The sequence below is a fragment of the Erythranthe guttata genome, chromosome 13 (genome assembly GCF_056151865.1).
Source record: "Erythranthe guttata isolate IM_541 chromosome 13, IM_541, whole genome shotgun sequence".
Classification (NCBI taxonomy): domain Eukaryota; kingdom Viridiplantae; phylum Streptophyta; class Magnoliopsida; order Lamiales; family Phrymaceae; genus Erythranthe; species Erythranthe guttata.
Window position 1 is genome coordinate 19,465,829 of NC_142545.1, and position 242,983 is coordinate 19,708,811.

Sequence of the window (242,983 nt, forward strand, 5' to 3'; positions counted from 1 at the left end):
ATTAACCCTCTGCACACTCCTATAAAAATGGCGCTTATTTCATCATCATCAAAAACACTTATTTCTTTACCAAAAAAGAGAAAGAAAAAAAAATAATTATTTCTTTCATAATTAAGATCTAAATATCCATAGAATCAACATGGGATCTGCTGCAGAAAAAATAGGTTTTGTAAAATTTAATTCCTCATATGCCCCCTCCAATTCAGCCAATCAAAAGCCCCAATCCGACGCCGTGTTAGCCCATCTACTTGAACAAAACCATACTGCTGCCTCGGCCACTTCCAACAATCGCGCCGCTGCTGAATATGTCTTTGCCGCCGCCGGAAACGGAGCATCGAGCACAGCCGCACTCTACTCCACTAATCCCGTCGGTGGCGGCGGAGCTCGCCTTTGGGGAGACAGCTAGCTAGGAATATATATAATATAATATATGGTTGTGTGTGCATCGGTATGTATGTGTACGCACCACCTTTCTTTGTTTAATTTTATATTGTTCTTGCTATCAATTTCTATAGATGGATCTTAATCGGGTCGGACGCCGGTGAACGATGAGACCGTCAAAATTAATTAATTAATTTATTAAAAAGGTACTCTGTCGTTTTGCATATCCGTTTGTCATCGTCATCATATTGATGTGATTGACTTTGACTTTATTTTATATTTTTTTATTCGAACTTTAGTTGAATAGTATAATATAATATAATATAATATTTGCATGGCTATCAAGTCAAAAAACAATCAAAATCGAGGGAACATTGTCGTACCACTACGAAAGCGGCAAAAATTACTATTATTAATTAGATCCTGTGGGGCCCATCTTACATTTATAGTCGGAAGAATTGATTGGACTGCATTTGCTGATGTTGGTAGAAAAGTTAGTGGGCCAATCAAATTATCCCAAAATCACCATCATAAAATAACATGGAAAATTCTTTTAATTTTTTAAATTCATGACTAGGTTTTAGTATTTGATTATTGATTTATTTCAACTCAATAAAATACCGTGGATTGATTTTAGTATTAAATTTAAGATAGTTATTAATTAGTAATTACTAACCAATCATAGTCTAATTAATTAGGCCTCTATTATCCCCTAATATTTTGCACCGACATGAATTAATTATCACGGCCTACCTACTTTATACACTTTTATTCAGATATATTTGTCTAGATTTCGTTTTGAAAAATGTTACGCTACAAAGACCATAAGATTTGGTCAGTATAGAAATTTAGATAATTTATGTTATTTAACGATAATCACCAACTCAATTTGATTTGGTTAGATAGGATCATAAATAGCGAAAATCTAATATTTAATTTGTATTAGATATTTAATTATTCCATATAGGTTCGACATCCAACTCTTAGGAATCAACTTTACTAATTGTTACATTACGTACACATGCCTGAGGGTTTTCGACCTACGAGACACATATCAGAAAATAGGTGGGGCCTGTTCGTGAATTAATTTCTATTTACTCGAGGTATATGAGGATTAATAATCTACTTTGATATATTGGGTTACGGCCCAACTTAATAAGAACGAGGATTGTTCGTGTTCATATTTTTTCTTTTACATGTCGTTGTTGAGACCAAAGAAGAAAAAAAAAAGTTCTATTAATTGTACAAATGTTTTAGTTGCATTTATATTGGAAAATGTTTTGATTTGTTAATGTATAAACTATAAAGCACAGGCCCAATTAAAAATGTTATTTTATCTACTAACAAATTTGGGCCAACTATAATAATAATCCCACTTAATTTCTGGAGTGGTCTCTAATGCAGCCCAAATATTAGGACGAGAGTTATTTTGCAGCCTAAATATGGGTAAATTACTGTTGGGAGGTGATATTCGCGGTAGCAAAATTACGAATGTCGTTTTAAAAAATCCACTCTCTATCTTTCTTTCTCTCTCTACAATTTTAGCTTTTATATTAGAAATCATTCCAAAACTCATGTTATTGTAGCCATTTGCAAAAAAAAATGAGTGCATCGAATGAGGATCGAGATACGGAATCCAATGAGGTAAAATTTGTTCGTTTTTGTTCTTTAAATCGCGAAAACGAGACTCACGACCAATTTGGACGCCGAAAAATACGTTTCACGCCCAAACTGGGCGCAAAAAATCTCGATTCACGCCCGGTTTGGGCGCGGAAAAGTACTTCCCGCGCCCGGTTTGGGCGCGCGACACAGCTTTCCGCGCCCGGTTTGGGTGCGAGTGCTGACTGTGTTTTAATTTAAAAAAAAAAAAATTTGTGCTGCAACAAGGAATCGAACCCGGGTTGTTGCAATGTAAACGCCTGCTTGCGTAACCAAGTAGGCTACTGCCGTTTTGATTACAAATTCTTATTTATTTCATTATACTGGCAAAAAATTAATAAATACGCGTTGCATCAAGGACTCGAACACGGGCCTATTGTTTGTTAGACAAAAGGCCTAACCAACTAAACTACAGCATGTTTATAAATTTATACTTATTTAAATATAATTATTCACTTCAATTATACTGGGCAAAAAAAAAAAATTGAACCGGACGACCGGTCCAGAACCAACGTCTAGACCGGACGCCCGAATTAATTTTCCACGCCCAAAATGGGCGTGAGAAAGCTGTTTCCACGCCTAAATCAGGCGTGGAAACTGCTTTCCCACACCCATTTTGGGCGTGGAAAATTCGAAAATCCAACACTAAAAATAGCCATAAATCGCGATTTTCAGGGGATTTTCACATGATTAACCACAAATTCAATATATATAACTATTTTAGATGATTAATTACCTTTCAAATTGAAGAAATTTTCTGATTTTGGAGGATTTGTGAGAGAGGTTGAGGGTTTTTGTGAATTTTGGGGCTTTTGGGGATTTTGGGGTTTGGGTGGAATTGAGGATTTTTAGAGAGAGAAAGAAAAGACTATTGTGAACGACATTCGTAATTTTGCTGCCGCGTAAATCATTTCAGATTACTGTTACCTCCTGAGGTTGGTCAAATTATGAAAAAACTTCTAATGTTTGAGTAATCACAATCAGCTCTCAACTATGAATCTTCTTGCATGATATTAAATTCAACAAAATTTTCTAAATTCCATGGAATGTTTCCTAGTTTATACCCGTTTTGAGCAAAAATGCAGTTTCTAATGCACCACAATTTGATAATTACAAACCAAAAGACACATCTTATGATCATCTTGTTTCAAAATGTGAAGTTCGGATGAGGTAAAACGAGTACAAACTGGAGAATATTTCACATAATCCAAAAGATTTCACTAAATTTGATACCACAAATATGGACGTGTAAGAAGATTCATAGTTGACGGGTGGTTATAATTACCCAAACATAAAGTGTTTTTTCGTAATTTAACCTTACCTTAGGGGCTTGACCCCTTAGGGGCTGGACGTAATTTATCCCAATAGTATTAACAAACGTAGGAATGGAATGAACGAAAGAAAAAAAAAAAACAGAAAAAAGAAATAATCTAATACACAATGAAACATTAATCAGATATTGAACTTCAAGTATATGCATATTATACATATTGAAATAAAAGGTTTGATGCAAAATTAAAAAAAAAAAAAAAAAAAAAAGCTAGGACAACAAACGATTGTTGGAGCGGAAGAGGCCCTTACAACCATAGGTGCAGCGGAGTATAGTAACCAAGAGAGGATATTTGAGGACAATGAATATTATGGGCACACTTGCAAACGTAATCAGAAGCACAGTCACTGCCCCGAACCCGTGTTGATAGAACAAAAGACACGTGCAGAACGCCACCATCATCGCCACAATCGACACGAACAACGCCGCCACTCCCACCACCATCCAGAACGGCAGCGTTTTCAGAAAATCATTCCCCGAGTAACGCGACGTCAGTATCGACAAGAACATCAGCATCGATGTCAGAGACGACAGAGTCGCCACCGCTTCCGATATCGGAAAAACCACAAACAACCTGTGGTTCTTCAGAATCGGTGTCCCGTTCTCGTTGTCGTACCCTCCCGGAACAGTGAATGCGGCTGTGAATACCACCGTGGCTATCAGGATGGTCACCAGCATGCACGATTTCGCCGTTTGCTTCATCATTTTTTCTCCTTGTTTCATCAGGTCTTCGTGCTCCGACACGAATAATTCCCACGGTGTTTTTCCCGACGAGTTCTTCTTGTTTCTGTACGACGGCTGCACAATCTTTTCTACTTCCTGATATTATAAATTACCACATTCTTCTATCAAAAAGTTCTATCAAAATTTTAATTAAGCAAATATATATACAGTTAAACGACCTTTATTAAACTAGCCAAATTTATCGAGGTTCTGCTGTATAAGTGTTTCTTGCAATCTCAAACCCCTGTTTTTTTTTTCTCTTCTAATTTAAAAAAAGAAAACTCCCCATACAAAGAAAATTGAATGTAATGAGTAGTAGCATAGTAGTTACCTTGTACCATACTACTTCACGTTGCATCTGAAGAGCAGCACCTGGAATAAGATTAAGCTGGTTTTGAGGTGCTAATCTAGCGGCTAAGTGCAACATATTATTACCATCTTTATCCACATAAGTTGCCATTAGATCCTTGGCACCACGTAGCTCGTACAACAAGTTGAAGACTTGCACGTATCGATGCAAAACCGCGATATGGAATATGCTGTGTTTCGATTCGTTCACTTTGTAGAGAAAGTCAGGATATCGACGAATCAGTTCCACCAGGAATTCTTCATTCCCTGATTCCGCGGCTATGAAAAATAATTTTGTCGTGTTTTTGGTAACTACTGTTGCGGTTTCGACATCCTCTTCTTGGCATATCACGATGTTCCAAAGGCAATCGAGCAATGTATATGCATCACATGGTGCGCGTATATCATGCGTCCTCACCTTCTTGTAACGTAAAAGTACTGGCATACGTGTACAACATAAATTATTCAAAAAATATATATATACACGCGCTCACGTACAAAATCAAATAGTATAGAGTAATAAAATTATTACTTGCGCTGGCGATTCTACCGCAAAGTCCTTGTGATGTATTACTGCTGCGACAAAATACTAATGGCTTCCGCGCAAGCACTTGTAACGCAGTCTCGCCGTTACTATCTTCAACTACAGCCAACGATTTCCATTGGTCCACAATGGTCATAGCTAGGCCTATATTAATTAATTAATTAATTAATCGATCGGGAGAATAAATTAAACGGATATAGAAATATAACTGAATTAACTACCGTAGAGTTGTGAGTCGATGGTTGTGGTTAGAAGGGTAATTTGATCTTGTACGGTCCAAGATTGGAAATCCGATAAAGGAAAAAGATAGTCTGCGACATGCGTGTGTCCGAGAAAGGCAGCCATATAGAGCGGGGTAACACCATCGGGACCACGGATTGTTGGCAAATTAGGGTTTCTATGTACCATGAGCTTGACGATATTAAGGTTTCCAGCAGCAGCAGCAAAACAAAGGGCGGTGGTTCCTTTTTTGTTGAGAATTTCGATGTCGGAATCTTCCATCAGTTTAAGTAAATTATGAACAAAAAAGGAATGGCCTTCGACAGCAGATATGTGTAGAGCAGTTTCACCTCCTTCAGTTAAGGAATCTTTAACTAATGAAGGATCTTTTATCAGCAATTCTTTAGCTGCGTCCCAATCCCCTTTTAGTGCAGCTTTATGTAGGGGCACAAACTGAGTGAAATATCTTTCTCCTATATTATTATTATTATTAATATTATCGATCTTATTAGGAGTAATATATATTAAGAGTAGTTAATATTGATATACATTTGTAACCATATATATATATATATATATATATATATATATATATATATGAAAAAAAAAGAGTTTGTTAAATTATTTGGACCTAGCTAATTAATAATATACGTTGAATTGAAACAATTAGTAATGTTTTAAACTAACCTAATCTTATAAGGACGTACTTGATGTATAGAATTTGCTTAATTAATTCATGACCAGTTGGAAAAGAAGATTATAATATTTAATGTTTTTTTAATTGATATTGACCGACTTGAAGTCTACTAATATATATATTATATATTTCATGAGAAAATTATTAGTGGTCCATATATATGAGAGAAAGCCAAACGTGTGTGCATTGACAAATCTGGTGGTAATTTTATCAAATGTTTTTCATTATTAGGGAGAATTAATCCTGATACCATTAATATGTATGATAGCACACACATCAGATAAAATATAATGGTGGGAAATTCTTGTAATATTAATAATTCGATCGCGCGATATATTGTTCCAATATATATACGTATAAGCTCTGTGTTATATTATATATGAGATGATAATATTTTTGGATCAGAAATTAAAGAAGTGTATATGTGCGTGACTGTGTGTAGACTTACGAGCAGGTGAAATAAATACATATGATCCTGCAGATGCGCTTCCGTTGGGATTCATATAATTCCCTTAGCTTATTTCCAATAAATATTTGGAATCAACTATTTTTTAATATTGCTCAATGATCTCCAATTAAATATGCAAGCTGTTCTTCGCACTTCTACAAAACAAGAAGATATTATATATGATCATACATCAATCTTGGAATATATAATCATCATATATATATCCGTACGTATCTCTAATTTATAATTACTACTCTTGGACTGAAAAATTACAGATATTTATTGAATGCATATGTACATATATCGAGATAATTAATGATTACCTTGAGAAAGAACTCTGGTCCCAGTGCGCTTCTTTCGGAGCAAGAAGAAGATGATTTCCAGCAGTAAGTACTGGACCCTGTATATATATATATATATATATATATATATATATATATATGATCGAATAGTGGTGGAATTACTTTTTTGAATTTTCTCTTTGTTCTAGCCATATATGGTCAATGCCGAAATCTCTATGTAAATTCGTTTGTCACTCTCTCTCTCTCTCTCTCTCTCTCTCTCTCTCTCTCTCTCTCTCTCTCTCTCTCTCTCTCTCTCTCTCTCTCTCTCTCTCTCTCTCTCTCTCTCTCTCTCTGTGTACATGTATATATATGTATACGTACAGTATATATACTGTATACATATATAATATATATATAATAACGAATTCCCTCATCATATCAAAAAAAAATTCCCCCATCATATGTGTAGCCACAGGACCATATATGTATATATATACGAAGGTATATTCAAACTGACGATATGAAAACAAGACGGGAACATATATGTATATATATATATATATATATATATATATATATATATATAAAAAGATAACATTGGTTAGCATAGTGACCTGTTCTACCACATTTTCTGCAAATAATTTTGCTAAGAAAATTACTATCCTTTTTGTAGGACCTCTTTTTATGATAACGATTTCTTCCCTTGTCGTTATCTTGCTTATTTCTAGAATGGTTAATCTGTTTATTATCATCATAATGTCTTCTTCTTTTCCTGTAATTAGGTTTATGATTAAATTCTCTTTTATTCTTATGAAAATCTTTTTTGCCAGGATTGTCAAGGCCAAACTGGTCACAAAAATGACCAAGCTGTTTTCTTTCTAACAGATTATCCTTACGGATCTGATTTCTTAGCTTGATTTCATTACGAATTATTAATAAGGAGAGAAATCCTAGTATACCATTTTTGAGAAATAATGATATTAATGGTAGATAAATGATTTTTATTTAAATTGTCAAACTCATCGGAGTCAATAAACTGAGGCTGAGCAGTAAAAGTTTCTTTTTCTTTGCCTTTTTCAATAATAGAAAGCCGTGACGAAAATTCAGAATTATTCTTTTGAAGAATCTTAATATCATTTTTAAGATTATAAATCTCTTGACTTAAATCGTTGATAGTAATAGGGCAATTCTTGATACTCCTAAGTTTAAGCAGGTTATCTAATTCTCCCATGTTGTAATAATTATTATCAATTTTACTAGAGAGACTGGTGCTAGTATTACTAGTTGAGGGACCAGAATCATGTAACTGGTCAATGACCTTATCTCTTAAACTAGAATCCTTAATCTGTTTAAGAAAGTCAAGAATATTATTATTAGTTAAAACATTTATATTCAGGTCTTGGAACTGACTCATGAGTTTATAATATTCATCTTCAACAGGATTATCTGTATCTTTGATGCAATTAAGACAGGGTTTACCAAGAGCACAATTATTACATTCATTACTCTTAGTAGAAATATCATCGGAAAAATCCGATTCTTGAGAGGAATCAGATCTATTAGAATCTGTATCATCCTCAGAATTCATGATAATTTTATAAAGGGTTTCTTTTAAATTATCATCAATATCAAGATTTTTAATCTTATCTTTAGCATAACATTGGTTAGCATAGTGACCTGTTCTACCACATTTTCTGCAAATAATTTTGCTAAGAAAATTACTATCCTTTTTGTAGGACCTCTTTTTATGATAACGATTTCTTCCCTTGTCGTTATCTTGCTTATTTCTAGAATGGTTAATCTGTTTATTATCATCATAATGTCTTCTTATTTTCCTGTAATTAGGTTTATGATTAAATTCTCTTTTATTCTTATGAAAATCTTTTTTGCCAGGATTGTCAAGGCCAAACTGGTCACAAAAATGACCAAGCTGTTTTCTTTCTAACAGATTATCCTTACGGATCTGATTTCTTAGCTTGATTTCATTACAAAGACTTAGTCCTTCTTGAATACAAGTACTAACGATTTGGCCAAATGTAAAAGCCTCATATGCAATATGATCTGAGTCTTTTCTAAGGACCTTTTTAATCCTTTCAGCAAACAAGTAAGGAAGACCATCAACAAACTTGTTTTTCCAAATATCCTGATTGCAGTCAGGAATATCGAAGATGCGTGATAGAAAAGTATCTTTGTACCATCTAAAATCAGAAAGGGTTTTACACTTCATATTTAAAAGAAGAGTTTTGGTGTTTTCAGATTTATTAGTAAATCTACCAGTAAAATGCTCGAGAATGGTAAGAACAAGAGAGTAAACCGCATTTGGTTTAGTTTCACCATCTTCAATTTTAATAGAAGAGAAAATCTCTTGTTTATTTAAATTATTTAAGTAATTATCCCACCAACCTTTAAGCTGGCCCGTAAACCCAACCGTAATGGCTTGAGCAGTCTGTAAATCATTGTTACCACTAATTCTGCAAGCAGAACCATACATAAGCATGCGATGGCATTGAGTAATAATATGTTTATCACTACCGCCATCAATATTCCATTCATAAATGCTCTTTCCTGAATAGGAAGTATTGAAGAAGTTTTCGTTTTCTTCATGAAGAACATCCATTGGAGTAGGTCTATTATAATAGAATTTAGAAAGGTTGGGCTTATCAGCCCATCTCATTTTGCTAATACTATATGTATTGTCATTTTTAGTAGAGCTGGTTTCAGGACTTTCTTCAAAATCACTATTTAAAGTAGAAATGTTTAATTTACTAAATTTATTAGAAATGATTTTTTCAAAATCAGAAACAGAAGGTTCAATTTTGAAATTGTCTAATTCAACAGGAGACTGTATAGAAGAGGCAGTCTTAACAATGGTGCTTTTATCAAGTAAATCAGACTTAGTCTGAGTCTTAGTTTGAGATAGAATTTTGTCAATTTTATCATGCAAAGATATTATTTCTTCACCTATAATTGAAAGATAAAGATTGCAAAAATTATTTTGCTCAATCATTAAATTGATATTCTTAACTGTAACCTGTAAAACATCATTTTCAATAATTTTAGAAAATGGAAGAAAATTAAAAACTCTGCCATTTTTCTCAATCTGAAAAGGAACATGAGGAGGGTGGATAGATTTCTGCATACCACCAGAGATAATTTTAAAATCTCTTTCAATAACTGAAACATGGTTAATGTAAAAGGTTTTTATGAACCAAGGAACATAATAGGTAATTTCATTATGATGAGTGCAGAATTTATAAAAACTGTCAACAAAGTAATCTAAATCGGTTTTTGAAAAGGATTTAAAATACCAAGTTCTAAAATTATCCCATTTGGGACTATTAAATTCATCATTAATCTGAGCTCTTATCGAAGAACCCTTTGAGAAATCAAGAATGGTTTTAAAATCCATTTAAATCTTAAAATTACAATCCGAAATTGTTTCGGGATCAATTTCATCTTTATGAATGATGTTGTTTTCATTAATAACGATTCTTTCATAATTGTTATTTTTAACAGTATCTTCTCTATAAGCAGAAGTTGAAGCTCTAGAGGTATAAGGTAGATCTACCTCATAATCTAAAGGAGAGATGAAGGAGTGGCTGGATCTAGATCCAGAATAAGAAGTCGAACTTCTTCGAAGTAAATTATTAGAACCAATTTTAATGATTCCATCATTACTTTGAGTGATGTGTTGAAAGTTGCTATTAATAACGGGGATCTTGGGAACAGATTGTTCTAAAATCCAGTTTTCAGGAAAAATAATTTCCTCCCATTTGATAGATCTCCTAGTAGTAACGTTTGACTTACTAAAATTTGTTTCAATTAAGATAGTTTCATTATTATCTTTTTCAATTCTTTTACACATAGGATTAAGTGTAAATAGAGGTTTATAATATAAACGATAGCAGATACACATAATTTCAGTACCAGGTATGTAATTATAACCATGAGTTTTAACATTTAATGTTAATGATTCAAGAATATTACTATCTGATAAGGATAGAGATAAGTTAGGATAGACGTCAAAATAGACCGGTCCTAAAGCTAAGCTAGACTCAATAATTCCCATAAGGGATTGTTTCCAGTTCAGATTTCTACCATCTCTAAGGGTAGCAAGGAAACTTTCTGGTAATCCGTTCAAAGTAAGTGGCCTAAAGGCAACTTGAACACAACCAATATGTAAGAACTTATGAGTTCTTTTAAAAGGTAAAATATCATTTTTACTAAGTAATTTTATAACCATTTCAGATTCATGAAGAGGTATAGAAGATTCAGTGGTTTTAACAATTTGTTTAAACCCTAACTTTTCGAAAGTACCAAGTTTATAAACCATATTAGGTTTAATAATTGGGATAGTCCATCTATTTAATAGATCAAGATTTTCAGGAACATCATATTCCTGGGTCATACTGTTTTTAACAGTATCATGGTTCTTGAAGATATTCATCATCAATTTAGAATGTATTAAATCATGACTAAAGAACAAAACATACTTTACTTCCATGGCTCTGATACCATATAATAACAAGATCGCTTAATATATCATTAGTATCCTGTTGGATCTTTTAGAAACACAGATCGGATATTACTGAGGACATCCATAGTCCATAAGTTAACCTGAAAAAAGCTTAACGCCCGAAAACGCCTGCGCCTCACATCGGCATAACGGCAAACAAGGCAAGCCCACATGGTTAACTTATGAAAATCACTGGAAACCTCATACCCTCTGGTTAAACCAATCTCTACCTTTGATATCTTAAGTAAAATAATTCTTACATTTCACAAATGCACATGATAGTAAAGTAATGTTGAGTCAAGCCATGATTTAATACAGGAACTTAGCCGACCATTGAGGCGGCAATCATTGAAAATAAAAGAAAAAGTACCAGAAAGAGTACCTTAACGAACACCAAGAACTCCAAACAAACTTATATTGCACACAATAATTATACAAGGGGGAAAATTAAAAAGAGAGAGAGAGTCTAAAAAAGTGATGCCTGAGGAGAAGAAAACTCCCACTATAAATAGAAAAAGAAAGAGCCGGACATCAACCCCGGATTTCAAAAAGATAAAAAAGCGTGAATAGTAAAAAGTGTGAATAGTGTTTTTACTATTCATAAGCAGTGCTTGGTCTGCTGGTGTAAGCAATGACGAAATTTAATTTGTCGTGTACTGTAGATGCATCTTGCTGGAATGCTCTAAGATTGAATCTTCCTTAAATCGCCATCAAAGAAGCTTGTTTCTTCAGAAGTCTTAGAGTCTTCTTAAAATCTTCTAAGGACTGGACAACAAAATTGTTTCTCTGTCTGATCCTTTCTTCAATTAGGAGAAATTCTTCAAGGGCCGTAATCTTCTTTTTAAGAATTTTGAGATAATTCTTATCTGTGATCTCGTTAGATTTTTCATCGAACCTAACATGAAAAGGAACCTTCCAGATATTCCAACCTGGTGACGAGCTGAAGCGTACGAGAAAAATTTCCCAGTCTTCCATTAATCCTTTCCTTTAATTTTCTCTTTAAGAGAAGATTTGAGTAAATCAAAACTTTCTTGTAAAGAAAGATCTTGATAATCATCATTAGGGTCCTGAGCATCTTGGAGGTCAGTAACAGAACTCATAGAAGCATCTGATTTTGAATCAGAAAAGTCGATATCATCGAATAAATCCTTCTTAATATGGTCCATATAAAGATCCATAATTTTTTCTTTAGAGAATATGTCCGAGTACTGCTTGGAGAACTCAGAGAACGAAGGAAGACTATATGAAGTCTTCTTAGTAGAGATCTTCTTGTGATCTTCCATTTTGGATTTAATCCTCTGGATATTTTCCTGTAAAGGTGACTCATTGGAGCCAGGAGTAATAACATTTAAGTTATTCCAAAACCTTGTCGTATGGATTCTCCATAAACACGGCGTACCGTTGGTTGTAAACCCAAATTGTGGTTTCCATTTCCAAACCCATGGGATTCCGGAATCAACAAAAAACATACAAATAGTTTTACTACCTGTATTGTGAGTTTTGAAAGAAGAAAAACTAATGGAGTATTCTTCTAAGAGAGTTTTAATCTCTTCTGGCAAAATTTCTGCCATAGCACCAAAAGTTTCCCACCAAGAGAAAAGCCAGTTTGGAATTTGATTCCTACTGATATTATCGCAAAGCTTTATAAGCCAGGTGTGGGAATGCTTAGGATTCTGGTATAAAAGGGTTTTATAAAAACTCTGCAGGTAATCCCAATAATTGTATTGGAAGACTGACCTAGTTACTTCATTGGTAATGGTTTTTTCTGCAAAAGGAGAAGTACCCCATTCTTGGATGGAGATGATCTTCTTAATAACAAATTTAGAGTAGTTAATGATCTTACTCTTTGGAGGATAGTGTTGAATATCAACACTCCCCAGGCTGGTGAGGATATTCTCATAGAATCCTCTTGTCTTGTAAGTTTCGACCTTCCAACAATTTGCCGGAAGATATTTATCCATGAGAATCCATGGGGACTCTTTGAATGTTTCATCGTCATTTTCAATGACTAAGATCAGCTCTCTCTTAGGGGAGTCAAAGAATTTGTATTCTTTCTGAGCTACTGCCGAATATGATTCTTCTTCATCTGATTTTGAGGAATTTTCCTCCATTGGTATATTTTTTCCTCTTTGTCTAAGGAATTCTTGGAACTCCTTTTGGACCTTGTCTTCTTTTGAAGAAGAACCAATACCAGAAATATTCTGGTTGTAAAGGGATTTCTTCCCTTGCTGAATAACGGGGAAACCTCTGCCTCCCCTTCCTCTTTGAGAGGAAAAAGGGTGTCTTCCAGGATAGCTCATGTCTGTCATGAAGAAATATATTCACGAGTTAAAAAGTCTGGAAGATGATTATCTTTCCCTTGTTTATGAACAATGTTAAAATCAAAGTAAGCAAGATGAGATTGCCATCGGGCGAACATCTGTTTAGAAACATTATGTTCAAAATCTTTAAAGAGCATAAAAGTAGCTGCTTTACAATCAGTTTTAATGGTAAACTTTTGATTGTATAAATCATCCTGAAATTTAAGGACACATTTAACAATAGCAAGAATCTCTTTAGCTGTAGTAGAATAATTCTTTTGAGCATTATTCCATTTACCGGAATAAAATCGAATGATGTATTCAATCTTATTATTAGGGTTGATTTGTTTTAAAATACCCCCGTACCCCAAATCTGAGGCATCAGTTTCGACGTATTTTTCCCACAAAGGGTTAGCAAGCATAAGACACGGAATGTTTTTAACTTTCTCCTTAATATTAATAACAGCCTTAGTGTGATTATCACTCCAAGGAGAAGGATTCTTCTTAAGCCTATCATATAAAATAGCAGAATCATTAGCAAGATTTTTAATATAAGAAGAAACATAATTAAGACTTCCTAAAAATCTTTGTAACTGAGTTTTATCGGTAATAACATTAGGAAATTTATTTCCAAACTCAATACTTCTTTGAATGGGAATGATGTTTCCTTTTTCAATAGTATGGCCTAAGAATTTTATCTTAGTCTGAAAAAGAACCATTTTAGGTTTTGAAATAACTAAACCATTCTTTATGATTAAGTTTTTGAACATATCAAGATGCTTAAAATGCATCTCAATGTCTTTAGAGAAAACAAGAATATCATCAATATAAACAATGATAAAATCGCTATACGGACAGAAGATATCATTCATAATTTGTTGAAATTCAGAAGGAGCATTCTTAAGGCCAAAAGGCATGACATTCCATTCGTAATGACCGAAAGGGACATTGAAGGCAGTTTTATACCTGTCAGTCTGATTAATTTGAATCTGCCAGAATCCTGATTTTAAATCAAATTTTGAAAAAACAAGAGCATTGACTAACCTATCAAGAAGATCCTTTTTATTAGGGATAGGGTGCCTAATCCATTTAAGAATTTTATTCAGAGGTTTGTAATTAATCACCAATCTGGGAACACCTCGTTCTTGCTCTGAATGTTTATTAACATAGAAGGCAGTCCAAGACCACGGGGACTTGGAAGGGGAAATAAGCTTTTTCTGTAATAAGGATGATATCTCCTTTTTACATAACTCTAAATATTCTGAGTTCATCTGGCAAGGCCTAGACTTAGTAGGAATTTGACTATCTTTAAATCCTTCTTCATAGGGAAGAGAAACAATATGTTTTTTTTCTATCCCAAAAAGCATTAGGGAATTCATTGCAAATGTCAATAGAGAATTTATTATATAAAAGCTTAATTTTATCTTGAAGTTTTAAATTCTTCAACCTATCTTCGACAGTTAAAGAGTTAATTTCTTCTTTGAGAAAATTGACCTGACAATTTTTAAAATCAATTTGATCTTGGATAGAGTTGAGAACCTTGTGAATAGGTTTGGTGATAAACTTAAAAGAAATAGGTTTACCATTATAAGTACCTGTAATACCTCTTTCATCAATAAATGTAAGGGGATAAATCTTATAAAGAAATGGAAGGCCAATAATCATTTGACTAGTAATATCCTCAGCAATAAGAAAGTCATTAGCAATACAACAACCTTCGATACAAACATAAGCATTTTTAAGCTTATAGTTGATTTTTAATGATCCGCCTCCTATATATATATATATATATATATATATATATATATATATATATATATATATATATATATATATATATATATATATATATATATATATATAGCTAACTAATTTAGTAGTTGTGATCATGCAGAATATGTTATTATAACACACATCTCTATCGATCGAACTTGCCACTGACTCTCTTATACTCATAACGAGAAATTCAACTAAGAAAATAATGTATCTCTATTTTTCCGAAATAAATATATATATATAAATTAATTCATGGCGGCTATGCTAAAAAGAAAAGAAAGAAGAATTCAACCAGGAAAGACTAGAAAGGAACACAGGGTGAGTGAGTGGTGAGAAATGGTTGTCGGTTGAGGGTTGACTCTCCTTATTAATGGTCGTCGTTATGCCTAGGGCCCCATTTCTTTTACCATATTGCCCTATCAACCAATTTCCATATTAAACCATACCAAAGTATTTATATCGAATGATTATCGTATCAAAATATTTTTACAGTATCGAATATTATTAATAAATAAAAGTAAATAATTTCTTTTTAACAATTAATTTATTTTATATTATAAAGAGTGAAAATAGTCTGCTAAAGAACTCTTATCACTTAGAATTAGATTTACTTTTTAGGTATGTCAAAAATATTTTGAATGTTACCATTGTCCATTGGTGATGATATAATTTATGTTGAGCCTTTTTATGATATAATTTTGTTTGTTGTATTATTTTGTGGTTTTGTAATGTAGATAAAATAGTAATTTTCAGTCAACTTCAGACTTTGTTAAGACACAACTCATCCACAAGGTTATAGTGAAGATCTACTATTTCAGGCACACATTACACCAATGCTTGCTCGTGTAGAAATTATTATACATATATATTGTTTGCAAAGTACAACAGAATACTGTATCTTAGCTAGTTTTAGATACATGGTAGTGTATATAAATTATATAGTTTATCATTATATTCTCCATCTTCAAAGACGAAGGTTCGATGAGTGCAGAGTGTCGTCCTTGTGCTACACGAGCAGCATCAACGAAGGTGATGCCTACAAGATGAAGATGAAGCAGAGTCTCGATTATATATATATGCTCAACTTTCGAAATTTCTAATACAGAGGCCGGTAGCTCATCGGAAAATAAAATTAGATAGAAAAGGTGAGATGGGTAGTAAAAGTAGACCTTAAAGTTTCCTTAGTACCACGTCGAACTTTGCAACGAATAGTTGGTAGACCTAGCTGCTGGTGAGCTTCGTATCTATGGCAACCAGAGAAACCTGACGAGAGATACAAGGGCGAATATATAGAGATATCTAAATAGAACATGCATTTATGTGTATGAATTGGAATATTTATTTAGAGGAAGCACATGTACCATAGTATTCGCCTTCAACCTCCAGCACATCAATCTTCATCATAAACGAGAGAGAAATACGTAAGTAGCAGAAATTATGAGAGCAGCTTTAACAAACATTACTTATCCGTTAATCAAGAAAACAAACGACCTCAATTAGGTACAACATCATGCTATAAATTAGTAAGCTTAATTACTTACAGGTACTTGAAGGCCGATTTCGCTAATGCTTGACATGAGTTTCTTCACTTTTTGGGGGTCGTTTGATCGTGTACGCATAAGGGGTCTCCGGATTTTATCAAGAGGAAGTTCGATAATCACCGGTCCTGCATTTTGAGGCACGCTTGGAGGAGAACCTAAGATTGCACAAATTACTCTACACATTAGTATCAGTTTACCTGAAAATTGATGAACAAATCTTCCCTGTTTGGCAAATTGGAAGAGGAAAGAAAAATAAATAAAAAAAAAACAATGTTAAAGCACATCAGCCCGTAGGAACAAACATGGGAGGAACACACTGACACAACCAAGTCACAAGAGAGCATAATTGTACCAAAAAGTAGATAATTACATCCGTTGCTCTGGCTGAACAATAATATTTAATTCAGCACATGGGGGTAAATGATCGAAGCAGCAAGGATAATAAAATTGAATTGATAGGGAGAGAAAATGAAAAGAGAAGTAGAAGGAGAGATTACCATTAGAAGAAATCGAAGCAGACACAGAAAAAGCCCTGAAATTGTTCGCTAGGAAATTCGCCATCCTCTGTTTAATTTCTTACATATCCTCTTGTTTGTTCTCAAAACCTCTTAAACTTTCTGTCCTCCCACATCGCTTTCTTAGCGCGTGGACTGCCTGCACGTGTATCGCGTGACAGATCATATAATGGGCCTTTTGATTGTCCCTAACAAAATCATAGCCCAATCTCATTTACAAAAGTAGATTGATACGGCTAATGGGCTGACCTTAAATACGAGCCCTCTCTATTTTAATTCAATTATTTATTTTCCACAGAGCACAACATATATTGAATATTGACTATTATAGCGCGACTCCTTTTTCTCTAATATAGATATATGCATTTAATAAGGAGAGCCAAGACAAGAATAAATAAAATTATTTTATATTTCTACATACATTAACAAATAATAACATTATTAAATTCTCGTCAAAATCTAATTTTATATCTAGGACTAGTAATTAGTAAGTTTTATTAGGTGATTGGAATTATGAAGCAACAACCGCCGACAAAGCTGAAATCGCATTAGCAGAAATACAGTCGCCACCTACTCAAATCGCATTTTATTAAGAAATAGTTGCGTATCCTATTTCATCTAGTATTCTCAGCGTAGCTGAAGGCGGTGCCTCACGCCGTCACCATCGCCACCGTCACCAATCACCACCGCTCCTCCTCCGTTTCTCCGTCACCTTTTAATTTCTCTCTCCCCCCACCCTCGCCTCTCCTTTGCCCGTCGGATCTGCTACTACTGCGCGCAATATCAATTTTTCAGATTTCATCAGTTCATCGGAAACATTTTCCTGTACAATGGATCTGGCGGCGGAAGAGCTTCAGTTCCTCAGCATTCCCGATATTCTCAAGGAATCAATTACCATCCCCAAACAATCCCCCAAAACTTTCTACCTCATAACCCTAACCCTAATTTTCCCGCTTTCCTTCGCCATCTTAGCCCACTCACTTTTCACTCACCCGATCCTCTCCCAGCTCCAAGCCGACACCACCGCCGCCACCTCCGATTGGTCCAAGCTGCTCGTCTTCCAGTTCTTCTACCTCATCTTCCTCTTCGCCTTCTCCCTCCTATCCACCGCCGCCGTCGTATTCACCGTCGCCTCGCTCTACACCTCCAAGCCCGTTTCATTCTCCTCCACCATTGCCGCAATTCCCAGCGTGTTTAGGCGCCTCTTCCTCACGTTTATGTGGGTTTCCACTCTGATGGTCGTATACAACATTGTGTTCCTGGTATTTCTCGTGCTTCTCATCATTGCCGTTGACACCCAGAACGTGTTCTTGTTTATATTCTCCATTGTGGTGGTTTTCCTGTTGTTTTTGGGCGTACATGTTTACATAAGCGCTCTGTGGCATCTTGCCAGCGTTGTGTCTGTTCTAGAGCCTATTTATGGGATAGATGCTATGAAGAAGAGCTATGAGTTGTTGAAGGGGAAAACTCGGATGGGTTTCGCTATCGTTTTTGTTTACTTGGCTATTTGCGGAGTGATCAACGGGATATTTGGGTCGATTGTGGTGCATGGAGGAGATGATTACGGGGTCTTGGTGAGGATTGTGGTAGGTGGGTTCCTTGTTGGTGTTTTGGTGATTGTGAATCTGGTCGGGCTTTTGGTGCAGAGTGTGTTTTACTACGTTTGCAAGAGCTATCATCATCAAAGTATTGATAAGAGTGCGCTTTGTGATCATCTCGGTGGATACCTCGGGGAATATGTGCCTCTTAAGAGTAACATTCAGATGGAAAACTTGGATGCCTGATAGCAGAGTCCAGCCCTCAGTACATTTCTTAGAAGGGAAAAAAGTGTAAGTATAAAGTTGAGAACCTTTTAAACGGGTGAGTTTGTGTTTGTTGTTGCGATGATGAATTAAGGTTGTCTTTGATCTTATTTTATGTTATGTAGAGTTTATGCTTTTCTTTATGTTGGATGCTACTTGTTAATCTGTTTGGTGCAGGCAATTGTTCTGGTGAATTGATTAACAGTGTTAAGTGTTCGGTGTTTAGTATGTCCAAATTTGTCTTATGTTTTTGGCTTAAACTTGTGCGGTTCTTTTATTCTCTTGTTTGTTGTACCATATCGACTTATTCTTGACCTTTTAACGTGTTTCCTTTGGTTGCAATATCTGCTAGGGTACAAAAACAAAACACTAATTTTGACTAATAGGTTTGATTAATTTTGACTGTCTCAGTTTGTCTTTGCTAACGTATCTGGTTATTTGTGTGACTCTGTCGAATATCATTTTGAATATACGATTAAATGTGGAATTTTCTCATACTGAATGGCTCTACTTTCTACTGTTAATTTGCCTTACAAATTTTACTTGATGTCCTTTTGTTCTATGGATTGAATTTTCTTTTGGATAAATGATGAAGTACCTCTTTGCAGTATGTTTATTATCTTTATGGTGCCATGATAATAGGATATTGATAGTTGTGGTTTACAACTTGGTTTAAAAGTTGATATGGCACGTTGTAGGAGAAGCAAGTGAAGAACTTTATAAGATATCCATGTTTCAGGGAAACACTAAACAGTCGTATGAATCTAAGGAAGGAGTCGAATGCATGAATTGAGATTAAGTGGTGTTCATCCGCACTTGATAGGGGTTGCATGGCTATTTTCTCGGGTTAAGACTGTGTATACTTCTTTCATTCCCAAATGGATTGAAGTAACATCATATAGTAGGATGGGTGACATAATTTGAGTTGGTGAAAATTATGTTACTGTGTGAAGAATTTGGGTGTGTTGGGTTTAGGTGAGTCGGGCCGGGTAATTACCGGCCAATTATCGGCCCTAACCAACCAGTTAACTAAGCTAAATACCTAAAACTAGTATTGACCAAATCATGTAGTTGGATTTTTTTTTTCTTTTTTTTCTTTTTGTTTCACAATGAGATGATACTCCATAAGCTTGCTTAAAAGTTTTTTTCGAAAAAGGTCCAAAATATTGGGTAAGAAAAAAAGACTTATTTTGTAAAAGCCCAAACCTTAAAATTAAGGCTATGTTTGTTAACCTTCTCAAATTCTTTTCATTCTTTCCCCAAAATAAAATTTGTCTTTCTGAAATATTTTCAAAAACTTTCCCCAAAAAGAATTCAAAATTTTCTCTCTCTAACATACTTGATTTGACTGCTATAGTGAAAACTGTCTTCACTAAATTACAAACTAAAATCATTTTATCCTTCAAATTCTTCTTCCAAGATACCTTTTTCAACACCTTTTAGACATGATTTGACTTGTTACAGTACAAATTGTCTCCTCTCAAAACACAAACACATTTTATTTTATTTTCAAATTCTTAAACCAAAACATCTTTCTCCAGAATAAAATGGAAATGGAAGCCCAAAAGCTTACCAAACACAGCCTAAGAGTTTTCTACTAAATTATCACGAGAGGAAAATGACCAGATTGATGTAATTTTTTATTTTTGTTTATTATTCTTTGGATAGATGTTAATCTATATAATATATAAAAGTTGAATTGCATAGCTAATTGATTGACATTTGGCAATTTCAATTGATGACATGTCTTCAATTTCATCCCAAGTGGCGAATTGGTTGGTCGAAATAAATCATCAAAAAACATGTCATCATTTTCCAAAATTAAAGATAGTTAAATATGTTTAATTATTTTATTAATATATTTATATCCTACCATATATAAAATGCTCTAAATATATCAACTTTTTTGAAAACCCTAAATAAATTTATTTTTGAATTTAATTTTATAAATAATTTAATTTTAATTTAGTTAAATTCGATTTAAAATCTTCTCTTATCATAATTGGATGATTGGTGGTGTTACGAATTTTTTTAATTTTAATTCATAAACTTGGATTTATATTAAAACACATATTGTAGAATAAATTATTTGATATTATACATTTTACATGAACATGACTAGAGAATATGTATTTTTTTTTACTAATTTACTATTATATATTAATATTATCTATAAAAAAAGATAGATATGTGTTTGAATTTACTATCTTGCGAAAATTGACACCATTTGTTATGCCATGTGTAGAGTAATATACTCCCACTTATTTATCATATTGAAAATTATACTACATGAATTTCATGTTATTATTTAAATAATTATTTTTTTCTTCACTGAAGAATCCAGTGACAATAAATTTTACGATTGATTTAACTTTTTAAATTATATACTAATTAAAATACGAATTTTATCATGATTATACTAATAAATTGAATGACCTAAGCTAAGTTTAATCAATTGATAAAAAAATGAATTGATTTTATATATTTCAAAATATAATAATTCTAAATCTTTGGTATTAAATTCATTTTTATTTAATGGCTAACATTAATAATATCAATTGTTTTGTTTAAAATGTATAATGATCGTATATACTATATATTGTATTCCACTAATAAGGATTTCATTATGACTCTAATAAATATAATTATGGAAATATCTAGATCAACACTAACCCAAAAGTATCAAAATGAGTTTGCAAATATTTATGTGCTATTTAATATTTTATTTTGATATTTATATAAATGTATTTGCTCCAACCATAGGTATTAAATCGTTGTTAATTAAATATATCTAATTGCCACATGTTATTTTCTAAATGGACACTGAGGTGGTTGAATTCATAACTCATGTTTGATATTTTATTCACCATGATTGCATAATGTATTTTTACATTTGAAAGATGAAATATCAAAATACCTCATTTCATAAATCTAATGGAATTAAAAATTACTATTTTGGAGAATAAAAATGGTGGTTAAATGTTTTGATAGCTCATTTAATAATCTCACTCGAAGTGCTCTTGCCGTATATAGTTTATATTAATAATTTACCTAATGTTTTTTTCCCTCTTACATCAACCGCTTATGGTATGATTTTTGAAGGAATTTTTTTATTACGTGAAATATTCCAATAATGCTTATTATACCCGGCACACACGACATTTCTTTATGGTACTTTTTAAATACAAAAATTACCCTCAGGTGAACTTTACACGAAATATTTATTCTTCTTAAATAACACTTTCACAATTTTTTATTATTACCATGACCACCCCTGAGGGTAATTTTTAAGTTTAAAAAATATGATAAAAGAAATGTCCCGTCTGCAAGGGTAGACTCCATATTTTTTGGGATATTATATAGAATAAAAAAGATTCCGTACAAAAATCACACCATAAGGGGGTTGTGTAAGACATAGACAAACATAAGGGGAATTTTAGTAATCACCGATAAGTGGGGGTGTTTTCTGTAATTTAGTCTAAGTTCAGGAGGATTTTCATAATTTATCTTATTAACAATGATTATTGTTCTTTTACGTCTTAATGTTTGCTTATACCCTTATAATATTTTATATAATTTTAATGTCAATTTGATAATATAATTAAATATTAATTTCTAATATATTTAATATGTGTTTTTTTATGGTTCAACTACCACACATAAGAAATTTGATATAAATATTCGAGATTGAATAGAATTATTTTTTTTATACTAAATAATAGATCATTGCAAAAACAATTGTTGCAAAATTAGAATTTTTGATTATAATTATAATTATAATTATAATTATAATTATAATTATAATTCTTTGAATTAGTATTAGTATTAATACTAGAAATAGGATTCAAATTGTAATTATGATTAATATAATATTAGGATTAGAATTATAATTAAGATTATGATTATGCTTAGTACGATAATTAGTGACATGTATTAGTATTAGGATTATGATTAGCATTAAGTTTGGGATTAGAATTATAATTAAGATTAGAATTAGAATTAACACTAGCATTAGCATTAACATTAGTATTATTAGTATTAAAATTATTAGGCTTATGATTAGTGTTAGGAATAGGATTATGATTAGGATTAGGATTAGAACTATGATCAGTGTTATGAATAGAATTAGGAATACGATAAGGATTTGGATAATATTAGAATTACAATCATAATTAGCATTAGCATAATAATTAGCATATCTAGATTACATTAGCATCAAAATTACTATTAGCATTAACATTAACAATATTAACATATTAGTATTAGTAATAGTATTAATAATAGTATTAGTTGTAATATTAGTATTAGTAATAGTATTAGTATTGGTATTAGTATTAGTATTAGTATTAGTATTAGTATTAGTATTAGTACAAATATTAGTAGTAACATAAGTATCTGTATCAATATTATTATTGGTATCAGTATAAGTATCAGTATCAGTATCAGTACCACAATATCTATCAGTACCAGTATCAGTATCATTATTAGTATCGGTATCAGTATCAATATCAATATCAATATCAATATCAGTATCAGTATCAGTATCAGTATCGGTATCGGTATCGGTATCGGTATCGATATCAGTATCAATATATGTATATGTATCATTAGCATTAGATCATTAGCAATAAAATTAGTTTTAGCATTTATATTAGTATTAGTAATAGTAAGTATTATTACTAATATTAGTATTAATATCAGGATAAGTATCCGTATCAGTATTAGTATCAATATCAGTACCAGTATCAGTACCAGTATATGTATCAGTATCGATATCAGTTTCAGTATCAATATCAGTATGAGAATCAATATTAGTATCAATTTTAGTATCAGTATCAATATCAGTATCAGTATCAATATTAGTATTAGTATCAGTATTATTAGTATAATATTAGTATTAGTATTACTATTTTTATCGGCATCAATATCAGTATGAGTAACAATATTAGTATCAGTATTAGTATGAGTATCATAATTAGTAATAATATTCGTATTAATATTAATATTACTATGAGTATCAATATGACTATCAACATCAGTATCAGTATCAGTATCAATATCAGTATCAATGTCAGTATCAGTATCACTATCAATATCAGTATTTGAATCAATATCAGTAAGTATTAGTATTAGTATTAGTATTAGTATTAGTATTAGTATTAGTATTAGTATTAGTATTAGTATTAGTATTAGTATTAGTATTAGTATTAGTATTAGTATTAGTATTAGTATTAGTATTAGTATTAGTATTAGTATTAGTATTAGTATTAGTATTAGTATTAGTATTAGTATTAGTATTAGTATTAGTATTAGTATTAGTATTAGTATTAGTATTAGTATTAGTATTAGTATTAGTATTAGTATTAGTATTAGTATTAGTATTAGTATTAGTATTAGTATTAGTATTAGTATTAGTATTAGTATTAGTATTAGTATTAGTATTAGTATTAGTATTAGTATTAGTATTAGTATTAGTATTAGTATTAGTATTAGTATTAGTATTAGTATTAGTATTAGTATTAGTATTAGCATTAGCATTAGCATTAGCATTAGCATTAGCATTAGCATTAGCATTAGCATTAGCATTAGCATTAGCATTAGCATTAGCATTAGCATTAGCATTAGCATTAGCATTAGCATTAGCATTAGCATTAGCATTAGCATTAGCATTAGCATTAGCATTAGCATTAGCATTAGCATTAGCATTAGCATTAGCATTAGCATTAGCATTAGCATTAGCATTAGCATTAGCATTAGCATTAGCATTAGCATTAGCATTAGCATTAGCATTAGCATTAGCATTAGCATTAGCATTAGCATTAGCATTAGCATTAGCATCAGCATTAGCATTAGCATTAGCATCAGCATCAGCATCAGCATCAGTATCAGTATCAGTATCAGTATCAGTATCAGTATCAGTATCAGTATCAGTATCAGTATCAGTATCAGTATCAGTATCAGTATCAGTATCAGTATCAGTATCAGTATCAGTATCAGTATCAGTATCAGTATCAGTATCAGTATCAGTATCAGTATCAGTATCAGTATCAGTATCAGTATCAGTATCAGTATCAGTATCAGTATCAGTATCAGTATCAGTATCAGTATCAGTATCAGTATCAGTATCAGTATCAGTATCAGTATCAGTATCAGTATCAGTATCAGTATCAGTATCAGTATCAGTATCAGTATCAGTATCAGTATCAGTATCAGTATCAGTATCAGTATCAGTATCAGTATCAGTATCAGTATCAGTATCAGTATCAGTATCAGTATCAGTATCAGTATCAGTATCAGTATCAGTATCAGTATCAGTATCAGTATCAGTATCAGTATCAGTATCAGTATCAGTATCAGTATCAGTATCAGTATCAGTATCAGTATCAGTATCAGTATCAGTATCAGTATCAGTATCAGTATCAGTATCAGTATCAGTATCAGTATCAGTATCAGTATCAGTATCAGTATCAGTATTAGTATTAGTATTAGTATTAGTATTAGTATTAGTATTAGTATTAGTATTAGTAACAGTATTAGTATTAGTATCAATATAACTATTATTAGTATCAGTATTAGTATTAATATTTGTATTAGTATGAATATTAGTATCGATATTACTATCGATATTAGTATTAGTATTAGTATTAGTATTAGTATTAGTATTAGTATTAGTATTAGTATTAGTATTAGTATTAGTATTAGTATTAGTATTGGTATTGGTATTGGTATTGGTATTGGTATTAGTATTTGTATTAGTATTAGTATTAGTATTAATATTAGTATCAGTATTAATATTAGTATTAGTATTAGTATTAGTATTCGCATTAGTATTGATATTCGTATTAGTATTAGTATTAGTGTTAATATTAGTATTAGTATTAGTATTAGTATTAGTATTAGTATTAGTATTAGTATTAGTATTAGTATAAGTATTAGTATTAGTGTTAGTATTAGTATTAGTGTTATAGCAATAGTATTAGGATTAATATTAGTATTAGTATTAGTATTAATATTAGTATTAGTATTAGTATTGGTATTGGTATCAGTATTGGTATTGGTATTAGTATTATTATTAGTATTAGTATTAGTATTAGTATGTGTATCGATATTGATTAGTATCAGTATTAGTATTGATATTAATTAGTATAAGTATTAGTATCAATATTAATATCAATATTGGTATCAGTATTGGTATCCATATTGGTATCGGTATTGATATCAGCATTGGTATCAATAAGGACGTATACATCTTATCTCTTTTGCAATATTTATAAGTTGTATTGTTGTTTGAGCAATTTGCATCACTAATTAAACGTCATTAGTTATAAACTTACAGGTTATTTGAATATCTATTTTGTTACTTCTCTCCTACCATGTTTGTTGTTAATTTAGTTATTTTGCAAAATATTGACATTGTGTAGTAGGTTGCATTCCTCGAACTAGAGTTATAACATATATTTTAAATGATTTCACTTAATCTTCATATCGTGTTTGCGCGCTTCACGTTTTCTTCTTTAGAATATTTAATTTAATCTCATATGTTAAAATTCTGAAATAAGAGATAAAGTTTATGGTTTTTTTTTTATTTTCTTCCATTTTGTTTACTTGAATTGCTATTGTTATAAAGAGATAGTCGTTTACATATTATTATTTTTCTCATTTTAAAACTGACATCCGTGCAACGCACGGGTGAAGAACTAGTTTAATATAATAGCATATATGCTAATCTTGATGAATTATGCATTAATATGAATTTCATACCTAAATAGAAAGTACATATGGCATATGCGTACTTGTCCCATCACAGGTATGTGTGATGTCTTGTCATGCCAATTGGGTCCAACGTTATTTGTTATGCAGGTGCGGATATCATTGAGGAGGAATTTGTTTCCGAATATTCCTTTTTTTTAATTTTTCTTCTTTTCTCTTTAAATTAAATTCTTCAGCCCAACTATCTTTCCATTTTCACGAACCCGCACATTATTATTATTATTATTATTATTATTATTATTATTATTATTATTTTTTTTTTTTTGGATAAGTGAAAAGTATGAATTGATGAACATAAAAATGGGAAATGGTCACATTTAGGAATTGGGATCACTTCGGCCCATCAGTGGAGTTATTTATTAATTACGTGAGCAACATATATGCAATGGAAACTAATATTCAACATGAACATGTGCGCTTGATTTAAATCTGTACGGTAGAAAATCAATACACGTGCGTGTCACAAATCAATAATTGCCATAAAGAATCTGAAAATATTTATTTCATTTAATTCGTCCTTGTATTCTTTAATAAATACAATTTTGCCCAGATAATAATATTCTCCTAATATTAATGAATATATAAAATACATCATTAGTTCATTATAAAAATATGGGCTCCATATGTGATAGTTGATACTGATAGTGCTAATACCCTACATGATTATAAACCTTCCCCAGGTAATGGTATACTGAATCATTATCTTAATGAGCTCCCAATTTACATATTAAAATTTTGAATTTAATAATATGATTTGAATAAATTATTTCATCTGACTTTATATCATATGTTGAATTTCAAATTCATTCTCTCATTAATTTAAGAACTAATTCAAATTGAAAAATTGTGAGCTTTTGAAACTTTGACGGTTTCTTTGGGAGAACATAGATTCTACTTAAAAAAATAAAAAACAAACTCCTTTAATTTTTGTATTTGTGATTTTATTTTTACACAATTGTTTTAGCAAAATAGTTTTAGAATAGAACATAATATCTTATAATAAATAAATAATCTATAATCCAAGTTTTATTTAACTAATTCTTAAGGAATTCATCATCCCATTCATACATATATACGGCTGGAGCGCGCTTTTATGTTCTAAATAACCGCGGTGAATTGCTTTCTAGGGTATATCTTGCATTTTAAGATAAATCTTGTCGTTCAACCTTTCAATTGACATTCTTGCTTATAGCATGTAAGGTTTGTAAAGTGTTTCAATAATTTTAGTTAAATGTCATGTTAATCACATCAACAAATAAAGAGTTGAGAGGAACTGTCAATTTTAATTTTTTAGGACATCTCAAAGAGAATTAAAATAAATAAATAACAAAAAAAGAAAAAAGAGAGGAGAAACTTATTTCCTAATTATTACTTATGTATCTACTAAAATGCAAGGATAAAATGTCTAGTCATGTTCAATTTATATGTTCTTATCAACAAAGAGAGAATCAATTAGTATATTCCTTTTTCTATAATCGTAATTGACTTTAGGAAATTATGAAATTGGTTATATGGTGAGAGATTATTCATTTCATTAATAGTGACCATAATCAGTTATCGAAGCGACTCACTCCACATAAATTAAAATACAATATTAAAGTAAATATTAGTCTTTCAGAAAAGACAAAATAAAATATTTTATTATTATTGTTTGTGATGAAACACACATAACCTTTTATTCATGATTATCTTAATATTAATTAATTAGATGTAGTGGGGGTATAAATTAGTATAAATGCATAATTGACATATTAGAGTAATGTCAATTGTCAAAGCAGCCATTCCAATCTGCAATTAAGTTTGGACCCGCTGCATCGCAACTTGTACCATTGGAAAATAAGAAAAGCACTGACCAAATTAAACACGCAACTCAAAGATTTAGGCTTGGTTTTATTACAATTATATATTCTTCCAATCCAACTCAGATTTTGTTTTTGTTAGACCGAAAATAAATAAATAATATTTTGTGTTTTTTCTTTTTTCCATTCTTCTCATTTTCCATGTAAAATCCACGTGTCACAACTCAAGGAAATTAACGACGCACAGCACAGCACACACTCTCTCTCTCTCGTGCCAATGTAATAATGATGGAGAGAGATAGAGATTAGAGAGAGAGAGTATGTTTACAGACTTGTCTGAAAAAAAAAACCCTTATTAAGAAGAAAGAGAGAAGAACGAAAGCGGATTCTTTATATGTAGCCCATATCGGAATCATAGAAATGGGTTTTTGTTTTAGTGGGTGATGTCAGAATTTGAGGATTAAGTTGAATTTTGTCAAGTGTGGCGATTTTGCATCAGAAAGAAGGATTGGGAGGAAAGTTGAGTTTAATAACAGAGGTTTTTTTTAAGGTTCTTGGTGAAGTTGTTTTCTTTTTAATTTCCTGAGAAAGCGGTTATGTGGCTGATATTGAGTTGACCCCACTTCAGAATTATTTGAGTAATAATACTAAATCTTATTCCCCCCCCTGTGTATGTGTATGTGTGTATGTGTATGTATTTGCTGTCATCCTTACCAAATTAGTTTCGTCTCCTCGGATTTTTTTTTTAATATCTTATCCGGAGATTGAGTTTCTTTATTTGATTTGAGTTGTTTGATGAAAATTGGGGGATTGAATAATTAGTTGAGAAAAAACAAAAGATGGCATCTGGGATGGAATCTGATGAAGGGGGTGAAACAAAGGGAAGTATGTGGGTTTTGGAGCAGAAGCTTGATCAGCCTATGGATGAAGAGGCTGGTAGATTAAAGAATATGTATAGAGAAAAGGTATCCAATACATACATACATACATACATACATCCTTTTTTTTTATAAAGTTCTTTCACTTTCTCATCTTTAACCAATTCACAAAATACATTTTTATATATTTATGTAAGCAACTTTTATATCTGTTGACTTTGCCTTTACATTGACATGATCTTCACAATTCTTATTCTCCTTCACTTTTTTTTTTTTGTTCTTTTTATTATTGGTTCCTCTTGTTTACTTTTTTTTTTTTTTTTTTTTTTATGAGAATTTTGATGTTAACAGTTATCCGATTTATGTTCCATTGAACAGAAATTCTCGGCGATTTTGCTGTTAAGGCTTGCATTTCAGAGCCTGGGAGTGGTGTATGGTGACTTGGGTACATCTCCCTTGTATGTGTTCTACAATACTTTTCCTCACGGAATAGACGATTCGGAAGATGTAATTGGAGCTCTTTCGTTGATTATATACTCCCTCACTCTCATACCTCTCCTCAAATATGTTTTCATTGTATGTAGAGCAAACGACAATGGTCAAGGTAACCTGCTTCCAATCCAAGAATTCAGTCTGCAATTCCATAATTACGGGTTTCTGCAAGTCGTGTATTAGAGTTTAATCCAGGAATAAATAGAATAAATCATTTCATCCACTCTGTTTTGTGATATTTTCTTTCAGGAGGAACATTTGCTCTTTATTCACTACTTTGTCGGCACGCTAAAGTCAAAACAATTCCAAATCAACATAGGACCGACGAGGAGTTGACAACTTATAGCCGAACAACATTTCACGAGCATTCGTTTGCTGCTAAAACCAAGAAGTGGCTCGAGGCAGATGCTTTTAGAAGGAACTCCCTTCTTATGCTTGTACTCATAGGTACATGCATGGTCATCGGTGATGGAATTCTTACACCTGCTATCTCCGGTAATCAATTTTTTTCTATATTTTATTAATAAAAATTATCGAATTTCTTGATGTATTTGCTGACGAAAAATAATGCTGTAGTTCTTTCTGCTTCTGGTGGGATCAAAGTGGACCATCCAAAGATGAGCAATGGTATAATAGTCTACTCTCGGAATTAAATTTGTTGAATTTGAGTTGTATTATAAGTTATATAATGATCATTGAGAATGTATTTGTCGATGCAGATGTGGTTGTACTGATGGCTGTGTTCATACTAGTTGGTTTGTTCAGCATGCAACACTACGGTACGGATAAAGTCGGTTGGTTATTTGCTCCAATCGTACTTATTTGGTTCATCATGATTGGAGGCATTGGTATTTTCAACATATATAAATACGACAGCTCTGTACTCAAAGCGTTTTCGCCTCTCTACATATATCGTTACCTTAAAAGAGGGAAGAAAAAAGGTTGGACCTCGCTTGGAGGGATCATGCTTAGCATCACAGGTCTCTCTCTCTCTCTCTCTCTCTCTCTCTCTCTCTCTCTCTCTCTCTCTCTCTCTCTCTCTCTCTCTCTCTCTCTCTCTCTCTCTCTCTCTCTCTCTCTCTCTCTCTCTCTCTCTCTCTCTCTCTCTCTCACACACACACACACACACACACACACACACTCACTCACAGATTGTATTAATTACTTATTGTTTACGGCTATTATTATTGCAGGGACAGAAGCACTGTTTGCTGACCTGGCTCATTTTCCGGTTTCTGCGATACAGCTTGCTTTTACTGTTGTTGTGTTTCCTTGTCTTCTTCTAGCCTACTCTGGGCAAGCAGCATACCTCATGGAAAATAGAGACCATGTACAAGATGCATTTTACCGATCAATTCCAGGTAATTGAAAACAGACGTCTTTGTTCACATCCAAATCGAATATAAAATCAGACACGTTTATAATTCCCGGCTCATTGATTTGATTATCTATCTCTTTGCAGACAAAGTATATTGGCCAGTATTTATAATTGCAACATTAGCTGCCATTGTAGCTAGTCAAGCCACAATATCTGCCACTTTTTCGATAATCAAGCAGGCACTTGCACTCGGCTGTTTTCCTAGAGTCAAAGTTGTGCACACATCGAAAAAGTTTCTTGGCCAGATTTATATTCCGGACATAAATTGGATCCTTATGGGCCTTTGTATTGCTGTAACTGCCGGTTTCAGAAATCAAAGTCAAATCGGCAATGCTTACGGTAAGCTCTTTTTTTTTCTTTTTTCTTTTTGTTTTTTTTAATAGGCCAAACAATGGCAAAAAAAAAAAGACACCTACTAAAAGTAGAAATTGCATATGGTGAGTTCCATTACATGCAGAAAGATGTTTTCTTGAAAAAAAAAGAAGAAAAATTACGTCAACACTAAAATTGTACGATGTGGAAAAAAAACAGGTACGGCAGTTGTGATTGTCATGCTGGTGACAACTCTTCTCATGATACTAATAATGCTACTGGTTTGGCACTGCCATTGGATCCTCGTACTGCTCTTCACATTCTTCTCCCTACTCGTGGAATGCACCTACTTTTCAGCAGTACTTTTCAAGGTTGACCAAGGCGGGTGGGTCCCGCTCGTTATCGCAGCCGCCTTCCTCGTAATAATGTACGTGTGGCATTACGGTACGGTTAAACGCTACGAGTTCGAAATGCACAGCAAGGTCTCCATGGCTTGGATCTTAGGCTTGGGTCCGAGCCTAGGCCTGGTTCGTGTGCCAGGAATTGGGCTTGTGTACACCGAGCTGGCAAGTGGGGTCCCACATATATTCTCCCACTTCGTCACTAATCTGCCAGCTATACACTCAGTGGTGGTGTTTGTGTGTGTGAAGTACCTTCCGGTGTACACTGTTCCGGAAGAGGAAAGATTCCTCGTGAAGCGAATCGGACCGAAGAGCTTCCACATGTTCCGTTGCGTAGCGAGATTTGGCTACAAAGATCTTCACAAGAAAGACGATGAATTCGAGAAGAAATTGTTTGATAATCTTTTCATGTTTGTTAGGTTAGAATCTATGATGGAAGGTTGTTCGGATTCCGATGAGTACAGTTTGTACGGTCAGCAAACACAACGGTCGAGGGAGTATTTGTTGAAAGATAACGGCGAGACTTCTACTTCGAATCTAGACCTCACCGTATCCTCGGTGGACTCAATAGTGCCAGCTAGATCGCCGGTGCATGGTAACAATACAATGACTTCGTCCGGGAGAGAGAGCAGCCATACGGAGGTTGATGAGTTGGAGTTTCTGAGTGGTTGTAGGGATGCCGGGGTGGTGCATATTCTGGGAAATACGGTAGTTAGGGCGAGGAGGGAATCGAGGATTTATAAGAAGATAGCTATTGATTATATATATGCGTTTCTTAGGAAGATTTGCAGGGAGAATAGTGTCATTTTTAATGTGCCTCATGAGAGCCTTTTGAATGTTGGCCAGGTTTTCTTTGTATGAAATAATTTTTTTTTTTGTTTGTTGTAGCAAGTAAGTAATAAACAGGGACCTTTTTTTGTTGATCCTACTCATTAATTAATTAATTATTAAGGTCGTTGGATTTCAAGTTTGTTATTTTTTTTTTTTGTGAGAGGGTTGGATTTCAAGTTTTGGATTTACTAATATTTCCAATAAGTCAAATAGTCAATGGTCAAAGGTCAAATAGAGTTTGTCTTTTTGGTCGAAAGTCAAATGGAGATAATTGTAATTAAGGGGAAAATTAATAAAATATTCAGGTAAGAAATAAATTGGCAAACAATTGTGATTGTATTGACATCAGTTTATGTAGTTCCCTTGAAATAATACAAAATTATTCACACTCAGCAAGACAAATTCAACTCAAATGCACACGAAGGAGAAGTATCTATCTCTCCATATAAATATATATGTACATACTATACAAAATATACTGGCCACAATATAATGACCATTAATGTTTATGAAAATAATATTATAAATATATCACAGCTGGAAAATTTGGAAGTGTATCACTTAGGTGGCAAGTGATTGTGTGGTGTAAAGACTTGTGGTTTAGTGAAGCTTACAGCAGACATTGAGCGTAATCGTGCAGCAATCTCGGTGAAGGACGGACGAGCCAATGAGTCCGGCGCCCAACACTGCTCCATCAGTAATCTCCACTCGGGATCGCAGAAGCTTGGCACAGGCGGCCGGAGTGTGTTATTTACTATACCACCTGCTTTCACAATAACACCATGCATCAAAATCTTATTTGTCGAATCTTCTTCATATTCTCTACCGATCTTATTAATTAGTACAAATGTAAGAGTGAATATACCAATGATTGCTCCGTAGTGCATATTGGCGTAAGGTTCTTCGCCCGTTAGAATTTCCCAAAGTACTATTCCGAAAGAGAAGACATCAACCTGTAAAAATGAAACATTGCATCATCATTATCTCCATGCATCGACCAACTAACTTCTCTCTGTGAACAAGTCTGTGTTTGGATCGGAGAATATTACCTTTTCCGAAACCATGCTACTGCTACCATTTAATAACTCGGGAGCCATCCATGGAAGGGTTCCCCTGACACCACCAGTAACCAATGTATTTCTTTTGATTTTTGACAAACCAAAATCACCCACCTGTACATTTTTCATTTATATACAAGTAAAGATATCAATACTTCAAAAAAGCACAACTATAATCTCTTTCATATTTTGTTTTTGGATAAATTAATGGGATCTATAAATTAAGTGAGATCAAATGAGTCACCTTGCATATGGGTCGGGAGGGATCCTTCAAGTTAACAAGCAGGTTGTCACATTTTAAATCGAAGTGCACAATATTCCTCGAATGCAAATATTCCATTCCGAAAGCTGCATCCATAGCAATGATGAGCCGCTTGCGACGATCAAGATGCCTGAACAAATTGCAAATGTTAAAAGGGGTGGCTATACAAGAAAATGGAGGCATGAATTGTAAATATAGGACCAACCTGTACCTGTCCTTGGAAATTAAAACATGTCTGAGGGAACCATTGACCATGTACTCTGTGACAGTAGCAAGTGTCCCTCCTGGCCCATCTTGCACTACACCGTAAAAAGCCACCACATTTGGATGGTGAAGCTTTGACAGAATTTCAGCTTCATGCCAGAAATCAGCCGACTACAGAATATCATAAGGTTTCTGTCACAAATCAAGCCATGAAGAACATGGTGGACGAATTATAACTGAAACTTCCATTTAAACTTAAGAATCCTAACATCATGTTGCCTTTTGGTCAATCTTTTTGTTGGTTGAAAAGGGTTGATAAACAATAATCACCTAAATTTAACTATTTTGGCCAAAAATCTTGCAATGTTGCATTTTCTTTGTACCAGCATTTTCATTTGGAAAATTAAAAAAAGAAAAAAAGAAAAAGAAATATCAATTAGTGAATTTGATTTGAATAAGTTACCAGCCTCTCCTGCTCAGATGAGCGGCCTACAAAACAGCTCTTCTTTATTCTCTTGATAGCAACATCACTTCCCCTCCATTTACCATGATAAACAGTCCCATATGTTCCAGAACCCAATTCCCTCAACTCTTCGAGATCTCTGTTCTTTATAATCTGTAAAAGAACAAAGAAACAGTTACTACCACCTAGTGGATCAAAGCGTCCAATATAATCAGCCGATAAGACTTTCTGCAGACTATTTCATGTTATCCATGCATAGTCGTAGTTGGGGAATAACATCAGCTACAATGAATGAAGTTAAAAAGTCTCATCACATCAAGAGATGGTATTATGGAACTGATCAATACACATGGCAATGCTGAACCACATGACAATGTATTTGGCTTTCCAATATTCTAATAAGAAAAGTCATCGTGTTATAGAGGTGCTTACCTGAAGGGTACTGGGATCAAATAAATCAACAAGAGGGAAGCCTGTCTGCTGAGTTGCTTTCTTTCCATCCTTGAAGTGTAAAGAAAATATCATTAGCTGATGCAATCGAAGTAAATCAAATCACTCAAAATAGGTTATAATCAAATAATACCTCATAATCAGATCCAATTGTCCTTGAGGTCATTGGACGATCTAATTGCAGACTTTGGGCACCAGTAGTCTGAGAAATATCATAATCCGAAGGCAAGTTCATGATGTCAGGTTCAGGGCCAGACGATTGCCTTGGATTTTTAGCACCAAAACTACTACTAGAATCCACAACATCTGCTGCAGTTGCACCAGTCTCAAAAGGTAGATAACCATAATCCATGGATGCACCTTCTCCAATTTTTGCTTGTGAAGATGAGAAAGCAAGATGATCCTGATCCATAAGGGAAACATCTTTTCTGTGATCATCTTTTGCCAAATTCTGAAAGAATGACCAATGTTTAGGTTCATGATTAGTCATGTTCACACTCAAGCCTGCTGCGTCGCCATGTAGTTGCGTAAAACCAGCAGAGCTCTCTTCTGTAATGGCCTTAGAAAAAATATCAGATAAAAGATCATGAGGAAAACGGTCATTGATGTCAATGAGTATGTCCCCATGTTCTGGAGTGCCAGCGGCTAAATGGTGCTTACTTTCGGAAGCAGCTGAAGAAGTAATGTATTCCTTATTCGTAACATGTAGTTCCTCTTCATTGGTTTTTTCAAGCAATTCTTTCTGACGAGTCTCTGTTGATGCATGAGCAGATTCATATTGGGAAAATTCAAAATTTCCTTGCTTTGTCAAAGGAAAATATGACCCAACATTAAGCTCAGCCTTGAGATTTGACTGATTTTTTCTGGAAGTCATTGCACTGAAGTCACTTTCATCATCAGCAAAGTTCTGAGGTTCTTTTACGTTCCCTTCAGTAGACGCACGATCCAAATCGTCCGTCACATTCCAACCAGTCAACTTATCCGATGTTTCCGCAATCTTTTGTGATACATCTGATTTAGAATGAGCCATTAGGAGCTGTGGACCAATAGAATCATCTGATTTGAACAAACGATTAAGCCCTGACTGTTCCCTGAGTATTCTTTCTGATTGGAACATTCGGTGAGGAAGAATATCTGGTTCGTAGCTGATGTCTTGAGCATATACCAGGGAGTCTCCATGAACAGACGCACCAGATGTATGAGAATGATTGTCGATATCAAACTTATTCATCATCTGATCCTGAACAACAATTGGAGGCACGCAATCCCTTGCATCTTCATGATTCTTTTCACTAATTTTTGGTATGACCGAAGTTTCCTTGTGCGTTGCAGAACTAGTAACAGTAAATGCTTCCTCTGATGGTGCAACCGTAGTTAATGATGAAGTATCATAAGTCTGTAAAGAGTGTGTCTTGCCATCATCAAGAGACTGCACTATAGTAGGGTCGCTGATTTCCTTGATTGAGTTTTCCATGTTCGTCTGTGTGTCCGTCCGAGGAACATCTGTCCCTGTAGAATGATCTTTATCAGATTCAACCTGGTCAAGTTTTGTCTCCAACCCTGATACTTTTGCTACCTCAGCGTTCAAGCTCCCATAAGGCTGCCCAAGGATAGGATCTGGGACCATTTTTTCTGCAATTTGTGCATTGTTTGATTGAAGAGAACCATAACCATATTGAATCCTATCAGATGGTGAAACTATGGTTTTTTGATATGCATTACGGAGGGTGTCCATTTGGTGGAAAGCATGTGATGAATGCCATCCATGCTGTTGGTGATTGATAGCTTGGACCTGGTAACCAAGTGAACTGGCCTCAAAAGCATGCGATGGACTAGGCAGCGCCGTCTGAGAAGATTGATTTGGTGAAGGTGAGACTACTCTGGCATTTAAAGTACCACCTGCAGCAACCGGGACGGGAATACGACCCGTCTCACTTTCAACTCTTAGGCTGAGTAACTCATCCAAATTGTTCCCAAAATGGCTTTTCACAACTACCGAGTTTCTTCTTGAACCAAAATCCATACTGTTTACAGCAACAACGTATTCAACTTCAGAATCCCCTTCTACGTTCTCCAGACCAAACTGGGAATCTTCCAAGTCGTTGTTTGGAGTGAGAAACAGCCTGAGCTTCCGGGATTCACCAACATCAAGTAAATTGCATTCCTCCATCATATTTTGTAAGTCCTCATCAGAGGATACGGTAACCAATGCATCAAGATCCTCACCAGGAAGCTGATATTTAATAGAATGATGTTCACTATACATCGTCATTGTCTTCTGCTTAAGCTCCTCCCATGAAATATCCTGGCTAATGCGGAGAATACGTGTCTCACCTCCAGCATATCTAAGCTTCTGATCACTTGGACGAGGCAAGACCTTGCCGCCAAAACTGCAGAGTAACTTCAACATTTTCAACGAGCAACCAAAAGAACCAATAGAAGAATGACTTTGAAACCTGTGAATACTTGAAATTTTTGATGAAGTTCTAGTCGCTGATGGAAGGGACTTGTCTATAGGCTTTTCATCTCTTAGAGAAACATTACTCACAGGATCTTGGACTTTACCCTTTTCAACGGACGGAAACGAGTAAGCATCAGGATATCTTTCAGAACTAGTATGAGATGCTCCAAGCACACCATGTAGATTCACAGATGTAGTGTCACTTTTAGCCTCAACAGGAGAATTTGGAATATATTGCTGCCTGGGATTCACCCTTTCCCACATGAATTCAAGAGCAAATTCCTCACCAGTCTGAATGGAGTAGTTCAGAACTGGTCTTGCGCCAACTGTCATATTAAGATCAGATGATCTTGAATTTGTACTCATAGAATTGGAGGGGTCCTGAATGAATCTCTGATTTACAGAGCCCATGCCTTGATTACTGTTATCCACAGAGTTGTAACTAATTTGCTCAGAGTTATTTTGCTGCCCCATTACGAACTTTCCCATTTTTTGTTCCATGTCCGTTCTCTTTTTGGGCAGATCCGTGACCAAGAAACACCGATGAAAAACAAACCCCACCACAATCTGTCAACTAAACCAACGGAGGAAATTTTAGTTCTCAATCAGGCTCCAAATTAAGAAATAAGCTTTTACTCATCTCTTCATTGAGCTTCTTCAAGCTACAAGAGACCTGCAAAAACGCATACCGTGTTCAGAAAACCATGAATTATAAATAGACTTTTAGCTCCGATAACAGAAATAACAAGGGGAGAATTTCCTAAATTACAAAATTACAACAAAATAAGGAGAGGAGACCAGATGATATTTCAAGCAAGCCCCAACATCCCTTTTCTCATGAATCACAATGAAACAACTAAATCGCGGCATAAGCCCTAGATCTGCACCTACAAGGTGTATGTATACTCGCCATTTTTTACCGCCTAAGGAGGAGTTTGGAGAGCAATTGGTAACTTGACTTCGTAAGGGTAGATTCCTTAAACTTAATTTTCTATTGATAGGTATTTTGAAGATGGGTTGCACAATAATTCAACTTTTGCGATCATGTTTATCAAACATTAAACAACAGAAAATAGTTTTGGACGTAATTAAGGCCTGAGCTGGAACTTAGAATCATACTCTTTAATTAAGCACAATTGACAATCGGCAGAATTCATTTAACCAGATCATGCCACACAAATTTTGCAGGATAAAACTACCCAGTCTTAAACATCCGAACACACTACCCAGACCTAAAAAACAAGTAAACTCCATTTTCACAACAAAAAGTAATGAAATCTTCCTTTTAAGTTCACAGTTAGGAAGTAATTGCCGAAAAAGAGATCATAATCCATTCAACCACCATCAAAGAGTCGACACAGATGTTGATCCGACTAACCGGAAAAGCAATCGGAATTTTACAGGTTGATCTGAAGTTTTCAGATAAAAGAAATATACCTTCGATAGTGTGAACTGGTGATCTTCCCGTGAACTCTGTGTTGTAAAGCTAAAGTCTGATAGATCGTACCAGAAAGTCTCTCTCTTTCTCGCTCTAATCTTCTCTCTCTCTCTCTCTCTCTCTCTCTCTCTCTCTCTCTCTCTGTATATATAGTGGTTGCAACGTTGATGTCTGTTTACAGACTTGTCTGAAAGAAAAAAAAAAAACCTTATTAAGAAAGAGAGAAGAACGAAAGCGGATTCTTTCTAACTAGCCCATATCGAAATCAGAGAAATGGGTTTTATTTTACTGGGTGATGTCAGAATTTGAGGATTAAGTTGAATTTTGTAAAGTGTGGCGATTTTGCATCAGAAAGAAGGATTGGGAGGAAAGTTGAGTTTAATAACATAGGTTTTTTTAAGAAGTTGTTTTCTTTTTAATTTCCTGAGAAAGCAGTTATGTGGCTGATATTGAGTTGACCCCACTTCAGAATTATTTGAGTAATAATACTAAATCTTATTCCCCCCCCTGTGTATGTGTATGTGTGTATGTGTATGTATTTGCTGTCATCCTTACCAAATTAGTTTCGTCTCCTCGGATTTTTTTTTTAATATCTTATCCGGAGATTGAGTTTCTTTATTTGATTTGAGTTGTTTGATGAAAATTGGGGGATTGAATAATTAGTTGAGAAAAAACAAAAGATGGCATCTGGGATGGAATCTGATGAAGGGGGTGAAACAAAGGGAAGTATGTGGGTTTTGGAGCAGAAGCTTGATCAGCCTATGGATGAAGAGGCTGGTAGATTAAAGAATATGTATAGAGAAAAGGTATCCAATACATACATACATACATACATACATCCTTTTTTTTTATAAAGTTCTTTCACTTTCTCATCTTTAACCAATTCACAAAATACATTTTTATATATTTATGTAAGCAACTTTTATATCTGTTGACTTTGCCTTTACATTGACATGATCTTCACAATTCTTATTCTCCTTCACTTTTTTTTTTTTGTTCTTTTTATTATTGGTTCCTCTTGTTTACTTTTTTTTTTTTTTTTTTTTTTTATGAGAATTTTGATGTTAACAGTTATCCGATTTATGTTCCATTGAACAGAAATTCTCGGCGATTTTGCTGTTAAGGCTTGCATTTCAGAGCCTGGGAGTGGTGTATGGTGACTTGGGTACATCTCCCTTGTATGTGTTCTACAATACTTTTCCTCACGGAATAGACGATTCGGAAGATGTAATTGGAGCTCTTTCGTTGATTATATACTCCCTCACTCTCATACCTCTCCTCAAATACGTTTTTATTGTATGTAGAGCAAACGACAATGGTCAAGGTAACCTGCTTCCAATCCATGACTTTTTTTCTGTAATTGCATATTTTACGTGTTTCTGCGAGTAAGTCGTGTATTAGACTTTAATCCAAAAATAAATTATTTGATCTACTCTGTTTTGTGATCTTTTGCTTTCAGGAGGAACATTTGCTCTTTATTCACTACTTTGCCGGCACGCTAAAGTGAAAACAATTCCAAATCAACATAGAACCGATGAGGAGCTTACAACTTATAGCCGAACCACTTTTCACGAGCATTCGTTTGCTGCGAAAACCAAGAAGTGGCTCGAGGCAGATGCTTTTAGAAGGAACTCCCTTCTTATGCTTGTACTCATAGGTACATGCATGGTCATCGCCCATCGGTGATGGAATTCTTACACCTGCTATCTCCGGTAATCATTTTTTTTTCTATATTTTATTAATAAACATTATCGAATTTCTTGATGTATTTGCTGACGAAAAATAATGTTATAGTTCTTTCTGCTTCTGGTGGGATCAAAGTGGACCATCCAAAGATGAGAAATGGTATAATAATCTACTCTCGGAATTAAATTTGTTGAATTTCAGTTGTTATTATAAGTTGTATAATAATCCTTGAGAATGTATTTTGTCGATGCAGATGTGGTTGTACTGATGGCTGTGTTCATACTAGTTGGTTTGTTCAGCATGCAACATTACGGGACGGATAAAGTCGGTTGGTTATTTGCTCCAATTGTACTTATTTGGTTCATCATGATTGGATGCATTGGTATTTTCAACATATATAAATACGACAGCTCTGTACTCAAAGCGTTTTCGCCTCTCTACATATATCGTTACCTTAAAACAGGGAAGAAAAAAGGTTGGACCTCGCTTGGAGGGATCATGCTTAGCATCACAGGTCTCTCTCTCTCTCTCTTTCTCTCTCACTCTCTCTCTCTCTCTCTCTCACACACACACACACACACACACACAGATTGTATTAATTACTTATTGTTTACGGCTATTATTATTGCAGGGACAGAAGCACTGTTTGCTGACCTGGCTCATTTTCCGGTTTCTGCGATACAGCTTGCTTTTACGGTTGTTGTGTTTCCTTGTCTTCTTCTAGCCTATTCTGGGCAAGCAGCATACCTCATGGAAAATAGAGACCATGTACAAGATGCATTTTACCGATCAATTCCAGGTAATTGAAAACAGACGTCTTTGTTCATGCATGTCCAAATCGAATATAAAATCAGACACGTTTATAATTCCCAGCTCATTAATTTGATTATCTATCTCTTTGCAGACAAAGTATATTGGCCAGTATTTATAATTGCAACATTAGCTGCCATTGTAGCTAGTCAAGCCACAATATCTGCCACTTTTTCGATAATCAAGCAGGCACTTGCACTCGGCTGTTTTCCTAGAGTCAAAGTTGTGCACACATCGAAAAAGTTTCTTGGCCAGATTTATATTCCTGACATAAATTGGATCCTTATGGGCCTTTGTATTGCCGTAACTGCCGGTTTCAGAAATCAAAGTCAAATCGGCAATGCTTACAGTAAGCTCTTTTTTTTTTTTGTTTTTTTTAAATTACGTCAACACTAAAATTGTACGATGTGGAAAAAAAACAGGTACGGCAGTTGTGATTGTCATGCTGGCAGGGGCGTACCCACCCTTGTGGCTGGGGTGGCCCCGCCCCCCCAAGATTTTATTTTTAAGCTGTTTTTTTTTTTTCTTTTTTTTTTAGGTATTTATGTATTAGTTAATGCACTTTCGCCCCCCCAAACTTTTCATTTTGTACACTTTAGTCCTAAAAACAAAAAAAAAAAATTATTTCTTAACTTACCCCTATATTTCAGCCCCCCCAAGAAAACCCCCCTGGGTCCGCCCCTGCATGCTGGTGACAACTTTTCTCATGATACTAATAATGCTACTGGTTTGGCACTGCCATTGGATCCTCGTACTGCTCTTCACATTCTTCTCCCTACTCGTGGAATGCACCTACTTCTCAGCAGTCCTTTTCAAGGTTGACCAAGGCAGGTGGGTCCCGCTCGTTATTGCAGCCGCCTTCCTCGTAATAATGTACGTGTGGCATTACGGTACGGTCAAACGCTACGAGTTCGAAATGCACAGCAAGGTCTCCATGGCTTGGATATTAGGCTTGGGCCCGAGCCTAGGCCTGGTCTGTGTGCCAGGAATTGGGCTTGTGTACACCGAGCTGGCGAGTGGGGTCCCGCATATATTCTCTCCCACTTCGTCACTAATCTGCCAGCTATACACTCAGTGGTGGTGTTTGTGTGTGTGAAGTACCTTCCGGTGTACACTGTTCCGGAAGAGGAAAGATTCCTCGTGAAGCGAATCGGACAGAAGAGCTTCCACATGTTCCGTTGCGTAGCGAGATTTGGCTACAAAGATCTTAATAAGAAAGACGATGAATTCAAGAAGAAATTGTTTGATAATCTTTTCATGTTTGTTAGGTTAGAATCTATGATGGAAGGTTGTTTGGATTCCGATGAGTACAGTTTGTACGGTCAGCAAACACAACGGTCGAGGGAGTATTTGTTGAAAGATAACGGCGAGACTTCTACTTCGAATCTAGACCTCACCGTATCCTCGGTGGACTCGATAGTGCCAGCTAGATCGCTGGTGCATGGTAACAATACAATGACATCTTCGGGGAGAGAGAGCAGCCATACGGAGGTTGATGAGTTGGAGTTTCTGAGTGGTTGTAGGGATGCCGGGGTTGTGCATATTCTGGGGAATACGGTAGTTAGGGCGTGGCGGGAATCGAGGATTTATAAGAAGATAGCTATTGATTATGGCGGCGGTTATATGCAAGCCCATTTTTTTATTAGTTCAAGACCTCCAACATAAAAATACTAATTTACCCTTAATGAAATTTAAAATCAAATAAAAAACACAAAGCTTTAAAAAATAAAAAATAAACATTTCCTTTGTGCAAGATCAAATAAAATACATAAATCCAGAAAACCCTCTTCCTTATTTCACGACTTAAAACTCTCCTCCTTCTTCCCCTTCTTCTTGACAAACCCACCAAGAAATCCTACACACCAAAATTATCAAATACATACCAAACATTCACGATGGAACCAGAAAACAATGATATGGTGGTTTACAAGGGTGGAGAACACAATGAAATATGTTTTAACCGTTTATTTTTGCTTTTGGGTCGTTTTTTTTGTTGCGAAAAAAATTCGACGATACAAAAAATCGGTCTGCAAATACCGATTTTTGTTACTAAAGTCGGTAACCACATTCTGATTATTTTAATAAAAATCGGTACTTAAAAACCGATTTTTGTAGTAAAAATCGGCATGACAACACCGATTTGTTTTTGTATTATCGGTATCGTCATTTTCGGAAATTACAAATTGAACTCCACATGGGGGCATTTCCGGTTTAAGGACCGATATTAAAAATGATATATAATATAGGGACCAAATCTGTAATTATCATAAGTTTATTATAATAATATAATAAATTAAAGTTTTCTTAAATCGTAAAGTTTGATTGTTTTGTTGAGTATTTAAGATCTATTTTTACTTTTGAATTGACTTCGGTATGAACGAATTAAATTGTAAGATTTGAAGCGTAAATCATAAGATTTTATACTCGGTATTGCGAATTTTCGTAAATGAGTCGCACGCGTTTATAGCTGAGGAGTAGTAAAAGTATACTGCGTTGGTGGCGGATATTTCGAATATTGCAGAGAGATCCACTTTGGGGTTAAATTTGCAATTTGGGTGGAGCTGGTGCGAAGATGGAGTCAGTATAGGGGTGATTCTGCAATTTTCAAAACTGTTTCAGTCAGCGAGGTGGATTTCCAAAAATTACAAATTGACCCCACTGGGGTGCATTCTGGTTTAAGGAACAAAATAAAAAAAAAGTATAATAATATAGGGACCAAAAATCGTAACATTTGATCGATTAGTTGATATTTAAGATTTATTTTAACATTTCAATCGACATAGATATGAATGAATTAATTCGTAAGATATGAATCGTAAATCATAAGACTTTGTGCTCGGTGTGCTCGGTATTGCTGATTTTCGTAAATAGGCCGGATATTTTGGATAGTGATAGAGATATCCACTGTGGGGTCAAATATGCAATTTGGGTGGAGCGGCTAAGAAGATGGAGTAAGTATAGGGGTGATTCTGTAATTTTCAGAGTTGTTTCAGCTAGGGAGGTGGATTTTTGAAAATTACAAATTGATCTCCACTTGGGGGCATTTCCGGTTTAAGGACCGCTATTAAAAATTGTATATAATATAGGGACCAAATCTGTAATTATCATAAGTTTATTATAAATAATATAATAAATTCAATGTACTTTTAAATTGACCTAGGTATGAACGAATTAAATTGTAAGATTTGAATCGTGAATCATAAGATTTTATACTCGGTATTGCGAATTTTCGTAAATGAGTCACACGCATTTATAGCTGAGGAGTAGTAAAAGCATACTACGTTGGTGGTGGATATTTCGGATATTGCAAGAGAGATCCACTTTGAGGTTAAATTTGCAATTTGGGTTGAACAGCTGGGAAGATGGAGTAAGTATATGGGTGATTCTGCAATTTTCAAAATTATTTTAGCCAGAGAGGTGGATTTCCAGAAATTACAAATTCACCCGCGCTTGGGGTTTTTTATTAGATAGAATCAAAGCTTTCTAGAACGGATATATTTTAACTTTTGTTGCAAAAATGGCTTCTGATGTTATGCGCTCAATTTCATGTTTTGCTTCATTGTTTCGGCAATGGTATTTTCATGTGATGTTACAGAAATAAATTCAACATCTTAATATATTTTTTTATATGTTCATTACAGGTCATTGTTTTCGAACTGTCATTTTTTTTTCCCTTTTGGCAGATGGGAAAACATATATATTCATTGGTTAAATTAAGCGATATGATGATTTTTGTTGGATGATTGAGTATTAAGGGGATAGCTATTTATTCATTCATTATTTTACAAAAACTACGAGGACAAATACCCCTTAAATGTCGGTTCATGAAATTTTTTGCTTATATAACGAATTTTTTTTTATAATTAAGTTCTGTATTTTCGTTAGAATTTCTCTCGTTATTACATCACAAAACAAATACTAATGACATTATTATGTTTGCTTAAATAGTCTCTACATCATGTGCTGAAAAGTACTGCAATACAGGTAGGAGTGAAATCAAAAGAATCTCCTTCACCTTTGCATGCTGCCATTTTTTCCTCTTTTTGTTCGAATAAATTGACCGGGCACCACGCCTTGCGCGGTGCTTCATCACTAGTATATATATATATATATATACTAGGGGGCGCTCACCGCGCCACGCGCGGTACATAATGCTCTGCTTTAGTGACATATTTAGTTGATTACTATACAAAATTTTCCCATGTTTAAAATTTATAGTTTAATTATTCGCATGACATAATATATATCTCACTTTATTTAACCATAGAAACTTAAATAGTCAAATAGAATAATAAAGTAGTAACCAACCTAACTCAGATCATATATAGTAATAATTAATTTATAATTAATAACAATTGCAATTTTGAATCTTCTAGTTGGATTGAATTTTGAACTTTGAAGTTGAAAATATATATTTAACTAAACATGAAAAAGGCAAATTCCCTCTGACAAGTTCATTAGTACACAATTTGATCACAAATATTGCAAGACTTTGCGAGTGGTTAACAATATCACGTTTTGTCTCTTTTATTGGCTTGAGGTTCTCCCATATAACCTATCTAACTATAAAATCTAAATAATCACCAACATAATCCATTACAAATGATAATAATGTATATACAGAGAAAAAAAAAGGAGCAACGTAATCGTACATTTACCTCATCTACTTGAATCAGCATATTCTTGCATGCGGATATATTTCCATGCACAGTAGCTAACAATAGTAGAATCAAAACAAACCATAATCTACAAACAACAATACCATAATTCGGTAAAGAAATTAAAACCTATGCAAAAGAAAACATTTTCTTTACGAAAGAAATAGTGTATACAGCCACGAACCAAAAGAATCAACAAATAATTACAGCAAACTGTACCTCAATTCGCACATTGGGAGCCACCAAGTGAAATGTTGAAAGACATCGTTACAAGCTTAAACATATTAGTGCATTTAGCCATTTTTGTTACAAGCTTCGGAATTTCAACAAAATTTTCACCCATACAAACAAAGAATCAAATAATTAGCATAAACATAGCAGAAAAATAAAAAAAAAATTACTAACCTTGAGATGACACGAACATTGGTGAAACTAAAGTGGAAGATTTGCGATGAGAAACACCTAGGAAAATCAGGTTTTGCTCATGTATTCTCTAAACAAAATCAGGTTTTCTTCGTGTATACAAATAAACAAAAAAAAAAAAACAAAATTAAAACACACAAGCAATATGCAGTATCAAAATTTAACTCCTCAACTTTCACAGAGAAGTTAATGAAGTCACCAAAAATTAAAATTGCTACGCACAAATTGTTCAAGGGATCTTAAAAAAAATCTTCATAATACAAAGGCATCAGACAATCACAAAGGATTAAAATAAACATCAGCATATCAACTAAATACATAAGAAAATTAAATTCACGTAATCAGAAAATACATAACCAGATTCGTTGCATAATATATATATATATATATATATATACACACACACACACACACACGCGCACAAATACATAAAGAAACAAGAAAAAATAGAGAAACATACCCATAACTTATCTTGCGACTGGAAGATTGCAGTTACCATAGTCTAGCATTTCAGAAAAATTATAAAAGAAATCGCAAGAACCTGACAAAAACAAAGGCACCAAAACAAATGAATGAAGAGTAAATCGAAAATAAAGGCACTAAACTGGATTCAGAAGAAAACAAAAGTAAGAACAGAGATCAATCACAAAATAAAAAAATCACCTTATCCACAAAAAGTAAAACAAAAAATAAACATACATATATACACAATCATATAAAGAGAGATAACTTTCCGGTAAAATAGAGGGAACCTTCCATTAGCATTTATGACGATCATCACCAAAGAATTGATAAAAGAAGGCAAATAACCTGTAAAATAGTGAAGGCAGTAAAACTGGAGTCAGAGAAAATCGAAACCAAAGGCATATAATTTAGACTTTAAAATAAAACAAAAACAAATGTAGGTCTAGCACAAGACATGTATTTAAATTTACGAAAAGTGAGAAAAATAACGACAAAAGAATCCAACTTTACATTTTCTAGAGAGAAAAATGAAGGGATGAAAAGCTGAAGAAAGAAAAAGATGAACAAGAGAGATAAAAATGAACGAAGAGCCGTCTGAAAAGCTCTGGCAAAATCCGTAAGCGATACCCTGTGGCCAAAAACAAGTGCAAATAATCAGAGAAACTCGAAAACGAAGGCAAAAAATATGTATCTAGAAGAAAACCAAAGAGAAAACAAAGATCAAGCAAAAGAACAAAACCTTAACCTACATAAACAAAAAAAAAAAAATACAAACGAACAAACAAACATATAGAAATAGAATCAGAGAACCTATCAAAATCGAGGAAGAACCTTTCATTGCACTTCCAAAAAATTTATCATCCCATAAATGATAAAGAAAAGGGCATGAACCTGTCAAGAAACAAAGGCAATAAAACTAAATTCAGAGAAAAACGAAGCCAAAGGCATTTAGATTCAAAAGAAACCAAACACAGAGGCATAGCTTAAACACAAAAATGGTAACCTAACTTGATTGACCAATGAGAAAACAATACCAACAACAAATTTCATTTTTTTTTTTCGATTCAAGCAACAACAAATTTCAACTCTTCACTTTTTTAGAGAGAAAATGGGGGAGATGTAACGCTGCTGAAGAACAAAGAATGGGATAAACAAGAGAGAGAGAGAGAGAGAGAGAGGGATAAAAATATTAATTAACCTATAAGCTACATCTGGCACAGACGTCAACATTGAGAGGACACGATGGAAAAACAGAACTGCAAGCCCGTCGGAAGAAATTAGGGCGGTGGCCGAAAGTGAAATGTTGATGAGTGACAGTATTCAAAAAAAAAAAGAAAAAAAATAAAAATAAAAAAAGAAGGAAAATCTAATATGACGTATAGCGCGTGAGTATGTGGGTGGGTGTAGGATGGCAATCGGCAAGAGAATGGAAAATAAAAGGGCCCACTAATTTTGGTCGGACCATAATTATAGCAATAAATATAAAGCAAAATTAAAATACATTTACGCTTTGCGTTGGATAATTTCATCAAAAACGGCGCCGTTTTGTGCGTTTTTTGTTCGAAAAAAAATCAAAATGTTTAATAAGTTACTATTCATCAACGCACTACATCTTTATAGGTTTGTAATATATATATATATATATATATATATATATATATATATATATATATTTAAAAGAAAAACATTTTGCAGAATTATCAATTAAAGAATAGACTTGTACAGAACTATCAATTTTAGTGAATGGACAACAATTGTTTTGTGATAAACACATAAATAACCATGAAGAAGTTAAGAAATGAGTGCTATAATCAATTTACCTTATGTTCGAACTGGAACAAGAAATTGAACTCAACTTAACACCCTGGCAATGAATAATCTGAATCGCATCAAATAATTGATTTTGACACCATCAAATAAAATTATACCAGGATTCATGTAGATTGTTAGCAAAAGTGGCAAGAGAGAGAAACACACTATAGAAACATGAAATACACCGTCTAAATGCCCTAAAAATCAAATATGAATTAAATACGAAACTGGAACTTTGGCCTTCTGTATTTTTCTTTAATGTGGACAATTAATATGAATTAAATACGAAACTGAAACCTTGGCCTTCTGTATTTTTCTTTAAGGTGGTGGACAATTAAGACCTTTGAATTTCTTTTTTTTATTCTATTTTTTTTCTTTTTCCTAGTTATATGTAAAGTCCAAATCTGTTAGTTTCCGATTTACATGGAACAATCTCTTTTCTGATTTGTGTAAGCTATAATTCAGTAGTTACTTCAAATTAAAATTACTCAAATGACCTTATTTAATTGATGGATGTATGAATATTTTTGTGTCATCAAAAAATGGAAGAAACCACCATGTGATTCCTCCTTTTATAAGTAGTATAGATAGATATACAAGTAAAGATATCAATACTTCAAAAAAGCACAACTATAATCTCTTTCATATTTTGTTTTCGGATTAATTAATGGGATCTATAAATTAAGTGAGATCAAATGAGTCACCTTGCATATGGGTCGGGAGGGATCCTTCAAGTTAACAAGCAGGTTGTCACATTTTAAATCGAAGTGCACAATATTCCTCGAATGCAAATATTCCATTCCGAAAGTTGCATCCATAGCAATGATGAGCCACTTGCGACGATCAAGATGCCTGAACAAATTGCAAATGTTAAAAGGGGTGGCTATACGAGAGACGGAGGCATGAATTCTAAATATAGTACCAACTTGTATCTGTCCTTGGAAATTAAAACATGTCTGAGGGACCCATTGACCATGTACTCTGTGATAGTAGCAAGTGTCCCTCCTGGCCCATCTTGCACTACACCGTAAAAAGCCACCACATTTGGATGGTGAAGCTTTGACAGAATTTCAGCTTCATGCCAGAAATCAGCCGAATACAGAATATCATAAGGTTTCTGTCACAAATCAAGCCATTAAGAACATGGTCGACGAATTATAACTAAAAAAAGTTTGCATCTACATTAACGAAATCAGTTGACGACAGAATATCATAAAGGTTTCTATCACAAGTCAAGTCATGAAGAAGATGGTGATGGATGCATAAACTGAAACTTGCATCTAAACTTCAGAATCCTAACATCATGTAGCCGTTTGGTCGATCTTTTTGTTGGTTAAAAAGGGTTGGTAAATAATAATCACCTATATTTAACTATTTTGGCAAAAATTCTTGCAGGATTGCATTTTCTTCGTACCCAAATATGATTCATCTGGAAAATTTTGAAAAAAAAAAAATATCAATTAGTGCATTTGATTTGAATAAGTTACCAGTCTCTCCTGCTTGCTCAGATGAGCGGCCTACGAAACAGCTCTTCTTTATTCTCTTGACAGCAACATCACTTCCTCTCCATTTACCATGATAAAAAGTCCCATATGTTCCAGAACCCAATTCCCTCAACTTTCGAGATCTCTGTTCTTTATAATCTGTAAAAAACAAAGAAGCAGTTACTACCACCCAGTGGATCAAAGAGTCTAATATGATCAGCCGATAAGACTTTCTGCAGACTATTTCATGTTATCCATGCATAGTCATAGTTGGGGAATAACATCAGCTACAGTGAATGAAGTTAAAATGTCTCATCACATACAAAGATGGTATTAAGGAACTGATCAATACACATGGAAATTCTGGACCACATGACAATGTATTGTGTTATAGAGATGCGTACCTGAAGGGTACTGGGATCAAATAAATCAACAAGAGGGAAGCATGTCTGCTGAGTTGCTTTCTTTCCATCCTTGAAGTGTAAAGAAAATATCATTATCTGATGCAATCAAAGTATATCAAATCACTCATAATAAGTGATAATCAAATAATACCTCATAATCAGATCCAACTGTCCTTGAGGTCATTGGACGATCTAATTGCAGACTTTGGGCACCAGTAGTCTGAGAAATATCATAATCCGAAGGGAAGTTCATGATGTCAGGTCCAGGGCCAGACGATTGCCTTGGATTTTTAGCACCAAAACTACTAGTAGAATCCACAACATCGGCTGAAGTTGCACCAGTCTCAAAAGGTAGATAACCATAATCCATGGATGCACCTTCTCTAAATTTTGCTTGTGAAGATGAGAAAGCAAGATGATCCTGATCCATTAGGGAAACATATTTTCTGTGATCATCTTTCGCCAAATTCTGAAAGAATGACCAATGTTTAGGTTCACGATTAGTCATGTTCACACTCAAGCCTGCGTCGCCATGCAATTGCGTAAAACCAGCAGAGCTCTCTTCTGTGATGGCCTTAGAAAAAATATCAGATAAAAGATCATGAGGATAACGGTCATTGATGTCAATGAGTATATCCCCATGTTCTGGAGTGCCAGCGGCTAAATGGTGCTTACTTTCGGAAGCAGCTGAAGAAGGAATGTATTCCTTACTCATAACATGTAGTTCATATTCCATGGTTTTTTCATGCAATTCTTTCTGACGAGTCTCTGTTGATGCATGAGCAGATTCATATTGGGAAAATTCAGAAGTTCCTTGCTTTGTCAAAGGAAAATTTGACCCAACATTAAGCTCAGCCTTGAGATTTGACTGATTTTTTTCTGGAAGTCATTGCACTGAAGTCACTTTCATCATCAGCAAAGTTCTGAGGTTCTTTTACGTTCCCTTCAGTAGACCCACGATCCAAATCGTCCGTCACATTCCAACCAGTCAACTTATCCGCTGTTTCCGCAATCTTTTGTGATACATCTGATTTAGAATGAGCCATTAGGAGCTGTGGACCAATAGAATCATCTGATTTGAACAAACGATTAAGCCCTGACTGTTCCCTGAGTATTCTTTCTGATTGGAACATTCGGTGAGGAAGAATATCTGGTTCGTAGCTGATGTCTTGAGCATATACCAGGGAGTCTCCATGAACAGACGCACCAGATGTATGAGAATGACTGTCGATATCAAACTTATTCATCATCTGATCCTGAACAACAATTGGAGGCACGCAATCCCTTGCATCTTCATGATTTTTTTCAGTAATTTTTGGTATGACCAAAGTTCCCTTGTGCGTTGCAGAACTAGTAACAGTAAATGCTTCCTCTGATGGTACAACCATAGTTAATGATGAAGTATCATAAGTCTGTAAAGAGTGTGTCTTGCCATCATCAAGAGACTGCACTATAGTAGGGTCGCTGATTTCCTTGATTGAGTTTTCCATGTTCGTCTGTGTGTCCGTCCGAGGAACATCTGTCCCTGTAGAATGATCTTTATCAGATTCAACCTGGTCAAGTTTTGTCTCCAACCCTGATACTTTTGCTACCTCAGCGTTCAAGCTCCCATAAGGCTGCCCAAGGATAGGATCTGGGACCATTTTTTCTGCAATTTGTGCATTGTTTGATTGAAGAGAACCATAACCATATTGAATCCTATCAGATGGTGAAACTATGGTTTTTTGATATGCATTACGGAGGGTGTCCATTTGGTGGAAAGCTTGTGATGAATGCCATCCATGTTGTTGGTGATTGATAGCTTGGACCTGGTAACCAAGTGAACTGGCCTCAAAAGCATGCGATGGACTAGGCTGCGCCGTCTGAGAAGATTGATTTGGTGAAGGTGAGACTACTCTGGTATTTAAAGTACCACCTATAGCAACCGGGACGGGAATACGACCCGTCTCACTTTCAACTCTTAGGTTGAGTAACTCATCCAAATTGTTCCCAAAATGGATTCACCAACATCAAGTAAATTGCATTCTTCCATCATATTTTGTAAGTCCTCATCAGAGGATACGGTAACCAATGCATCAAGATCCTCACCAGGAAGCTGATATTTAATAGAATGAGGTTCACTATACATCGTCATTGTCTTCTGCTTAAGCTCCTCCCATGAAATATACAGGCTAATACGGAGAATACGTGTCTCACCTCCAGCATATCTAAGCTTCTGATCACTTGGACAAGGCAAGACCTTGCCGTCAAAAGTGCAGAGTAACTTCAACATTTTCAACGAGCCACCAAAAGAACCAATAGAATAATGACTTTGAAACCTGTGAATACTTGAAATTTTTGATGAAGTTCTAGTCGCTGATGGAATGGACGGCTTTTCATCTCTTAGAGAAAAATTACTCACAGGATCTTGGACTATACCCTTTTCAACGGACGGAAAGGAGTAAGCATCAGGATATCTTTCAGAACCAGTATGAGATGCTCCAAGCACACCATGTAGATTCACAGATGTAGTGTCACTTTTAGCCTCAACAGGAGAATTTGGAATATACTGATGCCTGGGATTCACCCTTTCCTACATGAATTCAAGAGCAAATCCCTCGTCAGTCTGAATGGAGTAGTTCAGAACTGGTCTTGCGCCAACCGTCATATTAAGATCACATGGTCTTTAATTTATATTCATAGAATTGGAGGGATCCTGAATAAATCTCTGATTTACAGAGCACATGCCTTGATTAGTGTTATCCACAGAGTTGTAACTAATTTGCTCAGAGTTGTTTTGCTGCCCCATTACGAACTTTCCCATTTTTTGTTCCATGTCCGTTCTCTTTTTGGGCAGATCCGTGACCAAGAAACACCGATGAAAAACAAACCTCACCACAATCTGTCAACTAAACCGACGGAGGCAATTTTAGTTCTCAATCAGGCTCCAAATTAAGAAATAAGCTTTTACTCATTTCATCATCGAGCTTTTTCAAGCTAGAAGAGACCTGCAAAAACGCATATCGTGTTCAGGAAACCATAAATTATAAATAGATTTTTAGCTCCGATAACAGAAATAACATGGGGAGAGAATTTCCTAGATTACAAAATTACAACAAAATAAAGAGAGGAGACCAGACGATATTTCAAGCATGCCCCAACTTCCCTTTTCTCAAGAATCACAATGAAACAACTAAATCACGGCATAAGCCCTGAATCTGCACCTACAAGGTGTAAGTATACTCGCCATTTTTTACCGACTAAGGAGGAGTTTGGAGAACAATTTGTAACTTGACTTCGACAGGTTAGATTCCTTAAACTTGATTTTCTATTGATAGGCATTTTTTAAGATGGTTTGCACAATAATTCAACTTTGCGATCATGTTTATCAAACATTAAACAACAGAAAACAGTTTTGGGCGTAATTAAGGCCTGAGCTGGAACTTAAGAATCATACTCTTTAAGCACAATTGACAATTGGGAGAATTCAATTATCCAGATCACGCAACACAAATTTTGCAGTATAAAACTACCCAGTCTTAAACATCCGAACAAACACAGACATCTATACCTAAAAAACAAGTAAGCTCCATTTTCACAACAAAAAATATTGAAATCTTCATTTTAAGTGCACAGTAGGAAGTAATTGCGGAAAAAGAGATCATAATCCATTCAACCACCATAAATTTCCTAAGCAAAGAGTCGATACAAATGTTGATCTGACTAACCCGAAAAGCAATCGGAATTTTACAGATTGATCTGAAGTTTTCAGATAAAAGAAATATACCTTCGATAGTGTGAACTGGTGATCTTCCCGTGAACTCTGTGTTGTAAAGCCAAAGTCTGATAGATCGTACCAGAAAGTCTCTCTCTTTCTCGCTCTAGTCTTCTCTCTCTCTCTTTGTATATATAGTGGAACTATGGTTTTCTGATATGCATTACGGAGGGTGTCCATTTGGTGGAAAGCCTGTGATGAATGCCATCCATGTTGTTGGTGATTGATAGTTTGGACCTGGTAACCAAGTGAACTGGCCTCAAAGCATGCGATGGACTAGGCAGCGCCGTCTGAGAAGATTGATTTGGTGAAGGTGAGACTACTCTGGCATTTAAAGTACCACCTATAGCAACCGGGACGGGAATACGACCCGTCTCACTTTCAAGTCTTAGGCTGAGTAACTCATCCAAATTGTTCCCAAAATGGATTTTCACAACTACCGAGTTTCTTCTTGAACCAAAATCCATACTGTTTACTGCAACAACGTATTCAACTTCAGAATCACGTTCTACGTTCTCCAGACCAAGTTGGGAATCTTCCAAGTCGTTGTTTGGAATGAGAAACAGCCTGAGCTTCTAGGATTCACCAACATCAAGTAAATTGCATTTCTCTATCATATTTTGTAAGTCCTCATCAGAGGAGACGATAACCAATGCATCAAGATCCTCACTAGGAAGCTGATATTTAATATAATGAGGTTCACTATACATCGTCATTGCCTTCTGCGTAAGCCCCTCCCATGAAATATCCTGGCTAATGTGGGGAATACGTGTCTCACCTCCAGCATATCTAAGCTTCTGATCACTTGGACGAGGCAAGACCTTGCCGTCAAAAGTGCAGAGTAACTTCAACATTTTCAACGAGCCACCAAAAGAACCCATAGAATAATGACTCTGAAACATGCGAATACTTGAAATTTTTGATGAAGTTCTAGTCGCTGATGGAAGGGACTTGTCTATAGGCTTTTCATCTCTTAGAGAAAAATTACTCATAGGATCTTGGACTTTACCCTTTTCAACGGACGGAAACGAGTAAGCATCAGGATATCTTTCATAACCAGTATGAGATGCTACAAGCACAACGTGTAGATTCATAGATGTAGTGTCACTTTTAGCCTCAACAGGAGAATTTGGAATATACTGCTGCCTGGGATTCACCCTTTCCCACATGAATTCAAGAGCAAATTCCTCGCCAGTCTGAATGGAGTAGTTCAGAACTGGTCTTGCGCCAACTGTCATATTAAGATAACATGGTCTTTAATTTATACTCATAGAATTTGAGGGATCCTGAATAAATCTCTGATTTCCAGAGCCCATGCCTTGATTAATGTTATCCACGGAGTTGTAACTAATTTGCTCAGAGTTGTTTTGCTGCCCCATTACGAACTTTCCCATTTTTTGTTCCATGTCCGTTCTCTTTTTGGGCAGATCCGTGACCAAGAAACACCGATGAAAAACAAACCTCACCACAATCTGTCAACTAAACCGACGGAGGAAATTTTAGTTCTCAATCAGGCTCCAAATTAAGAAATAAGCTTTTACTCATTTCATCATCGAGCTTTATCAAGCTAGAAGAGACCTGCAAAAACGCATACCGTGTTCAGGAAACCATGAATTATAAATAGATTTTTAGCTCCGATAACAGAAATAACAAGGGGAGAGAATTTCCTAGATTACAAAATTATAACAAAATAAAGAGAGGAGACCAGACGATATTTCAAGCATGCCCCAACTTCCCTTTTCTCATGAATCACAATGAAACAACTAAATCACGGCATAAGCCCTGAATCTGCACCTACAAGGTGTAAGTATACTCGCCATTTTTTACCGACTACGGAGGAGTTTGGAGAACAATTGGTAACTTGACTTCGACAGGGTAGATTCCTTAAACTTGATTTTCTATTGATAGGTATTTTTTAAGATGGGTTGCACAATAATTCAACTTTGCGATCATGTTTATCAAACATTAAACAACATAAAACAGTTTTGGGCGTAATTAAGGCCTGAGCTGGAACTTAAGAATCATACTCTTTAAGCACAATTGACAATTGGCAGAATTCAATTATCCAGATCACGCCACACAAATTTTGCAGTATAAAACTACCCAGTCTTAAACATCCGAACAAACACAGGCATCTATACCTAAAAAACTAGTAAGCTCCATTTTCACAACAAAAATTATTGAAATCTTCATTTTAAGTGCACAGTAGGAAGTAATTGCGGAAAAAGAGATCATAATCCATTCAACCACCATAAATTTCCTAAGCAAAGAGTCGATACAGATGTTGATCCGACTAACCGGAAAAGCAATTGGAATTGTACAGATTGATCTGAAGTTTTCAGATAAAAGAAATATACCTTCGATAGTGTGAACTGGTGATCTTCCCGTGAACTCTGTGTTGTAAAGCCAAAGTCTGATAGATCGTACCAGAAAGTCTCTCTCATTCTCGCTCTAGTCTTCTCTCTCTCTCTCTGTATATATAGTGGAACTATGGTTTTCTGATATGCATTACGGAGGGTGTCCATTTGGTGGAAAGCCTGTGATGAATGACATCCATGCTGTTGGTGATTGATAGTTTGGACCTGGTAACCAAGTGAACTGGCCTCAAAAGCATGCGATGGACTAGGCAGCGCCGTCTGAGAAGATTGATTTGGTGAAGGTGAGACTACTCTGGCATTTAAAGTACCACCTATAGCAACCGGGACGGGAATACGACCAGTCTCACTTTCAAGTCTTAGGCTGAGTAACTCATCCAAATTGTTCCCAAAATGGATTTTCACAACTACCGAGTTTCTTCTTGAACCAAAATCCATACTGTTTACAGCAACAACGTATTCAACTTCAAAATCACGTTCTACGTTCTCCATACCAAGTTGGGAATCTTCCAAGTCGTTGTTTGGAATGAGAAAGAGCCTGAGCTTCTAGGATTCACCAACATCAAGTAAATTGCATTTCTCTATCATATTTTGTAAGTCCTCATCAGAGGATACGGTAACCAATGCATCAAGATCCTCACTAGGAAGCCGATATTTAATATAATGAGGTTCACTATACATCGTCATTGCCTTCTGCGTAAGCCCCACCCATGAAATATCCTGGCTATTGCGGAGAATACGTGTCTCACCTCCAGCATATCTAAGCTTCTGATCATTTGGACGAGGCAAGACCTTGCCGTCAAAAGTGCAGAGTAACTTCAACATTTTCAACGAGCCACCAAAAGAACCCATAGAATAATGACTCTAAAACCTGCGAATACTTGAAATTTTTGATGAAGTTCTAGTCGCTGATGGAAGGGACTTGTCTATAGGCTTTTCATCTCTTAGAGAAAAATTACTCACAGGATCTTGGACTTTACCCTTTTCAACGGACGGAAACGAGTAAGCATCAGGATATCTTTCAGAACCAGTATGAGATTCTCCAACCACACCGTGTAGATTCACAGATGTAGTGTCACTTTTAGCATCAACAGGAGAATTTCGAATGTACTGCTGTCGGGGATTCACCCTTTCCCACATGAATTCAAGAGCAAATTCCTCGTCAGTCTGAATGGAGTAGTTCAGAACTGGTCTTGCGCCAACTGTCATATTAAGAACACATAGTCTTTAATTTATACTCATAGAATTGGAGAGATCCTGAATAAATCTCTGATTTACAGAGCCCATGCCTTGATTAATGTTATCCACAGAGCTGTAACTAATTTGCTCAGAGTTGTTTTGCTGCCCATGCCTTGACCCGTTTTGTCTGTTGGGCCGATTTATGCTTTTAGTTTCTAGCCCAGTAGATGATGAAATCTGGACCACACATTTGAATTCATCTTTAATTTCACGATGAACCACGACATCAATTTTCCATCCAAAATCCCTCTTTTCATCTGCGAAGAATTAGGGTTCTACGAATCACGAAAATACCTCTTTTGTTCTGCGAATTAGGTTCTATGAAGTAAGAACCACAACATATATTTTCATATAAAAACCCTATTTTCTTCTACGAATTAGGGTTTTGTACAACGTTTCTCGAATGGACATCGACGAAGACAGTGCGAACTGGATTCTGGAGTTCTATCTCAGACAACCGCTGGAGGAGCGGACGTTGACTTCTTTGATTGGCGCTCTGCCTCTGTCGAACACAAACATGAGGCTGAAAAAGCTGATTTTGCTGAAAACATTGGAATATCAAGCGGCGTGTTTTTCAATTTCTGAAAGCACACTTGTACTGTTGGAGCAACTGGAAGAGATAGAGTTCAGACAAGGTAACGTGAAAGTCTCGGATGAGATGAAACACGCCTATTGTGCTGTGGCGGTGGAGTGCACGATAAAGGGGACAAATAGTAACATATTCAGATTTTACGATAATGCAAGGAGGCTTTGGAGGAAGAGGATAGGGAGTATGCAGAAGATGCTAGGGAATGGGGCTTTGTGTTCGGAAGAGCTTTCGCTGTGGAAAGAATATATTGAGGCTGCCGTATGGGATGAAAGTCTTTTTGAGAGCGTTGTGAAGAAGGGCGAGGGTCTTAACGCTCTTGGTGCAGTTAGCGTTTTTCTGAGGGTAGAGTGGGATAGAATGGGCCCTCCCTTTCTTGAGTTTGCGGCGGCGAAACTGCAGGATGATGAACATCTAATGGAAATTCTAGGTGTAGGGAGCAGTGATGTGGATGTGGATACTGTAAAAGAAGCACCTTCTCATCATCTTGAAGATGTAGGTAATGTCGGCTATGAAAAGAAAAATAATATAAGAATGAAGCTGAGGCCAAGGCCTCTTAGTGTGAGACGTTATAGGGGAAAAGCCAAACTTGTTGATCCTGGTCCTGATGATGTAAATGCAATGGAGCTGTCATGTGAGAGGAGAAGCAAATCGCCAATGAGCGAAGAAGTTCGTAATGTCCGGGAAGCCCTTGATCGGAGTTCATTGGATCTTCGAGCGGTTGTGAAGGATCCCCTTCCCGATGCATTGAGAATTGCTGCTGAAGCCATGGCCGGTACGAGTGCAAGAAACATGGCAGCTGGAGATAAAAACATGCATCAGGATACTCTAAAAAGGAATGCTGAAGCCATGGCTGGTACTACTGCAAGAAACATGGCTGCTGGAGAAAAAAACAAGAATCAGGATCCTGTAAAAGAGAATCATGTCGAATCGAACCGAGTTGATGTGGATGGTGATGGAGATGTTCGAGCGAGTACTGGTATTAACGCGGGTAATATGCATAGACCAAGTTTGATGGAACGGAACAAATCTGCTCGTACATATGAGTGGAGTGAATCGATTGATGAACCAGAAGAAGACCAAGCTGCAAGGTTACCTAGCCCGATGACGGAAATAATTGCTGCTCTAAACAGACCTGGAAATGAAAATGGAAAGAGGAGAAAACGCTTGTGCTGGACTCCTCTGGAAGAACATACTTTGATGGCTGCAGTAAGGGAGATTGGAGAAGGACATTGGAGGGCCATGCATACCAAGTACAGTGACGTATTTAAACATAGAACTGACGGTGATTTGAGGGACAAGTGGAGAAACATGAACAAGGATTTAAGTAAGTTGGATGGCCATCCAAACGAAGTACCCTCACATATTTAAATATAGAACTGACAGTGATATGAGGTACAAGTGGAGAAACATGAAGGGAAGTAAAAAGATACAGCGTCCAATATTAATGTGGACTTTTTGACACGGAACAAGTATCCATATGGTAAATCTAGGAATGTAATTGTTAGCCCTTATGGGGTGTTTTGGCTTGATGAAGGTCAGGGGTCCAGACTTCTCTTCCTAACATCTGTTGCTACTTCGTTTGTATATTTTGGCTGGTTTTATTGATGTATTGTGTTGGCATCGGTTGATTGTATATAGAGGGCTGTAAATCGTGGAGTAGGGCCCTTGTTAGCACATAAGTGGCATGTTATTTTGATTATATTTTTGTATGCCCCAGTATGTGCGGTGTAGTTGTGCAGCACTTTGATCTATAAAATTTTAACATTTTGGTTCGAAAAACATTTTGCAGAATTATCAATTAAAGAATAGACTTGTACAGAACTATCAATTTTAGTGAATGGGCAACAATTGTTTTGTGATAAACACATAAATAACCATGAAGAAGTTAAGAAATGAGTGCTATAATCAATTTACCTTATGTTCGAACCAGAACGAGAAATTGAACTCAACACCCTGGCAATGAATAATCTGAATCGCATCAAATAATCGATTTTGACAGCATCAAATAAAATTATACCAGGATTCATGTAGATTGTTAGCAAAAGTGGCAAGAGAGAGAAACACACTATAGAAACATGAAATACACCGTCTAAATGCCCTAAAAATCAAATATGAATTAAATACGAAACTGAAACCTTGGCCTTCTGTATTTTTCTTTAATGTGGACAATTAATATGAATTAAATACGAAACTGAAACCTTGGCCTTCTGTATTTTTCTTTAATGTGGACAATTAAGACCTTTGAATTTCTTTTTTTATTCTATTTTTTTCTTTTTCCAGGTTATATGTAAAGTCCAAATCTGTTAGTTTCCGATTTACATGGAACAATCTCTTTTCTGATTTGTGTAAGCTATAATTCAGTAGTTACTTCAAATTAAAATTACTCAAATGACCTTATTTAATCTCTTTTCTGATTTGTGTAAGCTATAATTCAGTAGTTACTTCAAATTAAAATTACTCAAATGACCTTATTTAATTGATGAATGTATTGATATTTTTGTCTCATAAAAAAATGGAAGAAACCACCATGTGATTCCTCCTTTTATAAGTAGTATAGATATAGATAGATATACAAGTAAAGATATCAATACTTCAAAAAAGCACAACTATAATCTCTTTCATATTTTGGTTTCGGATTAATTAATGGGATCTATAAATTAAGTGAGATCAAATGAGTCACCTTGAATATGGGTCGGGAGGGATCCTTCAAGTTAACAAGCAGGTTGTCACATTTTAAATCGAAGTGCACAATATTCCTCGAATGCAAATATTCCATTCCGAAAGTTGCATCCATAGCAACGATGAGCCGCTTGCGACGATCAAGATGCTTGAACAAATTGCAAATGTTAAAAGGGGTGGCTATACGAGAGACGGAGGCATGAATTCTAAATATAGTACCAACTTGTACATGTCCTTGGAAATTAAAACATGTCTAAGGGACCCATTGACCATGTACTCTGTGATAGTAGCAAGTGTCCCTCCTGGCCCATCTTAGCACTACACCGTAAAAAGCCACCACATTTGGATGGTGAAGCTTTGACAGAATTTCAGCTTCATGCCAGAAATCAGCCGACTACAGAATATCATAAGGTTTCTGTCACAAATCAAGCCATGAAGAACATGGTCGACAAATTATAACGGAAAAAAGTTTGCATCTACATTTACGAAATCAACTGACGACAGAATATCATAAAGGTTTCTATCACAAGTCAAGTCATGAAGAAGATGGTGATGGATGCATAAACTGAAACTTTCATCTAAACTTCAGAATCCTAACATCATGTAGCCTTTTGGTAATCTTTTTGTTGGTTAAAAAGGGTTGGTAAATAATAATCACCTATATTTAACTATTTTGGCAAAAATTCTTGCAGGGTTGCATTTTCTTCGTACCCAAATATGATTCATCTGGAAAATTTTGAAAAAAAAAATATCAATTAGTGCATTTGATTTGAATAAGTTACCAGTCTCTCCTGCTTGCTCAGATGAGCGGCCTACGAAACAGCTCTTCTTTATTCTCTTGATAGCAAATCACTTCCTCTCCATTTACCATGATAAAAAGTCCCATATGTTCCAGAACCCAATTCCCTCAACTTTCAAGATCTCTGTTCTTTATAATCTGTAAAAGAACAAAGAAGCAGTTACTACCACCCAGTGGATCAAAGAGTATAATATGATCAGCCGATAAGACTTTCTGCAGACTATTTCATGTTATCCATGCATAGTCATAGTTGGGGAATAACATCAGCTACAGTGAATGAAGTTAAAATGTCTCATCACATACAAAGATGGTATTATGGAACTGATCAATACACATGGCAATTCTGGACCACATGACAATGTATTGTGTTATAAAGATGCTTACCTGAAGGATACTGGGATCAAATAAATCAACAAGAGGGAAGCATGTCTGCTGAGTTGCTTTCTTTCCATCCTTGAAGTGTAAAGAAAATATCATTAGCTGATGCAATCGAAGTATATCAAATCACTCATAATAAGTTATAATCAAATAATACCTCATAATCAGATCCAACTGTCCTTGAGGTCATTGGACGATCTAATTGCAGACTTTGGGCACCAGTAGTCTGAGAAATATCATAATCCGAAGGCAAGTTCATGATGTCAGGTCCAGGGCCAGACGATTGCCTTGGACTTTTAGCACCAAAACTACTAGTAGAATCCACAACATCTGCTGAAGTTGCACCAGTCTCAAAAGGTAGATAACCATAATCCATGGATGCACATTCTCTAATTTTTGCTTGTGAAGATGAGAAAGCAAGATGATCCTGATCCATAGGGGAAACATCTTTTCTGTGATCATCTTTTGCCAAATTCTGAAAGAATGACCAATGTTTAGGTTCACGATTAGTCATGTTCACACTCAAGCCTGCGTCGCCATGCAGTTGTGTAAAACCAGCAGAGCTCTCTTCTGTGATGGCCTTAGAAAAAATATCAGATAAAAGATCATGAGGATAACGGTCATTGATGTCAATGAGTATGTCCCCATGTTCTGGAGTGCCAGCGACTAAATGGTGCTTACTTTCGGAAGCAGCTGAAGAAGGAATGTATTCCTTACTCGTAACATGTAGTTCATATTCCTTGGTTTTTTCATGCAATTCTTTCTGACGAGTCTCTGTTGATGCATGAGCTGATTCATATCGGGAAAATTCAGAAGTTCCTTGCTTTGTCAAAGGAAAATTTGACCCAACATTAAGCTCAGCCTTGAGATTTGACTGATTTTTTTCTGGAAGTCATTGCACTGAAGTCACTTTCATCATCAGCAAAGTTCTGAGGTTCTTTTACGTTCCCTTCAGTAGACGCACGATCCAAATCGTCCGTCACATTCCAACCAGTCAACTTATCCGATGTTTTCGCAATCTTTTGTGATACATCTGATTTAGAATGAGCCATTAGGAGCTGTGGACCAATAGAATCATCTGATTTGAACAAACGATTAAGCCCTGACTGTTCCCTGAGTATTCTTTCTGATTGGAACATTCGGTGAGGAAGAATATCTGGTTCGTAGCTGATGTCTTGAGCATATACCAGGGAGTCTCCATGAACAGACGCACCAGATGTATGAGAATGATTGTCGATATCAAACTTATTCATCATCTGATCCTGAACAACAATTGGAGGCACGCAATCCCTTGCATCTTCATGATTCTTTTCACTAATTTTTGGTATGACCGAAGTTTCCTTGTGCGTTGCAGAACTAGTAACAGTAAATGCTTCCTCTGATGGTGCAACCGTAGTTAATGATGAAGTATCATAAATCTGTAAAGAGTGTGTCTTGCCATCATCAAGAGACTGCACTATAGTAGGGTCGCTGATTTCCTTGATTGAGTTTTCCATGTTCGTCTGTGTGTCCGTCCGAGGAACATCTGTCCCTGTAGAATGATCTTTATCAGATTCAACCTGGTCAAGTTTTGTCTCCAACCCTGATACTTTTGCTACCTCAGCGTTCAAGCTCCCATAAGGCTGCCCAAGGATAGGATCTGGGACCATTTTTTCTGCAATTTGTGCATTGTTTGATTGAAGAGAACCATAACCATATTGAATCCTATCAGATGGTGAAACTATGGTTTTTTGATATGCATTACGGAGGGTGTCCATTTGGTGGAAAGCATGTGATGAATGCCATCCATGCTGTTGGTGATTGATAGCTTGGACCTGGTAACCAAGTGAACTGGCCTCAAAAGCATGCGATGGACTAGGCAGCGCCGTCTGAGAAGATTGATTTGGTGAAGGTGAGACTACTCTGGCATTTAAAGTACCACCTGCAGCAACCGCGACGGGAATACGACCCGTCTCACTTTCAACTCTTAGGCTGAGTAACTCATCCAAATTGTTCCCAAAATGGCTTTTCACAACTACCGAGTTTCTTCTTGAACCAAAATCCATACTGTTTACAGCAACAACGTATTGAACTTCAGAATCACCTTCTACGTTCTCCAGACCAAGCTGGGAATCTTCCAAGTCGTTGTTTGGAATGAGAAACAACCTGAGCTTCTGCGATTCACCAACATCAAGTAAATTGCATTCCTCCATCATATTTTGTAAGTCTTCATCAGAGGATACGGTAACCAATGCATCAAGATCCTCGCCAGGAAGCTGATATTTAATAGAATGAGGTTCACTATACATCGTCATTGCCTTCTGCTTAAGCTCCTCCCATGAAATATCCTGGCTAATGCGGAGAATGCGTGTCTCACCTCCAGCATATCTAAGCTTCTGATCACTTGGACGAGGCAAGACCTTGCCGCCAAAACTGCAGAGTAACTTCAACATTTTCAACGAGCCACCAAAAGAACCCATAGAAGAATGACTCTGAAACCTGTGAATACTTGAAATTTTTGATGAAGTTCTAGTCGCTGATGGAAGGGACTTGTCTATAGGCTTTTCATCTCTTAGAGAAACATTACTCACAGGATCTTGGACTTTACCCTTTTCAACGGACGGAAACGAGTAAGCATCAGGATATCTTTCAGAACCAGTATGAGATGCTCCAAGCACACCATGCAGATTCACAGATGTAGTGTCACTATTAGCCTCAACAGGAGAATTTGGAATATACTGCTGCCTGGGATTCACCCTTTCCCACATGAATTCAAGAGCAAATTCCTCGCCAGTCTGAATGGAGTAGTTCAGAACTGGTCTTGCGCCAACTGTCATATTATGATCAGATGGTCTTGAATTTATACTCATAGAATTAGAGGGATCCTGAATAAATCTCTGAGTTACAGAGCCCATGCCTTGATTACTGTTATCTACAGAGTTGTAACTAATTTGCTCAGAGTTGTTTTGCTGCCCCATTACGAACTTTCCCATTTTTTGTTCCATGTCCGTTCTCTTTTTGGGCAGATCCGTGACAAAGAAACACCGATGAAAAACCTCACCACAATCTGTCAACTAAACCAACGGAGGAAATTTTGGTTCTCAATCAGGCTCCAAATTAAGAAATAAGATTTTACTCATTTCTTCATTGAGCTTCTTCAAGCTAGAAGAGACCTGCAAAAACGCATACCGTGTTCAGAAAACCATGAATTATAAATAGACTTTTAGCTCCGATAACAGAAATAACAAGGGGAGAGAATTTCCTAGATTACAAAATTACAACAAAATAAAGAGAGGAGACCAGATGATATTTCAAGCAAGCCCCAACATCCCTTTTCTCATGAATCACAATGAAACAACTAAATCGCGGCATAAGCCCTGAATCTGCACCTACAAGGTGTATGTATACTCGCCATTTTTTACCGACTAAGGAGGAGTTCGGAGAACAATTGGTAACTTGACTTCGACAGGGTAGATTCCTTAAACTTGATTTTCTATTGATAGGTATTTTTGAAGATGGGTTGGACAATAATTCAACTTTGCGATCATGTTTATCAAACATTAAACAACAGAAAACAGTTTTGGGCGTAATTAAGGCCTGAGCTGGAACTTAAGAATCATACTCTTTAATTAAGCACAATTGACAATTGGCAGAATTCATTTATCCAGATCACGCCACACAAATTTTGCAGGATAAAACTACCCAGTTTTAAACATCCGAACAAACTACCCAGACCTAAAAAACAAGTAAGCTCCATTTTCACAACAAAAAGTAATGAAATCTTCATTTTAAGTGCACAGATAGGAAGTAATTGCGGAAAAAGAGATCATAATCCATTCAACCACCATAAATTTCGTAAGCAAAGAGTCGACACAGATGTTGATCCGACTAACCGGAAAAGCAATCGGAATTTTACAGGGTTGATCTGAAGTTTTCAGATAAAAGAAATATACCTTCGATAGTTTGAACTGGTGATCTTCCCGTGAACTCTGTGTTGTAAAGCTAAAGTCTGATAGATCGTACCAGAAAGTCTCTCTCTTTCTCGCTCTAGTCTTCTCTCTCTCTCTGTATATATAGTGGTTCCACGTACATCTGTAATTTCACGCTGGCTTTTCGCGACGTTGATATAGTTGCGCCTCTTCAGAGTTGCTTCTCTCCAATAATATCAAGTGTAGACTAAACTCGCATTTTATATTTTCAATAATTGAAAGTCGCTGTTTATACAGAGAGGAGCACTGTTGTTAACTGAATGAAAGATCACTGGACGGAAAGGGTAGTACCGTCATTTCGCAATATCCGATTTACCTCATAAGATATTTCTTTAATCTCCGTAGAAGAAATAGGAATGTCTGCCAGGTTTAAATAGTCAGGAATGTAGATATACGAACTCCACGCGCACTTTTCACTGTAAATAGCGGTAATGGGAAAAATATCATCGATTTGGGAGCTCTCTGATTGGACGGTTTACAGAGCACATGCCTTGATTAGTGTTATCCACAGAGTTGTAACTAATTTGCTTAGAGTTGTTTTGCTGCCCCATTACGAACTTTCCCATTTTCTGTTCCATGTCCGTTCTCTTTTTGGGCAGATCCGTGACCAAGAAACACCGATGAAAAACAAACCTCACCACAATATGTCAACTAAACCGACGGAGGAAATTTTAGTTCTCAATCAGGCTCCAAATTAAGAAATAAGCTTTTACTCATTTCATCATCGAACTTTTTCAAGATAGAAGAGACCTGCAAAAACGCATACCGTGTTCAGGAAACCATGAATTATAAATAGATTTTTAGCTCCGATAACAGATATAACAAGGGGAGAGAATTTCCTAGATTACAAAATTACAACAAAATAAAGAGAGGAGACCAGACGATATTTCAAGCATGCCCCAACTTCCCTTTTCTTATGAATCATAATGAAACAACTAAATCGCGGCATAAGCCCTGAATCTGCACCTACAAGATGTATGTATACTCGCCATTTTTTACCGACTACGGAGGAGTTTGGAGAATAATTGGCAACTTGACTTCGACAGGGTAGATTCCTTAAACTTGATTTTCTATTGATAGGTATTTTTTAAGATGGGTTGCACAATAATTCAACTTTGCGATCATGTTTATCAAACATTAAACAACATAAAACAGTTTTGGGCGTAATTAAGGCATGAGTAGGAACTTAAGAATCATGCTCTTTAAGCACAATTGACAATTGGCAGAATTCATTTATCCAGATCACGCCACACAAATTTTGTAGGATAAAAATACCCAGTCTTAAACATCCGAACAAACACAGGCATCTATACCTAAAAAACAAGTAAGCTCCATTTTCACAACAAAAAGTATTGAAATCTTCATTTTAAGTGCACAGTTATGAAGTAATTGTGGAAAAAGAGATCACAATCCATTCAACCACTATAAATTTACTAAGCAAAGAGTCGACACAGATGTTGATCCGACTAACCGGAATTTTACAGGTTGATCTGAAGTTTTTAGATAAAAGAAATATACCTTCGATAGTGTGAACTGGTGATCATCCCGTGAACTCTATGTTGTAAAGCTAAAGACTGATAGATCGTACCAGAAAGTCTCTCTCTCTCTCTCTCTCTCTCTCTCTCTCTCTCTCTCTCTCTCTCTCTCTCTCTCTCAGTATATATAGTGGTTCCACGTACATCTGTAATTTCACGCTGGCTTTTCGCGACGTTGATATAGTTGCGCCTCTTCAGAGTTGCTTCTCTCCAATAATATCAAGTGTAGACTAAACTCGCATTTTATATTTTCAATAATTGAAAGTCGCTGTTTATACAGAGAGGAGCACTGTTGTTAACTGAATGAAAGATCACTGGACGGAAAGGGTAGTACCGTCATTTCGCAATATCCGATTTACCTCATAAGATATTTCTTTAATCTCCGTAGAAGAAATAGGAATGTCTGCCAGGTTTAAATAGTCAGGAATGTAGATATACGAACTCCACGCGTACTTTTCACTGTAAATACTAAATAGCGGTAATGGGAAAAATATCATCGATTTGGGAGCTCTCTGATTGGACGGTTTAATACAAGCGCGTAGAAACGCGTGGGTAGTAATTATCTACAGTTAGACAGTTATGAGGCCTTTTCGATTTCTTTTCGCCTACCCCCAAAATTGCCAACCAAGCACGCGCTAATGTTTTTGTTGGCGGTAAGGTTAGGGTTAATTAAGACATTACATGTAATCGGCCCAGCAATTGTATTATGGTTCTGAATATAATTAATCTAGTTGTTTATGGGCTTGACCCGTTTTGTCTGTTGGGCCGATTTATGCTTTTAGTTTCTAGCCCAGTAGATGATGAAATCTGGACCACACATTTGAATTCATCTTTAATTTCACGATGAACCACGACATCAATTTTCCATCCAAAATCCCTCTTTTCATCTGCGAAGAATTAGGGTTCTACGAATCACGAAAATACCTCTTTTGTTCTGCGAATTAGGTTCTATGAAGTAAGAACCACAACATATATTTTCATATAAAAACCCTATTTTCTTCTACGAATTAGGGTTTTGTACAACGTTTCTCGAATGGACATCGACGAAGACAGTGCGAACTGGATTCTGGAGTTCTATCTCAGACAACCGCTGGAGGAGCGGACGTTGACTTCTTTGATTGGCGCTCTGCCTCTGTCGAACACAAACACGAGGCTGAAAAAGCTGATTTTGCTGAAAACATTGGAATATCAAGTGGCGTGTTTTTCAATTTCTGAAAGCACACTTGTACTGTTGGAGCAACTGGAAGAGATAGAGTTCAGACAAGGTAACGTGAAAGTCTCGGATGAGATGAAACACGCCTATTGTGCTGTGGCGGTGGAGTGCACGATAAAGGGGACAAATAGTAACATATTCAGATTTTACGATAATGCAAGGAGGCTTTGGAGGAAGAGGATAGGGAGTATGCAGAAGATGCTAGGGAATGGGGCTTTGTGTTCGGAAGAGCTTTCGCTGTGGAAAGAATATATTGAGGCTGCCGTATGGGATGAAAGTCTTTTTGAGAGCGTTGTGAAGAAGGGCGAGGGTCTTAACGCTCTTGGTGCAGTTAGCGTTTTTCTGAGGGTAGAGTGGGATAGAATGGGCCCTCCCTTTCTTGAGTTTGCGGCGGCGAAACTGCAGGATGATGAACATCTAATGGAAATTCTAGGTGTAGGGAGCAGTGATGTGGATGTGGATACTGTAAAAGAAGCACCTTCTCATCATCTTGAAGATGTAGGTAATGTCGGCTATGAAAAGAAAAATAATATAAGAATGAAGCTGAGGCCAAGGCCTCTTAGTGTGAGACGTTATAGGGGAAAAGCCAAACTTGTCGATCCTGGTCCTGATGATGTAAATGCAATGGAGCTGTCATGTGAGAGGAGAAGCAAATCGCCAATGAGCGAAGAAGTTCGTAATGTCCGGAAAGCCCTTGATCGGAGTTCATTGGATCTTCGAGCGGTTGTGAAGGATCCCCTTCCCGATGCATTGAGAATTGCTGCTGAAGCCATGGCCAGTACGAGTGCAAGAAACATGGCAGCTGGAGATAAAAACATGCATCAGGATACTCTAAAAAGGAATGCTGAAGCCATGGCTGGTACTAGTGCAAGAAACATGGCAGCTGGAGAAAAAAACAAGAATCAGGATCCTGTAAAAGAGAATCATGTCGAATCGAACCGAGTTGATGTGGATGGTGATGGAGATGTTCAAGTGAGTACTGGTATTAACGTGGGTAATGTGCGTAGACCAAGTTTGATGGAACGGAACAAATCTGCTCGTACATATGAGTGGAGTGAATCGATTGATGAACCAGAAGAAGACCAAGCTGCAAGGTTACCTAGCCCGATGGCGGAAATAATTGCTGCTCTAAACAGACCTGGAAATGAAAATGGAAAGAGGAGAAAACGCTTGCGCTGGACTCCTCTGGAAGAACATACTTTGATGGCTGCAGTAAGGGAGATTGGAGAAGGACATTGGAAGGCCATGCATACCAAGTACAGTGACGTATTTAAACATAGGACTGACGGTGATTTGAGGGACAAGTGGAGAAACATGAACAAGGATTTAAGTAAGTTGGATGGCCGTCCATACGAAGTACACTCACATATTTAAATATAGAATTGACAGTGATACGAGGGACAAGGAAAGGGAAGTAAAAAGATACAGCGTCCAATATTAATATGGACTTTTTGACATGGAACAAGTATCCATATGGTAAATCTAGGAATGGAATTGTTAGCCCTTATGGGGTGTTTTTGGCTTGATGAAGGTCAGGGGTCCAGGCTTCTCTTCCTAACATCTGTTGCTACTTCGTTTGTATATTTTGGCTGGTTTTATTGATGTATTTTGTTGGCATCGGTTGATTGTATATAGAGGGCTGTAAATCGTGGAGTAGGGCCTTTGTTAGTACATGAGTGGCATGTTATTTCGATTATATTTTTGTATGCCCCAGTATGTACGGTGTAGTTGTGCAGCACTTTGATCTATAAAATTTAACATTCTAGTAATTGTTTCCAAATACCAACTGAATGTAGTCGTGGATAAATAGATGCTTGTGTTTTTGCTGTGGAATTTACGGAAAATGATGGTTGATTTAGATTTATAGGCTGCTACTATCAGTTGTAGATGACTTCTTTATCTCTGTTGCATGTTTTAACAGGTTATGATTCGCAACAAGGGAGAGTTTTATGGTAAGAGTTCTTTCTTACTGTATGTTCTCTTAGAAAAAAAGTTTAGCTTGTTCATGTTTCTTCGATGAGGATCCCATTTAATTACCGAATGCTTTTCATGAAAATAATTACTAGAATGTATTTATATAGTTTAACAGTGCCAACCTTCGTGCCAGACAGAAAGAAAGATTTTTGAACAGTCCTTACGCTCTCCTTGTGGAACTCAGCCTGTTGGAGACTTGGAGTCCCTGATAAAACCTGCCTTTTACTTGTGTAGGTTCCTCCTATCTATTTGATTCATTGATCTTAATCATAAAATTAGAAATATATTCTGACTATTGGACTATATTTGCAGCACTATTTGATTGCCCTGAGTGAAAGGTAAAGGAATCACAGAGCCCTGAGGTTTAGAGCAAAATATGTTCGATCCTTCTAGAAGGAACAATATCATGAGGTCTAGACGGATGTGGGAAATGGATCGGGCAATCTTATGGCTCAGGTTTGTATAGCGGTACAGGGCACCATATGCAAGTATAGGAGAATCTTGATAGTATTGCTAAAGCTTTTCTAGTACGTTGTATAATGCTGCTCCTACATCACAGAATCTTGATAGTACTGCTAGAGCTTTATATCTCAATTTGTGTGAGTAGGAACTGCAATCGGTTTATCTTGGTTTTATATTCTGCTGCCATAAATGAGTTTGACATTATTGATCTTGATGTTTTAGAGTTGGATTTCAAGTTAGTAACTTGTATTTTTCCTTTCGTTTCGAATTGTTTTCCTTTTGAAAATGTGATGAAACCTTTTCAAGTCCCAAATAGCTTTGCCGTGTACTGCGAGATTAGATTGATGCTTAGTTAATCCTCAACTTGTGTACATTACTTGAACATTGAATCTTTGAAAAACAGAAAAGTAAATTTGTGAAAGAGTGATAAATAGAATTTGTCTTAATGATCTGAAGAGCCACATATATATATAATGTACCTACAATACAATACAAAATGATGATTGATCAAAATTTGATCCTAGAGATTACTTGTTCAGTGAGAAGGAGCTACAAGTACTGATCTTTGGCAGTCGATTGTAGGGGTGGCGACGAATCTTGACGAAAAGGCATAGTATTTGTAGTAATCTTCATCGAGAAAATCTCCTGAAGCAGTTGTGTCGAAGTTGAGGGAATAACTGAGTGGATCATATTGCAACATTTTGGTACGCTTCTTGATCCTTCTTATCAGTTTTGAGAGGCCACAGCAGTTGTTTGATGCAGCAGCCTCTGTTCTTGTTGAGTTATTACTGGTTGTGGTTGTGGTGGGCCCACTGCCGCTGCCGCTGCAGCTGCAGCTGGTGGTGGAGGAACTGGTTTTGGGCCACCAAGGTAGAGCTATATGTGTCATCTTTTTGATATTTTCTTGGCTTCTTTGTGATCAAAACTGAACCCTTTAATTTTTATTTTCTTTTGTTTTTTGTTTGCTGAAACAAGTTGGAGTGGGAGAGGTGATGAAGGTGATGTCCTATCTCTTGGGGTATATACATATATATAGAGAGAGAGGGAGAGAGAAAGAGATAGAGGTGGGGTAGGGGTGGGGGGATTGATTGTCCAAATATGAATTTATATATAATATATAAATATATTATAGACACATATAGATAGAGATGTATTATGTGTAGATTAAGATGGTAGTACGATGAATGAAGCAAGAAGATGGAAACTTTTTTCATGTGAGTAGATGACATTGGTTGTGGAAACCTAGGAAGGTTGAGATTTCAATTGTCAAGTGTGGACAAGTGTGATTAGAGAAAGATAAAACACAGGTTTAGTTATTTAAAACTAGTATTTTATTATACTATATAATAAGATCTAGAGCTAGGAAATGCATTGCACATGCCAAGGGTATAGATGTCATAGAATTGTTAAAGACTTTGGAAAGAAAGAAGAAATGAAATTATAATGTTGGTAGAGCTAGTAAAGCTTTGACAAGCGGTTATTTCAATTGGTTGATCACGGGTTTTTGGCATCCTATGTTGTCAAGAAAACATTAATTTATTAATCTTTATTTAATATGTTGGTCAAATACAGTGAATCTTGTTACTACTAGACTGTAGGATATGCAGCAACGGCTAGCTGTGACTGTGAGACAGTTATTTATATATTATTAATATTTATCTAGTGTGAAATAATATATTCTTTTTCCAGCTAAACTCGATTATATCGAAGCCAGGACTCTATTATATTGACATTTGAATCTGTTGTTCATAAAATTTAATTAGTGAACTGCGAAAAAGTAAGTGATTCATCAGAAAACCCTTCTTAAGAGTAGTCTTGAGCCATAAAATTCATCAATTGAAATCTCATAAGAATAAATAATTATTGTTGAGAATATATTAGTTTATTACAATATTTTGAAAAGAAACAAGGGATTTGAAATTGTCGCGAAAATCGAAGAAAAAGATTCGAGCAAGTGGTGAAGATGAATAATGGAGTGTCAGATGAATAATAGAACAACAATTTGACTGTGTGATGACGCGGATTTTTTCGGTCTCAGAATTTTTTTATATTCCCCTGCTATTATTATTTTTTTATTTTTTTTTAGTAAATTCAAGTCTATAAGGGAAAGTAGCGGAGTGGGATTCGAACCTAGATCTTTACCCTACTAATTATTATTATTTTTATTATTAAATGCCAACACTACTAATTGAGTAAGCCCACTATTTCGCTCATCCTAGAAAAGATTAGTAGATCAATTTGTCAGCCATGATGGAGATTATTATATCCCGTTTACAGGTTGCTACTTTATGCAGATCTTAGCACAATTAATTACTAACATTAATTTAATAATAGTATAAGAATCTTAATTCCAGAATCAGTTTATATATGTATATATATATGGTATATATGCATAGAGACTATTATTAGGTGTTGGTTCACAGAAGTCTCACAAGGCACACCATAGTTATGAAGCACCATACCTCCTCATCCCTTCAAAAAACTTATATATATTAAAGACATTGAAATTTATTACCACCCAACATCCTGTTCTTTTGTTGTATTCTTACAAATCTTGAATTCGAATAAAATAATAATTATGGGAGTTCAATTTTGATTGGGAAAATAAAAGAAGAAATATTATTATTTGTTTGGGGAACACAAATTTCATAGGGAATCTTGCTCTCATGCCTCCCAAAATAAAAATTGATTGAATAGAAGCAAAACAGTAGGCAGAGAGACCCAGTTTTGTTTTGTGCTCTTCTTAAATATAATGGTCAAATAATTCGGTAAACAATTCGATTATGTTTTATTCTCTTTTAATTAGGTGTAAAATAAATATGTCTTCTGTATTCTGTCTTATGGATCAATTGAAACTGTAATAGAAAAAAATAAAAATGGGTTGTTTTAAAATATATCCAAAACAGTGGGTTTGGAGTGCATGAACGTTGATATATATGCAACACACATGCATTAACTTTAACTTGGGGAGTGATTTGTCTTTTATCTTTCTAAATCCCAATTAGTGGGTTAACCAATGACATGTAAATTCATACAAAACAATGAATCTACCACTAAACTCATGCCATACTAAACAACTATTTATTCAGATTATTTAATTAAAAAAAAAAAAAAAAAAAAACACTTTTATAATCGTAGTATCATACTAGGATAAGAAACTATATTATGTTGGTTCGACAAGCCCATATATTTAAGACAATGATAATTGGACTGAGGCCCTTAATATAAAGCCCAAAAGGCCTCGGCGACTTTGATAATTGGACCGAGGCCCTTAATATAAAGCCCAAAAGGCCTCGGCGACTTTGATAATTGGACCGAGGCCCTTAATATAAAGCCCAAAAGGCCTCGGCGACTAAAGAGTGCGAGTTGAGAATTCTAAAATACATTTCTGTACTCGCCCCCAATTCTCTCTACGAGTACGACGCTCTGCAGTGATCTTCCACTCCGACTTCCTCGTAATCACTGCACTACATAACGCTAAACTGTAATTCCTGCTACTAATTTTGCAAATATATACTTCCTCTTCGCTGTGTTGTCTGCCTTTTACGTTATTCATGGATAATTTTTTTTTAGCAAATCAATTTTTGAAATGGTTGTGTGTAGTTACGTAAAAGTAGTATTTGTGCTGCTGTTGTTGTTCTGGTTATGTCTTCTTTCCATTTTCTTTTGCGTAAGATTAGTGAAAGTTTCTATATCTCTACTCTGCAGGTTTGCTGCAAGTAATTCATTATCATATAAGGAATATATTTAATTTCTCAATGAGAATCGATCTTAAGCATCCACCAGATGCAAATTATGAAGACAGTGTACTACTATTCACCGAAACTGAAAGAGTTGAATTGCACAATGGATATAAAGCAACTCTTGCTGCTCCAAGTAGCATGGAATTTGAATCCAAAGAGCATGCTTTCGAATTTTACAAAAAATACGCCATATCTGTTGGATTTTCTGCTATCATAAAGGCCAGTCGTCGATCACGAATTTCTGGGAAATTTATCGACGCAAAATTTGTGTGTTCTATGTACGGAAGCAAGCGCGGCACTTGTCCGTCTGAAAATTCAGAACATACAGATGTCGCAGTAGCGAAGAAAAAACGAGGTAGAATTAACAGATCGTGGTCAAAAACAGATTGTAAGGCTTGTATGCATGTTAAGATAAGGCAAGATGGGAGATGGGTTATTAGCAGTTTTATAGGGGAGCACAACCATGATCTTTTATGTCAAAACAACCTAGATGCGCCTAATGCTATTAGAGTTAGGAGAAAACAGATGCAGAATGAGATCACTGGCTCGCGCTCTAGTGGATTGCGATTAAGGTTTCGTGAGGGAGATGTGCAGGTCATGCTTGAGTACTTCTCTTGTATGCAAGATGAGAATCCCTACTTCTTCTATGCAGTGGATTTGAACAGAGAACAGCGTCTGAAAAATGTGTTTTGGGTTGATGCAAAATCGAGGGTTGATTACAGGAGCTTTGATGATGCAGTGTTATTTGACACTATGTATATGAAGAATGAATCCAAATTACCTTTTGTTCCGTTTATCGGCATGAATAATCACTTTCAACCCTTGTTACTTGGATGTGCATTTGTTTCTGAAGAGAGCAAATCTAGTTATGTTTGGCTGATTCGTGCTTGGGTTAAGTCAATGCATGGTCAAGCTCCAAGAGTTATATTGACTGATCAAGACTCAGTACTGAAAGAAGCCATAGCTGAAGTTCTTCCGGGTTCTCGTCATTGTTTTTGTTTGTGGCACATATTGGGTAAGATGGAGGAAAAGTTAGGCTATGTGATAAGGCAGCATGAAAACTTTGTAAATAAATTTTATAAGTGCATATTGAAGTCACAAACTGAAACACGATTCGAAAAACGATGGTGGAAATTGGTGGATCGGTTTGACTTGGGAACTGACAAGTGGATTCAGTCCTTGTACGATGACCGCATAAGATGGGTTCCGACATTTATGAAAGATTTATTTTTGGCTGGGCTGTCTTCGACACAGCGTCCGGAAAGTGTTACTTCTCTTTTAGATAAAAGCTTACTGCGAAAAACTAGTGTGAAAGAGTTTCTGCACCAGTATAATATAACGTTACAGGAGAAGTACGAAGACGAAGCTAAACAAGATTTCGATTCTTGGCATAGGCAACCAGGATTGAAATCTCCCTCGCCTTACGGAAAACAAATGTCAACAATATATACCCATGCCGTATTCAAGAAATTCCAAGTTGAGGTTTTGGGAGTGGTTGCTTGTCACCCGAAATTAGAAGGCAAAGATGGTGAAACCACAACATTCAAGGTTCAAGACTTTGAAGAAAATCGAGCATATAATGTGACATGGAATGAAAAGACATCCGATTCATCTTGTATGTGCTTCTTGTTTGAGTACAATGGTTTCCTTTGTCGACATGTGATGATTGTTCTCCAAATTTCTGGTGTGAATAACATCCCAGCTAAGTACATCTTGAAACGGTGGACAAAGGATGCGAAGAATGGAGATTCGATGAAACAAGTTGACTCGGCCGGCTCCAAGAATCTGCGCTATACGGACTTGTGCCAGCTTGCTTGTAAAGTAGGCGATGAAGGGTCGTTATGCCAAGAGACCTTTATCATTGCTTCTACTGCCCTGGAAGAGGCTATCAGAAAGTGTGAGAGCATTAACAGTTCACTTCAACCTCTTTTAGGGGCCATTTCTCCCTCAAATGACGTTCTTCGTGAATTTGAAGAAGTGACTCGAGCTAGGCTTACTAGCAAAACTAAAAAAGAGGGCATCAGGAAAGAAAAGGTGATTTTTTCCCCTTCCAGTTCTTGTTACCATATAATACTCTTAGTGGTTATGTTAAGTAATCTTCTTCTTTCTTTCTTTTCGGTTGCATCCGGATCAGGAAGCAACGACTGCGGTGATGCATTGCTGGGATCAAATGGTAGGTAGGTCTTAGTTTTCTTTTGCTTCACTTGTCAACTTAAGATAGAATGTATATAGGCTGCAACAAAATGACCTGTAATTTGTTTCCACGGTGCAGGGATATTTGAATGTTCGATCATCAACTCTTGATTTTTCTCATGGATCACAAGAAAATGCAAGAGGGATAATAGTACGATGTCATTTTATGTACTAATATATATTTCATTATATGGATGTAGAACTTTGTGATAATTACAGGGCCAGGTGATCTAATTTTTAGACAGCTCCTCTGTATTATATATGCTGTTACAATTTCTCCAAATTTTTATGACAGTATCCTGTATCTTGTGGTTTTCATAGGGACAACAATTGAACTCAACAGCTCCATGTAGCGATGTTCATCCTGCCAGTTTGGAAAGGTTGTATCAAATGGTACAGTGTGATATCACGGGGCATAGGAAATTTCAATATTTCCAACAGAATGGCACTATAATTATATTGATGAATAACATATTTTTTATTATGGAAAGATTAATATTTACGTTTGCATGCTTGCAGGGGCAATTGCAATTTATATCACAAAATGTTCAGAGTTCTTTACTTGTCCAGCCTAATATGCAGGTTGGCATTTGAACGACATTCTTTTTGGTTTAAGTTTTACACATAGAATCAGTAGTTAAAAAACGTGAAAAGATAGCGAAACGAACTTTTTTTTTTCTTTCAATTTTTGGCTGTTCAGGTGAGGAGGTAGACATTAATAAAATCCCTCTTCGATAATTCTGGGTAGATTCAGGCAGGAGCTCACTCTCTATGTCGAAGGACCGGGTTTAAGGTAACTGGTAATACTTGGTCTTTTTGTGAACTTTATTTCATGTAATTGTGATAACTGATAATATGAATTTGACAGGGCGGAGTTGAAACGAAAATAAGTGAAGTTGATAATACTGAAGCCATGGCTGGTACTAGTGCGAGGGAGATGCCAGAAGGAAAAAACAAGAATCAGGATCCTGGAAAAGAGAATCATGTCAAATTGAACCAAATTGATGTGGATGGTGATGGAAATGTTCAAGCTACTACTAGTATTGACAAGGGCAATGTCCGTAGACCAAGTTTGATGGAAAGGAACAAATCTGCTCGTACCTCTGAGTGGACTGAATATGAACCTGAAGAAGAGTAAGCTTCGAGGTTACCTAGCCCAAGGACGACAAAGAATGCTCCTCTAAACAAACCTGAAAAGGAAAATGGAAAGAATAGGAGAGTACGCCGGCTCTGGACTTCTGCTGAAGAGAAAGCTTTGGAGACTGCAGTAGAGAATCTTGGAGTAGAGAAGCCTGGAAGCATACATTGGAGGACTATCGCTACCGAGTACAGTGACACAATTCAAGATAGAACTGCCGAGGATTTGCGGTACAAGTGGAGAAACATGATGAAAGCGAAAGAAAAAAGATACGGTTGATTTACGGTTAAAATGGTCTTTTTGACATGGAACAAGTATCCAAGAGCATCAAATACATCAATAAAACCAGCCAAAGTATACAAACAAAGTAGCAACTTACCATATGGATACTTGTTCCATGTCTTTTTTTTAAAAAAAAAAAAGACATGGAACAAGTATCCATATGGTAAGTTGCTACTTTGTTTGTATACTTTGGCTGGTTTTATTGATGTATTTGATGCTCTTGGCATCTGTTCATTTTGTATAGAGGGCTGTAAATCAGTGGAGTTGTGCCCTTGTTAGCACACGAGTGGGTTTTTTTGAGTATATTTTTGTATGCCCAAGTATGTGTGGTGTAGTTGTGCAGCACTTTTGATGTATAAAATTTTCAACATTGTGGTTCGAAAAAAGAAATGTAATTGTTTCTAAACACTTACTGAACGAAGTCGTGGATAAACCGATGCTTGTGGTTTTACAGGCTGCGTATATGACTTCCTAATCTCTGTAGCAGATTTTAACAGGTGATGATTTGTAGCAAAGTAGAACTTTTACGGTCCGAATTATTTCTTACTGTGTGTTCTCATAGAAGAAAGTTTAGCTTGTTCATGTTTCTCCAATTGGGATCTCGTTTAATGTTCGAATGCATTTCAATGCAATTAATTATTACAATGTATTTATATAGTTTACACTGTAGCAGTGTCAAGCTTCGTACCAGACGGAAAGGACTTTAGAACAGGCCTTAAAAACACTCTCCGTTGAACTTAGCCTGTCGAAGAAAAATCTCTATCCCTGAAGTTTAGAGCAGAACACGTTCTGATCCTTCTACAAGAAACGATATCGTGCATTTCTAATACATTGTAGTACCAGGAGCATTTCTAATACATTGTATAACAATTTTGGGATAGAAGAATTGGCAGGAGCAGATGTAATTGAATAGATAAACCAAATTGTTGGAGGAACAAGCAAAGCAAGCAGATGGATAGGCATCATGACAAACCTTCAATTTCGAGACGCAAATTAAATCAAATGTGTCACAAACCCACAACTAAATAGAGACATCTTATATAAAAGATTTGACAACTTTCATACAAGCTTTTAAACCATGACAGCTTCAGCAACTTCCACCTTACACTCACCACCAGAGATTGCCGTTTATATATAAAGCCTCAGCGAACAAAATGGAAAAAAAAGAAGCATATTTCGATATATCAGATTCAGATTCTGGCAACTAAAATCCAATCTCACAGGGAGCATGAAAAGTTCTTCCGCGGCAGATAGCCTCAAGGTTCTCTCCTCCGTATGAACAAAGAGGTGAAACTTCCACACCTGATTCAAAATCATATATAAGAATCTGCATATTTGATCGACAAAACTCAAACTTTATATATGCAAAAAGGTATATTTAATTTTTGTAGTACAACCGAACAATAAACACAAACTCTGTACCAGTTGAGTATAGGGGAACTGAGTGAGTCAAGAAGCCACCGGCATTAGTCACCCAACGAGCGTGCAGACGAAGGACTAGAAGGCGAGCGCTGTCTGGAGTATCGTATTGTGATCCACTCGCATTTTTCACTGGTGCAAATTCTTCCTCACGGGACACCTGTTCATAATAAGAAATTTATGGAGTTAACCTTTTACTTTAATGTATCATCAGATCATTTCTTATTTTCTTCCATCCTGGGGAAACATTCCCGAAATTATAACATATACCTCAAAAAGTGCCGTGGAAGGTGCATAAGGAAAAGCATCAAATATAAATTGCTCTAGTTTGTATCCTACTGTCTGTCCGTGAATCGAAGAAATATGCTTTTCTGCTAGATGATAGCTGCCGAGAAAAAAACACTAGCTATATAATCCAGTAATGGAATAACAGTGCATGCACATTCTGCTTATATATTTAGAAGCAAAATTAGGGGCATAAGACACTCGTGCGCACGCATGCACACACAGAGTTACTTACATGCTATCTTTCTCAAGACCATTTGCTACTTGATTCAGAAAATCTAGGGTGAACATATGCAGGCAAACCTGAAATTAGGAAGGCATATGTTAGACAGCGAAATAATTACAAAATAATACATGAATCCATTTCAAAAGATACAAATAGAGAATCAGAGAAGGACAATACGTTGCTCCAACAAAAGCGCAAGCCACCTGTTTCCTGATTAGTTAAGCTAGCCAGTGATGAATCCAATTCAGTATACTCAACCACAGAGATTGGTCCATCTTTTCCTCGTCGAACAAATACACCAACCTTCTCTTGTGGGTTTTTCTATAATCCAGTAAATTGAGAAGGAAACCATAAGTGACGATGTATAATTCTAAGACTTGTGTCTTATTAATCTTAATATGTGAACCTACTCACTTTCCGAACAACTTTGGCAGCAGCAGCCACACCTGTATCAATGAAATAACCCAAGAAAGTTGGATCCCCGACACGTACCTATTTAAATAACATTCCTCTTAAGTTAAAGAGAATATCTCAAGATAAGTTCAGAACGGAAAACAAAGGAAGGAAAGAAATGATGCACCAGAGCATTGTCAACTCCATAACAATCCAAATATTTTATGCCTCTCATAGCCATATCTTCCAACAACCTTGAAGATTTCAAAGCTGCAGTAAATAAATATATCAGCAAATATACTAATTGAAGTCAAGACAGTGGAGATGAATGCAATTTCTTAATTTAGTGTACCTGCATAAACTCCTCCGTTTCCATCAGGAGACTTTGCTACCTGGCTTTACAAAATTTGATATTTATAACTGGAGACGTAATAAAAAAAATAACAAGCAAAGAAAGCGTAAATGAAAATCACAAGCCCGTTAGACTGAAACATCAGCAGTAATACACCTATGACCAGAACGGGTAATTATTTACATGTTTTTGCAAAGACATTTTTACAGAAAAAAGAATGAATACTCATCAGAGTAACTATTAAGTGAATCATCAAAGTATCTTAATATGCATGGTAAGTGATATTTCATGTAAGCTGATGTAATTAAGAAAAAAACCCTACTCTGTATGGAGTTTCCATTATAAATCTACCATCTCTTGACACACAAGGAATCGTTCCCTGCTGGAAGAAGGTGACCTGTGTTCAATTCAGTTATCACAATGAGCCACTGGTGTTTAAAGTCAATAAGTCAGTTGAAAATGTCAAAATAGTTCTTACTTGATCTGCTTCAAGGCCAAAATATCTGCGGCTCTCAAAGAATTTGCGGGTGGGTTCATCAGTAAATGGACTAGTCATAATGTACCAATGTATAGGTGTAGTACTGACAGAACCTGCACGAACCAGAGTGATTAGAGATGCAGGTCAAATAAATAACTAAGGAGAATCCACGATGTGGAACATAGTACTCACCCTCGTTCACAGATTGAGCTGCCAATCTTTGGAGACACAAAATTCGCTCTGCTTGAAGTTGGAAGAGTGATTTGCCAGATGGAAGTCCAATGTCTAAAATGTGGACAAGAAACTCGATGATCAAGAGGAGGACATAGTAAGCAAAGTAAAAGGACACTCACGGATACTCTCTTATACTATTACAGAATTCACAAAATCAAGACAAGGACAAATTTCAAAGGATTATATGAACTGTCAATTTAACCCATAAAAAGTGTCTTAGAAGAATGTCTCCAAATGCTTTCAAAAAGGGAGGAAGGATGTGTCTTCCTCTGAAATTTTTTTTTTTTTTTTTTTTTTTACTTTTTTTTTTATTCTTTTTCCTGTTTTCTCAAACACAGGCAAGAAATCATAAAAGATCAAAAGTGGACAGTAACTGTACATACAACACAAATTCCCTCAACTTCTAACTTAAGTCCATTTGCTTAATCATGCGAACATCAGTATTACTTACTAAAACATCCTTTTGGATCAGAACTTCCAAGGCGAGTTCCCTGCATCCAAAAAAATCAAATATCACGAGAATATTCAAAGAATCATGTAGGCAGATGATCCTTATAGACTACCAAAGTAACAATAATTTATGTAAAGTAATTTTTCGAGAATGGAACAATCTGTTTAAACATGACAAAAGTATTGCACAGTACAGCTATTAGATGCATAACCAAAATAGTATGTCATGTTTTGACATTTAGATGATAAGCAGTGCATGGCTATAGTGAAGAGCAAATTGCCAACAATCACCAGACATATTTTAGGTTGTTCAATTAATGGGTCCGTAGTGGACCCTTAATAAAGCTATTTTGACTTGGGTCTTTCAACCGAAAGAACTCAACTTAATGCATCTATTGTACCATGAAATAGATTGTTTACTAGATTCATCATCCATAAAGGCAATAAAGGAATACTTCCCTTTTGCTTCACTACACTAAGTCAAGAATTCCACATTAGATGGCCATAGTGACATGATACAGAGAGCGACATTTGACCAAACTCTATACCAAATAACCATAATTCGGTTTATCAAACAATAAAGATGTCATCAAATATATCATATTTTTTTCCTCCGCCGATCTACTACGCTTGATAAAAAGTTGATTGTGGATGGACGGGTGGTGAAATAATAACCAACCTGTCCACCGGATAGAAGTAGCACACCTAACTTTCCATCAGATATGGCTTTTAATCCCATTTTGTACCACTTTTCTTTTTCTTCCGCTGTCCGTTTTGCTAATGTCGAAACACTGCTTTCTGGAACCGGTTCTATTGCTGCTACCGGAAGCCCTAGAATAGAGTAACTTTCGTCAATTATACATTAAAAGGGACATTTCATTTTGTATGAAAAATGCACAGAAAAAAAAAAAAGAGTAATAGAAGAACCTTGTGACTGGAACGAGCATCGAATAATCCTGTCAATTCTCGGAAGATCTAAGTTCTGCAATAGAATACAATCAACCATAAAACTTAAAAGATACAGAAATACAATAAACATAAATAACTACTCGAAGAAGACAATCCGACATTTCGCCACCACATGTAACTGGAAAAAGCTAATGTATCGCAATCAATGATCATTAAACAGGAAATACTTTCAATATTGAAGAATCAATTCCTAACTTGATTACGAGAAACAATTCCAGTTAAATCGAAGACTGTCTACAGTAGTGATCAAGTAGGAAAACCCAAATATTTTAGGAGAGAGAGAGAAAGAGAGCAACCTCGATGTCATTGATGAGGAGTTGGCGGTCTTCGGGGGAGAGCTCTTCCCAGAGGGCAAAGGCGTCTTCCTGGCCGTAATCTTTGAGCCTCTCGAGCAGCAGAAGTGGCGGCGGCGGCGGTGGCGGGGACGGGGTATTGTTATCAGAGAGCGATTCCCTCATTGCGTAATTTGTGTATAGATCTTCGTCAGATCTATCTATAGGTGCAGTACTGTAGAACGAGAGAGAGAGAGAGAGAGAGAGATTCAGTTGTTGGTTAAATGTGAGAGAACCGTTGGAGTGGCTGAATGAATTAGAGAGGAATGAATGAATTATTAACCAATTTACTTGCTTATATGCCTCCATCGCCCTACTGTCTATTGTCGGCGGCCGTTTGAATAATGGACTAATTATTATTATTGTTATTAATTTGGGACTAATGCAATACTTTGTTCAATTTTAAGTACCAGTTGTATTATTAATTTAGTGGTAAAAATGTGTTTGAAAATTGATATTTCAACCTCAGACAAGAAATTTCAAGAGTAGTGTCTAAGCAAATATACTTACTAACTAACTATCCCATTCATTTCTTTATTCATGTCACATTATTGAAACTTCAGTTGAGAATTAAAAATAAAACAAATATAAATCTTAAAATCTTAAATATATATTTGGAAATCATATACAACAAGTGACAACCCAATTATGATTAGCACTCACCTAATTAATCATCAACATAATTATCTTTAGGAAAATTAAATCATATTTATATGATGATGAGTATATATTTTCACGTGCAATCCAAGAAATCGATTCCCCAAATGATTACTTTAGGTTTGGAATCACCCGACAGTTGTTACATAGTATATAATTACTAGGCAGGCATTCACAGCTATCACATATATACATACTAATCATTGTTGCGTATAATTTGTTCTAGAAATTACTTTTATCACCACCGACATCAAATTTTACCCCTTTCTGGGATTGTAAAAAAAAAAAAAAACAAATTACAGAAAATAATGGTGTTACTATTGAACAGAAAAAGGTGACAAGATAATTAAACGAACAACCAGTGACTCTTGATTCGTCCTTCAACACGAATTGGGCTCGTTAAATTAATAGTCAAGCATTGGGCTTGATTGGAGGCCCACTTTATTTCGTTTATGTTTTTTTTAAATTTATTTTTGAACACATTTACTACCGCTCCTGATGGGCTTATTCATGCAATGGGGGGAAGGTCTTCTACATTAGCCTGTAGGTATATGTTTACGAATTTATTGTTAAAATTACGGGTGTAAGTCAGAAGATGGAATGAAACGAAATTATCATTTAAAAAAAATACAATTTTCATATGTATTTTAATATTCGAAATCAATTCCAAAAATTTAAATTAGATTTGAAGTTGAATTCTCATGTAAAATTCAAATTCCAAAATTAAAATTATTACTACAAAGTTATAATTTTTTTAAGAATATGGAATTGAAAAGTTGAATTCAATTTTGGACCCTAAAATAAAAGCAATCCGAGTATGAGTATAGTATAAATTAGGATGTGTATATTGGTAATAATATGAGGGACACAGATAACGAAGTGAAACGACAATACGGCGTTTCGAGTTTATCAACACATCATAAAATATCCTGTGATTTAATAGTTCAATGCTCGTTGATGGGTTTACCAACATTCAATTAATCAAATATTATTAATATAAATATATATTATTAAAGGACAATTTGTCATCTCTCTGTCTTCTCTTATCGAGAAATTTTTAGTTCAAAATATCTTTAATTTGTTTTTTTTGAGGGTCTTTAAATTTGTTAACATTTCCATACTTCTTTTACTTCTAGATGATTCAAAAAAAAATTAAAATTGATGATAAACCAAATAGAATTATCCCAAATAATGTAATAATGTATACACACACACACTGAGACACACACACACACACATACACACAGACTAAATAAATTTAAAGAATATTGAGAGTGACCAAATGAATTTCCATAGGCAAGATTTGGCCGTATGTATGTATGTATGTATTCATCCTAAAACATGTTGGACTGGTTTAACACTAATTCATTTCCCTGTGTTAAAAAATGACAATTTAAACATGATGTTGTCTTCTTCTTCTTTTTTTTTTTTTAAATAAATCATGCAAAGTAAAGGGCTGAAGAAAAAAAAAATGGTAGCAGTTTAGAAATAAAGAGAATGTATGGGTAGCATAAGTCAGGAGGACAGGCACAGTAATATCCCACGTATATATATATGAATTATGATTAATGTAGGGTAAATTATATCAAAATACCCCTAAGCTAGCTCCCCTCTTATATAATATATATATATTATATGTACACGTACTAGTTTATAGTTAGCCAATTGAGCTCACACCGAGGCACTACTATCATTATTATTATTATTATTACAATTACACTTTTGTGTGCTCTCTCTCTCTGTGTATGTGTATGTGTGTGTCTGGTTGTGTGTGTGTGTGAGAGAGCTAGAGAGAGAATCAGAAGAGAGAGAGAGAGAGAAGAAAGGCATGATGAGAAGAGAAGAGGAGGAGGAGGAGGAGGAGGAGGAGATGGTTAATAAGAAGCAGCCTGCATGGCTGCAAAGTTTAATGGCGGAAACATTCTTTGGTGGTTGTGGGGCCCACCTTAATCTCAGGAAAAATGAAAAGAATATTTTCTGCTTAATTTGTTGCCTCAGCTTCTGCCCTCACTGTCTCCCTTCTCATCATCCCTCCCACCCTCTTCTCCAGGTACTCCATCTCTTAATTCCCTTCTTTTTCTCTTTTTCTTTTTTTTAATAATTCTCTCTTTAATATATAATTCTCTCTCTCTCTCTCTCTCTCTCTCTCTCTCTCTCTTATATATATATATATATATATAGGAATAAGAATTATAGCTATATATATATATATATATGTGTGTATGTATATATGTGAATTCTCAGCTGCAGGTTAATTACCATCCACGATATATATATCTCTTGCAATTTCAAACCATGGCTAATTGATTTATTCCAATTCTCCAGTTCTGATTATTTCAATATCTCACATGTTCAATTCTGTAGAATTTCAAGGATTCTCTTTCTTAATTACCTGCTAAGACCACCATATATATATATACATGTTAATTATGACCCATACCAATTAGTTATTATTGTTAATAACAGTTAACTGCTATCCTAAAAACATCATATATGTTTAGAGGACCTACTAATTTAGTAATTAGTTAAGGGTAATAACAATTAACTGCTACTGATGTGCTTTCTTTTTATATGATAATATGGAATTGGTAAAGTGATAAAACTAGGTAAATAGAGTTTGAGTAATACAAAATTTGAGTTAATTCATGGAGTAAGTACAATTAATTAGAGAGGTACGAAATTAGGTTAAAAGGTACAGGTATTGGTTATAAGATGATAAATAGAGTGCAGAAGTGTGTGTGTGTGTGTGTGTGTGTATGGGAAGAGGGGAAAGGAGAGTGGTTGGATCATGGATGGACATATAAGCAACAACTTGTCTTTATACCCATTTTTAGTAGCTTTTCTTTTCTTTTTTATTTTAATTTTAAATTTAAATTTAGACATTTCTCCCCGGAAAAGCTCTCCTCTCTCACCCGTTGCTTTCATTCAGACACACTTAGCTTTGACCCCCTACACTCTTTTTTTTTGTCTTTTTACTACACACCACTCCCTTCTTCTCCAATTTCTCTATACTTCTTCCACCTCCCCATCACACATTTAATGAAATACCCTACTTCCTCATTTCTTTCCTCAATAAACCTCTATAACCTAGTATCTCTCTCTCTCTCTCTCTGTGTATATATATATATATATATATATATATATATATATATATATATATATATATATATATATATATATATTATGTGTGTGTGTGTGTGTGTGTGTTTGTATGTATTTGGTAGCAAATGGGATCTTTCATGACTGTTAGGCCACTTAATTGACTAATTGATGATTTATTATTTTTTGGCTCGTATGTTAACACCTTCATTAATTCTTAAAATAAAATGAAATACTATATATGTATGATGATACAGGTGAGGAGATATGTGTACCAAGATGTAATCAGATTGGACGACCTGGAAAAGCTCATTGACTGTTCCTACATTCAGGTGGGATTAATCTGTAATAATAATAATGATTATATTTATAAACAAATAATTACAATTAATGTACAGTAGTTTCATATGGTTTGTTTTATCCGACAACCTCCGTTGTAACATAGTAGTATATTCTATTGTATTGTGGCAGCCGTACACAATAAATAGTGCCAAAGTGATATTCTTGAACGAAAGAGCACAAAGATCTTCTTGCAAGGGTTCTTCAGCTGCTGCTGCTGCTGGTAACAATTGTTTCACCTGCGACAGAATTCTTCAGGACCCATTCAATTTCTGTTCCCTCTCTTGCAAGGTCCACCCACCCACCACTCTACTCCAAACCTTCAATTATATTTCTTGTTGTTATTATTATTATTATTATTATTGTTGGATTAAGACAACGTTACTCCAAATAATTACAGGTGGATCACATGGTATATCATGGGGAGGATTTATCAAGCATCTTGTACAGGTTTGATGGATCTGATTTCTCCATCTCTCAATTTGAAGGCCTGAGAATGGACGTTTCAGACGATGGCCAAGTCACACCCGACTCCATACTGGAGGATCCACTTGATCAATACGGATGCTCCGATTACGCAAAAACGGATCATTCTGGAAGTTTCAACGGATCGGGAATTACGAGAAGGAAGTCCAAGAACAAAAGTGGTGGATATGGAATCCCTGGTATTATGATCTCTTTGAGCAGCAGAAGAAAAGGAGCTCCCCAAAGGTCTCCTCTTTCCTGAAGAAACCATCATTTTTAATTTATTAAAATTATTTACTAGTATCATAAATAAATCATCTGTTTAATTATTTAGTTTGGACTGATACTATATTAGGCTGTCCCTTGTTTCAAATTTAATGGTGTTGTATTAGTAGTAATTATGGAATCAATTATTAGTGGCTTTCTTTCTGCAAGGAAGTCTCAAGTATCAGCCATGGGTGGTGATAGGTAGCTTGTAATTGAGCATGAAATAATTAGCTCTCAATTATCACCGATTTTTGCACCGGTTATGCTCGATATATATATAAACATGTTTGATTGTGATATCATTTTCTTTTTATCAATATGATTTCAAGTCTATAGTATTGTATATAGTATGCAATGAGAATGTTTTTAAATTTTAATTAAATTAATCTTAGACAAAATTGAATAATGAGAATTTGGTATGGGCCATAGCCGTGTCAGCAGACAAAAAGGCCAGAGAGTAGATATCATCAGGAGAGCATGCGTACGTACCATAATCAAGATATATACATACATGCATACGATACATACAAATATATATATATATATATATATTATATATGCGCAGGCGAATTCAGAAGAGAAAGGAGTTGTAACTCATGCACCAGAAATTAAGAACACCCAAGTCATCAGTTTTACATGTTAGAAACTATGTGGGATACATATTATAAGATTGAATTAGGACCACATATGTAAATGAATGGACAATAAATATATGTTAGATTATTATTATACGAGTTTTTGGATTTGTGGAGTCTGAAGAAGTTCACATGATGGTGAGATGGGTGGGGCCCGGGTTTCGAGTTTTTATTAAAATTTTCTTTATTCTGCAGGATACATATGTAGGTGCTGACCGACTCAGAAGAGGTATAACGGGGAAGAGGCACGTGGCAACACCTCCACCGCCAACCAGTCTCTTTCCTAACCCCCCGTTTATGTGATATTCAACTTTTCTCTTCTTTGATTTTATTACCTTAAGAGTTAATTTGACATACTATAAAGTAAAAATTAACCTCCTTACAACAAGACCCTACACTACCTGCAAACTGCCCTCTTTCCATTTACTGACTTCACTGTTAACTTTTTCAACCCCCACTTTATTATACCACATTTAATTTCAATTTATTATATTTTTTTTTGTTAATTTACAAGTTTAATTAGACTTAGGTGTATAATATTAATTTAACTGACTTTTAAAGTATCAGGTTATTGAGGAGAAATCAGACAAAAGAAACATCAATAAAATAAACAAACGGTGCGCGCAGTACCTAATTGGAGTTCTACCAATAGGAGGAGGCGACTGTCTGCAGAGCAGCAAGTTATGGGATTGTCGAGCATTCCTAGGTATTTGATCTCAACGGCGTTTCATGCAGAAATAGACAATATTAATTAATATTATTATTTGGTTTTGGTTCTCATCCCATTTCAAGGTTCGAGAAAATTCAGGAGAATAATGAAATTGAAGTCCTTGTTCTTTAGCAAACACTACTCTCACCTCATTCATCGGATTCCCTGTCTTTAAACATGCTCTCTCCTTTTCAATTTACCCTGGTAAATAAAAAAGAAGACTGTAAATCTAGGAGGTAAACCAAGTGCGACGAGCTCGATCTAAAAATACTCAAACTAGAATAAAACTCTAGCATTTTTTATTATCCTTGATATTATTGCAAAATTGTAATGTAGTCAAACATTCAAAATTGAGATAAAATTGGGTGATATATCAGAGCATCTCCTAAGTGATGAATAAGGCCATCAAATCGGAGGTAGTAGTTAGAGGTGTCTGGGTCCGAAAGAGGCAAAAAGATGACAGGCTAAAAACACAAATACAGCTCTCTCTCTCTCTCTCTCTCTCTCTCTCTCTATAATGGGGTACAAACAAGAGAAGAAGAAATTGACCAATTTCCCATAAATAAATTTCACATACACATGGAGATGTTCAGTCACCATCTAATAACTATCATAGAGAGAAAATAAATAAATAAACGAAAATCATTGTAGGAACAGAACAATATTTGGTCAAAGTAAATTGAAATGGGGTCTGTCTAATAATTGAAGGACCAAAATAGTACCACAGACTTATCCTCCTTGAATTATTGTCCCAATATTGCAAAGCAGATTTCATCCATAAACTCACCAAATCAATCTCATTCTTTCTCAATTAGAACTCACAAATGTTCTAATGTGGTTGTAATTAGGGAAACAAAGATGATTATGATATAATATTTATTTCTCTTAAATCAAAATTGCAACAATTGATATGTAAACTGGGAGCACATCAGAAGCAATTATCAAATAGAGTTGCAAAATCAAACATAAACTGGGACCAGATGCAGGAGACAAGAGGTCTTTCAGACATTCAAGGACGTGCCCCCTTTTAATCAAATCATGTCACTATGCATACGTATGTATCACCTCAATTTTCAATTGAAATTAACACATAATAATCACTTGCATTAATATGTGAATTTGCATAAAAGTATGTGTCTGTGCAAGAGAGACAGATTGATGAGAGAGAGAGAGAAAGAAGTGAGATTGTGTTTGAATTGTGTAAAAAGCGTCTCACTGGGATCAATCGTTTTCAAGGGGGCAGGCTTTTAGAGCAACTAGCATCTTCTCCTCTCTGCTCTTCTACTTTGGCGGCTTATTGGTCTTCCCATTACCATTTTTTTTTTCTTTATTTTTTACAGCTTCTGCTACTACAACCTATCCCTCTATACATGTCATGTCTAATCAATGCCACCCATATTCCCATTCACTTTTACACAACTAATTAATATTTACCCCCTCAAACATTTTTTTATCTTTTACAGGTGAATTAATTACATGTATTGGAAAGACAATTCCTAAGTTAAATAAAGACAACACTGGCTATTACAAATTTATGATGGCAATTCCCTAAGGTCTATCCCAGTGGTTTTTTTAATTATTTAATACTTTCTCATTTGTGATACATACATGAAAACCACCGTTGTATTTTTTATTTTATTTTTTTATAGGGAAAATGGAATAAAAAAGGAAGTGAATTAAATTGTGGTGGAGATAGGATTGGACGTGAGTGGAAGAGTGAGATGTCTTGACCGATGGCTGTATGTTATAGTAGTTATTGCCTCTGACAATGAAACATCCTTTTTTTCATTGTCAAATCTTACTATTGAAATATATATAATATGTTTCAGACACTGTTACAGAACGTTAGACATAGAAGAACACAGAATGCACATTTTTTAAGTTTCATGGCCCAAGTAACAACTAGTCACAAATGCACATTCATATGTTCTTTAATTGAGAGAATATCAAATGAACATACCTCTTTCAGAAGATCTCTCCAGGCACAGCTTCACATACATGGTTGATGGTTGCTTACTCGCTCAATCCTTTTAACATAATGAACAAGTTTCAGTCACTTAAAAAACAGAGTTCATTACAACATTTTTAGTTTTCTATACAACAAGTACGCACGAATCAAATCGATGGAGAGTATTTTCCGGAAAATGACTACCGTCATACCTTTAAACCCCCCTCAATAAGCTGTCCTTTGAAAAAAAAATTAAAAATCAACTATGTACTTTTTAAGTGCTTAAGGCTCGAAATCTAGTGACTCGGTTCACTGTTTGGCTTAAGCAAATAGCTGCATGGTTCATGCATTCTTTCTTATTTACGTTCCTCATTGTCTCAATTTTCTCTTGTAGAGAAAAGCATGTATGAGTGAATTGTGTGTATTCAGGACCAAGTATCTCAATGGAATGTGATTTCGACATATTCGATTTTGCCTTATAGAATTACTAACTAATCTTTCATAACGGTATATGTACATAATTTGACGGCAAACATATTTTGCACCTTCAAAATAGAATACAATATTCAATCCCCCAGATTTCAGCAATGCGTATAAAGCAGAGCATATAAAACTGAATAAATGTTTAGAATTAATAGAATATCTGCAGTGACTCAACTTGATGTGCACTTGCATGGCACCTTAGAACAGTATGAGAATTTACATGATATATGTCATTGAAACTTCTGTAATATACATAATGAACCGCTATTCAGAGACATAACAAGATTGACAAGAGCAAATTTCCATAACTATGAAGGACATGACAAGACTGCCTGATTCACAAATATATGATGCCAAGCTAATGGAAAATTAAGAATTACACTCGGTGATTTGCAGTCACTGCTTGATTCTCAGACATCCTTAAGCTTTCTAACACTAGGTTTTAAGAGTAAAAGGTTCGTATGGAGTCAATAGAGTTCAAAATTTATGCTCATGCATTTTATACGAATTCATGCTTCTCAAAGATACGCAAGTCATTGACAGTATATAGTAAGCAGTAACCATGACTTGTCATTGTAAATTGACTTCAATTTTCAGGCTCAAAACTCTGTACCTAATTCACATCTTCCAAATGATTAATGGAGTTGATCCAACATATTTCGCTAGGATCAGTTGTTATGAGTACACTTGATGATTATTAAATAACACACTGTCACTTACTACTAGTTCTAACATGAACGCACAATGCATAACAAAGTTATTATTTCTCAATAGAAACCATAGTGCAAGGCGCTTCAAACTATGGTGAAAAAAATACAATGACAGAGCAATGAAGTTACTCGCATATTCTATTAAACATAAGAGACCGATCAAAAGTGAAGCTGACATGATATACAGAAGAGAGCAATTGTAAAGCACCAGCTCAATGACAAAAGCAATAATAGGATCACTAAACAGTAAAGACATGTTTATCGAGGAGGAAAATGGAAACACTCTCATGGATAAGCGAACGTACCGCTTTAACAAAATCGGGTCATCTATTGTCCCAACTGATCGAATTTATCGTAGATTGCATCTTTTTTAGTATGCAAGGGGGACACTGATCACATTCCATGGTTTGAGAAATTTGAATCAGAAACATTGTTAGTTGGGTCATACTTCAATCCTTCTGCACAGTTGAGTGTCCAGTCATCACAAAGTATTCATAAAACATCTTGAAACCAATAGTATGCTCTTGTACAAATTAAAGAAGTAAACAAACACACACACACACACACACACACACCAATGCGGCATTCATGTATATAGTTCAAACTACTAAATGAAGGCAAGTATTCAACACCACCAGATCATACAGTAATGGTTTAAACATTAATCAAATTAAAAAATTGCTTAGAGGCATTCAAAGGAACATAAGAGCAAATACAAAGTGAAGAAATAAATTAGAATCATATGACAGCACTTGTGGCGTGGGTGAGGGAGATCAGTTCATCAGTATATAAATAAGAACATAAGAATCGTATAGCTACAGTAAAATACACACTCCATGACAAGATACAATTCCGCAACAAAATAATCACAAAAGCAAAATAACCGAGGAATCAGAGAAAACTGGACCAACATGCAACAAACCATACCACACTCATACCATCTCTTGCAATTTTGACGCGAAGTGAGGCGGCGGAGGAAAAGTGAAAAAGCTGATTTAAGAATAATGTGGATTGTGGAATTCGCTACTCAAAATGCCATGGAAATTCTGCGGAGTGAAAGGGCGTGGTTTTCCTTGTTTTTTTTTATTTTATTTTTTTTCTTTTTCGATAAATGGAGGGGATTTTATCGGGACAGATTCGGAATTATTTGAATAGTTGATTTTACTTATTATGGGTCTTACTCCGCCCAACTCAAATTAGTGACAACCGCTTAATATGCATCACAGAAACAAATCAAAAATAAAAAGCCCAAAGATAAATGCTCACATAACAGTAATATTTTGAAGGGGGGTGTCCATTGCCGAATATTATAGAAAATAATTCATTTCGCATATTTTTTTTTTCAAATAAGAAAAAATCACAATCTTATAACTTCAACTCTCAAAAAAAAAAAAAAGGAAAAAGAAAGATGAATTTTAAATGGTAAAAAATGTGAAAGAAAAAATAACACCACAACAAAAGGTGAAACTGCAACGAAAGATATAGCACAATAAAGCTAGTATCTAGTTGTTTGATACCGGTAATTAAAACAACAAAACTATTATACTTGCAGATATTAAAATGATTCTGAAGGCTGAGCAAATGGAATCGAAGGCCAAACTTGGAAGTTATTGAACCTTGGAAATAAATACCCAGCAAAGGGTAAAGCACAATACATATATATCACTTATATAGTGTTTCCATAGTGTCCTTCACGAGTTCAACATCTGCACCAACGACTTCAGACGCCTTTTTACCATTTTGAAAAAAGTGCAATGTAGGCTGCATTGAGGAAGCATTCTCAGAAAATTAATAACAGGGAAACAACATCAAGTAAATTTCTTGACACATACTTGCAATTACACAACTGCATTCCCTCGAAAATGAAATTACAAGAAAACAAATAATAACACCCCTTCTTTTAATTCGTATTCTTGTGGATTTTTTATCATTCTTTTAGTCTAACACAAGTCATGAATAGACGACCCATGAGTTGGTCCACCAAGTTATTGTTTATAAGTTATAACCGCCAAGCTACGAATGTGAAAATGCAATTATTGTTGTGTTGTTCATACTGTCTTCCAGCATGCATAGCTTGTTAGAAGGATTTATTGTACTATTATCTCATCTATTAAGATTCACTAACAAATTCAGAGCACATTTTCAGTTAGACTATTTACATTCTTTTACAATTAACTTTGTGCACCTCCAATGTCACAAAGTGTACCAGAAAGCAGTACAAAGACTAAATATTAAGAGAGGAGTTTTTACCACAGAGCGAATATCTAGCTTGCTCAATGCATTTCCTAGCCCTTCCTGCACATTTAAAAAGTTCGACAATGGCAATACTAATTTTGTCAACAGCAGGTGGAAATGCTTGGTAAAGAAATATACAAAAAAGTAATGATTTCACTATGTGCTCTACCTTATCAATATCAATTTTATATGTGGTGACGTTGGGATATTGCTCACTAAGCTGCCCAATTATGGGAGACAACAATCTACCTGCAGAAGGATTAGTGAAACATTTACAATGCACTTAGAAGTAAGAAGCATACCGTGTTAATAGCTTCAAAAAACTTTCGATACCAATACTTACAGGGACCACACCAAACTGCTGTGAAGTAGAATACGGCAGGCAAAGATTCATCTACACCAAATTTGACAAAGTATAAGCATTGAATCATGCTAACATAGCTTAACACGGGTGTGTAAAATTAGCAAAGCAGAACATGTAAAAAAAGAGGCATCTTTATAGCAATTATACCTTGGACCTTGCGAAGTAAGTCGTTGAACTGCTCTTCAGACTCAACCGAAACCACCTTTGACGAATCTGTAATCTCAAGTTACAATCACTAAGAATCTTCTCGTGAATATCAGAGTAGAGCAACCTTCTAGATTCACATATTGACGACGAACACGATAAAACTAACAGAACCCCTTACTTTGGGAAGTAAGAAGCATAGATCATTTCATCCACGAATTGAAAATCTTAGTATTAATATTTAACTACAGCCTAACTACCACACCACTCTGCAAAGAATTTAGAATACTCAATAGAAAGGCAGACAACTGCTGTTAACTTTAAAAGGAGTAACGGATAGCAGAAAGAGCAATGCAAACTATTTAATTATATAAATTTCTAAAATCAATATTCAGACCTAAATTTCACATAACCCTGAAGCCAAAAATCTAGACGGAAAGAAAGTTAAATAAAACCCTCAAAACTTCTTCAGAATCCAGATAGAGGGAAACCTGAGGATGGTGGAGAGGAGAAGTTCCGTGAGTAATTGAGGAGAGCAGGGTGAAAACCATTAGCGAGGGCAGGGGTAATTGAGGAAAAGAAAAATGGAGAAGTCCTTTCGTCGGAGAGAATTAGAGTGGAGTAGGAGGCGGCGGCGGAGGAGAGTATGACGTTCTCGGTGATGGAAGACGATCGAGCAGCTACGCACGTGGCACTACGGCTTACTAAACGACGTAGCATCTGGTTCATCCCTCTCATCTCTCTCTCTCTCGTCTTCTCCAAATTGCACAAAGACTGGATTTTAATTTGGGAAGAATCGGAATATCTTGTACGTAAGATTTGACCTTTTATTTTCTTTGGGCTTTTAATTTTTATCTTCAGTAAATTAAACAACACAAAAGGAAGTTATAAAATTGGGCCTGTCGACGAGCTTGTTAAAGGCTATTCATCTTATCGGCCAGGCCCACAAACATAGATAGACCATGTAAATTATTTGTCTGGGCAAATTGGTAATTGGACAAATTTGAAATTAAATATTTGATAGTTTTAATTTCAAATTTGTAACTTTGTTCTAATGTTAATATTTAATTCTAAATATTGTATTTTTAAGACAATCAAAGGTACAATCGAAAAAATAACTTAGTTGTTTAAAGAATTGTGTCATCCTATTGATCAAAGTAACTTTAAACTAAAGAAATGGAAGTGGGGAAACATTGAAAGAAAAAAATATATGTATTGAAAGAAGGAAAAATTGGATGAAGAAAGAATGGTTTTCGTAAATTGAAAGTGAGGTTGATAGTGGATATATGATCTGGTCCAACTGCTGCAACATTGTACCTAAATTCTTGGTCTAATTACCCACATTGATTGATGTGCTCTTACTCACCTGCTTTCCTTGGCGAAATTCCAAGTCATTGTCTATTATTATATCAGACTTTTATTATTTCTAATTATATAATCAACCTGGCTAACTCACTCCATACAATATATATTTTATTTTTGGATTTATATGGAAGAAGATATGGTAGTTGCAACAATACCCCTAACGATTTAAGATTGTAAATTAGTACAAAATTTAGTTAGTGGTACTTCTTTTTTCCTAGCTAGGAAGTTTTTATAAGGAGTGGAAACAAAGTCATGTTCCAATTAGAAAAGTACACGTTGGATTGTGGATTGTGGATTTATGACATTGATCATTCCCATTATATTTTTGTCAAAAGCAAGCACTTAATGGGGGACAAAGCTAAGATATTTATTTATTACTTTCTTTTCTGGTTTTCTTCTGTCAAAGTAAAAACTAAAAAATTGTAACAATCCAAAATATAATAAATGTACGAGAGTCGATCCACTTTCATATGAAAATAAATTACCGGGTAATTGTCCAACCATTATTTAACATTTATTTATAAACTAAAATATATTATTAATAATGTGATGATGCTACTATTAGATCAACTTAAGTAATTGAAGTAGGATGAGGTGAAAGAGCAAAGTGGATTACACGAGCTAGATGGTCCTAAGATATCTGCGAACAGAGAACATGTGAACTAGGTCGGGTTGATCCGGCGGAAACCCCTCAAACGCTCAAGTCAGACGTGCTGATAATATATATAAGTAGTTGAGAGAATACGAATGTAGTATTGCTTAGATAATAGGGCCTCCTTCAATAAATTAATTAAATCGTTATTTATACCTTATCGATTGGGATGAAATTAATTTATTGAACACAAACCTCATTTGAAAGTGATTGGGCTTTCGTCATAGTAATATTCTAAATCGGACGAGTGGCCCAATAATTAAAAAAATTATTGGGTTTGGCCCATTTAAGCATGTCATAATGTATTAATGAAAAATTAAGGAAGGTTCCGTGTTCGTAAGAAGTAACATGAGAATTTGGGTCAACGATTCCCGACGGCTACCACCACCAAACAACAACCTTCCTCATTTCTTGGTTTTCCAAATATGCCCTCTTTCTAATAACTCCACCTATAACACGTCTTACGTATTTTCTGCATATATTAATATTTTCCTGAGTTTAATTTTTATTGCCAAAGAAAATTGAACATTGACGAGGTCAGAAGACCACAACAAGATTAATGTTTGACTACTTTTTTCCGCCTTGCTAAACTTGAAACTAAAAATTAATTACAAGAGATTCATGGCAAATTAAAAGATGCTAATCATAATAGGCAGTTGCAAGATAATGCTTTGTGATTATTTAGCAATTAAGAAACCAACTTTATCAAACTAAACACACCATCATTGCTTATCATCATTCAAACACACAATTTCACAAATAGATGCTACTGTTTTTCTAGCATCATCTCTAAACTGCCCTCATTTAATTATTTCCATCAAGTCAAACCTATCTAAAGTCTAAACATAAAATTAAATTGTACATGTATAATTTAATTTAATTTTGGAAAAAAATAATTATAAAAGATAAAATTAATTCTTGCCTTGTCATTAATTCATTTTATAAAGTCTGTGCTGGTGAAATTTCTCCCACCCCCATCAACCAATCAAACCCCTTCTTACAAAAAAAAAATAAAAAAATCCCTACTTACCAAAAACATGCAGTACAGCTAAGTAGTACAATCCTGTTTTCGTAATTTCACAATTTTCTGGATTACGAAAATTATAAATTGCTTAAATCCGCTATATTGGCTTCCCTCCTGTCTCCCTTCCCCACCCACCCACCCACAGATTTCTCTAATTCTCTCTCTACATATAAAATATATTAATTAATTATTAATTTCCTATTGATTGATTAAAGTATCAACGGACAAATACAACTTCGCTGTTTTCTTGTTAGAGGCGGTCAGGAGGAGGGGGTTTTACAATTGCGCTGACGATGACCGGCCTGCAGTTAACTGCCGTTGCCGGAAAAGGCTCGGGAGCATCGGCGGAGGATGCCGGAGAAGAGGATAGGTTGTTGGGTGCGTACGACGAAGAGTATCCTGCCGATTTGCGGCGAATTAATGTCAGCGTGACCGGGATGACGTGTGCGGCGTGCTCCAATTCCGTAGAATCGGCTCTCATGAGCCTGAGCGGCGTTGTCAAAGCCTCCGTCGCTTTGCTTCAGAACAAGGCTGACGTCACCTTTGATCCCGCCTTAGTAAAGGTCTGGTCAATCCCCTTTTCCTAACTCGTGTAATCATCATGTTCATACGCATGTAGATGCTGTGTATTTGGTATGCTAGTTCATTAGTGGACTGTATTATTATTATAGCAATCTATTGGTTTGGTGATAACTTTGAAAATCCTGGTAGATTAGCCTAGTTGGGAGATCGGAAGGCTACTTTCCCTGATAATATTGTTAGTTGTTAAATTTTGTAACCGTAATTTGTGTTTTTGATTACGGTTTAGCTTTCTAGTTGTAGTGGCTAGATCGTTTTTAGTTATGTCCTTAACTGATGTTTCTGGCTTAATGGGGGAACCGGTGTTATTTTCTAGCAGGCAGAAACTAATTTGTTTCTTTTCGTTGGTGGAAATTCTGGTTGATTTCTCTGGGTACTCCTTCAATTTTTAAGAATTGTAAAGATTCAAATTTTGCTCTCCTCCCAATATCCGTAAGTTGATTGATCCAGTTCTCATTTCAGGATGAAGATATTAAAAATGCAATAGAAGATGCTGGATTCGACGCAGAAATTCTACCTGAACCAAGTACATCTCATTCTAAACCAGGTGGGACCGTAATAGGTCAGTTCACAATTGGAGGAATGACATGTGCTGCTTGTGTAAATTCCGTAGAAGGGATTCTGAGAAATTTACCAGGTGTAAGAAAAGCTGTAGTTGCCTTGGCCACATCTTTAGGTGAGGTTGAGTATGACCCAACTGCTATCAATAAGGATGATATAGTCACTGCAATCGAAGATGCTGGTTTTGAAGCTTCATTTGTACAGAGTAGTGAACAGGATAAACTTGTGCTCGGCGTTACTGGGATTTCTAGTGAAATGGATGCGCAGATGTTAGAAGGAAATCTTTGCACCTTCAAGGGTGTGAGGCAATTTCATTATGATCGAACATCTAAAGAATTAGCAATTCATTTTGATCCTGAGCTCCTCGGTTCCAGAGCATTAGTTGACATGATCGAAAGTAGCAGCTACGGAAAGCTAAAGTTACATGTAAAGAACCCTTATACCAGAATGACTTCCAAGGATCTAGAAGAGTCTTCAAATATGTTTCGGCTTTTTACGGCGAGCTTATTACTGAGTGTGAGTTACTCTATTTTTATGCTTCATTGTTTTTTTCTTTTTAGCATTGTAACACTAATCAGGGCTGCTACTCGGTATTATTATCTGGCAATAATTTAGCATATTAAACCATGCAGAGTCATACATATGAAGTTAATTATTTAATGAGGTTTTCTTTTACCGAATTAATCTTTGTTATCCTACTTAATTGCTCCAGGTTCCGGTCATTTTTATGAAAGTCATCTGTCCTCACATACCTCTGTTATATTCTCTACTACTGCGGCGTTGTGGTCCATTCCAAATGGGTGATTGGCTGAATTGGGCATTGGTAACTGTTGTTCAATTTGTTATCGGCAAACGTTTCTATGTTGCAGCTAGCAGAGCACTCAGAAACGGTTCAACAAACATGGATGTCCTGGTGGTATTGGGAACTTCAGCTTCATATTTCTATTCTGTGTGTGCATTACTATATGGTGCGATGACTGGGTTCTGGTCCCCGACATATTTTGAAGCAAGTGCTATGCTTATCACGTTTGTACTTCTGGGTAAGTACTTGGAGAGTCTTGCAAAGGGGAAGACCTCGGATGCTATCAAGAAGCTCGTGGAGCTTGCTCCTGCTACTGCTATATTGATTATTAAAGACAAAGGTACGAGTTTCTTACTCTCCACGAGGTAATGCGAGTATAACAGAGTAAATGCGAGTTTTTTTTGACACATTGAGACCAGCTGCTCCTTGGTGCGAGACCTTGTTGAATAACAACACTCGGATTTTGCAGGTGGAAAAGTTACTGGAGAAAGAGAAATTGATGCTTTGTTGATTCAGCCTGGTGATATATTGAAAGTAATCCCAGGGACAAAGGTTCCTGCTGATGGCATAGTTGTAAATGGCTCAAGCTATGTAGATGAGAGTATGGTTACTGGTGAATCTGCTCCTGCTCTGAAAGAAGTCAATTCTTCAGTTATTGGAGGTACAATAAACTTGCATGGTTCGCTTCACGTACAAGTCAGCAAAGTAGGCTCTGACACGGTCTTAAGCCAAATTATATCTCTGGTTGAGACTGCGCAGATGTCTAAAGCTCCCATTCAGAAGTTTGCCGACTTTGTGAGTCTTAACTTTTACTGATTTAACATGTTCTTTGTGTTTTTCGAGTTTGTTGTTGCGCGCTGATTGTGAAACTGATGAACCCGTGCTTCCCTAAATATGAAGCTACCCACCCCTCCTACCCTAAAAAATGACAAGAAAAAAAATTAAAATGGAGGGAAATAAGATCTCCAGCTGTCCAGCATTGTTCAAGGGCAATTTTTGTTCATCTGCCTGCTCATTTATAATGGTAGTACCCCGGCAGTGAATGGAGAACTATCAGTTAAATCTTCCCTGGAAAATCATATATGGACTATGGTGTCAAACATGAAGAAAATGTTGTAAGCTTGTTAGAACTATAGGATATAGATTGATATGGAGTTCTGTCACATGCTAGCGATATAATACTTTTTGTTTGTCCATAGGTTTCCATGTGTCTCACCTGGCTCCATGAACTTTTACTACTGCATTAATTAGTTTTGTCCTGCACTATATTTAGTTCCAAAATGGTTTCCTAATTGTTGGGCACTTTTCTGACCTACAGATTGCAAGCATTTTTGTCCCTGTAGTAGTAACTTTGGGATTCTTGACATTGCTGGGATGGTATGCTTTCCATATAAACTTGCTCAACAATTAATGAACTATTAGTAACAATCTTGCTCTGTCTTCTGACTCTTACTTAATATATGGCATCTCCACGCAGGTATTTTGCCGGGGTTCTTGGAGGCTACCCTAAGGAGTGGCTGCCTGAAAATGGCAATTATTTTGTCTTTTCCCTTATGTTTGCAATATCAGTTGTTGTGATTGCATGTCCATGCGCACTAGGATTGGCCACCCCAACTGCTGTCATGGTTGCAACAGGGGTTGGAGCTAACAATGGTGTGCTTATAAAAGGAGGAGATGCATTGGAGAAGGCACAGAAGGTCAAGTATGTCATATTTGATAAGACTGGAACATTAACGCAGGGCAAAGCCACAGTCACCACTGCAAAAGTTTTTTCAGACATGGATCGTGGTGAATTCCTAACATTAGTTGCTTCAGCAGAGGTAAAGTTGCAAAGTTTCGTATTGATATTCTTTTAAGCCAGTGTCCATTAATATCATTGCATTTGCGTAAGTGTAGCAACATTTCTGAACTATTGTTGCTGCTTTCATTTGGCACAGTCTAGTAGTGAACACCCATTGGCCAAAGCAATACTTGGATATGCCCGCCATTTCCATTTCTTTGATGTGCCTTCTGCTATAAAGGATGCTCAAATCCAAGGGCTGGAATCTAAGTCCTCCGCGTGGCTTCTTGATGTGTCGGATTTTTCTGCTTTGCCTGGAGAAGGAGTACAGTGCTTTATAGGCGGAAATAAAATTTTGGTGAGTAGTTCACACGAGTTATAATGCCGATCTTTGAAAAGGTTCTGTATTGTTGGAGAAAAAAAAATGTTTCTTTTTATACTCATCCAAGGTTCTTATCCCTTTTTAACAGGTTGGTAATCGGAAGTTGATGACTGAAAACCGTGTTGCTATTCCGAACCATGTGGAGAATTTTGTTGTAGAGTTGGAAGAAAGTGCCAAGACTGGAGTACTTGTGGCCTGCAACAACGATGTAATTGGTGTTATGGGAATAGCAGATCCACTAAAGAGAGAAGCTGCAGTTGTTATTGAAGGCCTAAAAAAAATGGGTGTCACCCCTGTCATGGTTACTGGTGATAATTGGAGAACAGCCAAGGCTGTTGCAAAGGAGGTTGGTACCTTGTCGAAGAGACAATTCCTTTATTATAGTCCATAATTATGACAATTTAATTATAGTTCATTTATTAATATAAATCTGAAAATTGTGATTTGTTATGAAGGTTGGGATTACAGATGTTAGAGCAGAAGTGATGCCTTCGGGAAAAGCGGATGTTATTCGTTCGTTCCAGAAAGATGGGAGTGTTGTGGCAATGATTGGAGACGGGATTAACGATTCACCAGCATTGGCTGCAGCTGATGTAGGTATGGCGATTGGGGCGGGGACAGACATTGCTATAGAAGCAGCGGACTATGTGCTAATGAGAAGCAACTTAGAAGATGTCATCACAGCTATTGATCTGTCGAGGAAGACTTTCTCGAGGATTCGGTTGAATTACATCTTTGCCAGTGCTTACAATATTATTGCAATACCGGTTGCTGCTGGGGTTTTCTATCCTTGGCTGAGAATCAAGTTGCCGCCGTGGGTTGCTGGTGCGTGTATGGCGTTGTCTTCTATAACTGTTGTGTGCTCTTCTCTGCTTCTTAGGAGGTATAGAAAACCCAGGCTTACCACTTTACTGGAAATCACCGTTGAGTAGGAATTAGACCGATGTAAAATGAAAAAGGAAAAAAAAAAAGAAAAGAAAAAAATAACAGAGAGAAAATGTATGTTAGGGATCAGTTTGGCTTCTTGGAAAGCCTAATGGAGGAATTCATGAAGGGATTGCTTGGGGTTTTTTTTTATCGGTCCTTGATTAAATTTCAGTATTTCCTCCTCTATAGTCTTGGATTTGGTTATATTGTGAACAAGACGTGTGATATCTGTTGAAATGTAAATTTCAGTTGTTGTTGTACAGTAATGGAGAATTTTGTATTAATATTGAATATGCTGTGCTGTCGTGAAATATATATCTGTTTCAGAATATGCAGAAATAGTGATTATTTAGAATGAATGGTTGAATTAGACTTGGCTTTCATGACTCGGGCAGGATTCATATTTTTAATGTTGCATTTCTATTGAACAAGAATTTTCGTCCCTCTTTGCTTACTTTCAATTTGCTTTCTTTTGCTTTCATGAGAAGTGGTCAAAACTTGGAAAGGGAAAAAAAAAGTTACTTGATTTAAGATATACAAGTTACTTTCATGAGTGTGTTTTAGTGATTGATGATCCGGGTGGGGTGGGGTGGGGTGGGATTGTGCATCTAAATTACGGTCAAAAATGTCAACTTTGGCTACATTTTCAATTAGCAGCAGCATTATATTCCACCACCAAGTTTGAATGAAATGGATCTTTTCACTGTAGTCAATTGTCACCATTTGTTATCCCACGCAAAAAAGAAAAAGAAGAAGAAGGTAACAATTCGTAATGGTGCTTCCTAGAAGCATGTATGTCAATTGTCATCACGATCATATCTAACCGTATCTTTTTAATTACTCTCACTGCTTAATTATATTCTCTTTATTATATATATAATAAGACTGATCGACTATGTATTATTCCTAATATTCCTATTGTCGAAGAAAGATATTAATTATTTATTTATTAATAAAAATCTGGAGAGGGTAGAATTATGAGTAGTGACGAAATGCAGAATTATAGTGGAACTTGGGAACATGAATACTACGGCCAGCTGCACCAACCTGCCATTGTTTACCGGACACCTTTTTCGGATGATGATCGGATCAAGTTGTTGATCCCCGGTGGTGATCATGTCAGAACTTCAACAGCAAATGCCGCAGTTAATGTTTCCAACCAACTAACAAACGGAGGAGAAGTAAAGCAGGAACATCGTCACCGACAACTTTTCTGAACGCGAGCATCACAAATTTTCGAGCACTGGTGCAGCAACACACTTCCCGCAGCGGTGGCGGTAATAATGGATCAATTAGTAATTCCAGAAAAGGCCCAATCACCTTGTGCTTTGATTCCTCTTCATCAATATCAACTGTCAATCATCATGAACCCAATTCACTCATGCCCAATATTAGTTCCACACAAGCTCATCATCAAAATTACTATCCTAATTAATCATTCAGAAAGTATTTTCTTTAATTTCCCTTTTTAATTATCCCCGTTCTTCGTATAATGTACTGAGATGTAACAAAACATACATCCTTGGTGTTAATGAATGAGATCGATTCGATCTACGAACTGAACTATTCTATTTCCAAATTCAGTTTTCTCATGTTATTATATATATAGATTCATGCAAAATTAGGGTTTTATATATGTTTGCCTTATTCAGTGAGTGTGTTGTTCGATTGCGAGTGGTTTGATGTGTGAGTTTATTTGTACTGCTATATAGTATACAATAATTAGCCAAGTAGTTAGGCTCTTGGTCCTGCACATAAAGTTTGTTTGGGTTGGTAGCTAGGTTAAATAATAAACAAACATGCATGTTAATTAATTAATGAATTACTCGATCAACAACCAAATAAAGCTGACACGATCGATCTTTAGCTAATAGTGGGTTGGGTTGTTTGCATGTCTTAATCTCAGGCACGTTCTGACAAAATTCTTTTCGTTTGTTCAAACTTCAAAGTCATTGTTTTTTTTTTTTTGCTCTTTTTGACCCTCTACCTTAATTAGCTTCATCGATGCAGATCAACTTTTTAATTTCCTGTCGATCGATCAACGACACACATCGATCACATGATGTGTATGTTGTAATACCATATCCTATCTCCATATCGGGAAAAAGGTTTAAACAACTATGCAATATAAATCCATGACGTACGGGCCTTGTAAAAGAAAGTAAAATTACGACCAGATTCGATTAATTTTTTTTTTCCGGCAAGTTCCTTGTTGCGCAAATTCAACTGACAAGACCCGTTCTACTTTGTAATTTGTAATATATATAATTTGATTTGTACTAGAACACTATGTCTATATATGGTTTTCATGGGGAGTTGAAGTACAGAAAAAGACATGTTGACATGAAATTACTTGGAAGTTCAATTTTAGTTTAGTTTATTGGCACCCCAGGATTGCGTTCACATATATATTCTAATATCTGCAGTAACAGATTTTGCTTCTTCCATCATGCTGACTACTCCCGTATCTTTATATTATATAATATACATAATAATACTGTGCTGCGAATACAATTAATTAATTTTATCCTAGCTCATAATAATTCATAAAAATAAAATAAATAACTCTATCTGGCCTTCATTGTTAGCATAAGTACTTTAACAAATCAAATCTTCTACTTGTTTAATTATTGGGAAAAGGACAATTTAATTTGTTCCTTGGTTAACTTTTCGATATTATTATTAATTCTGTTAGAATACTTGGAAAAGTATCATGCATGATCCTCTATGAAAAAATAATAAATTGATTAGTCGTCGGATAATCGACGAAAAGCCATATATATATATATATATATATATATATATATATTGAAAAGATAATTAAAATATTGGATAGACTCATGACCAAGTATGGATGATATAATTTGATAGAAAAATATTATAGGTAGGATGATATCAAATAAATAATGTGGCATTCACATTAGACTTAGACCTTTGGCTCCATTAGTTGTGGAATATGTGGGATGCATGGAATAAAAAGAGGTAGCTAGTGAGATGATAGAACTAGGTCAAAAGAAACCCCATTAAGCATTATTATTAATCTAGTAATTAATCCTGATCGAGATGACGTAAGATTATCATATGATATAGGTGATGATGAAGACAAACATTGGTGCTTCCTGGAAGCATCTCCAGTCCCTCTCTTTCTGTGACAACAAATCCATATATGATATATCCAATATCCATCACAGTTAACTGATATAATGAATTGAATTGAACAAGAGTCAACATTCAACATTCAACATTATTTTAATACTAGCTACTACATCATATCGTCAGCGCTAATAACCCTTTGATTTTGAATCCCCCATTCTATTCAATATGATTCCTTCCCACACAATTAATATATACAGGAGAGTGATATATCACTGCAGATCAGCGCATCATACATTATATTAATATCTCTCCCAGGTAATTAATTACAACCTAGCTAGTTAGCACACAATCAATCATATCTATATATATACATATAATTAAGAACATGCAAAGCAGCAGCAATGAGTGGGCCCAAGACACGTTCATGCCCGAATTAGGGTTTGATGATGATGACATTAATACGGGTGAAGCTGCAAGCCAGGTAGTAGTGATTGCAGGCGACAAATCGCGGGGCCCGAAAGTTTTGCCCATTGGAAAACCCATCAGAAGGCGGTCACGGGCTTCAAAGAAGTCCCCGGCCACTCTCCTCAACGCTAACGCCAGCAATTTTCGGGCCCTGGTCCAACAATTTACGGGGTGCCACAGTAGTAGTAGTAGTAGTCCACTATCACCATTTGGGATCATGACTACTACTACTAATTATAAAGGCCCCATCAACTTGAACTTTGCCCAGCATAAATCTTCCAATCTTGGTCGGTGGAGCGTGGCCGCAGCTAATGATGATGATGAACAAGTACATCAACAAAAAAGTTTCTTCTCATTCACCGCCAATAATATGTCTGATGTTACTACTACTACTGTTGCTGCTGCTGATCATGATCGTCATAACGAATTGCTTCATCATCATGTTTCCGCAGTGAATAATAATTATGAGCTGCCATCTAGACCTGGTCATGATCATCCATTGACTTTAGATGATTTTGACTTGGAAAACCTTTCCTTGCAACAACTCGTGTCAGGACCTGCAGATTATTCTACACTACCAGCTCCTGGAACAAGAAATGACCCCCTCTTCTGGGGATATTAATTATTAGGATCATTAAGCTGGTAAGCATGCATATTGATTCATTAGTTCAATTAAGCTGGTCATGAGATAATTATCAAGTTCTTAGTTATTGTTCAATCAACTGGTGCTCCAATCCGTTGATTTTTATTTGTATTAGATCGATGTCATCCATCGTTTGATAGAGTATAATAGGATCCGTCCATTACATTAGTATGGTAGCTAGCGCTAGCTGTTATTTGTGATTTATGTGTCCGTACCTTAATATGTGTTCGGAATATAATGTATATTGGTTTAATTTGTTGCATACAAATATTGCATTCATATTGCCAGCTGATAATATTTTATTTGGACTCTACTCTAATAACATACATATGTACACAATCATGAAGAGGTGTTGTTTTCACTACATAATTATTTAAGGATTACACTATAATTAATATTAAAAAACGGAGTTTCTGATTAGTCGAACATAGAGCGCCAAGATTGCAACTTTTTAATAATCATCTATTTCACTCTGTGTTACATTGTGGATTCTTGAAAAATGCCAGCATCATCTTAATATCATGAGCTATTAATAAATAAGAAATTAAATCTGATTTCTCAATAATCATATAATTATATTGCTCATCAAATTTATTTCCAAAAGTATATATATATATATATATATATATATATATATATATATATATATATATATCTAGTTGTGAACCATATGCAACTCTTGATTTCCTAGATTGCAAAAATTCCCACCCCAACAGATCGAATTATTGCTGATCAACAAAAACAGAAACAACAGCATCAGCCGGTTTCTGGCTCTCAACCACCACCACATTATTCGACACATTCGTCACAGCATGCACAGGAAATCCACCAGCACCAATCCCTCCCTTTACATAAACCGAGTACTGAAAATGACTTATTTTATTCGGAAACAACAAAATTCCCGAAAAATCAGCCGCCCATTTAGTTCCATTTCCAGCCACTTCCAATCTAGCCACCGTTGATTTCAAGCTCATCCCATCCACCACATTTTGATCAACCACCACCTGATCAACGCTCTTGAACGCACCATCAAGTTTCACACACGCCACCCTATTCTTAGGATCCCCGGAAAATACATTATTCAAAATATTTAAACCCGAAATTCGACCGGTAACAGACTTGAGCACAATATTCCCATCCCCCAAGAAAAAACCGTTGGAAACAAGAACCTGATCAGGATCTTCAATCACAATACTATTGTAATCCAAATAAGAATTAACAATCCTGTTCTGCGCTGATTTAACTAGAATTCCAACTCCACCCCAATACGTAGCCTTGTTATAACAATGCACATCGGTTATTACATTGGCACGGCCTCTGAGTATAATTCCAGTTGCTGCAGAGAAGATTGCAACATCGGTAACCGCATTATCCGTGCTGGCAATATCTATAGCAGTGCCTGTGTAAGTCTTTTCTTCTCTGTCTCCACCGACGGTTGGGTGCTGTCCGAGGAAGGAAGTTGATATCAGGGTTTCGTGTCCTCTAAGGACAAGGATTCCCTGTGTGGTGAAGTGGAGGAAGAAGCAGTTGAGTATGCGAATTCGGGCTGAGTCGATTATTAGAAGGCCTCCTCCTCTGTATGTGGAATCGAAGAGGATGTCGTGGAAAGTTATGTCCTCGTATTTCATTCCATTGTTTAGGTCTTTTCTGTCTGAAAATTTGTCTGTGGGTTGGTGAGAATCTGGTGCCCATAGTTCGATCAGATGCCTGTCACCTGGAAATTTGTCTGATGCTCGAAGTGTGCCTCCTTTAACCTAATCATAAGATTAAAGGGAGTGATTGCATTAATTAAGCGCGTGTTTAAAATTAGCAGACTTTAAGAAAAGGTTGTCGGAGATGGAGTTGGTTTATGGTTGGAAAGTAAAAGGAGATTAAAGAAAATACAGCCATGTACGGGAAAAAAGAGAGTAATACTAATATATATATGTATATAATTAATAATATTTCATTGAAAAATGGTGGTGTGGACGACGCGCTTTATTGGACTTTGAAAAAGTGAAAGCTTCTTCATACATTTTAATGGTGGATTATTAGGAAAAAATGTGTACCAGAATGTTGCCTATGTTGGGAGGAAATCTGATGGGAGAGCTGATCCTGAAATTGCCGCCTTGAAAATCAATGGTTACGCCGCCTAAATCAGTGATTCCGGGGAGCAAGAAAAGACCATTTTGCAGTTTTACGGCATCGTTTAAGGCCTCCATTATGGCGGAAGTACTATCCTGCGCCCCTGTGGGATCGGCACCGTACCCGATTGGATAAAACACTCTGCCATTGCTCTGCATGTATGTAGTTAAGCAAAAATGGATCCATATGATTAATAACACACAAAAAAATAAAATAAAGGGATTATATATATTATATTGTATGTGGAGAGGAATGCATATATTATTATATAAATATAATTTGAAACCTTTGGAACTGGCGGAGAAGGCACAGTAGATGCTGTAAGAGAGGTTTTGTGTAGAAGCTTTGTTTGAAACTGGTACTGCAGCTTCACTTGTCTCACTGAACATTGCGCTTCTTTCAACACTAGTACTAGAACAAACACACAGATTATAAATGCTAAGGAAAAATTTCTCATTTCTACTGTCTTGTTATTTTCTTTAATTTGTTACAACTGGCCGGTGGTTTGAAAGAGAGTTACAGAGAGAGAGAGAGAGAGAGAGAGGGAGGGAGACAAGTATAATATATATATACACGACTGGCACTGGGGATGGAATCATCAACAATTTGGTGAGATTGCGTATTGATTAATTTAGTGCTGATTTTTATATCCATTCTTTTAAGAGGAAATATAATCTAATTTCTAATACCATTTATGAAATGAAGTTGCATATTTCACTTTATCAAATTTTGCCATTTCAGTTCACATTATATTTCTTGACGTGTGTACTACTGCACTGCACTTTATTATTTTTTTCCGCAAGAGTCAATCTGTGATAATTTTGGGTCTCTTTACATCATTACATTTCCCATTCATTACAGTTTTTTATTTTGATGCTTCAATACAGACAGTCATGAGTAATACTAATATTCGATCCCATGTATATATATACATCAATATGTCTGGACTGAATATCACCATACATTTGGACTGAATCCTGTCCTGTCAACTCTGCTTTATATTTACATTTGTTTCTCTTACTTGATTACATTCAAATGCTCTCTATATATATTGATTGATTGATTGATTGATGATTCAACCGAAAATTGGTTACCCACCGACCATTAACGCCATGGACGATGACTCGCATGAATGCCTATAACACTTACCTAATACATATGTAAAAATATATATATCCATTGCTGAGAGGAACCTAGTTAGATTGATTGATCGGCAGTAATATAAACACTCGCAGCAGCAGGCACTTGAGACTGAATCACAACTGTATTACCCGACACATTTCGCAATGCGTGAACTGGGAAAGAACCGTCGTTCGTTATGAAACTGTACTGCACTTGCTTAATAAGATTCGGAAATACAAACACCGAGTTGAAATCTGCTGTCCATGAGCTACTATTTCCCTCAATGCTGCTTCTTCCCACTGTCGACTTAAGCTTCATTCCGTTCACATTGTTCTTGTCAATCACAACCTGATCAACCTCGTTGAAACCCCCGTTACTCTGATCCAACTGAACAATCTCAACCCCGCTATTCGATCCTGAAAACATGTTATCCACTATATTAACCCCATTCACCACACCCTTTATGGATTTCAACACAACATAAGCATCTCCAAGGAAAAAGCTGTTGGAAATCGTGAGCTGGACAGGATCCTCCGCAACGATTCCCGTGTAGTCCAGGTAAGAATTCACGATCCTTGTCTGTGCTAAACCAGGCGTCTTCAGATATATCCCTGTTCCCCCGAACCCCGTTGCCTTATTGTAGCAATGAACACCGGTTATTAAATTGGCTTGGCCCGTGATCATAATTCCAACGGCTGCTGAGAATATGACAACCTCTGACACGGAGTTGTCGTTGCCAGCTAGGACAATTGCTGTGCCTGTGAAGTTCCTCTCGAGGGGGTCGCCCCCGCCTGTGATGTGCTGGCCGAGGTAAGAGTACCGGATGTAGGTCTCGTGACCACCTTGTACCGAGATTCCTGTAGTGTTGAAATGTGTGATGTAGCAGTTGTCTATGTTTGTTCTGAGGGAGTTGATGACTTGGATTCCTCCACCCCTGTAATTACAGTCCAGCAAGAGATCTCTCATTGTTACAAACTCGTAGTTATATACTGAGGTAGCGTTGTTTGAGGCGGGCGATAGATCGATCAAGTAGCCATCGTTTGGGAAATTGTCCGATGCGATTAGTGATCCTCCATGAATCTGTTATTGATACATTAGTCATTAGTTTCAAGAAAATCTTGAAATGAATCGAAAGTGCGTTGGTTGAGAATCTTACGACAAGATTTCCTCTTCCAGGGAGAGGGAATTGAAGCGGGCGGCTGATCAAGTAATTGCCACCATCAAGATCAACTCTGGCCCCACCAAGATTCACTATTCCCTGGTACAAGACACCGTGTCCAGGCCCGTTTAGTGCATCCGATATAGCTCCAAGAATCGCGTCTGTGCTGTCTGATTTTCCGGTAGGGTCTGCACCGTATGATGTCACGTGATACACAAGCGGGCCCGCATTTGCTGCCTGCATATTAATTAACGATGGTGATGAATAAGGTAGATGAACCGGAAAAACACTAGAGGTTCTTGATTTTAACTGATATATACATAATTAAGTGCTTACTTTTGGGATCTTTTTGGCATGCTTTTGAGTTGAAACAGAATCGCGTTGAAGGACTTGAATTTTGTGCAAATGAGCGCGAGAAAAATGTAGCTTTTCAAAATGATCGAGCTTTGGGGAGGTGTTTTCACCGTAGACTTGAATAGAGATAAAACTGCTCATTGCAGCCACAATGAATAAGAATACAGCTATTCTTAAGGTTCCCATCGTCGTCCTTTTGTCCTTCGGGCAACCTTGCGCTGTTGGATCGGAATAATTTTCGTTATTGATCATGTTACTTATAAGACAGACTTTGTATTTATTATATGTATATATGCAGGCAGGGAAATAGGGACATAAAAACTGATTTAATTTGTAAGCATGGAATGAAAAGAAGTTGACACAACTAAAAAGTGGAAAATAAGAAAAAGAAATGTCATAATGATTCATCATGAGATTAACACCTGAATTTGTTGCAGGAAGCTCTCTTTTGATGTTGTTTATTTATTAGTGTTACCAGGCATACATATTTATGTGATGCAATAATAATATAAGAAATGTTGTTTAAAGTGTCGTGTACCCCATGGCACCAAAATTATGCAATTCTTTCTTAAAAAAGTTAGAGATGCGTGCAAGGTATAGTTTCTAACAGGGGAAACTCTATTTATTACTTCAATAATCTTTCTAACAACCTTCTCCTCCTCTTTGTGTTTGGTTTCTTGATTAATTTTCTGTGATCTGTATTTATGATGAACAGTAAATTTATTTTCTGGTTGATCCACCACACCCACTAATTGTTTTTGACTAATAATGTACTTTAGTGCAGTAAAGACTGTTAGGCACCTTGGAATTTGAGAATCAATTGGTTGAGAATTTAATTACAGTTGAAGAGAAAAATGAGTGCATGTGGTAAGAATTTAAGGGGTGGTGGAGGAAATGAGATTTCCTTGAATTGGTCATTATTTGAAATGTCTGCATCTCTTAATTTCCTCAATAAATAAATAAATAAAAACAATTGCCAATATATCTCAGAAGGTTGTTTGATAGGGTAGGTAATGTTAGGTGTCCTAAATGCTTGAATTGATCATCTAAACTCACTTTTTAGGTGCATAAATAAATTCTGAGGCCAAGAAAATAAGAGGATTGGTTAATCAATATATATAAGAAAATGTGATTTTTTTTTTTCTTTTTAAAATTTATATGTACTAATTGATGTTTCCAAACAAGAGGAACTAATTATTATGTCAACAATCAATATATATATAGCAAACAATATTAAAGTGGATGATGCATATCATACAACATCAAACCAACCATCTGTTGGTTTGATTAAGTAGCATGACAGTAATACATTAATTTCCAATAAAGCAATGTGCACAAGAAACTGTGAATGGAAGAGAAAAGTGATTCAAGTTTCAACACATTGTAAAAAAGAAAAGCAAATATATATATATATATGTTCATGAAATCGATGAAAGAACAAGAATCGATGATATTCAGAAATTTTGAAAAGGGAAAAAATGAAAGTTACTGACATGAATGATAAAAGATTGCAGAAGTTGGACCTTAATTAGATGGAATGGAATTAAGGGGTAAAATGAAAGTATGCATGAATATAAATATAAATATAAATATTTGGGGGAAACAGAGTGAGTTCACGCAGGCCGTACGTACGTACGTGCCCACTAATTACACACCATGCGTTATTATTAGAACAAATATTATTTACTTGTTAAAGATGCTTGCTGCATGTGGTAGGAATTAATTAATTAATTAAAGAAAATCGCACACATATATTATATTATTTACAAATGGGGTTGTGTAAATATGCATGATGAAAGCATTGTGTTGCTGGGTTGTAATAAAAGCCTATTTGGATGCAAGAAGCCCAAATCGGACAAATCACTCACGGCCCGGCCCAATTATGTCCAGACATATATATATATATGGGCCGCTAATGTGCGAGGGGTGGAAGGGTTAACACAGACTTAACAGAAAGGTGGCGCATTAGTAAGCAGCGTTGGATTGCACTAATCACTAATTAATTAATTAATTAATTAATTATTAGGGTAAATTACAAACACCCCCTGAGGTATGGTCAAATTACAAAAACCACCCTCTTGTTTGGATAATTACATCTACCCCCCTCAACTATGATTTATTCTTACACCTCCACCCTTATTGTGCCAAATTCATTATAATCATCTAGATTCCGTGGAATGTGCTCTAGTTTGTATTTGTTTTGTGTAAAAATACAGTTTCCGATGCACCATAAACTGATATACACAAGCTAAAAATCACATATTATGATCATCTTACTTCATAATGTAGAGTTTGAATGGTATAAAACGGGTAGAAAAGTGATAATATTTCATATAATCTCGAAGATTCCACTAAATTTGAAGAGCTGAGGGGGTGATTGTAATTATCCAAAAAAGAGGGATGTTTTTGTAATTTGACCATACCTCAGGGGGGTGTTTGTAATTTACCCTTAATTATTATATTTTAGTTGCTGATGGTGGGAATGGGATGACAATGATTCCTATGACTATGTACAGGCCCGGTTCTGAGGGAAGACGACCAAGGCGGTCGCCTAGGGCCCCCGATTTTTTACGAATTTTAGGGGCCCCCAATTCTAAAAAAATAGTGCTTATATATTAGTCTTTGTTGATAATATATATTTAAGGGCCCTTATTAAAAGAAATTATAACCATATAAATAATTTACACTTATTTTTTTTAAATATTATGTAATATAAATTAAGAATTCAAATCAAAATTTTCATAGTAAAAGATTAATCTTTCTTTTTGTTTATGTTACTTTTTTTTTTTTTTTTTCTTTAGAGTAGTACGTGTAGTCATAAGTATATTATTTGAAATGCTAACTAACATATATTAATTTTGCCTAATTTATTTGTTTCTTAGATGTTTTAATTTTTTATAATTTTGCTTCATCTTAATATATTGTCCCATAAAATATAGTATAGACTTATTTTAATGTAAATGTTAGTTAATAGTTTTAATTAAATTCCAAATTTTACTGCGAATCAAATATACTATGGGTGAGGGGTATACCAAAATTAAAAAAAAAGTATTTTTCAATAATATTTTATAAATATAATTTTTTTGCCCCCATTATTGTTTTGTTTAATTAGTTCACACTCTTTTATAAATTTATTAGGTTCATTTTATGTTTAATAAAAAAATATTATGTTTAAAACTCTAAAGATATTTTTACTAAAATTTGGCATTTTTTTCACGATTACCTCTAGAAAAAATCGGGGGCGATGCCCTCGAACCCCTAAAAGTTTAACCTACCCCGTCATATTATTTCCGGAAAAAAAAAAATCGTTGCCCCAACTAGGGGGCCCCATTTCAACAATGTCTACAAAATTCGCCTTGGGCCCCCGAAATCCGAGGAACGGGCCTGACTATGTATGATGAATCTGAATCTGAATCTTCATTCTTCTGTCTATCCATCTTCCTTATTAATTACATTCGTTCATTGGAATCTTGTTTTATACTGAATCAAAATTCAAAATATGTAGACTAATATTAAAAAGCAAAAAAGAAGACGACGAACTGAACATTCATCATCATAACAAAATAAGGGGGAAAGAAGGCCAAAAAATAACTACTAGTGGGGCTCACATGCATATTTGTGGGGCCCACAATTAGGAACACAGTCACACAATCAATCACGAGAGGCAGCCACAATTGCTGGCCGCCATTACCACACAGAAAAGACTACCTTTTTTGCTGAGCGGTTTAATTTTCTAGTGTGTAATTGCGTGGCCCATTTCGCTGCTTCCTTCTCTTTCTCTTTCTCTCTCTTTCCGAGGGAAGCTTAGCAGCACAACCCACCACCCATGGCGGCGTCCCGACCCAATTCATTCGTCGCAGTTCCCGATGTTTTCGTGTCAGTTTTATCTTTCTTGCTCGTAATAATAATACTTGCTGCTCTCCCACTCCCACATGCCTTGGCTTCCCCTAATGGATTATCTGGTAATTATCTCCTTTTCCCGCTCTTCCATCTCACTCATCAACCCAATTTCATAATCACCATCTTTGCTTCTTCTACTTGCTTCTTTCATTCATTATGGGATTCTCGATTAGTATTTTATTCATTTTCCTTTTGTCTAAATCTCCTTTTTATCTGAGATTCCAGATTGAACCAGTGGCGATTCGTCGGTTGTTTTATGCTATTTATATATTTATTTGTCATTGTCATTCTTATTATTATTGTGATTATTGGTTGGGAGCATGTTGGCGGCTGAGCTGAGCTTCAAGAAATTACCAACTTCATCATGTAGGATTATTAAATAAATATTTTAATTTGATTATGTAATTTAAGTTGATTTGGAAGGGTTGTGCTGTGGTAAAACTGAAATTTGTAGTCAGCACTCTGTTTTATGCTGCATATTCAATTCATTATGTGTTCAACATATATACAGAAGGGGCAAACCTTTTGCATTCAGAAATACTCAAGGACGAAGCAGTCGCAAGACTAATTGATCTTGGGAAGGTACACCACTAAGCTTCACTCTTGTCGACAGGCTATAAATTTTGTAGATTCTCATTTAATGTTAATAATACGATACAGTTAGTCTCAAGCTAATTTGGCTTTCGGCATCGTAGGTGAGTGATACAGAGGAATATCTTGAAAGGACTTTCCAGTCTCCAGCTTCTGTCAGAGCAGGAAATCTTATTCGACTATGGATGGAAGATGCTGGTTTGCTGACGTAAGATTTTGTAACTTATTCTCTCAGTATTACCGTGCTAAAAAATTTACAATATTGACATTTCCGTATTCTTTTTGTTAGATGGGCTGATCAAATGGGAAACGTGCATGGTCGGCATGAAGGACTAAATCCAAGTGAGAAAGCTCTGTTAATCGGCTCTCATTTGGTGAACCACCATATTCTCTACTTCATTTCACCAAATATACCTATTATAGATGGTTTTTTTTTAACTAGAGTGCGTTTATGTAGGATACTGTCATTGATGCCGGAAAGTTCGATGGAGCATTGGGAATTATTAGCGCAGTGTCTGCATTGAAGGTGTTGAAAACCAGAGGAATGCTTGGAAAACTTACGCGACCAGTGGAGGTAACAAAGCTTTAGGCTACATTAAATCCTCCGTAGATGAAACTTATCCGAACATCACATTTGATTATTTGGTTATTCCTTTTCTTCAGGTTATTGCGTTTAGTGACGAGGAAGGAGTTAGGTTTCAGTCTACCTTCTTAGGAAGTGCGGCTATTGCTGGTGTATTACCTGTTTCAACACTGCATGTGCATGACAAGAGGTTTTATTTACATAATTAACTGAAGAAGTTGTACTCAACTCTATTTCGGAAGTTCTCTAATAGATAGATATTCTCAGTGGCGTCACAGTGCAAGGCGCTTTGAGAAAGAACTCCATTGAAATTACAGAGCAGAATCTCGTGCAGCTCAAATATGACCCTGATTCTGTATTCGGTTATATTGAGGTATGCAAAGCATTACTCGGAATAAAGACATGATATGTTCAATTTTCATGCAAGACTGAAAGAGTATTTATCTTTTGCACGACAGGTTCATATTGAACAGGGGCCTGTGCTCGAGACTGTAGGACTTCCTCTAGGTTTGGTTAAAGGGATTGCAGGGCAGACACGCTTGAGGGTAATTCTCATCTGCATTAGCAACACGATTCAGATTATCTATGTCTTAATTTATATCTTAATTAAAAAAATCAGGTAAATTTTCGTAATTTTGCAGGTGACGGTGAAAGGTTCACAAGGGCACGCAGGGACAGTACCAATGAAAATGAGGCAGGATCCAATGGCTGCAGCTGCAGAAATGATTGTATTTATGGAGAGTCTTTGTAAACAACCTCAGGATTATTTATCATATGATAGTCAGTGTACAACATCAGCAGTACAATCTCTTGCAGGATCTCTTGTTTGTACTGTTGGAGAAATTTCAACTTGGCCAAGTGCAAGTAACGTAATTCCCGGACAGGCAAGTAGTCGAATTCACCTCGAAACTGTTTGTTTCCAAAGGGTATCTTTTTGTTGGTGTAATAAGGAATGATGTCTATACAGGTGACCTTCACGGTTGACGTACGTGCAATGGATGATTTAGGACGAGAGGCAATTATCTACGAAATGTCTAATAGAATGTACCACATTTGTGATAAGCGTTCTGTTCTTTGTGTTATTGAACGCAAGGTGTGACATTTTTCCGTCTAAATCTTTTCATACTTGTTGCCGAAAATGTAATTTTTTTTTGGGATAATTTCAGCATGATGCTAATGGAGTGGCTTGTGACCCTGAACTGAGTTCGAAGCTCAAATCCGCGGCTTATACTGCTCTGAAACGATTAAGTGGCGAGAATCCTGGTGAAGTGCCTGTATTGATGAGTGGAGCTGGACATGATGCAATGGCCATGTCTCATCTAACTAAGGTAGGTGACTTTATTACCATTTTAACTTCCGAACCGATGAATAGTTTTTTTTTTTTTTTTTCACTTTCTAATTGAAGATCTGCTGGTTTCTGATAAAGGTGGCAATGTTATTTGTGCGATGCCGTGGCGGTGTTAGTCATTCTCCAGCTGAGCATGTATCGGATGATGATGTTTGGGCTTCTGGAATGGCGGTCCTCTCATTTCTTGAGACTCTTTTGTAATTAATTAGTCCTGACTCGTGTTAATTACCTCCTCCAAAATTGTGATGTATTAGTCATTTCGTGGAAAACAACATATTGTTGTCTCCAAGAAACGGAAAAAAAAAAATGTATATATCTCTCATCAATCTTTCCTCACTGCCTCTTACAGTAGTTGTTAGTTTCGCAACTCTCGGACAATGTTTCTTAATAAAAATTCAACAGGCGAGGCAACACTTCATATATGTTTCGAATCATTACAAGCATCAGCGAATAAACGTAACTGCTAGCATATAACTGTATTCTTCTAGTGATATAGAAAAATGCAAATCAGCTCAACATTTTATTTCAAAGAAGGCTGCTGTGCTAACTGCTGTAGCTGGTGGACAACATGAGACATACGCGGCCTCATAGATGGCACATGCTGCGTGCAAGAATACACAAGATCCACAACTTTCTGGATTGTTCCGGATTCCGGAATTACAGAGGAGGAAGACGAAGAAGACGATATTAGAGGATCCAATAGCTCTAAATACCGATGTGATTGCACCAGAGGTGTGGCCCACTCGAATATACTCTGCCAACCCACAGAATCAACAGCTTGTGCTGGTCTACGCCCGCTAACAATTTCCAGCAAAAGTACCCCAAAGCTGTACACATCACTCTTTGTTGTGAGCTCATTTCTGTACACAAATTCTGGAGCAAGATATCCGTGGGTCCCACCTGCCATCACCCTCCTCTCATGCATCACCTCCCACGGAACAAACTTGGACAGACCAACTCCCATTAGATGTGCATCAAAGTCTTCATCAAGAAGTACATTAGTTGCACGAATATCACGGTGCACCACCTGTGGCTTCACCTTGTCATGGAGGAATCTGTTGATTAAAACAAATGAATCAAAATTACAGACATAATAATATATTTAAAAAAGAAAGAAAGAAAGAAAGAACGAAAAAACTAACGCGATTCCTTGTGCGAGACTTGTGGCAACTTTCATCCTCATGGCCCAATCCAGTGTTCTGCCACCTCTGGGGATATGGTGGAGCCATCTATCTAAAGGACCATTGATGATAAAATCGTAGACAATGTATCGATCTCCATGGTCATAACAACATCCTTTGACAGCCACTAAATTTGGGTGGTGCAGTCTTGCTACCCTTCCTATCTCGGAATAGAACTCTTTCTTCCTCTGAAAACCAGATCTCTTCAACCTCTTAACTGCTACTCTCGACCCGTCTGGTAAAAGTCCACTATAAGTGCCCCCCGTTTTCGCATCACCGATAAGACGGTTTCCTTCGCTGAAATTCTTTGTGATCGACTTTAGTTCCTCGCGTGTGAAAACTTTCCATGAAGGACAAACTAATGCCAGTTCTGCTGGATTTGACTGTTTCCGAGATCGTTTACGCCTTTTATTACGTCTGTATAAGAGAAGCCATAGTACAACAGCAAGAGTAGTGCAGAAGATGAAACCGCTCACAACAGCAAGAATTATCAGATATTCCTGGTGGCAGTGCATACCGTAACATCTATTTTCTGATACAAAATATAAATCAACCTTTCAGACGAAAGGCAAACAAAGTAATTCTATGCGAGTACAGGTTAACAACAAATAGAGCACATACCGTTATCAAGCATGCACAAGAAAGGGTGTGACGTATTGCATGCTTGAGCCACGAGAGACGTAGTTCCATTAATCATCAGTGTGCACAAATCTGTCAAATTACTGTTAAAGCAAGACTGATTGATACAACCAGAGAGGGCGAATGAGATAGGAGCGGTGGACGAATTCCAATAAGATGTATTATCAGACCAGTTCCAGTTTTTGTTGATAAATCTTCCACCGATCCAGCATCCGTTGGAATTTTCATTACATAACTTTTGAAGCGCATTTAGTTCTTGCGGTGATGTTACTGCTGCCAGATGCCCACCGTAAGATTTGCATTGCTTTTCAGATTCATCCCAAGATAAATTATTTGCAGCATACATAAAACACTTTGTGTTACTAGGGTTGCTACTCCAACCAGAAGGGCATGGCACTGTAAAGACAATTTTTTTTTCTCAGTGCAAGTACATTTGACAACAAGGAAAGTAAATTTATTTCAGGTATATCCAAATAAATGCTTTACTTCCCATATTAATCAATTACAGGTAAAGCAAACCAATCTTCAACAAAAAGTCTAACCTTGTGTGTGAGTTTGATTTAAAGGAGGAGCCATTAAAGAGGTATCAAGCGACTCATTAAATCCCTAAAAAAAAGATTCAAACCGAAGACGTATATAATAACTTGAAAAACAAAGGGATGTAATTTAAGAAAGATTAGAGTTTGGGTAAGTAGGCTGACCGAGTTGGAAGCTCCGAGTGAAAGCAGGAGGCAAGAAATGAGCAGTGTGAGAGTCTGTACGTGGATCTCCAGCTTGGATTCCATGAAGGTATTACTCTGCTCAAGCAAGGAACCCTTACTAAAACAAAAAGGAAGATTACAAGCTAAATCGAAGAAAATTCATATATGAGAACGGACAGAAATGCTGCGGGTTTGAGCTGCTATTCATACTGAACAGCAGCAAGATCGCAGATACCAGAAATACAATTAGGGTTTTGATATTGGGGTCGAGGAATTTAAGGTGAATTGACTGTGGAAGTTGAAGTTGGTGATTTTTCTGACAGGGGCAGTTATTTCTCTTGTCCTTGTTGCTGTTGTTGGGTCGTACCCGGTATTGACCCGACCTTTATCCGGGTCGCCAGTCCAGCCCAAACTCGGATAACAAAAAGGTAGGCTTTTTAAAGGAGCCCAAGCCCATTGCACCGAAGAGCTTCTGTATATTATTACAACACCGGCAAGAAACACAGACGAACAAGGCTGTAAAAGTGATGGCTCAGTCTCATTGCATAAACCCTCCGAGGAATCTCGCCGGAAAACCCTTCATCCATATTACCAACTCTCCGTCAGTATCCCCACGCTCGCATATAACTTTATTGCCGAATAAAAATACTCGTAGGAAGTTCCATTCAATGATAATTTCTGCATCATCAACAGTCTCCGGCGAACCCCTGAAAGCACCACGCGCCGTGGAAAAATTGGCGGACGGAGAGCGGAAGAATGAAGTGATGGATGATATAAAAGGCTCTCTATCCAACTGTCTTTCTGAGACCCATCTCGATTTAACTGTTCCCGGTCTCCAATCCAAGACCAGAGGCAAGGTGCACTTCCTCTTCCTTTTTTCTTTCTTTTATTATCATCATTTTTATCTGGTTTTTTTTTTATTGCTACTTTATTTTTTTCCATTTTATCTGAAAATAGTGTCTTGGCGTGCTTGTCCTGTGTCTAACCTTGTTTTCTTCAGAATTTCAGAATGAATTCAAAAACTAATTTTTATCAGCAGTCATGTATGTAAACAGTAAACCCTAATTGATGGCTATGGCTCATAGCAGATGAACTAGGATTTCTCATCTAATACAGTTTATATGTGCCCAGCAACTTAGATAAGAGTTAGATACAGAAGTTATAAATAAATTGGTTTTGAAGGTGAGAGATATTTATGATGGAGGAGACTATCTTGTCCTGGTCACGACCGACAGGCAAAGTGCTTTCGACAGAGTTCTTGCTTCTATTCCCTTCAAGGGTCAGGTACTTACCTCTCCATTTAGCCTTGAGTCTATAACAAAGTTATTTCATTATATATAGATGTTTATGAAACGCTGTTATTTTCTCAGGTACTCAATGAGACAAGTTTGTGGTGGTTTGCTCAAACTCAGCACATTGTTCCAAATGCAGTTGTGTCCTCTCCAGATAGGAATGTAACTATTGCAAAGAAATGTTCCGTATTTCCTGTTGAATTTGTTGGTGAGTCCTTCAATCTATGATGGCAGTTCTTTCTTTTCATGCATTTATCAGACAATGGCCTCAATTGGGAAGTCATTTCGTCTAAGTTTACACGTTCGCATATGCATATAAGTCTTGTTGATTTACTAGTATATCTATCTACGTAAAATTAACACTTTTACGATGCTTTGTTCATAGTTAGAGGTTATGTGACTGGAAGTACCGATACATCAGTCTGGACTGTGTACCAGAAAGGCGTTCGGAACTATTGTGGCAATCCTCTTCCTGATGGTGAGGTCTGTAATTATATCAAGTCCAACTTATACATGTATCTTATTTTACTGACAATTCTGCCCCCATCTGCAATAGGTATGGTGAAAAACCAAAAGTTGCCAGCAAATATACTTACACCGACTACCAAAGCTGCAGACCATGATGTCCCAATCACTCCAGAAGAGGTTTGCATTTCTTGAATATTTTTATTCTTCATCTATCGGCTTTAACACTAACAACCCCAATCCTATTATATTACCTGACTTTTAAGCCCATCAACCAGCCTGTTTTTGTTCCGTTTAATATTGTGATTATATATATTTCAAAAGAATGCTGCTTTCTGCAACTCTGGTACAAACCTACTCAACTGAGTACGTTGCACTATTGCTGAGTTTACTGGATCTGTGTGATATTGACAGTCAACTATGCCTTTTGCGTATTTGGTGTGAGCTATTGATTCCTTCACAATGTCAAATAACAGAGAGGTTTTCTTGTCTTGATGATTAATTTGCTTTTGTAGATTGTTCAGCGCGGACTGATGACTCAAGCTGATTATGATGAAGCAAGTAGGGCAGCATTAAGCCTGTTCGAGTATGGGCAGGTACTCGAGCATGCATTACTCTAGCCTTCTGCTAAGGTTTTGTTGTCATGTACGGTTGAATTTTTTAATTTAATTTTTTGTCTCTGATATTGCAGCAAGTTGCACTGGAACATGGCCTTATATTGGTGGATACTAAATATGAATTTGGAAAAGGATCTGATGGCACCGTACTTCTGATAGACGAGGTTATTTCTTACTGAAACTGCAATAAATGTACATTCGATGCAAAGCTCAATTGCATGGAATTTGTGATCCTTTTTTGTTTTTCCTGCCAACTATTTAGGTTCATACACCAGACTCTAGCAGGTATTGGATTGCCGATTCTTACAAGGAACGCTTTGAAAATGCTCTTGAACCTGAAAATATTGACAAGGTTTGTGATGGTTTCTTGACTTTAAAATTGATATTAATAATGTACTCCAACGTCTGAAATATTTCCATTTTCTATTTAGTATGAAATTACTAGCTAAAGACGAAAGTCCTCTGAATAATAAAAAAAAAAAACATTTTGTAGGAATTTTTGAGATTGTGGTTCAAAGATCATTGCAATCCTTACAAAGATGAGGTACGTGTCATAATGTGGATAATATAATTTTGTTTCTTCGATCAATTTATATGTTGAATCTAACTCCGCGGAACACTTTCTTAGGTCTTGCCCGAAGCACCCGAAGAACTAGTTTCTGAATTGGCTTGGCGATATATACTATTGTTTGAGACGATAACAAAATCAAAGTTTGAAATGCCATTGGCAAAGGTAAAAAAAATATGATGTAGATAGATGACACTCTTTGGTGTGGCCTAATACTGATAGACTAATTCTTGAATTCATTGCATTCTGTGCAGGAACCGATACATGACAGAATATCTTCAAATGTATTACGTGCACTTTCTTCTCTTTCGTGAACCATCACAAATTTGTCTGATGTGTACTAGTTTTTATGTATTGTCCACTACATTTGGATTGTAAGTGAATTTTATTGCAGGTCTTTATGTGTAACATTTATTAACATCTTCTTCAGAGTGCAGTTATATTTGATTATTGCATATTTATTTTATACGTTATAGTTACAAATTTCTTTAATTGAAGTGGCAATGTGACAATTAGCTCCAAGTCCTTCCTCACTTTTGTTCTTTCAAGGCCCATATGTTCTAGCTTTACATTAAATTAAAGCCCACTGCCTCTATTTTAACTAAAGTATTTTTTTAATGAAAAAATGAAGCAAGAATGAGAGAATTTAGCTGAAAATCATTAAAGATGAGGACGAACGTGTGAAGAAAATCAAAAAAATATATTTATTGTGTGAATGTGAATGTGAATGTGAATGATTATATTATGTTTATTGTTTGAGGTTTTATAAATCTTTACGGTCAAAAAAATATATTTACACTTAATTTTTATAAATTAAGTGTAAATGTAATTATAATATAAAGTGAAGGGCATTTTAACTATTTATTTTTTATAAAATCGAAAATAAGAAAACCAAGTGAGACAAAACGTGTTTTTTCGTGTGACTACAATAGAAATAAGTTGGTACGTTAAAGGCGGAGGAGGAGACGAAACTAAATTTCTGAAGAATACCTTTCCCTCCTCCTCTCAAACCCTAATCTCCCTTCCCCTCAAATTTTCCTTCTCAATTCACCTTGTATTCGATAAAATCACCAATTATTTTTTTACAAGTAAAGAACGAATTGGTGATTTATCCAGATTAGATCTTAGCGTTTGATTTGGTGGATTGATATCGATTCGAGTTTTAAAAAAAAAAAAAACAAAGAAGCCGAATGGGGAAAAAGAAGAAGAGAGGAGCCGTAGATAAAGTATGGTGCTACTATTGCGATAGAGAATTTGAAGATGAGAAGATATTGGTGCAGCATCAGAAGGCCAAGCACTTCAAGTGCCACGTATGCCACAAGAAGCTGTCCACCGCCGGCGGTATGGCCATCCATGTTCTCCAGGTTCACAAGGAACAAGTTGCCAAGTTCGTCTTTTCTTCTTGCTCTCTTTCATCTTTTTTTTTTTTTTTTTTTTTTTTTTGTCTTACCATCAGGTTCTCGACTTACTTGTTGAAACTTAAAAGTATTATTATTATTTTTAGATGCTGTTGCTGTTATTGAGCTATCTAGGGTTTTTGAGATGGAAACCTTTACTAGCTTAGGCTTTCCTGGCGAAATCAATTTCAATTGTATAGTTTATACTAGTAATGCTGGTATATTCTTATTCTGATACGGCATTGTTTTCTCAGGGTTCCAAATGCAAAACCTGGAAGAGAATCAACGGAGATTGAAATTTATGGAATGCAAGGAATTCCGCCCGATGTCCTGGCTTCTCATTATGGAGAGGATGGTATTGCTTATTCTACTAATCCTCTCTCTAACCTCCATTGAATTGCATTGGTTGTTGAGATCTCAACTTACACTTTTCATTCTTCTCTTTCGGGCTGGGTGGTGGGCAGTACTACGATTACAGTTCTGTTTATTTTGATTTGGTCTTCATATTGGATTTCAGAACTTTACCTAAACCAAATTGAGTGAAAGAACCTAAGTATACATTATTTAATTTTTGAATAGTAAAACAAACCTTACTGAATTCAAGTAAATTAGTAATTTTTGTTTCTCTTCGTGGTAGTCTTTAAGTAAATGTGTTTCATTTGAAACAACGACATCAACTAGAACTTATGAAGCTCCATCTGTCTATACTTATCCATTTTTCATCTTACTTTTAGTTATAATCATTTGATTATAGTGGAAAACGAAAAAAGTCATTCTTGCTTGAATGATGGTAGAGAGTTTCGGTGTCTTGGTCCTGTTATCTTCGTCCGGCTGATCTCATTTTATATTGTTTCTCTTTTGCAGATGATGAGACTCCTTCAAAAACAGCTAAAGTTGATTTCCAGACCTCCCAAATTGTTGGTGGTGTGATGCCAGGAATGGCAAGGACCGGGTATCCTCCCCAGACAACTATGGGATCAATGCCTCAACCGTAAGTTCCTTTGTTGATACTTTTCATTGAAATATATGCTTCTTATGTAGGCCTTAAGTAGTTTTCTAAAAAAAGTGGAGAAGGTTGGATTGTTTTTTTACTTATGATCATAGACAGGTGTTGTTAAATTTTCCCTATGGCATCTCTAGTCCCTCCGGAAGAGTGCACTTCATGTCAATAATGCATTGTTTATATTAGTCATTTGAATTTTTACATCATTTGTAGTTGAAGTATTTAGAAGGTAACCTTTGTCAAGTGATATGTATAAAAATATTTCTAGTACCACTCCAGTGTTCGACAAAAAAATGTATTTTACCTGGAATTCTTTGTTGCGAATGCAGATATAATCCCAGGCTACCTGTGCCCCAAGTTGGTTGGCAAGGTCCACCACGCCCACAACACTGGTTTAATCAACATCAAGCTATTTCAGTTCCACCTACACAACCGGGGTTGCCTCCACAACCTTTGTTCCCCGTTCATAATATGCGGCCGCATATGCTATCTGCAACACCTCCTATGCTTCAATCATCCTTGCCGATCACTCCCCCAGGGATGCCCACAACTACACCATCAGTTCCTGTTTCTCAACCTTTATTTCCTGTTGTTCCTAACAACAATATTCCTCCTCAAAGTTCGCCATTTTCTGCTCCTATGCCTCCAATGAGTTTACCTTTAAGCTCTTCTTCAGAAATTAAGAGTGCGGAATCTCACTTTGGCAACACTTTGCCAACAAATAGCTATCACACTCTGGGACTTACAGGTTCGTTTCTCAATCGGTATTTCCCTGTAATATATGATATTTTTTATTCTCTGATTAAGACGATAATTTACTGTTGTTAGATTCATAAAAATGTAGGGATAACTTTACTGCGCCGTGTTTGTGCATAATTCTGTTGTAATAGAGTTGGCAACCATTTTTTTCTGCTGCTCCGTTTTGTCAAATATCTAGATAGAACACCAAATTCTGTTCCCAAATTTTCTGTACTGTTTTCTTTAGCTCTTTTTTGGTCATAGCTGTAGTACATAATTAGCTGAATTTTGACTTATTTCATGGGCAAGCTCTTTTATAATCATGTTTACTACGACTGGTGGGAGACTTCAGGCTAGCTATTTAATTAATGGTGTGTCATTCCTTCTATTCTAGAAAATAAAGTTTTGAAAAAAAAGAAAAATGGATATTGATTGATACAAACACAAAACATATGTCAGGAACTCCGAGACTTATTGGCATCTTCTGGAGAAACTAAACACTTCTCTGTTTAGTATTTGTTTAACCTTCTATTCCATTGGGGTACAGTTTAGAAAACCTGGGTATGATACTTTGTCTGAGTGCTCACAATTTTCTTTATTGCTGCAGCTGCAACTCCTGTGAATGCACATTCTTATGCCTCTGGTCCAAATACCGGTGGTCCGTCTATTGGGCCACCTCCAATAATTGCAAATAAGGCTCCAGTTACTCAGTCTGCAACTAATGAGGTCTACTTAGTGTGGGATGATGAGGCTATGTCCATGGTTAGTTTTTCTTCTCTTCTGTAAATGTCTAGTATGATTTTTAGAGGCTCTTAATTTTGCTTAAGCATTTTTTTTCACTTCTCATCTGAATTTTGCAGGAGGAAAGAAGAATGTCATTGTCGATGTATCAGGTGCATGATGAGAATACCCAGGTAAGTCAATTTATTCTTCTTCGGCATGGACACTGAGTTGAATTGTTCAAATATCCAGGTGCTAGGCTTTGCTTCTTTGGATTTCGATTCAACTTGTTTACTCTTTGTTTCATTTATATAAAGGCTGTTGTATATGTGCTTCACAATTCTCTGATAAAAGTAAAGAACAGAACAATATGCATAATAATTTGATCATGTCTATCGCTAATTTTCAACCCCATTGATGTGATGGGCTGTTTTTCCTTTCTTGGCCATTCTCCGGTTGGCAAGCAATCTCACAGATTTTATGGTTCAACAGAGGTTCAAGTAGGTACCTTTATTTTCTTTGCGTATAGTTAGTAATTTAATTCTGACTCACTTCAGGATTTTATACTAACTTCATACAAGGTTAACAAAGTGTATGTATTTACTATTTAAACATTTTGTTTGTTCAAAACTTGCGAATTCTACCCATGCTTGACCGTAAGTGTTTTGGTTCGGATGGAACAACTACTATCCAACAGATTTTTGCCCATTCGTGTCATACAATATCTTTTTTAGATTGAACGTGAATTCGATTTTCCAGGTCAGCTCCTTTGGCAAAGTTTGTATCTACTGGTCACAAGCAAAACTCTAATATTTCACTGCCTATTATATAGTGGTGATTTTTCTAGGTTCCCTAATATTGAGTTGCTTGTACGTTTGTTTCAGATGAGCTCAATTGATGCAGCAATTGACAGAAGGATATCGGAGAGCAGACTTGCTGGTCGTATGGCTTTTTAAATGAGATCACGCCTCATTCTAACTTGGTGCAACGGTGGGAAATGTGTGTCTTTAGAGATCCTAATTGAAATATCTGCCAGCTCTAACCGGCTATCTTTGTTGCACTTCTTTCTGTTTATTCAAGTGTTGTAATATTTAGGGAATGGGTTTGCAGGATAGCCCCTTTATATCTAAAAGATCTCAAATCAAATTTTTTTTCCTTACAGTATTAGTAGTTATCCAATCATGAGTCATATATAAAATCATAGACCAAGTACGTTGTTGCCCTAATGAGGTTTATGCATTTGGGTTATCTTTGAATTTCCCATGTCCAAGTTTTGTTTGATATTATGGGCTTGAAACCTTGTCTTGAACGTTTGTATTCAATTACAGTCTATTTATTTGAATGACATAACAAAGTGATTATGTCTTGATCAAGAATGCTACTTTATTCCGGGTGTTTATTGAAGGTTAAAAGAATTATGTAACAAATTTGACCGGTGAATAAAAAATAAGTTGACGAGGATGATGGTGATATTATTGTAACCAAGAGATAATAATTAAAGGGTAAAAGAGGGAGTCAATCACCAAGTCAAAACTATATTAAATGTGAATCAATCAAAAGTGTAAGCAGAAGCAGCAGCAAACTAGCATAGGTGATGGATAGATACATAGATACTAGGCATGAAAAACAAAGAGAGATGAAATTAAAAAATAATATTAATAATGTTGGGGAGTAGTGAGTGAGTGAGAAGTCAGAACTGGGGGAATGACATAAATACTGTTTTGGCAACTGAGGTTTCTTAAAGGACTGCATAAGTTTCCATTTTTGGTGAGAAACGCTTTTTCCTTTTAGGGAGATTTCTTGGAGGAAAACACGATTTTCCATATCTGGTCACCTAAACTTTTTCTATTATGGAAGAGCAAAACTAAAAAAGAAAGAGATTGACAATTGACAAAAACAAGACACTGATCAGTACTTGATTCACATAAACAAGCTAAAACCAATTCATCTACAGAAAGACTATATCCATTACTCACTCAATACAGAAACTGCTCTCTGATTTATTGTTTTTCATATCTCATGGATTTCATCGTCTTTCTTTTTCATCTTAATTATTTCACTTTTAACAACTCATCAGTCATCCCCACACACCATGCATTTACTTACTGACAATGGATTGGACCAATGATCTGATTACTCTGCACTACCACATCATGCATGTTTTAATCCCTCATAGTTAAAATAAATACATATAAAATTTGCTAAATGATTCATTTTTTTAGAAGCCTCTTTACAGCTATGTGGCTCACAAATCATTATATTATCTATGAACAATATGGTTCTCTATTGCAGTTTATTCAAGTTTTCTTCTCTAATATTGGAGTAGTATTAATTTTTATTTTTTATACTTATATGTATGCAAGCTTTTCGGACATGTAGGAAAAAAACAGTCTTTCATTAGAAGATGGCATTATTAACTTTCTGCTTGTGTTTCTTCTTCTTGTTTAAACTAGTCATTTGTCACTTGTCAGATCTGCTCTGCTACACGTTCTTCCTTCCTCGGCATTGACAAGAAAACACTGAAATGATAGATGCATCTATCAAAATGACTTTCAGTGCCCTTTTTTTCTTCTTTTTTTTTTCCCTCAGCCAAGAAATAATGATTAAGGTGAAAAGGATGAATGATAGTAGTGGAAACAACAAACACATTTGCCTCTTCCTATATATATAAACATATCCATAAAGCCATTAATCCAACTCAAACAACAAAAAACAAGACAAAGCTTAAAATGTCACCAAACCTTCATGTAATTCAATAGCTCCAACCCAAGAAAAGACTCTCTTTTTTTGGTCCTTTTCTTCTCCTCCTCACCACTAGTGTTCATTTCTTTCTCTATTCATACCTCCACTGAAATTCAGACAAGTTCAGTTTCTTTTGCCCAAATAAACATGAAAAAACCCTTCCTTTTCTAGAACCCAACTCAAGATCTGATCAGACACTCTCTTTTTCTTTAAAGTTCGAATCTTTTTTTGTTTTAACATAAAAAAAAAACAATATAATGGATCCATTCCACACTAGTCCAATGAGCATACCCAATATTCCATACGGGTTCATGACCTCCATTCCAATCACTACTAATACCTCAATGAACCCTCCAAGAATGGACTGCAGAATATGGAGCAGACTCCCACACAGATTGATCGATCGTATAATAGCATGCCTTCCTCCACCAGCCTTCTTTCGAGCTCGTTCCGTCTGTAAAAGATGGTACTCTCTCATATTCTCCAACACCTTCCTCGAATTATACCTCCAAGTATCTCCCCACCGCCACTGGTTCCTTTTCTTTAAGCAACAAAGCCTCAAAAACCACATCCTCAAGAACAACTCTACTACTACCAGCAACAACAACAACAACACTTGTTGCCGAGCACATTGCGAAGGCTACCTTTTCGATCCCGATAACTTAAAATGGTACCGCATTTCTTTTCCATTAATCCCAACTGGATTCTCACCGGCTTCTTCCTCCGGTGGACTAATCTGTTGGGTTTCTGAAGAGGGTGGTTCAAAGAGTATTCTCCTCTGCAACCCGCTCATTAATTCTTTAGTGCAACTCCCTTCAACCCTAAGGCCTAGGCTATGTCCTTCAATAGGTTTAACCATCACCAACTCTTCTATAGACTTGGCTTTTGCAGGAGATGACCTCATATCTCCATACGCCGTCAAGAATCTAACTTCGGAGAGCTTCCACATCGACGGCGGTGGATTCTACTCAATATGGGGAACAACAGCTTCTCTGCCGAGGCTGTGCAGCCTGGAATCGGGGCGAATGGTTCACGTTGAAGGGAGATTCTACTGCATGAACTACAGCCCGTTCAGTGTACTGGCGTACGATATATCGATGAATGAGTGGTCGAAGATACAGGCGCCGATGAGGAGGTTTCTGAGGTCGCCGAGCCTGGTGGAGAGCAGAGGGAAGCTGATATTGGTGGCGGCGGTGGAGAAGAGCAAGCTGAACGTGCCGAAGAGTATGAGGCTGTGGACACTGCAGGAATGCGGGAGTATGTGGGTGGAGATGGAGAGGATGCCGCAGCAGCTGTACAATCAGTTTGCAGAGATTGAAGATGGACGTGGATTCAACAGTGTTGCACATGGTCAGTTTGTTGTGATACAGGTTAAAGGGTCGGCGGATAAGGCACTCCTGTTTGATTTTGTCGGGAAGAAGTGGGCTTGGATTCCTCCATGTCCGTACATTAATATGAGTAGCGGTGGTGGCGGGAGAGAAGATGAGCTGCATGGGTTTCCGTACGAGCCTAGGTTGGCCGTACCAATAACTGCTCTTCTTGAACAGCTTACACTTCCCTTCAGCAATTTCATTGCCTAGCGCGCTATTCATATTTGATACCATATGCATGCAGTTGCTACCTACCTACCTACTATGTTTTATTTGTTTGCATGGCTAATATATTAATTTGCTTTTCCGAGGGCAAAATGGTCTTTATTGTATGTATTAAGGTTGTCCAAGAAACTATATTTCGAATATATTATTATTATTCTGTTGCTAATTATGTTGTTAATTTAGGCATTTCTAGTTTGGGTATAACTAACTAACTAGTCTTGTTTGCAACTAGCTAGGATCCTGTCTAGTGTCTTGTGTGTTGTTTATGTAATTAATTAGTTGAAGATATACGATTTGCAAAATGAGCAAAATTTAGGTGGTTTAATGCTATTTACCAAAAAATAAAATACAAACAACAATATGATAATGTATGTTCGTTTTTTATCATGTATATATATTAATAATTCTTCCACGGATGTCGACCAAAAATAGAGAGAAATTAAGAAAATATTTAATTGCAGTGTTCGAATTAATCAACTCAGAAAGAAGCTGATCCAACTAACGCTGTATTCGGAGGTTGCCTTTACAAAACAGTTTTTGAACACTCTGTTGAGAAGCTGAAGTCTTTTTGGATGTGTTTTGAAATTGGCTCCCCCTTCTGAACTACTGTGAAGGATGATTTCATGATTTAACTCTAACCATGAGGATGAGATGTACGTTCCTCTTGAATATCGCACGCAGCTCCTCATTAGCTTCAACACCTATCCTCCTGCATACCAATTCAAATTCCAGACTCAACTATACTAGAATTAAACCACAAGTATTGATCAAGACTAGGATGTCTTTGAGTGAAGCCAACAGGTAATAAATATATCGATTTATATAGAGCAAGTGACTTCAAATCACAAACATACTAACCCTATTTTGGAACCATTCTTCCCCACTAATATCTTGCGTTGGCTAATCTTGTGAGTGATGAAATGCTGCTCAATTCTCAGAGACCCATCTCTCAACTCTTTCCAGCTCATCAAGCGATGGTCAATACCGTATGGAATTTCCTGGATTGACGAAAATTAACCAGCTCAGTGAATTTTTTTTCCAGAGCTGCCTTCTATCTGCATACTCATTGAACTGTGAAAACAAACCATTACCTGATGCACATGATCCAACAATTTTTCTCTAACAATTTCTAGTGATATGTTCTTCATGACTTCTTCACTCATGGCGAATGGATCTTCATCCCACGGTCTCTTTACTGCCTATGCATAAAGAACATTATAAGACCACTTGCAAAGCTTTGAGGGGCTTCTACTTTCATATGCATAGGCCATAGGGTGTTTCCTAACAGTTCAATTAATGAATCTCTACTACAAGAAACAAAAGTAAAATAAAATCCTTCAAGCTTTTCATTACACAACCCTTGAAAAAATATATATATCTCCTATAGTCTTCATCCATCCGATGATTGCACAAACATTAGAATATCATTCAAAAGATACTACTAACTTAAGTTATAGGAAGGAGTCAACTTTTCAAACTCACCTGCTCCATCAAATACTTAGTGAGATCTTTTACTCCGGCACCCTTCAATCCCGAGACCATGAAATATCTATAAAACCATTAAGATTGATATCAGGCATGACATCAGAAGAGTCAATTAACAGGGGGAAAGAATGAAAATGAAGAACATACCTTTCATATCCAGGTAGGTCTCTGAATTCCTCAACAACCTTTAGCAGATCATTCTTCTTCGCAACCAAGTCAACCTTATTCATACATAACACACGCTTCTGAGCCGTGTTGCTAATTGAACCCATTCTTTCGATCAGTCTTACCACTCGCGAGTCGGGTCTAAAATTCATGAAAAATCAAGATGATAAGGGCAGGGCACTGTTTCTCAGATGTTTACTACATTGCTAATACACAATACGTTAAAAACAGCAAAACATTGCACCAAGTCCACGTATAGGCATCAAGTCTCACTCTTGAGTCCATAATAAAAGCGTAAGAGTCAATTAAAAGAAGGCCAAACTGGAACCTGGTAAGGTGTCTGTGAATATCAAAGATAACTATCAGCACATCATATAAGTTAACAGAAGTCCATGCACTTTCATTTCGAACTTTGATATCGCTGTATGGAAATCCACTTTTCTTTAACATAAGTCCGGGAGTATCAAAGAAACACTGCATAGACATTAGATAAAGTAAGAAATCTTTGATAAATTTGAAGGCACATACATTTTTCCATACAAACAGCAAGAAACAAACTCCGTTCCCTTTGCAACAGAACTTGTTGGCACATGCTAACTAAAAATATTAAAGATAATAGAGCTTCATTTCTTATGTTTAAAAAAAAGATGATTTCAATTGAATACTGAAAACTAAGGCGAATTAGCAAGTTATTAAATATGACAATGATCTGAATCATGAATCTCGGATGTGACTAGTTATTTTCGGAACTCTAAAAGTTCCATTTTGCTGGATGTATGAAATCTTGCTTCAAAGTCTCAGTCCATAGAAAATCCAAGAAGATAAGCCTCCCAACTAAATAAGGAAGGCCACTCTCTCTAATAAAGGAAACTAAACTGAGAAGAGGAGTTTATCAATTGACATACATTTTTCTATGTAGTTCACGAGGCATACATTTTTCTGGGTTTCCAAGGGACAAGACAACAATGTAATTTTATAGTCTCACCAGTACAAGTTTAAAAGTATATGAAGTCAATTTGTTCTTACTAAAGTATCCGAGATACTCGAGGGAAATCAAATGATTAGTATAAATAGGTCAGATTCCAAGGATCTTGGGGCGTAACAATTTTGCCTTGGCTGCCCCAGGTTCAAGAACATATCCTGTATCCTCAGGACTTAGCCAAAGTATAGAATTTTCAACAAGAAAAATGCTTGAACTAATGTTGATATCATTCCAAATACTGCAGGCATAAGTTGTGTTATGATGTACAGCTCCGGATGTGAAAATGCATGCTAAGCTAATATTTGGATGATAACAACTTTGTGAGTAAACATATAATCCATTATAACCATTTGGAAGCAGAGAAAAGAGTCATGTGATCCGAGAACATACCATTTGTGTGACTCCTTTGGTCAAAACTCCCAACACTTCATGAGTGGTGGTATTTACCTTGCGCGAAACAGCAGAAACCTTAGTCCCAACCTAAAACCAACAAGAAAATAATTACAAGTTCAAGGTCTACTATGATGATTTTTATTCCTGAAATCCCCCCACCTCCTCAACAACCAAGAAATATAAGCCTGGATTTTATTCTTAATTTCCCATTCAAATAAAAAGGCAATGAAAAGAAATAAGAACAAAGGTGAGCAGACCATGTAATTAGTGAGGGCAGACTTTCCAGCATTGGGAGCCCCGATTATCCCGACAGATAACGACTTCTGATCCTCATCCTTGACCTCCCCCACCTCCACATCGTCATACTCATCGTCATCCAACGCGGCCTCTAGCAGAGATTCGGCGAGCCTGCCAGCCTTCTTCTTCTTCTCCTCTTCTCTCTTCCAAATTCTGGATTGGGAGATGTCTTCCTGAAACACTTGGCTTTTCACCCTGTCCCTATACTTGTCGTCCCACGTTGGCTTTTGATTGCCGTTATCGATATTACTGGAATTGAGATTTAAATCATCAAAATGGGAGCTATCAAATACAGCGTCGGCGTGGAATTCGTCGGTGGGTGGGGGCAATGGGTCATCGTGTTGCGGCTGGGCAGAGTAAAATCGGTTAAAAAGAGAGGAACTTGTGAAACATTTTTGGGGGTTTGGAGATTGAGCAGTGGTGATTGAGGACAGTGTTCTTAGCACCCTTAATGCTTTCATCTGAAACTCTTAACTAATGGAAAAAGAAGAACTCTCTTGATTTGTAATAACCGGCATCTACATGTATTGGGAGGAGCGATAAAGTATGGTCTCACTGGTGTGAAGTTTGCTTGCGGATGTCCGTCTGTGTGTGTGAGAGAGAGACAAAAGGGGGGGAGGGTTTTCAAGGGTTTAGTGAGAGAGAGAGAGAGTTGTGAAGGGATTTTTTGGCAAGTAAACGCTTCCTCTTAAAATCGCGTTTTAACTTCCAAACGGGTAATATTATAAATTAATAAGGAAAAGTTTTATGTTGCCTTAATTAAAAAGTACAATAACGAAAGTTTTGCGTTTTGCCCAATAAAATGGCCCATGTTCTCATCCATCTTCCAGAATTCAATTCCAAACGTAGTCGAGGGTGTAGTAGTAGTGGAGGGAAAAGAGGAGGAGAGGAGGGTTGAAGATTGGGGGGAAATTGAAAAGATGCCGGTGGCAAGACCAGAATCATCGGATTCCAGGGTTATTGCTCACATTGACATGGATTGCTTCTATGTTCAAGGTTCTTACTTCTCTCTTTGGGCACACGCGTATACAGACTGTGTATCATCATTATTGCCCGAATTGAACTAAATGTCTGAATTTCTTTACTACCTTCTTTTCATCACTTCTGCTTACTCTCTGTCTGGTCCAGCTCTTACTGGACACATCTTTTTTCTTTGTTCATTCAATATTTCTGGTAATTAATATCAAGATTGGTGGTATTCCCTGTTTATTTCTTGGTTTTCTGTGAATCTTCCCGCCTTCTTGCTTCTTTTCTTTTGAACTTTCTTGCTTTCTGTTTTGGCGCAGGTCCTTTAAATGTTCTTGCTTTTTCACTTGTATTGATTTTTCTTGTATCCCTTGGTGCGTGGTCTTATATCCGTTCTTTACCAAAACTTGTGGTACACCTAAATACTGATCAGAAGGGGGAGGGAAACTCGTTGGATATGGCCTTTTCATGTCACTTCTAGTGGAAAAATCCTTATGAACATATGAAACGTGAGAGATGCCTGTTAAATCATGTTTTTATCAAAACAAATGATTCGTTGGGCCTCATACGCAGTTTTTGTTTGCTTTATAGCCAAGTTCACCAATCACCCTTTAATGACACTGATTTGGAGTTGTACTTCTATTGTTAAATCCTGCCATCTTGTCCATAAAATGAGTTGTTTGCCTGAACTATTTACTATATTGAAACTTACCAATATCATGTAGGCTCTTATTTTATGTTATTCAACATTTAATTTTTCTTAGGTTAAATCTCTCGCAAATGTTCTTTTCCTTGTTTCTGTAGTTGAGCAGCGTAAGCAGCCAACTCTAAGAGGTCATCCTACTGCTGTCGTACAGTACAACTCCTGGAAAGGAGGAGGGCTTATTGCTGTGGGTTATGAGGCTCGTAAATATGGAGTCAAACGGTAAATGTTAGAATCTGAAACATTATTTAGATAACAAAATTGCTTGTCACTGACCTACTAATGTTGGAATTTTCTATGTGGTTGAAAGTTCTATGCGAGGCGATGAAGCAAAGAAAGTATGTCCTGATATTCAGCTTGTCCAAGTTCCTGTGGCTCGCGGTAAAGCGGATCTGACTGTGTACAGAGATGCTGGTTCAGAGGTCTAAATAGTAAAACTTTGTAACACATCCTTTATGAAAGTTATGCATCTGCTTGATTATGAGATCATATTTTTAGGTTGTATCAATCCTTTCAAGAAAGGGCCGATGTGAGCGCGCTTCTATAGATGAAGTGTATCTAGATCTTACTGAAGTTGCAGAAACAATGTTAGCTGAAAATCCCCCAGAGAGATTGGAAACAATTTGTGAAGAAGCTTTTAAATCTCATGTATTGGGGCTTCATTTGGTAGGCTTTGCTTCTTTTCTGTTTTTCTTTCTTTCTTTTCCTTTCTTATGTTAGTCTTGTTTTATTTTAACCCAGGATGGATCCAGCAATCAAGATTCTGTGAAGAAATGGTTTTATATGAGTGATGCTGATCGCCGTGATAAATTATTAGCCTGTGGAGCCCTTATTGTTGCTGAGCTTAGACTGGAAGTCTTGAAAGAGACTGAATATACCTGTTCTGCTGGCATAGCTCATAATAAGGTCAGAGGGAGTACTCACAATTTCACATTTATGCACGTGTCGGCATATATTAATCAGTGTGCAGAAGCATGTGTCTTTCTTGACTCTATGATTTGATCAGATGCTGGCTAAACTTGCAAGTGGTATGAATAAGCCTGCTCAACAAACCATTGTGCCTTTGTCTTCTGTTTCGACACTGCTTGAATCCCTACCTATAAAAAAGATGTAAGTTGAGTTTCTTTCAGATTTCTGATTCAAAGTGTCTGAAGGGGTGAAATGGTACGTGGGAATCATTTCATGGCAAATATATTTAGTATAATTAACAATAGAAAATTCAATTCCAAAAAGTAAGGATCACCCATGCTATCCCTCACCTATGAGTTTAAAATAATACGTTATTCAATTTATCTCCATTCAGATGATCCATTACTACTTAGCAAACATTATGAAAGAAATATATATTGAAGGAATAACTTATTTCAGGAAGCAGCTTGGGGGGAAGCTTGGAAACTCTTTGCAGGCAGACCTTTGTGTGGACACTGTCGGGGATCTATTGCAGTTCTCAGAGGATAAGCTTCAAGAACGCTATGGCATAAATACTGGGTTATTATCTGCTTTATGTATGCTTAGTTGTTTCTTATATGTATGAACATATTGGTCTGTTCGGGGAGCTATGACTATTCCAAGATTATGATTGATGCTTTAGTTGTTTCCTAGTATTTTTCTTATATGTGATTCTGCCATTGAGGATTTTTTTTGCAGAACTCATTTTAATATTAGCCATATCCTTGATTTTGGATTTGTTTATTATCAATGCAGTACTTGGTTATGGAATATTGCCAGGGGAATCTGCGGGGAAGAGGTTGAAGGACGGCTGCTGCCCAAGAGTCATGGTTCTGGGAAAACATTTCCTGGACGTCAAGCTCTTAAAACCATCTCCTCTGTATGTATTTTTTCTAGATGTTATTCAAGTTATGGTTGGTGGTGGTGTTCAATACATTTACCTTTCTTATTGCTGCCATGGTTGCAGGTACAAAAATGGATATATGAACTTTGTGAAGAACTGAGTGAACGTCTTGTTCGTGATCTGGAACAAAATAAACGCATTGCTCATACTCTTACCTTGCATGCAAGTGCGCACAAGGTATTTACTGTTTCAGCTTCCGTTTCAGTATACCATAAAAAACTCACTTCTTTTTCCGGATGTTTTTAACATTTTGATATAAAGAAATATTATTGTAGTTATGTATTTAAAGTTTATGAATTTCATCCTCCAGTTGAATGACTCAGAATCACTTAAAAAGTTCCCTTCAAAGTCCTGTCCGTTAAGATATGGGATCGCCAAGATTCAAGAGGATGCCCTCAACCTATTTCATGCTGGGCTACGTGAATATATTGGAATCCACCATGCTAAGATGAAGCAACACAATGAGTGGGCAATAACGGGTCTCTCTGTCTCAGCCAGTAAAATAGTTGCGACCCCATCTGTGAGTCAAAGCAAACTTCATGTTTAGCTGCATTTCTTTTTTGTATAGTTATTTCTTATGAACTATTTTACACTTAACTGACTGCGTGTTTTTGTATATTGGAGAAGTTAATTTGATTAGTTTTAGAACTTTTTCTTAATGTCAAACTCTCTTTTAAAGACTCAAATTTTCAATATATGTGTGATGTGCCACCATTTGTGAGATGGATCCTTTACAAACCATGTTTATTATTTATAGTCTTGCTGCATGCATTAGAGATTTTTGAAGGTCGATCCAAACAGTGGTGAGCTTTTGGTATTATAATAAATATTTTTAATTAATATATTTCTGTTTAATTATATTCCTTAATACCCATGTGTCTTATCCTGCCTATCTAATTTATGATTTTTCTGCATCAAATTAGTCTTTGGATGGAAAGTTGACTTATAATTTGGATTATTCCTATACTGTTAGACTTTATTAAATTTCTCCCTTTTCTCTGCAATGCTTTGTTAGGGAACACACTCAATTACGAAGTACTTCGGTAATAAAAATCAAACTAGCAGTTCTGCGCTTGAATCAAATGACATACACACTCAGGATGCTGCATATCTATCATCCTCAGGTACTATTTTTTGCTTTTGATGATTTTGGTCTTAAGTAACTACTTGTTTATCTTTCAGAATCATAAGAGCATGTGGCTTTGGTTTAGGTATTGGAAGCTCTGTGGAGCTACATTTGTCTGAACCGCAAATAGCAAATTATGAAGATGAAGCAAGTGATAAGCATGACATGCCATGTTTTAATCCAGATGGAGATGAAACGGAAGTGTGTAAGGCAAGGTTTGATTCATATGTAGAAGATGAAGTTGAGCTTAGATGTATTATAGTCTTTTAGTGCTACTGATGGTGCCTGGGTGCTTTCCCAGGCAGATAAACGGGCAATATTGTTATTGTTCCCATCGATATTGTTTATGATGTATTTCTAGCTTATCTCTGCTCACTTAGCTTTTCTCTGTAGGATTCAGTATTCACGACTAAATTTGCAGAACAAGATCCAACTTTGTTTGGGATGAAAGAGCAAAGTAATGGGATCACAGAAGAAATTTCTTTATCATGCTCAGGTATTTCCCATGCCTCCTTGACGATCGTTTCTTTTCCGTGCTTCCTGTTTTCTTCTTCTCCTGATTCAGTTAGGGTTTCAAATCAGGTAGTGAAAAGGGCTTGGCATCAAAAGTCACTCAGTCAAAGATGGATTTCCTTGGACCTGTTTTGAAATCAGAGAAACAGAAAAGGAAGTTTGAAAAGGAAAAGGTTACACATTCCTTGTTCCATTATGGGTTAAAAATTGTGATATGCGATATTTCTGCTTTGAGCATTCTCTCTGGGAGCATCTCGTGTCTCATTGACATTGATCACCTTATGCTAGCTAAATATGTTCATCAATTGTTTTGTCAGGGAAATTCATCTATCTTGAAATATTTTGCTAGTGGCAACTCTTGCTCTTTTCCTGAGCCTCGCCATGTTAAGACTTTTCAAGAGAGAGGAGCATCTTCGTCAGGTAATTATTAATCTTTGCGGATTAAAGGTTATCCTGTGAATCCCCCAAACCCCTGCCAGAATGCATGTCAATTTTCTTCGTCTTTTGTTGCATCTATTTGGTCTGATTTTCAAGTAATAACGAAGTGCTGATGTGATTTTTTTGAAAGGTATGTCGGTTCAAGGAAACCAGCAGCAGCCGATGAGTGGGACTACCCTGAGCACATGCAACTTGGGACAAGATGATTTAAGAAGTGATACGTGGAGGAGCTACAAGAGTGATGAGATTGACCCTAGTGTCTTGAAAGAATTACCACCGGAAATTCAGGCAGAAGTGCGTGCTTCTTTTCAGCCACAGAAGCGTGCTAATATTGTGAAAAGGGGTTCTAGTATTGATCACTATTTCTCACCAACTGCAAACTCATAGTTCATATTGGCCCTAGAATCCCCTTCTATGTTGTTAAGCATAGAGCTAAAAATACAAGTTTGTACTTGAGTTCAGGATTGAATATGATTAAACTGATATAAAATTGCATGTGTAAAAAAGTGAATATTATAATATGTACAGTTGAATATGTAATTACTAGTGAAACCTTTCTTCCTTTATTCTCTTTTGTTATACTTGAGCACTCAGGGTATTTTACTTCACATTTGCTGAGAATTCGCACCCGCTCGAGTGAGCATATACAATTTATGGGCACAAAGACTGGTATGTTTTATTAACAGCTTTTTACCCATCCCCCTGACCATGACCACCTAAAGAAGAGGTAGTAGTTTATTTACTTTCTAGCTTTATTGCATTCTCTCTTTTGATCTGGAAAGATGTTTTCTCAGTTTATTTTATATATACAATCATTTCACTAAGACAATATTTTTTTTTTTTTTTTATATATTCATTAAGATCTTACACTTTGATAGTTTATTGCTGTTCAGCAGTAGGTTATATATGTGGGTAAGACCAAGAGAATTGATCGGCTTGTAAGGAGAAAGGGGGGGCATAGGTCAGCAGTCAAACACATATCTGTTACTTAAAAGCATAGATAAGGGGATACAATAGTTGTAAATTGTGATAAAGAAGAGATCAATGGCTGAAAGCAGCAGCTCCAAGGAGCAGAGGTGGCTTCCAAAGCGCATAATCTTGGTCCGGCATGGTGAGACCATGGAGAACAAAGATGGGGTTTTGCCAGATCACAGCATTCAATTGACCAAAAAGGGCATGGACCAAGCCAAGGAAGCAGGTGTATTGATCAAGGGACTGTTGGACGAGAACTGCAACTGGAAGGTGTACATATATGTGTCCCCTTATAAAAGCACTAGATCGACACTGAGGGAAATGGGCCGGGCTTTTCCGGAGAGCAAGATAGCTGGAGTGAGAGAAGAGTGCAGGCTCAGAGAACAGGACTTGGGGAATTTCCACGATACCCACAAAATTAAGCAGCTGAACGAGATGAGGAATAAATTTGGAAGATTCTTCTATAGATTCCCTGATGGAGAATCGGGTGCTGATGTGTACGATCGAGTGTCAAGTATGTTGTTTTATTTTTGTTTTAGTATGATGACCATGTTATGTTAGTAAATTGGTAGATGATGTATGATGCAGATTTTCTTGAATCACTGTGGAGGGACATAGAGATGAAGAGGTGCATTCCTAATAATAATAATAATGATGGGGGGAGTGGCGAGCTGAATCTTGTGATAGTGTCGCACGGTCTGGCGATTAGGATATTTATGATGAGGTGGTTCAGGTGGAGTGTGGATCAATTCGAGAGGCTCAAGAATCCAGATAATTGCGAGTTTATAGTGATGCAGTTAGGATCCGGTGGAGAGTACAGCCTCTCCATAAATCACAATGATCACAAGCTCACAGAATGGGGACTCAGCCATGAAATGATTGCCGACCAGAGACTTCGAGCTTCGGGCTCCTCTGACGCCCTGAAACAAGAAGACCATCATTGTCTTTGGTATGATGCTTTCTTTTCCCACTCTGAACAGCAAGATCAGGATCAAGATGAAGATCATAAAACCACCAAGTAAAATTATGTTTTTGGCCTTGACACAAGTTAATTTTCAGACATACATTTCTCATCCTTTTTTTTTTTTTTTTGTATGCTGTCGTTACTTTGCTTCTTGATAATTGCGTTTGGCTTGATGATGATATGATATGCCTTTTTTTTTTTTTATGAGTAACATATTTCATTAAACAAAGTTGAAATTACAAGAATCAAACAAAGTAAATCCTCCATCACAAAAGCAAGAGTTTGGGGCATATCCCTGCTAGTTTGCATCACACGCCCATTTGGCTAGATTTGATTCAATTATTCAACGCTATGTTCACTGCATATGGTACTGGAAATATATGTGTTATTATAATGATTTTATAATAATAATAATAATAATTATTATTATTATTTTAAAAGGGTGGGGATGCTGAAGTGGGCCATTTTGCAGTCATCCAACACCCACTCCAATTATCCTGCATTTCAATATTGTTTGACTAAATGCCAAGATTGCTACGTGTCACAGCTAGCGGCTACTTACCATTGATTAAGATAATATGGGCTTGGGTCCTTTCTTAAACTTAATGATCTCAATTATGCTAAAGCCTATTAAATTTGGGCTCATGCGCTTATCCTCTTTTGTTTTGGGCTAAGGCCCATTGTAACTAACAAAAATTAATAAGAATTGAGCCGGTTGATAATGAATTAATGGAAACTTTTGGGGTCAAACTGAAAATTCCACATTATTTATTTTCAAAGACGGAACAAGGCTTGGAAGAAAAGACAGCTAACAAAATATATACTGCTGCTGCTGCTGCTGCTGCTCCGGTGAAGTTCCAAAGCGCCGATTCTCATCAAAATCCTTTCGTGCCCGGACATTTTGTTTACTTTGTCGAGATCCGTATCCAGATCTTTCATCAGGTTTTTTCCTCTCGTTTCTCTCTCTATGTATTTGCTTAGGTTTTCGATTGTGTTTTACCGTAATTTCATTTATCAGCTCTTTATCTGTCCCTATAATTTTCTTATTCTGTTTCTGGGAAAAATACATCGGCACGAACATGTTTGCTGATTGGTTTTCTTGCTGGTAAATTTATAATTTTGTGATTAGGGCAGATGAAATGGAAATAATTCCAATTTATTGGAAAAATCAATTAAGCACGACAAACCCATAGCCCAACTTTCACAGACTGGAATTTCATACTTTTCGGAAGTTGTAACAATGGTGATTGAATTTTATCAACATTGTCTAAAGGAAAAACAACGCATATATTCAGTACTTGGTCCACTTACTTCTGTTACACCTTTGTGTCAACTGCGCAGACCTAATCTTTTGTTTGATATTTGGGGGTTTCCGTTAGTGGCAGATTTTTTTTTAATTAAGCTTCATATTAAATCGCCTATATTATTGTGGAAGGGCTAGTCATTTGCAGTTCTCTCTATCTTCCATTTTGCCTCGAGATAATTGTTGCAGGTTGTCTATGTGAATTTACCAATTTCTTTCGTGCATGATCAATCCCATTTCTCTTCTTTTTTGGTTCAGCATATCCATGTTTTAAACTGTTTTATCTTTATCTTAGGTCACTTATTTGCTAATTTGACTTGGACTCTGATCTCATAATCAAGTATTTATGTGTAGTATACAACATGTCTCGAAGATATGACAGCCGTACGACAATCTTCTCCCCAGAAGGCCGTCTTTACCAAGTTGAGTATGCAATGGAGGCAATTGGCAATGCTGGGAGTGCCATAGGCATTCTATCCAAAGATGGGGTTGTTTTGGTTGGTGAGAAAAAAGTGACTTCGAAGCTTCTACAGACTTCTGCTGCCACTGAGAAAATGTACAAGATCGATGACCATGTCGCTTGTGCTGTGGCTGGAATTATGTCTGATGCCAACATTCTCATCAACACAGCCAGAGTCCAAGCCCAGCGCTACACTTTTTCTTATCAAGAGCCAATGCCGGTTGAACAGTTGGTTCAGTCTTTGTGCGACACCAAGCAAGGCTACACTCAGTTTGGTGGGCTCCGTCCATTTGGTGTTTCTTTTCTCTTTGCAGGTTGGGATAAAAACTATGGCTTTCAGCTCTACATGAGTGACCCTAGTGGAAACTACAGTGGTTGGAAGGCTGCAGCTATTGGAGCAAATAATCAAGCCGCTCAGTCGATGCTTAAGCAAGACTACAAGGATGAAATCACGAGGAAAGAGGCTGTTCAGTTGGCAATCAAGGTGCTTAGTAAGACAATGGATAGCACAAGTCTCACCTCAGAGAAGCTTGAGTTGGCTGAGGTCTTCGTGTCTAATGGTAAAGTTAAGTACCAGGTTTGCTCGCCAGAGGCGTTGGCTAAGCTGTTACTCGATTCGGGAGTTACTCAACCTGCTGCAGAGACTTCTTAAGCCTGCATTTTGGTCTACCAGACTTGTTTTGCTGCATTTCAAAGTTGTTAGTTTATTAAATACTTGATGCCAATGTTGTTGAATTCTATCTGTGATGCTGTTGACGATTTAAAGTTTCTTTCTTCATTTCCCGTATTTTCTGCACCCCTTATGTTTATGTAATGACTGATTTTATTACCTTGCAAAGAGGGCAGGAAACGTTTTCAGTTCAAAATGTCGATATGCATTCAATTTGGTTGCAGTATTTTTGTTGCTCTTGTTGGGTATAAAGATCTGCTTCATGCATACCCTTCAGAAGATGATATTCAGTAAAACTATGATTCACTTTGTTCACTACAAATCTGCATTGAACATCACTTTTATGCTCACTGAAACTGAGAGCTACTTGATTAAATTAGGTAACCAGTGTCTAATCATTAACAAGATAAAACAATATCCCTTACAAAAGTTTGCTACTACAACTTGTCAGATAGAAAAATGGCAGTAAATTTGTTTGTAGTAGACTCGAAAACAAGTTACTAGCGACCATGTTCCTCAGAGGAAAGCCACTCTTGTACAGCAACCAAGTTGGGCAGTACAGTAGCACCAGATTTCTTCCAATTCTCAGCATCTGGCGTTTTAAATCTGTCCAATAAAAGGGCGTGCATTCCAACACTCTTTGCGGGCAGGTAGTCCTTACGGATGCTATCTCCAATATGAAGAGCCTCTTCGGGTGCTATGTTCCCTGCTCTCTCCAAGGCTATCTCGTACATTCTTGGGTCTGGCTTTTCTACACCTTCGAGACCTGAGAATACGCCAAAGTCCCATTCCGATCCCTGAATTCAACATTTTGCAATTATCAGACTTTATGCAGTGAAAGAAAAAGAGTTGAGACATTTCATATGCAAAATGTTTACCTCATGTAAACCCAATGCTGGAAGGACTACATCCTGATACCTATACTCTGCATTGCTCACGATTCCAACAATAATACCCTTCTCACGAAGCCCTTTCAAGAATGGCTGTGAATCTGGAAAGATACTATATGGTGCAGCGGAACCAAAGGTAGCGTATATGCGTCTGAAAACGTTCTCGAATGTTTCTTCATCATAGTCATATCCTGCCTGTAAGGAGATCAATAATTTTAGAATTAATATGTTTTATCTTACTTGCATAACTCGTTAGGAAAGTTTCTGGTGTGGGCCGGACAGTGAGAACCTAGGAAATAAACGATAGTTCAATCTCCTCTTACCCGGACAAAAGAATCCCGCACGCATGTCTTCCACCAGACAATGTTTGGTATCTTCTCTGAAAATCCAAAACAAGGGTGCTTATTTACCATCTCTGTGTAAGCAAGTTTAAAACCCTCATGTACCCGCTTATAGTCAGGACAAGGGAGTCCAACTGATTTGGCTGCCATGCAGTAATAGTCACCGAGCTCCCCTTTGTAAGCAATTAGTGTGCCAGTAACATCAACCGTAATTAAGCGTAACTTTGTTAGCATAGACATTTCAACAAAACTGCAGTAGAATGCTCGAGAGCCAGGTATCACACAAATAGACTCGTATCAAACTCTTCCAAAACAACCCTGCGTCGAGTATAGCACATCAATTTGAATGGTTAGAAATGGTTCTAATACGTCACTTAACATGAAATTTCCCAAGCAATCGGAAATATGTTTTTGAAATATCAGTGAGAGAGAGAGAGAGAGAGGAACCAACTCTTGCATCATTCATCCTACAAGTAATATAATTCTATATTTGGTAAAAGCATTAGGCAAAAAACATAAAGGAAGGTCGGAATCACATATGCTAGTATGGGCATACCTGAAGATGAAGCATGGGACACAATGAATAAAAAAACAAAATTGATTTGATGATTTTTCAGAACATTCACATGACAGGGCGGGCGTATAAAGGTAAAAGAAGAAAGAAGGTCTGAGATGACATAGCAAGGGTCCTAACTCCTAACTGGAATGGAAAACAAGCTAAAGGCATGATGTATTAAAAAATTAAAAAGAGATAAAATTAATACTCAATCACAAGGAAAAATACCAAACATCCCCCCGCACACATACTTGGATCCTGGTGGCTGGTACAGTACATACACACAAACAGTAAATGTGAAAGTCCGTTGTGCTTCGATCAATAAACAGTAATACATGGAACCCATCTCATCCAACAGAATGAAAACATGATTCAAAAATCACAAGGATTATTATTAACAATTAACAAATAAATGCGGAAAGCTCTAGCCTTTTTAATTATCCAGATGATAGATATATCACAAGGAATCATCAACATAAAAACAAACACAAACCAAACGAGAAAGGATAGAAAAAGGAAAACTTTTTTTTAGAGAGTTACCCAGATAGATAGATAGATAGATAGATAGAGAAGCTGAGAGTGGTAGAAAAATTAGTAGCTTAGCTCCATTGCAAATTGGTGTGGACTTCAATTGTTGGTTGGTTGGTTATATGAAAATCTTTTTTTTAATCAATAATGGACAACCATTCCATTATTGATTTTAATTGAAAATCTTCCTCACCAAGTCTCTAATTCTGATGCTGCTTCATAGTTGTCAACTTCCCATTTTTACTAATTACACCAAAACAAAAACTTCTTCCCCTTCTCATTTTTTCACAATTTTTTAAACATTTGGCTGTATACTCATTACTTAAGATACTCCGAAGATAGAATCTTTTTTAATTCCTTTTTTTTTTTTTTACTAAAAATAATTGAAATTGAGCATTGTGTCCGCAAGCAAGTATAAAAAGCCAAATAATTTAATATTCACAATAAAAGAAGAGAATATTTTGGATTTACCGATGTGGGATTGAAAACCATGGACTCTCTACCCACTGCTTTCATTTCTCAATATTTCCTTTTTCTTTTTTTCTTTTTTATCTTTTCTTGACTCAATAATTTACTAGTTATTTACTAATTATTATTAGCTAAAACGTGAGAAAAAGCGAGTTACGATTTTAAGATTGAGAAAGGTAACAACACAAACACCATACACACAAATTTGGATAATCTTAACAAAAACTACTTTTATTAGGCCATTGAAAGCTAAACATTTTTTTATTCAATTTCGATATGTTACATGGTTGATGTATTATTGTCCTACTACCTCACATAAGTGACCTACTCTTTATATGTATTTCTAAAACCTTATTTTTATTATTAAATAATTAAATAAACCTTTGGATTAGGAATATAGAAAGTGGCAATAGCAGCCCAATTAATAAGGGAACTACTGCTGCTTTTGGGCCCATAGACAACATGCCCATAATCTTTTTAAGAATTGCCGCCGATCCACATTCCTCCTCATACCGTTGTTTCTAAAACTGAAGCACCGCTTCGAATTCTCCCTGTAATTAATCCTCCTTTCCAAATACATCCCAACCCCAACGGTGAGCTTGCTTGCTTACAGTTGGTAGTTTGTCAGTTGACTATTGCAGTTTTTTTAAGCCAAACAAGTCATGCACTTGACCTGTTTGATGAAATGTCTAACAAAGTTTTGATCATTGTAGTGAATGGATGGTCCAGATAGACTTGACCCTGCAAGTTTCCTGCAAGCTCTGCCCCCAGTTGAGTTTGCCTGCATATATGGCTCCTCCCTCCATCCTAACAATTTTAACAAGGTCCCATTTTTATATTTTCTTTTTACTTTCTTGTTTGCTTGAGCCTATACTTTTTAGCAGTCGAATTTTATTTTTTTCCAAATTTCGCACTTTCACGTTCAATTTTATTTTTCACTTGGATGATTTGATTTGGTTTATCCAGGCATCCATGATAGATTACATTCTTGGTGTGTCAGATCCCCAGCAATGGCACACTGAGGTATTTGTTTCATCTTTTACACTTTCAGTGGTATGAATGTGGATTAGAAACTGATGATGATTTGGCCTTTTGTGATCAAGAATCTGAAGATGAACCGGAATCATTACGCATCATGGATGGTCCACCTTGGCGGATCGCGGCTGGTGCTACTTCATATCTATCTTCTCATTCTGGATTTTTAGTTTATTTTACAATGATATGTATTTGAACTTGTTTTGGTAGATTACTGAGGTAGCAGATGACATCGGTGTTGGTGTACACTTCAATCCATTTGTTTCTCACAAGGATCGGGTATTTATTTCATCACGATTGTTGTTATGATGTTTTGTGAAGCTGTCTAGGTTTATTACATATATATTCTCTATCTAGTTGCTCTATATGGGTCTACTCTTTGGTGTATTCTCATTAGAATATGACATGAGATACTCCTCCAGATGTTCAAGTACGGTGTTGTTCGAATGCATGATCTTGTTCAGGACATTCTGGGATGGGAGAGGTTCTACATGAGTGGTCGTTTGCAGAAACCAGTATGTCTTGCTTATTATTTGTCTCCTCTGAACTCATTTGTTAGTAGTCTGTCATATTGAAGTTAATGTATGCAAAATCAGCTCTATCAACTCTAGAATGGGCACACTCACTTGAAAATTGAAATCAATTTCTTTATGCATGTTTTTACTGTAGTTCTCAATTCGACGGAATTCATATATTAAAATTGCTTTTCATTGACGGTTTAATAAAAAAAATACATAACCTTTCATACTTCAGTCCTACTTTCCGCCGTTAATTTTTATCATGTCTTTATTTTACTGGACATGGGCTTACGTACTAATTGTTCATATGTAACACCAGAGACATCTTAATGGTTCAGGTTAAAGTCATAATAGATAACTTGGACATAGAAAAACTCAACTCTGTAAATCTGAAGGCTGCAACCTCCGCCGCTCTCCTTCTTTTGCCGTCAAAGTTCAGTGAGGTTTGGTTCTTTTCAGTTTCCGCAATCATTTGAAGTTGAAAATTATAACAAGTAAATCAGATATGATGTATTTTCAGGAAGAGTTATATGCCAAAATATGTAGCCTCTCATACATGGGTGATCTTCGGATGCTTTTTGCAGAGGATAAAAATAAGGTAAATATGATTGACGCTCAAGCGGGAAATTCGGAAGGAGTCCTTATATGATAGCATATCAAGACTTGAGATAAATCTGCTTCTTTTCTTTCTGCTCGTCTCCACTACATATTAGAAAGTAGAATAATATATCTTTCTCATATCTGGTCCAGTTCCATAAAAAATATCAACACAATTCTAGAGTAGTTTCTTGACATGCTAGAACTAACTTCTTTATGTTTTCCCAGGTGAAAAAGATTGTGCAAGGGCAATTTAAGTTATTTCAAACGATGTACAAACCGCTTTTAGAAGACTTTGCAGCCAGGGACTTATTAAGACTATCGCCTTTTGTTGATCAAAAAGTAAACATAATTCAGGTTGGTCCATATTTTCAAACTTTATAGGAAACCGCCTCTTACAGTTAAGTTTTAAATTCTTTCTTGGGCTCTCTTAATTATTTCAATCATATGTTGGTTACCCATATTGATAATTTATCAATGAATTAGTAAATTTGAGAAACGGTTTTTACCTGACGACGAGCAAAACTAAGCCGCATCTAGGCAAGGATTTATTCTAATTTATTTAGAAGATGAATATAGACAAAGTTGCTGTCGAAATATCTGATGTACTTGATTTGTCAAATCAGGATTGTGGGTTGTCTAGCACTTGCTCCCTTGTGTCTTCCCTTCCTTTGCCACTCAGAAGCAAGATGGGAATCAAGCTCGGAGAGGAGAAAGTGTTTGATGAATCTGGTATGATCTAAGAGTTATTTGCTATGTTTTATTTTTGAATAAAAAACTTAATTAATAGTATTGTTCTAAGGTTTTAACATTTGCTTAACTACATACGCTGGTTGGTAATGTATTTCCTATAGAATGAGATTCTTGATATAGTATGTTTTAATGATTTGATCACAGCCAACAGGTTAACATTTCTATTGAATACATTGTCATACAGGTCGAGCTACACGAAAAATGTTAATAAAATCAAAGGAAGAGGGTGCATATTGCATGCGGAAGATTCTGAGAAACAAAGTAATGATTTCCAGTGCAAGACAGGCTGTTGCAGGTCTACTGACTGCCGGTGCAGTGCATGGATTAAGATACGTTGGAAATAAAATGCAAAAGGCATGGAAATCATGGTGGTAATCCTTTTCTTCTTTTTTTTTTTTTTTTGGGTGGGTGTTAGTATAGTAGTGTAGTAGGGCGACTCTTTGTGCTCTAGTTATAACAGAAAATGCAACTGGTTTTGCTTGGGCAGACATTATAATTCTATTTTTGAAATTATTTACCGTATATCTGAAACAACTTAATCTCACTTGTTTTAAGATGCACTGATTTTTATAAAAGTCCATTTTGTTTGTATTGAAAAAATCCAGTAGATGCCTATTTAGGTCACATATCAATGGGACAGCCGCCCACATAGCCGACTTCCTTGGATTGATCAATTGTCTATTCTACAAGAAAAGTAAATGCAAGACCCCACAGCAATAACTAATGCTCTCATCTACCCTGTGATTGATCACACCCACTGTGCTATTAATACCAAGTCGCTGAGAACACATATCAAGAGCTAAAAGCCAAATATATGTATATATATATATATATATATATATATATATATATATATATATATATATATATATATATGTATATATATGTGGAAGTAGAAGGAGATACAACTTTTGATGCCCAACCGAAGAGTTACTGGAGTTGGAGCAAACAAGACTTTTTCCCAGAAAAGTCTTTCGACAACTGGAGTTCCTACGTATCCGCCCTTTCTCAGACCAAATCCAGACTCAAAGACCGCCTCCTGAGCAGGTCCGACGACTCAAAGGAGCTTGTCGATCTCCGCAAAGAGAGCGAAAACAGCATGAAACGCTGCCTCAACTGGTGGGACCTCACCTGGTTCGGTTTTGGCTCTGTCATCGGTGCTGGCATCTTTGTACTCACCGGCCAAGAAGCACACGACCATGCGGGGCCCGCCATTGTCCTCTCATACGTGGCTTCAGGCATCTCTGCCATGCTCCCTGTTTTCTGCTACATCGAATTCGCCGTTGAAATCCCTGTCGCTGGAGGATCATTTGCTTACATGAGAGTCTAAATAGGAGATCTCGCCGCATTTATTACAGCAGGTAATATACTTCTCGAATCCATTGTCGGAAGTGCAGCAGTTGCTAGATCTTGGACTTCTTACTTCACTACCCTTTTGGACCGCCACCCCAACTCGTTACGTATACATACAAATCTCACCGATGGGTTCAACTTATTGGATCCGATTGCTGTTGGGGTTCTCATAATTGCATCGACGATTGCAATGACGAGTGCGAAAAAAACCTCATACTTCAACTGGATTGCATCAGCTGTCAACACAGTGGTGATTATATTTGTAATAATAGCAGGTTTTGCCCATGCAAAGACATCCAACTTAAAACCTTTTATGCCTCATGTATAATAATATTATGTATGTTCTGTTAAGAAATTCAAATAGAATTAAGGTTGCTCATCATCTCTATTATGCATTCATGTCCTTAAATAAATACATATGTTGATCTAACAATCTGTTTACTCACCAACTATAATTCTGAAATACCTGAATGGTTATAATTTGATAAGTTTAAAATCAATTAATATTAAGTTTATCTTTTTCATTGTCTTCTGATACTGTCAACGATTATATATTTATATACAAGGAGCATTGAATTAAAACTTTTTCCAAGTAAGAATAAGAATTAAGAATAGTAAAGAGGGTAGGAATGTAACTTCCCCCAACTCCGGGCCCAAAAGAAAACCTTTTGTTTGGGCTTTGTGTTTCGGTCTTGCCCATTTGTAAAAAGTGACAGAGTGGGGGTAGGAATGTAATTTTCCCTACACCCAAGGCCTGTATATAAAAAAAAAAGAAAAAGAAATCCTCCTGCTAGGGTTTTCATTTTCGTTCTTGGCATCAAACAATTTCGCCTGCCGCTCCAACTCTGTGTTCTTTCGTTTCAGGTTCGTTCATCTTCGATAATATGTTTATATCGTCAGTATATTTAGATCATTATGCCGTTATTTCGTTCGTTCGTTCTAATAGATGCTGAATTATTTTATTTTGATTTCAGTTTATGTTCCCTTTATGTTTGTTTTTTTTGATTTTACTGTCTTACACTGTGCAGTCTTATGGTTAATTTCATGAATGTAATGTTTTATAGGGCAGAATTATGTTGATTTTAATTATTGAAAATATTATTTTCGGTATTTGTGAGGTTAATAATCAAGAATCAAACTCTGTGTTGTAGTATGTGGATCAGTGGATGTATAAACTCAATTGTTTACAACTGATTTTTCATCATCGAATATACTGCTACTTACTCTGTCTATGTTTCCGAGTCTTTGTCTGCATAGTTTGTTAGTATATATGTTATCTGCTAATGCTGAGGTAGTTTATTGTGCTTTCTAGACAAGCTTTTCTTACCATTGTTTCATTAGTCTCTTGGTTAATTTCGTTTTTTGTTGGGTGTTCTCTAATAATTTTGAGCTTAAGTCTCAATGTGCTTTCTCCATAGACATTGCACAATATTGCTACCAGTTAAGCTTGATTTCCTGAGAGTTTTTTTTTTTTGTTTTGGTTGGTGCAGAATGGAGTCGCAAATTAAGCATGCTGTAGTTGTGAAGGTGATTGGCAGGACAGGTTCACGTGGGCAAGTTACTCAGGTGAGGGTGAAATTTATCGATGATCAGAACCGTTTCATAATGAGGAATGTCAAAGGCCCTGTTAGGGAAGGAGATATCCTCACCTTGCTAGAGTCTGAACGAGAGGCTAGGAGGCTCAGATAGATGATTAATAATTGCTCTCGTATCATCATTATGTTTTGCTTGCTGATGCATTTCTTTTTGAGATATTAATTTCAATACCAAGTATTTTGATGTAAGCTTGATTTGGATTTGCGGGGATGTATCACAAGACTTGACTTTTGTTTCTGAATTGAGACTCTCTCATGTTTACTTGTTTGTTTTGTTTAAAATGGTTGTCTAATGTCTATTGTTTTTAAGCAAGTTGGATTTGGTTAATTAGTCTAAATTTTGGGAAGATGTACTCGAAGTTGAGCAATCAATCTTGGTTCCATTTTCTGGTAGAATTATGGAATCAAGTATACCTGGTGTGAGGATCTGGCAATGAATTCTTTTAGATTTTTTGATTGTAGAGATGTGATTGGTATTTTAAATTTTTGAAGATGGAGATCTAAGTGAAGCATGAACAGTGAAAGAATGGAGTTAAAACTTAAAAGCAATATACTTACATAAATGTGGAATGATTGGATAGTAAAATTAGTGACGTTATGATGTATGTAATTGTTTGTTTAAACAAGATGGCATACATACATACTGTTGCAGACAATTTAGTAGTAAGTAAAACACGAAATAATATGATATACCAACTACACAGAAAAAGAGACACAGACAAAAATATGATAGAAAGGGGGATATGGATATGGATATGATCAAGTTCACTTTCACTTTCTTATAAAAAAGAAAAGAAAAAATTACAGAAGATAATCTCTGCCGATAATGGATGCCGGAGAACAGGTGACTAAGCTCAAGTCGATATTCGTCTACCCGATCAAGTCATGCCGTCCAATCTCCACCCCGCAAGCCTCTCTTACACCTAACGGTATTTATCATCAATCAATCAATCAATATTTGATCTAATAGTTTTTTTTCTTCAAGATTACCATGGATGGCTCTTCTTAATGATCGATAATATAATAATAATATGATCGTTAATGGTCAGGATTAAGATGGGATCGACTATGGATGGTTATCAACTCCAAAGGCAGGATGTACACTCAGAGAGTCCAACCAAAACTTGCCCTAATTCAAGTAGACTTGCCACCTGAAGCCTTTTCTCCTGCCTGGATACCTAATCAAACCTCCTTCTTAGGTGTCAATCCCCCTATTAACTATATTTTTTGACTCAACTTATGAAAATATACTACATTTTCCCCTGTTTCAAGTTATTTACACTTACCAATTCTTCTTACAGTGATAAATGGACCTGGTATGAATGCTCTGAAGATTCCATTAGCTGTACCTTCTGCAGTGGCCGACGGTGTCTCAGTCTGGGAATGGTCTGGCTCTGCCTTGGACGAGGGTGATGAAGCTGCTAACTGGTTCTCTCATTATTTAGGGAAACCCAGTCGACTAGTTCGTTTCGATGAATGTATTTATTTTGCCTCGATACAACTATATACATAATCTCCACATTTCCTTGTTTCTTGGAAAATCAAATGAGCAGTGCTTGTTTTGTGAATGCAGCATCTGCTTACAGGCCTGTAAACTCTGATTATGCCCGCACCCACACAGTCAACTTCACCGATATGTATCCCTTCCTGCTGCTATCCCAAGTAAGTGCAATTAGAAAAGGTAAACGTTAAAACTATTACATTTGCCTTGAACAAGAATCTTAGATCGGTCTTTTGTATACTTCATTCTCTTGCAGGAATCAGTAAATGAACTAAACGAACATCTCTCAGAACCTGTATCACTCAACAGATTTAGAGCCAAGTAATTGGCTTGCCTCCTTGTTGTACTTATATATATCTTTCAACCGACATCATAATATGAATATCCCGTTCCATGCAGAAATGGGCTAGCTAATGTTCCATTTCATTGGTGTTTGTTTTGCTTTTCTTTGGCAGCCTCATTGTTGATGGGTGCAAACCTTTCTCTGAGGATTTGTGGGATGAGATTGAAATAAATGGCTTAGTTTTCCATGGGGGAGAGCTCTGCGACCGCTGTAAGGTAAACATGTCTTAAACATGGTAGATAGATACCAATAAAATGGGGGATTATCTAATACAAGTGTAATCTCAGGTCCCCACAATTAATCAAGAAACTGCAGAAATGGGATCTGAGCCGACTAAGACTTTGATGAAGTTCCGTTCTGACAAAATATTGCGTCCTAGTGCTCAGAAACACCAGGGAAAGGTCCGTAGAATGATATTTAGATGACATACAACTGCTGCCTAATCTTTTTCTTTTTTCTTTTTCCTACCGAAACAGGCATAATATAATCAACATGGTTTTGGTTGTAAAATGTTTTGTAGGTTTACATGGGACAGTTTATGGTGTGCACGAATTATAGTGGAGAAACAGGAAAGGCAATCAGAGTGGGTGATCATGTGCGTGTTTTGAAGGCCTTCTCCTCCTATGACGAGTGCATCATTTTAGGAAGCCCCGCTCTGCCCTTGGGGACAGATTAAACATTCATTCGTCAATAATAAATTTGCAGACTTTTTGTCACTTGTTATGAGCCTTAAAATTGCCAATTGCTGATTGGGACTATCAACATATAATCAGATTATATTATTGGTTTTCTTTTCGGGATAACATGAGTAATTTTATTCCCTAACCTAATTCTCTTGGACAATTGGAATCAATCTTCTTTGCTTCAGAAACCTAAGCTCGTCTGATTTCTTCAGCTAATAGGAAAACACAGGATATGATACAAAATTCCAACATTATTAAAGAATATCAACATCGACAGTTGATGAATTCTTCTTTGCAAGTAATTTATTTTATAATCTGAAAAATAAAACTAGAAATGCTATAATATATCTCATATACAAATTTACACACATACGAGAATTTTATATATAGATATCAACAAATGAACTAGAATTGGTGGGCATAGTGTAATTATATTTAATTCAATTGATGATAGAGTTTTGATAATCAAGCTATTTTTTTTTTTAATTTCGAAATTGCCTTGCCTAATAATACTGTTTTTGATGATATTTATTTTGGAGCAGGAGAGGTTCTAGATTGTGGATGAGCTGGAAATACCTCCATTCCATTTGAAGGGCTAGACTTTGGCTTCTTTGTCATCTTCTCTATTAATCTTTGCAGATTCAGTGTTCATTTGCTGGGCCGTGTCGTAGGTAGCATGGAGGCCGCAAAAAACATAGTACACCAACATGACAACAGTACATATCCCGAACCTTATAAATGTCTTGGCTCCCAAAGATCCCATCAGAAACAAATTTATAGCAATAGACAAAGATGGAAACCATGGAACAAGTGGTACTCCCCAAACTGTAGGTGTTCTTTCTTGCGGCAACAAAACTGTAATTCCCAAAGTCCCTAAAAACCAAACGGGTATGGTAACTGTGTACCCGACCCATCCTCCTGGATTAATTCCCCAACATGCACAAGTCCCCATTGAAGAAGCAATAATGACCAGCAGAAATATAGCCAGCTTCACCAGATTTTTCTTAGGTGTGATTCCTCTTACGTAGTATCTCCTCACAAGAAGCGCAACCGCCATCATTGTGAAGATGAACAGTGTGCTCACAGAAAGTAAACTAGCCAATACATCCAAGCTTCAATCAGTTTTCGGTTGTTCCATCTTCAAAATTTTGAAATACCAATCACATCTCACCTATCACTAATCTAGAAGAATTCATTGCTAGGTCTTCATACCAGGTATACTTGATTCCATAATTCTACCAGAAAATGGAACCAAGATAGATGGTTCAACTTCCTGGACATCTTCCCAAAATTTAGACTATTTAACCAAATCCCACATGCTTAAAACAATAGACATTAGACAACCATTTTAAACAAAACAAACAAGTAAACATGACCGAGTCTCAATTCAGAAACAAACAAAATTGAAGTCTTGTGATACATCCCCGCTAATCCAAATCAAGCTTACATCAAAATACTTGGTATTGAAATTAATATCTCAAAAAGAAGTGCATCATCAAACATAATGATGATAATACGAGACATAATGAACATATCTATCTGAGCCTCCTAGCCTCTCGTTCAGACTCTAGCAAGGTGAGGATATCTCCTTCCCTAACAGGGCCTTTGACATTCCTCATTATGAAACGGTTCTGATCATCGATAAATTTCACCCTCACCTGAGTAACTTGCCCACGGGAACCTGTCCTGCCAATCACCTTCACAACTACAGCACGCTTAATTTGCGACTCCATTCTGCACCAACCAAAAAAAAAAAAAAACTCTCAGGAAATCAAGCTTAACTGGTAGCAATATTGATCAATGTCTATGGAGAAAGCACATTGAGACTTAAGCTCAAAATTATTAGAGAACACCCAACAAAAAACGAAATTAACCAAGAGACTAATGAAACAATGCTAAGAAAAGCTTGTCTAGAAAGCACAATAAACTTCCTCAGCATTAGCAGATAACATATATACTAACAAACTATGCAGACAAAGACTCGGAAACATAGACAGAGTAAGTAGCAGTATATTCGATGATGAAAAATCAGTTGTAAACAATTGACTTTATACATCCACTGATCCACATACTACTACACAGAGTTTGATTCTTGATTATTAACCTCACAAATACCGAAAATAATATTTTCAATAATTAGATTCAAGTAAAATCCATCTGCTTGCTTTGATTTAATTTGTGTCTCGAAATTGAAGGTTTGTCGTGATGCCTATCCATCTGCTTGCTTTGCTTGTTCGTCCAACAACTTGGTTTATCTATTCAATTACATCTGCTCCTGCCAATTCTACTATACCAAAATTGTTATACATGCTTATACAATGTAATAGAAAGGCTCCTGGTAATAATATCACGATAACGTTCCTTCTAGACGGATCAGAACGTGTTCTGCTCTAAACTTCAGGGATGGAGATTTTTCTTCGACGGGCTAAGTTCAACAGAGAGTGTTTTTAAGGCCTGTTCTAAAGTCCTTCTTTCCGTCTGGCACGAAGCTTGACACTGTAAAGTGTAAACTATATAAATACATTGTAATAATTAATTGCATTGAAATGCATTCGAACATTAAACGAGATCCCAATCGGAGAAACATGAACAAGCTAAACTTTCTTCTATGAGAACACACAGTAAGAATGAATTCGGACCGTAAAAGTTCTACTTTGCTACAAATCATCGCCTGTTAAAATCTGCTACAGAGATTAGGAAGTCATATACGCAGCCTGTAAAACCACAAGCATCGGTTTATCCACGACTTCGTTCAGTAATTGTTTAGAAACACAATGTTGAAAATTTTATACATCAAAAGTGCTGCACAACTACACCACACATACTAGGGCATACAAAAATATACTCAAAAAAACCCACTCATGTGCTAACAAGGGCACTACTCCACTGATTTACAGCCCTCTATACAAAATGAACAGATGCCAAGAGCATCAAATACATCAATAAAACCAGCCAAAGTATACAAACAAAGAAGCAACTTACCATATGGATACTTGTTCCATGTAAAAAAGACCATATTAACCGTAAATCAACCGTATCTTTTTGCTTTCGCTTTCGTCATGTTTCTCCACTTGTACCGCAAATCCTCGGCAGTTCTATCTTGAATTGTGTCACTGTACTCGGTAGCTATAGCCCTCCAATGTATGCTTCCAGGCTTCTCTACTCCAAGATTCTCTACTGCAGTCTCGAAAGCTTTCTCTTCAGCAGAAGTCCAGAGCCGGCGTATTCTCCTATCCTTTCCATTTTCCTTTCCAGGTTTGTTAGGAGCATTCTTTGTCGTCCTTGGGCTAGGTAACCTCGACCCTTGCTCTTCTTCAGGTTCATATTCAGTCCACTCAGAGGTACGAGCAGATTTGTTCCTTTCCATCAAACTTGGTCTACGGACATTGCCCTTGTCAATACCAGTAGTAGCTTGAACATTTCCATCACCTACCACATCAATTTGGTTCAATTCGAGATGATTCTCTTTTCCGGGCATCTCCCTCGCACTAGTACCAGCCATGGATTCAGCATTTTCTTTTACAGTATCCTGATTCATGTTTTCTTCTTGAGCCATGTTTCTTCCACCAGTACGGGCCATGAATTTAGCCATGACTTCAGCAGAATATTTCAATGCTTCGGGAAGGGGATCCTTCACGACTGCTTCAAGATCCAATAAACTCTTATGAAGGGCTCGCCGAACAATACGAACTTCTTCGCTCATTGGCGATTTGCAGCTCGTCTCATATGATGGCCCCATTGCATTTTCATCACCAGAATCAGGATCGACAATTTTCGCTTTTCCACGTAGAAATTCCATAACATATTCATCATCCTTCAGTTTCTTCACCAACTCCAGCAACGGAGGGCCCATCTTCTCCCTCTCCCCCTTCACAAAAACCCTAACTGCATCAAGAACATCAAGACCCTCCACCTTCTTCATGATGCTCTTGAAAAGATGGGCATTCCACATGGAAGCTTTGATGTCTTTTATCCATTCCGAAAGCTCTTCAGAACACAAAGCCCCGTTCCTTTCTACATGCTTCTCCATCATTTCTATCCTCTCCATCAGACCCGTTACTGCATGAAAAAACTCGATTTGGCATATTGCCCCCTCCATCGTCCAATTCACTGCCACAGCACAATAGGCATGCTTCATCCCATCCGAGACTTTCATGTTACCCTGTCTGGAATCCAACTCCTCCAGTTGTTCGAACAGTACAAGCGTGCTTCGAGAAACTGGAAAACGCGCCGCTTTATATTCCAATTGTTTCAGTAAAATCAGCCTTTCCAACCTAGTGTTCGTGTCTGTGTTAGACAGAGGCAGTGCGTCGATCAAGGCACTCAATTTCCACTCCTCCAGCGGTTGTCTGAGCAGGTAATCCAGCATCCAGTGCGCAATGTCTGCGTCGATGTCCATTGAAGAAACGTTATACATAACCCTAAAAAAACACAGTGGGATTTCTGTAAGAAAATATATGTGGAGGTGCTTAAAAACCCTAATTCACCGGAAAAGAGGAAGAGGTTAAAATCTGAGTTGTGGTTCTTGTTAGGGTTTTGTTTCAGAAGTTTGAATTTAGAATCGAGGAAAACATATTTAGTGTCTGTTATTGCATTGTCTTCTGAGATACTTTACTTAAGCGGTTATTTGCTTTGAAATTAAAGATGAATTCAAATGTGTGGTCCAGATGAATGATGTGATTTATTTAAGCCGTTATTTTTATTTTTTATTATTTATTATTTTTATTTTTTTTCCCGCTTTTTAAAGAGGAAAAGAGGAAGCACAGATGTCATATTATTTCGTGTTTTACTTACTACTAAATTGTCTGCAACAGTATGTATGTATGCCATCTTGTTTAAACAAACAATTACATACATCATAACGTCACTAATTTTACTATCCAATCATTCCACATTTATGTAAGTATATTGCTTTTAAGTTTTAACTCCATTCTTTCACTGTTCATGCTTCACTTAGATCTCCATCTTCAAAAATTTAAAATACCAATCACATCTCTACAATCAAAAAATCTAAAAGAATTCATCGCTAGATCCTCACACCAGGTATACTTGATTCCATAATTCTACCAGAAAATGGAACCAAGATTGATTGCTCAACTTCGAGTACATCTTCCCAAAATTTAGACTAATTAACCAAATCCAACTTGCTTAAAAACAATAGACATTAGACAACCATTTTAAACAAAACAAACAAGTAAACATGAGAGAGTCTCAATTCAGAAACAAAAGTCAAGTCTTGTGATACATCCCCGCAAATCCAAATCAAGCTTACATCAAAATACTTGGTATTGAAATTAATATCTCAAAAAGAAATGCATCAGCAAGCAAAACATAATGATGATACGAGAGCAATTATTAATCATCTATCTGAGCCTCCTAGCCTCTCGTTCAGACTCTAGCAAGGTGAGGATATCTCCTTCCCTAACAGGGCCTTTGACATTCCTCATTATGAAACGGTTCTGATCATCGATAAATTTCACCCTCACCTGAGTAACTTGCCCACGTGAACCTGTCCTGCCAATCACCTTCACAACTACAGCATGCTTAATTTGCGACTCCATTCTGCACCAACCAAAACAAAAAAAAAAAACTCTCAGGAAATCAAGCTTAACTGGTAGCAATATTGTGCAATGTCTATGGAGAAAGCACATTGAGACTTAAGCTCAAAATTATTAGAGAACACCCAACAAAAAACGAAATTAACCAAGAGACTAATGAAACAATGGTAAGAAAAGCTTGTCTAGAAAGCACAATAAACTACCTCAGCATTAGCAGATAACATATATACTAACAAACTATGCAGACAAAGACTCGGAAACATAGACAGAGTAAGTAGCAGTATATTCGATGATGAAAAATCAGTTGTAAACAATTGAGTTTATACATCCACTGATCCACATACTACAACACAGAGTTTGATTCTTGATTATTAACCTCACAAATACCGAAAATAATATTTTCAATAATTAAAATCAACATAATTCTGCCCTATAAAACATTACATTCATGAAATTAACCATAAGACTGCACAGTGTAAGACAGTAAAATCAAAAAAAACAAACATAAAGGGAACATAAACTGAAATCAAAATAAAATAATTCAGCATCTATTAGAACGAACGAACGAAATAACGGCATAATGATCTAAATATACTGACGATATAAACATATTATCGAAGATGAACGAACCTGAAACGAAAGAACACAGAGTTGGAGCGGCAGGCGAAATTGTTTGATGCCAAGAACGAAAATGAAAACCCTAGCAGGAGGATTTCTTTTTCTTTTTTTTTTATATACAGGCCTTGGGTGTAGGGAAAATTACATTCCTACCCCCACTCTGTCACTTTTTACAAATGGGCAAGACCGAAACACAAAGCCCAAACAAAAGGTTTTCTTTTGGGCCCGGAGTTGGGGGAAGTTACATTCCTACCCTCTTTACTATTCTTAATTCTTATTCTTACTTGGAAAAAGTTTTAATTCAATGCTCCTTGTATATAAATATATAATCGTTGACAGTATCAGAAGACAATGAAAAAGATAAACTTAATATTAATTGATTTTAAACTTATCAAATTATAACCATTCAGGTATTTCAGAATTATAGTTGGTGAGTAAACAGATTGTTAGATCAACATATGTATTTATTTAAGGACATGAATGCATAATAGAGATGATGAGCAACCTTAATTCTATTTGAATTTCTTAACAGAACATACATAATATTATTATACATGAAGTTGCTCTCTATAAACTACGACTCTGGACTCAAACCAATCTATAATTATCTCTGTGCTCAAACCAAAAACTCTGGACTTCATAGCAACCAAACGGACGAGACATTCCAGGCACTGAATCTTCAGACATTTTAGGTGTGAGGTGAGCCAAAATTCTCTTACAACCTTGTCTAATGATTAGAATAATATCCTTTCTTGGTAGATATCCAGTGCCTGAATAACCTTCTCTATGAATAATTTCCTGTGCAACCTATACCTGCATACAAGAAACCAACATCAAGTAAGCTAGATCTGAAAACTCTATACGACTATAAGTTTTATGAAAACTGTACGTACTTTATTGCAGCTTCATGCGTCCTCGTAGCTTCAGGAATAGACTCTACAACAATTAACAAAGGTTATAGATCATGACAATTAAACTTTAAAGAACAGGTTTACTGCTTTCCGAAATATATTATTATCTTCCTTCAGGAACAGGAAATCAGTCGACTACTATCAAACTTCAAAGAAAGCAGAATCTTTATTAGGTGTTGGCAAATTAAAAACCATCAACTATGTATACCTAAAATTTTCTGATCTTGATCCACAGTTGTAGAAAATCCTGCAAGCATTTGCTGGCATTCTTCTTGCAACTCTTTTACAGCTTTCCTTTCCAAACTTGGTATCAGAGGGATGTCTCCGTCTGACCAAGTGGGTGTTGTTCTTGCAGCCGCAATAACCGCCCCATCAACAAACCGATCGTCGTCATAAGATAGCTTACCTGACATGGACCATAATCTCTATTTTGAGTCACAACAGAAATCAACTCATATTTGCTAATATAAGTTAAGCATCGAATATTTACGAGGAGGGTGTAAAATTACTATTGTGATAATAATCTTCAGGAAGACCAGATATATTGAAGACGGATAAAAACGAATCCAAATGAACCCGTGCATTGCCAGAGAATTGGATAACATCCCAAGGATTCTGCAATATTCATGTCACATAGGTATAGTATTAGAAGAAATTACCAAATAAACCATAACAAATTTGACGTCACTAAGACTATGCAAAACCTTGGGAGGTAGTCGAGCACATTAAAAGTAAACACCAAAACGTGAGATGTCAAACAGTACTATTTTTCTTCTCTTGTTAAATGTTGCCTACCATACGAGTCATGTAAAATATAGATCATTGAAGGAAATCCAGCCTTAAAGCAAATGCTTCTGTCAACTAATAAGTAAAACAAAACTGACCCATACTTAAACACCTGAAATGCTTACTTAATATTGAGACACACACACACACACAAACAAAAAAGAATCAGAACAGGTGTCAAAAGACTAACCCAGAAAATTGATTTTTTAGCATTTGAAGTCTAATACGAACCAGGGCACTGACAAAAATGTTTTACTTATTGTTTTCGTGCATTTTCTCGATCATCGGACATATTTGAGCAACATATGACACAAGTTTTATTTTTATGGGAGGGCAGCTGTTACTATACTATTGATGCTAAGAGATAGGCCAGGGATGAGAATCATGATTTTAGCAGTCATCAACTAAAAGAGTTGATAGATAGAAAATTACCACTGGAGATGAAAACCCATATCTTTGCATGAAAAGGTTATTCATCTTTCCGTCCATGTAATCAACTGTCATCTGCATAGATATCACAATTATGAAAAGTAAATTAAAAAAATGTGACAAAAAGACTGCTCTGCTTGCCAAAAGCATCATAGGGACAGAGACAAATCATCCTAATAAATCTTCACAAACGCACTTTACTATACTTCCATTGGTTATAGGGCCATTCAAGAACATTCATTTAAGCACCAGACCATAATGATTTCTTTTAATCATTTTCAAAATCTTTTTTTTAAGGCATTTCCCTTCCGCATCTTTCTCAGAAATATCTATCAAGCAATAGTCTCGCTTCACATGTTTTCCCAAAAAATATTTGAAGTGGTACAGATCCTTCAGACATAACTCTTCATATCATCTTACAGCTAAAGAACTGCTAGTCTCGACTATATATCAATGGGGCTTCTGAATAACAAGAAATAATTAAATGTCAATTCTCATAAGAACATTCCTATTGAGCTTATTGATGGTTGAATATGTATGGTTTTTTAATGGTTTTTATGCATGGATTTCCAACAAAGACATATTTGTTTCATCAAGAAGCATGTAGCATTGCATACCTCGTCTCCTTTTTTTATTTTTTTCCCAGCATTTATCATCACTTCAAGCATTCGATCCTTGAAGCGCCAGTGGAAGAAGCAATTTGGCTCAAAAGAATGATTTAACATATCTGCAGAAAAAGGACCAATCACAGTCGATTATGAGCAACATATTTTCTGATCATCTGCAGTGAACCTACTTAACAACAGTAAAACTGAAATTTTTAGTAGCTTGATTTATGGAACTAGTAGGTTCTGAAATTCGATCAGCTCAGGACGTCAAATCTATATATCTTAAACAGCAGTTCATAGTCATTTAGACTTCTGTGAGTGATGCCTTAACTTTGGTCCGAGTAAATTCCTATTTATTCTAATACCATGTAAAAGCAGCCATAGAAAAATCCTCGCAACCAAGGTAGTGAGCAAGTCTGAAAAAATTGCTGAAAAAAGAAAACAATTTCAGAGAGGCTAACCAGCATAAGGTACAAGCATATTCGAATCTTGAACTAAGGCACCAATTCTTATTTGCTTGTCGATACATCGAGATTGTGCTATACTCAATGCCCACATGAATCTCTCCGGCTCTGGAGCAAGGCGTTTTACTTTAAGTGGTACGGCAGAGTGCTGACAAGTAAAGCGCTAAAGTTGAGGAAGGGATTTAAAAACAACAGTGGAGACTAGAAAATGGAATAATAAAAGAAGCTTCATACCCAATTTTTCTCCCAAAATTCAAGAGCTCGGCGTTGCTGTTCTCTCAAAGTGGAAGCAAGTTCCTTATCCTGCAACTCCAAAAGGTCCTCCTGCGATTGGTCAAAGTTGGAGTAAACAAAGCATCTCAGATAATAAAACAAGGTGATATTAGAGACATGGAACTTCTATACTTGGATCTACTTTTAAATATTTGCGAGTAATCTATGTGGAAATCAAACCTCTGTAGCTAGAAGAAAGCTAGTACACTCGTCTGGACCGGGTAAAAAATCACCATAGAGCTGCCAGAAATTACCCTTGCAATCAAATGCATAGAGAAGAAGACATGCCATCCTCAGGTCCCAATCTGTCTGACAGAAACCAAAAAGTGTTATATACATTAGGAACTGCAAAATAAGACCGGCCAGTCGCTAAATGTGCTCGACTAAATAGACAGAAAATGTGTGTAGAGGGCTGAAATTCCTTAAAGAGTGATTTGAGTCACCCTAGGAAAATATAATTTCCATCTGTGAAGAAAATTTGGCATCCCACATTTACCTCAGGATTAGTTGAGTTGATGATGTCAAAGATAGGATGACCCACTGGTATGATATCGGGGAAAAACATCCAAGGAAGCTTTTGACTAATAGTTAACATCAGTTCTAATGGAATCTCCATAATCACCTACACAGTCAAAGATGCATTACGAACATCAGGGCCTTCTCTGAATTCAATTCCATAGAACATTATATAAGGAAGCACATAAATTCTTGTCCAAATAGTACTTATGCCACAATGAAAGAGGAAGTACCCTGGCACGACGAAGAGCTTCAATGTCTTTGGAGGCATATACTCCAAAACCATCAGGGCCTTCTCTGAATTCAATTCCGTAAGCTCGCATACTTCTAACATATCCTATCTTATAGAAATCAGGGTCTGCTGGCTCCAACTGTAAACAGGTAATGAGTATCTTTTGTCTCCAAAAAAGATAATCAACATAGATATTGGTAAAATAAAATGCTTGCATTCAAAGTTCAAACAGCACACATGGAATATAATTAATTATGTGCAATTGGTACTAAACAGTTGCTGCTATTGAACATTAATTACACGGAAATCTTATGAATACAGGTCAGGTGGAAACATAAACTCGGGAGCGAAAGAAATAGCAAAAGGTAAAACAAGTACCTGAGTAGCAGGAGTAGGTTCCGGAGGTAAAGAGGGGTGAAAAAGAGGGAAAGTAGAAGTAGAAATTGGAGATGAATCAAGTGAAGAAGAAGTTTCATCAGCAACCATAACAGCGGATCTAATTCTGCACTTGCACACACTGATACTGATGGGAGGTAGCGGAGACGCATTAAACTTGTGTAACTGTAAAGAAATAAGTAGCAGTTAATTAACTCCAAATGTGAACAAGTATTGTACAAACATGAAGAGGAATGGAGGGGCGGTGACTGACCTGGTGGTGGTGGTTTAAAATGCAGGATGCCGGTGGATTAAGGACGGAGATGGACATTTTTACTGTGTGTGTGAAGTTGTAGAAAACCAAAACGTTATCCCCTGGTTGCATAACTTATTTGTAATGTTGTCAGAACCGGACCGGATCGGCCGGTTCGACCGCGACTCGTAACATTTCCGGTCCGGTTGGATGCTAAAAACCGGAGAAATCAAAAACCAGCCGAAACCCGGTTCGAAAGAAAACCGGTGAAGACCCCGGTTATTTGACGGTTGACTGGATCTGTTGGTGGGAGGAATAGAAAAGAAAAGACAAGAACTGCAGATTTTTTTTTTTTTTTTTTAAGATCCAAGGGTAATGCAATTCACTTATAAGAGAGGGAGAAAGGGGTGCTACTGGTGCGTGAAGGTGCCCGATATGGGAGAGAAAGTGGGATAAGGAAAAGAGGAGAGATAAATAAAGAAAAGTGGAAATTAATAAATTAAATAAAAAAAATATGGTAACAAAGTGTAAAAAGATGAGTGAAAATATAAAAATATAAAAAAATAGTATCTCTTAAACTATTCAAACTAATAAAATAATTAAAAATAGAAAAATATAAAAAAACCCGGGTTGAACCGGTCCAACCGTGACCCAAATACCTGTCCGTTTTTGTGTACAAAATATAATATATATATTTATTGAACATCAAAATTCAAGAATGTTTAAAATTGTAGACCATTTCTCAATTTCTTTATAAGCAAACTATTCCTCCTTTTTTTATTCATTTTGCAAATAAATTCATTCTACTTTGTCATTTTACAAAAAAACAAAAAAAAAATCATATATCTACTTTTCAAATAATTTATATGTTTATTTATAACTTATGCTTTATTTTGTGGTTTTAATTAATCAAATTAAATTTATTTTATTTTCGCTTAATTTAAAAATTAAAAATCACACACACACACACACACACACACGTACATAGATGTATGTATAAAAAAAATAGAATATTTTGTCCAAAAAAAATTAAGGAATGGGGCCCAGTAGTGGACTGCATTTCATTAGCCCAGCCCATACTACTGTAGAAAATTTCATTAGCCTGCCCAACCCTTAAACTACTACAGAAAATTTTGTCCAAAAAAAAAATAAATGTTATTTTTGGGCCCGGTAGTGGTACTGCATTTCATCAGCTCAGCCCGTACTATTTTTGCGCTTGAGTTTTTTGGTTTGAGGCCCAAAATCAGTCTCATACAAAAAAGCCCACGTATGCAAATTCGTGTTTAAATATTCTACTTGTCCTAATACAATATATTTGCAGAAATAGTATCAGAATAAGGCAAATGGAATTTTATTATAATAAAATTCATGCTTGCTTTTTTTTTTTTTTTAAACTATACTTTCTTTTATTTAGGTTTTTTTTTTTGCAGCTTGGCTTGGAATTGTACAGAGCGGAGACTGCTTATCCATTCCTGGGGTTGGGATTTTTTTGTATCTGTGCTTATTAACTTTTTATGGTTTATCTTCTTCACAGATCTTGGTATCAATTTTTAAGTGATCTGATTTATTATATATGGTTTGTCTGTGTGAGGAATTAATAGATTCCTATATATCAGTGGTAATTTCGTCTGTTGCAAAAGATTGCACAGTTGCTTGAACTCCAATTACTATGAAGTTAAAAAAAAAAAAAAAAAGTAAAAGTGGAATGAAAAGTCTGAATGTATAAATGGGCTGGCGTGTATAATTCTTATTTGTTGCCATGTTTACAACTCAAAAACAATCTATATACAGATCAAGTAAAATGTCCTACAATCTTTTGTATGTTTAATAATGAACCGCAAGTATTTAAGTTATTGGCTGGAAAATCTGTGTAAAAAGTGTCTCGTCATTGTCACTCGGCAGCTTAAGGCTTAAACAGAAGAAGTGTGTGTTGTTAGGGGGTCGTCATGTTCGTGGTGGATAAGAGACTGATTCTGGTTGCTGTCGAGTGGCATATACTGTGACATGATAGCCATGATCTCCGAGTCCATGTAAGACTGCATACAAAAACACGTACTTACTATATCTATCTATATTTGCAATAGAAAACAAATTAGATGTATGTGCGTAATAGACTTACCCGGAATCTGTATTTGTAGAATATGTAACCAGCTACTCCGGCACCCAATGCCACGGCCACCACCACCAAGGTAAGAATTCCCCCCAGTTTAGAGCTGTTCCTTTCTGTACATTCATTTATTCACACAAAACATATAAATAGGAAGAAACTAAAATTCCTGATGATGATGATGAGTATTGAAGAATCAAGAATATGAAAACTTACCGATACAGGTGTCCTGCTCCTTAATGTAGAGTTTACCTCTATTACAGTTGCAGTCAAACCCACCCCATGTGTTCTTACAGCTGCACCCTTCACATTGGCAACCGATACCTTCCTTGCATTCATTCACATCTGCATTCATTCATCAACATTACTAGCCATGTATTCTTAAAATAAAAGAAATAGGTGAAACCAATCAAGCAGGCACCTTCACATTGGTGACCATCCCCACGGAAACCAAGCGGGCAATGGCACCCCGTTAAATTCGATTCCTGACATACGAACAATCACACATGTTAGTTAGTTAGTTAGTTGTTTTTTTTTCAAAGAAAAGTATATAATGAAATCCCCCAAGTATAGTTTCACTGAACTAAGCATGCTGAAAACTTATTTCCATCTCTTGTACCCAACCAACAGCCTCCATTGTCCACCGAACATCTTCCTGGTCCAACAGCTACAAATCCAAGTAGAGAATTCCCCCATTACATTACTAATTAATATGCATGCAGGTTACTATATTTTTGGAATCCATATATTATAAGTTATAACAGACAATATATATTTATGTATTGCAAGCACCTTGACATGACGTATATCCATCTCCTTCATACTGAACACCACTGACCATGGGGCACTCACAAACTCTTCCTCTGAACGTGTCCTTCAATTAATTATTAAGCAAACATACATCACATCAGACTCGATATTGCAAACTATATGCATATATATAAATGTGCAAATCTTGGTTGGCAATAAATAATACCTTGCATGCTGTTATATTTGATGATGATGTTGAATCCTTCCAGCACCCACCATTGTTTTCAAGGCATTCATTTGTCTCTAAATCTGTTGTTCATATATCATTGTTACTCAATCTTACAAGGCATGTATCATTATTAGTATTTTATAATTAAACATAAGAATGTTATGATAACGACCTCCGCTCAAGCAAATAGGAGGATCAGTCGTCTCCTTGAACCCAGCACATATAGCCTTCAATATTGCACTCCTCTCCAACTTACCTTGAGTGTCAAAAACATCAGATTTAGATACATACATATATGGTGTTAGAGTTAATGAAGAAGTGATGAATTAATTGAATGAATGACTGACCCCTGTATTGAACGTTATTTATGACCATTGTTGGTAAGATGGTAATATCACCACGCAATCCATGTCCAACCTGAAGATCTTGTTCAGCTTTGAGGACTTGATTTTCAGTGTCAGCTTCAGGGTCACCCATGCACTTGTTTATCTTCTCTGTTGGGAGATCTGATGATGCATGCAAACATTTTTTATGTATCAGCTAGACTTGGATGATAATTATTATTATTATTATTAGCGATACTGTAAAATATCTGACCTAGTGATTTCATGACATCCTCTGCACATTCTTTGCTATATCTCTTTTGCTTCATGGAACACCTGATATGAAAATCAGACACATAATCCCACCAAATCCATGATCTGTTGGTCTCGTTGGCCACCCTGTGGACGCAGAGCTGCCTTAAATTCTCAAAGACAACATCTTTACCCTGATACCCCTGTGTAAAATCCTGCTCTGGATCAGGTGCACAATATCTGCCATGGTTAATGCACTGAGACTTGCATTGATCGCTCAGAATGAAAGCTTCTGGACAGTACCAAGTTATGTAGTGTGGTGTGAACTGCGTGTAACCTCCCTTTTCAAGAATTTGTGCGTGCCCTTTGAAATTCTTGACGAAATTCATCTGGTCATCGCACCGAATCCCACACTCGTCGTTGCTGTTAGTCCACAGCTCGTATTCGACCCTTTGATCGGGATGGGGCATTGACTCAGTCCAGTCTATTTTGACCACCACATCATCGCCTTTCTTGAGGGAATCTTTGAGCGACTGGCCAAAGGAGCGCTCGATCAATGCTGAAGGGATTTCGATCTTGTCTATGTATCCGTTGGTATCGGTGCTCTCTTCAGGGGTATCCATGGTGATGAGGGGCTCGTCTATAGTGTCAGCCACTAGAACCGCCGATGCTCCGGCCTGCTGTGCGTTCCACACCTTCAACGCAAAGTAGCAATCTGGAGATGGACGTACGAGACCACCAAAAATCAAATATTTTATTTATATGTATGTATATTGAAGGAAGAAATGAAATAAAAAAAGAGAGAATCATGAAGACCTCCGCGATCAAGAAGAAGAATAGAGGGACGTGGGGACTTAGACTTGAAGGGTTTGTCTCCGTCGAAGGGAGAGCAGCCGGTGAAGCCAGTTGGAGGGTAGAAGAGAGTGCCGACCAAAGATCCGCCGTAATCGGGGACGCCGAAGTTGGCAATAGCAGCGTCGTGCTTTGAACGGAGGTCATTTGGAGAAAGGACGCTTATGCTGCTCTTTTCAACAACAAATCTGGATTCCACTTGTTCAACTACTAGTAATAAAAGGACTTGTGTTAAGATGATAATAAATACAAACATAGATGCAGTAGTATTCATAGCCATCTGTGTTTTTTACGAAATGAAATATAATTTGCAGAAACTAGAAAAGTTAATTAGAAGGAGACTTAAAATAGATAGACGAGAGAGAAGACTTTGGGTTTTGAGGTCATCATCATATCATCATGTAGTAGCTAGCTAAGAGGAGGGAGGATATCAAAAAAATACTAGAAAAATATATGTAGTTGCTATGACGTGAAGTGAACGATAGAGCTATAGACTTGGTAAACAAAAGGCAATTGGAATCAAAGACTATTATATTCATTCATCATATTATTTTATATACATATATAGAGAGAGGTATTCCTTCATTATTAAGCCAGTTTGGTGCAACGTTTTTTTCCACTCACCTAAATTAACATTTTTCATTTTTTCCTTCAAGCCCGGCCCGGCCCACACCCACGTCGTCTTCTTAATTTTTGTTTTAATAATAAATGCAATTTAATATTAATTAATTAATTAATGGTGAAAGGAATCTCATGAATTAATATACATAATAAAGTTGATCCCCAGTAAATAAAATAAATTTGGGTGGGGTGCGGTAAAACATGCATACAAGTCAAGCTTCAACTAACATACAGATACATAATTTTTTAAGGCGGTACATAATTATATACCCATCATCAGTAAATAAATAAATAAATAATGTGAGTTGACATTAATAATGATTTGTGTGGAAGAGGTATTAATTAGATTAGATTACATGGTTAGAATATTGGTAATAATTATGATATATGTATGACTCTTCCACTCACTCAACATAACACAACATTATTAACAACAAAATATTTATAAAAAAGACTCGGTCATATTTGACTTGCAATTTTTATTTTTATTTTCTTCTTCTTCTTTTTGTTATTTGCCAAATACCCCCAAGTCAAAATCATATTTTTTTTTGTCTTGGCCTAAAGTATACAAAATTAACATTCAGATTATTTTTGAACTATATACTAATTAATAATGAATGAATGAATTAATGTTGGATAGGGCTGAACTCCTCCTCCAAATTCAATACTACATGCGGCCCAGCCCAGCCCAATTTCGCACTTTGGTTTCGTCACTGTCACTCACTCACTCTCTCCCTTTTCTCAAGCTATCTAGGGTTTCTGTTTCTTCCGACCAAACAATTCTACGGTATCTTTTCTATGTTATTCTTTTCCCTTCCCCTCATCAGATGTTTTTTTCATTTTTTCATCGTCTCATCTCAAATTAATCATTTTTCTTTTTTTCATCTCCTCATCTCAAATTAATCATTTTTTTGTGCTGATATATTTTCTCCTAGATTTCCATCCAATGTCAAGGATCAAGGAGAGAATACGGAATCCTCTCACTGCTGGCAAGTATTCTTTGTGAACGAATACATTTTCGAATAATTCTTCAACATAGGTCTGAAAGAGATAGATAGATAGATATGGAAGGGAATTCACTGATTTTAGCTAGTTCCGCACTGTCGCGTTCCTATTATATCTCACCTACTTTGAATTTCTTGCCATCTCTCACTGCTAATCTTAGACATAAGAAGAAGAGGAAACCTTTTTTCGTCAAAGCTACTTCATCTGATGATATTAATGCCCAGCCTCAGGCTGCATCATCTTCTCATTCCAAAAACCCTTTCTCTCTGATTCTGGATGTTCCTCGCACTCTTTGGAAGCAAACTTTGAGACCCTTGAGTGATTTTGGTTTTGGTAGGAAAAGCGTTTGGGAGGGTGGGGTCGGCTTGTTTCTTGTTTCCGGAGCATTTATACTGGCATTTAGCTTGGCTTGGTTGAGGGGGTTTCAATTAAGATCGAAGTTTAACAAATATTTGGCCGTCATTGAGTTTGATCAGGCTAGTGGCATTTGCACTGGAACACCTGTTAGGATTAGAGGGGTCAATGTTGGGAATGTGGTTCGCGTCAATTCCTCACTCAGGAATATTGAGGCGGTAGTTGAGGTGAGGAGAAGGGAGAATATTTCAACTTATTTTCTTACATGTGCCTTCAATGCATTCTGACTATTTCCTTGTTTGTCTTGTTCATGGTGTCCATAGATTGAAGATGACAAGATTATAGTACCACAAAATTCCTTGATTGAAGTCAATCAGTCTGGTCTTCTCATGGAAACTCTCATTGATATTACACCACGAGATCCCATTCCAGAACCTTCAGTTGGCCCTCTTCATGCAGATTGTGTTAAAGAGGGCTTAATTGTATGTGACAGGCAAAAGATAAAGGGACGTCAGGGTGTGAGTTTGGACGCATTGGTTGGAATATTTACTCGCATTGGGCGTGAAGTTGAGGAAATTGGTGTTGCGAATGCCTATTCATTGACTGAACGGGTTGCCGCCGTCATTGGAGAGGCACGGCCTCTGCTTTCAAAGGTGTGGTCTGTGTGCTTTTAGTTACTTAAATATGTTCAATCTAAAATCAGCTTGTTTTAGTTGTGCTGATGGCATATTGGAAGTGATGAGCTTATGTTTCTGTTCCCCTAATTTATGTAATTGAACTTCTGCAAACTAAATATTAGTCGGTCATCAACCATCTATAAAAGAGTATGCTTCTGTCATTATCTATAACTGCACTGTGGTCTATGTAGCTTAGGATTTTTTCTCACATCAAAATTGTTTCGGTTTGCCTTGTAGAATGATCTGTATAGTTGTTTTCAATTGAATAATGTTTTTCCTACTATGTATCGGTTCTATTGTGCATCCAGCATTAGCAAAGTAGTGTGCAAACTTTAGAAGGGCATTGCAAAATGCAAAGTCTTGACATCTGTTACCAGACGCATTCATCTTGATTCCTTTTTCAACATATAAATACATTAGTTATGGTGTTGTGGCATTGAATGTATTCTCATGCAATATTCTGCCTCTGATGTAGTGATTTCTCAGATTGAAGCCATAGCTGAAGATATAGAACCTTTGCTGGCTGAAGTTCGTGACCGTGGGTTGCTGAAGGAAGTTGAACATTTAACCAAAAGCCTTACACGAGCTTCCGACGATCTGAGGTGAACATACAATCTCCATGATGCAATTACAGTTATGTATCATTTAATCTTGTCCCATTTTTCCGCTGAAATTTTGGACGTTGATAACATGCATTTATATTCAGATGACTGTTCCTATATTACCAATAGTTTAAAAATATATTTCTAATAATTGCTACATAACTCACATAGATGAAACTGAACCAAGTATATTCATATAATATCAACTCCTAAACGCACTAGATTAACATTTTGCAGATTACTTTAAGCATTTCCTTCATTTAGGAAATAACAGATGACAGACAATTGAATGTCTTGTTTGTTTACTGATTTCGGACACGTCCATTGACTTCATCTATGTCCACAAATCTGTTTTCATTAGCAGTTGCACAGTTGTGCGATCCACGTATGAGGTACAACATGGTTTAGTCTGTAATTTCAGGTCAAAATGGCTTGTTGATCATGTAGGATGTTTGTGGTCTGCTAATTTCAAACATCTTTTGTATGGTAATTGGCTCACGGTGCGTTTTATGTGAACTATACAGAAGGGTGCAGTCTTCAATTTTGACTCCAGAAAACACGGAACTAATTCAGAAGTCTATTTATACCCTCATTTTCACATTGAAGAACATTGAGGTAGGTTTTGCCTAGGGGTGTCATTAATACTTTTCCTAAATTTCTATATTCTTGACTGAGTATCAACGTATGCAGAATATAAGCTCTGATATATTGGGATTTACTGGGGATGAAGCCACAAGAAAGAACTTGAAATTGCTCATTAAGTCTCTCAGCAGGCTACTGTGAAGAAGATGAAGTTAAGTTGACTGATTTATTCTGTTGCTATTTACTGAGAGCAGGAGGATTGTAGTAGATGCAAGTATGGAGGGTGGGCTTGTATTTATTGTGTGCATTGAAAGCAATATTTATTTCTTGTATTCATCAGAAGAAATCTGCTTAATAATAATAATAGGTGGACCTTCCTAATCCATGTTCTGCAGAACTCATGCTTGCCATGGACGAGACTTTAAGATACCTCTCTTTTGTGGACTCTCAGGATGGTGGCTTTCAGGAAATTCGATGTTGAAGAAAGTTTCTCTCATCATTCAAGTGGTGAATTTGGCAACTTCTTTAGCCTTAGATGTTGGTATTGTTTCTAGAATAATTTCATTCATGTACTTATTGCTGCTGTACTTGACACATATTCATTCATCTATTAAGAAAAGGTCGATTTTTTCTTCTATTAGTTCGCATTTCTCCTTGAAACCCTTGTTATCCAGAAATAATACGAATCAGTAAAACCATATAATCTGGTTTGGTTGTCAGATAACAATTCATAATAAATGAAACACTAATGTAAGCATTAGCACTATATAGCAAACTCAGAAAAATGCTCAAGTCTACACATTGCGCTAATAAGGAAAATCTTATTAGTCAGCAAAATGTAACAACCTTAGGAGGAGTATGTTAGTGATGTCATCAACTTTCATGTATCATCTACAAATATCACCAAAGGCCTTCGCTGAGCCATCTGTGAAGCAGTGACCTCCATTATTTAGTTTTTTATGCCTAATAATAGTAATTCGTCTTTGTCCGAAGCTTTGTGATTGACTGTCCTATTCCACTCTAGTTTTGTCAACCTTGTATTGATAGCTGCATCCTGCATCGCCTGAACTTGCCCAAGTCCGAAGAAGGATTTTTTTTTGTTAGGATTCCGACTTCACATTACCACTTGGGACGAAACTAGATCCCCGAGATTTCCGCACGTTCTTGGTGAGCATCATATTCCTTATTCTTTCTGCCTCACTCCACTTGCCGCTTAATACATATAAATCACATATAAGTGAGTAAACCCCTCCATCATTTTCTGGAGTCACCATCCTCATCACCTTATCAATCACATTGTCGTCAGCCATCTGAAACTGCTTGTGCAGCTTACAAGATGACAAGAATGAACCCCATATAACCACATTGGCTTCAAACGGCATTGTGTTAATGATCTCATATGCTTCCCCCAACAATCCCGTCTTACCAAATAAATCAACCATGCAGCCATAGTGCTGAATCCTAGGCCTTATCCCACACTGTTCAATCATCCTGAAATACATGCGCCCCTCTTCCACCAACCCTGCTTTCACACAAGCAGTAAGTATCCCTGTGAACGTCAACTCATTAGGCTTCACCCCTGCTTCTCTCATATTCTCAAAGATCTGTATAGCTTCTTGTCCAAATCCATGTTGAGCAGCGCCACAGATTAATGCTGTCCAGGCAACCACGTTGTTGCCCTTCATCATGCTGAAAATCAGGGAAGAAGTTTTTAGAAGCCCGCATTTAGCATACATGTCAACTAAACAAGTACCCAACTCCACATTCAAGTCCCACTTGTTCTTAATAACAAAGGCGTGTATGGATTTTCCAAACACCAATCCAACAGAACCCATTCGACCGCAGCCTCCTAAAATGGAACCTAAAGTTAGTTGATCGGGCTTTAGGCAATCACCAGTAACATTCCTACTGACCATCATTTCGCGGAAAAGTGGTAAGGCATTGTCCCAGAGGGAATTGTCGACATATGCTGCGATCATTGCAGACCAAGAAGCAAGGTCTCGAAGGGGCACTCTGTCGAAAAGGAGGCGGGCACTAGTGATATCCCCTTGACGTGAATATGCAGTAATCATAACGTTCCAAGTGACGGTGTTTCTAGTGGGCATTTCATCGAACAGGAAGCATGCGTCCCTAAAGACATTGAAAGAGTAGACAGAGAGGAGAGAAGTGGCGACGTAAACGTGAGAAGAGAAACCGAGTTTGAGAATGTGGGCGTGGAGGTGGCGTAAGATGTTGTTGAGGTTGTGGTGGGGCCCCAAATGGGTGCAAGACTTGATGGCGTAGAGGGTAGAGAAGGTATCGAAAGGCACAGATTGGCGGTGCATCCGAGAATAGAGTTGGAGGGCTTTCAGAGGTGAAGAAGAGGAAGAGGCGGCGTTCCTAATGGCAAAAGCCCAAGTATTGAAGCGGGCTCTGAACAGAAAACTCCATGGATGATTGATGATTGGCAAGGACACCATGGATGATATGTTGTTATTAATGGCTGATGATTCTATTTTAATTTTTAAAACTAAAAAATTAAAATATGGATAATTTATATGGGCCAAATATGACCTAATGATGGATCTTACCTTAACTACGTACCCATACCAAAATTATCGTTGCCACTTATTTTCTTCAATTTTTATCCACTTTTAAATATTTATTAACTAATACACAATAGAATAGAGAGATGATGTTTTTACCTCACTAAAACAATATTTATTTTGAGTGTAAATTACACCGATGCACTTAATATTTCGTGCAAGACATTGGGCAATTAATCCAAATCCAGCTGTTGTAGTTAAGCTAATCATCTGAGATTATTATTATAATTTATAATGTATGTCGCTTTCCTCTACTTGTAGAGATTTATTATGTCAATTTTCTCGGCTTCAACCATTCTTACAAGAAATTAATAGCCTGAGACATAGTCGTACTAATACTATATTTTTGGTTTTCTCTAAAATCATTTTATCTGGATTCTAAATACAATTATACTTATATGTAAAAAGAAGTTGTTTTGAAATTAAAACAAGTTGAGAAAAGGATCGGAGTAAGAGAGATGATTGCAAATTGTCGGCAGATATTAATCAATCTCAGTGGGGTATTAATTAATTAACTAAACCCAAAATATAGTAGTAATGAGTAATGAGTAATGTGAATGAATGAAGAGACCTTAAATATTAGTATTGTATAGGGAAATCGCAAATTAGAATGAATGAATGATTATGATGACGATAATAATTAGGGGAATTTTCATCATTTCATGGTTCTAAATTCAACCATAAATTACATCGTTAGTACTAGTAATTATTTACATAAAGTAAAAACACAAACCCTTGAAGATCTCCCATGCATCTAATTTCTGCCGACGGCAACGGATGCTATTATATATATATATATATATATATATATATATATATATATATATTGGAGAAAATTACGTAAAAAAGCAAATTAAGTGGCTCCATCTCTATGATTTATGAATAAAGTCATAAACCGGTGCAATCAACTTTAATTTCCCACATTCTCGCATCATATGATCATTACTTCTTGTGCTCACACATTCAAAACATTTAATCATGTTCTTATTTCATATTAATTATTTTTTATTTTTTTTGGTTTGTTCTATATGTGTATCGTAATTGTTGTGATGTTAACGTACATGAGCTCCAATTGGCATTATCATACTACGTATTTATGATGATCAGAAAATCATGTAATAAACTTTGCGAAATGGAAAAAAAGGTTTCTTGTCAGAGTTAGCATGCATGAAAAATACATTTGTTTGTGTGACTGCAGTGCACGCATAAAATCATCTGGAAGACTAGCTAGTAGAATAATATTATTTATACATATATATTAATTGTTACAAAAGACCATATATATGGAGTGTGGACCTGCAATCAATATATATATATATATATATATATATATATATATATAGAGAGAGAGAGAGAGAGAGAGAGAGAGAATGCAGCAGCCAGCAGTAAAATTAATCCTAGCTAGCTGTATATTATAGTCAATAGTCATCGTATATTATACTAATTTATACAATTTCCTACACTTCACCATTATATAACATGTTCCTAAAACAAGCTAGCTAAACAATTAATAATACAATTTTAAAATTTAGTTTGATTGAGAAAAAGTTGGTTTCATTTATATATATATATATATATATATATATATATATATATATATATATATAGACACAGATATATGGGTGATGAAGTAAGTGTGTTGTTGGTAGATGAAAGAAAGAGAGAGAGAGATGATAATAAATAAAATAGTACATCATCAGTGCTGCAGCAAAGAGAAAGTAAAGAGGGGACTGTGGTCTCCGGAAGAGGATGAGAAGCTTGTCAGCCATATCACTGCCCATGGCCACGGCTGCTGGAGCTCTGTTCCTAAACTAGCAGGTGCATCTCTCTCTATATATATGTAATAGTAAATGATGGATGAAAAATGATGATGATGATTGATGAATTAATAATATATAACATGCAGGGTTGGAAAGGTGCGGGAAGAGCTGCAGATTGAGGTGGATAAACTATCTACGGCCAGACGTGAAGAGGGGTTGTTTTACAGAGGAAGAGGAGATGACAATCATTGACGTACACAGGATATTAGGCAACAGGTGGTCTCAAATAGCTAAACACTTGCCTGGCAGGACTGACAATGAAGTTAAGAATTTCTGGAATTCTTGCATCAAGAAGAAGCTCCTTTCTCAAGGCTTGGATCCCACCACTCACAATCTCCTCCTTTCTTCTTCTTCTTCCAACAATATCATCACCACTTTCTCCGTCCATCAACATTCATCATCTTCTACTGCTCCTCCTCCCAATATTATCATTAATAATAATTCGAGGAGTACTCCTCCAATACTAAATAATAATGATGATCTTCTTATAATAAACGACCCGGCCTCATCATCAACCACCCTTTCCGGACTAGTACTTACTAATAATTCAACTCAAACTACTACTACTCCTAGTATGATGTTTTCTTCTCCTTCATCCACCTGCGGATTCACTACTAGTACTAGTCTACTTAATCATCATCCCTATAACTTCGATAATATTATTCATAATTTGGATCATTATTCAGGCCGCTGCCTCGTTGATCCTTTGCCAAATGCATTGCAGCAGCAACACCAGCAGATTTCATCATGTGGACTACTTTATTATAACCATCATGATGACGATGATCAACTAAGTATATTATTGAACTCATCGGGTATTATTCATCATGATCACCAAGAACCGGATTATCATCAACCGAATACTAATATTCATACTTTCCATGGGAGTATTACTAGTCACTTTGATTTCGATTTTGTGGATTCTGCATTCATACTGCCTCCCCCGGTTTATACTACTACTACTACTCATTTAGACGATGATCAACGTCTTGCTTGGGATTGTTGAATACTGTTAATATATTTATTACCTTCACTTTCATTCTTTTACCAATTCTAGTGTGCGTACGTCTCCACAGCTTTATTTCGCCCAATAACTTTTTCTTGATTACATACAAAACGAATAAAATCTCTACTTTTTACAATTTCTCATTCAACTCCTCCAATCTAAAATCAGATGGTTGTGAATCAAGCTCAATCCAACAAATACAATCACTCATATCAAATTCCACAATCGAGTACAGATCATGCACATAACAAAGCACATATATAGAAAATCGGCCTAATTTTGCATGAAACTGAATTTGGAAATAGATTAATTCAGATGTAATTCTGACACACAATCAATGGAGGGTAAGTGCATGAGATCTTTATTCACTCAATAAGAACAAGAGGTTTACAACATACAATCAATCAAGAAGATCAAACAAATATTTTCTTCAAACAAGTTTTCTATCTCCCCTCTAAAATTTCTCTTTGAAAAACAAATATGATTTCATTACATCAATAAAATGATATTTTTTACCACTACAACTCAAATATGCTGCACTATTGCCAAATTAAATATTTGGAGATGTCTATATATTTCATGCTACTAAATCATCTTATTCAGAAAACAACAATCGATAAATTAGTATTCCATATGTTTTAAATTAATTCTTCTGTCACTTTCGAATTTAAATAATACATTTATTATTATTATTATTATTATTATTATTATTATTATTATTATTATTATTATTATTATTATTATTATTATTATTATTATTATTATTATTATTATTATTATTATTATTATTATTTTCTTCTCAATTTTGTCCTCATCCTCCTAATTAATGAGAGATTTATTTGAGAGAGAAATAATAAAAAGGGTATTTTAGTCCATTAGTAGTACTTTTTTCTGCTGGCATCACAAAGATAGCAGCGTGTAAACATTGAAATTGAAAGAAGACGGCGGTATCGTTGCCTGGCCGTCTTTTTAAATTGAGCGCACCCACCGCCTTGTATCGCCGCTCCTTCCCCTCACTCGTTTATATTTATTTAGGTCACACTACTCAACAATTGCTCCGCACCGACTTATTCATAGCAATAAGCAACTTCACAATTATGCCCAAAGGTTCTCTCTCTCTCTCTCTCTCTCTCTCTCTCTCTCTCTCTCTCTCTCTCTCTCTCTCTCTCTACAAAGTACAAACGGCTTTATTTACGTTACTCGTTCACCAATACATACGCTAACTAGTATCAGTTGTCCGGTTTGATTTCGGCGGCAGAACTTCCGGGATTTTACTATGACGAAGAGAAGAATCGATACTTCCCTTACAAAGGCCCTATCCCGGGTTCTTCTCGAAAACCTCCTCCAATACGGCCATCCTCAGACCCCAAACAGCAGGTAATTTTGTAATTGTAGATTCCTTCATTGTATATTTGTGTTTCTATGTGCTCAAGAAGAGGCTGTTGCCAGTTGGGTTCAGAGGTTTCCCATTTATAAGCGACTTTTGTGAGCATCTCTATGTATGCCCTTCTTAAATGTAATGTAATTAACTAGAACAACCCATCCAAGATTATTGCTATTAGTCACCTGGAAATTATTATTGGTTTATGATAGAATAATTAGCTTGCAGCTCTGCTACTATCAACGTGCTGGTTTCATTTGCATACCTATTTTTTTGGGTGAACTTTTCATTTTTCACAATTTCAGGCTGACGACTTATGTCAAACCTTTAAAATAAGACCCGGGCTGCTTCATGCACGGGAGTTTTGTGGTAATGTTATTTATTCCTTCAAAAAGAAGTTAAGCTTTCAAGCTGAATATCAAAAGAGACATGCATCGCAACCAACGGTAAGAATTTCTTCCTCATTTTATTCTTAGAATTTCAACAAAATTTAGTTGAGCTCAGGATTTTCATATGATGATATGAAGCATCTTATTATTTATCTTTCCCTCATAACTATTGTGATGCACTAGTCTATCTTTGTATCAGTTCATACTAAAAGGCCTGTCTTGCTTCTTTAAGCAAACTCAGTGTTAGCACAAAGCAATTAACTCAGAATTTCACAAATTAGCATGTAATTTGTTATGCACATTTTCAGATATGGAAATACAAACGTACCAAAAAGATGGCAAATATCTCATTGGAACATGTTGTTGCGGATGTGATCTTGCCCCATGGTCTAGAAGAAAGAGATATATTGTTGAGTTGCGGCGCACATGGCTTAGTGTGGTGAGTGTTATTTGTAGGATTAACTTTGAATTTTGATATTCTTGAGCCATTGAATGCTTTTCCAGGATTCTATCATTGCAGCAATTATTACCTTTTGTTGGTTGAATATAATTTAAGTTTACCAACTTATGGTGGTAACTATTCGTTTCTTAATTTATGGTGGCTAATATCCTTATCTCTTCTACACATTTTGATATTTCCTATCTTTTAATATATTATTTCTAATTCTGAACTCTTGTATGCTTTAGTGTTTTTCAAACTGCAAATTTTCGACAAGAAATCAATTCAGCAGATATGTACGAAGCAGATCGTGTACGGCCTCTCAATCTAGATCAAACACCCAGGCAAACAGAACTATTAAGAGAGCTTGGTAGTTCTTTTGGATCTACATCATATTTGACATCTGACATATCTTGTTTAGCGATGTTGGGGAAAAGTTCTCTAACAACTGATGGTACCATGTCAAAACGTTTCCTGTATCCTTTTGGAACCGTGTTCTTATGAATAAGTAGTTGTGGTGCTGTCTTTAATAGAAACACGGCTTATGCTTTTTATACGTTTCAACTGTTCAGAAGAAAAGCTTATCTTATTTTGTTTTAATTGAGCAAATTTTTTCTTTACTGTATATAGTAATTTTTTCATATATGGATTTGGGATGATGTTCGTGCTAAATTTCTTTGGAGCATTAAAGAATGAACATCATATTTAGGATATTTCCATCAGCGAGTGGATGTCATATTGTCATTACAGGAAGGGTTGGGTTCATATGGTTTCTGCTGTGTTAATTATTTTAAGGTTACTGAAATTGTGCTTATTTCTTGCAACTCTTCATTAATTAAAGTTGTAAGACTTTAACATAAGAAACAGGATAACAACCTTAGGCTCGGACATTGCTACTGGATCTGTCTACCTTCTAGACTTGAGTGAACCACTTGATTTTAGCTCTCCTATTCTCGTAGGGAGTGTGTTACATGGGATTGCTGGATTTAAACAGACACTTTGGACAGCCGACTCTGACCCTAGAGGAACGCATGCTGCAATCGGCAAGTTCTTGTGCTTTGTTATTCTTAATCATATCTTTGAATTTTAATGTACTACAATTGCATGGCAGATACGTGTCAGTCATATCTTTGCCATTTTACCTGAATTTGCAGTAGACAAAACTTTGAAGTTTGCCCTTGATCATCGGTAGTTTAGGTTTTGTTTGCCTTATGCTCAAGCTTAAATACGTCACTCGATGTTTTTGTTTCAAGATTTATACATGATTCAGTTTTGTTCTGCATTTGTTTATCACCCTAAACTCTTTTCTGCATAGAAGTTCTTAAAGTTACAGATTCTTTGAATATGTGAGAATATATTATAGTGATTCCATCCACTGTAAATCCTCTTTGTACAAATGTCGAGCTTTCTATTGGTGTAGGAACCAGTAAGGGGGTTGTCTTGCTCAATATTGAAACTGGAGCATCAACATGGGCGTTTGATTGTAAAAGCGATGTATTTTCCCTGCAGCTCAATCAGTCTGTAAGTTTTCAGGACCTGCTTTGTGAAGAGTTATTTGATATTTTATAAACGGACACGTACAAATCGTGCACGTACAAAAATGTATCTGCAGAACCTTTGTAATTTGTTTGAACACATAGTATGATTTTTGGGGTCCTCTAAAGATTTTACTTCACCATCAATTGCCAGATGTATTTAAAGTAACACCATATGGCTAAATTTTCTATGATTTACCTTTTCTTTCTTGTTTTAGGGGAACTCAATGCTTTGTGGGTTAAGAAATGGAAAAATTGTGACCGTTGATACTCGCCAAAGACAAGTGAGCTTTTATCCACATTGTACTTTTTAATTCATGACTGCTTGAAATATTCTTTGCAGACATATATATATATATATATATATATATATATATATATATATATATATATATATATATATATATATATATATATATATATATATATATATATATATATATTATCATTATCCTCGTTTGTTGCATAATTTCATTGTGATTTCTATATTTAAATGCCACATCAAGCATTTTTTGTTTTTTATGTGTATAATAGGGAAACCGTAAACAGTAGTTTCAACCTTTTGATTTTCTTGTGGAATACTCTATACAACAATGTTGCTATTTTGAAGTGTGGTTGAAGTTAGTTTAAACTTGAGGTTTGGAGCTATATGATAGAAGTAGACCTAACCAAGGGTTGGACTAGGATCCTGCACACAGCCTGCTAACCGGATCGGCTGTTTGTTGACCCTGGACCGTAACTGGCTTGTGGGTATAAGCGATGGTTAAGGGTTGATGGGTTGGTGAACCGTCTAACCGGTGGTTACTGCCAGGTCAATCTGCCAATCTGGTAAACTGGCTAAAGAGAATTAAAAAAATTCTGGATGTTAGTTGTGTGTATTTCAGATCAATTATTGTATTACCCAACTCGCAAGTTTTAGTTGTTGTATTTAGATGAGTGTGTTCATATATTTTTTTTTCTTTTATTGGATAGAGCATTTAATTTATTTTTTTAATTAAAAATATCTCAAATTTTAAATTTCAATAATTTTCATATTTAAGCTCAAAATTTAATGGTTAACCGGGTGGTTCCATCCCTTAACTGTAACCGCTTGGACGCTTAAGGTTAAGGGTCGAGAGAATCCTGATTTGTGAACCGCAGTTCTACAAAAGAGATGCAAAGATTAAGCAGACATTTCAGTAGACATTGAAATTGTAAACCCTCATCGAGTCTTTGATTCAGCTACACCTCTTTCCTTCAAAGCTATTAAATGGTGCAAACAATTTATGTGATAACAAACAAAATCTTGGTCTTATGTTTATGCACAGATGAAAAAGAGCGCGCGTAGCTCTTCCGTAATCTCGATGCCTTCATCTGTCTGTTGGTTAGTTGGCTTTCCACCTATCAGTTTTGCTTCTCCTTATGTGAAGCTCTGATTTTTTTAAATTTTTCTTTAGAATTGTAATATTGAGTGAGATTTTCCTTTAATTGTAGTTTGACATCACTTGAGCATTGGGATCAGTACTTCTTGGCTAGCTCTATGGATGGATCGGTTAGTCTTTGTACAATTTGAGGGAGGGTTGTATATTGAGATGTGCAATGCAGAGTATATTGAGATCCTAAAATATGTTGTGCATAGGAGTTTGTGTATATGTTGATAAATCTGATGATTGATTTATGCATCCCCAGATGAAGCTGTACGATCGGCGTCTAACACATAGAGGAGCAGTTCAATCATATGAAGGAAATGTAAATTCGCACACTCGCATACAACTTGGAGTTGACCCAGCAGAGAAAGTTGTCATGTCAGGTGAAAGATGATTTTTAAATGATGCACACAAGTGAGAAATATGTGTATATATATGTTTTATTTGCAATTGAGTATAATATGATGATGATGATGATGATGATGATGGATGGTGTCAGGTGGAGAGGACTGCAATATGCGTATGTGGAATATAAAGTCAGGTGAACTGCTATTGAGGGATAGATTTATGGATTCGATTCCGTCAGCTGTGTGCTGGTCAACAAGTAGAGGTATTATTATTATTAGCAGAAATAGTTGTATGCATGTCTAATTGATTGATTTAATGGAAAGTAAGTAATTAGTTGATAGTCTCTCTCTCTCTCTCTCTCTCTCTCTCTCTCTCTCTCTCTCTCTCTCTCGCTCTCTCTCACTCTCTCTCTCTCTCTCGCTCTCTCTCACTCTCTCTCTCTTTCTGTGTGTGATTGAATGGGCAGAAAAAGAAAAGACAAGAAGTTACTGGGAGGAGCATGGTATGGGCGCATGGGTTGGGTCATACGAAGGGATCTTTTACATGGACTGGTTGTGATCAAACCAAATGCTGCTACTGCTGCTGCTGCCGCCGCCAAATGGTGGGTGAGTTTCATTATCAATGGACTAAGTTGACTTAAGTGGATGGATGACTAGTTATTTTCATACTGAAGAAATCACAAATTAATTTTAACCGATATTCTCTCTCTATAGGACCCAAACCTCGTACACAGACACAGTTCCTTAATTTTTACAGAAAACATGATACATACGTGGTCAATAGTTACGATATCATTTTTATAGTTGAAATTTTTGTATGGCCAAGTTAAAGAATATATACTATGTAGATTCGTGTACCAATAATGTATGTATGTGATGATGATGATGATGATGATGATGGGGTGGGCGAGGCATAGTTGCAAGGTTTGTGATGAACAACTGCTGGTGGCGGATTCGGATTGGTAGCCCGTGATCCATCCATATACAGACAAGTAAAGTAGCAGATATATTAATTAATATGAATAAAAGACAGAGGAAGCTATACCAACAAAGTCAATGCTACACCATATCAATTATTTGTATACACAACTACAAGACACACGAACACACCTTCACATTAATGATAATGATTCTTCAATTAGTTGGACTTTGGACTCATGCAACAATACAAAAATATAAACAACTTGTCTCAAATTTTTTATCTTTAATTATTTTCAGAACAACAATTATTGAGTTTTGAGGAGGAAATATATAGATTGAGAGTAATAAACAGAGTAGGTAGAGGAAGTTGATGTAATAAACTGTGTGATTTTTGCACAAGGAGAAGTTGATGTAAGATGGATGGATGGGACGATATAAAATTATAATGTTGATTATTGTAGAGAGATATTAATTGGTAACAAGTCTTTCCTTACTACACTAATATCATAACAAGCAAAGAAAAAGGAAAAAGGAGTTGTTGAACAAATAGTAAGTCACACTCCAAAACATTACAATATTATTCACTACTCCATCATACATTTATTATGTATAATGGAGTAGAGAGAGAGAGAGAGAGAGAGAGAGAGAGAGAGAGAGAGGTGGGTTTCAAATAGATTGGGATCGAATTTAGGTAGGCTCAATCCATAACCATTAGCAGCAGTCAAAAGTATATACATATATTATGCTCTCTACTCCTCCAGTACTCTACCATTTCTAACTGCCTACTCACTCCATGTTAATTAATTAACATAATAAAATTAGTACTAATTAACTCTTTCTTTCTTAGGTAGTTTCTTTCTGCAGAGAAATGGAAGAAATAACTAATATCTAAAGAAAGAAAACATACTATGGCAGGCAGCAGGTACCTATATTATATTATTGGTGATTTGGTGTCTGTATCATCATCATCATCATCATTTCCTTAAAAGGGAATATTTAATTTTATCTAGTGCAGTGCAGGGGCATACAAAATTATAATCTTGGAATACCATTTTTGAAAGAATGAGTAAAAAAAAAAATGGAAATCCAACCGCTCGCTTTAAGAATGAAGGAATAAGTGGTGTGTGTGCTTGTTAAACATACCATATATTCAACCACCCTACCATATCTGATATGATGATATATATGATGATATCCTATCCTCCTCTCCTCTTCCTTTTATGCAAATAAATACTATATCTTATAATTATTATTATAATTATATTAGCTACTCTCTCTCTCTCTCTCTCTCTCTCTCTCACTTCATCTCTCACCAAAACTCCATTCTTATTCATTCATATTCATTCATTCGTAGGCGGGGGAGGGAGGGATTTCTTGCTTTCTTCTCTCTCTCTCTCTCTCTCTCTCTCTCTCTCTCTCTCTCTCTCCTGTCTCTGTCACGCCACTATTTAGGTATTTTTAAATAATAATTTATGGTGGAGTAATTCAAAAATTGATCTTCAATTCCTTCCTTGTCTCTTCTTATCTTTGCATCATTTAATATGTAAAAATTTCTCTCTCCTTGTGTAAATGGTTGCAACATCGGTGGAAATTAATGCCCCGCCAATTCTCTTGTCTAATCAACACACACACACACACACACACACACACACAGACTTTCTTCCGATCCTTTGAGCCCATAATAATAATAATTATAACAATAATATTGGATGGATGGATATGGAGTAATTCCAAAGCCACCATCAATTCTGTTTTGTGGCAGCTAGCAAGCGCGCTTCTGTACAGAAACCACGCGTCTTCTCTCCATTCCAGACCACCTTCCTTCAACAAATCTCTCTCTCTCTCTCTCTCTCTCTCTCTTCATGATTCACACACCAGTCAACTCTCTCTCTCTCTCTTCCCCATGCACTGCACAACACTGCCGAAGATGAACCTCATTTACTATTTACTCACACACAATTTCTTTTTCTTGGATATTTTTACTAACAGTAGCTAGCTACCTCTCTTCTTCTATAATATAATTGCCACCCACCCACCCACCTACATATCATCATCGTCGTCGTTTTTCATCTTGCAATGGCAACTCCACACCCACTCCTAATTGTTCTTCATGTCCTCCTTATCTTCTCCGCTTTCACATCATCATCTCTTCAAATTAATAAGAAAATTCTGTTGGAGGTTAGAAAATCTTTCCTTGAAGACCCACTCAATGTTCTTCAAGACTGGTCGGAGAACAGCACAAACGTGTGCTCATGGCGAGGTGTTTCTTGCTCCTCTAATCAAATGGTGGTGGTGGTGGGTATCAATCTCTCCAACTGTTCCCTAAGTGGGTCCATATCACCCTCTCTCTCCCTTTTGCCAGACCTGCTCCACCTGGATCTTTCTTTAAATCAACTCTCTGGCTCCATTCCACCTGCTCTCTCCAACCTCTCTTCTTTGGAATCTTTGCTCCTCTACTCCAACCAACTCTCCGGTCCCATTCCCCCTCAACTTTCTTCCCTCCTCAACCTTCAACTTCTCAAGCTCGGCGACAATCCCGACCTCACCGGTCCAATCCCTCCTTCTTTCGGCAACCTTCACAATTTGCTCTTTCTTGGTTTGGCCTCCTGCAGTCTCTCCGGTCCCATTCCCCCGGAGCTTGGAAACCTCACCCTGCTTCAGCACTTGATTTTGCAGATTAACCACCTCGAAGGACCCATTCCACCAGAGCTTGCCAACTGCTCCAGCCTCATTGTCTTCACCGCCGCTGATAATCATCTTAACGGCTCTATCCCGGCGGAGTTGGGGGCTTCCCTTGGTAATCTTCAGACGCTGAATCTCGCCAACAATACCCTCTCCGGTGAGATTCCTCCCCAACTCGGTGAGTTGACTCAGCTCCAGTATCTTAATCTCCTCGGCAACCAGCTTCGAGGTCCCATTCCCAAGTCCCTCGCGAAACTGGCTAATCTCGGCAGTCTCGACTTGTCCGACAACATGCTCACCGGAGAAATTCCAGGAGATGTTGGAAGCATGGGTGAGCTTGTTTACCTCGTACTCTCAGGCAACAATCTGACAGGCACCATTCCCAAGGGGATATGCTCCAATGCCACCAGTTTGGAACACTTGATGCTGTCCCAGAACCGACTTCAAGGCCCCATCCCCGCTGAATTAGCCGATTGCGTGTCTCTTAAGCAACTTGATCTGTCCAACAACACACTTGATGGATTCATTCCACTGGAGCTCTACGGCATGCTTCAACTCACTGACCTCTTGCTCCACAACAACAGCCTCTCCGGTTCCATCTCTCCACTCGTATCAAACTTGACCAATCTGCAGACACTGGCACTGTACCAGAACAATCTACAGGGCAATCTTCCCAAAGAGATTGGGATGCTATCTAATCTCCAGATTCTGTACGTTTACGACAACCAACTATCGGGAGAGATCCCTGTTGAGATTGGCAACTGCTCCAGTCTTCAGATGATTGATTTCTTCGGGAATCACTTCTCAGGGGATATTCCTATCACCATTGGGAGGCTCAAGCAGCTGAATTTCCTCCATCTCAGACAGAATGATCTTTCCGGTGAGATTCCCGCTAGTTTGGGCAACTGCCGTCAGCTGACCATACTTGATTTAGCCGATAATCAATTGTCCGGCAGCATCCCATCGACTCTCGGGCATCTTGTAGCACTCGAACAGCTCATGCTCTACAACAATTCTCTCCAAGGCAGCCTACCCGATGAGCTCACTGCACTTGCCAACTTGACGAGGATCAATCTCTCCCACAACAAGTTGAATGGGACCATTGCCCCACTCTGCACTTCCCATAATTTCCTCTCCTTTGATGTTACAAGCAACGCATTCGATCACGAGATTCCACATCAAATTGGGAACTCACCTGCTCTTGAAAGGTTAAGGCTTGGCAACAACATGTTTGCTGGTGAAATCCCATGGACTCTGGGGTTAATTCAACAACTATCGCTTTTGGATTTGTCGGGCAATTTACTGACCGGGCAGATACCCATTCAGCTCTCCCTTTGCAGGAGACTAACTCATCTTGATCTTGACCGCAATCGTCTTTCCGGGCCTGTCCCGTTTTGGATTGGGCGTCTTCCTCTGTTGGGTGAGCTCAAGCTCTCTGCCAATCAATTAACCGGCTCTCTTCCTCGTGAATTGTTCAACTGTTCGAATCTGCTGGTCCTCTCTCTCAACGGCAACTCCATCAATGGCACCCTTCCTCCCCAAGTTGGTGAACTCAAGTTTCTCAATGTTCTTGATCTCGACGGTAATCAGTTCTCCGGTCCCATTCCACCCACCATTGGTCAATTAAGCAAGCTCTATCAACTACGTCTTTCGAGGAACAGCTTCACCGGAGAGATTCCGTCGGAGATTGGCCAGCTCCAGAATCTGCAGAGCTTCATGGATTTCAGCTACAATAACCTCACAGGTCCAATCCCACCTTCCATTGGCACGCTCGACAAGCTTGAAGCGCTCGATCTATCCCACAATGAACTCGATGGACAAGTCCCTCCTCAAATTGGTGAAATGAGCAGCTTGGGAAGATTGAACCTATCATTCAACCGCCTTCAAGGAAAGCTGGACAAGCGGTATGTGCGCTGGCCAGCCACTGCATTTGATGGCAATTTGAATCTATGTGGAGGCCCTCTTCAGAGCTGCAAAGAGACAAGAGGGTTTGGCAGCAATAGTCAATCGTCTGTGTTGATCATTTCAGCAATATCAACCGCATTTGCTGTTATTTTGCTGCTGCTCGGAGCTGCCCTGTTTTTCAAACACAGAAGAGAAGCTTTGGGAGGAAGGAAAAGGGGAAGTGAACTGGGCTCGGCTTACTCGTCTAGTTCTTCTTCCCAAGCACAAAGGCGGCCTCTTTTCGATAATGGCGGTGCTGCAAACAAGTGCGAGATAAGATGGCCGGACATCATGGAAGCTACAAATAATCTGAGTGAGGAGTTCATAATTGGGTGTGGTGGATCAGGAACTATTTTCAAGGCTGATTTATTTAGTGGGGAGACGGTGGCAATAAAGAGAATACTGAGGAAGGACGAGCCCTTGTTGGATAAAAGCTTTGCAAGAGAAATCAAAACGCTTGGGAGAATCAGACACAGGCATCTGGTGAGATTGTTGGGGTATTGCAGCAACAAAAAAGAAGGGTCCAATTTGTTAATATACGAGTACATGGAGAACGGAAGCGTGTGGGACTGGTTGTATAAGCAACCGGTGAATGAAAAGAAGAAGAAGATCCTGGACTGGGAAGCAAGATTGAAAATAGCAGTGGGATTGGCACAAGGGTTGGAGTATCTTCATCACGACTGTGTGCCTAAGATAATTCACAGGGATGTTAAGTCCAGCAACATATTGTTGGATGCCGACATGGAGGCTCATCTAGGAGATTTTGGACTTGCCAAAACCCTCACCGATAACAATGATTCTTCCCTTAACACAGACTCCAACATGTGGTTTGCAGGTTCCTACGGCTATATTGCTCCAGGTATTTTAGACAGCTTTTACTCTTCTTGTTACAAAAACTAGACATGTACGTTGAGAAATGACTGGTGTGTGTGTGTGTGTATTTGGTGCAGAGTATGCATATTCGTTGAAGGCGACAGAGAAGAGCGATGTATACAGCATGGGGATTGTGCTAATGGAGCTGGTGAGTGGAAGAATGCCAACAGATGGGAGATTTGGTGTCGATAATGTAGACATGGTGAGATGGGTTGAGTCCCACATTGAAACTCAGCTGCAGCTAATAGTTGATCCACTACTAAAACCGCTCTTACCCAATGAAGAAACTGCTATGCTCCAAGTGCTTGAAATAGCAATGCTCTGCACAAAAACCGCACCTGCTGAAAGGCCATCTTCCCGACAAGCATGCCATCAATTGGTGCATGTACTCAATGATACTAGGGTTCACTTTGAGAAACCAAGCCCCAATGCAAATCTCTAGCTCACGATTCTTTCAGTCACTAATGATATTTGTGTCAATCCTAGTAAAATTCATAACTCGCAGGCCAGCATCTCACTAAGTTGTGATGTCAGATGCAAGAAGTGAGTGTCCGTTCACTTGTTATTTCTTCCTTTTCAATTTGTCATCTTTTTTTACAAAGATGAGTTTGCTAATAGGCCAAATGCTCAACTGGTATATCCCAATGAGAGCTTGCTTCAAGAGTTTCCATGATTTTCCGTCCTTTTAAAGTAAGCAAAAATGTATTCTGATGTATTTTGCTATTAACATAACTCAGCAACTGTTGCAAACATCATCATGTGTCACATTTTTTTTGCTTCATTGTCGCTCACAATTTTCCTTTCAGCATTCTAGTACTAGGAAAATGAAGGGCAACAAATCAACAAATAAAGAACATAGTATTCTGCAGGTACAGAAAACGAATATGCAGCAGCATAATTTATTCTCAGAAAAACACTTGGACTCGGTGCACATCTCCTAAGAGAGAACCAAAGTACAAATTAGGCAAACATTGTTTACAACCAAAGCACAAGCTGGCACATAATTCTCAGAAGAAAAAAAAATTGGATTCTGATACAAAGGTGATTTGTGTGTACCACATCTTCTAATCTTCATCATCATCTGCAATCAAATATCCAAAAATAATTTACATCAACAATATGATCAATGAATGCATGCAAAAAAAAAAAGTATACACCAATGAGATATAGAAGCAATTAGACGCTCAGTTCAAGAAAACTGCTCTTATTGCCAATATTGGAAATTTTCTTTCAGGCACGGGTATTCATTTCAACCTCCACTTCAACAACGTAGATGATTACCATCACCAATCTCTGAGAAATGATTTAGGTGTCTACTTTCATATCATCTGTTTCCAATATTTCTGATCAATCTTCATGACCTTCAATTATTTAAGATGCCCCTTCCGTAGATATCATGTAGTAAAACTTTGACATTGAAATTGGCAATGGGGCACAGATAAAGGTGATTCTCACTGAAATTTGAGGACCTACTTTTGTGAAAAAAATTCATGAGATGAAGGTAGAGTCTCTGGAAGACCAACTACTTTGTGAAAAATTACATTTCGTGTCTCGTTTCAGACAAAAATAGTTAGTATTCCGTGCATCACATTAATGCATCCAATGATCCTTATCCACATTAATAGGTGTAAACCATAATCTGGAAAGCATTCCCAATTTTCAGGACCGCAACATGAACAAGGTAAATAAAATGTTTTATTTTTCTTCTTAATTTGAATCTTGCCTCGTGGGCCAAATTTTAAAAAGATAAAATATTGACTCGTGGACCAGAAAAGTTCATTTTTTTCAGAAGAAACCCCAAATCCACTCAAGAAGATAGTATCCAAGCTGCCATTAGGATGACACTGGCTTTTCAAGGGAATCCTTTTAAGTTGTTATTTCTCAGTAATGAACACTAATAGCACATTGAGGATCTTTAACTGCCTTTATTAGTAAATGAAAAATAAAATTGAACTTGTTCACACAAGCTTCTTTGAGAGTACAAGTTATTTCGGGAATAGATTCAATAAATAAAACAGAATACTTTGAAACGTAATTCTTTTGAATATTTTAAAGAAGCTATTATCAAAGTAGAGAGTGCCGATAAGAGGATGAGAGGATGGATGCTAAATGAGAGACAAGGTGGAGCAATATTAGAGGCTATAGCTAGCAATTAATTATTTTTATGGTAGTCAAAGATGCCTAGTTATCATCAGGTGGTGGTATGAATTTCATTTTTTGAGAGCCAAATGATTATATATAATTGTATATCAATCCATCATAATCGGTGATAGCATGAAGAGCAAAAGTGAACATATAATCAATAATAAGTAATAACCCATCCGAATCCATAAACTAGGGTGAAGGAATTTGGGGAAAAAGAAAAAGGAAAAAAGGGAGGTTTGATTACCGAAATAGCGGCGTTCATTGGCTTGCTTGGCCTTGATTAGTATCTTGTCTAGGTCCTCCTTAGCCTTGATGTCGAACTTAACATATTGGTGAGCGAACACCACACCCAAACCCATTCCCAACACATGCTCCCACGGATCTGCAATTTCAGAAATCAAACAATCAAAAATTTCAAATCAAAGAATCAAAATTGAAAATCATCATCGGAGAATAATGTAAGGGATGTGCTTACGGCGCATGTAAGGGAGCTTTCGGAGGGCGTTAGAGTATAACTGGGTCCCAAATCCCAGGAGGGCTCCTGCCACCGTCGCGCTCAGCATTTTCTTCTTCTTCTTCTTCCTTCACTCTCTCTCGATTTCTCCTTTTCCTTCTCTCACTTTCTCTCTCTTTTTTATCAATTAAATTAAATAAAATAAAATAAAAAATATATTTGTTGGTAATGTTTGCGTTTGGATCCTCGAAGAGTTATTATACTTTTTACAAGTTCCATCACATTGTTTCGAACTTTCAATTTTAGTCCTCTAAGAATGGTACCCGACCAAAAAACCCAAAAAATAAAACATATTGTAATTGACTATTAAATTGTTTTGCTTCGTGAATTTGCACACCCTCAGTTATAAAATAAATAAATAATAATAATAAAAAAAAAAAATCATTGAACTATATTACTTGTTTAAAATTAACCAAAAAATACAAATTAAATAAGGAAAGTTTTATTTAGTTACGAAACAATAATAAGGAAAATTTTGAACATGAAGCCCAATTAATAAGTAAAGTCCAGACCATCCTCTTTACTTATCTCTAATTATCTTTATAGCCCATTTACTTTTATCTATAATAAAAGGATAATTGTTATTATTATTTTATAATCTTATATATATATATATATATATATATATATATATATATATATATATATAATAAAAAGAAGATATTTTGACCTATAACCCTAGACCTAAATTTAGGGGCATTTCAGTCATTTTCTATTTTGACAGTTTTTTTCCCTTTTATACGCGTAATAATTTCATAATTTAATTAACTGCGCAGTATTTACACGATCTGATTTTTTTCAAATGTTTACTATTATCCAATAACAATTAACTGTCCACTTTAAAAAAAGCAAATATGCGTGAGTAACTGCAGCAGCCACCAGTTGATTTTTCTTTTTTAATTCCTTTTGAACCTCCTTTCACGTATTAATTGTCTAGCAAATATCTCTCTAGCTCACAAACAGATGGAGAAAATGAAGAGATTCAACTCATTGCTTCCCTTTTCTCTGTAAACATTTATAATAATTGTTGGGGGTGTTTTGTTTGCGACTTACATGGGACTCCATTTGGAGTTTGGATTTGTAGCTATGGAGGCTTTTAATTTTTTAATTTTTTTTTTATTTGACAAGCAAGAAATATATTAATAGAGATAGAAGCCCAAACATTTATTTGATTATTTATCTAATTATCGTTTTGTTTATGTTTTGTGTTGCAGTGGTCGAGAAATTGAACAGTTGAAAAGTCTTCTTTCTTCATGTTTTATTCACGCCGACTATCGACGGCAGCGGCACGGCGTATGATTTATATGAAATTTCTTTTTTTTTTTCAGTTTCGATTTTTATCTCAATTGACGGGAAAACAATATCCATCTTAGTGATATTGTTGTTATTTCTAATGATTCCAGTCTTTGTATGAATTTGGACTTGAAATTTTCCAATGTCAAGTATGGCTAATGGGGAAATCTGAATTCCAGATGAATGGATATGATGATTCTACCACGATATGTTTAGATTCCCTCGCTCATTTAATTTTCTACAATTTTCTTTTATTGTGACATTTCTTCCATTTTTTTTTAATGTAGGCAATGAGCTTCTCATTCTTTTTCATGATTGGTGCTTTGTATATAGGTTTGATTTTTTATTGAGATGTCGAATTTGATTTTACCAACAATCAAAAATAGAAGAGGATTGGCCAAAACTGACGTTTCCGCTTGATTGAAGGTATGAATCTTTTCGCCATTGACCATTTTGAATAAACCAAGCGAATTGGCTCATTACACATGAGATTACGGGTTGAATTTGAAGAAATTGGATGAGATGTTGTGGCAGTGGCTTTGCGGTATGATTTTGGGTGAGATGCAAAAGCCAAATTTTGTGGAATTTTTGGTGTGCCGGAAAAAAAAGATTACTAAATAATTAGTTCTCCGACTATTTTTAAATCACCGGCACCTCATCACATTTTTCTCTGACTGTACGTTTTTTGTCGTTCTTTTTCAAAAATTACTTCATTTGTGATGGTTCCTCCTTATCATTATTTTCTGAATTCCCACCTTTTGTATGTTGTTTTTAGAAAATAGTTCTTTGCAACTTCAAAATGGTCACTGTCGTTTCGCTCGCTCAGTGAATTTTCATTTAATGGAAAAGGCAACTAGCGATCATCTGTTCCGAGCATTTGCTACTTCAGCTGCATATGGCATGAATCGAAGTCCGGCCTTATCGGTTGCGCGAAGAAAAGAAAACCAGAACAGAGAGCAGCTTCGGTTCGGTAGCACAATTATCTCTCATCTCCGTTTAAAATCACTTACTCACAGATTCTCAACAATTCCCAATTCCCCATTCATTCAGCCTGGATAATCCAAAACTTCAAGAGGTATAAGATGTGTACATTGGGTTCTTTCATTTTCTATGAAATTGAATCCATAATCAAGAAACAAAGATTCAACCTTTATTTCAATTTGGGTTTCGTGAGTTGTTCAAAGAACTTAAGAAAGGCATAGAGTGAGAGAGACAAAGAAAAGGAAGAGAAGAAGAGATTGAAAAAAAAATGGATATTTTTTTATCCTCTGTTATGGTTGGGAAAAGAGAATTATTTTTTTCCGCACAAAACGTGGGATGCCTCAGTTCTCAAGTAAATTAATAGATTGAATACGTTATGTCTATGAATCTAATTTGCCCTTGGCTTCTGTTGACAACATGCAAATACCTGATTTGAAACTTGATACGATACCAATGCTTATGTTTTTGTAACAGATGTTTCCTTTTGTCGGGTTTTTGCTCGCCATGGTTCTGTTTTACTCCGGAATTTCCATCTTAAAGAAGGTACTATTTTAATTTGAAGCCATATTTATATGACAGCATAAGCATGGAGGTCAATAATCCAGTTTAACATAAAACTCGAAGTTATGATATCATTATTTGATATGATGTTTATTAACGTTTTAAAGATGTTCTTAACATGCTACCATTTGAACTCCTTACAGTTTCTTAGGGAAAATAATTTAATTTGTACTCATTTCACGAGGTATTGAGGATCTAATTTGAAGGGCTGGGAGTTTTAGTTAGTAGTTTGGTTTTTAAGGATGGTGTTGTTATGAATTTATCCACGGACAAATATCAGCTCATTTTCTAGACATACATACATGGAGTATATTTACATATACATACATGTATTTAATTGACCGTACTTTATATATAAACGCACCATGGGTTATAATTTTATAGCATCTAAGCATATGATGATTCCAGTGCTAATCGTGTGCTGAAGATGTATTTGCTTGCTGAAACTGTGTTTGCATACTAATTTATTGGTATTAGATTGTTTGGTATGTGAGAGATTTGGTTGAATGATGGTGCCATGGTGGTTGGTATACATAGCATACTCTAATGTGTAATATAATATGTGAAGCTGATGAATTTAGTATACGGGTTTTATGTTGTCGTCATAGTTAATTAGATTACTTGACAATGCGGTGAAAGAAAGATTGTTACATGTTTGCTCGAGTCTGCAACTGTTTGAAAAAAGCATAAAAATATGAATTGCTTGGTTGGTACAAGTAGCAGTATTAGAGTACTGAATGTTCAATTTTACTATGTAGGTTTAGGACTTGCTTATGGAGTATTCAAATTGCTGAAAAACTATTCCATATTATTTTATTAGCAAAAACACCCCTATGATTCAATATTTTTAGCACACGACCCCCTAACCAGGGGTACTAATTGCTAAAAACAACTTAAATCATAATGGAGGTTTTGTCAATAAAATAATATAGTGTATTTTTTGGCATTCGAGCTAACAGAAGGGTACTAATTGCAATAAATTTATTTTCTTTTTGTAGCTGTATTTCACACAATTAAGGCCAAGTTAACTATCAAATCGGAAATATTTCGCACATCGTTTTTCTCCACATACGTTTGATATTGTTTATCTTTTTGTATCGTGTGTTTGTGTATGTATATATAATCTAAAGTCAAACCACCCAACAATGCTGAAAATCATACAAACCACCCTAACAGTGTTGAACATCGCACAAACAACCCTCAACAATGCTGAAAATTGCACAAGCGATGCCAATCAATGCAGAAAATCGCACAAACACCCCAACTAAGATAAAAATCGAACTAATCACCACAATCAGCAAACCCACATCAAGTTGAATGAGCCCATCACAAAATCAAACAAACCCAACCCTGATTGCGCGAATCACAGCCAAAATCACGAGTTAGTTCTAACTGCAAAAAATCTATAAAATTTGAATTATGGTTGCGTTATTGGGAGATTTCTTGAAGAAATTGAAGAGATATGTCCTTTTTAGTTAGGGTATATAAGAATTGTTTTGTGAAGAGACACATCACTAGGGTTTGAATTATTCAAGAAAATCGAAGAGATTTGCCTCAAATCCGGTTTTCAGATATGAATATTGCGTTTGCGTTATATTGTTTTGATTGAAACTGTATTATATCGCGATATATCACGAGTTAAGTACACTGGTTCTACTTTAGATATGTAATCAACGATTTTTTCCGAATTTTCCTTTTACCATATGTTACAATTGTTTTTTTTTTTTTCCCGTGCATCGCACGGGTATCGATTACTAGTTGGATTTAAAAAAAAAAAAGGGAAGAAAAAATGTTAGAATAAATTTCCTATAAAAACCCTGTGTTGATATAAGTAATACTGTAATAGTAGAATAATAGGTGGAGAGAAGGATATATTAGTAGTTGAATAAATGAAGAAAAGAGAAAGAAGGAGAGGCGTGTTTATTGGAGCAAATCCGACGGGTTGCCGCACATATTTATCAACTTTCCATATCTCAATGGCAAGTATTTTCTTTTTCCCAAAAAACAAACATTCTCTTCTTCTTCCTTTTCATTTTCATATAAAAATGGATTATTGGCTCTATGTTTCATGAATATAATTTCTATCATAGTGTTGTTGATTATAATTATAATGATGGCCTCTTCCCAAGTGGAAATTGCCCCTTCATCCCCGTTTGCCGTCCACAACCCCCGGCGCCGTGATCCGTGCTTCAATCAACTCGTCATTCCCAACGATAATACTAGTTCTTCTTCTTCTTCTCGGCACATTGATTTATGGGTTCACCAGCCCCAATGGCAAACCACCAAAACCACGCCCGTTAATGATACTAACAACAACAATAATGATAATAGAGGTAAGCATAATGACAAGCACAAGCAGAAGCAGAAACAAACAGATGATAAATGGGCAAGAGCTAGAGAAATTGTTTTCGATCATCATCGTCATCCAAAGCCGGAGAGATTGGTGGATGAGGAGGTGTCTAATTTGCGGGGCGTCTCTTCCCTGGTTCAAAAATGGAGAGGCTTCGAGGCAGAGGCCAAGTTCAGCGGTAACAGGACCAGCAACACCATTAATTCCCCCGATAATGCCCCACCTGTGCTCATGACAAGTACCAGCGCCGGCGGAGGTGGGGAAGACGATCCTTTTGGGGAGGATTGGGAATCATCATCAACAACACCAAACGTGGCATTCAGTGCTCCAGCTTCTGATGCTACCGAAATAGAGAGGCTTAGGGTTGCTGACATCATCAGAAAATTGACTGACGATGTTGTGACGTCGTCGGAGTCACCGCCACGTCCTAGAACATCAGTGGATCAAACAACAACAACAACAGCAGCAGCAGCAGAACAGAGGTGTTGTTTCTCCCTGAGCTCACCTCGCATTAGGGGTCGTCAGGCCTACAATGATCTCCTCACTCAGATGGAGCGCGATAAGCAAAATGAGCTTCAGGGACTTATCGCCCGTAAACCCGTTTCCAAATTCTCTCATCGAGGCCGCATTCAGGTTACTACTACTTATCAAATACTACATTTATTCATTTTTTGTATCATTAATCTATTTATTTAATGTTACTTATTACTAATTACTGATTACAAATACCAATAGGCTTTGCTTCGATTTAGATTTTTACGCCGTGGCAGCATGATGGAACCTCCTCCTCATCCTCAACAAGGCCGCCCTTCAAACACCACAATTCAATCACACAACAAACCTATGCCATCCCCCGCCCTTGTGCATCTAAGGTTTCTCCCCTTCATCTTATATTTCATCATTCTTATTCGTATAATCATTCTATCTTATTTATAATTTTTATGAACTTGGTGTGTACTGATATATCTATGCTTGAGCATTTGTAGGGAAAGAGTAGATCCATGTGCACAAAATGTCTCGGATCCTGCAGCAGCAGCAAGTTTGTATCAACAGGGAAAAGAAAATGAATCCAATCAACTTATTACTAACTCAGTTGAAAGTTGTTTAAGGCAAGATGAAGATTTCGACCATCGTGAAACAAGTCCATTATCGAGATTTATGAGTCAAGAGACCAACTATGAGAGCAGCAACGAGAGCTTGGACAGAACCTTCCAAAACAAAGAGGAAGAAGAAGAGACCGCCACTCTTGTTCAAATCAATAATTTTACAGCTCAACAAACCAATTATGATGATGAATTGAGAGGTGATTGTGATGATGATCCTCATAAAGTTAGTGAGGAGCTTAATAATAATAATAATATAAATATGTATTGGGTAAGTGATGTTTCTCATCCTGAAGTTGGATGGCAAGAATTGCACTCTGATTACCAACAACAAGGAAACAACACTGACTGGATTGATGAGGTTTCACGACCACGCAGTGATTGGGAAGATCTCAGGCAAGCTAGATATCAGGAGATGCTTGATCCTTTCGTCGACAATGAAGAAATACGTGCTCTCCTTGGAAGGTCTGCACTTTTTTCCTTTACAGATTAGAAAAAACAAAAAAATCCACTCTTTATCTTCAGATTTCTGTTTTCTTAAATAATGAATGTGTGTGATCACAATTCATACTTACATCTGTGATAATTTATCTAAACAAAAATGTGCAGAAGAAGTGTTTCAACCTTTCTTTCTAGTGGTCTAAGAGAGAGAATAGATCGAGTGATGATATCTCGTTCTGAAGGAAAACAAAGTGATCTAAAGAGTAATAATCACACACCACAAGGAAAAGATGAAGGGCTGCCTGAACAAGAAGAAGAAGCACTAGTATCCGAGGAAGATACAGAGCAAGATGCACAAGGGGGAGGTTATGGGGATTATTTTGATGAATATGAAGAAGCTGAAAGCTCAGTGGGGCAACAGTATGATGAGTGTGATGATTACGCAGATAATGTCACAGCTTCACCAGCACCATCATGGCCCCAGAATCAATCTCATGATTTATGTGATTATTCTTATCAGGCTGCATCTCCTTGTACCCAACAGTCTTCATCATATTACTCTCAGGATAATGCACCTAACTCTTCATATAGATCCCAACCTGCTATCGTAAGTCACTCACTTATGTGATCTACTCACTAATTATCAGAGTTCATATATATATATTGGTTGAAATAGAAATAATGATTATGATAAAACAGGAAATGGAACTCATATATGATTTGAGAGGGCATATGGAGCAGCTGCATCAAGAAATGTCGGAACTCAGAAAATCAATCAAATGTTGTATGGATATGCAGATGAAAATGCAACGTTCCATCAAGAATGAAGTTGCAAATGCAGTAGCTCTGAATCATTCAGGTTTTTACTTTTTTAGTTTTGATGAGCTTGTTCCGTATTGCTTTTCCATGATATCTTTATTGCCATGCATGTCAACTGAAAGATACAATTATTGTTAGGTTGTGCAGATCCAAAGAATGGAGGACGAAAACCCGTGAAAAGGGTTACAAGTGGAGGAAGATGTTGTATTTGCTGCAAGATGCAAGTTGATTCTCTTCTATACAGGTAGGTGTTAACCTGATCGGTTTGGCATTTGTAAGTAACATAGATAATCCAAATTCTTATACTAAGTAATTCCACATGTTCTTTTTCTTTTTCTTTTTTGGGTGAATAAAATATCCAGGTGCGGACACATGTGCACCTGCTTCAAGTGTGCCCATGAGCTGCAGTGGAGCAGCGGCAAATGTCCAATATGTAGAGCTCCTATTCTTGATGTTGTCCGAACATATTCTAATCATTCTTCATATAAACCTATATGAATGAGTTCTTGCTTTGGAGGACCGTCATTTTCTTTTACTATCTACTTAACATGATCAAAGATGAAGAAATCAATTCTTTCTTCTACTTCTTTTTTTCCTTGTTTAGCTTGCCTAACTAGTTTTCTTCCTTCTCCTTTTAATTGTTGTGTGTGTATGTGTGTGGTGGTTGAAATTAGTAAGTATAAAATTGGAAAAGTGAAGAGAAATAGCATGCATGGTGAGTAAGACTTGTGTAATTCTGTCTGAGAATGGGAGTAGATTATTAGCTTTGCCTCTTGTGCAGTTGTTACCCTACTCGTTGATAGCAATTAGAGTGTGATGAGATCAAAATTACTAATTAATCTTACTTAGATGATAAGATAAGAAACTAAAAATTTGAATAATCAGTGGTACATTCATTCATTCTCTTAATTACTATTATTAGTGTAAGGAAGATTATATTGAGGAAGACAGGCAATCAATCTGCATGTGGGTTCTATTGGTCTTGTGATGATGAATGGATGAGATGCATTATTTTCTTTCTTTCTTGGAAAAGTCATGGATCACATGCTCTGTTTCCTCCCCACCCCCACCTTTATCCAATGAAAATACATCGATACATATTTATTTAATTTTTATTATTATATATATAAATGTATACACACACACATATATACATAGTCAGTACACATGCAGGTAAGATTCTCCAATATTCACCTGATTACAAAATGATATATGTATGTATACAATTACAATGTGATTCTGATAAGAAAGGGTGAGAAAATGGATATACTCAACATGGGGCGTGTGTGTAACAGTTGAGTTGTGATAAAGCAAGCACCTAATTAAGATTCTGTTATATCTCGTGAATTATTCTCAAAAGCTGTATGTTGATTAGGTTAATTTACCTTTTGAGGGAGGATATATAGGAAAAATCAAGTCATTTGTTCAAAATATTCAAATGTTAAGAGCTACACACACTTAAAAGATAAAATGGGAATTAATTTATGATGTGTTACCCCCAAAATATCGACAATCTATATATGTTTGCACTGTATAGATACATAATATGCATGGCATGCCCTGCCCCCACAAACTTAAAAATTGCCAACCTCCCCATGTTACACATGTCCCTACACTAGTTTCATTTTCTTCTTCTTCTTCTTTTTGTTTTTTCAATTTCATTTTTTTCTTTTTACTAGTATATATATATATATATCAATCCACCCTTAACTTACAGCTGGTAGTAGCTAGATCTAAAATATTATGTGTTCGTCAAAGTCTAAAAAAGTAGTAAAGCAGAAGAGCAGTAGCATCAATGGCTTGATCCGCCCTGTGCTTCAGCCTAACTGCATTAATCGGAGCCCTCTCCTTGAAACTGAAAGGTTCAATTCCATTCCCCTTCTATTAATCCACAATTCATCCTCCTCTTCTTCTTCTTCTTCTTCTTCTTCTTCTCCAATTCCAACCAACAATTCTACTAGTATTAGTATTGAATTTGAAGGTGCTACTACAAAACCAGCTGCTGTTAACTCCGCAAAACCTGCATCTAAATCTTCTCTCACCCCCAAGTCCAGGTCCATCGATCATCATCATCATCAACCGTATTCTTCATCGTCATCATCCAGATGTAGCACTAGCTTCAAATACACTTCCTCTGCCATTGTTGATGCACCAGGAACCATTGCAGCAGCCAGAAGGGAGCAGGTCGCCATTACTCAAGAGCAGAGGAAATTGCGTATCTCTCATTACGGAAGAACTTCATCCTCCGATCATCATCATCAATATTCCTCTTCCCTTCCCACCATTAATAATAATAATAATAATAATCACTTCATTCAGAGATGCAGTTTCATCACCCCTAATTCAGGTTCGCCTCCATCCATCGATATATTGCTAGCTAATTATTCAATAAATTGAACAATATAATAACCTCCAGTCTCTATTTATAGAATTCCTTATTTACTTTTGTTAATTAATGCAGATCCCATCTATGTGGCTTATCACGACGAAGAATGGGGGGTGCCTGTCCATGATGACAAGTATGTACATATGTATATATATATTTGAATTATTCCAATAATTAATAATATATGAATGAATTACTAATTAGTGTGGGGTGGTTCCAATTCGAAATACAGAATGCTGTTTGAATTGCTGGTTTTAACCGGTGCACAAGTTGGATCGGATTGGAGTTCAGTGTTGAGGAGGAGAGAAGATTTTAGGAAGGCGTTCTCGAGATTTGATGCAGATATAATTGTTTCCAAATTCTCCGAGGAAAAGAAGATTAATCTCATCACTTCTCATTATGCTCTCGACTTGACCCTCGTCAGGGCTGTCGTCGACAACTCCAAAAGGATCCTTGAGGTACCTACCTACCTAGTTTATTTCTCTCATCATTTCTTTTCTTCTTCTTCTTTTTTTCAGTTCCTTATTAATATATAATTAGTCTAATTTGATTATTAGTAATTAATTAATGTCTTTACTCGATCATCGATCGTGGACCCCACTTTATTACTGAATTATTGGCTCATCCATGTGATTGTGATCAATTGATATATATATATATATATATATATGTGTGTGTGTGTGATGGATGCCATGCTGGATTAACGATCGATCACTTCAAATAATATTCGGAAGCACATGCAATAGGCATCTTCAATTAATTGATGCCTGCATATATACTTTAGTACATATATATAAATTAAACATCACATGCATGGAGCTATAGTATATATATATATATATATATATATATATATGACAGTAGTACAGCTGTTGATCTCTCATTTAATATAATTAAATTAGTGTTTTTGTTTTGTGAATTATATATATGAGTATATATATATATGACTATGATGAGTGATGACAGATAAAGAAGGAATATGGGTCATTTGACAAGTATGTGTGGGGATTTGTGAATGACAAGCCTATTGTGACTCAATACAAGTGGTGCCACAAGATTCCGGCAAAGACATCAAAATCGGAGACGATAAGCAAGGACATGGTCAGGAGAGGTTTCCGGCATGTGGGACCCACCATCATACACTCTTTTATGCAGGCTGCCGGCCTTACCAACGACCACTTAATCACTTGTCCAACCCACCACATCAACTTAATTCATTAATTCATTCATTAATACTAAGATCTTATAAATTCATCCATCTTCCTCTGCTCGATCATCATCATCATCATCATCATCATCATATATCCATATCTACTTAATCATGAATTCATTCATTGGAATTATTAATATTTAATACGACCTACTAATTATCGTTCAGTTCTAGCTAGCTACTAATTAATTAGCTGCATACATCATGTAAATGTTGATTATAATTAATATCTCTACGTTTATAGGAATATTTATGGATCCAACTAGGTAGTAGCTAATTAATTACATTCGATGACACAAACGTTGTGTTTATATATATAGCTAGCTCATATATATATGTAGCAGCTTCAAGTGTGTGTTTGCTGCGTACGTGTGAGCGAGAGATTTCTTTTGTTTTGCTTTGGCTTTGTTTTAATTTGCTTGGACTTTATTATGTAATTTGATCAATATTGATGGATTGCTTTCATTTTGATTTGCATGCACATCATATATATGATATATCATTTCCTTTACGTTTCGCAATTTCAATTTCATGTTTCCCATTATTCGCTGGAATACGTTTAATCGTTTATCTATAAGTTACTGAACTTCAATTGCAAACATTTAAAGTTATTATTTTCTCAAATGCATGGAAGATGGGATAACATTAATTATCTTAACCAACCAGAACCGGCAGAATAATAAGGCGCACTTGGCAAAACAATTTTTGGGGCTCATGTATTATTATTAATATTTTTTTTTAGAAATACAATATTTTTTATTCTATATATATATATGTATATATAATATGCAAACAAGATTTATTAGTTTTTTAGGGGGCCTAAATAAGCCGAAAATTGGGGGCAGTGGGCCACGCTTAATTAGTTGGACTAGTGTAATGGACCGGGCTTGCCAATTACCAAGTGAAAGTTATATTTGATTTGCTTGAATGATTTTCACAAACTTGAACCCAATGAATGAATAAAATAAAAATAAGGGGTCATTAGCAATACACCCCTCCTATAGATAAAAAATAGTGATATGCCCATGCCATAATTCTTCCTTTGTGAAAACCCCTTAGAATATTTATTTCCAATTTTACCCTTATACTACTTTTTTTAATAATTATCTATTACTAACAAAATTCCTATTAATAAGGAAACTAAATCCACGTTTTTTATTATAATTATCTACTATTTACAAATTTCCTATTAATGAGGCACCTAAATCCCGTTAATTAGGATTAATTAGTATAATTTATCTCAATTATTTATTTTTTCTCTCTTTCTATAATAACAATTTAATTCCAAAAAATGTGCTTCCAAATTCCTAAAAAAATGCTACCAAATCAAAAGAAAAATATATTTTCGGATTTTATTTTTTTTATTTTTTATTTTTATATTATTTTCGGACTTTATTTAGCCATTTTTTATTTATTTTTATTTTTAATATTTTTACAACCCGAATATGACTATAGTTGAATATGACTATATGTGACTATATTAACCGTAGTCATATTCTTTCTTTACATTGTTGTTTTTTTTTTTTTTTGAAATTAAAAATTCCGATTATATGGCATAGTCATGTTTACCAAATCATATAAAACAACGAATATTCCCTATTGTTTACGAAAACAATCCAATCAATATCCACACAAAAAATCAATTTGAATCTACTTACTAGAAGTAACTTGAAATCAGAAGATAGATTATATTCAACAATAGTCATATTCATATTCGAAAAATACATAAATATGACTATAGTATGACTATAGTCATGTTACTGTTGCTGTTCAAATCTGGAAAAAAAAATCGAAAGAGAGAGTGGGGAACAAACAAGAAATTCATAAATCACTAATCGAGTGAATCAACAATAGTCATAATTATTAACAGAACAGTGAGAATATGACTATTACGTGAGTCATATTCAGTAAGTCAGTCAGTGAGAATATACCCTCGCCATATCCATCAACATTGTAAGTCATCGATACATCCCTCGCATTCAAACTGCACCACTTATCAGTGACAGCCAACGAGATCTTCATACACAAAAATCACCCTGACATATCTTCACCCCAAACGAGCCCCCATACTTCAACACAATCATCAAGGTTGACGACATGCTGTACAGCACTACACAAAAAAAATGAGAATGTGACTACTATGTGACTACTGCTGATGAATAAATCTGCACTACTCTGTAAATGCAAATCACATAATATTATGTGAATTCAATTCAACCACAACAAACACATTGAAACTTACACTAACATATCAAGTAATGCAAAAAATAAATTACAAAAAAATTACACTAGCGTATCAATTAACACAAATCGAACAAAAGATTTACAGAGTAGTCACAACGTGACTCTGTGTAAAACGGAATAAATTTTTCAATCAGTAACGATCATTTACACCAATTAAGACGACCCAAAAAGAAACATACACTAATTGTCCCATCTTTATCAAGCAATTAATCAACTGTAAAAAAAATGGAAATTTACTAGAATCTCAGATTTCCCCCAATAATTAGACCTAATTGGGAATATAACACAGGCCCTAAAAGCAAAAATGAAAATAATGCTCATTTCAACCAGAGAATGGAACCTAAACGAGAAGTAGTGATGGTCACCGTATTATCTCTCTGAATCTGGACTTTCTTGAATGGTGCAGAAGAATCAGAGTCAGTGGACATTGCACGAACCTGATGGAGAGAACCGGAGGGAAAGAAATGTGTTCTTACGCAATAAAAATTCGGTTCTACATACACACATATCTGAATACACACGAGAATCACGTCCGCCTATATCCGCCTATAATAAAGGGAAACGGTTATGGAAAGATATCGTGATTAAATATTTGATTTATTATAAAAAAACTGTTAATAAGGGTACTTACGTCTTATTATGTCTAATTGAGGGGGTTTCACTAATTAAGTTTGGGATGTGGGTTTGTGCAAAAGTTTTAAAAGTCAATTGGGTTTTACTCATATTATTTTCCATTTGAGGGGGTATTGCATATTTCCCCTAAAAATGAATACGTGTTGTATCGAGTGTAGCCTGTAGGGCACAAATTAAAGTAAAGGCCGAAGGGGATTGGGATACCAATTGCTAATAGCGCCAACATGGGCCAGTTGACGGTGGTCAGCACGACATATGTCCGACTTCCCTCTATCAACTACTCTTCTTCCACGTGTCACTTGTTAATTTTGTTTTCTTTAATTTAATACTTGGTCTTGCCGACTACCCTTACCATACTACAAACTCAAACTAATTGCTACCACAGAATCATACTATATATATATAATTTTGTATTTCATTGGTTTATGGCATAATTTATAATATAAATATTTCAATGGTAAATTTTGTTATTGCATACAAAGACAGTATAAAAATTTTCCCTCTTCAAAGGAATATCCATAAACGTAATTTTAACTTGAGTATTTCCCATAATTTATAGTGAGCATCTCATATCAACCGTTATTTAAAATAGTGATACAAGGTGTTATGGTGTAAAAGTATAAAAATAGAATAAAAAATATGATGATTAATGAGTGGGGTTGCAACTTGCAGTTATAGAAAATTACAATATGCAAGGAATTCGCGGACATACCCTTTCCCAGGTAAAAGCAACAAGGACTAGTTTTATTTCATTAGTTAATTATTATTATACGACCACTTAATTTATACATAATTAACCTACAAACACGTCACTAATCATTCGCCATAATATCAATATGTATGTGTAATGAAGTCGGTGGTTAGTATTATCATCTCTACAGACTACGAGAGAGAGAGAGAGAGAGAGAGAGAGAGAGAGAGAGATGCTTAATAATGAGTAATGACAATGTGGACAGTAGCTAATTTGACAGAAGATAAAGGGAACAAATATTCCAAATTAAAGTAATAAATTAAAAAAAAAAGAGAGAGAGAGAGAGAGAGAGAGAAGAAAAAGGAAAAAGGAAAAAGGTGTGTCGATCGAAATTGTTATATATATTTTGTTGCCTTGTGCTGTGCAGCTCATCAGCTGTGGCCTGTGGACCGCCCACACATATTCTCTCTCTCACACACACGCTGTTTGTTCTCGCTCTCTCTCTCTCTAGGTCATTATTAGATTAATATAAACAGAATTTATATTATTATTATTAATAATATTATAGGAAAAGAATATCTTCTTCTTCTTCTTGATCTTCAATTCACCATCTCTTGTAAAAGTTCTTCCAACTACAAACCCAGCCCAAACCAAAGCTCAATTGATGGTGATGAGTAGCAGTAGTGATGATATTATTAGCAGTAGCAGCACTAGTAGTAAAGAAATAAAAGATCGGAGAATGTTTGTTGGAATCGTGTGGAACTGCGCCGCTGAACTAAAACTAGTACTCACCGCTCTCCTTTTTCTGTGCTCATTTGCCACCGTCCTCCAATTCCTCCCTTCCCGGAGCTTTTTTCTATCCCCTTCCGACCTCCGCCACTGCCTCTCCACCTCTACTTCTACTTCTCTTTCCAATAATACCCTCAGTACTCCCAATTATTCCTCATCCTCCCCCCTCACCACCACACAACTGTTACTACACACAGATCAGAATCAGACGTTGCTTAACAGTAATGGTGTGCTCAAGCGGGCTTTCAACCCCTACGGCTCTGCTGCATACAACTTCGTTTTCATGTCCGCCTACCGAGGCGGCCCAGACACCTTCGCCGTCGTCGGTCTCTCTTCCAAGCCCCTCCACCTCTACGGCAACCCTACCTACCAATGCCTCTGGCTACCTCATGACCACGACCCGATTGGGGTTACGGCCGGTCTGAAGATCCTCCCCGATTGGGGTTACGGCCGGGTTTACACCGTCGTTGTCGTCAACTGCACTTTCCCTACCTCCGCCGGCGCCGATGGAAAGGGCGGTCAGCTACTCATCCACGCCACCACAAACGGAGGTGGCGACCGCAACATAAACACCACCGACACCATCCTTGCATTGGATGAAACCCCAGAAGATTTCGCCAGGTTCAAAGAACAATTCACATCGCAGCCAAAGTACGACTATCTCTACTGCGGGTCGTCTCTGTACGGAAACCTGAGTCCTCAGAGAGTGAGAGAATGGTTGGCATATCATGTGAGACTGTTTGGTGGGAGGTCTCATTTTGTGATACACGACGCAGGGGGTGTGCACGATGGACTAATGAATGTGTTGAGGCCGTGGATGGAGAAAGGTTTCGTGACTGTGCAAGACATAAGGGATCAGGAGAGGTTCGATGGCTACTACCACAATCAGTTCCTTATAGTGAATGATTGCTTGCACCGGTATAGATTTGCTGCCAAGTGGTTGTTCTTTTTTGATGTGGACGAATTCATATTTGTGCCCAAGAAGAGCAACATCAACTCCATCTTGGATTCACTCTCTTCTTTCACTCAGTTCACCTTTGAGCAGATGCCCATGTCCAATAAGCTCTGCCTTTCCCAGGATGCTCCTACCGCTTTCAGGTATATATATATACTCATCATCTGCCTTTTTCTTTCTGTTTCTTTCTAGTTTCAGGATGTCCTTCTCCTTTTATTGCTATTTGTTGTTAATAAATTACTTGATTGTTTCTATTTGACAATTGGTGCAATACTTGTGTCATATTGTTTCTACGAGATTCATGGAATCAAGAGCTGCACCACAACACTCATGTGTGTGCTGGCTGGTGGGAATGTATGATTTGTTTTCGCAAACCATATTGATTAAGTCTTTGTTGTCTGGTGCATTTGACCTAGCTAGTTTAATTTCAATTTAGGATTGCAAAGTGTTGACTATATACATATTGCGTTATTCGTCTTTATTTTCTGTCAAAAGCTGTGGAAGCCGTAGAATGTTATTTTGATTTCCATGCATATGTAGTTTGTAAATCATCTTCTTTTATGCATGATGCTGGGTTGTAACTCCATGTATTATTTAATGCATATGATTATTATAACATTTTTTTGTTACTACAAGTTTTCTCACTTATTCGCTCTTAACATGGTGCTGGTTTGTAACTGTTTGGTGCGTTTATTTTCTTTCTTTTTTTAACAGAGTTTGGTGTGTTATTTTCAAAACTAGTTTCATCTTGTATTTTGGACACCAAGTATATATTTTCTCAAGGTCGATCCCTGTATTGCAAAATGATTATGTAATTTATTGCATGTTGTTGTTGATGGCATTAATATACATATAGCGCGTATCGATGGAATACGGGGGATCCACACTAGTTTGTACTGCTTCTGTTTGGTAAATATACATGTGGCATTGACATGTATGGGATACATGAAGAAAAATCAAACTTTAAATGGAATATCCAAACTGCTAACAATTAACATACATAGAGACGGACACATTCATATGATATGGGCTTGACTGATGGTGGTATAGGTTGAATTTTAGCTTTTAGAAAATTAATATTATCTCATATTTGCATAATTTCTCAATGATTGTACGTGTTTTGTGTGGGTGCATAAACGTTATATTTATATAATGATGATGATGCATTGATGGTGTTGTAGGAAATGGGGATTTGAGAAACTAGTGTACAAAGATGTGAAGAGAGGTATAAGGAAAGACCGCAAGTACGCAGTGCAACCAAGGAGTGTGTTTGCAACTGGGGTGCACATGTCGCAAAACATAGTGGGCAAGACAACACATAACACAGATGGGAGAATCAAGTACTTCCACTATCATGGGACAATTGCTGAGCGGCGTGAGCCATGCAGGCAGTTTATCAATTCCACAGAAATCACAGTCGACACTATTCCTTACGTTATGGATACAACTATGCGTGACATTGCCGGAGCTGTTAAGAGATTCGAACTCAAAATGATCGGCTCTGCATTGCAAAGAACGAGGCAATGACTTGTTAGTTAGGAACAGCGGGTTTTTTTCATGCTCTTCGTTTCGTCTACTACACAGATTCTTATCCTTCATGTTTCTACCAGCATACACACATACATAGATAATGCTAGAGGAGGATATAATATTTTCTTTGATATAAAAGAGAATTACACTTGTATGTATTCTTTTCAACTTTGATGACAGGGTGGATTGCATGTGTAGATGAATGAGTAGAGGGGAGCAATTCATTTTATTTTTTCTTGAATAAAATTTTCATACTAGCACTGGTAGGTGTTCCTTAGATTGGTGACCAGCGACAAATTAATGGGTACTTGAGCTTATTTGATAGACGAATGAATACCAACTCAAATGTTATACTTATACATGCCTGGAGATATGCAAACACAAACACACACACACACACACACACACACACACACACATATGTATAGTATAAAGTAATAAACTAAGTAACAAGTATATATAGCATTTCCAAAAGGTGAATTCCATGATTTCAAAGCACCCTCATGATCGAGCAATCAGAACATGAATAATTTCACTCCAAGATACAAACAAGTAAAATGAAAAAGGAAGGAATCGTCGAGCAATAGAATTGGTGGGAAAAGAAAAAAGAGTCATGCTGTCTGTGCTTCTAAGAAGGCATTGAAGTCATCCCTGGCTTTGAGAAGGCGAGGGGTAATGCAAGCAGAAGTTGGAGAAGCAGGAGAGGAGGAAGTAGAGAAACGAACATGTCGGGATGAATTGAAAGATTCGACGTTCGATTTCCTATCAGCACCATTATTATTAGTTCCAACAGCAGTTTTGAGAACTCCTTTGCGTTGAGAATCCTTATTATTATTATTAATAATAATATTATTGTCGAACATAAAACCAGTGGTGACTGGGAAGTCTGTATCGTTGACACTACTGCATCGTATGAGCTCGACTGGAAGATCAAAGAAGAGATTTGAGGTATCATCATCATCATCAACATCGCCATCTTTTTTATTATTATGATGATATTCATCATCGTAATTAATCATGGCAGATGACCTCCATGAACCGCATTCAAATTTCTCGAGAGACGCCCTATGTGAAACCATCATGTCTATATGTGTTGTCAATACCTCATGTGTTTCGGGATCCTTTCTCGCTTTCACTGCTTTGCCTTTGCCAAAGCCTGGAAGGAACATGCACGCCCCACATTTGAACTTTTCTTCATATGTTTCCTCGCCTCCTTTCTTGTTGTTGAATACCATTTCTTTCTTTTTCTCTTTATCTTCTTCTCCGTCTTCTTCTTCTTCTTCTTCTTCTTCTTCTTCTTCTTCTGTTGCTTCTTCTTCTTTATTCATTCCATGACCTTCCATCTTATTCTTATTCTTATTGGTAGTGGTGGTGGTGGTGGTGGTGGTGGTGGTGCACATATCAAAGTCAATGGATGGTTGGCATAGTCTTCCTTCGCCGCATGACTTGCTCCTCCGCAAGTGGCTTTGTCGTAGCCGCTCCAGATTGCTGATAGCCACCGAGTGCTGCCGAGCCATTACACCTACACGCCCCTCCTCGTATTTCTTCTTCTGCTGCCTTGGTGAGTTTGGCAGGCTGCAGTTTATGAATTTACACAAAAATTTATTCTGTGGAGAAGAGATCACCTCCATTTTTGCCCCACCATAAGATTTTTTATGGATGCGATCATCTTCTTCTGCTTCTGCTGCTTCTTTTTCTTTGAGAGAAATTGGATCCACCGAAATCTGCCTCTCGGCGGCTGCGGCTGCTTCTGCACGCTGAGCCATACTTGCAAGGCAGATTGGTCCTGACCCGGAGATTCAGCTAACCACTACTTATATGCACACATATATATCTATATTATATATATGGACAAGGTGGATGCCATGTCTATCCAAGCAATGGGGGTGGCTGCCACGTTCCTCACCCCATAGTACATACATATATATATATATATATATATATATATATATATATATATATATATATATATATATATATATATATATAGAGAGAGAGAGAGAGAGAGAGAGAGAGAGAGAGAGATTTTATTATTATACAACAGTTGATGGTCGTGCAAGTCATAAATCAAACATGGCCACGTATCTATTTACCTGACTTATTCCTTATATTTATTTAATCATCATCATCATCCAGATAAATAGATAAATGTTCATGTGATTAGAGAGTTGAGGAAGTAACCACCATGCAATAATCTATCCATACATACATCACAATCTCGAGGCAAACCATTTGTTTTTAATTTCATGAATTTGTGAACATTGTATTGTACAAACTCAAATAGCAATCTTTCAATGCACAGCTCCTTTTTTTTTTTTTTTTACTGAAGAGAATTGTAAAATAGAATCAGCACTACAGAGATACCAATAATCACTGGAAATGCCGTAACCAAGTAAAGAGCTCCGTATCCCTGCACAAGAATAAAAGTTAAGACCAATTTTAGTTGCTGAAGAATATTACACAGCAGGCATTAAAAATTGGAGATGATGTAAATTTTCAGCATGTTTTGAGTATATAGAGGCAGGAAAGACCAACCACAGCAGATGGCACCTCCACCTCATCAGTCTCAGCTTCCCCAATCTCAGCAGCTGAATCCCAATCAATATTCAGCCTCTTAGCAGCCTCTTTCGGATCAATGCCCGTGTCCGTAAATCTTGCGTATAATGATTTCCCAGGTTTTTTCTCCTTTCCTATTTCAACCTACCACAAGAATATAATGATTTACCAAGCGTATAAGAACCGACTTTTGTAAAATGTCAGTTATTTACCAGCTACCCCAACAGCTTTCTCATTGAAATATAACGAAGACTTTTTTGTTCCCTGACCAAATATATTATTAAGATGATGCGACATGTCCTAAACTCATCAGTTAATTACCCATGACAAAGCATAACATATATTTTTTTATACGATTCCAAGAACTCGCTATCTACATGATTAGTTATAAGTTATAACTTACGGCAAGGACATCATTCTGAAGATACTTCAATCTGTACATGTATCATATAATTGCCAATATATCTTTTGTATACTTGTTATTTCTTCTACACATGTCATGAATTTGGTCTCCATCATCTAAAATCCAAATTGGACAAACACCACAATGTTTTAAAAAGCAGTTAACTAGGAACGATATTCTTTCAAAATTACAAGTGCTTAACATTGCAAATTACCTCTAGATTAGGCCATTGAAGCATTTCCTCAGCCAGCATTCGCAAAAGAACGCGATCTTTAGGTACTTGTCCTTCATTTACCTAAATATAAAAGTAAAATCCATATAGAAATATGAAATTATTAACAAATCAGATTAGTGGCATTTGCTATGCATGCGACTTTCTGATACAAATGATATTTTGGTCATGTTGGTGGAAATGATTAGCCCAATGTACTAAAAAAACATATCTACAACATAGTAAATGCTGCATCATTTGTCTGGTATTAAATTCCAAGCTTAACCATACTTGAGATAATCGAGGTTATGGGAAGTGAAATTTAACAATTAATATGAGTGCAAAAAATCATCTAAGCTAACTTACCCAAAGCCATATAAAACGAATCCAGTGTCAAAGAAAAAAAAAACATTGAGAGAGAGAGAGAGAAAAAAATGAAGGTACTTGTACTAAAGCAGCAGCAAGATCATCCCTGCTAGGAGCATTTTCATCATCAATTCCGAGCAGACGCCGCCGCTCAACATCTCTGGGATCTTCAATCATTATCGTTAATTTGACCTCATTGAAGAGCATATCCCTGTTTTTTTTGAGAAGTTCCAAAACCTGAATCATGGACAACAGTACTACAAGTTAATTAATCGAGAGAAATAGTAATAAAAACATAGGAAAGTGGGGGGTGAGGAAATATAACTGTTTTAATTTGGTTGACATATTGAAGGTCCTCTGCATCTGGAACATCGCCTTGTTGTTCTTCAGTTTGTTCTTGTTGGCTGGGTGAGGGACTGGAAATGGATGTGGATGTGGAGGGTGTGTTTTCATTATTAACGAATACCACCCCTAAAATTCGGTAATTTTCACGCCTGTGCCAACCTATGATGCTTCTAATCGGAAGGCACGGAGAACGGTGGTTCAACACCGCCACTGGTGGAGGCTGAAATACAGCGGAAACCCCCATTTGCTAAGCCTCGACCAACCGTCGATTTTCTCGTGCATAAATTACTTAGTGCTCTACTATTTCCACGGTTTGATCAATAAGTAAGTGCTTCACACAGTACTAGTGTAGGGGTGTGTGTGTACTCTTCGCCATGATAAGAAGAAGACTACTGGTTTTCGTGGCTTCTACAAAAGCCTAATTTCCCCTTTCAACCCCTTCAAATATACAAATATATGCACATTGCCCCCCTAACTTCAATATATTACCTTTTTGCACCTTTTAGTCTAAAACAATATACAAGGTAAATGGCCCACCCGCGGCCCATGGAAACCGGCTCGTCTGGCCCACGGGCTCAGCCAGCCCGACTCACTATTTTCACTTGCCGGCCCATGCCATTTTACCGCATTTTGACGGGCCCGACGGACCCAAAGCAAAAAAAAAAAAAATATATATATATATATATATATTAAAAAGAATATATAATTACATAGAATAAGTTTATAAATTGTTTAAAGTTATTATTTAAGTAAGATACATATTTATATTTATTAAAAAGTATAATCTTAAAGAAGAAAAGATAAAAGTTGCAAAATAAGAGGAAAATTACAAGACATATATAAGGAAAATTACAGAACGAAAATATGTTCTTGACTACAAGGAAAGTTAGAGAAGAAAAGTAGAAGCAAAAGACAGAGGGAAATATGGGAAATATTTTTATAAGTTTATACTTGAAAGAAGCAAATCGGCTCTAATTGAGTTGGCGGGCGGCCGACGAGGCCGTTATGGGCCACGGACCGGCCCAGCCCATGGAATAAAACTGAATCCACGGGTTTGCTGTGGGTGGGCTGAAATTTGTTCATGACTTGGGCTTCCGGCCTAATGTTTGAGTATATTGATATTTACGAAAAAGAAGAGTTTGTCGTCGGCCCATAGGATAAAAATTAGAAACTAGTAGAGCTGGTGAAAACCATGGGCAAAAACGAAGCGAGTCAAATACATGTACCTATAGGCTATATATATATATATATATATATATATATATATATATAAAAAATAAACATTACTCCGATCGATCCGATATACCTTATCATTAGAAATTTGCAGATTCTGCAATTCCATGAGCATCCCCCTCCGCCTTCCAGCAATGCGGACTCCGTCAGTTACCGCCACCACCGTACTCCCTTTTGCCCATTCCTTCACCGTCGGCTCTCCACCCACTTTCAGCTTCAATTTCTCCCTTCACCCTTTTTCAACCACACGGACTACTAATACTTCTTCTTCTTCTTTTCGAATCCACTCCTCTTCTTCCCCAATGATTGAAAAGGAAATTCCACAGTTTGAAAAGCCCTCCACTTTTCTCCGGGAGAGCGAGGGCGATACTTCTCCAAATTCATCCACTTCTGTTAGAGCACGATTCGAGAAAATGATTAGGGAGGCTCAGGACACCGTCTGCTCTGCCATTGAGGCCGCCGACGGTGGTGCCAAGTTCAAGGAAGATGTCTGGTCCAGGCCTGGAGGTGGTGGCGGAATTAGCAGGGTCTTACAGGATGGTTCCGTTTGGGAGAAAGCCGGTGTCAATGTTTCTGTTGTTTACGGAACTATGCCTCCCGATGCTTATAGAGCGGCCAAACCCAGTTCTGGAAATGCCGATCTCAAGCCAGGTCCCGTCCCCTTTTTCGCTGCTGGCATCAGCTCCGTAATCTCTCTCCCCCACCATTTTTTATTTATTTATTTACTCCTTCTATTTATATTTATAACGCTTGATCACTTCTCTATCTTTCCAGGTCCTTCATCCAAAGAATCCTTTCGCTCCAACTTTGCATTTTAATTACCGTTATTTTGAGACTGATGCTCCTAAAGGTGCTGTAACGCTTTACTGTTTGTGAATTTCAAGTATCTGACACAGACTTTTAGTTCCAACTATCTTTTCCGTTGTCAATGAATTGTTCATCATGCCTTTAATAAAATCTTTCTTATGATTATTGATTATCTACAATGATTAATATGTTTTCTTTTCCTCTGTTCATGAGAAATAGTAATCTAGCAATTGTTTTTAGATAGATGTATCTCAAATTTTCTTCACATTTAGACTTGTATGAACTGTTTTGTTAGTATATAGAGGGTATGGATTGGAGACCTTTTTGCATATCAATCAATTAAAATTGTGTGAAGCTGACCGAGACTAATTTGGAATGATCATAAATTTGCTTCTTCTGCAATTGGTCATAGAGAAGCTGTTGATTAAAAAGTGTATCTATGAATCTTGCTGTTTTATTTTCTTCAAGTAAATCATATATATCTACAAACTACTCTTTAACTGTCGCTGATTTTCAACACGTACAGATGCTCCAGGAGCACCAAAGCAATGGTGGTTTGGTGGTGGTACAGATTTGACTCCTGCTTACCTTTTTGAGGAGGACGTCAAACATTTCCATTTGGTATAAACACCGTGACCAATAATATCTGATCAACTTGAGTATCATCATTTATGTTACATTATAACTTCATAATGGGACCCCCACCAATCATACTTACAAACTAGTAATGTTTATATAGCTTAAGATCCCATGAATAAAAAAATTAAAGAAGATGCCATCCTTGAAAATTATGAATGTTTCATCTTGGTTTTCTGCTCTTCTGGCATATTAGCTTTTGTTTCTAATATCTTTTATTACGAATCCTACTCCAACAAATTCACTGTTTATGGCATTTTGTAGGTCCAAAAGGATGCGTGTGACAAGTTCAATGGTGACTTCTATCCTCAATTCAAGAAGTGGTGTGATGATTATTTCTACATCAAGGTATGGCTTTTATGTACTACTGCTGTCTTTTATGTGCATAGTATATATTATGCTGCTGGTGCGTCTATTTCTCGTCAGTTAATGATGCCAAAAGAGAAACTCGTAGTTGTTTGGCTTCATTGATGCAAGAAAAAACTTCAGGCAGGAAGTTAATATACGTCTAGCCATCAAAGGAGGTGGTAAATTTCCTTTTTTTATTAGTAGAATCTCTTCACATGTCTCCTTGGCATATTAATCGACTGAATTACTGGACTTTCTAATAATACCTTAATATTGAGTACTCAATTGCATTACAAATTTAGGCTATGTGGGTCAAAATATATTTGACAAGTTAATGAGGCTGCATACCGACCCTTCCCCCCCAAAACAAAAAAAAAATATACTGTAGAGAAGAAGTAACTAGTAACTTATAAAAAAGAAGGTGATTAATAAAACTACATCAATCCTGAAATTGTATCAACCTCTAGTTCTCTAGGCTGGTGTGTGGATTAAAAGTTTGAATTTTTTTAGGAGAAAATAATCTTTCAGCGCTATACTATTTTTACTTAAGTTGACTTTGTTTTTACTTGAGCATATATTGAATTTCCACATTCTATTAGCAGCTGAATTCACGATTTTCATTTTCATCGATTTAACATGTGTGCAGCATCGTGGGGAGAGACGTGGTCTTGGGGGTATATTTTTTGATGATTTGAATGCGTATGACCAAGAGATGCTTCTTTCCTTTGCTACTGGTAATTTCGTAGTTGATGTGTTGAGTTCTGGTTATCTTTCATTATAAACAATTATTTGTTAACAGAATGATCAAGTACTTGTTGTTGAATGATTGTAGAGTGTGCAAAATCCGTGATTCCAGCATATATACCAATCATAGAGAGGAGGAAGGACATGCCATTTACAGACAGACACAAGGCATGGCAGCAGCTACGTCGGGGACGCTATGTGGAATTCAACTTGGTAAATATACGTTGGACCAATATTTCAAGAAGAAGAAGAAGAAGATAAGCCACAATCTAACCTTTCTTTGTATTGTAAATGATAGGTTTATGATCGGGGAACTACATTTGGTCTCAAGACCGGTGGTAGAATCGAGAGTATACTAGTCTCACTTCCATTAACTGCACGATGGGAATATGACCACGTGAGTCAGCTCTCTAGCAACTTCTTCTTGTCTGAATAACTTTTGCTATTAGTATTATCATTTGCGTGAAAGACAATTGTAAAATAACAGGCAATTGCTTTTGTTTACAGCAACCAGAAGAAGGAACAGAGGAATGGGAACTTTTGGATGCCTGTATCAACCCCAAAGACTGGATCTGATTTCCATTTTTCCTTGTTTTCTGTTGATTCTTATCGAGCTCGCTCGTTTGCTTTATTTTTAATTCTAGAACATTGTGGATTTAGGACAGCATTTTGTGATATAGATAGGATCTTGATGTATTTATTTATGGGTTTCTTAGGTCAAAGAGGACATCAAGAAAATTACTTGTACCATCCTTTTAATGAATGCAGCATAAACTCTGATCATTGTTTGCCAGAAGAAATCAGCCAAGTCCTACCTACTATTTTTACTGTATGTATCATCAATGTAAAGCAGATTGAGTAACGCATTTTAGAAATTCTTCAATCGAATAGTTAGCACTACAATCCAAAATAGCATGTGAAAGCAGTAACAAGTTCACGCAAGATCCATAATAAAACCCGAAAACAAAAATCAGGAAAGAAAAAAAACACTAACAAGCACCAGCAGCTGTTCTATTCCACGGCATCATGCTACAACTACAACTTTTCCGTTTAAAAGACCGGATTTGGGCTGCACCCCATCGACTAATAAGATACTATAGAATGAGCCTATAATAATAATAATACTCATTAATGATGAGATGCTCGGAAATCAACATCATTCATTTAAACATGTAAACTATTCCCATTGCAGTAAATGCCGTCTAAAGACCCATTAGCTAACTTAGTTGCATTCTCATATATATGTGCCTTTACTGGTGAGGAACCATTGCTCATACTACATGTTTTTGCTGCACTTTTCTTCAAAACAGCATCCAGTTGCCCAGTAGCTGCGGCTACAAGTCCTGTTTCGTAAACAATATCATTTTTTTTTATTAACTTCTTTACAATGCAAGCCAATAACACCATACTGGCAAGCAGATTCAAATAATAAAAGCTGACAAGGCAATGCAAAATACCTAAGAACAGAGCAGAAGGCTTTCCTGGTCTTGATTTGAACTCAGGGTGAAATTGAACGCCAACAAAGTAAGGATGATTAGACACCTCAACAATCTGCAGTAACAAGTTGATTAATCAAACTCAAACCCTCAAAAGTAAAGAGTAAAGCAACGAGGAACTACCTACCTCCATCCGACGACCACTTTCATCTTTGCCAGTAAAAGAGAGGCCGGCATCTTCAAGTCGCTGAACCATATCAGGATTTACCTAGACAAAATCAAGCTAACTTTTTCACATAAAAACCTACAAATCCATCATCAAGATGGAATTTGGGATTTCATATATTCATATTTATAGCTCCACTCACAAACCTCATATCTGTGCCGATGTCTCTCATCAATAAAACTCAAATTACCATATCTGAGGAAAACAAAAAGTGCAAGAAAACCAATCATTTAAAATTTTGAGAACAATATCACTAACTTGACCTATATAAATGTTAATTATTATTTCTTCTATTTTACCAGATTCAAATTCTCAACATGTTATTATTATTTCTTCTCATCTTAATCAATTCAGACCTAACAAAACAGCAGAGTTGAAACCCCACAAGTTACAGTATATGAATTGATTTCACAACCCCCCAAGGATGTTAAGTACGGAGAGCCAAAGACATGAATACTCACAGCTTTGCAGATTTACTTGAAGTACCCTGAAAATATGTCCTCCTTGATCCGAGACGCATAGTTCCTCCCATATGGGTTGTTGAACCCTGCTAGAGTAAACCAACATGGAAACAATTATTACTGAAATCAACAAGAGATAGTAAATTGACGAGTGATCACATTTTGTACTTTTTTTTTTTAATAAAAGCAATCTTAAAAAACAATTGCGAATGAGATAACCTCTGGCATGAAAATAACGCAGGGGTTTTGAGTATTTGGATCAAATTCTGTGCTGTTTGCATTGCTAAGTCCAAGGACAGATCGAGCAAACTCAATGACAGCAATTTGCATTCCCAGGCATATCCCAAGATATGGGATCCTGTTTTCACGGGCATACTTTGCAGCCAGAATTTTACCCTCCACTCCTCTGTCACCAAAACCTCCAGGAACTAGTATGGCATCTGCCCCCTATGAGGCAACAATCTTGTCAGATAGCTCAAGAGAATCAACTCTAAAAGGTAATCCAACTATGAGAAACCAAAATAGTATGCAAACTATCAAGAGTAACGATGCAGACCTTCAACAATTTCCAAGCATTTTCATAAGATTCTGACTTCTGCAAGTAGACATAGCCAAAATGTAAGTTACTACATACAGGGATGCAACAAAATATTATAACAAGAAGTTTACCTCTTGCGCCGTTGCATCTTCAAGATCACTGGCTGGAACCCAATCTATGCACAATTGCCTATGACAAGCAACAGAAGCATGCAAAAGAGCCTGTAAACAGTTACAGGTGCGCATATTAGCAAATGTTTTTTTCACTAAAGGTTTGAGTACTGTAGTTGATCTTATTAGATATATATTTATAATGCATGGTTATATTTGAAAAATAAATATAGTTTTAGGCAAAAAATGCTCAGAAGATCTATTACATATTCAAGGAAGAAAATTAGAGGCAGAATCAGAAGCAAAAGGAGAAGCTGGCGTTCAAAAACATTAAAAAACAATTTTTTTTTCAGCCCAAAAGTGAGAATATCCTCTCTTTAATGATTGCAAGGTCTCCCTAAAAAAAATGCTCCGGCAAATATGTTAGATGTCCCATGTTACTTTTTTTTACACGACTTAATAAAGCCATTGAATAAACAATATTTCAGATGCACTCAGCATTTGAAAGAGATTGCTCATCTTGCAGTTAAAATTTTCACGGGGCCTAAACAACACAAACTAGATGAAATAAGTTCACCTTCAGCACAGAGAGATATGAATCTGCAAGTCCAGTGTATTTTCCGACCATAGCAATCCTAACCTGTAAAGGAAAGAGATGGCATTAAGAAATCCACAACAGCACTTATTATGGAATTTGACAAAACTGTGAAGAACCTACAGGCTTGTTCAACATGTCGCAGAGATCTGCCCTTGATGTCCATTCCTCCAGTACAGGTTCTCTAGTCTTACTACACGTAATACATCAAGGAATTAATTCTAAATAGAGGCAAGAAATCAAGTGGAAAGTGCAACCAGCAGGAATTCTTATCCTAATTGAATGAAATGGAAAATATGATGATTGCTTCACGAACCCATTTAGGTTCAGGACCTTCAAAATTGCGTCATGGGCCTTCTGATCCTGAACGGAAATATAAAAGGAACATATGTTAGTTGTTGTTCAAATTCAAAAGGAAAACAATATTCAGGTGCATGACTACTTACTCTCAAAAGTAAAGGTACACGCCAGATGTTGGAAACGTCATAGAGCGTGATAATGTACTCTATCTGGGTGAAAGGAAAAATACTCAGCAACTCAATGTTAAATAAACTTTTTTTTATTAGCATTTAAGTTGTGTATGTATAAAAACAAAAAAAAAAGTAAAATATTTTATCAAACATGTTACCGGAACATGGCAAAAACGAGAAAGCTTTTCCATGACATTTACATCAAGTTCCTGTGGAATGAAACAAACTTTAGCTTAAGATAAGTGGGTAAAATATAACTGCATGTGACAGCAGCGTGAGGGAGATTGGGGCTCTATCAAATATTATTTCTATTCACTAAACTAGCTGAGTTTGAACATCAAAATTCAAAATCATGGTTTGGCTGAGAGAGAGAGACCTTGGTGCTGCGGCAGGCTAAAATATTTGGAGTTAGACCCAAGCTTCTTAGTCCCCTAACACTGTGTTGAGTTGGCTTTGTTTTCTGCACATGTAAAAACCAATCCCATACTCATGTTAAAGAAAAGAATTTACTAACAAAAAAGACACTGTAGATATACCCAAAAAACTTCACCTGCTCACCGACGACATTTAGAACAGGCACCAAGCTGACATGTATCAAGCAAAAATTTTCAGCACCTGAGAAGGTCAAGTATTTAGCTTTTTGGAGAAAGGAACAGCACTTGATTCTGTGTGTGTGCATATTTTTATCAGCAAGACGCAAAATATACACGTACCAACACGGTATGAGAACTGTCCGAGTGCCTCAATGAAGTGCAATGATTCAATATCCCCTACAAGACAAAAGAACTTGTGTTATGAAATAACTAAATTCTGTGAAGTAATAATCAAAGTGCAAGTAAGAAGACTTGTTTACCAATAGTGCCACCCAATTCTATGACACAAACATCAGCTGGACCCTCTTTTCCATCTACCGGTATAGATGCAACACGTTCAATCCATTCTTGAATGGCATCAGTTATGTGAGGTACAACCTGAACCAACAAACTAGTGTGTCAAATTTGTGAACGATCAATGTTGTCATAACAAAGAAGTTGGACAAGAAAGACCAACAGACCTGAACTGTTCGTCCCAGATAATCTCCCCTTCTCTCCTTGTCAAAAACAGACTAAAATGCAGAAATTTGTGAACTATCAAGTCAATGCTTGGCCAAACTGGTAACAACCTTAAAAATTAATTGAAGAATATAATTATATCCAAGTAACAATCAGTTTAGTACTTGCCTGGTATATTTTCCCACTAGTTATATTATTATCTCGTGTCAATTTTATATCCAGAAACCGCTCATAGTTTCCAAGGTCCAGATCCACCTTCAAAAACATATTCAAGTCATTTTTGTAAGTATTGGCATCAAAAAATCCAAAGTTGATCCACCAGTTAAGGAAATATCCCAAGCAACTTTTCAGATACATAGCAAAAATAAATGATACCTACAATCTTTCGTTATGCAAACTGGTACTAGTAATTTAGAAGAAAGAAAAAAATTAATACGAAAAGCAGAACATTACATTGAAAAATCAAATGAAAGGTAGAAAATGAAGTGAGGAATTCAAGGAAAAGCGGAATACAAACGTTCAATATACAACCCCCCACACACCCTCCTGAAATGAGGTACCCCAATATGGCAGGCCAAAAAATCAAACTGATGTAGCATTCAGAGTTAAATAAGCTGAGACAAATTTATGTAAAGTAATTGTTGCTAACCTCACCACCATCATCTAGAACAAATACTTCTCCGTGTTCAAAGGGAGACATGGTTCCAGCATCACTATTTAAATAAGGATCTGAATAACAATAACAGCAACAACATTAGTTTCTTCGAGTTCATATATTCATTTAACAATAAAACAGGAACATATTTAACATCATCATCTCTGCATTGTTGGTTGTTTCTGCTTGGTATTTATCCAAAAAGCAGAGTGATTTGTGAGAGAGAGAGAGAGAGAGAGAGAGAGAGAGAGAAGAAGGAAGAGAAGAAACGGACCAATCTTGATGGAAGTAACGCGAAGACCGCAAGCCTTGAGGAGAAGACCGACACTGCTGGCGGTGACACCTTTGCCCAAACCACTGACGACTCCTCCGGTGACCAACACGTACTTCATTGCTGTGTGACTAAATTGAAAGTGGCTGGCTCTCTGAATGAGTACCGGAGGAACCAGACAGTGGTGGAGGAGGGATGAATGAATGAATGAGATTGGGTTTGGCCGTTTGGGTTTGGGGGTTTCGCCGTTTGGGTTTGGTGTGGAGAGCAAGGAGGAGGAGGCTGTGGCGGCTTTATAAGGAGAGAGCGGCAGTAGGAGAAAAAAGAGAATCAGGGTAAAATACCCTCTCTTTTTATTTTTCCTTTTTTCCCTAACTAATTTCATTATAATAATAATAATAATAATAATAATACTTAAAATAGACCACAACAATGCTTTATTCTTATGTTCTTTCTTTCATTCCCACTTCTTTTCTTACGTTTTCTTTCCCTCTTCTTTTTAATTATAAATATAAATATAACAAATTCGTCATATCATTAAATAACTTATATCACATAAAATAACTAATGCTAGAAGAGAAATTTTCATAACTAAAATATTTGAAAAATTTGATCATAATTACCAGGTTTTTTACCTTTTCAATATTTTGTTGTTCTAGAAAACCACATTAATATCGATTTGAACCTGGTTAATTGATATATAAAAAAGACCCAAATTCAGGTCAATCTAATGCATATGATAATTTCACATTTAACAAGGACACTGGTTTCTTTTGTGTAATTATCTCCTTAGTTTTCAATCTTGTTTGTAATTCATATGTCCAAATTTTGTATGACTAATTATGGGGCCGACGGTCTTCCCTGTTCATCTACCAACTAATACATATTTGTGTTGACAACTTGTGATTATTTATCTGTAAGAAGAAATAGAGAAATGTAATGATGATAAACCGAGTAGTATGGATAAGTTGGACTTAAAGAAATATTAAGTTGGTAGCGGATATATTTTGTTTTCAATTATTATTATTATTATTATTATTATTATTATTATTATTATTATTATTATATTAATAAAAGTAAGAATGCTAGAAAGTTTTTCTCGCTCATTTGATAGTTATAATTGTCATTTATTTTATTTAATATAATCAAGTTTAATATATCGTTAAGTATCCAAACTTTTTGGCCCCAAATGTATGTATGTTTTCTCACTAAAATTGTCATTTTACACAATATTAATTTTATGGAAAAATTATTTAATTATTTAAAAAAATATTTGATTCTTATTTTATTAATAAAAGTAAGACCGCTCCTGATAAACTTTTGAGATTTAATGACATCATTGATTTATAGTAAATTTGTTGAGGTGATAAAAAAAAAAGATTCGTTAAACTCTACGTTAACTAATATAATATAAATATAAAACCAAAGACAGAAAGTTCAATTAATAAATTTAGCTTATGGATGAGAATTATCACCAATACATATAGTAAAATATCAAAATAAATTGAAACTTCAATTTTGTCGTTTAAATTCAACTTCACTTTTATATTGATTTTAGTTCAATCTCATGGATAAATCTAACAAAAGGCAGATTAAATTCTGGATTGCAGTCTGCACTCACTGCCTTTCCGAAAGTTAAAAAAAGATGAGATATTCATATATCTCATCTCATCTATATAATAAAATAATACGGTCAAAGTTGGTAAGGATGAAAAGTGCGGTGGGAATCCTTATATTACAAGAAAAAGCCACCAACCAAATACGCTCGATTAGTTTATGGATATATCATATATTATATTATATGTTTCTTTCATTTTATTAATAATAATAATAATAATAATAATAATAATAATAATAATAATATTTGATTGCAAAATTCATTAATTTTCTTTGCGTGCTAATAGCCTAATACTACCCACTGTCCTGTATAGTAGAAAGAAGCGGTTGGTTGTTTCTCCTTTTGTTTTATACCAACGGTCGACGGGGGCCCATTTGAGGATTGAGATTACTGATTACTCATATCAAAAGGAAACTAAACACAATTATGAAGTCGATTGAGCAAATAAGATGTCAAAAAATAAATATTAATTAAAAGAGAAATATTTTTTGTTTAATTCACTTTGTATTGATATCTCTCCGCTGTACGGAAAAGGGAGAAAAATATATTTTGAAGGTGACACGTGGAGCAGAGTAGTATCTCCTCCATCTCCGCCTGGCGTTGCGCCACTTGGATGTAATCGTCGATGTCAATGTTAACTACCGAGTGGACCCCAGCTAGCAACACACACGTCAGCTCTACGTGGTATCCACATCAGATCTGACGTTACACCCAATATACTGTTTTTGTTGGTTAATTAATCGAGGGGGGACCTAGGAGGACTAGGGGGTGCATGGCATGGGATTGCCTTGTTTCCAGGCAACGGCGGTGGGCCCACCATAGATCACTTATTTATATTATCTACTACTACCCATGGCCCATGTATACATAATTTTTTTTTGATAAGACCATGTATGCATAATAATGGGATCTTTTACCCATTTATTTATTTTAGGTTTAAATACAAAGATAACCATCTACTATCAACTTTGTATCATATATCATTGTACTATACATAAATACAAAAACATTCATCGCATTAATTAATTTTCCACTATATATTTTACCATTTTCAGTGGAAAATTTTGATTTTTATATTTTTTCCTCCAAAACATTTAATTGCTTATAATTTTTTTTTTCTGAATAAAACCTTTTATATTTGTCATTTTGAGTTTCTTCATTTTTTTCCCTAAATGTTTTCCGGTAGTTCAAACGTCCTAAGATTACATACATCTGTACAATCGTATTATTGTTGATAATTTGAACTACCGGAAGACATTTAAAAGAATGAAGAAATTCAAAATGACAAAAATAAAATGTTTTATTCAGAAAATTAAAAAAAATCTAAGTAATTAAATGTTTTGAAAAAAAATATATCAAAATTTACCAAGTAAAATTGACCGAAAATGTTAAAAAATATAGTGGAAATGGCTCAAACAAACCCTTATATTTATAGGCATAACAGGGGTATTTTCGTCATATTTTGAAAAAAAATATAACAGCAGGTATATGATACAAAGTCCATAGTACATGGGTGTTTTTGTATTTAACCCTTTATTTTAAAATGAAGTCTATTATAGTATATTATTTATAGGAAAAATTAGCTAAATCCCTAGGGTTTCCACTGCCAATCAAAAAATTCACATAATATTTTCATTTGTTAAAAGTCTTTCTATTAGTCTCTTCATATATAGTAACCATCTTATCTTTTATTTGATCACTTTCAACTGATGCTAATTTTGCCAGTGAACCTATGAAAAATTGTCTAAACCTAACAGTGAAGTTCTGAAAATTGAATAATTTAACAAAATATATGACAATAAATTTTAGAATTATTTGAACTTATAAGAAATAGCTGAAATTATTAATAATATCAAATATTAGAGAGTTTTAGTAAATTGTACATATTAATTACTGCATAGCATAGGTTCAAATGGAATCACCGAATAGATCCAAACACATATGTCTTGATCAGAGGTGGCAATGAGTCACATAATTATCCATTTGAGTTCTAATATTATATCTAAATCACAATGTTTGACTTTTCATCTCCCGGCGACCGCAACAACCATTTTTCAAACATGTCGACCGTTTAATTAACATGATCAATTAGAAAGAAAACACTTTGTGACTTTTTTTGGCAATCATGCAAGAAAATTATATATATATATATATATATATATATATATATATATATAACAAAATAATCAGATTCCGCAAAATTGCATTCTCGTGTAGGTTGAAAATTCTTCTGGTAGTAAAATATTATAAAATTTTTTTTACTGCATTTATAAATAATAATTGATGCAATAAAAGATGTTTAATAGGAAATATAACAATTGGGTAAGGCCACGACAGGAGAGCTGACAGCAGACACGAGGAGACCAAGGACGAGGAGCGGTTGTCCGTTAATGGCAGTTTGCCACGTAAGGGACACGTGCTTTAAATGGGGCCCGCATAACCGTTGATGATGTAGGTGGGTGGCCCCAATGTCAATCTGCCGACAAATCTCTTTTTGAAATTTTCATGGTTTGGAGTGTAGTGTATGCTTTTATGCACGCTATATGTATTGTCCTGATAAGGTCCCTGTCTTTTTCTTTTTCTTTTTTTTCCATCACGAATTCACAAGACAACTATTTAAATCCAACAATGTTATGTGAGTGAGTACACGTATTCATTAACCACTGTCGAACGTGGTAAACATCAGAAATGTCAATTGAGAGGAACACGTGATATGTTTTTGGTTACTTGTATTAAAAAAAATCTGGAAAGAAAATAAATTGAAAGTAGCAGGTGCAGTGAATTTTCTCAAGTGCAAAAACTCATTTGGATGGAATCAGTCATGTATGAATTGAATGTGCGGGTGATGATGCAATATTGAGAGAGAGAGAGAGAGAGAGAGAGAGAGAGAGAGAGAGAGAGAGAGAGAGAGTGGGTGGGTGGGGGGGGGGGGGGGGGGGCGGTGTTTCTTGTTTTGGGTGAGCAAACGCATGTTCCTAAGACTGCTGCTGTTGTCTCAACCTTAAAATGTCACAAGATTTCATCAAATGTCTAAAATCTTGACCTAATTTCCTAAGAACCGGCAACCAACTTGACCTAAAATCCTAATCCAAATAGTTAAAGATATTGTGCATCTGCAGGTTGAGACAACTCCATGTGACTACTGCCCAGGAGATGCCCCCACTTCTTCTGTTATCCTCGTATCCTTGGCATTTTCAACCAGCATAAACCTTCAAAAACTACTATTTGTTTTTCATATCTTTTTAAAATGATTTTTATCTTTATTTCTAATATTGTTATACAACATTTCTCTAGTTTGATATCATAATTTATGTTACTAGTAAAAAGTAAATTGACGTTATTTGATATGGATTTTAAAAAGAAAAAAATGATAACTTCGAATTCAACCCAAAAATATATCTGAATGAAATCCCTCCCTCAATTACTGACATTCATCAAACCTATTTGCTAAACTGGTAAATTCCATCAATCGGTTTTAATTTGACATCGGGAAAAACTACCACGTCTACCAGTAAACAACTACAAAACTCAGAGCACATACCGACATATAAATTAAATGAAGAACGATGATGAAATGACATTAGCTTACAGAGACGAAGATTGTCTGCAAGATAAAACAGGCAGAAAAAGAGGTCCCTACAAGCAGGCAACACCGCCGAACTGATTGCCTCATCCTGGAGTTCAATGAACCGAAGCAGTGTAGAGTCGCTTCTAAAATGTATTCACCGTCAAGAAAAAACACCTGGTGATTATATAAAAAGATATTCAAATAATCGCAAATCAATGGCTTTCAACAGTATCTCTACTTGATAATGACAACCTTGAACACATTAAGATCCCAAAGCAAAGCTAAACTGTAATTTTCAGCAGAGCCTTAACTTCCTACTCAAGAGATACATATGAAAACAATTACAGAGTCCGACAAAGAGACATACCGAGCATTATGAGCAAAAGGCAAATTCCTCAGAAACACAATTCCAACATAGACTGATATGTTTTAACATGTTTGATATCAATCTTAGAAAAACAAGTGGAATAGCGATAATTTTTCCAATCCCTTTCCCAGTTGCATAAAACAGGAGCATTGGATGGTAGAAGAACTGAAGAAGCATGCTGCCACCTAATGAGTCAAATTGTTACTAGTATATTTTTCATACATTAACTTTTCAGAGGACTATTATTTTTTCAAGGACTATTTGCTGCAGGGAAGTCTTGAATGTGTATGCACAATAACTTTATCACACAACAAATGCAATATGACCATCTGATGCATTAAAAAAAATGTCACATCACTAGATTAAACCTTATTTCACCTATGTTCATGAAATTGGTGGGCTCCATTGACTGACACTGTAAAATTAAACTATGATCAACCCAACAACCCTTGTTTGACAAATGCCAAAAAGTTCTGAAACTTCGGAATTGCATCCAAATTTAGGAGATTCCTATTGCGACAATAAGATACTAAAACTATTATGTTTAACAATTTCACAAAAGTAACATAAAAGAACTAAACAGAAGATTTTTAAGACATTAATAAAAAAAAAAAAATAGCACACTCAGTAATAAAATCACGTGTAAAACTAATGCATGCTACAGTTACCAGTTATCAAATAGGTCAAACATAAAATGGTTATGTGACTTACCGGCAGGCTGTTCAAGAGAGCAAGTACCATAGAGACATGGAAGGCATATGTGAATAGTTTCTCCAATAAATTTGGAAGATATGCCATGAAATAAATTGTCCAACGAGGCTGATAGGAAGTCAAATGAATGGAATTTGCCATCGTGATCAGATCACCAACATAGACAAATGTTTGAAGACAGCTTATTTGTTCACTGCTAGAATGCTTTTCTGGAGAAAATAAACTTCTTCTACGACTGTGGCATTCCAAACTTGAATATGTTATCTCAACCCACCCTAGACCTGGTAGCTGCATAGGCGCCAAGCATGACTCTACCTGTGCGACAAGTGTCATAGACAATATAAAAGTATCATTACCAATAGATTTTTAGATATTTGTAACATTGTAAGGTATATTACCTCTGAACAAAGACAACTACTTCCATTTGTTAAATCTTGCTCCTTAAAATTAGGGTAGGCACATTTTTTAAGCTTTATCACATCCTTAGCATCCAAACAGTGAATATTTTCTCTTCTTTGATGATTGTTTCGGTTGGCATTGTTAGTATACTTTTCCACATCCAGACAGGTCATCGATGCAAAGGCAATGAGTTCATTTGGACAATATGTTTGATTCCCTTTAAACTGAACTTGAGCGATCTCCTTAGTCAAAGATTGATGAATACAATAACCATTTTCCACATTTAAATTTACACTAGGTTGATCAGAGCTAAGCGAGTAAGTCTGCTCAGTCAACATAGTGATCGTCTGCTTCCACTCTTCTGTAGTATGAATACGGATGCCATCCAAAGAAAATATAACATCATGACGTGAGAGATAACCGTATAATGGTGACATAGACGGCACATCCAGAACCTGTGGCGGAATCGCAAGTCATTTCACTTTAACAAATGACTTGGCTACGGATCATTCAGAAATAATTCAACAAAATCATGTAACTACAAATTTACACCATTAGGCTTTCACCGTGTATGTAGAATGGACTGAAGATGAAGGGAAGAAGGACTAATGCCAAGGCGCAACCAACACAAAACTGCAGAAGATAACAATTAGTCCATTCTGTTCCAGCATCAGGCGGCATACATTGCTACTGGTATGTAAATTACACATAACATTTGAGGATAAATAATACTCACACTTACCGCCGCATTGTGCCAAATACCGGCACAGTATATACGGAGAGAAGCAACCACTGGCAATGCCTGCAATGATGAGTGATTGAAAGCTACCAAAGCTCCTGGAAACAACACAGCCAAAAAGATAGCAACATACTCGACGTGCACACCCTCACTGCACCAAAGAAATTGCATCCGCGACAATCATTGTGAGGTAGATCCTCTATCCAACAAACTCGCTTATTCCCCAATTCTTAAGATGATCATATTTTATATGAATGTGAAGATTGCATAACTTTAACTTGCACACCATTTTTTTTGTTTCTTTCTTAGTTCATCAAAGAATATTTTCAAACTGGTTATGGCTGGAACAATCCCAACTAGTTTATCTTATTCATGATTTACTGGTAAAGATGTTAGTACTTGCGGACACCGGATGCTGCATAGGCTGCACTCTAAGATCATAATTGCACCATCAAAGTGCTATAGAAAAAATGTTGACAATTTTCAACTGATTAATAATCTTTCGTAGTTTTGAGGCTAGCACTACTAGTAGAGGGTTTAATGATCGTAATTTGTAACTAATCCTATATTAAATCAGGCGGTATAAAATTGATTACCGTGATTTTTTTTTATTTAATAATAAGAAATGAAATATTGTATTGAGAATGTTGGTAGTTTTGATTAAGGGGTAGAGTAACATTTTAATAAATTAAATAAGTAAATTGTATTCTAATAAAATAAAAAATAAAAAATACCTTGAGACCATGTTATCATCAATTGAGAGTTAATAATGAGGACATAAGGATTTTAGAACTACATGTAGGCACTACATAGGGGAATGACAACTAAAGGACATGCTATTTTAGAACGAAAGGAGATGAATCTTACCTTGCTGCTGCAAGAGCATGCCCAAGCTCATGAACAAATACGCATATGACAGAAGATAAGCACAAATATACCATATTGGGAAGTGAAATGTGCAACCCGCCAATCTGCATAAAGAGTAAGTACGAATGCAACAATGAAAGTATTGGCAAACAAAAGGATGATTCGTGAGTACATCCACTGACCCACTTGAGTTTTTCAAAAAGCAATAAAATGTGGAAACAACAAATGCTAAATGATCAAATATTCTAAAGTACTTCTTAACTAGCTAATACTCATTCAAATTACAAAGAATAATATAACAAATAAAGTTACCATAGGTTCTACACATCTCACTGTTTATCGGTAATACATAGACTGATAGAAATACGTGCAATTTAGAGATAAACCAAATATAACAGTTGTGACCTTTTTTCTGTTTATATAAATAACTCCGTGACATTGAAATGTTAAAATCAAGACACTTCAGTTTCACATAACTTGACTTCTCGGTAGATGAAATTCAAACATCTACCTAAGAGCGGAGTAGGGCAAATGATTTATTACTAACCACAGAGGCAAGCCCAAACAAGGAGTTACCCGTCGAGGTATTTCCGGCACATACAAGTGTTGTTCGGACCAATTCACATAGAATAATCTGAAAATAAAAAATAAATGAAAACAAAGAACAATGTAAGACTAAGGGTAAAAGCCATCGTAAACAATTCTCTTAGTTCAGGGAAAAAAAAATAGACAACATTGAAGATCAGCCACTGACTAGTGTGACTCCAAGTAAAGCAGCCAAACTAAATACGACTCCTATGGAGAACCATGCCCTCAAGGACCTGCAAGGGACAAGGAGAAGATACTATATTCCCAGTAGCCCAAAATCACAATGAAAGGGGAAAAGAAAAAAAAACAGAAGCACAACCTAGAGTGTCGCCGACCGAAACGAAACAAGGGTTCATTGAGGGCCGAAAACTTGAAATCACAATACCTATATGACTCACGTGATTATACTGCTGATACATAAACCATTTATTGAAGTTCAAACAATTTAAATAAAAAGCAAAAATCATATCAGTAGTCAGTCCTCTTTTTACCAGCAAGAGACGGTGCCGGAGAATTGCTTGATGGGACGCATAGGTAGAAGCGTCTGATCGCTCCACCGTATTTCCCCTCGTCGACCACTATATTCCAACATCTTGATCGCACCCTACTGGTATTCAATTACTCAATTAAATTAATTGATCAAAAAGTGTGGAAAAAGCATAAGTCACCATGAAGAAACAAACAGATCAAAAAGTGTGGAAAAATCATAAGACAATAAGAGAAAAAAAAAAATTAAACTTTTTATGTTTGTGCAATGGCAGAAATGGAGGGATGATTTTCGGGTTTCGGGTTTCGGGTTTCGGGTTTCGGGTTTCAGGTTTCGGGTTTTGGTTTTCGGGTTTTCGGGTTTTCGGGTTTTCGGGTTTTCGGGTTTTCGGGTTTTCGGGTTTTCGGGTTTTCGGGTTTTCGGGTTTTCGGGTTTTCGGGTTTTCGGGTTTCGGGTTTTCGGGTTTTCGGGTTTTCGGGTTTTCGGGTTTCGGGTTTTCGGGTTTTCGGGTTTCGGGTTTTCGGGTTTTCGGGTTTTCGGGTTTCGGGTTTCGGGTTTTCGGGTTCGGGTTTCGGGTTTCGGGTTTCGGGTTTCGGGTTCGGGTTTCGGGTTTCGGGTTTCGGGTTTCGGGTTTTCGGGTTTCGGGTTTCGGGTTTCGGGTTTCGGGTTTCGGGTTTTCGGGTTTCGGGTTTTCGGGTTTCGGGTTTTCGGGTTTCGGGTTTCGGGTTTCGGGTTTCGGGTTTCGGGTTTCGGGTTTCGGGTTTCGGGTTTTCGGGTTTCGGGTTTCGGGTTTCGGGTTTCGGGTTTCGGGTTTTCGGGTTTCGGGTTTCGGGTTTCGGGTTTCGGGTTGGGGTTTCGGGTTTCGGTTTCGGGTTTCGGGTTGGGGTTTCGGGTTTCGGGTTTCGGGTTTCGGGTTTCGGGTTTCGGGTTTCGGGTTTCGGGTTTCGGGTTTCGGGTTTCGGGTTTCGGGTTTCGGGTTTCGGGTTTCGGGTTTCGGGTTTCGGGTTTCGGGTTTCGGGTTTCGGGTTTCGGGTTTCGGGTTTCGGGTTTCGGGTTTCGGGTTTCGGGTTTCGGGTTTCGGGTTTTCGGGTTTCGGGTTTCGGGTTTCGGGTTTCGGGTTTCGGGTTTTCGGGTTTCGGGTTTCGGGTTTTCGGGTTTCGGGTTTTCGGGTTTCGGGTTCGGGTTCGGGTTTCGGGTTTCGGGTTTTGGGTTTTCGGGTTTCGGGTTTCGGGTTTTCGGGTTTCGGGTTTCGGGTTTCGGGTTTCGGGTTTCGGGTTTCGGGTTTCGGGTTTTCGGGTTTTCGGGTTTCGGGTTTCGGGTTCGGGTTTCGGGTTTCGGGTTTCGGGTTTCGGGTTTCGGGTTTCGGGTTTCGGGTTTGGGTTTCGGGTTTCGGGTTTCGGGTTTGTCGGGTTTCGGGTTTTCGGGTTTCGGGTTTCGGGTTTCGGGTTTCGGGTTTCGGGTTTCGGGTTTCGGGTTTCGGGTTTCGGGTTTCGGGTTTTCGGGTTTCGGGTTTCGGGTTTCGGGTTTCGGGTTTCGGGTTTCGGGTTTCGGGTTTCGGGTTTCGGGTTTTCGGGTTTCGGGTTTCGGGTTTCGGGTTTCGGGTTTCGGGTTTCGGGTTTCGGGTTTCGGGTTTTCGGGTTTCGGGTTTCGGGTTTCGGGTTTCGGGTTTCGGGGTTTCGGGTTTCGGGTTTCGGGTTTCGGGTTTCGGGTTCGGGTTTCGGGTTTCGGGTTTCGGGTTTCGGGTTTCGGGTTTCGGGTTTCGGGTTTCGGGTTTCGGGTTTCGGGTTTCGGGTTTCGGGTTCGGGTTTCGGGTTTCGGGTTTCGGGTTTCGGGTTTCGGGTTTCGGGTTTCGGGTTTCGGGTTTCGGGTTTCGGGTTTCGGGTTTCGGGTTTCGGGTTTTCGGGTTTCGGGTTTCGGGTTTTCGGGTTTTCGGGTTTCGGGTTTCGGGTTTCGGGTTTCGGGTTTCGGGTTCGGGTTTCGGGTTTCGGGTTTCGGGTTTTCGGGTTTCGGGTTTCGGGTTTCGGGTTTTCGGGTTTCGGGTTTCGGGTTTCGGGTTTCGGGTTTCGGGTTTCGGGTTTCGGGTTTCGGGTTTCGGGTTTCGGGTTTCGGGTTTCGGGTTTCGGGTTTTCGGGTTTCGGGTTTCGGGTTTCGGGTTTCGGGTTTCGGGTTTCGGGTTTCGGGTTTCGGGTTTCGGGTTTCGGGTTTTCGGGTTTCGGGTTTCGGGTTTCGGGTTTCGGGTTTCGGGTTTCGGGTTTCGGGTTCGGGTTCGGGTTTCGGGTTTCGGGTTTCGGGTTTCGGGTTTCGGGTTTCGGGTTTCGGGTTTCGGGTTTCGGGTTTCGGGTTTCGGGTTTCGGGTTTCGGGTTTCGGGTTTCGGGTTTCGGGTTTCGGGTTTCGGGTTTCGGGTTTCGGGTTTCGGGTTTCGGGTTTCGGGTTTCGGGTTTCGGGTTTCGGGTTTCGGGTTTCGGGTTTCGGGTTTCGGGTTTCGGGTTTCGGGTTTCGGGTTTCGGGTTTCGGGTTTCGGGTTTCGGGTTTCGGGTTTCGGGTTTCGGGTTTCGGGTTTCGGGTTTCGGGTTTCGGGTTTCGGGTTTCGGGTTTCGGGTTTCGGGTTTCGGGTTTCGGGTTTCGGGTTTCGGGTTTCGGGTTTCGGGTTTCGGGTTTCGGGTTTCGGGTTTCGGGTTTCGGGTTTCGGGTTTCGGGTTTCGGGTTTCGGGTTTCGGGTTTCGGGTTTCGGGTTTCGGGTTTCGGGTTTCGGGTTTCGGGTTTCGGGTTTCGGGTTTCGGGTTTCGGGTTTCGGGTTTCGGGTTTCGGGTTTCGGGTTTCGGGTTTCGGGTTTCGGGTTTCGGGTTTCGGGTTTCGGGTTTCGGGTTTCGGGTTTCGGGTTTCGGGTTTCGGGTTTCGGGTTTCGGGTTTCGGGTTTCGGGTTTCGGGTTTCGGGTTTCGGGTTTCGGGTTTCGGGTTTCGGGTTTCGGGTTTCGGGTTTCGGGTTTCGGGTTTCGGGTTTCGGGTTTCGGGTTTCGGGTTTCGGGTTTCGGGTTTCGGGTTTCGGGTTTCGGGTTTCGGGTTTCGGGTTTCGGGTTTCGGGTTTCGGGTTTCGGGTTTCGGGTTTCGGGTTTCGGGTTTCGGGTTTCGGGTTTCGGGTTTCGGGTTTCGGGTTTCGGGTTTCGGGTTTCGGGTTTCGGGTTTCGGGTTTCGGGTTTCGGGTTTCGGGTTTCGGGTTTCGGGTTTCGGGTTTCGGGTTTCGGGTTTCGGGTTTCGGGTTTCGGGTTTCGGGTTTCGGGTTTCGGGTTTCGGGTTTCGGGTTTCGGGTTTCGGGTTTCGGGTTTCGGGTTTCGGGTTTCGGGTTTCGGGTTTCGGGTTTCGGGTTTCGGGTTTCGGGTTTCGGGTTTCGGGTTTCGGGTTTCGGGTTTCGGGTTTCGGGTTTCGGGTTTCGGGTTTCGGGTTTCGGGTTTCGGGTTTCGGGTTTCGGGTTTCGGGTTTCGGGTTTCGGGTTTCGGGTTTCGGGTTTCGGGTTTCGGGTTTCGGGTTTCGGGTTTCGGGTTTCGGGTTTCGGGTTTCGGGTTTCGGGTTTCGGGTTTCGGGTTTCGGGTTTCGGGTTTCGGGTTTCGGGTTTCGGGTTTCGGGTTTCGGGTTTCGGGTTTCGGGTTTCGGGTTTCGGGTTTCGGGTTTCGGGTTTCGGGTTTCGGGTTTCGGGTTTCGGGTTTCGGGTTTCGGGTTTCGGGTTTCGGGTTTCGGGTTTCGGGTTTCGGGTTTCGGGTTTCGGGTTTCGGGTTTCGGGTTTCGGGTTTCGGGTTTCGGGTTTCGGGTTTCGGGTTTCGGGTTTCGGGTTTCGGGTTTCGGGTTTCGGGTTTCGGGTTTCGGGTTTCGGGTTTCGGGTTTCGGGTTTCGGGTTTCGGGTTTCGGGTTTCGGGTTTCGGGTTTCGGGTTTCGGGTTTCGGGTTTCGGGTTTCGGGTTTCGGGTTTCGGGTTTCGGGTTTCGGGTTTCGGGTTTCGGGTTTCGGGTTTCGGGTTTCGGGTTTCGGGTTTCGGGTTTCGGGTTTCGGGTTTCGGGTTTCGGGTTTCGGGTTTCGGGTTTCGGGTTTCGGGTTTCGGGTTTCGGGTTTCGGGTTTCGGGTTTCGGGTTTCGGGTTTCGGGTTTCGGGTTTCGGGTTTCGGGTTTCGGGTTTCGGGTTTCGGGTTTCGGGTTTCGGGTTTCGGGTTTCGGGTTTCGGGTTTCGGGTTTCGGGTTTCGGGTTTCGGGTTTCGGGTTTCGGGTTTCGGGTTTCGGGTTTCGGGTTTCGGGTTTCGGGTTTCGGGTTTCGGGTTTCGGGTTTCGGGTTTCGGGTTTCGGGTTTCGGGTTTCGGGTTTCGGGTTTCGGGTTTCGGGTTTCGGGTTTCGGGTTTCGGGTTTCGGGTTTCGGGTTTTCGGGTTTCGGGTTTCGGGTTTCGGGTTTCGGGTTTTTTCGGGTTTCGGGTTTCGGGTTTCGGGTTTCGGGTTTCGGGTTTTCGGGTTTCGGGTTTTCGGGTTTCGGGTTTCGGGTTTCGGGTTTCGGGTTTCGGGTTTCGGGTTTCGGGGTTTCGGGTTTTCGGGTTTTTCGGGTTTCGGTTTCGGGTTTCGGGTTTCGGGTTTCGGTTTCGGGTTTTCGGGTTTCGGGTTTCGGGTTTCGGGTTTCGGGTTTCGGTTTCGGGTTTCGGGTTTCGGGTTTCGGGTTTCGGGTTTCGGGTTTCGGGTTTCGGGTTTCGGGTTT

The 242,983-nt window shown here is 36.6% G+C and overlaps 45 protein-coding genes, 4 long non-coding RNA genes and 6 pseudogenes across 86 annotated transcripts; 27 read left to right on the plus strand and 28 right to left on the minus strand.

The window, feature by feature from the left end:
• Nucleotides 1–3,481: 3,481 nt before the first annotated feature.
• Nucleotides 3,482–6,929, minus strand: LOC105950947 (uncharacterized). Its single transcript, XM_088812001.1, has 6 exons — nt 6,673–6,929; nt 6,350–6,504; nt 5,207–5,677; nt 4,974–5,129; nt 4,425–4,879; nt 3,482–4,189 (listed from the first exon to the last, which is right to left on the minus strand). Exons 2-6 carry the CDS (start codon nt 6,402–6,404, stop codon nt 3,581–3,583), a joined length of 1,746 nt encoding a protein of 581 aa, XP_088668127.1. The 5' UTR covers nt 6,405–6,504; nt 6,673–6,929; the 3' UTR covers nt 3,482–3,580.
• A 9,121-nt stretch (nt 6,930–16,050) lies between these two features.
• Nucleotides 16,051–17,351, minus strand: SRX (sulfiredoxin). Its single transcript, XM_012974275.2, has 5 exons — nt 17,264–17,351; nt 16,767–16,921; nt 16,587–16,620; nt 16,395–16,488; nt 16,051–16,261 (listed from the first exon to the last, which is right to left on the minus strand). Exons 1-5 carry the CDS (start codon nt 17,325–17,327, stop codon nt 16,246–16,248), a joined length of 363 nt encoding a protein of 120 aa, XP_012829729.2. The 5' UTR covers nt 17,328–17,351; the 3' UTR covers nt 16,051–16,245.
• Nucleotides 17,352–17,672: 321 nt separating this feature from the next.
• LOC105950899 (uncharacterized) lies at nt 17,673–19,425 on the plus strand. The gene has a single exon (XM_012974274.2). The coding sequence runs from the start codon at nt 18,112–18,114 to the stop codon at nt 19,063–19,065; it is 954 nt and encodes a 317-aa protein (XP_012829728.2). The 5' UTR covers nt 17,673–18,111; the 3' UTR covers nt 19,066–19,425.
• Nucleotides 19,426–28,603: 9,178 nt separating this feature from the next.
• LOC105950896 (potassium transporter 10) lies at nt 28,604–33,080 on the plus strand. Its single transcript, XM_012974270.2, has 8 exons — nt 28,604–29,617; nt 29,909–30,134; nt 30,272–30,517; nt 30,599–30,649; nt 30,742–31,002; nt 31,216–31,383; nt 31,485–31,739; nt 31,932–33,080. Exons 1-8 carry the CDS (start codon nt 29,492–29,494, stop codon nt 32,972–32,974), a joined length of 2,376 nt encoding a protein of 791 aa, XP_012829724.2. The 5' UTR covers nt 28,604–29,491; the 3' UTR covers nt 32,975–33,080.
• A 177-nt stretch (nt 33,081–33,257) lies between these two features.
• LOC105950894 (kinase superfamily with octicosapeptide/Phox/Bem1p domain-containing protein) lies at nt 33,258–39,623 on the minus strand. 4 transcript variants are annotated; one of them, XR_016035184.1, is made up of 9 exons: nt 39,280–39,623; nt 35,515–38,515; nt 35,364–35,432; nt 34,932–35,084; nt 34,476–34,660; nt 34,247–34,394; nt 33,994–34,116; nt 33,810–33,897; nt 33,258–33,707 (listed from the first exon to the last, which is right to left on the minus strand). XR_016035184.1 is itself a non-coding variant. In XM_012974268.2 (9 exons), the coding sequence occupies exons 2-9, from the start codon at nt 38,341–38,343 to the stop codon at nt 33,502–33,504; spliced, it is 3,786 nt and encodes a 1,261-aa protein (XP_012829722.2). In that variant the 5' UTR covers nt 38,344–38,515; nt 39,280–39,611; the 3' UTR covers nt 33,258–33,501. The 4 variants fall into 4 exon arrangements, 2 of the variants coding, with proteins under 2 accessions (XP_012829722.2, XP_012829723.2); XR_016035185.1 differs by having other exon boundaries at nt 34,470–34,660; XM_012974268.2 differs by having other exon boundaries at nt 34,470–34,639; nt 39,280–39,611.
• A 279-nt stretch (nt 39,624–39,902) lies between these two features.
• On the plus strand, nt 39,903–43,456 carry LOC148766124 (potassium transporter 10-like; annotated as a pseudogene). The gene is made up of 9 exons (XR_016035186.1): nt 39,903–40,086; nt 40,379–40,604; nt 40,740–40,992; nt 41,075–41,125; nt 41,220–41,480; nt 41,598–41,765; nt 41,871–42,125; nt 42,199–42,217; nt 42,461–43,456. The product of XR_016035186.1 is annotated as a potassium transporter 10-like (transcript).
• Nucleotides 43,457–46,336: 2,880 nt separating this feature from the next.
• On the minus strand, nt 46,337–47,248 carry LOC148766125 (uncharacterized). Its single transcript, XR_016029302.1, has 2 exons — nt 46,654–47,248; nt 46,337–46,522 (listed from the first exon to the last, which is right to left on the minus strand). It is a non-coding gene; the product is annotated as an uncharacterized LOC148766125 (long non-coding RNA).
• Nucleotides 47,249–47,480: 232 nt separating this feature from the next.
• Nucleotides 47,481–48,649, minus strand: LOC105972616 (uncharacterized). Of its 2 annotated transcripts, none has more exons than XR_016029301.1 (3): nt 48,326–48,649; nt 48,154–48,213; nt 47,481–47,950 (listed from the first exon to the last, which is right to left on the minus strand). It is a non-coding gene; the product is annotated as an uncharacterized LOC105972616 (long non-coding RNA). The 2 variants fall into 2 exon arrangements; XR_016029300.1 differs by having other exon boundaries at nt 48,133–48,213.
• A 1,159-nt stretch (nt 48,650–49,808) lies between these two features.
• Nucleotides 49,809–57,256, minus strand: LOC148766126 (RAF-like serine/threonine-protein kinase 24; annotated as a pseudogene). Its single transcript, XR_016029387.1, has 7 exons — nt 57,134–57,256; nt 55,213–56,354; nt 51,174–53,024; nt 51,023–51,091; nt 50,622–50,777; nt 50,100–50,208; nt 49,809–49,986 (listed from the first exon to the last, which is right to left on the minus strand). The product of XR_016029387.1 is annotated as an RAF-like serine/threonine-protein kinase 24 (transcript).
• LOC148766127 (RAF-like serine/threonine-protein kinase 24) lies at nt 56,283–58,184 on the minus strand (annotated as a pseudogene). Its single transcript, XR_016029388.1, has 2 exons — nt 57,134–58,184; nt 56,283–56,354 (listed from the first exon to the last, which is right to left on the minus strand). The product of XR_016029388.1 is annotated as an RAF-like serine/threonine-protein kinase 24 (transcript).
• Nucleotides 58,185–58,590: 406 nt separating this feature from the next.
• On the plus strand, nt 58,591–60,698 carry LOC148766128 (uncharacterized). Its single transcript, XM_088812581.1, has one exon. It carries the CDS (start codon nt 58,794–58,796, stop codon nt 60,345–60,347), a length of 1,554 nt encoding a protein of 517 aa, XP_088668707.1. The 5' UTR covers nt 58,591–58,793; the 3' UTR covers nt 60,348–60,698.
• A 1,213-nt stretch (nt 60,699–61,911) lies between these two features.
• Nucleotides 61,912–67,269, minus strand: LOC148766129 (RAF-like serine/threonine-protein kinase 24; annotated as a pseudogene). The gene is made up of 4 exons (XR_016029389.1): nt 66,768–67,269; nt 62,993–65,987; nt 62,761–62,910; nt 61,912–62,052 (listed from the first exon to the last, which is right to left on the minus strand). The product of XR_016029389.1 is annotated as an RAF-like serine/threonine-protein kinase 24 (transcript).
• Nucleotides 67,270–69,142: 1,873 nt separating this feature from the next.
• On the plus strand, nt 69,143–71,320 carry LOC105950897 (uncharacterized). The gene has a single exon (XM_088812580.1). The coding sequence runs from the start codon at nt 69,372–69,374 to the stop codon at nt 70,923–70,925; it is 1,554 nt and encodes a 517-aa protein (XP_088668706.1). The 5' UTR covers nt 69,143–69,371; the 3' UTR covers nt 70,926–71,320.
• Nucleotides 71,321–75,338: 4,018 nt separating this feature from the next.
• Nucleotides 75,339–79,306, plus strand: FRS1 (FAR1-related sequence 1). 14 transcript variants are annotated; one of them, XM_088812142.1, is made up of 8 exons: nt 75,339–75,442; nt 75,696–77,764; nt 77,865–77,903; nt 78,003–78,074; nt 78,245–78,316; nt 78,443–78,505; nt 78,624–78,716; nt 78,792–79,306. In XM_088812142.1, the coding sequence occupies exons 2-7, from the start codon at nt 75,746–75,748 to the stop codon at nt 78,633–78,635; spliced, it is 2,277 nt and encodes a 758-aa protein (XP_088668268.1). In that variant the 5' UTR covers nt 75,339–75,442; nt 75,696–75,745; the 3' UTR covers nt 78,636–78,716; nt 78,792–79,306. The 14 variants fall into 14 exon arrangements, with proteins under 14 accessions (XP_088668268.1, XP_088668278.1, XP_088668274.1 ...); XM_088812152.1 differs by having other exon boundaries at nt 77,865–77,907; nt 78,792–79,120; XM_088812148.1 differs by having other exon boundaries at nt 75,349–75,471; nt 78,003–78,148.
• A 923-nt stretch (nt 79,307–80,229) lies between these two features.
• Nucleotides 80,230–84,850, minus strand: GLCNAC1PUT1 (N-acetylglucosamine-1-phosphate uridylyltransferase 1). Its single transcript, XM_012974267.2, has 15 exons — nt 84,446–84,850; nt 84,108–84,162; nt 83,860–84,011; nt 83,182–83,221; nt 82,689–82,781; nt 82,497–82,609; nt 82,341–82,415; nt 82,019–82,058; nt 81,854–81,936; nt 81,688–81,765; nt 81,451–81,594; nt 81,283–81,350; nt 81,033–81,147; nt 80,766–80,922; nt 80,230–80,645 (listed from the first exon to the last, which is right to left on the minus strand). Exons 1-15 carry the CDS (start codon nt 84,788–84,790, stop codon nt 80,548–80,550), a joined length of 1,656 nt encoding a protein of 551 aa, XP_012829721.2. The 5' UTR covers nt 84,791–84,850; the 3' UTR covers nt 80,230–80,547.
• A 1,933-nt stretch (nt 84,851–86,783) lies between these two features.
• LOC105950890 (PLATZ transcription factor family protein) lies at nt 86,784–89,605 on the plus strand. Its single transcript, XM_012974265.2, has 4 exons — nt 86,784–87,188; nt 88,495–88,569; nt 88,709–88,867; nt 88,977–89,605. The coding sequence occupies exons 1-4, from the start codon at nt 86,967–86,969 to the stop codon at nt 89,301–89,303; spliced, it is 783 nt and encodes a 260-aa protein (XP_012829719.2). The 5' UTR covers nt 86,784–86,966; the 3' UTR covers nt 89,304–89,605.
• On the minus strand, nt 88,576–94,883 carry LOC105950891 (uncharacterized). Of its 2 annotated transcripts, none has more exons than XR_016029305.1 (5): nt 94,732–94,883; nt 94,099–94,251; nt 92,613–92,679; nt 90,574–90,853; nt 88,576–89,299 (listed from the first exon to the last, which is right to left on the minus strand). It is a non-coding gene; the product is annotated as an uncharacterized LOC105950891 (long non-coding RNA). The 2 variants fall into 2 exon arrangements; XR_016029304.1 differs by having other exon boundaries at nt 94,721–94,883.
• Nucleotides 94,884–95,255: 372 nt separating this feature from the next.
• Nucleotides 95,256–97,793, minus strand: TO2 (thioredoxin O2). The gene is made up of 6 exons (XM_012974264.2): nt 97,028–97,793; nt 96,540–96,605; nt 96,372–96,422; nt 96,198–96,277; nt 96,044–96,088; nt 95,256–95,554 (listed from the first exon to the last, which is right to left on the minus strand). The coding sequence occupies exons 1-6, from the start codon at nt 97,272–97,274 to the stop codon at nt 95,456–95,458; spliced, it is 588 nt and encodes a 195-aa protein (XP_012829718.2). The 5' UTR covers nt 97,275–97,793; the 3' UTR covers nt 95,256–95,455.
• A 1,458-nt stretch (nt 97,794–99,251) lies between these two features.
• RAN1 (copper-exporting ATPase / responsive-to-antagonist 1 / copper-transporting ATPase (RAN1)) lies at nt 99,252–104,991 on the plus strand. The gene is made up of 9 exons (XM_012974263.2): nt 99,252–100,140; nt 100,619–101,233; nt 101,430–101,859; nt 101,989–102,314; nt 102,838–102,896; nt 102,997–103,339; nt 103,457–103,657; nt 103,770–104,027; nt 104,137–104,991. Exons 1-9 carry the CDS (start codon nt 99,871–99,873, stop codon nt 104,611–104,613), a joined length of 2,979 nt encoding a protein of 992 aa, XP_012829717.2. The 5' UTR covers nt 99,252–99,870; the 3' UTR covers nt 104,614–104,991.
• A 4,244-nt stretch (nt 104,992–109,235) lies between these two features.
• On the minus strand, nt 109,236–111,588 carry LOC105950887 (Pectin lyase-like superfamily protein). The gene is made up of 3 exons (XM_012974261.2): nt 111,223–111,588; nt 110,861–111,088; nt 109,236–110,566 (listed from the first exon to the last, which is right to left on the minus strand). Exons 1-3 carry the CDS (start codon nt 111,391–111,393, stop codon nt 109,535–109,537), a joined length of 1,431 nt encoding a protein of 476 aa, XP_012829715.2. The 5' UTR covers nt 111,394–111,588; the 3' UTR covers nt 109,236–109,534.
• A 246-nt stretch (nt 111,589–111,834) lies between these two features.
• On the minus strand, nt 111,835–115,123 carry QRT3 (Pectin lyase-like superfamily protein). 3 transcript variants are annotated; one of them, XM_088811614.1, is made up of 4 exons: nt 115,095–115,123; nt 113,554–113,789; nt 113,215–113,454; nt 111,835–113,138 (listed from the first exon to the last, which is right to left on the minus strand). In XM_088811614.1, exons 2-4 carry the CDS (start codon nt 113,755–113,757, stop codon nt 112,134–112,136), a joined length of 1,449 nt encoding a protein of 482 aa, XP_088667740.1. In that variant the 5' UTR covers nt 113,758–113,789; nt 115,095–115,123; the 3' UTR covers nt 111,835–112,133. The 3 variants fall into 3 exon arrangements, with proteins under 3 accessions (XP_088667740.1, XP_088667739.1, XP_012829714.2); XM_088811613.1 differs by having other exon boundaries at nt 115,065–115,123; XM_012974260.2 differs by having other exon boundaries at nt 113,994–115,123.
• Nucleotides 115,124–117,050: 1,927 nt separating this feature from the next.
• On the plus strand, nt 117,051–120,427 carry AAH (allantoate amidohydrolase). Of its 2 annotated transcripts, none has more exons than XM_012974258.2 (12): nt 117,051–117,533; nt 117,983–118,053; nt 118,167–118,270; nt 118,352–118,436; nt 118,520–118,636; nt 118,726–118,835; nt 118,913–119,018; nt 119,104–119,190; nt 119,287–119,529; nt 119,613–119,738; nt 119,812–119,973; nt 120,072–120,427. In XM_012974258.2, exons 1-12 carry the CDS (start codon nt 117,398–117,400, stop codon nt 120,192–120,194), a joined length of 1,470 nt encoding a protein of 489 aa, XP_012829712.2. In that variant the 5' UTR covers nt 117,051–117,397; the 3' UTR covers nt 120,195–120,427. The 2 variants fall into 2 exon arrangements, with proteins under 2 accessions (XP_012829712.2, XP_088667669.1); XM_088811543.1 differs by having other exon boundaries at nt 117,248–117,837.
• Nucleotides 120,374–122,911, minus strand: LOC105950883 (protein kinase family protein / C-type lectin domain-containing protein). The gene is made up of 5 exons (XM_012974257.2): nt 122,515–122,911; nt 122,356–122,419; nt 121,796–122,209; nt 121,136–121,706; nt 120,374–121,048 (listed from the first exon to the last, which is right to left on the minus strand). Exons 1-5 carry the CDS (start codon nt 122,596–122,598, stop codon nt 120,514–120,516), a joined length of 1,668 nt encoding a protein of 555 aa, XP_012829711.1. The 5' UTR covers nt 122,599–122,911; the 3' UTR covers nt 120,374–120,513.
• A 130-nt stretch (nt 122,912–123,041) lies between these two features.
• Nucleotides 123,042–125,922, plus strand: PUR7 (purin 7). Its single transcript, XM_012974259.2, has 11 exons — nt 123,042–123,371; nt 123,697–123,798; nt 123,885–124,014; nt 124,192–124,284; nt 124,363–124,451; nt 124,787–124,867; nt 124,963–125,052; nt 125,151–125,240; nt 125,382–125,432; nt 125,517–125,621; nt 125,711–125,922. The coding sequence occupies exons 1-11, from the start codon at nt 123,042–123,044 to the stop codon at nt 125,768–125,770; spliced, it is 1,221 nt and encodes a 406-aa protein (XP_012829713.1). The 3' UTR covers nt 125,771–125,922.
• A 407-nt stretch (nt 125,923–126,329) lies between these two features.
• Nucleotides 126,330–130,668, plus strand: SUF4 (zinc finger (C2H2 type) family protein). 2 transcript variants are annotated; one of them, XM_012974256.2, is made up of 7 exons: nt 126,330–126,843; nt 127,108–127,208; nt 127,718–127,844; nt 128,186–128,604; nt 129,202–129,356; nt 129,455–129,508; nt 130,199–130,668. In XM_012974256.2, the coding sequence occupies exons 1-7, from the start codon at nt 126,647–126,649 to the stop codon at nt 130,268–130,270; spliced, it is 1,125 nt and encodes a 374-aa protein (XP_012829710.1). In that variant the 5' UTR covers nt 126,330–126,646; the 3' UTR covers nt 130,271–130,668. The 2 variants fall into 2 exon arrangements, 1 of the variants encoding a protein (XP_012829710.1); XR_016029021.1 differs by having other exon boundaries at nt 126,341–126,843; nt 129,455–130,073.
• A 1,342-nt stretch (nt 130,669–132,010) lies between these two features.
• UFO (F-box family protein) lies at nt 132,011–133,817 on the plus strand. Its single transcript, XM_012974255.2, has one exon. It carries the CDS (start codon nt 132,314–132,316, stop codon nt 133,634–133,636), a length of 1,323 nt encoding a protein of 440 aa, XP_012829709.1. The 5' UTR covers nt 132,011–132,313; the 3' UTR covers nt 133,637–133,817.
• Nucleotides 133,818–134,012: 195 nt separating this feature from the next.
• On the minus strand, nt 134,013–137,676 carry LOC105950880 (GTP-binding family protein). Its single transcript, XM_012974253.2, has 8 exons — nt 136,934–137,676; nt 136,674–136,763; nt 135,630–135,775; nt 135,284–135,442; nt 135,134–135,200; nt 134,743–134,850; nt 134,510–134,649; nt 134,013–134,360 (listed from the first exon to the last, which is right to left on the minus strand). Exons 1-8 carry the CDS (start codon nt 137,432–137,434, stop codon nt 134,273–134,275), a joined length of 1,299 nt encoding a protein of 432 aa, XP_012829707.2. The 5' UTR covers nt 137,435–137,676; the 3' UTR covers nt 134,013–134,272.
• Nucleotides 137,677–137,736: 60 nt separating this feature from the next.
• POLH (Y-family DNA polymerase H) lies at nt 137,737–143,137 on the plus strand. Its single transcript, XM_012974251.2, has 16 exons — nt 137,737–137,969; nt 138,744–138,864; nt 138,953–139,064; nt 139,141–139,308; nt 139,384–139,548; nt 139,649–139,752; nt 140,011–140,130; nt 140,347–140,470; nt 140,558–140,671; nt 140,805–141,014; nt 141,510–141,618; nt 141,706–141,830; nt 142,014–142,116; nt 142,203–142,306; nt 142,451–142,553; nt 142,702–143,137. The coding sequence occupies exons 1-16, from the start codon at nt 137,783–137,785 to the stop codon at nt 142,956–142,958; spliced, it is 2,226 nt and encodes a 741-aa protein (XP_012829705.1). The 5' UTR covers nt 137,737–137,782; the 3' UTR covers nt 142,959–143,137.
• Nucleotides 143,138–143,173: 36 nt separating this feature from the next.
• Nucleotides 143,174–144,708, plus strand: LOC105950879 (phosphoglycerate mutase-like protein AT74). The gene is made up of 3 exons (XM_088811544.1): nt 143,174–143,298; nt 143,468–144,057; nt 144,132–144,708. Exons 2-3 carry the CDS (start codon nt 143,616–143,618, stop codon nt 144,563–144,565), a joined length of 876 nt encoding a protein of 291 aa, XP_088667670.1. The 5' UTR covers nt 143,174–143,298; nt 143,468–143,615; the 3' UTR covers nt 144,566–144,708.
• A 240-nt stretch (nt 144,709–144,948) lies between these two features.
• PAC1 (20S proteasome alpha subunit C1) lies at nt 144,949–147,136 on the plus strand. The gene is made up of 2 exons (XM_012974248.2): nt 144,949–145,449; nt 146,165–147,136. Exon 2 carries the CDS (start codon nt 146,173–146,175, stop codon nt 146,920–146,922), a length of 750 nt encoding a protein of 249 aa, XP_012829702.1. The 5' UTR covers nt 144,949–145,449; nt 146,165–146,172; the 3' UTR covers nt 146,923–147,136.
• Nucleotides 147,137–147,279: 143 nt separating this feature from the next.
• LOC105950875 (Haloacid dehalogenase-like hydrolase (HAD) superfamily protein) lies at nt 147,280–149,774 on the minus strand. Of its 4 annotated transcripts, none has more exons than XM_088811546.1 (4): nt 149,727–149,774; nt 148,154–148,489; nt 147,819–148,025; nt 147,280–147,737 (listed from the first exon to the last, which is right to left on the minus strand). In XM_088811546.1, exons 2-4 carry the CDS (start codon nt 148,409–148,411, stop codon nt 147,441–147,443), a joined length of 762 nt encoding a protein of 253 aa, XP_088667672.1. In that variant the 5' UTR covers nt 148,412–148,489; nt 149,727–149,774; the 3' UTR covers nt 147,280–147,440. The 4 variants fall into 4 exon arrangements, with proteins under 4 accessions (XP_088667672.1, XP_012829701.2, XP_088667671.1 ...); XM_012974247.2 differs by lacking the exon at nt 149,727–149,774 and adding an exon at nt 149,268–149,636; XM_088811545.1 differs by lacking the exon at nt 149,727–149,774 and adding an exon at nt 149,449–149,544.
• On the plus strand, nt 149,516–153,165 carry LOC105950873 (uncharacterized). 2 transcript variants are annotated; one of them, XM_012974244.2, is made up of 11 exons: nt 149,516–150,316; nt 150,437–150,547; nt 150,690–150,746; nt 150,827–150,889; nt 150,969–151,037; nt 151,181–151,273; nt 151,615–151,719; nt 151,797–151,874; nt 152,102–152,230; nt 152,500–152,605; nt 152,811–153,165. In XM_012974244.2, the coding sequence occupies exons 2-11, from the start codon at nt 150,440–150,442 to the stop codon at nt 152,999–153,001; spliced, it is 999 nt and encodes a 332-aa protein (XP_012829698.1). In that variant the 5' UTR covers nt 149,516–150,316; nt 150,437–150,439; the 3' UTR covers nt 153,002–153,165. The 2 variants fall into 2 exon arrangements, with proteins under 2 accessions (XP_012829698.1, XP_012829699.1); XM_012974245.2 differs by having other exon boundaries at nt 150,243–150,276.
• A 1,534-nt stretch (nt 153,166–154,699) lies between these two features.
• Nucleotides 154,700–155,856, plus strand: LOC105950872 (small ribosomal subunit protein eS28x). The gene is made up of 2 exons (XM_012974241.2): nt 154,700–154,843; nt 155,470–155,856. The coding sequence occupies exon 2, from the start codon at nt 155,471–155,473 to the stop codon at nt 155,666–155,668; it is 198 nt and encodes a 65-aa protein (XP_012829695.1). The 5' UTR covers nt 154,700–154,843; nt 155,470; the 3' UTR covers nt 155,669–155,856.
• Nucleotides 155,857–156,206: 350 nt separating this feature from the next.
• LOC105950871 (uncharacterized) lies at nt 156,207–158,221 on the plus strand. Its single transcript, XM_012974240.2, has 8 exons — nt 156,207–156,503; nt 156,624–156,773; nt 156,876–157,052; nt 157,148–157,236; nt 157,332–157,396; nt 157,531–157,633; nt 157,706–157,819; nt 157,939–158,221. Exons 1-8 carry the CDS (start codon nt 156,401–156,403, stop codon nt 158,092–158,094), a joined length of 957 nt encoding a protein of 318 aa, XP_012829694.2. The 5' UTR covers nt 156,207–156,400; the 3' UTR covers nt 158,095–158,221.
• Nucleotides 158,222–158,696: 475 nt separating this feature from the next.
• On the minus strand, nt 158,697–159,158 carry LOC148766130 (cationic amino acid transporter 5 pseudogene; annotated as a pseudogene).
• Nucleotides 159,159–159,418: 260 nt separating this feature from the next.
• Nucleotides 159,419–159,869, minus strand: LOC105950868 (small ribosomal subunit protein eS28 pseudogene; annotated as a pseudogene).
• LOC105950864 (uncharacterized) lies at nt 159,419–162,759 on the minus strand. Its single transcript, XM_012974232.2, has 2 exons — nt 161,084–162,759; nt 159,419–160,597 (listed from the first exon to the last, which is right to left on the minus strand). Exon 1 carries the CDS (start codon nt 162,516–162,518, stop codon nt 161,130–161,132), a length of 1,389 nt encoding a protein of 462 aa, XP_012829686.1. The 5' UTR covers nt 162,519–162,759; the 3' UTR covers nt 159,419–160,597; nt 161,084–161,129.
• A 517-nt stretch (nt 162,760–163,276) lies between these two features.
• On the minus strand, nt 163,277–164,433 carry LOC105950867 (small ribosomal subunit protein eS28x). Its single transcript, XM_012974237.2, has 2 exons — nt 164,290–164,433; nt 163,277–163,663 (listed from the first exon to the last, which is right to left on the minus strand). Exon 2 carries the CDS (start codon nt 163,660–163,662, stop codon nt 163,465–163,467), a length of 198 nt encoding a protein of 65 aa, XP_012829691.1. The 5' UTR covers nt 163,663; nt 164,290–164,433; the 3' UTR covers nt 163,277–163,464.
• A 338-nt stretch (nt 164,434–164,771) lies between these two features.
• On the minus strand, nt 164,772–169,253 carry PTAC14 (plastid transcriptionally active 14). The gene is made up of 13 exons (XM_012974231.2): nt 169,146–169,253; nt 168,875–169,057; nt 168,498–168,635; nt 168,245–168,370; nt 167,929–168,057; nt 167,710–167,799; nt 167,473–167,623; nt 167,021–167,130; nt 166,407–166,478; nt 165,698–165,803; nt 165,397–165,594; nt 165,171–165,213; nt 164,772–165,090 (listed from the first exon to the last, which is right to left on the minus strand). Exons 1-13 carry the CDS (start codon nt 169,200–169,202, stop codon nt 165,012–165,014), a joined length of 1,482 nt encoding a protein of 493 aa, XP_012829685.2. The 5' UTR covers nt 169,203–169,253; the 3' UTR covers nt 164,772–165,011.
• Nucleotides 169,254–170,825: 1,572 nt separating this feature from the next.
• Nucleotides 170,826–174,268, minus strand: VSR7 (VACUOLAR SORTING RECEPTOR 7). The gene is made up of 11 exons (XM_012974230.2): nt 173,602–174,268; nt 172,808–173,500; nt 172,558–172,716; nt 172,383–172,466; nt 172,208–172,290; nt 172,024–172,105; nt 171,816–171,898; nt 171,653–171,716; nt 171,448–171,576; nt 171,244–171,347; nt 170,826–171,160 (listed from the first exon to the last, which is right to left on the minus strand). Exons 1-11 carry the CDS (start codon nt 173,915–173,917, stop codon nt 171,035–171,037), a joined length of 1,923 nt encoding a protein of 640 aa, XP_012829684.2. The 5' UTR covers nt 173,918–174,268; the 3' UTR covers nt 170,826–171,034.
• A 588-nt stretch (nt 174,269–174,856) lies between these two features.
• Nucleotides 174,857–178,115, plus strand: ABCI15 (trigalactosyldiacylglycerol2). Its single transcript, XM_012974236.2, has 6 exons — nt 174,857–175,045; nt 175,194–175,844; nt 175,941–176,270; nt 176,781–176,896; nt 177,421–177,511; nt 177,587–178,115. The coding sequence occupies exons 2-6, from the start codon at nt 175,323–175,325 to the stop codon at nt 177,677–177,679; spliced, it is 1,152 nt and encodes a 383-aa protein (XP_012829690.1). The 5' UTR covers nt 174,857–175,045; nt 175,194–175,322; the 3' UTR covers nt 177,680–178,115.
• Nucleotides 178,116–178,166: 51 nt separating this feature from the next.
• On the minus strand, nt 178,167–179,972 carry LOC105950865 (pentatricopeptide repeat-containing protein At5g66520). The gene has a single exon (XM_012974233.2). It carries the CDS (start codon nt 179,935–179,937, stop codon nt 178,579–178,581), a length of 1,359 nt encoding a protein of 452 aa, XP_012829687.2. The 5' UTR covers nt 179,938–179,972; the 3' UTR covers nt 178,167–178,578.
• A 1,748-nt stretch (nt 179,973–181,720) lies between these two features.
• Nucleotides 181,721–182,997, plus strand: LOC105950869 (uncharacterized). Its single transcript, XM_088811549.1, has 2 exons — nt 181,721–181,881; nt 181,970–182,997. Exons 1-2 carry the CDS (start codon nt 181,734–181,736, stop codon nt 182,887–182,889), a joined length of 1,068 nt encoding a protein of 355 aa, XP_088667675.1. The 5' UTR covers nt 181,721–181,733; the 3' UTR covers nt 182,890–182,997.
• A 752-nt stretch (nt 182,998–183,749) lies between these two features.
• Nucleotides 183,750–189,222, plus strand: LOC105950860 (Transducin/WD40 repeat-like superfamily protein). Of its 2 annotated transcripts, XM_012974229.2 has the most exons (13): nt 183,750–183,996; nt 184,148–184,266; nt 184,576–184,716; nt 184,968–185,098; nt 185,347–185,574; nt 185,966–186,141; nt 186,519–186,619; nt 186,852–186,917; nt 187,941–187,996; nt 188,107–188,164; nt 188,302–188,422; nt 188,539–188,649; nt 188,854–189,222. In XM_012974229.2, the coding sequence occupies exons 1-13, from the start codon at nt 183,987–183,989 to the stop codon at nt 188,943–188,945; spliced, it is 1,410 nt and encodes a 469-aa protein (XP_012829683.1). In that variant the 5' UTR covers nt 183,750–183,986; the 3' UTR covers nt 188,946–189,222. The 2 variants fall into 2 exon arrangements, with proteins under 2 accessions (XP_012829683.1, XP_088667674.1); XM_088811548.1 differs by lacking the exon at nt 188,854–189,222 and having other exon boundaries at nt 188,302–188,453.
• A 1,265-nt stretch (nt 189,223–190,487) lies between these two features.
• On the plus strand, nt 190,488–195,558 carry GSO1 (Leucine-rich repeat transmembrane protein kinase). Its single transcript, XM_012974227.2, has 2 exons — nt 190,488–194,792; nt 194,884–195,558. The coding sequence occupies exons 1-2, from the start codon at nt 191,384–191,386 to the stop codon at nt 195,246–195,248; spliced, it is 3,774 nt and encodes a 1,257-aa protein (XP_012829681.1). The 5' UTR covers nt 190,488–191,383; the 3' UTR covers nt 195,249–195,558.
• A 73-nt stretch (nt 195,559–195,631) lies between these two features.
• LOC105950859 (excitatory amino acid transporter) lies at nt 195,632–197,669 on the minus strand. 2 transcript variants are annotated; one of them, XM_012974228.2, is made up of 3 exons: nt 197,427–197,669; nt 197,196–197,333; nt 195,632–195,887 (listed from the first exon to the last, which is right to left on the minus strand). In XM_012974228.2, the coding sequence occupies exons 1-3, from the start codon at nt 197,512–197,514 to the stop codon at nt 195,871–195,873; spliced, it is 243 nt and encodes an 80-aa protein (XP_012829682.1). In that variant the 5' UTR covers nt 197,515–197,669; the 3' UTR covers nt 195,632–195,870. The 2 variants fall into 2 exon arrangements, with proteins under 2 accessions (XP_012829682.1, XP_088668208.1); XM_088812082.1 differs by lacking the exon at nt 195,632–195,887 and adding an exon at nt 196,097–196,134 and having other exon boundaries at nt 197,427–197,596.
• A 674-nt stretch (nt 197,670–198,343) lies between these two features.
• Nucleotides 198,344–201,370, plus strand: LOC148766131 (uncharacterized). 4 transcript variants are annotated; one of them, XR_016029276.1, is made up of 5 exons: nt 198,344–198,472; nt 198,680–199,434; nt 199,534–199,833; nt 200,214–200,282; nt 201,059–201,370. It is a non-coding gene; the product is annotated as an uncharacterized LOC148766131 (long non-coding RNA). The 4 variants fall into 4 exon arrangements; XR_016029277.1 differs by lacking the exon at nt 201,059–201,370 and having other exon boundaries at nt 198,347–198,472; nt 198,680–198,758; nt 199,046–199,434; nt 200,214–201,052; XR_016029278.1 differs by lacking the exon at nt 201,059–201,370 and having other exon boundaries at nt 198,348–198,472; nt 198,680–198,758; nt 199,092–199,434; nt 200,214–201,052.
• An 815-nt stretch (nt 201,371–202,185) lies between these two features.
• LOC105950857 (golgin family A protein) lies at nt 202,186–205,800 on the plus strand. The gene is made up of 7 exons (XM_012974226.2): nt 202,186–203,283; nt 203,386–203,522; nt 203,637–204,218; nt 204,363–204,801; nt 204,894–205,053; nt 205,152–205,257; nt 205,376–205,800. The coding sequence occupies exons 1-7, from the start codon at nt 202,369–202,371 to the stop codon at nt 205,509–205,511; spliced, it is 2,475 nt and encodes an 824-aa protein (XP_012829680.2). The 5' UTR covers nt 202,186–202,368; the 3' UTR covers nt 205,512–205,800.
• Nucleotides 205,801–206,672: 872 nt separating this feature from the next.
• LOC105950856 (uncharacterized) lies at nt 206,673–209,118 on the plus strand. Of its 2 annotated transcripts, XM_088812081.1 has the most exons (5): nt 206,717–206,875; nt 207,068–207,360; nt 207,475–207,532; nt 207,632–207,857; nt 208,366–209,118. In XM_088812081.1, the coding sequence occupies exons 1-5, from the start codon at nt 206,757–206,759 to the stop codon at nt 208,618–208,620; spliced, it is 951 nt and encodes a 316-aa protein (XP_088668207.1). In that variant the 5' UTR covers nt 206,717–206,756; the 3' UTR covers nt 208,621–209,118. The 2 variants fall into 2 exon arrangements, with proteins under 2 accessions (XP_012829679.1, XP_088668207.1); XM_012974225.2 differs by having other exon boundaries at nt 206,673–207,360.
• A 3,489-nt stretch (nt 209,119–212,607) lies between these two features.
• On the plus strand, nt 212,608–215,711 carry GALS3 (glycosyltransferase family protein (DUF23)). Its single transcript, XM_012974222.2, has 2 exons — nt 212,608–214,064; nt 215,103–215,711. Exons 1-2 carry the CDS (start codon nt 212,842–212,844, stop codon nt 215,446–215,448), a joined length of 1,569 nt encoding a protein of 522 aa, XP_012829676.1. The 5' UTR covers nt 212,608–212,841; the 3' UTR covers nt 215,449–215,711.
• Nucleotides 215,712–215,894: 183 nt separating this feature from the next.
• Nucleotides 215,895–217,353, minus strand: LOC105950855 (uncharacterized). Its single transcript, XM_012974224.2, has one exon. It carries the CDS (start codon nt 217,215–217,217, stop codon nt 216,063–216,065), a length of 1,155 nt encoding a protein of 384 aa, XP_012829678.2. The 5' UTR covers nt 217,218–217,353; the 3' UTR covers nt 215,895–216,062.
• A 316-nt stretch (nt 217,354–217,669) lies between these two features.
• On the minus strand, nt 217,670–219,790 carry LOC105950853 (ycf3-interacting protein 1, chloroplastic). The gene is made up of 5 exons (XM_012974221.2): nt 219,313–219,790; nt 219,066–219,224; nt 218,625–218,705; nt 217,987–218,151; nt 217,670–217,861 (listed from the first exon to the last, which is right to left on the minus strand). Exons 1-5 carry the CDS (start codon nt 219,574–219,576, stop codon nt 217,772–217,774), a joined length of 759 nt encoding a protein of 252 aa, XP_012829675.1. The 5' UTR covers nt 219,577–219,790; the 3' UTR covers nt 217,670–217,771.
• Nucleotides 219,791–220,358: 568 nt separating this feature from the next.
• Nucleotides 220,359–223,900, plus strand: LOC105950852 (oxygen-dependent coproporphyrinogen-III oxidase, chloroplastic). Its single transcript, XM_012974220.2, has 8 exons — nt 220,359–221,251; nt 221,340–221,415; nt 221,899–221,993; nt 222,273–222,356; nt 223,003–223,090; nt 223,189–223,313; nt 223,399–223,497; nt 223,608–223,900. The coding sequence occupies exons 1-8, from the start codon at nt 220,673–220,675 to the stop codon at nt 223,674–223,676; spliced, it is 1,215 nt and encodes a 404-aa protein (XP_012829674.1). The 5' UTR covers nt 220,359–220,672; the 3' UTR covers nt 223,677–223,900.
• Nucleotides 223,901–223,963: 63 nt separating this feature from the next.
• Nucleotides 223,964–229,317, minus strand: LOC105950850 (uncharacterized). Its single transcript, XM_012974219.2, has 21 exons — nt 228,918–229,317; nt 228,638–228,717; nt 228,157–228,243; nt 227,991–228,041; nt 227,790–227,907; nt 227,650–227,706; nt 227,487–227,551; nt 227,313–227,396; nt 227,095–227,145; nt 226,913–226,975; nt 226,783–226,829; nt 226,590–226,659; nt 226,449–226,511; nt 225,893–225,982; nt 225,780–225,818; nt 225,443–225,670; nt 225,224–225,309; nt 224,909–224,957; nt 224,724–224,804; nt 224,558–224,651; nt 223,964–224,443 (listed from the first exon to the last, which is right to left on the minus strand). The coding sequence occupies exons 1-21, from the start codon at nt 229,297–229,299 to the stop codon at nt 224,265–224,267; spliced, it is 2,064 nt and encodes a 687-aa protein (XP_012829673.2). The 5' UTR covers nt 229,300–229,317; the 3' UTR covers nt 223,964–224,264.
• Nucleotides 229,318–233,883: 4,566 nt separating this feature from the next.
• On the minus strand, nt 233,884–238,516 carry LOC105950849 (Peptidase M50 family protein). Of its 2 annotated transcripts, XM_012974218.2 has the most exons (10): nt 238,263–238,516; nt 238,091–238,156; nt 237,938–238,004; nt 237,731–237,817; nt 237,184–237,287; nt 236,320–236,467; nt 236,130–236,210; nt 235,577–236,032; nt 235,179–235,493; nt 233,884–234,274 (listed from the first exon to the last, which is right to left on the minus strand). In XM_012974218.2, the coding sequence occupies exons 1-10, from the start codon at nt 238,361–238,363 to the stop codon at nt 234,113–234,115; spliced, it is 1,587 nt and encodes a 528-aa protein (XP_012829672.1). In that variant the 5' UTR covers nt 238,364–238,516; the 3' UTR covers nt 233,884–234,112. The 2 variants fall into 2 exon arrangements, with proteins under 2 accessions (XP_012829672.1, XP_088667811.1); XM_088811685.1 differs by lacking the exon at nt 238,091–238,156 and having other exon boundaries at nt 238,263–238,404.
• Between the last annotated feature and the right edge of the window lie 4,467 nt (nt 238,517–242,983).

What these genes read in the sequence shown, in the direction of transcription:
- LOC105950947 (XM_088812001.1), bottom strand. Translation starts at nt 6,404, where the DNA reads ATGAATCCCAACGGAAGCGCATCTGCAGGATCATATGTATTTATTTCA. An exon ending in TGTATTTATTTCACCTGCTC is followed by an intron (nt 5,678 to 6,349) that starts GTAAGTCTACAC and finishes ATAATAATATAG; the next exon opens with GAGAAAGATATTTCACTCAG. An exon ending in GTGAAGTAGTATGGTACAAG is followed by an intron (nt 4,190 to 4,424) that starts GTAACTACTATG and finishes TTATAATATCAG; the next exon opens with GAAGTAGAAAAGATTGTGCA.
- SRX (XM_012974275.2), bottom strand. Translation starts at nt 17,327, where the DNA reads ATGGCGAATTTCCTAGCGAACAATTTCAGGGCTTTTTCTGTGTCTGCT. An exon ending in TGCTTCGATTTCTTCTAATG is followed by an intron (nt 16,922 to 17,263) that starts GTAATCTCTCCT and finishes GTGCAATCTTAG; the next exon opens with GTTCTCCTCCAAGCGTGCCT. An exon ending in GGTTGAAGGCGAATACTATG is followed by an intron (nt 16,489 to 16,586) that starts GTACATGTGCTT and finishes ATCTCTCGTCAG; the next exon opens with GTTTCTCTGGTTGCCATAGA.
- LOC105950899 (XM_012974274.2), top strand. Translation starts at nt 18,112, where the DNA reads ATGGATCTGGCGGCGGAAGAGCTTCAGTTCCTCAGCATTCCCGATATT.
- LOC105950896 (XM_012974270.2), top strand. Translation starts at nt 29,492, where the DNA reads ATGGCATCTGGGATGGAATCTGATGAAGGGGGTGAAACAAAGGGAAGT. An exon ending in AGCAAACGACAATGGTCAAG is followed by an intron (nt 30,135 to 30,271) that starts GTAACCTGCTTC and finishes ATTTTCTTTCAG; the next exon opens with GAGGAACATTTGCTCTTTAT. An exon ending in TCTTACACCTGCTATCTCCG is followed by an intron (nt 30,518 to 30,598) that starts GTAATCAATTTT and finishes ATAATGCTGTAG; the next exon opens with TTCTTTCTGCTTCTGGTGGG.
- LOC105950894 (XM_012974268.2), bottom strand. Translation starts at nt 38,343, where the DNA reads ATGGAACAAAAAATGGGAAAGTTCGTAATGGGGCAGCAAAATAACTCT. An exon ending in CAATTGGATCTGATTATGAG is followed by an intron (nt 35,433 to 35,514) that starts GTATTATTTGAT and finishes TTACACTTCAAG; the next exon opens with GATGGAAAGAAAGCAACTCA. An exon ending in ATTTCCAAGGACAGGTACAG is followed by an intron (nt 34,395 to 34,469) that starts GTTGGTCCTATA and finishes CAATTTGTTCAG; the next exon opens with GCATCTTGATCGTCGCAAGC.
- LOC148766128 (XM_088812581.1), top strand. Translation starts at nt 58,794, where the DNA reads ATGGACATCGACGAAGACAGTGCGAACTGGATTCTGGAGTTCTATCTC.
- LOC105950897 (XM_088812580.1), top strand. Translation starts at nt 69,372, where the DNA reads ATGGACATCGACGAAGACAGTGCGAACTGGATTCTGGAGTTCTATCTC.
- FRS1 (XM_088812142.1), top strand. Translation starts at nt 75,746, where the DNA reads ATGAGAATCGATCTTAAGCATCCACCAGATGCAAATTATGAAGACAGT. An exon ending in AGGGCATCAGGAAAGAAAAG is followed by an intron (nt 77,765 to 77,864) that starts GTGATTTTTTCC and finishes CATCCGGATCAG; the next exon opens with GAAGCAACGACTGCGGTGAT. An exon ending in TGCATTGCTGGGATCAAATG is followed by an intron (nt 77,904 to 78,002) that starts GTAGGTAGGTCT and finishes TCCACGGTGCAG; the next exon opens with GGATATTTGAATGTTCGATC.
- GLCNAC1PUT1 (XM_012974267.2), bottom strand. Translation starts at nt 84,790, where the DNA reads ATGGAGGCATATAAGCAAGTAAATTGGTTAATAATTCATTCATTCCTC. An exon ending in TAATGGAAACTCCATACAGA is followed by an intron (nt 82,059 to 82,340) that starts GTAGGGTTTTTT and finishes TTGTAAAGCCAG; the next exon opens with GTAGCAAAGTCTCCTGATGG. An exon ending in AAACGGAGGAGTTTATGCAG is followed by an intron (nt 81,937 to 82,018) that starts GTACACTAAATT and finishes TATTTACTGCAG; the next exon opens with CTTTGAAATCTTCAAGGTTG.
- LOC105950890 (XM_012974265.2), top strand. Translation starts at nt 86,967, where the DNA reads ATGATGAGAAGAGAAGAGGAGGAGGAGGAGGAGGAGGAGGAGATGGTT. An exon ending in CCTCCCACCCTCTTCTCCAG is followed by an intron (nt 87,189 to 88,494) that starts GTACTCCATCTC and finishes ATGATGATACAG; the next exon opens with GTGAGGAGATATGTGTACCA. An exon ending in TCTGTTCCCTCTCTTGCAAG is followed by an intron (nt 88,868 to 88,976) that starts GTCCACCCACCC and finishes AAATAATTACAG; the next exon opens with GTGGATCACATGGTATATCA.
- TO2 (XM_012974264.2), bottom strand. Translation starts at nt 97,274, where the DNA reads ATGAGAGGGATGAACCAGATGCTACGTCGTTTAGTAAGCCGTAGTGCC. An exon ending in CTTACTTCGCAAGGTCCAAG is followed by an intron (nt 96,423 to 96,539) that starts GTATAATTGCTA and finishes AATTTGGTGTAG; the next exon opens with ATGAATCTTTGCCTGCCGTA. An exon ending in AGCAGTTTGGTGTGGTCCCT is followed by an intron (nt 96,278 to 96,371) that starts GTAAGTATTGGT and finishes ATCCTTCTGCAG; the next exon opens with GTAGATTGTTGTCTCCCATA.
- RAN1 (XM_012974263.2), top strand. Translation starts at nt 99,871, where the DNA reads ATGACCGGCCTGCAGTTAACTGCCGTTGCCGGAAAAGGCTCGGGAGCA. An exon ending in CGGCGAGCTTATTACTGAGT is followed by an intron (nt 101,234 to 101,429) that starts GTGAGTTACTCT and finishes TAATTGCTCCAG; the next exon opens with GTTCCGGTCATTTTTATGAA. An exon ending in ATTGATTATTAAAGACAAAG is followed by an intron (nt 101,860 to 101,988) that starts GTACGAGTTTCT and finishes CGGATTTTGCAG; the next exon opens with GTGGAAAAGTTACTGGAGAA.
- LOC105950887 (XM_012974261.2), bottom strand. Translation starts at nt 111,393, where the DNA reads ATGAGAAATTTTTCCTTAGCATTTATAATCTGTGTGTTTGTTCTAGTA. An exon ending in CTTCTCCGCCAGTTCCAAAG is followed by an intron (nt 111,089 to 111,222) that starts GTTTCAAATTAT and finishes ACATACATGCAG; the next exon opens with AGCAATGGCAGAGTGTTTTA. An exon ending in CCAACATAGGCAACATTCTG is followed by an intron (nt 110,567 to 110,860) that starts GTACACATTTTT and finishes TCTTATGATTAG; the next exon opens with GTTAAAGGAGGCACACTTCG.
- QRT3 (XM_088811614.1), bottom strand. Translation starts at nt 113,757, where the DNA reads ATGGGAACCTTAAGAATAGCTGTATTCTTATTCATTGTGGCTGCAATG. An exon ending in ATGCCAAAAAGATCCCAAAA is followed by an intron (nt 113,455 to 113,553) that starts GTAAGCACTTAA and finishes ATTAATATGCAG; the next exon opens with GCAGCAAATGCGGGCCCGCT. An exon ending in CTGGAAGAGGAAATCTTGTC is followed by an intron (nt 113,139 to 113,214) that starts GTAAGATTCTCA and finishes TATCAATAACAG; the next exon opens with ATTCATGGAGGATCACTAAT.
- AAH (XM_012974258.2), top strand. Translation starts at nt 117,398, where the DNA reads ATGGCGGCGTCCCGACCCAATTCATTCGTCGCAGTTCCCGATGTTTTC. An exon ending in CAGGGCAGACACGCTTGAGG is followed by an intron (nt 119,191 to 119,286) that starts GTAATTCTCATC and finishes GTAATTTTGCAG; the next exon opens with GTGACGGTGAAAGGTTCACA. An exon ending in TTTGTGTTATTGAACGCAAG is followed by an intron (nt 119,739 to 119,811) that starts GTGTGACATTTT and finishes GGATAATTTCAG; the next exon opens with CATGATGCTAATGGAGTGGC.
- LOC105950883 (XM_012974257.2), bottom strand. Translation starts at nt 122,598, where the DNA reads ATGGAATCCAAGCTGGAGATCCACGTACAGACTCTCACACTGCTCATT. An exon ending in CACTCGGAGCTTCCAACTCG is followed by an intron (nt 122,420 to 122,514) that starts GTCAGCCTACTT and finishes TCTTTTTTTTAG; the next exon opens with GGATTTAATGAGTCGCTTGA. An exon ending in AAATCAAACTCACACACAAG is followed by an intron (nt 122,210 to 122,355) that starts GTTAGACTTTTT and finishes TTGTCTTTACAG; the next exon opens with TGCCATGCCCTTCTGGTTGG.
- PUR7 (XM_012974259.2), top strand. Translation starts at nt 123,042, where the DNA reads ATGGCTCAGTCTCATTGCATAAACCCTCCGAGGAATCTCGCCGGAAAA. An exon ending in AATCCAAGACCAGAGGCAAG is followed by an intron (nt 123,372 to 123,696) that starts GTGCACTTCCTC and finishes TTGGTTTTGAAG; the next exon opens with GTGAGAGATATTTATGATGG. An exon ending in TGGCAATCCTCTTCCTGATG is followed by an intron (nt 124,285 to 124,362) that starts GTGAGGTCTGTA and finishes CATCTGCAATAG; the next exon opens with GTATGGTGAAAAACCAAAAG.
- SUF4 (XM_012974256.2), top strand. Translation starts at nt 126,647, where the DNA reads ATGGGGAAAAAGAAGAAGAGAGGAGCCGTAGATAAAGTATGGTGCTAC. An exon ending in CACAAGGAACAAGTTGCCAA is followed by an intron (nt 126,844 to 127,107) that starts GTTCGTCTTTTC and finishes TTGTTTTCTCAG; the next exon opens with GGTTCCAAATGCAAAACCTG. An exon ending in ATGATGAGGCTATGTCCATG is followed by an intron (nt 129,357 to 129,454) that starts GTTAGTTTTTCT and finishes TGAATTTTGCAG; the next exon opens with GAGGAAAGAAGAATGTCATT.
- UFO (XM_012974255.2), top strand. Translation starts at nt 132,314, where the DNA reads ATGGATCCATTCCACACTAGTCCAATGAGCATACCCAATATTCCATAC.
- LOC105950880 (XM_012974253.2), bottom strand. Translation starts at nt 137,434, where the DNA reads ATGAAAGCATTAAGGGTGCTAAGAACACTGTCCTCAATCACCACTGCT. An exon ending in CCAAAGGAGTCACACAAATG is followed by an intron (nt 135,776 to 136,673) that starts GTATGTTCTCGG and finishes ATGTCTATGCAG; the next exon opens with TGTTTCTTTGATACTCCCGG. An exon ending in CTAAGTATTTGATGGAGCAG is followed by an intron (nt 134,851 to 135,133) that starts GTGAGTTTGAAA and finishes CTTTATGCATAG; the next exon opens with GCAGTAAAGAGACCGTGGGA.
- POLH (XM_012974251.2), top strand. Translation starts at nt 137,783, where the DNA reads ATGTTCTCATCCATCTTCCAGAATTCAATTCCAAACGTAGTCGAGGGT. An exon ending in ATGTATTGGGGCTTCATTTG is followed by an intron (nt 139,309 to 139,383) that starts GTAGGCTTTGCT and finishes ATTTTAACCCAG; the next exon opens with GATGGATCCAGCAATCAAGA. An exon ending in AAATAGTTGCGACCCCATCT is followed by an intron (nt 141,015 to 141,509) that starts GTGAGTCAAAGC and finishes ATGCTTTGTTAG; the next exon opens with GGAACACACTCAATTACGAA.
- LOC105950879 (XM_088811544.1), top strand. Translation starts at nt 143,616, where the DNA reads ATGGCTGAAAGCAGCAGCTCCAAGGAGCAGAGGTGGCTTCCAAAGCGC. An exon ending in TGTGTACGATCGAGTGTCAA is followed by an intron (nt 144,058 to 144,131) that starts GTATGTTGTTTT and finishes TGTATGATGCAG; the next exon opens with ATTTTCTTGAATCACTGTGG.
- PAC1 (XM_012974248.2), top strand. Translation starts at nt 146,173, where the DNA reads ATGTCTCGAAGATATGACAGCCGTACGACAATCTTCTCCCCAGAAGGC.
- LOC105950875 (XM_088811546.1), bottom strand. Translation starts at nt 148,411, where the DNA reads ATGTCTATGCTAACAAAGTTACGCTTAATTACGGTTGATGTTACTGGC. An exon ending in TGCGGGATTCTTTTGTCCGG is followed by an intron (nt 148,026 to 148,153) that starts GTAAGAGGAGAT and finishes ATCTCCTTACAG; the next exon opens with GCAGGATATGACTATGATGA. An exon ending in CAGCATTGGGTTTACATGAG is followed by an intron (nt 147,738 to 147,818) that starts GTAAACATTTTG and finishes TGTTGAATTCAG; the next exon opens with GGATCGGAATGGGACTTTGG.
- LOC105950873 (XM_012974244.2), top strand. Translation starts at nt 150,440, where the DNA reads ATGGATGGTCCAGATAGACTTGACCCTGCAAGTTTCCTGCAAGCTCTG. An exon ending in ATCCTAACAATTTTAACAAG is followed by an intron (nt 150,548 to 150,689) that starts GTCCCATTTTTA and finishes TGGTTTATCCAG; the next exon opens with GCATCCATGATAGATTACAT. An exon ending in AAAAAGTAAACATAATTCAG is followed by an intron (nt 152,231 to 152,499) that starts GTTGGTCCATAT and finishes TTGTCAAATCAG; the next exon opens with GATTGTGGGTTGTCTAGCAC.
- LOC105950872 (XM_012974241.2), top strand. Translation starts at nt 155,471, where the DNA reads ATGGAGTCGCAAATTAAGCATGCTGTAGTTGTGAAGGTGATTGGCAGG.
- LOC105950871 (XM_012974240.2), top strand. Translation starts at nt 156,401, where the DNA reads ATGGATGCCGGAGAACAGGTGACTAAGCTCAAGTCGATATTCGTCTAC. An exon ending in TAATCAAACCTCCTTCTTAG is followed by an intron (nt 156,774 to 156,875) that starts GTGTCAATCCCC and finishes TTCTTCTTACAG; the next exon opens with TGATAAATGGACCTGGTATG. An exon ending in CTCAACAGATTTAGAGCCAA is followed by an intron (nt 157,397 to 157,530) that starts GTAATTGGCTTG and finishes TTTCTTTGGCAG; the next exon opens with CCTCATTGTTGATGGGTGCA.
- LOC105950864 (XM_012974232.2), bottom strand. Translation starts at nt 162,518, where the DNA reads ATGTATAACGTTTCTTCAATGGACATCGACGCAGACATTGCGCACTGG.
- LOC105950867 (XM_012974237.2), bottom strand. Translation starts at nt 163,662, where the DNA reads ATGGAGTCGCAAATTAAGCATGCTGTAGTTGTGAAGGTGATTGGCAGG.
- PTAC14 (XM_012974231.2), bottom strand. Translation starts at nt 169,202, where the DNA reads ATGTCCATCTCCGTCCTTAATCCACCGGCATCCTGCATTTTAAACCAC. An exon ending in GCTTTCTTCTAGCTACAGAG is followed by an intron (nt 167,800 to 167,928) that starts GTTTGATTTCCA and finishes GACCAATCGCAG; the next exon opens with GAGGACCTTTTGGAGTTGCA. An exon ending in AAATAAAAAAAGGAGACGAG is followed by an intron (nt 166,479 to 167,020) that starts GTATGCAATGCT and finishes ATATCTATGCAG; the next exon opens with ATGACAGTTGATTACATGGA.
- VSR7 (XM_012974230.2), bottom strand. Translation starts at nt 173,917, where the DNA reads ATGGCTATGAATACTACTGCATCTATGTTTGTATTTATTATCATCTTA. An exon ending in TCTTCTTCTTGATCGCGGAG is followed by an intron (nt 173,501 to 173,601) that starts GTCTTCATGATT and finishes GTCCATCTCCAG; the next exon opens with ATTGCTACTTTGCGTTGAAG. An exon ending in GGATGTCATGAAATCACTAG is followed by an intron (nt 172,717 to 172,807) that starts GTCAGATATTTT and finishes ATGCATCATCAG; the next exon opens with ATCTCCCAACAGAGAAGATA.
- ABCI15 (XM_012974236.2), top strand. Translation starts at nt 175,323, where the DNA reads ATGGAAGGGAATTCACTGATTTTAGCTAGTTCCGCACTGTCGCGTTCC. An exon ending in ATATTGAGGCGGTAGTTGAG is followed by an intron (nt 175,845 to 175,940) that starts GTGAGGAGAAGG and finishes TGGTGTCCATAG; the next exon opens with ATTGAAGATGACAAGATTAT. An exon ending in CGAGCTTCCGACGATCTGAG is followed by an intron (nt 176,897 to 177,420) that starts GTGAACATACAA and finishes TGAACTATACAG; the next exon opens with AAGGGTGCAGTCTTCAATTT.
- LOC105950865 (XM_012974233.2), bottom strand. Translation starts at nt 179,937, where the DNA reads ATGGTGTCCTTGCCAATCATCAATCATCCATGGAGTTTTCTGTTCAGA.
- LOC105950869 (XM_088811549.1), top strand. Translation starts at nt 181,734, where the DNA reads ATGATAATAAATAAAATAGTACATCATCAGTGCTGCAGCAAAGAGAAA. An exon ending in CTCTGTTCCTAAACTAGCAG is followed by an intron (nt 181,882 to 181,969) that starts GTGCATCTCTCT and finishes TATAACATGCAG; the next exon opens with GGTTGGAAAGGTGCGGGAAG.
- LOC105950860 (XM_012974229.2), top strand. An exon ending in GGCGCACATGGCTTAGTGTG is followed by an intron (nt 185,099 to 185,346) that starts GTGAGTGTTATT and finishes TGTATGCTTTAG; the next exon opens with TGTTTTTCAAACTGCAAATT. An exon ending in ATGCCTTCATCTGTCTGTTG is followed by an intron (nt 187,997 to 188,106) that starts GTTAGTTGGCTT and finishes CTTTAATTGTAG; the next exon opens with TTTGACATCACTTGAGCATT.
- GSO1 (XM_012974227.2), top strand. Translation starts at nt 191,384, where the DNA reads ATGGCAACTCCACACCCACTCCTAATTGTTCTTCATGTCCTCCTTATC. An exon ending in CTACGGCTATATTGCTCCAG is followed by an intron (nt 194,793 to 194,883) that starts GTATTTTAGACA and finishes TATTTGGTGCAG; the next exon opens with AGTATGCATATTCGTTGAAG.
- LOC105950859 (XM_088812082.1), bottom strand. Translation starts at nt 197,514, where the DNA reads ATGCTGAGCGCGACGGTGGCAGGAGCCCTCCTGGGATTTGGGACCCAG. An exon ending in AAAGCTCCCTTACATGCGCC is followed by an intron (nt 197,334 to 197,426) that starts GTAAGCACATCC and finishes CTGAAATTGCAG; the next exon opens with ATCCGTGGGAGCATGTGTTG. An exon ending in CAATGAACGCCGCTATTTCG is followed by an intron (nt 196,135 to 197,195) that starts GTAATCAAACCT and finishes TATTGGAAACAG; the next exon opens with ATGATATGAAAGTAGACACC.
- LOC105950857 (XM_012974226.2), top strand. Translation starts at nt 202,369, where the DNA reads ATGAATATAATTTCTATCATAGTGTTGTTGATTATAATTATAATGATG. An exon ending in ATAGATCCCAACCTGCTATC is followed by an intron (nt 204,802 to 204,893) that starts GTAAGTCACTCA and finishes ATGATAAAACAG; the next exon opens with GAAATGGAACTCATATATGA. An exon ending in AGTAGCTCTGAATCATTCAG is followed by an intron (nt 205,054 to 205,151) that starts GTTTTTACTTTT and finishes AATTATTGTTAG; the next exon opens with GTTGTGCAGATCCAAAGAAT.
- LOC105950856 (XM_012974225.2), top strand. Translation starts at nt 206,757, where the DNA reads ATGTGTTCGTCAAAGTCTAAAAAAGTAGTAAAGCAGAAGAGCAGTAGC. An exon ending in GTGCCTGTCCATGATGACAA is followed by an intron (nt 207,533 to 207,631) that starts GTATGTACATAT and finishes TTCGAAATACAG; the next exon opens with AATGCTGTTTGAATTGCTGG. An exon ending in ACTCCAAAAGGATCCTTGAG is followed by an intron (nt 207,858 to 208,365) that starts GTACCTACCTAC and finishes GAGTGATGACAG; the next exon opens with ATAAAGAAGGAATATGGGTC.
- GALS3 (XM_012974222.2), top strand. Translation starts at nt 212,842, where the DNA reads ATGGTGATGAGTAGCAGTAGTGATGATATTATTAGCAGTAGCAGCACT. An exon ending in GATGCTCCTACCGCTTTCAG is followed by an intron (nt 214,065 to 215,102) that starts GTATATATATAT and finishes ATGGTGTTGTAG; the next exon opens with GAAATGGGGATTTGAGAAAC.
- LOC105950855 (XM_012974224.2), bottom strand. Translation starts at nt 217,217, where the DNA reads ATGGCTCAGCGTGCAGAAGCAGCCGCAGCCGCCGAGAGGCAGATTTCG.
- LOC105950853 (XM_012974221.2), bottom strand. Translation starts at nt 219,576, where the DNA reads ATGGGGGTTTCCGCTGTATTTCAGCCTCCACCAGTGGCGGTGTTGAAC. An exon ending in ATGTCAACCAAATTAAAACA is followed by an intron (nt 219,225 to 219,312) that starts GTTATATTTCCT and finishes TCCATGATTCAG; the next exon opens with GTTTTGGAACTTCTCAAAAA. An exon ending in TTCAATGGCCTAATCTAGAG is followed by an intron (nt 218,152 to 218,624) that starts GTAATTTGCAAT and finishes TTCTTGTGGTAG; the next exon opens with GTTGAAATAGGAAAGGAGAA.
- LOC105950852 (XM_012974220.2), top strand. Translation starts at nt 220,673, where the DNA reads ATGAGCATCCCCCTCCGCCTTCCAGCAATGCGGACTCCGTCAGTTACC. An exon ending in ATGATTATTTCTACATCAAG is followed by an intron (nt 222,357 to 223,002) that starts GTATGGCTTTTA and finishes ACATGTGTGCAG; the next exon opens with CATCGTGGGGAGAGACGTGG. An exon ending in CACGATGGGAATATGACCAC is followed by an intron (nt 223,498 to 223,607) that starts GTGAGTCAGCTC and finishes TTTTGTTTACAG; the next exon opens with CAACCAGAAGAAGGAACAGA.
- LOC105950850 (XM_012974219.2), bottom strand. Translation starts at nt 229,299, where the DNA reads ATGAAATTAGTTAGGGAAAAAAGGAAAAATAAAAAGAGAGGGTATTTT. An exon ending in ACAGTTCTCATACCGTGTTG is followed by an intron (nt 227,552 to 227,649) that starts GTACGTGTATAT and finishes TGACCTTCTCAG; the next exon opens with GTGCTGAAAATTTTTGCTTG. An exon ending in GTGTACCTTTACTTTTGAGA is followed by an intron (nt 226,830 to 226,912) that starts GTAAGTAGTCAT and finishes ATTTCCGTTCAG; the next exon opens with GATCAGAAGGCCCATGACGC.
- LOC105950849 (XM_012974218.2), bottom strand. Translation starts at nt 238,363, where the DNA reads ATGTTGGAATATAGTGGTCGACGAGGGGAAATACGGTGGAGCGATCAG. An exon ending in GTATTTGGCACAATGCGGCG is followed by an intron (nt 236,211 to 236,319) that starts GTAAGTGTGAGT and finishes TATCTTCTGCAG; the next exon opens with TTTTGTGTTGGTTGCGCCTT. An exon ending in CTCTCTTGAACAGCCTGCCG is followed by an intron (nt 234,275 to 235,178) that starts GTAAGTCACATA and finishes TATAATCACCAG; the next exon opens with GTGTTTTTTCTTGACGGTGA.